The sequence below is a fragment of the Cygnus atratus genome, chromosome 6, assembly GCF_013377495.2.
Source record: "Cygnus atratus isolate AKBS03 ecotype Queensland, Australia chromosome 6, CAtr_DNAZoo_HiC_assembly, whole genome shotgun sequence".
NCBI lineage: Eukaryota > Metazoa > Chordata > Aves > Anseriformes > Anatidae > Cygnus > Cygnus atratus.
In genome coordinates, this window is record NC_066367.1 from 1 (window position 1) to 256014 (window position 256014).

Consider the following 256014-nt stretch of genomic DNA (forward strand, 5'->3'; position numbering starts at 1 on the left):
AGCAGGGGTAATCACAGACCTACCCTTTACAGATGAAAAATGATATGACCCTGCTCAGTCTCTTGGTAATACTGCACCTGTGGTCAAGCCTCTTGCAGTGTGTAATCAAGCTCTTTTTAGTCCTCTGGAGAGTTACACGACTGGTTGGATGCACCTAGAGATTAAAATATAACCCCAAAACAGAAGTGGACCCCACCATCCCAAAAAGGAGCGAGCCAACAACCTCTGCTAAATATCCCTCTATCAAGAGGATTCCAAGCACTTACAATCTAGAAATCCAGAGACTCCGACCCACCTAAAGAACCCTGCAACTGACAGAAGGAAAAACAAAGCACTTACCCCTAAGAGCAGCCCAGGCACAATGAGCTCCCTCATGCCTTGCCTGGGGCTCATATACCATTTGGCCCCGCCCACCACCCAAACCCAATCACCTGGGAAAGGGGAGGGGCAAAAAACAACAAAGTAGACAGGCAGCAGGACAAGCACCAGCTGTGTTTTTCTATTTTTTTTTCATCTGGTTTTCAGCTCAACACCATGCAGAGGGCAGACAAGAGAACTGGGGTGTTTCTAGAAGCAACAATCCCCAGGCTTTTGCTTCAGCTTTCAATATTGAAAGCTTCTCTCCTCTACAACCCCTTTCTCAGGAACCAGGCAGCATTCAAGTGACCTGCTTTGCTCCGATTCTAAAGACTATCACAGTCCACCTTGCCTGTGGCACCTGATAAACAGAAGAGAAAGCAACCACAGCAGCAAAAGCCACAGCACCCGTAGGTCAGTTACTCTCATCCCCTCCTTTACCTCAGCAGCTTACCTACCCCACAGAGCAGATGCTTCCATCTGGTCTCTTTAGCCACTTACAGCACCTCGAAAAGGCAAACTGGAATTTTACTCTATTTGATGTAGTAAAGTAACTGCAGTGACAACCGCACCCCAAAAGCAACTGCTGCATCTCTTCATCGCCCACCAGAGTCACTCCAGAGGCAGCTCGGGTCATGACAGCCTGTACTGCACACTGCATTTCCACCTGAACAAAGAAAAACACAGTCAGAAGATAAACATTCAGCTGCCAGCATTAGCACCCATCCCTCAACAACAGAAGTGACTCCATATTTCATTTTATCCTTTTAAAACAGCAGTCCACTTGCCTCTGTACCTGGAAATTAGATCCAAGCTTGAAAGGAGCAGCCAGCATCACCCATGCCACCTGGGAATACTAAAGGACAAAATGACCACTGTGCTTGCAAGCAACCACCTGCCACACTGCTCCTCTATCCCAAAGAGCCTCACCTCAGACCCTCAGAGGGAAACACCTGAGCATCTTCCCTTGTGGTGGTTTTACTGGGGTGGGCGACCGAGCTCCACCACAACCGCTCTCTCACTCACCTTCCTCAAAGAGGAACAGGGAGAAAATATGATGAAAAGGGCTCAACAGTTGAGATAAGGACGAGGAGATCACACAGTAATTATCGTGACGGGCAAAACAGACTCAGCATAGGGAGACAGTAAGATTTATTGCCTATTACTAACAAGCTAGAGAAATGAGAAACAAAGGAAAGAAACCAAAAGCACCTTCCCCCCCCCATCCACCCTCTTCCACCTTCTCCCCCCGAGCAGTGCAGGGGAATGATCAGTCTATAGCGCTTCTTCTCCGCCGCTCCTTCTCAGTCACTTTCATCCCCTGTGCTGTGGGGTTCCTCCCACAGGATGCAGTCCTTGGTGAACTGATCTGGCACGGGCTTCCCACAGGCAGCAGCTCTTCAAGAACTGCTCCAGATATAGGTCTGTACCACGAGGTCCATCCCTCAGGAGCAAACTGCTTCAACCTGGGTCCCCCACGGGCTCCTGCCAGGTCACCTGCTCCTGCATGGTCTCCTCTCCATGGGCTACAGGTCCACCCCAGAGTCTGCTCCAGCAGGGGTCTTCCACAGGCCGCAGCCTCCACCAGTGTAGGTCCACCTGCTCCACCGTGGTCTCCTCCATGGGCTGCAGCGTGGAACCCTGCTCCACCGTGGTACTCCATGGGCTGCAGGGGGGCAGCCTGCTTCACCATGGTCCTCACCACAGGCTGCACGGGACTTCTGCTCCAGTGCCTGGAGCACTTCTCCCCCTCCTCCTTCACTGACCTTGGCGCCTGCAAGGCTGTTCCTCACTCCTCTCACTCTACCAGCTGCTGTGTGGTGCAGCGTGGTTTTTTTTCCTGACTTAAATATGCTCTCACAGAGGCACAAACAACATCACTTATTGGCTACGCTCTGGTCAGCAGTGGGGCCCTTAACTAACATGGGGCAGCTTCTAGATTCTTCTCACCAAAAGGCTATGCTGATGGGTCAAAACACGCTACAGGACACTGGATCCTGGCCCTCTGCTGCACCTACTTAAAACCCATCCCCACACTCACCAAGGCACAACTCCAACCCAAACACAGACTCACCATTTCAGCCCTAACATGCCTTTGGTAACTGCTGGAAAGCAGGCTTCATCCTCAGCGAGGCGTGCTCAGGCTACGTGGGATGGGACTTCAGGCACCTCTTCACCTGCAGAAGAAGTCTGCCACCAGGAACTGCCACGCCAGACAACTTTTCTTCTCTACAATCCCTTTCTCAGGAACCAGGCAGCATTCAAGTGACCTGCTTTGCTCCTATTCTAAAGACTATCACAGTCCACCTTGCCTGTGGCACCTGATAAACAGAAGAGAAAGCAACCACAGCAGCAAAAGCCACAGCACCCGTAGGTCAGTTACTCTCATCTGCTCCTGTACATCAGCCGCTTACCTACCCCATGTGGCAGATGCTTCTATCTGTTCTCTGTTGGATAAGCAACTCAGCCAGGCACGCGCAGTCCAAACAGTTCCTGCAATGCATTGAAGACCACTTTCTGACACAGGTGGTGGAGGAGCTGATGAGGCGGGGGGTGCTTCTGGACCTTGTCCTTACCAACACGGATGGGCTTGTTAGGGATGTGAAGGTTGGGGGCAGCTTGGGATGCAGCAACCATGAGATGGTGGAGTTCAAGATGGAACTTGGTGGAAGAAGTAAGGCTAAAAGCAGGATTGCTACCTTGGACTTTCAGAGAGCCAACTTCAACCTCTTCCGGGACCTGCTTGGGAGTATCTCATGGGCTAGGTTGCTAGAAGGCAAGGGTGCTTGTGAGAGCTGGGCTACATTTAAACAGCACTTCTTCCAAGCTCAGGATTGGTGCATCCCTAAGAGTAGGAAATCAGGGAAGGGGGGCAGGAAACCTGCATGGATGAGCAAGGAGCTCATCGATAAGATCAAAAGGAAGAGGAAGGTCTATGAAATGTGGAAAAAAGGCCTGTCCTCTTGGGAGGAGTATAGAAGCGTTGTCAGGGCCTGCAGGGACGCGACAAGGAAGGCTAAAGCCCACCTAGAGATGAGGCTTGCAAAAGAGATAAAAGATAGTAAGAACCTATCCCAAACAGCCTCACCTCAGACCCTGAGAAAGAAACAGTGGAATGTCTTCCCTTCACTTTGGTTAAGGGATGACCAGGCTGACAACACTCTCACCTTCCCTCACCACTCTATGACATGGGGATTTGCCTGTCCAAGACTTCACTAGGCACCTGCAGAGACAACAAAAAAGCACACCCTGAGGCACCACATAGCCACAGCACACCTGATGCAACACCTCTCTCTCTTTCCAGCTCCTTTACCTCAGCTGCTCACCAGCTCTATCTGAAATGCTTTGCTTGGGCAGTGTACCGCAAAACCCTGCCTGGCAGGGCACCGCAGTAATCACAGACTTATCCTTTACAGGTGAAAAAAGTAACTCTGATATTACCCTGCTCAGTCTCTTGGTAATACTGCACCTATGTGGTCAAGTCTCTTGCAGTGTGTACTCAAGCTCTTTTCAGTCCCCTGGAGAGTTACACAAGTAGTTTGATACATCTAGAGATTAAAATATAACCCAAAAACAGAAGTGTACCTCACCATCCCAAAAACAAGTGAGCCAGCAACCACTGCTAAATATCCCTCTATTAAGTGAATTCCAAACACTTAAAATCTCAAAATCCAGAGACTCCAACCCACCTAAAGAACCCTGCAACTGACAGAAGGAAAAACAAAGCACTTACCCCCAAAGACCAGCCCAGGCAGAATGAGCTCCCTCATGCCTTGCCTGGGGCTCATATACCATTTGGCCCCGCCCAGCACCCAAACCCAATCACCTGGGAAAGGGGAGGAGCCATACATGAGAGGAAGTAAGAGCAGGAGGAACAGCAGCCCTGTTTTTGGTCTGGCTTAGGTCAACACCATGCAGAGCGCAGCACAGGCAACCAGGCTTTCTCTTGAAAGACTTGCCTCACCTTTGGTGAAGGAAACTGACCGGGCGACCAACTCTCTCACCTTTTTGCACCACTCCAGGACATGGGGGATTCACCTCTCCAAGACTGCACAAGGGAACAGCAGAAACAAGACGAAAAGCACGTCCTGAGGCACCTCATAACCACAGCCTACCTACTGCAATACCTGTCTCTTCCCAGCTGCTTTACCTCTGCTGCTCTCCATCTCTAAATCAGATTCTTTTAACTGCCACGCAGAGTGGTGGCCCTTTGGGCACCACAGAGCAGCGGTCCTCTGGGTGCCATAGAGTGGTGCCATAATTTTTTTTTTTTTTTATTTCAAAACATGGGTCTGCCTCCCTCTGGAGCTGGACAGTAGGTCAAGCCAGTCACTGAGTTGCCAATGCAGAGCTTCACAGTTCCAGAAGGCACTCTTTCCTTTGACCGATTCCTTGTAAGTGTTATCTACCACTGGCAAAAGCAATAAACAGACTGTAAACAGGCACTGCCACATTTGACAAACTTCATGTTTTTAATTTTATCATTTCAAGACAACAGTCCGCTTGCCTCTACATCTGAAAAGTAGATCAAACCAGTCACCGAGTTGCCGAACAAGAACTTGACAGTTCCAGAAAGTGCTGTTTCCTTTGACTGGTTCCTCCTAAGGTTTACCTACTGCTGGAAAAAAGAAAAAAAGACTCTGTGCCAGCTGCCCAGAGCTTGAGTATTCACCCAGAGACAGACCAGAAGAGATAGACCCAAAAGAGTCAGGTCTGTATTGTATTATGTATTATATGTATTATTGCACTGATGGACCACCACGTTAGCTACCATCGCTAATTGCCAGGCAGGACAGCTCCAGGCCAAACACACACATAAAGAGGCATGCTACAAACACCATGAACAAAACACAGGAAAAGAATTACTTATACTATAAGAATTGCTATAAGAATTACTCACCTGAAGAAGAGCCGCATGCACTACAGGCACCTACTACTAATATAGATTAATTTACTTTAAATGAGCCTACTAGACATTACCTTAAATAGATGTACTTATCTGTTTCAACTTGGAAACACATCAACCCATAGACTCTGACCCACCCAAAAAAAAAAACCCTGCAACTGACTGAAGGAAGAACAAAGCACTTACCCCCAAAGAGCAGCTCAGGCAGAATGAGCTCTCATATAGGACACCTGCTGCTCATATACCATTAGGCCCCACCCGGCACCCTGTCCGAATCACCTGGGAAAGAGGAGGGGCAAAGCACAGGAAGGGATAAAGAGAGCAGGAGGAGCAGCAGCTGCATTTTTTATTTGCCTTAGCTCAATGGTGTGTGGAGTGTTACTAAAAGCAACAATTCCTGTGCTTTTGCTTCAGTTCTGATTATTGAAATGACAATATGAGCAAGTAGGTAACTAAAACTGTTTTTGACTGTAATTAGCTGAAACCTTTCTTTACATAGGTAGAAATAATCTAGGAGTGTAACAGATTACAAACCACAAAAAAGCAATTCAATGTAGTAAAATAACTCACAGGAGAAGTAACATACCTTGGTAGACTATCTAAAAAACAAAAGACTATGCAGATGGGTCCAAAAAAGCCAACCCAATCGAGATCTGAGAAGGGTACAGACATTCTCAAAAGGAGCAGGGAAAAAAATAGTGGCACAGTACAGGCTGGAAAGGACACTAAGCAGATTTAAAAGACCTGTAGGACCTCAGGAGGGACCTGAGAAGAGAACATAGGTCCTTGGAAAGTGGGGGGGGGGGAGGGGGGTTATGCGGGGACTAGGAATACTAAATAGAGGAGAAAATGAGTGTTGTGAGCCTGAAGTGTGTACAAGCATCATAAAGAGGGTGCCTGAGAGGATGGGGAAACAAAGGGAAAGCTGCTTACCTCTGAGAAGTCGTCCTTGATCTTCGTGCCACGGACATTTGTCTTGCGGGCTTGGCACACAAGTTTAGGGGTCCCCATACATTGAAGGCTTCTTACCTCTGAGAAGTCCTACATGGCTCCGCCTGCGTTACTGATTTTTTTCGCCAGCAGGTGGTGGCAGAGGGCGCTACCGCCCTCATCCTGAGAACGGCAGACACAGCTTCCCAAACCGTTTTCTCAATAATGGAAACGGTGCGAACCGCGTGGAAAACCACAGATGAAAACGGCAGAAAAACGCACCCCACGTCATCTCGGGGAGGAAATAAGTGCCCTGAGCAACGTGCCCTTCCCAGCTAGGAAGCTGAACAGGAATGTGAAAAACTACATTTCCCGGCATGCCATGGAAACCAACATGGCCGACAGGAAGCTCAAAACCCGAAGACCACGACTCCCAGCATGCTGTGGGGCAAGACCCTCAGGTCACCTGACGCTGTGGATGCCCCGGAGCCAGCCCCCGGCTTCCTGACCTGCAGCCCGACGCCCCTCCCCAACCCCCGCCCGGGGCTTTCCCTGACCCAGCCGCTCCGCCTGCAGTGTCACGTTTCCAGCAGCAGGTGGCGGCATAGGGCGACACACCACTACAGCGCAGGCACGCCGGCCCCTCGCCGGAGGTACTGCTTTTTCGCCAGCTGACTCCACGCATGCGTGGAAGCAGGCACGGCTTCTCAAAACGTTTTCTCGTTAACAGAAGCAGTGGGATCCGCACGGAAAACCACACGGAAGCGGCAAAAAGAGGCACCCCGGTCCACTGGTGCGGAGGAAACAACTGCCCTTCCTACCTGTCTCCGTGTTGCTCCCGGCTTGGAAGCCGAGCAGCAACGTGGAACGACATTTCCCAGCATACCGCAGAAGCCAAAGTGGCCGACAGGAAGCTCGGAGCCCAAAGACCACAACTCCCGGCATGCTGCGGGGCACGAAGCTTGGCAACTGCTACAGCGCATGCGCATCTCCTCCGCCTGCAGTACCCCCTTTCGCCAGCAGGTGGGAGCAGAGAGCCACGCGTCGCTGCAGCGCCTCTTCGCCTACAGCACCGCTCGCTGTTCGGCCACCAGGTGGCACCAGGCGCCGCCGCGCCAGCCTGCTCCGTGCATGGGCAGAAGCAGAACGGCAGGCACAGCTTCCCAGGCCGTCTGCTCGTTAAGGGAAGCGGTGGGAGCCGCGTGGAACACCACACGAAAACGGCAAGAAAAGGCACCCCGCTCCACTGGCGCGGAGGAAGTAACTGCCCATCCTAAATGGCCCTGTGCCGAGCGGCAACGTGAAACTACAGTTCCCAGCGTGCTCTGGAAACCAACATGGCCGACCGGAAGCCCGGCGCCCAAAGACCACAACTCCCGGCATGCTCTGGGGCAAGATGCTCCCAGCCACTGCCCCAGAGCCAAATCTGTGCTTTCTGACCTGCCGCCTACCCCCCGCAGCTTTCCCTACCCCAGCCGCCGATCCCGCAGGACCCAGCCTCCCCAACACCCTTCCCTCCCCCTCACCAGGGACCCCAGTCCCTCCCTCACCTGCTCCTCCGCAGCAGCCGCAACCCAGGTCATGCTCACCAATCACTCCCTCCGAGCCGACCAGCCCCAGCACACCTGGCCCAGGGAGCAAAGACAGCACAGGCCTCCCCCCACCATTGCTGCCCTTACTCCCCCCCCCAGCCTGCAGCCTCCCCAGCAGGGTGGCCCCCACACCCAGATCGCTTGTCTGTATCCATCAGCTCCCCCACGGACAACGAACACGGGGCCAACCCCCCCCCAGCCCCTGCCCCCTCCACACCCAGGAACCTGCACCCGGCAACACGGCCACTTACAGTGGCCACAAACACAGAGCACAAGCCAGAAAGCGAACTTTATTAAACTCTTGCGCAGGACTCCTGGCAGGGAGACTGCGGTGGAACTCCCTGCCCGGACGTTCTCCCCTTCCCCTGGGGTGCTGCAGGGCTCAGGCATCGAGCAGGTCTGTCCATCCCTCTCAGCATCCATCCCATGGGGAACGGTTGCCTCCTGCGGAAATGGGCTGTGATGCACAGAAAGGAGGAAAAAAAACAAAGGAAAACGGCACAAGCGGGACACAAGCAGCAAGAGAGGAACTGGGTGGACGGACAGCCAGCGGGGCAGAGGGCCAGAAAAACCACCCAGGGGGCAAGCAGCAGGACAGGGGTGATCAACAGGGTTGGACAGAGAGCCCAACAGAGGCACGACTGCGACGACCAGGATGACCAAGAGTAATAGCAATTTTACTCTTACTGACATCAGAGAGTGTTGGTTTGGGATGAAATCAGAGTTTTGGATCAGGGATGACTCTGTTGAACAGTCTCTGCCTTTCCAGTATGCGAAAGGAAAAGCTACGAGGATAAGCACAGAAGTATGAAGCTATTATTACCAACAGAGATGCTGGAATTAGGCTTCTCAGTATCACTTTTGGTACTTGTGGAATAATTGCCTGAAGTAAGTAGGCAAATTAAACTAATATTCACATTTTAAAGAAAATGTACAGCATTGAAGAAGCTTTCAGGGTGGAGGGTAGCTGCGCTACCTAAGCGTTCCCTAGGCCTCCAACTTCACATGCTATCGCACTAGGGGAACTTGGTGTGCTGACTCTAAGGAACAGTACAGAGCGTAGAGTGGAGTGGAGACGCCACAGATAGGCTCTGTGACGAGATGCAGACCCGATGCTCTTGTGCACACCGAGACCAATAAGCTGCACGTTTGCTACCCTGAGCCAACGACCTGTCATGTTTTTGAAAAACTCTGTACTCTACTGAACTTTTGCTCATTATGTCATCATTATAATATCAAAACACACCTCCATCCCAAAAGCTCCGTGCCTCCAAGGTGCGACCACCCCTCACTGAGCACGCGCTCTGAATTTCTCCTTTAAACAAAAGCGAGATAACTTTTTACCAATCATAACCAAGATGTGCCTGACTAGAGTCACTCAAGCTCCACCTACAAGGACAGAAAATAATCATAGAATCATAGAATATCCCGAGTTGGAAGGGACCCACATGGATCATCAAGTCCAACTCCTGGCACCACACAGGTCACCCCAAAAATTCAGACCATGTGACTAAGTGCACAGTCCAAACGCTTCTTAAACTCCGACAGGCTTGGTGCAGTGACTACTTTCCTGGGGAGACTGTTCCAGTGCACGACAACCCTCTCAGTGAAAAACCTCTTCCTGAACCTCTCCTGCCGCAGCTTGACACCATTCCTGTGGGTCCTATCACTGGTCACTAAAGAGAATAGATCAGTGGACAATGTAAATTGGCTTAAGTGAAAGGGGATGTTAGGGAAGATACCATCACGAAGGATACCTTTCTGACTTCCGGGATCAGTCGACGGGCTGAGCCTCTCTTCCCCTTGCATTGGGGTGTCGTGGGGTAAGATTTGAACACTTGGCTGTAGCAGGTGTCTCCATGGAAACTTAGAAATCTCTAGAGCCTTTGTGCCTTTTAACACATTAATAGCCAGGACGAGTACCTGTGTATTTCATGCGTGCTCGCTTGCTTTTGCAGACAGTGAATTTATCTCCGGCAATCCAAAGTACCTGTGTCCCTGGTTGCTGTAATAAACTGCCCTTCATTGCATTGTTCCTAGCCGTGATAGTTCTCATTGAATGCGACTAGATCAAGGATGTGCTACGTTATTGGTGAATCCGTGACCGTGATAGTTCAGTAACCTGAATCCGACCAGACCCGTAACAGTTAGTCAGCTATGCCCCTTAACACGACAGTATTTCATAGGGAAAAACATAAAGCCTAAGATTTCTCATCCCTGAGGCCTTGGGAGGCAGGCAGAGAAGGAACCCAAGACTCTTAGTGTCTCCTGAGAATCGCAGCTTACAGTTACTCCATGTCTTCTGGTCTCACAGGATGAGGCAGAGGTATAATTAATTCCTTCTCCATCTCGCTGGAAAGAGCTTTTCTCCTCTCTGTGACAAAGGAAAAAAAATGTTATGATCGTGGGAGTCGTTATACAAAGCCACACTCGGTGAATTCACTATTACAGTTAAGATCGTTTTTAATCAAAAACACTTCGGCAGCAATGTTACCACTGCAAACATAGCGCTGCAAAAAAAATTCAACTCAAGATAAAGGAAAGGGCGAGCTAAAAGGACAAATAACGTGACCAAAGGCATCTGCAACAACCATCTGGTAGATGGTTGTCCACAGCCCTCAGATTTCATGGTCGTCTTTCCTGACAAACGAATCCTGGAAGAACAGAAAAGATACACAACGTGTCCACAAAAACTTTTGGGGAGACTACTGAAAAGAAAAACAAAAAAAAATAGAAACAGCAAGCGGCTAGTACGTCAGCTTTGTTAACAGAGTGACATTAACATACTAGAAATTTCCACATTATGTGTAGCCCCAAGGTGGTGCTGGGTACATCCACTGATATTAACGAGGTGGCACAATATAAGAGAGAGTTAATAGACCAGGTACACCTGAGGTGCACAGATTGCATATTCCAGGCGACAAAAAAGGCACAGCACCCAGTTTGGATCAGCCTGCACGAGTCTGCTGATAGATGAATATATGCAACAAGCAGATAAGTCTTTTACTCTACAGACTCAGTTTCATTATATTTATATATATATATATATACATACATACACATATGTATGTATAAATATCTATATATTTATATAGATAGAGATATACACAAACATTTTGAACTTTATAACCACTTCAGTAACCATCATTAGCTACACCTACGCTTAAAGCCAGGACTACACTTAAGTGATTAAGTAAACATGGAGCCTTATCTGTGAAACGCTGAAAATGCCCCATAACCGCTGGGCATCTTATGCACAGCGTACATAATTTTTGCACAAATGTGTATCTTAATACACAAAGAGGAGGGGCGAGGCAGACTAGGGTTTTAGAGATGTGTCAAGACCAGAACAACCACTGGGCAATTGCTCAGATGTGCAAAGCTCAGCTAAAACCCGCACAATTCCACTGAAGGAAGGAGGCTACCTACTTGTCTGCTTAAAATAACCTCTACAAAGAACATATTACAAAATCAAAAATGAAACCATCATCCAGCAAAACAAACATCTGGAATACAAAGGGCTAAAACTGACAGCTGAGGTTTGATTCTTTAGCAATGTCAAAGGTCTTCAGATCCTACCTGACTTCTTGTGGATGGTGGTGTTGCAGCACAGAAATGAGGAGATCGGGGAGATCGGAACAGGCCAAACATGGTGCTGAGCTCCTAAAGGAGCTCGTGGGATAGCACTGATGAGAGTGAGACAGGCTGTCAGCCTTCTGCACGAGCTGAAGAAAAGGAGCGCAAGTGTTGGAAGAAGCTGTTTCTTCTCATACTTCATTTAATATACATCATCTTTAAATCCGGGACATCTTCTTAGGGAACAGATAAAGAGGTAGAGTTAGCGGCTCCAAGGATACTTCAGGATCTTAGTTCTTTCTATAGTTAGCTGCTACCCATAAAACCAAACCAGTTAAAATAGAGAGTTATATTAAAAATTCTGGATAGTAACAAAAGTATGGGATAAAAAAAAAAAACACACGCTTGCATGGAAAAGAGATTAAATTATCTCATTCATTTCCCAATTCCCCTGCAAACTCTATGCTCAGCTCCTCTTCACTCACTCACCTATCCAAACACAGGGCAGACACATCAGTTCTCATCATTCTTGGTAAAAAGACAACATTTTCACGCTTGCTCTCAAATATCATCTCTTTCCAGCACACTTTCCTGCAAGCTATGCTAATTCCTCCAGGCTTTTTAATATATGCTAGAAACTTCACTGTTTTATCCTAATGACCATCTCGGTGGGAGTCACTGAGCTGCTATCTTTCATTCTGCTGTCTTCACAAACACAAATAAAACAGTACTTCAGCGGTGCTCTATGACAAACTAGGCAATATGTGCATCGACCTCTTACGTAAGGAAGGAAAGAATTCGTAGACAACATCCAGAAAGTATTACTTTGTTAGATATCAGAGTGGTGGGGCAGAAAGACAATGCTACACAAGACTGTACCTATGCTCCTGGGATTGTACACAGTTTGTTGGAATACAAAAAAAAAAGTAAGGTCACTGTGTGGAACAAGTTCACTCACTCCATTATTATTGTGAATGACAAGAATATTTTAGTAAGTGTTCTTTTAAACCCGTAGAACTTTTCGGATTTATCTCAACTTGGCTTCATGAAGACTGAAACTTGCAGTGCAAAGATCATTTATAAAAGCTTTTAGCAGCTGACCTTTTTAGGCATGGATTTGGTCACCTTTCTGGTGGGTAATATTCGTCTCTCTCCCCCTTCCCCCCCCCCCCCCCTCAAAAAAAAAAGACCACAAACTGGGACTTCTTGGAGGTGTGACTCCATTTTTCACCTTACCACACACTGTGTCTTCGCTATGCTAAGCTTTCACCATGACTGCATAACAGAGTCTCACTGATATTGTTTCTGTCTGCGAGTTTCACATGACTTCCCCAAATTGAATGAAACGAGCATTTTCCGTTGTGATGGACATCAAAACTAGCGATGTCTATCATCAGCTGTGGAGTCCTGCTGGCAGTATCACCATCCCACACAATCCCATCTAGCTTTTGGGGTCCGCCCCATCCATCCTCAGCAGTGGGAATTTCTTCCAGAAGCAAACAGACTGTTATTCTTTCCTCAGTGGAGCTGAGGCTCTGCAAGGCTTTGCTTTTTTTCTTCCCTCGCTCCCCCTTTATTTCCAAGCTTAAACTTAACACATGAGCTCGTGGGGCTGTGGCGGGAACCCCCAAATCAAATCCCAGCCCCAGCATCCCACAGTCCCCTACTCTCAGGCCCATCAAGCTTGTGTGTGCAAATGCACACACAAATGCACACAATGCTACAGACTGCAGTGGGCAGGTCCTTCAGGGCAGGGATGTCATCATCTTTTCAGGTGATGTTCAGCTCCCTGAAAGGGCTGAAATACCACATCCATACTCACTTCCCCTACTTGATTCACACAGGTGTAGTCAGAGGAGCAGGGCCACGCCAGCACTCCCTGCTCACAAAGCTGACTGCCTACCTCCAGGTTTGCGTCATTTCCCTGGATCACTGCTACTTCTGACACATTCCTGCTACGAAAGCATAGCTCAGTGGCATTAAGCAACCAAACGCGTGGATTGTGCTGTCTGCAGTATTTTGTCCCACACGCTCCTGCCCCAGGACAGTTATTTAATCAGCTGGTGAGCCCGTGCCTCGAGCAAGCATCTTGCTGGGTAACCAGCTCCTAGCCTTGAGGGGACACGTGAGAACTTCCAACTTTGTTTCCTGGTAATGTTTGAAGTAAAAGCAGTAGGGAAAATCCCTGGAAGAAAAGTCTTCCTTAAGCTGAAGACATGCAGTATCGCAAAACTGCTATGAAATATTATGAAGGCAGAATGATGGCTCAGTCAACCCACTCTGACCAAATGTCAGTGACCTCCCAAAAGTCTTTCTGTTTGCAGGAGCCCGTTTTTGAGATACTTTTGTGCTGCTACCCTAGTGCATGCTGTGTGTTTCTCAGGCCACCTAAAATTCCTGAAATGCAACAGTTCTGGTTTTCCCACCTATTTATTATTAGTACCATTCTTTCAAGATAGTCAAAAGAAGTAATTTATGTTTTTATTTGGTAGAGAGTGAAATCACTTTCGCTATTATGCTGTCACCAAAGTCAGCTGGAACTATTACAGAATGATAAATGAGAGATAAAATATTTTTTTTTATGATAGCGTTTTTATGATAGCGTAGAATTTTTTTTTGGATAGCGTTTGCTTCAAATACTCATGCCATGGCCAGTTTAAGGAATCCACGGATTCCAAGGGAGAGAGGCTTGCCAAAACAGATTCTGTCTTTCTGATAATTTCTCAATGGAGCATTTCTCCATTCGGTATTACTGGGGTAAGGACAACGACTTAGATTTCAGAGAAGCAAGGTTTGCATGGATAGGTAGTATCTTGATGTCCTGGTTTCAGTTAGGACAGAGTTAATTTTCCTCCTAGTAGCTGGTAGGGTGCTATGTTTTGGATTAGGATGAGAACAGCGCTGATAATATGCTGATGTTTTAATTGTTGCAGAGCAGTGCTTACACCAAGCCAAGGACTTTTCAGCTTCTCACTCTGTCCTGCCAGCGAGCAGGCTAGGGGTGCAGCAGGAGCTGGGAGGGGACAGACCCAGGACAGCTGACCCAAACTGGCCAAAGGGGTATTCCATACCACCTGATGTCATGCTAAACAATATATAGGGGTGGCTAGCTGGGGTGAGGGGGCCGGCTGCTCGGGGATAGGCTGGGCATCGGTCAACGGGTGGTGAACAATTGCATTGTGCATCACTTGTTTTGTACACATTATTATTATTATTAATACTATTATCATTATTATTATTATTTTCCTGTCTTAAAAAACTGTCTTTATTTCAGCTCACAGGCTTCACTTTCCCATTTCTCTCCCACATCCCAGAGAGGGAGGGGGGAGGGTGAGCAAACGGCTGTGTGGTGTTTAGCTGCCGGCCAGGTTAAACCACAACACTTGAGATGGATGAGAATTCAGGGATACAACCTCAATACCTACCAAAACCTAAATTCCACAACGCTGCTTCTACAATCTGAGGGACAAACTCTTTTGCCACAGACAGGCAGGGATATCAGACCAGCCCAGAGGATCGCTTCAGGAGTCAGCAGAAGTGGTAACGAGAGAGCTGCATCCCTCTGTGATAGATACCTGTGCCCGAACAAGCTTTCCTTCCGCTCACAGGGGAAAAGAGCTAGCGTCCTACAAGAAGTCTCACGTCTACCACTTTGGAGTGTTCTCAGTCAGCTTGTCTGTGCTTCAACTTCCCTTTGAAGGAAGTGGAAAAGTACATAAAAACCTCCTTCCGGTAGCTCGGCACTGACCTGCAAGCCAGCAGCAGGGCTCTGTCACACTTTGGCCCGGAGAAGAGAAGGCTCTGGGGAGACTTCATTACTACCTTTAAACACGTATAATGGACTCACAAAAAAGACAGGCAAGGACTTTTTACCAGGGCCTGTAGTGACAGGGCAACGCAACACCTATGAACTTAAAGAGGACAGATCTAGATCAAACAAAAGGAAGAAATTCTTCACGATGAGGGTAGTAAGACACTGGAACGGGCTGCCCAGAGAAGTTGTGGAGGCACCATTACTGGAGGTGCTCAGTGCTGGGCTGGATGGGGCTTTGAGCAACCTGACCTAGTGAAATATGCCACTGATCGAGGCAAGGGGGATGGACTAGATGATGTTTAAGTGTCCCTTCCAACCCAAACCACTCTACGATTCCGTGAAAGGAATTGACTCCCAAGTCTTTCTTGACCAACCACAACTAGCATTCTGGAAAGCCCTGCAAGCACTTATTCATTATTTCTAGGATAAGTCTTAAAGCTGAAGCGGGACAAAGTTTTGTCCACAAAGGCCTTTGGGGAGACTACTGAAAGGAAAACCAAGCCAAACCAAAAAGTAGGAACAGCAAGCAGCTAGTACGTCAGTTTTGTTAACAGAGTAACACTAATGTACTAGAAATTTCCACATTATTTGCTCTCTACCTTGAAAAAGTCACCCAATTCTGTCAGTGTTCACCATCAGCATTTTTTTTTTTTTTTTTCAGTTTTCACGTCGACATCCAAGAAAAACATTTCAAGTCCCCGTCACTGAGGGAGAAGAGGAGAGGAAAAAAAAAGAGGGGGGGGAGAAGCGCAGCCATTCCTTTCCTCGGTAACATGAGCAAAAAGCTCAGGCACTCGGCAACAATGTGCTTTGAAAGATAAAACACAGAAAAAGTGCACGTTATTTAATCTCAGCTGTAGAGTCACGTGTATGTGTATCTGCTCATTTATTTACCTGCCAGTATATTTTGCTACAGACACTACAGAACATAGAAACTGCAAGGTTACTACTACCTTTTGTAACCAATGGGATCTTCAGTAAGAACAGCTATCTGAAAGAGCCAACAAAATCCCCTTCACGCCTCGATTTCACCCGAAGATCGCTACGACTTACCTGGACAGTCGGGACAGACGAGCTACTCTTTCCCCTGGGAAACCTGCGACTGCAGCACGCCAGCTGCAGCTTTTCTCGGTTTACCCTGATTCAAAGATCGATAGTCCGATTTCTTTAAGTGGTATATTCTTAATTGCAGTGCGGGATGCACGGGGGATCTCTCCACCTATCGTGCATACCTGAAGTGAAAAGCCGTCCCAAATTTATACAGCAGTGATAAATATTTTATTAATGCCTATACATATTCATTATCTAACCCCGCCTACTCTCACTTCTCATGCTAATTAGTTTTTTGTGTCCTGCATCTGCGCAGATCCTCTCATCAATTCTGGGCAGTGGTCGTTGGGCTGTGGGTGGTGGTCTCAGAGAGGAAGGCCATAAGTCTTCCTCACAGTGTACTTTTCACCCTTGGTCAGGATTCTGCTGAGTTTGCTTTCTTCCTAACCGCAAGGTCTGGTTTTTGCTAATTATTTCCTTATCTTGGGTTCCAACGTCCAGTTGGAGATATATCATCCTCCAACGTCCTGTTTAAAATATATTGTCCGTACATCTGTTTCCTGTCCTATACATAATGTTCTGTTTACATTTTATTCCTCCTTTATCTCAACTTCTCTAATCAACCCGGTGCACCACCTTCGCTCGGCAACAAAACCCACAGGGGTCCTAGAGGTGGGGAGCTGCTTCTGCCCTGGTGAACTGCAGAAAAAGGAGAGAACCGGTTGTCAGAACACAGAAAGAGGAAAACCTCCGAGGCACAGTCCACCGATCAAGCGCAGCAAGAACCCGCGCCCGGCCGCCACAGCCCCCACCCCTCCCGGCCCGACGCTCCGGGGAGGCACCCCCGAAGGCCCTCGCTCGCCTCACCGCCGGCAACCGCGCTCGCAGCCAGCGGCAACCTGCGCCTCCCGGCGCGCACGGCCCGGCCCCGGCTCGGGGAAAGACCAGCCGCGCGCCCCGGAGCCCAAGTGGCCGCCCAGCACCACAGAACTACAGCTCCCAGCATACCTCGGGACGGAGCAGTCCATCCAACCCAGAGGGGAGTCGGCCAAGCACACACAACCGCCCCCCCCGGCGCCCTTTCTCCCCCCCCCCCCCCCCCCCACCGCCTCCCGCCGCTCCGCCCCCCTCTCCCCCAGTCCCCCGAAGCCCCGCGCAGTGCAGACCCCGCAGCACGCCCGGTCCGGTCCGGTGGGGCGCCGCCCCCACCCCGCAGAAGGGCCTTTTCCGCAGAAGCCGCCGACCGCGTGGCGCCTCAACCGCCCGCCCGCCCGCCGCGTCGTCCCGTCCCGTCCCGACCCGTCCACTCCCTTCCCGGGGAGGCACCGCACCTCGGCGTCCCGTCCCGGCTCGGCTCCCGCTCCGGAGAAGGCCGCCGCTATCTTGCCGCGGGCAGGGGTCCTGCGGCGCTGCCCGGCTCCCCCTCCTTAGGCGAGCCGGCCGGCTCCGCGCATGCGCGGAAGCAGAGCGGGAGTCAGGGCTTCCCGGAGCAGCGCTGATGTGCGAGCTAAAACAAAAAACAAAAACAAGCCGCCACTCACAGCTTTATGCGTTTACACAACTTAGGGCAGAGGTTGCCCCTGTGTTGCCTTTTTTTTTTTTTTTAACTTTTTTTTATTATTATTATTATTAAGAAGGTCCGGGTATGCTTGATCCTCTCTCATTGCATATTGCAAGAGGAACACAAACACCTCCTCCAGAGACTGGAATTGCTCAAAAATTTGTTCTGGAACTTGCCCAAATAAATTCGGTGGCCCTGAGGTAAAACTGTCCATCTCTATCGTTGCTTCCGCCCCATGTCAGGGTCTTTCCAAGGCGAGTGTATCTTTGCTCTCAGGGTCTGAGAGCACCCCATTAATAACACTCTTATTCTGCTGGAAGTCAATCTTGGTTATGCACAAGAACAACCAAGTTCCTGTCTCGTCACAGAGCTTAGCCACAGCACCTCTGCTCCGCTCTACACTCCGTACTGCTGTTCCTCTTAGAGTCAGCATGCCAGGTTCCCCCGGTGTGATCAACATCTAAGGTTGGAGGCCTTGGGATCTTTTATGTAGCACAGCTACACTCCACCCTGGAAGCTTCTTCAGTGCTGTACTTTAAAATGGGAATATCAGTTTCATTTTCAGGTCACCTGAGGCAATTATTCCCCACGGTGGGGACTAGGAATGCTAAGTAGAGGAGAAAATGAGTGTTGTGGGCCTCAAGAGTACACAAAGAACGTAAGGAGGGCTCCTGAGAGGATGGGGAAACAAAGGGAAAGCTGCTTACCTCTGAGAAGTCGTCCTCAATCTTCGTGCCATGGACATTTGTCTCGCATGCTCGGCGCATGAGTTAGGAGTCCCCATACATTTGAAGGCTTCTTACCTCTGAGAAGTCCCCCTGGGCTTTCTTCCACCAGACAATGGCTTTCCTGGGGCCTCGCCGCCCCACACGGAGAGATCCCTGCCCAAGCAGCTAATGGCCTGCAATGCCACGCATGTGCAACCATTCACAGGAAGATGCGTGCACGGCTTTACAGACTGAATGGCAAATGGCAAGCGTTTCCTCAGGGCAGGCTTTCCATCATCATCTCCCTCCGTAGGAAAGGGAAAAGTCGCTCTTGTCGGCTGCTCCCCCTCTCTTAACATTCCTAACATCCCCCCTCCTCCCCGATCCCACCTCCCCCTGCTGATTTTGGTCCTCTTGGGTCGCTGCCTGCCTCCACCTTCCAGAGCAGCTCCTTCTCATCGAGTGCTCCTTCTGCGTCCTGTCCCCAGCTGCTCCCATCCCACGGTGCTCTCGACAGCAACATAAGCTGTCGCTCGGATCTCCTTCCCGCTCGGTACCCACTCTTCAGCTATCCCTACCGTGGGAATGGCAGACAACCCTGCAGGTCGTCTGTATCCAACGGGCTGAAGGATCCATTTAGCCGGAAAGTTTTGACAGGAGATTACAGAGAAAGAGTCAAACCTCTGCGTAACACATCCCCCTTTCCAGAGAGATGCAAAGATGTCACAGGCAACCTCCCTGTAACTTTTTCAAATTCGGCAACGGTTTGCAGTGAGTATTATGAAAAATAACATTAGAAAGAGAAGACCGGTAGTCCTGACAAGTTCCCAAAGTCAGGAGAACTTGCCCAATCAACCCCAAACCGTTCGCTAGAGTAACTTGTTAGTCCATTTCCTTTTGAAAGCTAAACAAGGAGGCGCACGTTCTACTCTTTCCCATCTGTGTTCTCGTTCCAGCTTAACCTGGCAGGTGGCCAGAGCGAATGGCTGAGTGTTGCTTTTCTCCCCACCGTGGGAGACTCGGGAAGAAAAAAAAGTCAAAGCTCATGGGTTCGGATAACGACAGTTCAATAGGACAAAGAAGGCAGGGAAATCGTAACGATGATGAGGGAAGGTTGCAAAGCAAGCAATGCGCGATGCTATTGCTCACCACCTGCTGTCTGACGCCCAGCCCTCCCCGAGCAGCGGTCCCCCCTCCGCCCCGCGCCATCCCATTCCCCACCGTTCCACGGGACAGGGGACAGGTTAAGAAAGGGGCCGGGCAGCAGAACACACCGCAGCTCCCACTCTATGTGCCGCCGGGACGATTTCGCGGTTTCAGGCGCTTCTCGCTCGCTCTCTCCCCCGGCTTCCTCCTCAGTAAGGATCCGGAGGCTGAGCTGTCACCCCCCCCAGGAGAACACACAGGGGTGTGACACGTCTTAGGCGGGCCAAAGCGACAGCGACAACGGGGTGGCTGTTCAACGACCGAGGCGGCCGCCCGGCAGCGCAGGACTACAGTTCCCAGCATGCCTCGGGACGGAGCAGCCCACCTGACCCCGCGGGGACTCCGGAACGCCCCCACACCGTGCCGTTCCCCGCCTTTAGTCTCCGTGCCATCCCTCCTTCTCCCGTCCCTTTTCGCCCGGGCTTGCCACCGCCAGACCCCACGGCCCCGCGGAGCACGGGTCCGGCACGGCGCGGCGCAGCTCCCCCCCGCACAAGGGCCATTTCCCCAGGAACCGCCGACCGCGCGGCGCCCCTGATTCGCCGAAGAACTCTACAACTCAAAAGCAAATGAGTTATAAAGTAGGTATGTAGTTTATTTCGGCGCCGGGCGCATGCGGGGTAGCTCCCAAATGTATACGCAACAATTTGCTCACTCGCGTTCTCTTTTATCCCCTAAAATATTACATATGCATTAAGTTTTGCAGCACATCTATGCATATTCATTTCCTAGCTCCGCCTAGCCCCGCTTCGTATGCTAATTATCTTATCAGTCCTTCTGCGCTTGCGTAGTGCTCTCTGGTGGTCGTTGGGATGAAGTAAGATGTCTTCATCAGAGTTGAACTTTTCACGTCGTTTCCTTGTGCATGCTCTCTGAGCCCTTGGTCACAGTCCAAACCATAAGTTTGGTTTGATCCAGTTTCTCGGGGTCTGAAGTGCTCCTGTTACCTCGAGGCCTTGCAAGTTTGGCATTCTTTACCTTGTCCTTTTACAAACAGTCCTCTTTATCTCTGAGCCCTTGGTCACAGTCCAAACCATAAGTTTGGTTTGATCCAGTTTCTCGGGGTCCCAGGGTCTCCTGTTATCTCGAGGCCTAAGCGCAGCACAACCACAGTACATTGCAAACGTAGCACATATTATGCAATGAGTGTTGCCTACATATTCATTCTTAATCAATCGCCCTCTAATTTCTAACCCCATGTCTCAGTATCACTGAATTCTAGTATTTTTTCCTCAGTCACACAGGATAGGGAAGACCATCATCAGGACAGGTCACTGCAGCTAGCTTAGTTGTTTTAGAGGTTTATTAGACAACCTAATATACTTTAGCAAAGCTACTTACTAGCATGAAAAACAGGGCATGTAAATCACCTACATTTAGGTCCTCCCTCTTGTCGGAGACATTCAGAACGATGGTTTTCAAACGATTTTCCGTGATTTCATCCTGTCTTCTAGGCTTACTCTGCTTACACCATGCTTGAGGAGAAGGAAGGGATAGGGAAAAGAGAGAGGTAAGGTAAAACTAGGTAATTTTTGTAATCTTTTGTTCCTTAGTAGTATCAATTGGAATAAATTATCATCTCTTCAACGGGTATTTATTGCACTGAGAATTTTTTAAGAACTTTATGTAGTACATCAAGTTTATTCTGAGTAAATCACACTTTTCCCTATGCTCATCCATTCAGGCATTCACAAACTCCTATGGTATTGGACCAAGACAGTAAAAAAACTCAACAGCACTGAAGCATTAAGCACATATCCAGGATAATATTACTTAATGTAAGTTTTCTATTGTGACAGGTATTTCATTATTTCATGTAGTGTTAAATACTAGCAAAAAGAAAGGTGGCAGCAAAAAACCTTGTGTTCCATTTCTATGAGTATCAAAACTCCAAAAGTAACCAAGCTATCAATTTGTTTCACTGATCATGAAAACATTTTGTAAATGTATAAGAAAAAAAATCTCATGGAGCTTAAATACAATATTCCTTGAAAATTTCAAGTCTAAGTTCAGCTCTAGTTCATATGCTAGTAACACGTTTGGTATGAGTAAAAGTAAATAAACAGGTGCTCTGAGAAATAACAGGTTTATTGTGCTGAGAAGTGTGTCAGTTTGGAATAGAAAGTCCCAACAACCTGCATCTTAACGATAAAGATCATGTATCTCAGATTTTGAAAACACTAATTGTATGCAAAAACTTTTTCATAGCACCGTATCTCAGATTTCCAGTTGAACACAGTTTTGTTTCCAAGAATTTGCTTTCAGGTGCCAGGTAGTTGAAACCTCCTCAACAATATGATGATTACACTTTTTTTGGTGTTAACTGATGCTTTGTATTTTGCATTATTCTTTAGAGGAAAGTATCACAGTTTATGAGCAAAACTACAACGAACCTTTCAGTAAACTTATTCAGGGACTAGTTTCAAGTATTTATGGTTACTTTAAAAATGAATAGAAGTCACAGTGCCTCTTAATTGCTTTTGATTTTTTTTTTTTTATGCAGCAGTTCTAACAGTAAGAATTTTGAGCTTTTTAACTTATAATACTGCATCTCACTTTCTTCTTAAAAGTTACATTACTACATGAACTGGAACAGTATTTAGAAAAAAGTAATTCTAGTTTTTCCACAGAAAGAAAGATAGCAGCAAAGTAACTCAATTGGAATATTTGGTTGTTTAAATCAGTCTTAAGTTCATTATTAGTATTCAAGTTTATTTTTATAGAGGGATTGCAGGGTACCGTTCTTTCAAATGAGCTTGTAAACACTAGCACTTCAGCTGTATGAAATTTTCTGCATTTTTTTTTAAGTGTAATAATATTCATTCAGACGTCTGTAATTGAAATATATACAACTTCATTCATATTTTCACTTGTTTGACTTGGGGTTTATGTACACTGTTACTTAAAAATTACTTGTAGATTCTGTATTTTATTTTAAAAGTTAAAATTCTTAGTGGTTAGGAATTAAGAACCTTATGGGGTTCATGTAAGACTAATGTCTTCTCTAAAGAGTGCACAAGTTATTAATATTTTTATGACTAACTAGAATAACTTACCCATTTAAATAACTATTTTCTTAACTAGTAGCTGACATAAATATGAAATTTATTTCTTGCAGTAACAATAAGCTGTTAGTATAATTGAACTGTGGTGAAAATAGAAGTACAGAAACAAATGGAGGCAGATAAGGTAAGTTTATTGAAAGGTTCTTAATTTTAGTTTTACCTATTATGTTTTGAATTATGAGAGCTCTCTTCACAGCATAGTGAGTAGAATTGATTTTTTTTTTTATTAATACTTCAGTGTGGTCATTTAGAAATTCATGCATCTCAGGCTTGACTTCTGGTCATTTTGCCTTGAAGGCTTTGCAGGGAAGCTGCTGGCAAAGCAGAAGTATTCTCAAGGCTGGTTGCAGATAAGCCCAGCTGTGTAAGATTCAAGTACTTAACAGTGGAATGTTGTATAAGTTAAAAACTCAAAATGTATCCATTCTGTATCTATACACTTTCACTTCTGTCAGAACTAGTCAGTAATAGGTACTTTGGGACAGAACTTTTTCCTAAAATGTAGTGAGGATATATCTTTTTTTTTAAGACATCAATAAATGCAGATGCAAAAGCACAAATTTGTACTAAAACTGTAGACAAATGCAAGAGTATGAGTCATTTTCAAGTAGCTTCTTTGGGCAACATGCAATATTAAAATTGCAGGAAAGACTTGATGGACTGCTAAACTGGCAAGTATTGACAGCATGTCAAGTGAGAAAAATGTCTTCTGGGAGGTGTGAGAAATTTTTTTTTTTCGTATCATCAGCTAATTTCTGCAGTAGAGGATTCCTCCTTACTATCATATCATTTGGGTGATAATGAAAAGACAAGTAGATTGTTGAAGGAAGGCTGTAGACAAAAAACAAAGCCTTGCATTCAGAAAGGCAATTGATCTGCAGTAATGTGAGCTAAAAAAAATGCATTATAGACAACAAATAAGAGGGCTCCTGCTGCATTTTTAAAGAAATATTTGGAAGGAGGGAGATAAGAGGTCAGTCATTCTCTATATACAGTTTTCCTTGTGGTCAGAGAAAGTGAGGTGTACTGCACTTCGTGATGCCCAGATGGGATTAAGTTAATGAAATATGGCCACTTCAACTGCATTTTCAGGTATACCTCGTCTAATCGTATTTTAACCATACAAAGTAAAGCAGCAAGTAGAAATCACATTTTCCTTATTTGAAGCACAGGAGAGGTATGATTGTTTGGTGTCTGCTTAGAATTCCCAGTCTGTTTCATGTTGATTTGTAGTAATGCATCCAAGTTCAATCCCAGCTGTTGCTGAGGGCAGTGCCAAGAGCTCTGATCTACTATTTTGAATAGGAGGCGGTAACAGGGACAGTAGTGAGCTCTGTGTTTGTTCTTTTATCTAGAAAGAAGAAAAGAAACAAAAAAGGACTGCCCGTAAATCTGCATAACCTTGTATCTGACCATTAAAAACACATGAAATCATAGAGCCATGTTCTTGCATGTTACAATACTGAAAGCAACAGGAAAAGAGGTTTACCTTTCCTTACTCTAGAGAAAGTTGAATTAGTCTTCAGCAACTGATCACATTAGCTATGCAGTTCTTCTGCTTTAAATCAATAATATTAACCAATTTTCTTATTAGTTAGGCCAACTTATAATAAAATAAAAACTGTTTGAGGCAAATAGGCTGTTACCTGCTGCTTTTTGCTTTCAGCTGATCTAATTATTCCGTAATCCAACTCTAGAATTTTGTGACTTTAGATTATAGCTGTGTCATTTAATAAAAAAAAATTAGTAAACTCACCTGCTTGAAGAACGTATGCGAAAGCAAACTGCTTGCTGATGGCCTGGAACACAAAATGAATGATACAATTACATTTTGAAAAGTTAAATACTGCTTTTGGAAAAGGGGCTAGGTTGACAAATCAGTTTCAGCTGTGTGGTTATTTGTCCATAGAACAAATGTGAAGCATGAGAAAGGCAGCACAGAACTCTTAAACTCTGTGCCTCAGTTTATAGCAAGGACACTACTAAACAGATCAGTTTACTTTTAGTTTTCTTTTCATTTTTCTGCTTAACAAAGAATTTAACGTCTCATTCAGAAAAGACATCGTACTGAAAACATATACTTCAGTTTGTTGTTTTTTCTTGGACAGAGTGCAGGTTTAAAAATTAAACTTGTTGAACCACCATACAAAGTACACTCATTGTAAGAGATTCAGGCCTGGGGGATGTCAAGCCTGTAAAAGCACAGTTCCGTTACCAGGCATAATAGTTCTTAAACTACAAGACCAATGTTAAGTGTAGTGTTTTGTAGAGTAATTCTGGTCTGAAATTCCGATTTTAAGAGCATTCAACTAATTATTGTATCCTAAACTGTGAGCTATACTTAGTCTAAGACTGAAGTGACAGAAAATTAATTTTTATGAGAACATTACCTTTTCTCGGGGTCCTGTTGCAAACAAAGTTCTACCAAGTTGTGGAAAGCAGGGGAAAACGTTTTGGAAAAGGGAATTTTTAGTCTTTCACTGGTCATTGTGCGTGTCATACTCTCACCAATTCCAGAATCAACACCTGATCGGGAATTCTTCATCCTGGATTCCCCATGGGGGAAGGTATTTATATCCCAAGGACAATATGCAGGACCTTTCAGTTTTTGCAGCAGCATCTAGTAGAAAGGAACATCATTTAGAAGATTCCAGCACCTATCTAGACCTACACAGGCTATACTATGAAACTTCATAAATTCAAGGATTATTTGATCTAGCAAGAAGCATGCATGTTCGAAATAACTAAAAGCAGACATCATTTCATCAGTAATAGTACTGATTTCTCTCAATAAAATAATCTGAGTTTTCTGAAGTAGAGATTAGTTCAGCATCATACCTGAGTGCGAGGCATATCTTGAAATGGAACATGTCCATTGGCTAATTCACATGCTGTGATTCCCACACTGTAAATATCAGACTTCATGTTATACCCAGACAAATCCTGTAAGACAAATAAAACTACTGCATCACTAAAGCTATTGATCAGTACAAACAAAAATACATCTACATATTACAAGATTTTAATATCCTGTAGTCTACATAGGATTGAGGCAATCAACAAATTGTGAAACCTCAGGCTTTTTTCAAAAATCTGAAGAGAATTTTTAGGCTCTGCACTAGTTTTTAGGAAGAAAGTCGGGTGAAGAGATTCAGTTGTACAGCACCACCTTACTAATGGCTTTAAAACCTGTTCTCTTTAGGAAAGCTACAAATTCAGCACATCTGTTTTGTTCTGTTTTGAAGTTGCAGTTCAACAGCTTCTATTGCACTTCAACAAGCAGACTTAAGCTAGAAGTTGAGTACTTCCAGTAACTTTGAAATAGGAAGAATGAAGTGTAATTTATACTGACCTGTCTCAGTAGTTCAGGACTCAGCCAAGGAAGTACAGACGTACTAAACTGGGGGAAATCATATACCACCTTTGACTTTTGTCCATTGTTAACTAAACTGTATAAATTGTTTAAACCAGAGAGAGAAACCAGTCCATCCCCTGAAATCAGAATGTGGCTAGCTTTAATATTCCTGTAACACAAAGTTGTAAATTTTAGTTACACATTACTCAAAGCACCACTAAAGTAGAAAGGCTTTCCTATTTCATTAACTTACATTGAGATGTTTACATTCGGTTCTATTTATCAGATTAATTTCATGAAAGGTCTTCACTCAGTACGTCTTTTTTAATACACCCCAAAAGAGAGAAGAGGCTGGCAAGAAAAACCGATTGCCAGAAATTGGAGAAGGGCCTTCCTTTCTGGCAAAGGGTGTAAAGTAAGGAAGTTAATTCTACAACTCTCATTCTCTTCAGCTTCAAAAACATAAAGCCAGATAAATGTACACAATGATTGAAATAAGAGGACATGTTACAGAAATACAATCCCTGTACCAGCTGTCTTTAAACAATTTGTGGATATCTGTTCTTGTTAAGCTTCTGCAAACTTGGTTCTGCTATGTTATTAAAAAAAAAATGCTCCTGCACTATGTGTGACATAAGAAGGAATACAGAAAAAGGAAAGGAGACAACACGTGAGATGAAAATGGGTTTTGAAGTGAAACTAAATTCTTAATAAACTAGATGCTGTAATGTGATTCTTACCTATGGCACTGACATTCTCCTACCTGTGAATGTAGCCATTCTGGTGCATGTAATTTAATCCTCTGATTGCACCAAACAAAATGTTCCCTATCAAAGCTTCACTCATTCCTTCAGGAAAGTAAGTCTTCAGCAGGTGTCTAGCAGAACCTAGAACAGGGAGAAAAAACACTAACAACTATCTAAGTCTAACAAGCCTTGTTAAACTATTTGTCTATGCTTGCTTCCTTGTATGCATTCACAAGAGTGGTATTCTTGTTTTTATACTGCCTATGATACATCAAGAAAACTTACATGGATGCAGCTGATGCATCCATCAAAGATCACAGTCAAGTCACGCTGGGTAACTGAAAGTCTATGCCAAACCTGCACTGAAACCAAACAAGTTTTCTGTTGGCAAAATTAAAAATTCTGTAAAGTCAAATGCATCTCCCAGTTATCATTCCACATATTGTGGCTGTTAGGATTAACTGCAATTTAAATTCAAATGCCAATCTTTGCTGGGGAGGAAGATGATATACTGAAGGCTTCTCTAAACAAATGGTTTAGGAAGGTGTGCTCCACTCCCTTCTTCTGTACAAGACAGGAGATGCTTAAAAAACACTCATGAACTGTGTGGCATAAACTGTATCAGACCTTTTTTTGTTACTATTCCTAAACTGCAGTTAACAGTCCTTACCATAGGCCATGAATGGAGAAATGACCCAAAGCCAACTACCAGCTGTAAACACAGTCCAAAACGTCATTACGTTGGGATGCTGGAAAAAGTGGGATAAAACCACCTCATTCTATGGAATTAAATGAAAATGGATATGTTAACCACAAGACATCTGTCTTACTAAGAGCATTAATTATGTCAGTAAGCAGTAGAAAGAACTGTTCCCTGTGGGCATTTATACTGAGTTGCAGGTGATGTGCGTAGCCTGCAATAGAAATCCAAATAGCTTGTGTATGACTGTGTTTGTATGAAGTCAAGTCTAGTTTATTCATGGTCTGAAGTTTTGCTGTTAAATGTGGAGTACAAAACGCCTTTCAAAAGAAAAGTTGTACAATTATGAGTATTTCTAAAACATTTGCCAATGGTTTCTTCAGAAAGCAACTCTCAAATTTATACATGCCTCGCGTTGTGCCTTTGAAGTGAAAACTTGACCTAAATGACCCAGTAAAAACACGAAGGCTACCTCTGTTTAGTAAACTCCTATGTGTTCATCAGTATCTTCACCAAACTGGCACTGAAGTGCTGTTGCTTTACCTGTAAGGCTTTCAAATGCTCTTCAGAGCAACTTTCTAGGTCTGTGATCCTTACAGCAACTTGCATGCCTGTAGGTGTATGCCGTGCAAGGTAGACTGAAGTTAAGTTGTTGAATCTCCTTCCTGAAACCAGAAGTGGATACCTTAACAATGGAAAATGTAATAATCTACCACATAATTTTCTTCGTATTTAGAGATCACTTTGCAGTTACACTTTACATGACTTTTAGCATCCACATTAGAATATAGAATAAACACACATGCACAGTGGGATTCAGTGCAGACATCCTTAGGACAATCAACTCAAGTAGCCAAATGGTAATAGATGATGTTAATGCTGTATTTATTGTTCACATACCATATATTAAAAAAAACACTAATGTCCAAATGCACAAACATCAAAAGAAAATTTCAGATAACTGTTGATTTCTTATATTTTAAAACAAGTGATAACTGAAACATGAGAGCTGTTCTGTACTTCTCTCAACTAAGTAGATACAAGATTAGTTCTAGTAAGCTGATAATATCATTTTCCAAACTTAATAAATATTTATTGCAGTTAGCAATAACCTAGCGAGAGAATGCATCTGCAAGAACAAGAAATATTTTAAGGTATGGTTATATTACCTATTTCCACCTGGAGTTCATAGTGAGAGACATTGGAAGAACAAAATATCATTTCATTCTCTCCTGTAGATGGGGGAATCCAGGCTAGTTCAGAATCAGCCTAACAGTGAGGAAAAACACAGTTCTCAGAATTACTGTGTACATTTATTTGTTTAAAGTAAATGCAGAAATAGCATTAATCAGAATGTTAAGATCAAATACTCAAGTCAGAATATTCAGGACAGTGCTTTTACCACTATGCTGAGACTTCGATAAATAAGCTCCTGCGTTTTTTTTTTTTTTTTTAAACTACTACAAGATTAAGAGTAATACTTAGTCACCTATAGTTCTCTTCTGAAGTGGAAGACCCGAAGTACTGTGGTTATTTTTTTTAAGATGTGCCCCCTAATGAGATAATTTTTCACATGTACAGCTTCATATTTAACTTTGCCAGTTATTTTTTTTTCTTTCTTCTTACCAGGCATTCATGGATGCTGCTCTGAGATTGCTTTTCTGGTCTGAGTGACTCAACTGGTGTACGTAGAATACAGGAACAGTCCTCGAGAACAGAAACAAGTGAGTGTTAGTGGACTTGCTGCAATTTATTAAACATGGCAAGGGGAAAGCATCGGAAGTAATCCCTATAAGTTCAGAAAGTTTTCCACTACAAGCAGTTAAGAAACAACACAGAGCATATGACAGACCCAGAACTAAACAGTCTCCTTTCCCGAAAGTTGATACAACAGCACTGTGGAAATCCCCTCAGGTATGACATTTCACCAGAACTTTCTCACTTTCAGATATGACTGGGTAACAAGGTACAACGGTCAAAGATTCTTAAATACAAACTTACCAAACAAGACATGGAACTGCTTTAGATGAGGGGAAAAGTCATATACACCCATTTATCCTAGAAAAATTAAAGTAGCAACAACATAAGATTGTCCATGAACATGTGACGAACATCAGTCTCTCTGTAAATCAGAGCTGAGGCATTCCTCTGTTATCTCACACACACAAACTTCTGCAGGTTTGGGAAGGCCTGCTTGTATCAAACCTTTAAGCAGCGTGCAACGTACGTTTCAACTAAAGTTTTCCTTTTTAATTCATGGGTTAAGAAATCCTGTTACCATTTCTGAACAAGCAATGTAATTACAAGTTAACTGCATAAGTGCAGAGAATAAAAAAGAAATAGATTCATGAACCACTAGCAGTTCATAAGAAAGAAAAAAAATGTCTGTTTTAAAGGAGCACTAGCTGTACTAGTCATATTTCAGCTCAGCTGCGTGCAGATGAACTAGCTCACAAAAAGCAAGCCAAAAGCTATTACTCTTTCAATTGTGAAACATAGAGTGCAAATACTACTGTAGGGAACTTGAGTAAGAAAAGGAGGGAAAACAACTAATTTTTTCACATTACTTAGGTTACAGAATCAGCATTCAAACATCACAGATCAGAGTAGCCACTTTGCAAGTCCCCTAGCAGACTTGCTTTCTGCCTAATGTTTTGAAAGCTTACGCGGGGAGGAGAGAGAGATGACTGTCTAATAAGCATATCAGGTTTCTGAAGTGTAAAGTGAGACTAACTAATTTACTTTAGCTACCTGATAATCTACAGGTGAGTCTTCTACCATGAAGAATCCTACTTGGCAGATGACATAAAGTCCACCAAGGGAGGTAATTCCATCTTAACACGTGATTATTGCTTGAAAGTTAACTTTAAAATGGTGAACTATTACATCAGAGACTGATCATTCTGTGTATCAAGGAGATAGGCTTGATTATATCCATCATGTAAATTATGTACACTGTTTAATCAAGGCAACAGTCTGAAAAGCTAACAAGCACTGACCACCCATCCACTGCCAAATATCTAATCCTTAATATCTTTATCCTAAAAAAATTGCTTGAAGTAATTCCTTTTTAAAGATGAAAAATGGAGACAAAAAGAGATCCTTAATAGGTATTTGGCTTCTTCCAAGGATCAGGACTTGACTTACCCAGCTTCACTGAGGAAGTCTGTGGCAGGGTAGGAAAAAAATGCAAATGCCCCAAGACATTGGCCAGTACTGTAAAAGCTATAGTATCCTTCTCCTATTGGAAGAAAGAAATCTCATGCCATCATACAAGATAAATTACTCTGTTGCTTGGAACATGAATCTGCAAAAGTTAGGCTGAAGAATAAAGTCTTGATAACTAGAACATACTAAAGTGAAATTGAAGAATTTGTTCAAAGGTATGAAAGGGTATGACCAGCCATCAGATACGTCTGTGATTCACATTTTTCAAATAACATCAATAAGGTGTTTTTTCTTTTTTTCCTTCTGTAGTTTAATATTGCTTCCATTTTCATTACGATTTTGGGTCACGTCCCTACCAAAACCTTTTCTACATTTTTCTTTCCACAACACAGTCTTTCTTTGTACTGTAGATCGTGAGAGCAGCAGCCCACAGCTGAACTGACACATTCATCCTAGCTTGGCCAAAGCTTCAGATGCGGTGAACAGTGCGGGAGAAAGCAGTTTGATATATTCACAGGAAAACACAAACTGCAAACTGCGGAGACTCTGCAGCCCAAAGCCCAAGTACCTCAACCGCAGGTCGCGGTTCTGTTCCCGCGGGACCGCAGCTGGCATTCGAATGCGGGAGCGGCCGCAGCAGCTCCTTGTTACGTACCCCGAGGCAGGGTGACCCCGGGAGCCTCCCGCAGCGCCGCTCCCCACTTGCTCTGTTCATCGTGCGCCGCGCCTTCCCCGCGGCGCCCCCGCCTCCCTCCGGCCCCCCGCGGCGGCCAGGATCGGGCTGCCCCTGCCTATGCCCCTGCCAGCGCGGCAGCGGAGGCCCCCGCTCCCCCTTCCCCGGCCCGCCCGACTTCCTCCGCAGTGGGGCTGGGGGTGCGGCGCTACCGGCCCGGGGCCCCCTCACCCCCAGCACGGCCGTGAAGCCCTGCGGGAAGGAAGCACCCGTTCCTACCCGCCGCCAGCCTGAGGCCCCGCCTCGCTCCTAGCCCAAGCGGAGCGGCAGGGGGCGGTGGAGGCGGCACGGCGTACCGCGGGGCTGACCGCTTGCGGCGGCGGGTGACTCGGCCCTGCCGCGCAGCTTGCTGGGATTTGTAGTTCTGCGGCCGCAGGCGGGTGGAAGCCAGCGCCGCCCTGCCTCAGACGCTGGCTGATTACGTCGGGGCTGCCGCCTGGCGTCCCCGTCGACCTCGGATGCCGAGGGCGGGGGGGTGGAGCGTCGGAGCAGGCTCGGGGGCGGGTAAGAGGGCTTCGGCGCCGAGCTAGGGTGACACAGTCGCCCTGGTCTCTTCTCTCTGTCCCGCGTGTTAACCTCTTCAGGGCCGCCTTCTCTCCCTTGTCCCTTGGGGCCGTCCCCCGCTGAGCTGTGGTACCGCCGCGCCCTCTGGGTTCTCCCGGAGCAGCCGACATGCTGGGCATGGGGCGCTGCGGGGGGCGCGTCGCGGCTTGGCGTGCCGTGAGAGCACGGGGCTGGGCCCGCACTCGTCTGGCCTTGTGGCTCCGGGCGAGCCGTACCGTCACGTATGGTGTACGCTCCCGGGGAGGGAAGGCAAACAAAGAATTCCTCATCCTTTCCTGTGTTGCAATTGACAGAAATGTTTGTTTGTTTGTTTTCGGGTGGTAATGTAGATATGCGTTATGTTAAAGCTTTATCCGTTCAATATATATGCTTAGACTGCAGTCAGGTGCTAGATCCTTGCTAGTGATGGCTGTGACTACAGGCATGGCAGATGGTGTGACCTTCAGCATGCTCTCTAGTTTCCTGTGTTATGAAAATATGGATTCTAAATCATGTGGGCTCTGCTTGGAAGTTCATGTTTCTGCTCTTAGAAGACAAAGCTTGATGAAATTTTAATTGTGGTCCATCATACATATGGTTTTGAGGGCAAGGAGATTTTGGCTTCCATAAATTTTTTATTTATATTGTTGCATTCTGATCTTCTGAGTAAACTGTAATAATAGCTTTTTTCCTGTCAGCCACCCTAGTGACAAAGTGCTATATGGAGTTGCAACCTTTATTTATTTATTTATTTATTAAAGGAATCAATCTATAGGCTGTTGAAAACATACTTTTTTGTTCTTTCAAAGATACTGTTGACTGATTGTGAGAATGCAATGCAAATACCTACTCTACTAGGAAATAACTTTTGACGCAACGTGTTACAAGGTAGCATAGCAGGTTAGCTTTCATATACTTGTTATTTTTATATAAAGATGTATTTCCAAGTAAAAATTTGTTGACTTCTTAGGATTTTGGTCTTTGGTGCAATGATAACCACTCACTAAAGCCTGCAACTATCTGATTTTATTTAATTACTTATGCTTTGCTGCTAAGAATATTACGTAGGAAATACTGAAGTTCATCTGTTATCTTCTTCTTTTCATATATTTTCACCACTAGTCATAGTATAACTAGAATTTAATTTATTTTGTCAGCAGGAGGAAGGAAAAAAGTAGAACAGATATATGGAAAGCTGGATCTCATTAATTCCATTGTCTAAAGGAGAACCTGTTAGTCTTTTTTCCATTTTTCCAGTTCTCGTCCACAGCTAAGACTACCTGACTGGATGCGCAGACTGGGGGTGATGTGATACCTTAGATGTGAAGGTATTTGGCACTCTGTTCGTATTGGTACAGCCAGACATCATCTTGTCTGTTTGGAGGTACACTGGTTCGAAGGACTTGAAGAAACATAAAGGAAATGCACTGTAGACGACTAGTAAATAATGCTTTTCAACCAGATAAGTGTGCTTAATATTCATTTCTACTATTGTGTTTCTTGACTACATTGCCTTTGCTTTGAATCTCTATTTTCTTGCTGTTGGTATATATACATTTCAGGAAAGTTAAGTAGGTTGTTTACCTCATTCTTGTACTGAAAGTGTGCATACTTTTTTGTTTGCTTGCTTGCTTTTAATTGTGCTTTTAATATAGAAGGTAATATGAAAACAATGAATTACTAATACGTGAAATTTGACAGCTCTTTAGTGATGGTGTCCTCTGTTAGAACTGTATCAGTTTATCAGATTTCTATGATGAGTATTTGAAAATATAACTTAAGGAGTAGAGTGCTGGAAAATCACAGGCTTTTCTGTTGATAGTTTACATCTAATATAATAGAGGCCTTGCTGTGGTGAATATCGTGCAGTTGAAAGGCAATATTTTAGGAGGGATAAACGTGATTTGTTGATAGTTTTCCAAGAAGATACAAAAATAACATTTTCACAGAGATGTTTACAGAAGAGATGACAGATCCTTTTATCTAGTTGGATTGCTAGCAGTACTCTGGTGACTGGGTCTTATAGATCAGTCTGGTTTATTTTAATAAATACAGAATTATAACTGTTAAAATGCTGAGCACTAGCTGGGGTATATATTAAGAACTTTAAATCACTTGCTTGACTGAATTCAGCTGTGCAACAACCTGAAAACATTAGTGATTTTAGTGGAAAATGTTACGTTCATTTGAAGTATACTTGTATACTTTATAGACAACAAGATTCAATTTTTAAAGAACCCTCTAACAAACTTTTAATGAAATACTAGCACAGCACTTGCCTCATGAGTGTATATCACGTTTTTATACTCCCTAATCAACAAATACTGGATTCATGACAGTTCTTTTTTTCTTAAAAAAACAAAATAACTAAAAGAAGAAATAAAGTCTACCTGCAGAAATAAATGTATATGCGTAGTAATGTTTTGATTGTACATTTATGGAAAATAAGTAGTAATTAATAAAACTTGATATGGGTATTTCATGTAGGTAGCATTCATCGTTTCAGCTGAAGATAGAATTCTATTAGGGATATGTTATTTTTACATTGTGTGGTAATGGTGGTATAGACAACCTCCAAGCATGGAGGACTTGCCAAAAACCTTGCTATTAAACTGTGATATGCAGCAGCATACATGTACACATATGCATAAAGCTTATATACCTGTACTTAAGTTGTTAGTTTGTTTGTTTGTTTTTGTCCCCCCCCCCTTAATGGAAATTGCATATTATTGTAAATGACTGACAAGGAGAAAAAGTCACAGAATCACAGAATCATCTAGGTTGGAAGAGACCTCCAAGATCACCGAGTCCAACCTGTGACTTAACACTAACAAGCCCTCCACTAAACCATATCATTAAGCTCTAAATCTAAATGTCTTTTAAAGACCTCCAGGGATGGTGACTCAACCACTTCCCTGGGCAGCCCATTCCAATGCCTAACAACCCTTTCAGTAAAGAAGTACTTCCTACTACCCAACCTAAACCTCCCCTGGTGCAACTTTAGCCCATTCCCCCTCGTCCTGTCACCAGGCACGTGGGAGAATAGACCAACCCCCACCTCGCTACAGCCTCCTTTAAGGTACCTGTAGAGAGCGATAAGGTCACCCCTGAGCCTCCTCTTCTCCAGACTGAACAATGCCAGCTCCCTCAGCCGCTCCTCGTAAGACTTGTTCTCCAGACCCCTCACCAGCCTCGTCGCCCTTCTCTGGACTCTCTCGAGCACCTCCATGTCCTTCTTGTAGCGAGGGGCCCAAAACTGAACACAGTACTCGAGGTGCGGCCTCACCAGAGCTGAGTACAGGGGGACAATCACTTCCCTAGACCTGCTGGCCACACTGTTTCTGATGCAAGCCAGGATGCTGTTGGCCTTCTTGGCCACCTGAGCACACTGCTGGCTCATATTCAGCCGACTATCGACCAATACTCCCAGGTCCTTCTCTGCCAGGCTTCTTTCTAACCACTGACCTCCCAGCCTGTAGCACTGCTTGGGGTTGTTGTGCCCCAGGTGCAGGACCCAGCACTTGGTCTTGTTGGACTTCATACAGTTAAAGTGAGTCTGTCTTGGCTTAAGTCTGGATGAAAAGCCTGAGAGAACTGTTGTGGCCAGCTTCGTGACTCTCTTGATATTCGTCATTTTCCAAGATGTGTTCTCCAGCTTTCCCTCTGAACCCTTACCCCACCCCAAATTCAAAAAAATCCAGGACATGCACAGGGTTCTATTTTTATTCTGTTTTCTTAGAGTTCTTTTCATATATCAGTTTCTTGAGGTTATTACTGTGTATAGTTAAGGTTTGCTTGTGATTATTTAGTAGTATGTTATTAGGATTGTTTTTGCTTACTCTTTAAAAGGATTTTTTTTTCCTTACATGAGAGAAAAACAAACATTTAGGTTTCTATAGGGACAGTAATGGCTGAAAGCAACATTGATGTTAGGAATGCAGCAAGTCTTAATTGTGATAGAAAAAGTTCACACAGACTTGTTTTTCAGTATACATTACTTCATCTTCTATCTCCTGCTATGTACTGTTGGAGGATTTGGTCTCTGCCTCTGAGCAGCAGTCCCAGGAATGTTTTTGGCAGCAATTCAGTGTGGTCATGTTTGCTATAAGAATAGAACTGTTTCATTAACCTTGAAATGCAAAATATTTTTCTTGTTACTAGCTGACTTGACAACATTTCAATTGTAGTAATAAAAAGTTGTGTGTTTAATGACTTGATAAAATTGTTTTTGTATTATATATTAACCTAACAGTAAAATTCAGAATTCTAGAGTAATTGACTCATTCATTTGGCTTCCTTTTGGAAAATTAATTTAGAATCTTCTTCATTGTTGAAATTTTATTTGTGTTAGTTGTGGCCTGTTGTCTCGTATCCTATAATTGCACAGAGGAACAAATCTAGTTTAGTCTTTCCAAGTGATGGTGAGGATTCAATTGCTCTCAAATAGAAAACAGAGGAAATAACAGTATATTTATATTTCAGTTTGGATGATGTCAAAAAAGATGACATATTTTGAATATGTTTTGAAGTTTTTATGCATGAAGAAATGTACACATACATTTGTTTGTCTAGTATTTCCAATCGTAAAAGCAACTCATCTCAGCTTTCAGTTAATTCAAATTTGAGCTCTCTGTTGATAGAAAGTCTTCTGAATTATATTGCATAATAACAAACTTAAACAGTTATGAAAAAGTAACCATAGTACACATGGTATAGCATTTGTTTGTTTGTTTTCTTTATAGAGTGTCAAGGTTTTGGTTTAAAAAAATACAGAGGAAATATTTTGTAATGTGATTAACCAAATATAAACAAAACATTGACTTGGATTAATATCATCCACTGTCACGTGGTTATAAAATGGAAATAATTTTTAGAATACAGTTTGTGAAATGTATTGCTGTACTAGATCAAATTTCTTCTGTGACACTTAAGAAATCTTCGAAACTCGAGGCAGACTAGTTATAAATACACATATAAGTAAATGTGACAGTAAGACTATAGGAAATGTTGAAAATAGTAGCTGATAAAATGTCAGAGTAAGACTGCATACTTTCATATTATTTCTAGTTTGCTTATTTAGGAGAAGTTGTAAGTCCGCATGTGAAAATTTTCATCAGCTTGTACCTATGACTATACCTGTAGAATATGGGTGACTAATTCTGTTTTATTTTACAAAAACACTTGCACCGGTATTTGAACTGTGTCTTACACATATAGATAGTAACTTAACTATATATAGCGCAAATTGGATATGACTCAATTGTTTTTTGTTTTGCATTTACATTCCTTGCATAGATTAAAAAAAAATTAATGAAATCTTCATGCAAAAGCAGCCATTCCTTATGTTCTTACTATTACTGAAAATAATATTTTTATATTGTTTTAGAGAAATACTTGCATTTATTATAAGTATGCAAGAATAGTAACTTTCATCAAGTAGAACAGGAATTTTCAGCTTTATAAATTTTGCCATTGATTCATCATTTTGGAAAGTTAGTCTAAGCACAGACAGTAGATAAGTGATTTTTTTTGCTGTTCAGAATTTTGGCCTTATATACGTGCACTTGGAAACTTCCAAGTATTTCAGCCACTTGTGTCTCAGTAGTCTCCATCATTTCTGATGTCACTTAAATGCAGAGATAATGTCTTTGCTAATGACAGTCTTTAAATTCTCAGGTAAATCTGTTTCAAGTCATATGACTATTTAAGGTAAACAAAATCAATAAAGGCTTGAGTGTCAATTGATAAGAAATATTGTGCTCATGTTGACCATTCCTCTGATTTTTCCCTTGCCTTCCTAGAAAGCTGCAGAAGTGACAGATTAAAGAAGGATTCTGCCTTGCATTGGTTAATTGTTTTTAAAATTGGACAAGAGTATAAATTTTGTGAGGGAGAAAAAAGCAAGAAAAATCAGGTATTAGTTACAAATTTCGTCACTTTCATGTGTCTGGAATATTAATCAGGGTTGACTTGTATAGAATACTTACAGTTATTTATTAAATAAGTAATTTGATCTTTTAGTCCAGACAGGACTTTCTTAAGTTTGGAGATTACAGTCACTAATAATGAACAATAAAGTAAGCTCTGGACTCTAATAATTTTTATCAAAAGTGTGCTGCTTTGATGCTTAAGTGGCATAGTTACTACTGGTAGGTTGCACAGCCCAATGCATCTACCTTATCAGACACAGACAACTCTGGTGTTACAATGCTTCCATGAGATTTCTGTGCAAAACGAGTATAGGATTAAGTTATTTATTGTGGAATTGTAGCTTCTGTGCTGCATGAAGAGTTCTGCTTAGAAATAGAACTGATTTTGTGTGTCTTGTGGTGATTATTTTCTGGGATGCCTTCCATCTCTTTGTACTGCTTTTAATTAATACCTTTTATAACTGCACTTTATACATTAATAACACTACAAAGGTAATGTAGGTGGAAACCATACATATGGATGCTGACATATCTCATCTGTGGGGCAGGATTGCCATTGCAAACGTTTATTACCGGCCTCAGGCTCTGACTAGGCACAACTGCTATAATGCTGCATTGTCTTGTAACTGTGTGCTATCTTTCTTCCTTTAATGTGATTTGGATTTGTTTAATTGGCAGCTTTTGAATATGGTTTAGGGTAGAGGTCATAACCATAGTTCATACAGCAGCATAACAGTCTTGAGATTAAAGCTTGAATAACCAAAAGAAACAGTAATTTTGCATTTTTATTCAGTTTATTTAGTAAGGCTGCTTGCAAGCTTCTCCCTGTTAATATTATGTTACCTATCTAACTGCTTGTTAAACAGTTATGTCTCTTAAATTTTTGTTCTTCCTTCTGATCAACATTTAATACTGTATTGAAGTCCCTCAATACCATACTTGCAAAGTAAGGAATGTAATCTTGGCATGTCTGATGGAAAAAAAAAAAGAGACCCAAACCACCTTGCCTCGTGAGGTGGTTTTTCCTTATGTCAAACGTGGTTTACATCACAAACACAGTAAGAACTGCTGTGAGGCTTTTTCCTTTTAAGTACTTGTTTAACTGAGAAATAAATCTTGTTTAAGCGGAGCCACGTAGAGCTGCTTGCCCAGGACCATCTCCAGATGGCTTTTGAATATCTCCAAAGGTGGAGACTCCACAACCTATCTGGGCAACCTTTTCCAGTGCTCAGTCATCCTCATTTCTTTTCTTTCCTTTTTTTTTTTTTTTTAAAAAAAAAAAAAAGTGCTTCTTCAGTTCAGTCAGGCTGTCCTGCATTTCCTCTTGTTCAACAAAGATAAATGCAAAGTCCTGCGCCTGGGGATGAATAAACTTGTGTACCAGTACATGCTGGGGGCTAACAGTCTGGATAGCAGCTTTGCAGAAAAGGACCTGGGGATCATTGACAGAAATACACAATATAATGCAAGAGGAATGTCAATATAAAAATTGAATAAATGGTCTTACATCACTAAGAATCGAAGTCCCATAACAAATTAAGTTTCAAATAACAAGTGTATCTGAAATCTCAGTCCTACAGTTCTTAGTAAGTGTCTAATATAGATAATAATTAAAACAGGTAAATAAAATACAAAGGAAGAAGGTATTGTTCATAAGTATAAGCTGACTTTAATGGAAGAAAATTCTTTCTTGATCTCCTGCTAAACTGTACAAGCAGATGAACAGGCAGGCTCTTGGCTTTCTTTAAAAAGCTCCTGCACTGTCCATTTTGAGCTTGTCAAATGAAAGATTACTACAGATGACAAGACAAATTTGTGTTTGTGCTTGGGGAAACTCTTAAGAGCAAATTTGAAATTAATGTAAGCTTTAAAGAGAATCATGTGTTTACTGAATGTAGAAGGAGGGAAAATGAGACCTTGTTCTCTTGCATTTTTTGTTTTTCTGTCTAGGATTACTCTTACATTTTACATGGAAGATCATCAGTCTGTAATAAGATTGTAAATTTCTGATAGATCCAAATCTTAATTAGTGGACTTCTAAAGTGGAAGAGATTGAAGACAACAGTCCAGTAAAATTTCTTTATGCCAATCTAATGTTCAGAATGATGATTTTGAAATCCTGCCTTTAAAACCCATTGCTTTAAATGCACTTAGTAGCCTGAAGAAAATTTATCTTTAGTTGGAGCTGCTGTCCTTCAGTGTTGAAGGAAAGTGCCTCATTACAGTGAATGAGCCTGTAGTATACTAAATATTATATGGAAGAGGAGGAATGGTATAAACAAACAGTAATTGACGAAGTCAGTGGTGAAGGTGAGATGATGTTTGCAGATCATGTTTGCAGGGAAAAGGCATATTTTTAATGACACATTTAATATATAATGTAATGTTTAAACTAAGGATTATTATTTTTTTAATCTTTTAATTTATTTTTATTTTGGGGGTTAAATGGTAGTACAGGGTGGAAACAGTCTGAAAGAAATGAGGTCATGTTAATCGACTGGTCTCATTTGAAAGCGTGAAATCTGTTAAGCTCTGGTGTTCTTGTTTTATTTCTAGGTGATGGCTGAGCTGAGAAGCTTGTGAAGCTTATATGAAATATCCTATAGATATTTCTGCTGATGAGTAGTAAGTCAGATGAAAGAAATGAGCATGTCCTAAGAGAGCAATAGATCTGGAGTATGAATCCGTGTACAGAAGTGAGTTGATGCCAGATTTGTTAACATCTCAGTAGCTTGATGGCTGTCCCTTATTCTGTAAATCAAAGCCATCTTTCTGCCAAAGCAATAAGGGGACAGTGCACAATCTGACTACAGAATGTTATTTCTAAAGAAGTGAACTGTGAAGAAAAGACTCATGAATTTTGATCATAGGGTCTTGGAGAGCATTTCTGGTAAGTTGGAGAAATAATTCTGTTACAAGTCCTGAATGTATCTAATATTTTAAATAATACCAACCTGAAAACTGCCTTGCATTTGATATTCTTTGTATTGCTTACCTGATATTGCAAATCAACAAAAATGGTGAATCCTTTAATTAGCTTGTAAAATCAGTTTCCATTGTAAGATGTTTTTGATTCAGTGTTAATTATCAATATTGGCATTTCTTCCATTGAAAGATACTGAAGACAGTCTTCATCTTTGGTGGACATGTTCAAAAGATAATCATTGTATTGATGTGCGGTACTTTAGCAACTTAATGTTCCTTTTTTGCAATAATCTCAAGGAGACTAAGGGGAAAAAACAGGAAGAGCTAAATTTTACTGTTTAGAAGTTTGGGTACCATGTTCACATAAAGCATGATTCCATATGGATGATAATAGAATTTAGGATTTAAGTTGCCTGATTTTAAGGCAGTATTCCGTTGATATTTTCATTTACTTTATTCAAGCCTATGTTAACTACCAAACAAAACGATAAACAGAAGAAAAAGAAGTATGTGAATTTCCTTCAGGAAATCAACTGCTGCTAAAATGTAGGTCTGTGTTTTAGTTCAATAAGCAGGGAAAGATACAAATTGAAGCTCATTAAATGCACTGTATTTAAGAAGTCAGATGGAGCCATGGCTAGAACAGCTTTGCAGGAAGTTACGGAATCACTTGGGGATGAGGAATTTGCAAATACTACAATATCAATCAGTTTTCTGGTAATTTGTCCAGTACAGAATAATTTTTTCAAACCTACTGAAAGTTTATAAAAGTATTTTATAGTATGTAGAATCTATACTGCTGTAGCATATAATAAATATATGGCATATTCAATAGTAATGTACTGTTAGTGGCATTTACTCACTTTTAGATGTCTGCTCCACTGAGGACCTCCCTGAGGTAGAATTGGTGAGCATGCTAGAAGAACAGTTGCCAGATTACAAGTTACGAGTGGACTCTCTGTATCTGTATGAAAATCAAGACTGGATTCAGTCTAACTGCCATGGCCACCTTCCCAAAATCTCTTCTCCAGTTCGTGATGAGGAGACTTTCCGTTACATGAGTGAGTATACCTGGGCCTAAGAATTTCTTTTTTGGCATTGACATTTATTGAAGAGCAAAATGTAAATATAAACTGGTTAATGTTTAAGTGTAGTGTTCAAATCTGGACATTTTTGCAGAGGTGGAATGAAAAGCTGAGTACAGAGGAAGTGCTTGTAGTTCAGCTCTGCCATTCTAAGAGCTGAGCTAGCATGTCCCATGGCTGCCTAATCATTAGATTTCACTTAGAAATAAGAGTGGAAACATCTGATAGTGAAAAAGAGGAAGGAACCTAGAATTGTGCTAGATTAGTTGTGATACGAGAGGTATGGAGTATACAGCAGTTCTGTTTTCACAAACATTAATAATGCTATGGTTCTTTTGATGGTATTTGTTCTGATGTTGTGTGTCAATGTTGCTTTTGAAATGCTATTAATGGTTTCTTCTGGAGATACAAATTGTGTGAATGTCCTGTAGGTGGGTACTATGTGGATGTTGATCACTGCCTTCAGGTTCTGAAAATACTAAGTAACTTTTTGCTACCAGTAGTTGTGATTACAGCAATCCTTAAAGCTAGCAGATCATAAGAAGAAAATGAACGGCATCGTATCATGTGAAGAAACCTTCTATACCGTTTGATTTTAAACATATATAAAGGTTGCCAGAGGAACTAAACAGTAATTTGCCTGTAATTTCAAGTGTTTTCATGTGAAAAGAGGGGAACATTGTAAACAGTTTAGAGAAATGGCTACGTCTTGTTTTCTCCCTCTATTGAAAGGAACCACTTGGGAGAATTAACTTGGTATTTAGGTTCAACTTACTATTTCTCTGTAATCAATGCCTCTCTGACGTATGTGTCACCTCTGCACAGGGATTTTTTGTTGTTTGTATTTTCAGCCTCCACCCAGGGCGTATAGCAAATGATTAAGTAAAAGTAACATATTACCTTTTACACATGCAGCAATCCCTGATTTAAAGCAAGCTTGTTTTTGATTGAACTTTCATGCCTGAATTTGTTTTTAACTGTGGAAAGCATTTTGAAAACCACTTAATGATTATTGCTTGGTCTGTTTCTGATAATAATATTGTAAACAAATGATTTTATATTGAGTGACCACTTTTATAGTTCAATTGAAGTGATTATGTGTAGTCAGTGGGGTGTGTACTTATCTCTAAGCTTTAATTAGAAAGAGTTGGGTTCAAAGTCTGTCAGTGCTGATAGCAACTTTACATCAAATGTGTCTCTGGTCAGTGCCTGCAGTTCCAGTGTAATGAAGCACATTGCTCCAAGAGAAGACACTTCAGTCAGCGTGAGCTTGCATTTCCAAGCAGTGAGAGGTGGCAGGGGTTTTAAGTCATGATTATTTGGCTGTCAAAATACTACAGAAACTGGTGTCTTCCTCTTTCACCCAGCAACAAGTTCTTTGCAACTACAGGAATTTCTCCTGTGTAAATAGTGAACTGCTTGTGAGAGGTGTTTTTTTTTTTTTTTAAACAGTTTCCTTAGTTTTCTTGATATTCTTAAAAATGCACTGTAACTATCATTGTAAATTTCTGTCCAGAAGTGAATCTTTAGAATGAGTCTGTCTTAGAATTTTAGGATAACATAGATGCTTCTATATGTGAGATTAAAATTTGGCTACCCAACTTGGATGTGAAATACATCACGTTAATTTAAAAGATCACTGTTAGGTATAACTAACTCTGTCAACACTGTTTTAACTGTTGAGTCATATAAATTCAAGAGAAATATGTTTTTTTGTTTCCCCTAGAAATTGTCTAGACAAAGAGAAGGAATGTAACTGTTATCATCTGAGTCTAGTAACTTACAGGAGAATACTGGGAACGTCCTGGACAGATAGAAATACAAATTAGTATTTAGTTATAGTCACTGCTAAATAGCTTGTTAGCTGAAGTTTGTATCTTTATTAGTATTGACTGGAATTGGGAATAAATGTGACAATCATAGTTGTGAAGCATAACTTGGGGGTTTTATGCATCTCTCTCTCCCTCTATATACAAATGGAAATTTTTTTGCAACTTTTGCTGAAAAGAATGGTGAACTTATCGTTTGAGTCAATTTGTATTTGACATCTAGGGGGAAAATAGCAATGCAATACTTGCTGCACTTGCTCCTCCTCTTTTTATAGCTGCTGCTGCCTATTAGAAGGTGGATCTAATTAGCGATCCACTTAGTGTGAGTTCCTACTGGCACTCACCTAGTCTTCTGTGAGGTGGAAGAATATTTTCTCCTTCAACTTTGGTAGAATAAGAAACCTCAAATTACAAAACATCTGTCTTTAGAACTACTTTGTATATGTGAATAAAGGAACATGGCACAACATAACAAGAATATTAACCAAAATGAAGAGTTGCTTGCAGCCTTCTCATGGCAAGGTGAGTAAGCAGAAATTGCACATGTGTGTTCACAGTAGAGAGTTATAACAACTATGTATAAATTTTTTCTGTAGTGTAAGAAAGTAACAAAAGTTGTATGGAGCTAAGTTTCAAAGCTGTTAGTTCTGAGATTTCATTTACCAGAGCACATATACTTGTTTGTGTTTTTAGGAACCTACCTATCAGAGTAACCATGTATGTAACTAACATAGATCTTTATTAAACTGATTTAGCACTGGATAGAAACTTCTACTTGAAATCATCTGGTGGGAATACTTACCACAGGAGAGCTGGCTATAATATTCTGCCTGCTAAGGGCTGGAGGTTATTGGGCAGTGAATTTTCAAAATATTAGTAAGATGAGTGCCCTCTCAGCAAACAAGGTCAAAGTGGCACAGTATAACTGACCTCCAAAATGCAAAGACAAGTACTTTAAATTTTGTAAGGATGGTTTTCTATTTTTGCACCACTTGGAAACAGAGTTAGCAAATGGCAGTGCTTTAAGTTCAACACTCCTTAATAGCATGTGTTTGATTTTTATGCCTACTAATCTACTTGGTAAAAAGTGTTTGATTTGTTAGTTTCATTTTTCTTCCCTGTTAAATTGTTAGAGAAACAGTTCAGTAAACCTCATTCTTCTGTATTGTTCTTTCTTTTCTCCTGTCTTTCAAGACTGTATAAGTTTTCTTCTATACTAAAATGCAACTTATTTTTGTTCCTAACATATAGCTTTAGTGTTATGTTATGCAAGGTTATCTGTGGGCATTACCTACATAAAGGATATACATAGCTTACATAACATGCATATATAGTTAGTGTGCACTTCAGCTTAGCACTTCTCTATCTCATAACCACATCAGCAGCCCTCAATAAGAACGAAGACAAAAAAACAACAACAAACAGAACCAATACTACTATGTACTCAGAGCATGAATCAGGTTTCAACAAGGCAGAAAAATCTCAGAAATAGATTTAGACCAAATCCCATAATAATCTCATAATAATTTTACAATGCAGAGATGATAGAATTAGTTTCAAAACAGGTTAACTTATGTCTCCAGTTGAAGTAGATACTTTCATATTTATTCAACTTATCTTGCTGCCTTCTTTGCTTTCATGGTCCTGAGTCCCTAAAGCAAAAATAGCAAATTTAAGGCCACACAGAAATAAAGGGAGAAAACAATTATTTTCTACTTGCTGTCAGCAAGCAATGTTTTGCCATGTCTTGGGAAGCAAGGCCTCAGGGGTGTGTGTTAAGACAGTCTTGCTGTCAATGCTGTTCTAGCTACAAGTGCAGAGCACCACACTGTATGGGCTGCTGTGGGGAAAGTTAACTCCATCCCAGCCAGACCCAGTAGACTATTTCCTTGAATTTTAATTTTTTCTCCTTTTTATTCTTTCTTCCCCGTCTTTCCTTTTCTGTTACTGTAGCTCTTATTGAACTTCCTCCCTCGTCCTTTGCTGGATCTCACAAATTTGCACAAGGTAATTCAGATTTCTTCTTTACTAGCATATTCTGTTTCTCAGGACAGTGTTTTATATTTTAGCTCCAAGTTTTGTTCAGGGTTGTCACAAATTCTTTTTGTTCTTCATTTCTTCTTGACTTAGTCCTGTTTTTGAAATACTACTTGTTCTCAATAAAGTCTGCAGGTGTTTTCAGCTATATATGGATATACATTACTTCTCTCTCTCCCCAGCAGGCTGGATGATTTAATAGCTTATCTGTATTCAAAAAGTTGATCTAAAGAGATTCTTCTCCTTTTTCTAAATTTGAAGGATATGCAAGCACCTCAACTTCTAGCTAATATTGCTGAAAGCTGTAAATACTCAATACTTGGGATCAATCTCTTAAATGAGCATCGTTTCATACTTCTGAAATTAAGATGTATTTTGATAACCTCTGCTAGTTTCCACAACTAGTTGCTGTATTTGAGCATATATAAACAATGTCCTCTGTGTTTCAGTTCTCTCCCTTCCAAGCAGTCTTCTTGTACTTAAGCAACTTCAGTAAGTATGCTTTTTTCTTCTCAGTTTTAGGCACAGATAATGTGGAGCAGAAAACCTACAGTGACACTGACGTGGTCAAACATCTGCTAGCTGAGGTATGCTCATCTCTGTAATATAATTGTGTTAATACATTTGAGGACATGTATTTGAGGAAATTATTCAGCTCCTGGAATTTTTGCTTCAGTTATTTTCAGGAGCTGCTTATCAAACATATGGGTCACGAGAAGCTGTCCAGTCATTTGCACCACCTCAGAAACAAAATTTAGCAATACTATGGATACCTCATAGGAGCTAGCATGTAATGAGAAAGAAAGAGATTTCTTCTGCTTTCCCAGTGCCACTTGGCTTTTACCTTCTCATCACTATTCCAGTTAAGCAGTCTGTTTCTGGAGAATCTGTCACTTGAAAGACAACAGGCCTAAGTGTACACGACTTCTTGGAATGACACAATAGAGCCCATATAACTTCACCAGTACTGTACCCAGGTTAGGTACCCTCCCCCTGTTACCGACAATGACTGTGGAAGAGCAGCATAGTTATGGATGTGTTTTGGATCCAAAGGATGAAACATTATTGTTTTATCAGTGTTGCAGAAGCAATCCATTTGAGAGTGAGTAGGGATCTCAGAGTGCTGCGTTAAACAGTAGCTATGAAAATGTAAAATTACACTGTATTAAAACTTTATCTGATTAAAAGTAGACACTTGTACACTTTTTATGAGCAGAAGGACCGGGACCTGGAACTGGCAGCTCGAATTGGACAAGCCCTGCTTAAGCGAAACCAGCTGTTGACAGAACAGAATGAAGCACTAGAAGAACAGTTAGGACAAACTCTAGATCAAGTGAGTGAATATTTTTTTCATTTTTTTCCATCTCTTTATGATGATGAGAAGAGGATTAATAAAAACATATTATTTCATTGTGAAAACAGTTGATTGCTGCTTTCAAACTACGTAAGTATACTTAGAAAACATTCTCCTAATTACCATAGTTGAGTCAGCTTTCATGGTCCAAGAACTGACAAGCTGGTGATCTTCTTTTGTGCTAGGTTAACCAGCTGCAGCATGAACTATCGAAGAAGGATGACCTACTTCGTATTGTTTCAATTGCTTCTGAGGAAAGTGAAACAGATTCCAGCTGTTCTACACCACTTCGTTTCAATGAGTCTTTCAGTGTATCACAAGGTCTTTTGCAGCTGGATATCTTGCAAGATAAACTCAGGGAGCTGGAAGAGGAGAACCTTGCTCTCCGATCGAAGGTATAGCTGACTTACAGTGTGTACCTTATATGCTGGATATGAGATAAATTGGGATTGTTAAAAAAAAAAAAAATGCAGCATCTAGGCTTCTCTCAGAATATATAACTATTTTGTTTCACTGTATGCAAATCATATCCAAACACTTTTCCTCCACATCCTTCTGTTTCCTTTACTACTATTCATTATTTTCTGAGTCCTCTGGTACTCCTTTCTCAATACCTTTGTGGTATATGATGAAATAGGGGAACCTATGTGAGCACCCAGCAAAAGTAGTTGGACCCATCAGGTCCTCAAGTTTGTGCGACCAGTTCTGGTGTTAACCTGACTGCAATTAGTAGCAGTCTTTTGTGAATTCAAACTTTGAGTTGACAGTACATCTTTGTCAACGTATATTCAGTCTTAAGGATTAATAAGCTTCCATTCAAATCCTCTTAGAGACTCAGTAAGTTCTGACTATGTTATTAGTTTCCATATTTTAATCGGTCTCTTTCATGTATAAAACATTAATATAAGTAAGTGTTCCTTTACAAGCATAGGGACTAAATGGCTAGACAAAACAAATGGCTATAGAACTCATGAAACTAATGGTTACAAGATTTGAAATCTGCAGATGCACAATGTCTCTTGTTTGGAGGTGGAAAGTGGAATTTGTAAAACAGGAAATCAGTTAAGTGTGTGTTTGTTTGTTTTTTCCTTTTAAGAAAGTTTGGGTGTCCTTTGTAAGAAAGCTGGGTGATTTGTTTGAAGTTTTTTGAGCTTGTTACAACAATACAGTGAGAACTAGAATTCTTTAATGTGAAAAGATACACTCTTTTCTCCTTGATTTGTCTCCAAAATATTCAGAATGAGATGCACATACTCCCTAAAACTCTTAGGAGCAAATGGATAGTTCAGTAGTGCTGAATAGAAAAGAAAGAGGGAAAGGTCAGATTTATTTTATTATGCTCCTAACCCCATATATGATTACAGAACTTTATGGACCAGGGGTGAATTCAATCTATCTTAGTGGGGGAAAGAATAGAATTAAAAAGAGACTGCTATCATTCTGTGATATAACATAACCTTCACTGACTTGAAGTAGCCTCAATCATATTGAGCCTGTATTTGCACATTTTTATTTTTGTGTAACAGCTTTATATAAAGAAGTGTGTTTATCTACACTTGTGTAGCTGCACTTCTGCTTGTTTGGACAATCTTTAAACACCATTACTAAGTACTAGGGTGAGTCAAATGCAGTCCTGTGAACTTGCACACTTATGTGTGCAAAGTTTAATATCAGGAATCATCCTGACAGTCCAAATGGAGATGGGAATTTACTATGATCGATGTTGTTTAGACCTATTGTGGTACAGTCTCTGGCCCAGAAAATTTCCAGTCTAAGTAAAACAGTTGAGGAGTAAGGGGAAAAGCTGTTCTATTGAGAGCTTTTCAGTACTGTCATGGAGTTGGCTAAAAATTCAGTTTTCAAAGTTTCTTTGCCTTAAGAAGCTCAAAAGCAAATTCAGTTGCTTACTTCTGATTACTGTGTTGGTTTACATTTCCATACCAAATTACATATTTCTGCAAAATTTTTTATTTTAGTAGAGGCATGAGAGAGATCAGGTTTTGCTCATGTGTCTGTGGGTGGATGTCTGTTATTCAAAAGTCTTATACAATTCAGGGAAACAAACTATGGTGGAAAAAAATGGTTAGTAAGGACAGAGAGATGCATAGAAATTAGAGAGAGAGGGGAAATTCTTCCATTGTAACAATATCCAAAATAAAAACATGTAACATTAATATATGTATGGATAAACTGAAATTGGAAAACCAATAATTTTTTTTGAAGGCTTGCCATCTGAAGACAGAAACCATTACGTATGAAGAGAAGGAACAGCAGCTAGTCAGTGACTGTGTCAAAGAGCTCCGTGAGTATCCAACTTGTTTCTCACAAAAGCAAAACAGTATTTGAACATCTAGTGCCTAAACCTTCTCTTAGTTATCCCTGAAAAATGAGCTTCAGTAATTTCAGTCCTATAGTAAATCTGAGGTACAATAACCGCTATCAATGAAAGGGTATATTTAGCTAATTTACAGTATCTTAAAAAATAAATATTTAGCACTGTTAGAGAATCATTTTTCTAACTCGGTTAGCACTGATGGAAGATTTTCTGTTGTTTAGAAATAAATAAGATAGATACTTTGTTGCTTAAAGGTTATGCTTCTAAATATGTAGTCCCATCTTTATGCAAGATCGATCAGACTTTACTATGACTTTGCTATCCTTTCAAGTCAAGTGCACAAGAAACTACAACTGTAGTTCAAAAATATTTCAGCTTTCTGAGGTGCTTTGTCACCTTAGTTCATGAGATGTTCAAAGGGGAAAAAAAAAAAAAAACACTGAAAACTGTATGCAGTGGTACTTTGGGGAATAGATAGTCACCAAAATCAAAAGCTAAGTAGGTGTATGTTATGTTGAGAAGGTGTGACAAAATCTCTTTGGTTACAGAGAATGGTAGTTAATAACAAGATCAAATCAGAACCTGACTTCATCATATTCCAATAAGTCTGGCCCTGCTCATGAGGCTCTATGTCATTTAAAATAATTTATAGCAGCTTGCTCTGGATTATGTTATGGTCATTACACGTATCTGTGCTATGTATGTCAGGTTCTGCATACTCAACTCTTAATATATTACACCTGCATTTGAAGTTAACTCTCTCTCTCTTCCTACCTATCCCTTCTCTTTTTGATTTCCTTGTGCATATTCTAAGGCTCATATGTATTCTGAATTAACTTCCTAAGAATATCAGCTATTTTGCAGATTGTTGTTGACTATCTGGTTGATCTTTTCTGGTGTGTGTGTTTTTTTTTTTGTTTGTTTTTTTTTTTGGGGGGGTTGAGCCTTTGTTTGTTTTGGGGAGGATAATTTTTTGTTTCAGTTAGTTGGGGGGAGCGAGTTGTTTCCCTTTCTGTTTCCTTTTCCTTTCCTCTAAGTTGCTTTTACATCTTGTAGGGCAAACAAATGCTCAAATTTCCAGAATAACAGAGGAGTTGTCAGAGAAGAGTGAGGAGCTGGTTCGCTACCAGGAAGAGATCTCATCCCTTCTGTCTCAGATTGTTGATCTTCAGCATAAACTCAAAGAAGTAAGGGAGTGCTGATGGAGGGTGTGTGTGTGTGTATGTGTGTACCGTTCACATACATATGTGCATGTTTATAGTGGGTAAAAATTTACTTGCAGACCAGGGGTTATATCACAAGAAAGTGGCTGTTTCAGGAAAGTATGGCAGAGGATCAACTTCCTTAGGGGAATTGGCTAAGAAAATAATTAGCGCTTTTTTGTGCTTTCAGCATGTGATTGAAAAGGAAGAGCTGAAACTTCACTTACAAGCTTCCAAAGATGCTCAGAGACAACTGACAGCAGAGGTACTTAAGGCTTTTGTGGGTGGATGGGTAAATGGATGGATGGATGGTTGGGCGGGTAAAGAGAATACAAGAGGAAAAAAAACTAAATGACTATTGTGGTTTAACCTGTCAGGCAGCTAAGCACTGCATTTTGTTCAATCACTCCCATCACCACACTCCCCCAGTGGGATAGGGAAGAGAATTGGGAAAAAAAAAAGAAGGGTTAAAAAAACCTTGTAGATTGAAATAAAACTTGAGTAAGATAGAAAAGGAAGGAAAAATAATAATAATGATAAAAGAACATACAAAGCAAGTGATGGACAGTGCAATTGCTCACCACCAGTTGACCAATGTCTAGCCAGACCCCGAGCAGCAGCACACCCCTCCGCCAGCCAACACCCCCCCATATTTATTGTTCAGCACGATGCCATATGTTACGGAATACCCCATTGACTAGTCTGGGTCAACTGTCTTTGTTCTGTCCCCTCCCAGCTCCTCATGCACAGCCAGCCTCCTTGCTGGCTGGGCAGCACAAGAAGCTGAAAAGTCTTTGACTTAGTGTAAGCACTGCTCTGCAACAACTGTAACATCAGGGTGTTATCAGCGTTATTCTCATCCTAAATAGAAAACACAGCACCATGCGAGCTACTAGGAAGAAAATTAACTTTATTCCAGCTGAAACCAGCATAAAAGCAGCAAGAACTTCTAATTATTTAAAACTTCTAATTTTTCATTGTGGTTGGAGTCAAATGATAGGGGGAAAAGAATAACTATGTTTAGTTAAGTCTACACAAATATTTTTGTAGTTCACAGGAGTCTGAAAGGCATACAAGGTGTTCAGACTAGGTAAATCTTGTTGTTATTAGTAGTTATGAGAAACGGAGTGCTTTCATGTGAATATTGCTGCTTATATCAATACTGTAGCTCACTAGATCTTAAGGAAATTCTCTTCTGCTTCTTTTGCATCAATATTTACAGAGTTTTTCAAGGTATTTTACTTTGAATTTTATACTCTTGAGTATATATGTGTCACAACTAAAACTGGTATGGGTGATATGCTGAGCATTGTCTATTACTGCTTCCAATTCCAGATGGTGTGTGCTGTGCAATGGGAGAAATATTATAGCCCCATCTATATTGGTTTCTGTAGGAGTTACTCAGCTTCACTGTGTATTTTATTTGCTTCTGTTGAAGTTTAATGGTATCACATATACTTTTTTTTCTTTCAGCTACATGAGCTGCAAGATCGGAATGCAGAGTGTCTAGGGATATTGCATGAATCACAAGAAGAAGTGAAGTTGCTGCGCAGCAGAGCCCGCTCTGTTGCTTGTCTCTGCCATCCCCAGTCATGTGGAGCATTTCCTGTGGTAATAAATACTGCTAGCATGGTGTATACCTACTGGCACATATAGGGCCTGTAATAGCGTAGAACTGTAAGAGTAAAATAGCTGTTACAGGAGCTGCAGTGGAAATGATTTTGTAATAGGCAAAGGAGCTGAGCTAACAGTTTTTCATTTCTTTAATGTGTACACTTCTGAGAATTTAATGTTTAGTAGATTAATCATTCATTTACCATTTTGTGATATTAAAATGTTTTTTCCTTTTTATATGACTTTTCTGTTAAGTACAGGAATTGGTATGTTCAATAGCTAGTGCTCCATTAAGCCAGTATATGTGTATTAAATTTTATAACTTGACAGCATTTTTTTAAGAAACAAACCTTTTTTGAGAGAGAGTTCAAACTGTATTTTTCTTTCTTTATGTAGTTTATGATGTAATTTTATCTCCTCATCTCCTTATCTTGTGAGATTAAATTTTAAGCATAATCAGAAATATATAACCTTAGGCTAATTGCTGAAGATAACTAAACCAATGGAAAAAAAAGCATTTATTTTCCTCTTCTTCTAAGTGTCAGGTATATTCTGAGTAGTGTACTCACAAATTTCTGGGCTGTGCTGGGACTTTGTCAGGCTTTGGTTGATCATTCTGCATATGCAGAATCCTTCATGTATGTTTTTGACCTTGTAAGAAGTGCTCTTACAGTTGTAGCTTAACTTAAGAAATTAACTTTAAAAGTACCAAAAAAAAAACAGATTTTTAAAATGAAAACTGAACCCAAACCAGTTATATTTAGGTGTAATTATGGTGTAAAAATTCTCCTGCTTGCCACCCCCTTCAAAGACTTACAGGTTTGTGTATTACACACAGTGTGAAACATAATAATGAGGGGAAAAAAAAGACATTTTAGAGTATTTTAAAAAGATATTTTCTGCTAAAATTGTTGGGAAGAAGATTTCTATTAACATGTCAACTCTTCTGGTTCCCATTTTTCTCTAGGATTCCCTTGCAGCAGAAATTGAAGGGACAATGCGGAAGGAATTGAGTCAGGGTGATGAATCTCTTCTATCCAAGCAGAAGTATGTTTTTAGATCTCTGTATGTCATTTCAGTACTTTTTCATGTGCTTGTATTAAGTAAGGTGAAACTGATTTCTGGAAATCTATAAATGTGAATGTTCACTCTATGATAAATTTTCTACATTTTTGTTGTAGTATTTGTAACTTCTTTGCAGTATTTGTAACTTTTCAACTTCAAAACCTGCTATTATTTGATTCTATGAGGAAGTTGGGAATTTGCTAAAATGTTATTTCATTCTTCAGTTTCTGAGATTTTTGATGCAGATGCTCTGATACACAGCACTAGTTTTATCGCTTTTACTGCTTATATAAAAATCTCTGGCAAATGAAATTATAGCTGAAAGACTGCTAACAGTTTATAAAGCTGAAGACGTATTCCTGAAGACTTTACTTTTGAGCAGGAGTTAAATATAAGCTCCTGAAATTTATCAGGTGGTTATCAATAGACTGTTTTGTTCTTTCAGGTCAAAGTGAGTAGTAATTCAGACACTTATTAGAGCAGTACTCCCTAAAACATGGGTGTGTTAGGCAATCCTGTTCTTCTGGGCTTAAATCTTTTTAGTCCGGTCTCTGCCATCTTTTGCAAATCTGTTACTCAAAACTTTGTTATCCTTTAAAAAATGTTTCTGAAACTCACGTTTGTTTCCTTGATTTTTCCTGCAGGGGTCAACATAAACGAGTATTCGACACTGTCAAGGTTGCTAATGTCACTCGTGGACACTCGTCTTCCTTTTCTGTCCCATTACCAATTCCTGGTTCTAATAGGTCAAGTGTTGTTATGACAGCAAAGCCTTTTCAGTCTGGCTTACATTCGGAGTGCCACACACAGATGACCCAGAGGAGCAGCTCTGAGAAGAATTTGAAGTAGGAAACACAGTCTGTTGTCTTTCTAAACTAAGTGACTTAAAACTAAATCCACACTGGACCTCTGCCATGCAAAAGAGAGAAATATTTAATTTGGTAGTCTTAATATCTATTATTATTTCATGTTTCTCACAGGGGCACGCATAAGTGTGGCCAGCCAGGAACCCCTGGAGACAATGACTTGGTCACAGCTCTGCACAGGCTCTCCCTCCGTCATCAGAACTACCTGAGTGAGAAGCAGTTCTTTGAGGAGGAATGGGAGCGAAAAATGCATTTGCTGGCTGAGCAGAAAGAAGGGGCAAGTGGTAGTAATACACCAACAGAAAGCTGTTTTTCCTTGGGTACAAACTCAGAATTCACTGATTTCTCTGCCAGCTCTAGTAACCTCCGTGTCCTCCTACCAGAAAAATTGCAAATTGTCAAGCCCATTGAAGGTAAGAGGATGATCTTCCTTCTCCTATCAGCAGAAAAAGATTTCACATTAATTTGCCAACTAAATTATTGTTGGTGTGTGTACAGGTAGATGTGATAATAAGAGGAAGAAGTAGCATTTGCTGGCTATGTACCAGCTAGCTCACCAGAGTGTTGCTTTGTACTTGGCTTTCTTATAAAGGTGCTAAGTGTTAGGCTTTTTCTTGTGCTTGGCATTGCCATCCAAGCACACTATGTGTATCAATGTTGGCTCCAGTTGGCTGAAATTTTTATAACAAGCATTCTTGTAACTCAATGTAATTGTAAGTAATGGCTCTCAGGAACTCTTCTTTTGACACACCAGGATCTCAGACCCTGTTTCACTGGCAGCAGCTTGCTCGACCCAACCTAGGCACCATTCTGGACCCAAGACCAGGTGTTGTTACAAAAGGTTTTACCCCTCTGACTGATGATAGTGTGCACCACATCTCTGACTTGGAGGAGGATGATGAGGAAGAAGGTGAAGGAGGTATAACATTTCAAGTGCAACCATCCTTTCCGGAGAAAAAGAAGTGTGCAGCGTCAAAGCAAGAGTCAGGGATTTTCCTGTCACCTATTACTTCAGCAGCAGTACCACTCACTGGTAAGAAGCATAGTTAGTGGTTTTTCCTCCTTTTGCATGCCAATTTCTGCTTGTTTTTTTTGCAAGGACTTCATCACTGTTTATGTGCTGAGTTGTCTGATTACAGTGTGGGATTTCAGACTGAAATTTCTTTTCAGGACTTTTTTTTTTTCAGGACTTTGTTAACATTTATTTTGGTTTAGGAATTTGCCTCCAAGAACTTAGTTTTATGCAGTTCCATACTACAGTAATTCAAAGTGCTAGCTCAAATACAATTTCATACAGGTGGTACAGTTTCTTCCAGTTCTCTTCATCTTCAGAGCATTTTGCAAGGTTAGAAGCCTGTGTCTGTGCAGAATGATCCTTGCTTTTAGGTTCAGGTTGGATGTTAGTGTTTCTTGTAGTGCTAGTTGGCGTCTGTTGTTATTAATGTTACTAACGTTTGAAGAGTGTAGTTTCAGCTCATCTTAAATTGGGAAAAAAAGCATAAAGCAAGTAACTAAATGGATTTTAAAATAAACTGATTGTAGTATCTTTTTCTCAATGGAAAATATTTGGCCTTGGGGCAATGATGTCTTTGTTGTTGTGTTTGTTCTTTACTTCAAAACAAAACAACAACAACAACAAAAAGATTAGCAATGCTAATAGCATCATCTTAAACTTTGCTTTCATTAGTACTAATCAGTCTCACAGGATGTAAATTCTCTACATTGCAGCCTCAAATCCTGGAAAATGTCTATCTTCAACAAATTCCACATTTACCTTTACTACATGTAGAATCCTTCACCCATCTGATATCACCCAAGTTACTCCCAGGTATGATAACATCCTAAGAATTGCTGCGTGGGATTGAACAATTGTGTTCTGTCTTCTGATATATGAACAAGTTTTAAAAAATACCAAGACAGTTAGGCAGCACATAAAAAGTTACACATAAAAATGGTTGTATTTACAAAGGGGAAACTAGAAATTCTCCACAGCGAGAGTTAGAATAGGTTAAGGTAACTTAAAGGAAGCAAATTTATACTCTTAAAATAGCAAATTCCTTGTATCATATACCTATTGTATTAAAACAAAAATAACAACAACAAAACCCTGTCATAATATGTTTTATTCTGTCCTTTTTAAAAACTAAGTTATTGCTGGATGTCGATGTTCTATCTAATACACTTGCTGGATGTTGATGTTCTATCTAATACACTATAGTTGAGCACAGTTTATATTTCTGGTTGTGTAAAATTAAAAAAAAAAAGTGACTAGTATTAAGGTTTTCATGACAATTAGCTGAATACATTGTGGCTTGGCTGGTTGTGCGCTTTAAAGCAGAATACCAGTTTAAGTGGGTCAAGTGTCCAATTCAAATTGCAAGTCCTGATTTAACTTGTTTGCATTTTTTAAGTTATTAATCTCTTCTATTAAGGGTCCTCTAAGTATGTCCAACGTCCAGTATCCATCAAGAAATGTCCTTTCAGAAAACATAATTATACTCAGTGTTTCAGGAAGCATCATCTGAGTTAATATAGAGCAGAAGAGATTGCAGTGTTTGTACATGGGAAATAAAGATTAGTATCTGTGTGATATACTACAGCTAGTATCATTCAACAGGGTCTTTCATCCAAATGTGCCACTTGTTAGAGTTTTATCATAGGTAGCTTTGGGTATTCAGGTTTCATTGTCTGGAAATTTAGCAATTCAACTAATGTGTTCTTCAGCGAAGTTTCTCCGTGTTTTGTCATCTTAAATGCCTTTGTAATTGTTTTATGAAACATTCACCTAAAAGCTCTGAACTGACAGCTGGTCTTGAAAAGTTTTATGCTATCATATCTAACCTTAACTTCAAAAATTAAGTTCGGTTCTAAACAGAAGGTAAAACACAACAATGAACTTGATTATAGAACACTTGGCGTAATCTTGTCATAACAATTTATTTTTCTTTCATAGAACCGTAGAATGGCTATGGTTGGAAGGGACCTTAAAGATCACCTAGTTCCAATCTCTGCCATGGGAAGGGACACCTTCCACCAGACCAGTCTGCCCAAAGCCCTATCCAACGTGGCCTTGAACACCTCCAGGGATGGGGCATCCACAGCTTCTCTGGGCAACCTGTGCCAGTGCCTCACCACCCTCATAGTAAAGAATTTCTTCCTAATACCTAATCTAAATCTACCCTTTTTTAGTTTAAAAACATTACTCCCTGTCCTGTCAGGAGTTTTTCCTTTCCATGGCCAGACATTAAAAATTATATATGAAAAATAAATTCTTTGGTACTTACACCAAAACCCCTCTGTCAACCAATATCGTCGAGATATTTTGCAGAACACAAATACTGAAACTACTAAAGCTGAAGTTACCAGAATAAGTAACGATAGTTTTCTTTTTCTTGTTTCTTTCATATACTAAAAGGCACATACAGAGTCAAGCAGGTATAAAGATGTCTAATGTGTGTATTTTCTGTTTCATTTTTATTTTATTTCAGCTCCACGTGTGCCCCATTTTCACTTGGAAATAGTGGCAGCAGCACTGGAAATCCAGTAGTGAGCACTCCAGCCATGTCTTACAGGCTTAATATTGGAGAATTTCTCACCAACAGAGGAGATTCAACTACTACCCTCAGCAGCACCAGCAGTCTGGCACAGCTTTTGCAAGAACGAGGCATCTCTGCCAAGGTTTATGATAGCCCCCTATTAGAAAAACTGCCTTTGCTACAGCCCCCTCAAACAGTCCCTTTCCCTTCTACTCCACCCAATTCTCCCTCACATTCACCTTGTCCTTCCCCTTCACCATTTGAGCCTCGAGTGCATCACTCAGAAAATTTCCTGGCTTCCCGACCAGCAGAAACATTCTTGCAGGAAATGTATGGCCTAAAGCCCTCCCGCAACGCTCCAGACATAGGCCAGCTGAAGATGAACCTAGTGGACAGGCTGAAGAGGCTGGGTATTGCCAGGGTGGTTAAGCCCCCTGAGACAGAGGACCACAGGAAGAATCAGGGGCCAGAGGTTAGCTTGCGGAGGCAGGACTCAGCTGTGTTTTTAAATGCTGGTAGCAACTTAATGGCAGGACTGAGAAGAAACCAGAGTCTTCCAGCCATGATTGGAGCACTGGGAGCTCCAATCTGCACACAGTCGTCAAAAATGGATATCCTAAAGGAGGACTGACTGGTATGGACTTCTAGCATAGTAAATAATACTTGAGGGATAAACATCCAGTATGGGCATGGTTAGGTGTGTTATAGAAGAGTTGAAGAAGGCATGTGCATGTTAAAAGATGGGGGAGAGAGAAGTGTTGGGATCAAGGAAAAAAGAACAATGCTTAGGTTTGAGGAAGAAGGCTTTGGTGGAAGATAAGAAAAGAAAGAAGCCAAAGCTTAGTTTTGTGATCCCTTCAGCATCTGTCTTAGCTTAAATAAAAGACCATTGTAGACATTCTCAGTATTTCAACCTTTTAAACTGTATTTGTAAAACCATCTTACGGGTGCTGTTCTATTTTTTCTGCCATATGACCATAGGATTTTACTATTTGTTAGCAGTCAGACCATATCATTTATATACAATATTAAAATAATGATCAGTCTGACCAGCATCATTGGTCCAAGTTCTTCTCTATAGCAAACAAATGCAAAAACTTGGGACATTTTTGATTCTTGTATTTTTCTAGTTCAGAAACCATACTCTTTTGAACTCCCCACATTGAGAATCAGGTGAGAGAACCTTTAATTCTATGTAAGAAAATAGTACTTATATTTATGAACACCAAAATATGTGGTCAGCATTTGTCTTTTAAGAGTGCAATTGTGCTAGTGAGGTATTAACAGAAATTAATTTCTTTCCAGAGCTTCTGAAGCATACAGTGGAAGGTGCAATGAATAAGAATTACGAAGCAGAAAAGTATATATTAGGTGAAAATTTCAAGCTAAGAAATCTTTCCGAAGTGTCCCGTGCATCTTTTTAAATGAGGGTATTTTTGCACATACAAAAAAATCTCAGGCACATTTTTATTTCCTTTTGCAACACTGAAACTAGGTGCTCAATTCAATTATTTCAATTCTATTTGAAATACGCAGAGAGCATTTACTTAAATGCTTGAAAATTCAGTAATCTGACTCTTCTCTTGACAGGTAGACATTCTATACATTTTAGAGTTTTGCAGTAAACATCATGCCTTTCATTCAGGTATTTCTGATTTTAGGCAGGATTTTGTTTAAAAGATTTCCTTCAGAGCAAAATTTACCATTCTATATTCAGAAACAAGAGGTGAAAGCTAGTGTTCTTTGTAGCATTTTATGAACACAGATCAATTTTATCTGTTGGAATCCCGTGTTCCAATGATGGAGAGTGGTTCCGAATCTGCTTTTGAACAGAACTAAGGCAGGCTTTCTGTCCCGAAAGAAAAATCATTTGGAGAAATCTGATTTCTGAGTGGTATTCAGTAAAGTGTTATTGTCCATGCTGCTTTTTGGTTTCCTTTCTGTTCAAGCTTTTAGTTATAACTGAATAATCTACAATAGATTTGTAAGGTAACTTAAAGAAGAAAAAGTATTTGCCCCAAGTTCTTTGGAGGAATAGGCTAGTGACCAGAGTGGAAAGGGATTCTTAATCTGTATGTGATTTTTCACTGTACATATTTAAATGATTTTAAAGTTTGTTTTCATACAATTAGATAAAACAGTCAACATTTACCTTGGTTGTTGCAGTGTATGTGGAACATAATGGCTGGTATCTTTTTGGGTGCATGGTGTGAAGCATTGGTATAATTACACTGATTTGCATTTGGCATATGGCACATCAAAATAATCAGCACCGTTTTTGCTTCAGGGTTGAGTGGAATAGGGTAGGAAAACAAAGCTTCTTAAACTGATTTAAATGTGGCCCTTCTGCTTGTACATCCCTATAGATCTTATGATGACTCTTTGATATAGCAGTCTTTTTTTTTTTTTTTTTTTGTAAAATTAAAACGAGTAACCACCTCAAACTTGCACAGGGATTCTCAACAGAAACTTGTCTGTCAGCAGCGCACAGAAATATTCAGGAATTCCTGGAGTTGCCTTTTGCTATCTAAGCAAAAACTTAAATTTATAAAAGGTGAATTTTATTTAAAATACTATATATGGGTTAATATTTTTTTTAATGAAAAGTATTTACTTCTTTTCTGTAAGTATTTGTTTGTACTTCCTTAACTGTGCACAGGGTCTTACCTAGCTAAATAAGGCAAGAATGAAAGGGCTGGGAGGAGGTAATGTTGCTCTCCAGTGAACTAAGGAATGAGTTGACAAAAGGTTAGACAGTTTTGGTATAAACAGAGAAGTATATAATGTGTCAAAAGCATGTCCATTTTATGTACATTTATTATAGGAATACATGTAAGTAAGTGACAGACAATTTCTAAAGGTATATCACTGTGTTTCTAACTAGCTTCATTAGTTAACTCCAGCCATTTGATCACTGTGTGTTATCAACATAAACAGCAAATCAATTAAATCAGAATTCCTTTGGCAGACCAGGTTTCCATTAAAATTGATATAACAGCACATTAATTAAATGCATGTTTCTCTTTGGGACACTTCCATATTCCATAGTCTAGCAATATAAACTGGTTCAGTTCAAACTGTATTATGGATATGTCACAAGGTTGTTTGTTTGTCTGTTTTCTGTAGGATAATGTATTCTCAGATACTTTACACAAGGCAGGAAGATGATGAAAGAATTTGTATACTGTTGCGTTTATCTAGTTTTTGATGCTGTGACACAGTGCTATTGAAATTCTGTTGTGCATTTTGTATGCATGTGTCTGGCTTGCAGCAACAGGGAAAGATTTACCACTTCTTCCAAGTTTACTGCTTTTTGCCAAAACATAGAAGACAAACTTTTTTTGAATAGCATACATGTTTCTGACAATATATTAAAGTTGCCATCGTTCTAGGAACTGATTTGACTTGTTGCCTCTTACAAGAGATGAAATGAACTCGCGTGACTAAGGTGACTGAGCTCCTGCATAAGATCATTTTGTCCTGTGCAAATGTGATTTGGTTGAGTGAATTAATGGAGAATTGATGGAGAAATGCACTTGGCAAAGGTTCTGTTACCTTGCAGGTTTGAGACAAAAATAGGTGTTACAAAGAAAGGAATTACCCATGTTTGTGAAAGTTTCAAGACACTGGGAGAGAAATTCTTGTAGTTTTTACCTTTACTCAGATTGGCTTAAACCAAGTACAATTGTATAGCTTTCTAGTTTTATAGACATACAGCTCAAGTTTCACTGTGTTTGATAAACTTGGAGGTAACTGCACACTTGAAATACCTGTGGTTGATGAAGCCAAAAGTCTACTTTAAGTTAAAGAGCAGCAGAGAGGGAAGGAGAATGTTAGGTTTGAGCCTCCTTTGACTGTTACACGAGAGGATTACACACAATGTTTTCGAATGGTCTGGGAACTTTTGTTGTTGTTGTTTTGTTTTTGTTTTATTTTCATCAGCTTTTTGCACTTACTGTTGTTTCATAGTGGAATGTAAATTTCATAATAAACATGTATAACGTCATTTTTCAATATGTTGGTCATCTTGTGTGGTTTATTCCAGGTATCGTCTCCTATACTGCAACGTTCTTTAATAAAACTAAAATTAGACCTTTTTAAAAATCCGCTGGAATTTAGTGACTGGTGCACAAGCTTGGTGAGCTGGTATCTGCACAAGCACTGTCTGTAAAAGCTATCTGACAAATGGATTCAAAAATTTTATCAGGCTGTGCTAGGCTGTTTGCTGTTGTGTTTATACCTAAGCAATTAAAGGTAGTATAGATGTGCAATACAACCTGCAGTTAGACTTTGATTGCAATGTAAAAGTGTGATAGTTAAATCTAGGAAAAAAAAGAAAAAACACACTTAAAGAGTACCTTCTGCTGCGTTTTGAAAAGCATTTTACTTAATGAAAAACTTCACAGAAATTCATGAATAGCTCATCAATTTCTAGACAGAATGTGAGCCTCAATTTAAATGAATGTCCTCGTGTTTTCTGTTACTCTTGTAGTTGTTTTTCTCTCCTGTCATTTTACAGCACATAATATGTTCTAGCATTATGGTGTCAACTAGCAAAAAATAGAAAAGAGATTGGACTTCTTTGCTAGACTTAAGTATCCATTAGGTTGGGGAGGGGTTCTGCATCTATGGTCTCTTGTTTGGAAGTATATATTCTTCCCTTGTTTTCTTCAGGCCTTCAAGGGAGGATTGGGTCTTTTTACAGAGAAGTGTGTGATCAATGCTGTTGTTTTTCTGTCTTACTAGCTGATGTTATGTCAGCCCTTCTCTATATTTGTCATAAAATGGGAGGAGAGATTGAAACCAAGCTACTTACCCTTGAGGAGTACTGCCATTGTGCAGGTATCACTGAAGTTCCCTTTGCACATTGGTGCCAAATTTTTGTCTGTCATGTCAGCCTCCAGTTGTGCATACTTCCAGTGCACACTTCTGCAGTTGCTTTTCTGGCTGAAAGGCTCTTATCATTTTCCCGAAAATACTTGGTTCCTTCCATGGTACAGAATGGAAGCAGCATTGATTTGCAACTAACGGGTTCTTACTCTGGTTCACCTAACTTAATTACTGGCAGTGGTTCCTCTAGTAGTCTGTGCGTCGAACATTTCAAGGAACCGGGAACCACCACTATCCTACAGTATATATCCTGTATTTATTTAGCTTTCTTTCTTTTCTAACATGAGACTTGCACCCTTGTCAAACTGAAGCTGACTTTTCAGCTCAACATTTCATATGCTGAAGCCTGAGTTGGATGTCTAGAGGGTTGAACTGGTCATGACGCAGTCTCTGATAGCTGCACATCCTTATAATAGGCCACCATAACAAACCTGGGACACTTTCTGTGCTGTGCTCTGTTACACCATTTGCTAGACAGATAAAAGTTCCTATTATTGTCATACATGTCATACATACATAACATGGTGATGTTAACAAAGCATACATATATAAACACTGATTTGATGATGTTTATGTATTTTAGTCATTCTCTCCTTAAGGTTTGGGCTTCCTAGCTTCTCAGCTGCTGACATAATGTGTCTCTGTATCCTTCAGAAAGCCCAGTAAAACATTGCATGTACTCTTTAAAGTTCTTCTCCAGTTTTCAGGGGGATGAGGGATTCCACTGCCACTGGAGAGAAAGGTGAGTTTGGGGGAAGAAGGCCCTGAAAAGTAGCCACTCTTTTCTGTTGATTTCATCTGTTCTGAAACACCTGAGCCCAATGGCTCAGCCAGCTGAGCCCAGCCAGCTTTGTTCTAAGCGGGTACACTCTCAGGTTTAAGAGTCTGTGTTTTTTTTTTGTTTGTTTGTTTTTGTTTTTTTTACTTATTCTCTAGCACTTCAGATGTAAAAAGGGGAAAGGTCTGATGCTGTTGGGCTTCTGGGAAGTGAGTTAAATTGAAGCCATTAGAGTTCAGTTACAAAAGTTCTTTGATTCAGCAGGGCAGGATTTAGTGAGGACCCTGTAGGACTCTTGCTGGGAGTTACCCTCACTCTTTCTGGTATTACATTAATAGTTGGCAGGACAGACTTTTCTTCTGCTTACTCAGCACCTGTAGATCTTGCTTATCTCTTAATGCATGTTTAGTAGCTCTTGTGGGGTGAGAGCTGGGGAGAACTGAGTAGGCTTTACTGCTTTTATTAAGTTGAATCGCCATTTTAGTGTTGTTTTTTTTTTTAAAATCAGTTGAAGCTCATGTTCAAAGAAGGGTATTAAAATATGTGAGATCATTTTCACTTTTATTTGGTGTCTATATAAAGTCGATCTGTACTCTCAATCCGTTATCTGTATTGATATAAGTAGCTAATTCTTAGGACTGCTGAAAGTAGGCATCTGCCTGCAGAACCTGTAAAACACTCGATACGTTCATACCTACCATTACCTATGTGACCAAACTGGATATATTGCAAGTTGTTTACAGAAAAGACTAGTCTCTAGTACTTGTGCACAAGCCCAAAACATCATATTAGATCCATTCCTCTATGAACAAATTTTGAAGAAATATTACTGGACACACAGCAGTTGCTGCTCAAACAAGATTTACAGATGTGTATGCAATAACTGACTTTTGACCTTCAGTAATGTACCTGCTGTGACAACATGAGGCTTTCTAAGAAAATGGAGGAAGGTGCACTAAGTAAATAACAACAGATCTAATACTGAATCCTCCTCACTTCTCTTTCAGTATTTTTAACAGCATTCCTAGTAGGTAGTCATGACTCAGACTCCCTCTGTGTACAGTGTTTACCAGAATCCTTGCAACAAAAGTGGTAAGAGATGTAGTAAATCTCTGCTAGACTTGGGCAAGGTAAGCAAGAAACGTGAGTAGGAGTAACGAGGACTTTAAATTCTTAACATCTGCTGTTCTCAAAATGCTCTCTCTCTCAGCTCTGTTCAGTTTGGGATTTGAGTTTTTTTTCTATATGGTAGCATTATAATTCAACAAATAATGATATGCCTACGTGTTAAGATTCTTGTAGACATTTTAAATAGTTGCATATCATAGAGTATACATGCTGATGTGAAGTATTGTATATAAAAGATGTAAAAAAGTTAGGCTAATACCTTTTACCTCATGATTGGGGCATGCTAAGAGAGTACTAACAGATTATCTTAGCAGCTCCATGATGGACAGTAATTTATGCCTTTTTAACATCATTGCATAGGATCAACTATCTGAGTCCATATTAATGTGTACAGGTTATAATAGATGAAAGAACCTACATAATTTTAAACAAAAGCAATTAAAAGATTTGTCAGTGTAAAGCTGGGAAACAGTACATGGTGTTTTTGTTGTTGTTGTTTTTCCTGTGAATTGTGGTTTATCTATAGCATAAATAATTCTATTTCTTATTTTAAAATCAGGTCCCTTTTACTAAGGACCGTAGAAAGCCAAAATAACTTTCTGTTTTATGCAAAACCTTCCAGGATGTCCAAGTTAGTATCTGCTTAAAAGAGGAGAGATCTCAATATAAAAGATTAAATGCTTTCCCACATGGAAAAAAGGTGAAGTTTATACCCTGCCCCCAACCCCTAAAAATATAATTCCCTAAAAGCTTTGGCTGCCCATAGTAACTGGAACCTTGCTTTAACTAGAGGTTGTGGCCTTGTGGAAGTGCCGCAGCTCTTCAACCTAGGGCACTTGCCTCAATACCCAGTAAGAGTTGTAACCCCTTTGAAGCTGCAGAAAAAGAGCTAGAACTAAACAGAAAGCTCAGGTGTGTCTCAGTAATGTGCAGTAAGGGCAGCACAAGGCTGGCCAGCTCCGGCCTCCGAGGTGGCTCCCGCGAACTGGTTAAGACCCCTCTTAAAGCCCTTTCTTTCATATTGATGTCTTAGAAAATACCAAACAAAAATATGCCTTTGTCAAACTTTCTTTACACTATAGTTTAATATAACAAATTCATACAGCCCTTCTTGAACTGTATTATTTTAATATTGGTCTTATATCTGACTTAAAAAAACATAACAGTAATTTTATTTTTCTGTATGATATTTATGACCTCCTTGTATTAACATTTCAGCCGTCGATGTTTATCCAAGTTTTAGACAGCCAGCAAGAGTTAACTCTGTCACTGCTTCTGTCCATATTGTTGGGTATCCATATTATAGGGAAGGATTCTGAAAAGGAATCCAAATTCTTCTGACAAGATCCTTCCCCCCCCCTCCCCCCTGAGATATTAGCGTATTGTCTTTCTTTTTACTCATTCAGAATTATATCTGAAAGAACTAGTTCTGGCATTTGTATGTAATAAACAAATATGTAAAGAGAAAAAGAGAGCAAAATACAGGTTTCTGTTATAGACTCTTTGAAACGTAAGCAGCCAACCATGAGTCCCCTAAATGACCACAGTAGTGTGCTTGGCACACTGTAGCACTGAAGATTTGCATGCCCTTCTACGGCTGAACGATCAGCCCCCTCCCCTCCTAACCTCAAAAGTTTGTCCTTGTTTCCTAATGATCATAGTTGAGGCATTCAGCCAGTGACCAGAAAAACAGTGCTGACACTACTGATGTTGTACTAGAGCTGGTCTGATCAGCAAAATGCAATGCTTTCCTCATTCCACTCGAACTTCTTGACGTTCTAGTTATTTTGGAGTTTTGCCTTTTTACCTTGTCTTAATGTTGACAGTCTTTTGAAGCTGTAAGGTGTTAAATGATCTTTGCTTAGTTCCTGCTCACTGCTGGCCCAAAACTCCACATTTAATTACTAAAATAACAGAAAGTATACCCCTAGTACCTTGCAAAGCTCCTCCGTTATAGCTGATCACACCAACCCTGCAGCACAGGAGGGTTTTGTTTTAGCAATACAGTTGTGGTTCTGGTAACTGAAACATTTAAGGATGCTAAGTAACTTTTGACTGCAGCTCTGAACCCTTTTCATTTGCAGAGGTATGCTCCCATCTGGGAGGCTGTTGGAAGCAAAACAGGAAGCACCCTCATGTGAGTACAAGGGCATGAAGCAGTCTGCTCCAGAAGGAAAAAATACTCTTACCTGAAGAGATGTCAGATTTCCTGCTTCTGATCACTATCCAAACTTACTGCAGCTTTGAGGATCCCAATTTCCTATTCTTTGTATAATGTACTGAACGGGTTATTTCTGGAACTAAAACCTGTGGTTTTTTTTCTGAGGCCTGGTGTGGACCTAAAGCTGAAAGCTGTTTTTAATCAGGCAATCATACAGGAGGTGGGACCTACGTTAAATAATTGAACTGCAGCCTTTGATTTTACCTTCTTCTCTTGTGAACAGGATATGCTCTTACTGCCTAGTTAAAATGGATAGTGTCCTCTTGATGCAAACTGTTAACCTGTTTCAAGCTTCCACTTTAAAAAAAATTCAAGCATTACCCCTCCAGGACCTATTGAGACTTGATGATTGGCTTTATAGAGCATTACAGGACACAGGCATCCCTGTGTCTCTTCTATTACTTTCTGAGCTCCCAAAGTCCTGTCCCAGACAAAACCAGTCTTTGTTCAAATGTGCCTTATTTCTCTGGAAGTAGGCTCTTTTGTGGTTTGTGTTTGTTTGTTTGTTTTACTTTAGAGCCACCTGCCTTAAGTTTTAATGTCCTGAATGCTCACGTTCCTTTTTGTGCTTGTGTGAGTTGTGCATAGTGCATCAGGAATCCATACCAGGGGTGGAAAACAGTCAACATCTTTGCATCCTGGCTGCTAAGTTCACAGAATTCAGTATTATTATGAAAAATCCTCTGCAGTTCCAGATTGAGTCATTAAATTAATAATGTTATGTTGATTTCCTTCTGGCTTATCAAGCTGGATGTAAGTTATGTTAACGTGAGAGTGGTTGTTGATAAGGGTTATGCTGTTTTAGGGAATTTTCTCATTTAAAGAAAATGGGGTGCTCAGCATCAGCCCCACAGGCAGGGCTGTTGCTCTCTGTCTCCTGGTGCTAACAGTGTTACAATTTGCTTTAGTAACACAGGCTGAGAGATCTGTCAGTTCTCATTGATTATAGGCTATCATCAAGGCTCACTTGCAGTAATGAACTCTCTGCCTGGAGGATGTATGCATAAAAGTCTGCACATGTGGGTTATGGCTCCAGCTGCAGCTCCAATTGGCAATATATAGATTGATATATAGATTGCATCAGTACCCTATTTTGTTTCTCAGTTGAGTGACATCTTGTGGTAACTCTAAGCTCTTGATCTGTTCTGCATTATTTAGGAGTGTGCCATAGTCTTAGCTGGATCATGGAAGGTGATTGCTAGCCAACTTGTGCTGTTGGACTTGTGGCTTATTCATCACTTAGGGTCAGTGACAAATCGTTTTTGTTCAAGAACTGCCACTCTCAAAATTCGTCTCCTGGCTGTCAGTAAGGCCTGATGTTTGGACACCCAGTCACTCAGCAATTTGACACCTGCTTTTGCTTTTTGCTTCATGATTGACAACTTTTGTCAGTTTTACTTCTCTCGTGCTTCACAATTGTTCTATGTATTGATATAGTAGAAGAATACAGTTTAATTGGTGTCTGAGGGAGAAGTGTTTCTGATTCATCGCCCCAAACTGATATGCCACCATACAATCAATATATCCCATCTCACATCCTTCCGTAGAAAACATGAAGGAGAAGCAGGCAAATCTACCAAGCAACTATTTCCATGGCTTAGGAATTCATCATGTAATAGGCTGAATCTTGTACAAAATACTTCATTTTGCTGAGATACATGCTGGTCTTGTCTTGGGGCCTGCTATTATGGCATAGAAATCTTTTTAATGTCACATGGGTGCAACTGACTAATTCCTGAGAAGGATCGTAGGTTGGTTTATGTTAGTTTCTTTGGTTGGTTTTGAGAGCTTAGATGTGATTAAAGGTTTAAATTCACCTTAAGGGCTAAATGTTGTGTTTCCATATCCACATCCCCATTGTTAGAGTAAATATTATTATCCAGAATCAGGAACAAAAATTATGAATTATGAGTATTTCCTCTCTGGGTTCCCCAGGCTGCTGTAAAGGCTTTGGAAATTGCGTCTGGCTACCAGCTCCTACAGGATAAAGAGCATCTCCCTGTAATCTTCCTGAAGGGTGTCTCATTGTTCTGTGGTAGCTCTGTACTGCTAGCTGCTCTTGGAAACAAATTCACTGAAATTTGGGAACGAAATCATATTTCATACCTGCATTTCATGCAGACGTTTCCTCCAAGGTTTGAAAAGTTTGTGCTGGAGGTGTGACTGATCTGTACATCCTGCCCTAGTCTGACTGTTGTGGGGCACCACTTGCTAGTGCTTCCCCCTAGCTGGTGCTCCAGGAGGGAGGGGGTTGTGCACGCTCAGCAATTGTTTCCTTCCCCACTGTTCAAGAGAGGTATTAAAGCTGTGTTCTCTCACTAGAGACACTGCAAGGACGACAAATGCAGCAGTACTGATTCATCTTTTTTCCTCCCAGTCACAAATGCTATTCTAAGGACACTGCCAAGGCACTACAAATTAGTCTTCTGTTACCTTCACAACTGGTTCTCTTATTTATTACTGGCAAGAGTATTTTCTCTCCCTTTTCATTATGCCAGGGTCTCAATGACTCAGACTCTGATGTTTTGCCTTACAGTCCTAGGGAGTGCAGAAAGTGTCAAATACCATCTGTGTTTGCTGTTATACACAGCTAGAATACCTTAAATAACTTGTTTTTTATTTTATTTTTATATATATATGTGTGTGTGTGTGTTTTTTTGTTGTTGTTTTTTTTTTGCATCTCATAGCACACTTCAGGCAGGAATAATGAGCACAAGCTTTACACGCATTTTTTTTCTTTTTCCGCAGGTATTTCTGAAACACCATGAGCAAGACACTTGGAGAAAACAGAAGAGCTGCAGAAGTCCAGAAGGCAACTTTGGCTCTAGAAGCAGTAAGAAAACCTGTGTGGTCTGGATGTGTGAGTGGCACACCTTTACTAACTGGCTAGGGGGTCTTTGACATAAAGCTTGTAGGGAGCGTGCCTTCCAGCCTGAAGGGCAGGGAGGCTGGGCAAAGTGTCCCAGAGCTTTTGGCACACACATACCTTAGAAAGCAACCATAGGCCAAAAGTGATTTTTTGCTTAAATGGATTTCTTTGTGTCTACCTTAAGTATGAGTCATCAAACACTTCATGTTGCAGCTTGATCAGGTCCCTCACCACGTGCTGCTGTAATTAAGTAATTTGGTGTTACTTGGTTTAAAACATCTCTTCATAAAGGAAAAAAAATAAACACACAAATATTTTCCCCTAAAACATTAGAGCACCTGTAATTATAATCTTCAACTGCATTATTTTGGCTGCATAAAGGCTGACACCAGCTGGCCAGCCTGAGGAACATATAACATACTTAGGTCTTCTGAAGGATACAGTAGTTTAGTGGAACTCTTCAGCAGGCAGGATCCATTCCTGTAACTTGAAGCTGGACTTGTCTAGTCAGTTAGTAAAAGGGAGAGCAGTCTCATGGCACTGCCTCCAGGAAGGGCTGTCTCCTCGAGTCAGCCACTGCGATCCAAGACATTTAGCCTTTGCTGTGCTGAGTGAGAGGGTAATTATGCTGGAAGCTATGTATTATTTCTGCATTGCTGAGTTAGCCAAGGAGACGTGCTGTTAGGAATGGGAGTTAATCCATACTGTAAGGGGCTTGGGCACAAGGCTCTGGTACCTGCAGTGTAACTCAATGGGCCCCAAGGGTTCGTTGGGGAGAGCAGAAGAAGAGTGGGTAGGGCTATAAGACAGAGTGGTGAGGTATGTGCTTTCATCCTATGACACTGTGTGATTTGCTAGAGACAGATCTCAAGGAGAAAGAAGAGGAACTTGAAGCTGTGGGACCATGCTGCAGGATGGCCAGAATGGGCTTCAAAGAAAGGTAGGAGAAGCATGTGAGATAACACTGTAGCACTCACCAAAGGTGCAAATAAGACATCTGCAGAGGTTCTACTCCCTTGTCTGGCCTGTGAGGGAAGTTAATGCAATGCAGCCATTGTCATACTTTCAAATTTCATAAAATATTTTTCCTCTCAGTAGCAAGACGAATGCCAGCAACTGACACCTGTAAATCATAGTTCCATTTATCGCATATATCAGTTTTGATGCTTTTTGACTAAGCCAGTGCCTAGGTTCATGATCACTCTGGTAAGACCAGGCTAAAACAGGAATTTGCTAGTACTGGTAAGGTTAGCAAAGAGTCAAGGCAGGTCATAGTCTTGGTCTGTCGCACACTGTCTTGGCACGTGATACAGCATGGCCCATAGTCCAAGGAAGATGTTAACTCCTCAAGCTGAAAAAATAGAAGCAGGGAATGCTGCAGAGCTGAGGAGTGGGGTGGGAGAAGGCAGTAACAGGGATTTTTCAAACGAATACACTTGGAAAATACTAGCATTGCTATGGTAGGCTTTGGTGTTTTATTTTTTTTAGCTCTCTCTCTCCAGGAATTCCCTTTAAACTGAAGCACCTAAGCTGCAATACTTGTTTTTCTTTCATTGGCATCAGCACTTCTAGGATGTACTGGGGAGTGGGTCTCAAATGTCCTAAGCAGGAATCCATGGAGCTAGGAAACATACCTGAAGGGGTGGAGTCACATCTTTTAAGGGAGAGGGTGAGTGTGTTGATTGATGTCTGGTACATGGCTGCTGTGTATTTTAAGGCGCCCTACTCTTTCACCTCTAAGTTACTACTCTTTAAGAATGATAATCTGGGCACTCCCCTGCTGTGGAGGCTGCAGATACTACAGCATTCAGTGTAAGGACAGCCTAAAAATCTTGGGAGCTGTTGCAGTGTGGATGTTTGCTTCCTGTGGGTCTGACTCTTATTCTGTATGTGCAAGAAAGGCTCTGCATTTCACTGTCCCACTCTTTTTCTCTTTCAACTTACAGCAAATTTAGCTTATTGCTAATCGGCTCACTTCCCTGAGGAAATCTGCTTAAGAGAGTGTATGCTGGCAGCCTGCAATAGTGCCCTGTCCATTAGCTGTTAGGAAGCTGTATGTTGGTGTAAAAGATCATGGTGGTCTACCTAGGGCTGTACTGCCAGAGTGTTACCTACAAATGCATACAAGGGGGAATAAAGGGAAGTCCTCACTCTCTGAAATTAGGCTATTTTAGACTATTTCTGGGTGACAGTTCTAACAATCTGCTCCTTTAAAATAAAATAAATAATAATAATAGTAATTAAAAAAAAGTGAGTAGGGAAGCAAGGAGGGAGTCAAAGTAACTGTGTTTGTTATTTGTTAATACTTGTTTGTCACAAATCAAGTTAACAATTTGCTGCTGTTTGTATTTACCAATTGTGATGTTGCTCAAATTTATAAAGAAAAGAAACTAACTGCTTTTTTTCCTTCCTTTTCCACAAAGAAAGCAAAATATCTACTGCAGAAGAGAAGCATCAAGCAGAACATTACATCAGTTGAAGAACAACACCAGATAACTGCTCCTTGATGAAAATGTTATCCTGAGGTAAGTACAGAATTAGTGAGCAGAGACCTACGAGAGTTGGCATGAAGTTAGAATACTCTAAAATCTGTAAATGTTTTGCTGTGTGCGCTCTGGCCCATCAATGGCTGTACGCTTGTCACTGCCTGGTGTGCCATCACAGTGGCAGGAGTGCCTCTAAGACCATACAATGTGTGTGCCTCAGCAACATGCACAGGCCCTTTGAAGCCTGTCCAGTGGTTGTCATGTAGCTTTACGTATTTGCTACCATACCAGAAGCATTAGAAGTAGAGGTGATTTCCTTTTTCCTTCACGTGAATAAGTGTAGTGAATAATTAAGTCTGTGGAGCTGCAAGGATTTCTTGTGAATTAGCTAGATGGCAGTTGCTTTATAGCAGGAGACTAATTGTGGAAAAGATTGAAAACTTACAGATTTGACTTCTAATTGAAGAATTGCTAATCGGATTCATTACTCATTATATGAGGAGATTCATAAGTAAGACCTTGTTTATGGCACGCATTAATCTTGCTGGAAAATTCACCCCTATTTTTACACCATGAAATCCTGAGTAACTATCTCCCTCAGCATAGCCAACTGTTTGCATTTGCTGTATCTTTTCCTTTTGATTCCCAAGGAAAAAGTTTCCTTCGTGAGCATGCTGTCAGTCAGACTCCTGAATTCAGAATCTCTTGGCTCACTTAAATTTTGTCCATATGTATAGTCCATAGGACTAAAGAAGATCCAGCTTTACCTCTAAGGGAAAGGGAACAGTGTGAGTTCAGTAATTTGACTGTACCTGATCCCCAGCGGGCTGATCTACAGTGTGACAAGCAGGGTAGTTAGAGTAGCAGGGGGCATAGGGAGTCCAGGGTTCCAGCACAGAACTGGAAGTTGCTGAAGAACACAGGTGTGATGAAGAGCACAGGTAAAGTGCTGAAAAGTACATGTGGATGAAAATCCACATTAACCAGGTCACATTAATTATTTTGCTAACAGAATAATATGCTTGTTTGCTTATAGTTTCTATTCAAGAAAAATAATTTGTTGGCTTCTCTTGAATTACATCTTTTTAGACATTTCCAAATAGACAGCTTGTATGTAGACGCTCGTCTATTAGTCCTTGCTTCAGCACAACTTTCAAGGGTTTCATGATGACTCCCTAAACAAGTATCAACAAGTATCTGGGAAAATTACTCCCAGAATTTGGAAGTTACTCCCAAATTTTCCTGCTTCTGTAACTGCTTGCTGCATTTGCCATTTAAGGTTCTCATTTTTATCAGTCAAGTATCACTCTTCCCTTATCCTTACAGACACAAACTGTTAGCAAAGAACGAAGAAATATTCAGTACAGGAGATCAGGGAGGGACTTAGGCTCCTAAAATAGTTCCATTGAAGAGTTATCTGTTCAGCTAAATCATCACCTACGTTGATACAATTACTAACACTGAAATCTGTAACAAGGATGTAACAATGAACATCTCATGTGAAAAAAAAGACAAAAATCCGACAAAATAAAGGGAGTAAAAAAGCTTTAGCTTTTACTCAAAGCTTGTGAAAAATCCCTGTTCTGTGCACATACTAATCACAGAGGCAATATAGGCAATATAATGTTTCTAAAGAGCTGTTCACTTATCTAGTAAATTCTTCTTTTTCTATGCCTACAACTGTGACTCAAAGGTCAGCAAGGTAAGTGAACATCTTGAAGCATAAAGCTGCACCTGTGTAATAGATTTGAATGTAAAGATGTTAGGGGTAGAGAATACTCTGAAATGCAGGTCACAACTATGAACTGCTAAGTATGCTGCAGGACAAGTTCTTGACTTTTTCTTAAGGAATACCAAGACTCTAAACCTAAACGATTTAAAGGGGGGGAGAAAGTAACAAAACACACTGATGTGTGTATCCTGTAAAATCAGCAGCCCCCCCTTTTATTTTAGAGAAGTCAGTATAAAATACACAAGGCTTTATAACTGTTGTCTTCTTAAACTTGCATTTGCAATATATCTTAATAAAGAAACAGCAATTGTGGTACAGCTGAAAGGACCCTGAGTGTATTTTATGCTAGTAAACTACAAATTCAAGACCAGGTGAGATGCTCTCAGGTATAAAGTGTCATACAAATTAATACTAAGTTCTTAAGACTTTTGCTCCTTCTCTATTATCAATAAAAACATTTGCATTTGTGCTACCAGTAGACACTGAAAGTCTGTTATATTTAACCAAATTCTTAGCTGATACCAGCTGTTTAAAGCTGCTGCAGCTCCTCTTGCTCTGCTGTTCTTTCTTGTTTAGTTGACAGGAAAGATGAGCTTTTTCCTCAGTGTGAAACTGGGCTGTGGCATCTGCTTCGCTGCATTCTGTTTGTCAATCTTTCTGCTCACCTCTTGATTCACAGCTGTCAGGATGGTGAGAATATCTTCTCCTCTGCAAAAATAAATGTTGTATGATAGCAGCATTTAACATCAGAAAACATACTGCATTCTCATATATCATAACCTATGCAAGTGCTAACAGCTCAGGTTTTAAAGAGGCTTCAAAGCAGTTAGGTAAATTGCTTCAAACAATATAAATGGTGTTACTCTGTTCTAAATTGCTGTTGTCACTCTGAGCAAGCACTGCCACTGCATATCATCTACCACTGCACTCAAATCGAACTCCTGTAATTCAGAATTTAAAAAAATAGTGTTGCCACAAAGTAGTTTATGGAAATACAGTTACCGAGGACAGCTGTTCTCCAAGTGCTGGCATAGTGACTGTATGTACCAGCTCCCCTGGCTTGAGCTTCTATAGGAAACATAGTCTTGCAAGGTAGCCATGCCCAAGAGGAAGTCTGCCTCTGAGGGGATGCACTCAAGCTGAAATCTTGCATCTGTTTCTAGAGAAGAATCTTGCTCTCCAGAATCTGTTTCAATGGTTACACCTTTCTGGCGAGCATCACCTTGGCATGCCTGAACAAAGAAGACTTTTGGTTTTCCAGCAAGTGAGTGGCAATTCTGCCCAGTGAAAGAAGTAGTCAGTTCCTGGATAGGTACTTCCTGTCCATCAACACCATATATAATGCCTTTTTTTCCATGAGAGAGAACACAGCAAACAAAACAGTCTTTGTCATTGTGATCTTTGCACCGGTAGATGTTCACAATCTTACGGATTTCTTCTGCAGTGAGGTCTTTATATTCTTCTATCTTAAAATGAAGGGTGCTGAAGACTTTGCTCAGAGCAGCTGGAAAGTAAACAGAAGGGTGATTAAAGCAGTCTTATAAAAACTGGACTCTTTTTGCAAATTATGTTTCTAGAGGAAGCCACTTATTTTTAATCCTGCTATACTACTATCCAGGTAGTTATACTCCTGCTCTGAAAATAATCTAGAAGTCTAATGACTAATCATATTTGTACCAAATTCCCTTAGCCCTCATTACAAACCTTCCTTGTGATTTTGCTGTTTAGTATTGCCTTCGTATGGAAAAGTGCAGAACTAGCTGTTATCTCCCCAGCCAACTTTCAAAGCCAGTCTTTGCCTCTCGCAACAGGTGTCAAACATTGCTATTGCTTTCCCCGAGAGCGGAGGCATTACATTTTTGGGTAATACCTGTGTCACAAGAAGATTACTTGCACTCTGACTCTTGAATTAAGTTAAGAGTTAAATTCTATCAGCGAAGTCCTGCTGACGGATTTTATCTCTTGGTCTCGATAGCGCAAATATGCCCATTTCGAGGATCCTAGGACCTGCAATGAGCTACGCTACTCTTGCAGGACAGCCTGCTAAAATCAGGGCCACTGAATAGCGACATAATGGAGTCCCTAAACTCCATGCCACCCACAAAACTTTCTTGTTTCCCTTTAAGCTGGATGTTAACTGAAATCCAAATTCTGGTTCTGCAGCAAATCTGCTTCTGATTCTGCAGATTTTAGAAGTAGTATGCAACTCAAGTCACTACAAGAAAAGTAGACTAGAAATGGAAGCTTGAACTTCAAACACCTAGTGCACAATACAAAGTTTCCTATTTTTAAGTCAGTCTACTCTCCCTGAAGTGAAGATATGTAAAGTCACCTTTTAATGTTCACTGTACCTGCATCCACGTCTGTCCCATTCCGATCATTCATCTTTTTGAGTTCTGGGACTTCTTTCCTGGCTTTTGCAAAATTGTGATTATTCAGGATCAGGCATACTCCACGGGGTCGGCTGGTCATTTTGTAAGCTTCAAGCTGTTGGAAAGACAGACTGCTTGTGACTGCTTCTCAGCCCTTGCTTGTGGCACAGAGGGGTAAGGAGGCAACTGGCCTCGCTGGGCAGCTCTCCCTGCACAGCTTTGCTCCCAGGATGTGGCAAGTTGCTGCTCCACGGCCTCTGGGAGTCTTTGGTGCTGCACAACAGCACCCTGCCCCTCCAAGCCTTCATCATCATGCTCGGCCCACAAAGGGTGCTGCATTCACCTACTTTCCAGGCCCAGTCATCCACCTACTGCATATTTCCTGGTATAACAAACTTGGCTTACCTTGCTACTTTACAAATGTTTTTTTGTTGTTTTAACACTGCAGCAGGTTCTGCCCATGACTTAGTATCAAAATAAGGGACATTACAGAGTGCATTTTTATTTTTCTAGACTGCGCCTTTAACAGGCTGTGCATATAAGAACTGTTTGCCTCCCAAAGGAATGATCTCTTCTGAGACAAAATTATGACATTTTTAAGACACGTACTGACTTACCTGGGAAAACTGATCACAACTGCCAGGAGAATCGTGTGCCACACATGATGCCCGCAATCTGGGACAGGCTGAATACACATAAAGAAAGTATGCATAAGTAGAGAACTTAACATTAGAGAAAGAATTGAATCTCTGTTCCTATTCTCTATTCACAAGTACTTCCAAGAGTTGAACTGTTCTCTGAAAATACTGAACTGTGGTTGAATGACTGTTCTTGTTAGCTATAAACCACAGCAAGAAAAATCACCCAAAAGGGAGTTAAAAGTACTGTGATGAGTTAGTAAACAGCTGCATATCTGATCACTTTTCAGAGAGACACGTGTAAAAAAGTGAGATGCAAGTGCTGTAGAGGGTCCAAAAGCTGGAGAAAAGCAAAAGATTCGTTTTTGAAGGAGTTTCACTTACCTTCAGGGACTCCTGTGCTGCTCCTCTGTCCTTCTGTTACAAGCATCTCTTCTTCACCTGAAAAGCATTCATTATTAGTCCTGTAAGACACCTAAGTGTCACTTCAAGAATAAAACTTGTGGGAAAGAGGCCTTGTTTTGTTTTGGTTTAGTTTACCAAATAGGTTTAATTCATATTCTTCAATTTTCTTCAACAGGCTCTTGTCAATTTTTTCACAAAGAGTCTTCAGGACAGTGAGGTTGTCTTCTCCCAAAATCCCCTTCTTCTCCATCTCAGTGAAAACGTCGAGCATTGTCTGGGCAATCAGAAAGGTAGTCTGCTCTTAGGGCACATCCATGCTGCTACTGGGAAGGAAGCTGCAGCATGTGCATGTGCACCCAAGCCAGCCTGAATAAAAGTATCTTTTCAACATGCGTATTTCCCTCACACTGCTCAGAAATGCTGAGATCTAATGCAGGAGAGCTAATGGTGATCACACAGGAGGGGAGAAAAAAAAGGATAACTTTTATGACTCCCTTCATTCAGCTGACTTACAGTGGCAATTTTTTGCACTCAGCTGAAACACAAGCATCACGCTAGTGACCAACTTCAGGCAGTGGCAACAATGGGTATAACCATGCAAGTACGGTATAAAGAGTTCTCTGAAGCAAGAGGGAACCTAAGGGACAGGAGCTCTTGCCAAACAGTGAGTGGCAGAGCACAGTGGTCACCCCATGGATTTACTAGAATAGCTAACCACTCATTGGTCACAGTTTTTACTCTAAGAAAAGAGGTAAGATTTTAAAAGAGTTGTCATTAGGCAGTCAGAATTGCAGGCTGATACAGTGTAACAGCAGCTGGATCGCTGTAAGTTCTTGTAAGATCTCTTGGGTCTTAGCTCAGGTAAGGACCTGCTGCCTAGATCTGTATTCTGAGTTTGGAAATAAACAGAACCAAAACATGAAGTAATAGCCACAGTGGGTGATTCTCTGTGTTTGATACTGGCTTAGAAAGCAGCCAAAACAAAATCAGTCGGAAAAGATTAGTGAATGAGCTCAGCAGCCTTCTACAGATCAAAGCCACTGAGTCTCCCAGTCTCACGTGGAGCCTGGGCATGAAGGTGTCATGCCTGTCCCAGGGCTGGCCCATGTCCTCTGGGCTGTAGGACTACTGCTAGAGCTACACGTTAATACTAGCACAGAACAGAAAGGGTCACCCTTTTCCTTATGGTCTTTTCAGTTTTAGTGACACTCATTCCCCACAGAGCAACCCAAATGCTACAATGCATTATAGTAATAATTAAAAAAAAAAATGATTAAAGCAATTCTTACAGTTTCAGGGCTTAGCTTGCATTTTGGTAATTCTTTCCCCAAAAGAAATTTGAAACACTTCATCTCCTCTTTCGTGATGTTTTCTGACAGCTGATAGAGCAGGTACCTAGAAAGAGCAGTGGAGGACATTGTTTCACCATGTTCCCTAGCATGCTCCTTAGCGCAACTTGGCACGGTACTGTTCAACTGTTCCCTTAGTCTCCTCTGTGCTGCCTTCTCAAGCACATGGGCCCCTTTTTTCCTTTTTAGCGTGAGGGGATCTCAGTGAACAGCCAAAAATCAAACCATTTCCAGCTGTAATTAAAAAGATCTGTGTTTTCCTAAAATCAAAACTGCACTGAGACTTTCTAGTACTGAGTGCAGAGACAGAGTCACAGCCAGTCACTTACTACAGCCCACAGCACTTGGGGGGGGAGGGGGGAAAGACCATGATAAGCTGTGAACTATTTCAGAAAGGTGCAGCTTCGTTTTCTCCCTTCTAGTGGATAGAAATTTCTATTTTCTCTACTGCTTATACCTGCTTTCCCCTGGAAAGACGCAGGAGCTTGTGTATTTCCAAACCTTAGCCTGGTGTTTAACTCATTGGTAAAAAACCTACACTGACCCACCTGAGGTCAGTGGATCCCAGAGAGCAAGCTCCGGGGCCAGGCTTAGCCTACCACCACCCCAGGCCACCTGGTGAACCCATGCCACTAGCCACTCACCTGAACGGTGACACCCGTGCCCTGCCTGGGATCTGAAGCTCCCTCTCCATCACCTCTCGGCTGGAGCCCAGCTGGGCAGCCAAGAGGTCCATCCGATTGATCCGGTAGAGCAGCTCCCGCAGGAAGGCCAGGTCCCCTGCCTCGATCATGCCTTTCTCCAGCAGCACCTGGAAGAAGGCCTTGGGCTCCTCAATGGCTTCCTGCTTCCTCACAGGGACGTGCTCCAAGCTGAGAAACTTCATAGCCGCCAGCTCAGCCCTGTCCAGCGCCTCGCTGATTGCATAGAGCTGTCTGGAGAACTCCATGGCCCAGTCAGGCCCAGGCCACAACCACTTCCTCACCGCCGGCCTTCTCAACACTGCTGCTGTGCTTCCGTCTGCCACCGGGCACGGGAGGGAGGTGGCGCGTGGGCCACTGGGAGCTGTAGTTCTTTCTGGATTCCTAACTAGAAACTCCCCAGTTTAACTTAAAAGCTGTGTGCCTGCCAGAGAGGAGCTCTCTCAGACACACCTGAGGCCCACTCTGTTTGCAGTTATGGAGCACTATTTAAAAAGATAGAAACATTCTGAGGAAGCAGAAAATCCCTACCATACACTTGGCACAACTAGGCGGAGAGTACAGGGCCTGGTTACCATCCACCAGAGCTGACCTCCCATGAGCTCATCTCCCTGGGTGTCACTGCTGGGCAAGCTCCTCCCTTCAGCCTGGGAGCCACCATACCTCAGATTTCTTTTTCTTCCATTGTCACGAAATACTAATACACCCCTCTTTACTGTTAGAAAACAAACAAAAACAAAAAACCAATACCAAATAGGTCTTCTTTTTCCAACAGAAAAAGGATGTTTTCATACAACTTCAAACATGTACCACTGACAAGAAAAGTGACTTTTACATAGCATGACTGATTTCATTCTACATGCATAATACAATGTGCTGCACACTTTTATATTAAAGCTGCCCCCTGCTTGTTTGAATTCTTCTCTTTTTGCTTCATAAAATTCATACATCCTCTCAGTGAAATCAGTAGGTGGAAACTGGTGGGGGAAGCAAATGAGAGCTCTGCCTGCATTTTCAAGTACTTCATAAAAAATACATGTTGAGCCCACTTGAAAACTAATTGCTGGAGTGACACTTCAGTGGTTAAAAATACAAAGATGACTTTGCCAATAAAATATTTTCCCAAGCCACGCCATTATCTTCACACATCTCAAGATATTTCTGCCATGAAAGAATACATTCTTGAAAAAAAAAAAAAAGAACTTGTGCAGGTCAGAAGCTCCCTCTGCCTGGGCATTTGCTGCAATCACAGCTCTCTAATTTAAGGGCACTAACAATTCATCGCCATTTTAACGTGAACAGAAAGAAGTTCAGAATGCCACAAATGAACTTCCTCTTCATGAGCTGTTCCTAGGACACTGACAGGAAATACACACACTCAGTTCAGGTGGTCGACTCTATACCCTAACAGGCACTGGCCATTGAACCAGCTTCCCTCCAAGCCCTGAGGACTTTTAGCAACAGGCTTATAGGAGGACAGCACGATGGGGTGAGACCTTAAAATGCTACATAACCTCTGTTACACCTTCTGTTGCATAGATGGTATTTCACAACAACGGAAGGGAGGAGATTTTATTAGTTGGATTTTCATCCTTCTGAAATTGAACATTAACACCTTATCAGGAGAGCCACCCTCAAGCATCCACAGTCCCCAAAGAAATAAACAAGGTGTCAAACGAGGTATGCACTGATTTAAAAACAGACACACAGACACCACCCCACCCCACTCCCCCTAAAAAAAGGAAAAACATGTTTGGCAATATATTAAGCAGAAATATTTACGAAGTCATTTATCAATGTACAAAGCACTACGCAAGATACTTGATTACAATATGCGTACAAGCTGGGTCACAGGTGGAAGTAACCTGAATGCAGCAAGATATTTTTTAACAGCCTATGAGCTAACATGCCCTCAAGTCATGTTAAAACAAGCTCTTTCTAGTAAATAGACTGCAGGAGGTATGGATCCTTCTCTTTGCACTGATATGCCACAACAAAGCAGGCCTAAACACAAAGTGGCTAGAGGAATATAAAACTAATGTAAAAGACCTAAGCCAAGCTCAGAAGCAATGTCCAGAATAACTTTCCATCTAGCTAGAAACGTATGACAGTTTGGAACCACAAAGCCCAGTCACATCAGGGGGCTGGGGAATTCCTGTAGCTGTCAATAATAGAACAGACAGAGCAATAAGTAAAGGCACGACTACAGAAAGGAAATACAGAAATGAGTATCTGGGAATTCCCAAAGATCTTAACTATATTTTTTTAGCACATTGCACAAAAGCCACTGCAAACTAAACATGCTGTTATCTGTTCATAATTTGACACATCTCTAGCTGAAAAAAAAGGCAGATCTGAGTAATTCCAGAGAACATGTTCCCAAGTTAGTTAGTAGGTCAGAATTAAAAAAGGCAGCAAGCACAGGCTGAACACTGAACATTTCCTGAGAAAAATCTAGCTCTGGACTCTCTGCTGCACAGCTGTATCTCCTAAATATTGTGGATTTTATTTCCACGTCTCCTTGGACTTCAAGTCCCTGATCTTACAGACAACAGACACAGACAGCAGTTAAATCTAAAACAAAACAATCAAAACTCCCCAGTAGATTAACTAACTTTACACCACTTTGAAAACTTAAGAGCGAACCTTTATAGAGGTAGTGGGAAAACATGTACTTACAGCAGCCCATGCAGTGGTAGAAAGCAGGCCATGATCTGAACACAGGCAGGCTCCTCACACGTACCACTAACCCATCCCAATAGTGGCAGATTACCAGGTGACCCTAAAATCTTTACAGCAGAGAGAATGATAAACTTCCCATGGAAGGGGGGTGTACACAGCTCTCTGGGAAACTGGTGTTAAACTGAACGAATAGGTAAGGAGATGCAAATTAAGAGGGCAGAGATTTGTGCCTCTGAATAACATAGTTTCCGCATTCTGTCTTCTCCTACTCTTCTAAGCATTTCCCCTTTCAAACAGCGTCACTCTGATCTTGCCCGCTTGCAACTTAAGCCTACACGATTTTAACTCATCAGCCTTGCTTTCCTGCCAACCTTCTGAGCCCACTTCCTGGTGTTAACACTTCTACTGGCTGAAAGCAAAATACAGAGTTGTGTGCCAGTATTGTTTCAGTACAAAAGTCTGCCTCCCAGACAGGAGGTGAAGAAAAGGGAGGACGGACTGAATAATTATAGCTGAGTGCCTTCAGAAAGGAGAGGTAATTGCCCCTCACCATTCTCCAAGTTGTGCTACAGAGGAAAAACAGTCAGAAAGCTGCAGAGCCTTCAAATTTCCTTCTTACCTTTCAGTTCGGGGGGGGGGGGGGGGGGGGTGCAACAAATACATAAAAGAACATATCGTCCACCTGGCTGCAGGCCTGTATGAGCATATGTTGCTCAACCCAAGAAGGAAAGTGGTTTTGTTGATCACTGCATGAGTCACATAAAAATTCACAGCATAGCTGCTTCCTGAAATTACTTGTAACAATAATTGACAGACAGCCTCACCACAAACAAGGCAAAGGAATTAACTAGATTATATCTGAGCCACAATCCAAGGATGGTAGGAATCAAGGCTCCTAATTCTTCTTGCTGGGCCTGGATAGTGTGTCCAAGAACAGACAACGACCATTATTCTCTGCCACTACTCCTCATCTGTTTGTCCATGGTCACTTCTTTTCCCACTATCAATACATTAGTTTCCAACACGTTCCCCCCCCCCCCCCCTTTCATCCCCACCTCACTGCCCTTGCCCCTTCTCTGTTTAGAAAAAACATTGCAACACAGTCTGTAGCACAAGCCAATGTTAAAAACATAGAGATAGTTACACTGAAGTCTTCATTGCAAGTATGTTTTTTGTACAAGTTAGTATTTATATCGTAAAGAAAGCTGAACTTACCTCAACACTGTGGAGACTGGAGGATATCCTCAGTTTTAGAGAAGACAGCTGCACCAGTGAGTCATCAAGTTGCCTGAGACAATTAAAGAACAATGTCTTCCTGAGCTAGCCAGACCAGCATAGAGAGGGGATTGTACGTGGCTCAGCCCAACACAAAGTATAAAAACTGCACAAGTGATTAAACAAACTGAAGAGAACAATGGGGTTGAGTTGGCTTCAAGCCACGTGTTCCTTCCTATCAACTAGAGACAGCCAGTGTCATGGCAGTGAGCATGTGGAAACTGGTGATGAGAATCTCGCATTTGTATTGTATTCAGCTTCAACTGTATATTGCAACTGCTGTGTTATTTTCATGTTGTGATTTCAGTATATTGTTGTATCATTCAAAAAACCCATGTAACACCAAATATAACAAATAGGTAAATTTGATATTAGACACTAAACCCTCCTCATGTGGAGTATCTAAATGAATTTGTTCTAAGAGTACTAAACTCGGACACAGAAAAATATGAAGAAACGGAAATACCATGGATTCACAACTTAACTAATACCAGTGATATTTTCTCTTAATTGTACTGGAACAGCTGCCACCTTCCAGCAAGTTTCTCCCAGAGGAAGCAGCGATTTCATTTAAACAACATTTCCATATCGTAAAACAGCATTTGCAAATTAACTACTAACTTCATATTAAGGTCTCATTTATAAAAATGCTATAAAAATGTAAATAAATTGTTGCTGCATTTTTCCTAGATGGTTAACCAAATGTCATCCGTAGAGCTGTATCATAACATCTTCTATTAGCATTTGCCACAAACAGCACTCTCATTTACATTGTGCTAGTAACGCCTGTTTATTAAGCCTGTATGAACAGAGCTTTGACTCTAAGAACCGACATTCTCCCTTTTACTTGGAAGGTGAAAACCAGTAACTGAAGCAAAATGCTCCACATATTTTGTGGAATTAGAAATAAAAAAGTCTCACTTCTGGAAGACAAGCAGTAACGAATAAAGAACTATTGCACTACATTTAAACACAGATCTCCAAAAAACACAAACTAAAAAAAGCAGAAGTTACGTATTGTCTCATATCCATCCTTTACCTTGTTATAAAGCTTAGAAGGGATGTGTCTGTTAGACTCCTGGGCAGCTCCCACACACCATGTACACATTGCTGAAGATGCAAGGTAAGAACATGGCATCAGCTGCCATTATCATGAATGTCCTGAATTTAATTTACTCTTTTCTACCATCTCTAATGAAAGGATAATGAAAGGATATCAATATGCCACACTCTCAGGGTGGCTGCCATTGCATACTTCAATGAGAGCAAAAATAACTTCTTCAGCTGAAGAAGTTTGTTGTGTTTGTTGTGCTGACTGTCCCTCAGTCAGCTCCTCTAAGAGAGAAACACACCACAACCGAGGGTGATGTGACAACCATCAGTATTTATTCCAACAGAGATTAAGAGCCCACAGGAGGTACAGTTGCCAGGAGGGGACAGCATCTCAGAACTGTGCATCTAATGGAGTGGCACCTTCCTTCCAGTAGTCATCAGCCCTCCAAAACAGACTGCTCCTTAAGTGCTCTGTGAAGTAACACAGTTAGAATCCTTACTATTAAAAATCCTAACCAGCAGTGCTGTTCAGCCAAGTAAATTAGTAACATAAAGCAAAACAAAATACTTGGAGGAAAACAATCAGACTTGTATCATCATCTTTTTTTTTTGGTCCTTCTGGACAGGGACATTATTCTCTGTGAAGAACTATGCAGTTTCCAGAGTTAGGCAATTACTCACTTCTGGGTACTTCCTTGCATGATACAGTTACAACTTCACACAAGGTCTCTGAGAAGGGATCTGTGCTCTGAATATATCTGGATTTCAAGGTCTTACTCTCTTTTAACAACAGAGACAGAAACAATAGGTTAGAAATTTAGGTTAGAAATTAGGAGACGTTTCTTCTCAGAAAGGGTAGTCAGGCATTGGAACAGGTTGCCCCGGGAAGTGGTGGCATCACTTGTCCCTGGGGGTGTTCAAGGAAAGGGTTGGACCTGGTGCTTAGGGACATGGTTTAGTGGGTGACATTGGTAGTAGGGTGATGGTTGGACCAGATGATCTTGAAGGTCTTTTCCAACCTTAATGATTCTATGAACCTGTGATTCTATGGTAGTTCTATTGGCAATTCCCATAACACTTAAAAATCATACTGCTTGGAAATGTTTTCTCAGTTGAAAGCAGGGCTGAAGCGATCCAAACTCCACTGCCTGAGCAGACTGCTAGTGATCCAAGTTCCAGAAGATTCATTAAACATGGGATTTGAAAAAATTGGGTCACACGGCCCCTTGCAGGACTGGGACTAACTACACAGATCTAGACAATTTCTGTTGCAACTTCTCTTGAATTCCCTGTGGAAGCCCATTACAGAAGTTATTCTTAACCGAGTATATTCTTATTTTTCTGTTGACTGGCACTGTGGAATCTGGAAGATAAACTGCTTCCGCAGGGTTGATGTTATCTTTGGCATCTGCTTCCATCCATTTAATACTTTTCTTCCCACTTCCTTATTCACTTCTGTCAGGATGGTTACGATATCCTTGCGGCTTGAACAAAAACAAAGAAAAGTTACATTAAAATACACAGTACTTGCTGCTAGGCCAAGAAGTTGATCTATGTTTGCTTCAGTGAAGTGAAATCTCAGGGAAGACTAGTATCTTCCCTTCACCTTGCCTGTCACTGAAATTGCACATGCCACTGTGAAACCACAGAATTCAGTACATCTGGGAGAATAAAAGCAACCTCTATGTAGGATCACTATACAAACACACACACACAGTCCTCTACTTTGGCTGCAGTCAGAATAGCACACTGAAATGAAACAGAACCTAATTTATGCATTCACCAAGCCCTTTGAACATCATGAGAAAGTGATATCTGGAGAAAAATTCTATCTTCTAAATTAACTTTATGAGAGAGGCAACAATGAAAATTATGATTAAAAAATACTGATCTGTCTGTGTATTCAACCAACAAACTGGCCTCTTATCAGGTGTCACTAGAAGAAAAATCCTTTATTACTCAAAAAATGTTAAAAAACATGCACATACATGAACACATTTATTTATTTGTAATGTTCCAGCATCGCAATCTTGAATCTACACCTGGATTAAGAATAGTACTTACACCTGAATCTACACCTGAATTAAGAATAGTACTTACAGTGGGCAAAGTAACTTCATCTTGTCACAGAGGCATTGAATGTAAACACTGCCAGTCTTTATACAGCGGTAGCACTCAAAGTCTTCCACAGTAGCCATGCCAACCAGAACATCAGCCTGGTCAGGAATGGAAGGCAGAGGGATAGCATCCATCTCGAGATGGCCAGAACAGTCTTCTTTTACTGTGACAGCTGGATGACCTACAGAGCCTTGGCAAGCCTGGATGAAAAACAGCTTGGGTTTGCCAGCAAGTGAAGGACAATTAGATCCACTGAAGCAGGTGAGTAAATCTTTAATATTTACGAACTCATGATCAGTGCCTTTTATTTTGTCTTTTTCACCATGTGAAAGAATGAAGCAAACAAAACAGTCCATGTTGCTATGGTCTTTTTTGCTGTATTCTTTAACTGTCTCATATATTTCTTTTGCTTCTAGATCCATGTGCTCAACTGTCTCAAACTGAAGCCACTTGAAGACCCTCTTCAGAGCCTCTGGGAAAGAAAGTCAGAAGGCACTTGGTAAACATAAACAGTGACAAGGAAGATGCTGAAACATCAGGCTCTGTGTGGTAGAACAGGTATCACACAAAGTGTTCAGATCCCACCAATAAATTCACTTGACTGCCTCTTAGCCTGCCAAGTCTAATTAGAAAATCACAAATGCCTAACTTATTTATTTATCTTTTAAATACAAGTGGGTTCAACAACACACTATCTAAAACAAATGCAGGTTTCAGATTATCCAATTAATCAGTACAGTTTAGTGAAGCTTACTTTTATTTAAGTAGTCTTTAACTGAACGTTGCATAGAGATCTCAGATGGATAAGAAAAACCCTTAGAAAGTTAAGGAAGACATAACTCTTCAGAATGACGATTTCTGCCATACTTAAATGAAGTAGATCCCTCACTCTGTGAGACTGATTGACGCAGCAAGAATGAAGGCAGGGTAACTTGCTAACATGCTAGCAAGGACAGAGTACTACACAGACTTCCCAGCAAATATTGATTTAAGTGTTATGTAGGTGGAAAGTATCTGGGAAGCAAGAAACATGTAGACAGGCTGGATGGAGTTAAAAACAGTGATGTGTGCTTTCATGAAGCAGATCTTTAGTTTATTAAAATAAACAAGTGACACTTGCAGGAAGACAGGCCTTTTAGGAAATTTATAAAGCAGTAAAATAACTGCATTTATTTGAGCATTCTTGCAAACAAATGCCCATACTGACTAAACTGGAATGCTTTCTCAGCTGGCAACATGTCCAAGCTATACCCTCCAATCAGTAAGTTATGCAAACAAAACATTACAAGAATTTAAGGACTTTAAAGTGTTACTCTATGATAGGTAAAAATTAAAAGCAATCAAGAAGAAGTGAAAAGGTAGATCATCAATCCCTTCTTCACTTTTCAGTAAATCTGACCAATTAAGATGATGCTTTTTCACCTACAACAGCAAGATCTTCCTTCTTAAAGCCATCAGCTAAATTGTTGGAAGTGGTTTATTTTGAATTTCTACAGTTCTACAGTAGTTGTCACTCCAGTTACTCTGGAAGCAAAGGAAAGTGAAAGTGATCATTCTATAGGAAAGATTAGATAATTCTTTCAGAAGGTAATAAAAAAGAACAAACTAGGAATTGGATTTAAAATATACTTACTTCCATCTTCTATTGTTCCTTCTCTGCTTTCACACGGATTTTTAAAATTGTGGTTATTAAGAATCACACAGTAGCCATGGGGGTTATTTTCCATCTTGTATGATTCCACAAGCTGTAGAAACAAAGAAACCAGATTAAAAAAAAGCAGTGCCAAACACCCTAAATCATGAGGGCAAAGGTACAAGAAAATAAAAAAGCTCAAAAGTACAAGTCAGCCCAGGAGGAAGGAAGTTGCTGGCTCTTCCTGAAACCCTCCTCTCTCTTTGTGGTTAGGATATGATTTTAGAATGGGAGAAAGTGAGTGTCCAGAAACACAAATTTGCACATGTGGAGGATAAGTTCCTGAACCGTACCATTCACTCAGAGTCCTGACTTTCTAGTGAGGTACCAGATGCTGCAGGACCCTTCCCATCTATCCAGAATACTCCTGGACTGTCCTGGTTTTCATTATTTTTAAAACTGTTTTTCTTCCCATGACAGCTACTCTTTCCTTTCTTGTCTAAAAGGTTGCTGACAGCCAGGTCCTCACCAAAGGACAAGGCTTGATCTTGTTTTGAAAACAGGAATTCTTTCCAGGCCAACATATGAAGCCAGAATCCCTCCCTTTTAGCTCTTCCACCTGCTTAGTCTTAAAAAATTATGCTCCCTGCTCCCACCTGTTGGACAAATACTTTAAAGGCAATCTTGAAGTATTCCTCACCAGGTGTGGTGTCCCACCCTCTGCTCCTTGTCCTGCTGGATGCAGAGACACACAGATTGGGTAGCTGAGTTTTTCCTTAGAACCATTTTCTAAGAGGGAAATAAAAAGAACATTTTAGGAGTAAAAGGATAAATCTTCCACTTTGCATATTTCAACACCAAAAAAAGAAAAGCTCAAGGAGTGAGGTGGAGGGTTGTTTTCACTATCACTGGTGAGGCTGGGCCATGAATGGGTTCCAGTATTGCAAACTGCCCGTCAGTGAAGCTGTGCAGTGTCCCTTGGAACAAATGATACATTTGTGTTAAGACTGCGCAGCCCTAACCAGACATTCCCAAAATTACAGTTATTAAGTAAAAGTGGACCTCTGGGCCTGAGCGCACACAGAAACTTGAGACTGGAGATGGCATATGCTGCATTCTCACAGTGACTGTACCTTGTTCCATTTCTTCTCTGTTCGTTTACTGGTAGCAAGAGCCACATAACAGAAGTCTGAATGTGATGATCACCCCAAGCAAGCCATCCCTTAGCATCTCTACTATGGGATATGTAAGTCAAAGAGGAGACCCATTTTTGTAGTACAGCCAGCTCATTTACTTCTGAGGCCCCTTCTCCAGAGGACTTTGATTGGGTGCACGCACCAAGGAGACAGAACACCAGCATAATGAAGATCTCCTCAAAACACTAAAACACTGCTTTGAATACAACTGCCAGAAATAAGAGAAGAAAACATCAAACCCATGAGTCTGCACAGGGAAATAAATCACAATACCCCTTTTACAAGTTACATAGATGTGCTCTTTTTCTACTTATCAAGGGGGACAAAACATACCAATACTACTAAAAAGCCACTCCACTGACACAGGGCTTGTTTATGCCAGCCTTCCTTGACAATTTTCTTCTGCTTTTGTAGCAACACAAGCATAAGCCAGCAGCAAAAAGATATGCCACGGGGAAAATAGTCAGTAACTCCATGGTTATATAGATATGTCTAAGGAAACACACATCCTGAGTCAACTGAAAAGAGGTTCTGGGGAAACATTTAGTAGATTCCTGTTTTGATGGTTGACACACCTCGTGTCCCAAAGAGTAAGGCGTGTATATGGTGTCACAAGCCACCACCTCAGCTGCAACAGCCCAGATACGAAAGTTCTTGACATTTCACATCTGATATAGAATGCTAATAGTCACATTTTAGCCAAGTACCTGGTCTCCAGTGACTTCTCCTTCAAATAAGAGAAAAGAGCGTGCTAACAGAAAACAATGCTCAGAACCTCCCAAAACAAGTTTCCTCAAGCCAATTGTCTTTCTTTTTCAGCAGCTGAAAAGCTATAGTCCAAAACCAGCACTGCACTGCTTCTTTTGCACTTAAAGCAAAGATAAAGTAGATGCAGACCACTTACAAAGGGCAGGATGTATTTCACAGAGAGGTACAAGAAGATATGATGTGATAGTGAATTAGCAGAGAATATTGGAAACGACAGGTACCAAGACCTGTTCTGCCTATCCCAAGATATTGTAAGATGTCTCTTATCTCTGGACTCCTAAGATCCCAAGGATCGAGCCACAAAAAAAATCACAAAACAGTTCTACTCTTAAACAGCTGATTAAATAGTTTACCTTTTGTTTTTTCTTCATAGATATCAATTCTTTTTTTTAGGTCAGCTCTAAATCCCTTTAATATATCCTTCAGAATTCTCAGGTCATCTTCTTTAATTATTCCATTTCTTTCCATTTCCACTAAGACATTCAACATTGACTGGTAAAACAAAAACACAGAATCCAAACTCATACATGACCTTCAATAACTGCAGTACCTGGCACTTCTGCAAAGAACAGAAGATGACATCTTCATTCCCAGAGACCTAAAGACCTAAGCTAAAGACCAATTTATTTTTGCTCCAAACTTCATTAACTGAAGAAACACATCACTAGAGTAAAGACTGGATTGGTAGAAACTGCCTATGGCTAAGTTATTCTGCTGTGTTTCAAAGTGCAAAGCACTTATGCAGTTAATAATACGACATCCTGTTGTGCCTCTGCATTCAGATGAATTGCTGAAAGCCACTTAGCTGCACCACTCTACATGTTCTAATGCAGGAAATGTCTTAAAGGATGACTGTTTTTTAAAGCTGTTTAGTTCACCAAGTTGCAGGTAAATCTGCTAATTTTGCAGTAGGTGCCACAACACAAATAGAACTTTTAAGGAAGCTTCTTGGTAATACCAAGTGCCTTCATAGCACTGTTTGTTGTTTACAAAACGGATATTAAACTAGCTCACCAAACCTCTTAATCCTTCTGTGGGGAAGTTAACAAAATATGATTACATCAAATTACAATGAAGAAAAAAAAATGTACCCAGTGACACACAAAAAATTAGTGCTGGAACTCATGTTAGAACTCAATTTTCTATCTCCAAAACATCGTTTTTCTTCCAGCAAACATTACTTTTATTAGATACAGCGTGTGCACAAATGTCTTATAAATGCCAAGCAAAGAAGAAAGTAAGAGCATGATGAATTCTGCATGAAGAAAAGATAGGGAGACAGGTGGTGGAAGCTAAATGAGAAAAGGAGAGCAAAAAGGTCAGCGAAAAGATAAACTAAGAAAAAAGGGTCCTTTCTGTCACAGAGCACCTGTCAGCTAATATCACAAATCTTTAAACAACAGAATTTTAGTGACAGCACACTGCTCTCTCCTTCTTCCCATCTTACAAGTGCCAGACTCTGAGTTAGCCTTGCAAGAAACTTATCGAGGTCACTTTGCCTACAGCATTATCCTGGAGCTTGTTCTTTGGTATCTGTTTTTGCAGCAGGAATTTCACGCTGTTGACATCTTCTGGAGTTAAGTCCTCTGCAATTCCATATAGCAGCTGTCTGGCAATAAAGGATAGAAAAAGACTGATTAAGGAAGTTAGGAGAAGTAAACATGACAACTACACATTTGAACTGAGAAATGTGAAATGTGGTCTCAAAACTCACAAGGGCAGGAAGTCATGCTGTAATAAATTCAATTATTCTGGGATATTCGTAAGATAACACTACAGAGAACAAGACAGTACACAACAGAACTGTCGTACATTTTGCATGCAAAGGTTTACTAATACTGTGCATACCTGTACGTTGACACCTTTGCCCTGCCTGGGATCTGAAGCTCCCTCTCCATCTCCTCTCGGCTGGAGCCCAGCTGGCCAGCCAGGAGGTCTATCCGATTGATCCGGTAGAGCAGCTCCTTCAAGAAGGACAGGTCCCCCACTTTGATCATGTCTTTCTCCTGAAGAACTTCAAAGAAAGCCTTGGGCTCCTCAATAGCTTCTTGTTTCCTCACAGGGACATGCTCCAAGCTGAGAAACTTCAGAGCCCCCAGTTCATCTGTGGCCAAAGCCTCAGAAACGTCAAAAAGAAGTTTGCGGAAGTCTGTACTCATTTCACGTCAGGATTTGGATCTAAACACAGAGAAAATTTAATTTGGTTTGTCAGTAACAGTAGTGCAACACCACAAATATAAAAGGTGTCATGTCATGTAGAATAGTCCAAAATAAATACATGTAAACAAAAATACTTCAGTAGACAGATGCTGTCCCGCCACCATAACTTTGACACTTTTTTCTCTTGGTTCTCTGGACTTAATGGAGAGCATTGAAAACTGTGCATAAGTGAAATTGACAAAGAAAGTCACAGATCCTTCTTGCTTCCTATGGTGTGTCTCCACACCTGGATATACTGATGTATCAGATAAACAATCCTGGCAGGCTGCTGCCATTTCTTCTGGAGGTTTGACTCCATTTGGGAGCAACAGCCACTTACAGTCTGAAATACAGACTATGCAGTAAATAAGACTGCGAGGTTTTGCCCCATAACAAAGAGAAAGGTTTTACAGCCCACATGAGCAGAACTTCTCTAAGATAGCTGCCTTCTACTTTTCTTATATACCGCTTCTGATGTTGGTCAATGTAACCAAAGCACCTCTCCCTGCTTTCGTTTATCTTCATAAAGTAAAATCTAATCTCAATCGGTAATGTTCGAATCAAATACAGATCATCACATCAACGTTTTCAAAAAGACCAGGGGAATTCTCGTCAGCAGTTCTGTTTCACTGAACATCAAGTACCATCCTCCTTCTCCACCACTCACCACTCTATCAGCTTTAAAAATATTAAACTTGGCTTATGTATCCAACTTTTGAGCACAATAGAAAATCAAAAAATAAGTTTCAAACCTGCAAAATTTTTGCAATTAGTATAGATGTGCCATCTACACAGTGTTTAAGCCTGTCTGTAAATACAGGAGCACACTAAGACAATGTTTAGCTGTGGTGTCTTCTTCCACTTCACTAAAATAAAGACACAACTGATAAAACAAGCAAACTGTTTCTTTTACACCATAAATAATAATAATTTTACTACACTTACATTGGAGGACAGGCTGGAGGACTGCTGAAACAACTCTGAAAGAAGTGAAAGACAACCATAGTCTCTGAAGTTCCAGGAAAAGTACTTGCTTTTGAACTATGGCCTGTATTGTCACATGACTTACAATAAGTAAGTTATATCAAAGCAATAAGCTGTGATCATTATGCAGCAGTTTCTTTCTCCACTTACCACTGTTCCGGTTTCAGGAAATGATTACAGTGGTTGTAGGAAAAAACTGTAAACAAACCACAGAAGCAACCAGGTTTGCTTTTGTTTTAAGGGGACACACTAAGCAGCACAGCCAGGAACTCCTGGTATATGGCACAGCTCAGTACATTATGATTACTTATAAATCCCAATTAAAAGATGGTGGGGAGGCATGAATCAATTACATCTTCCCATTTAAAGATATCTCAGTCCCACTATCCTGCTGTGTCACTAGATCTTCCACATCCTAGCTCCATTCTCCAAAGTACAGCTCCAGCTTACCCAGCCTACTTTTAACAAGTCAAATATCAGTACCAAATTCAGTAGCAGTACTCGATGAATACAGGAAACCGAAAGGATAAACATCCCTTTGAAACATACTTTCCTGTTCACAAAATAATTTAAGTAATATTTAACTTTTGGCATTTTCACCCTCTTTATGCATAGAACTCTGCCTTCAATGGTAAAGTTCACAGTGTGATTTGCTGGTCACCAGTATTCTCCTTGCAGCAGCAAACATATGAATAGTCAGCTACCAAACCTCTCTGTCCACGTCTGAAGCTCGAACTCAAGCATTATGAAGAGAGAGAGTTAGGAGAGCAGAAATGTATTCAAATTTTGCAATTAAAACTACCTTCATTGATTTCAACCTATCTACCTTTATAAACTCAAAATTATAACATACCCTTCAACAGAATGAGGTATTCAAACTCCTTCCAAAAGGCACATGCTAATAACAGTTCAGAAAACGTGTCTGAGATTCACTGGCATGAGTCTTCCTTTTATCCAAAGGTTGGGAACAGCATCACAAGTGCTATCTGATCTTCAGGTCTCGAATGGTTCTGTCTCCAAGTCATCCCATGCCTCACTCTCTCTTCCTTTACTAGTTGTTCTGTGTCTTAACTGAACCAAGACTCCAGTTGCAGGTTTAAAGAGGAAACATGCTGTGATCACTACTGTGTGAAAAAGATCTGCAGACAAGACCAGGCCTGAGATGGCTCTTTCCAAACAGAGGCTTCTCCCGTCATGCAGCTGTTTCAGGGACCAGCCCTCCTGGCACTGTTCTTCCTGTTTGTCTCTACTGTTTCACTTCCTATTTCTTCCTCCATTGTCCTTCCCCAAACTATTCCTGTTCCTTTGTTAGTCTTTAGTCCCTTCAACTTCCCACAGCTCCCCTGCACCCATTTTGTTCCTCTGGCTTCCCATAGAACTGTCTCCATGACCCAGCCAATTCTTTGTACAGCAGCCTACCAAAAATCCAGCTCTCCCAGAAAGGTTGGCCTTGAGGAAGCAAAAATGCTGAGGCTACTGACTACTTAGCAACTGTAGTGACTGGCTGCTACTGGCAAAAGCCAGGATAAACAGCTACAAAAAAAAAAAAAAAAAAAAGAATCAGTATGGATAGGACTTGTGAATGTTACAAACTCTCCTTTAAGATCATGATTTTCCAAAGACGCATCTTCCCCACAGGAAGACTCATTTTACACTACTTCCACTTCAATCTGTCTAAACAAGAATTGCACAAGTGACAGCCCTTCTTTAATTCTGTAGGTGACAAGCATGCATATGTACACATGCTTCTGTATGCATCATCAAGTCCTTAAAGAAACCAACCACTTTTTGTTGGATTAGGCTGATTTCTTTGTAGCACAAGCTCTATATTCCTAGAGAGACACTGAAAGAGTACAACATGGACAGCAAGCAGTGATTAACATCTAAGCTGCTGGAAGAGTGGGTGTTTTTTACCCAAGACTTTCAGACTGCTGTCTTACACCACAGGAGATCACGTGAAAACTTTAAAAACCTTGCTGAATGGCAGCTGTGGTTACAGTGCTAAGCCTTTCCTGCCTGCAGGCTTGTCCTGACAAAGTGTCACTGGGTGCACCCAAGTATTACAGCGTGCAGCCATATAAACACAAACCTCAACACAAACAAGCACAATTTTCACACTGGATACTATAAATCACGACACAGTAACCTGTGTGTGAACAAGCCTTATTAGGAGCGAGGGAGACTTCACCAGTCTTTTATACTTCACAGTGTGGATCCCTCTCCCCAGGGAACTCATGGCAGAAGTCAGCTTAAACTCTTCCTGGCTGTGTTTATCCACCCACAGTTTAACTGGAAACTATCCATGCGGAGGTTCCTACAGAGAGAGCAAGAGAACATGATGATGTTCTCTGTCTAGCAAACTTAAGAATGAAACCAAGATCCCCCAAAACAAGGTCAAGATTGTTGTGTTTACTCTGTATTGATAAAATTCAATTGTTACCTAAACATACAAAAGAAGAGTGCACCAAGTCTGAATAGCAATTTTGAGCCAGACACTTCAATCTGTTAAGTTTGTTATATGTTCTACTAACAGACAAAACATTTTCTATCTGTGGCACAAGTGTGACTTCAAGTGTAGCAGTGACAATAATTCATAAGATATAGGATGCTATGGGTCACACACCTGTCAATTCATCATGATAAAAAGTAACCGACATGTTTTGGCAAATTGGCTGTATTTTAATGCTTTGGATGATGCAAAAACTCCCTTCCTAAAAATCTTTTATATTGCAAACTAAAAATTGCTTCCAATAGCACTCAACTGTGCTATCTCAAATCTTAACCCTAAGTTTCAAGCTATTTTATGCCTAGTAAATGTAGAAAAAAATCAGTGTTTTGCTGAAACAAAGTTTCACTTCAGCTTAAAACCTGAAGCAGTTAAAATCCCATTGATTCATGCAGCCATGCAGCCCAACAAAGCTAGAACACAAGGGAATGGCACAAAGCTGCGCCGGGAAGGTTCAGACTGGGTATTAGAAAAAGTTTCTTTATCATGGTCAAACACTAGAGCAGAATTCCTAGACAGGCGGTTGATGCCCCATGCCTGTCAGTGTTCAATAGGCATTTGGACAATGCCCTCAGCTATATGCTTTAACTTTTGCTTAGCCCTGAAGTGGTCAGCCAGGTAAACAAGATGATCTTCGAAGGTCTCTTCCAACCAAACTATTCTATTCTATTGTATTCTTAAGTGCAGCAGGCAGGCAGAAACAAGGATAAACGTTAGCCCATTGCAAATGTTATGTCTACCCAAGCTCTTAAAAAATATATATACATTTAATTCAGTAACAAAGAGGAGGACGCAGATACACATAGTATCATAACAGAATAACATTATATTATTTCAGTTAATGCTAAAACATGCTGTTAGAAGCTTAATCAAGAAGAAGGCTTGTGTCCTTATACAGCTTTATTTTAGACCTTAAAATGAGAAATCAGAAAATGTAATGCTTTAAGTTAATCAATCTGATGAACATATGCAGATACACAGCTGAGTGCCATTATTTCACAGTGCATAACTGGAATACCCTAACTTTTATTCCAAGAAGTGATGGAGAAATGACAGTTCACAAGTTTTCACAGAGGGAGTTCTATAGCATTTTGGCTATACTCAATTTTGGAAACATACCACTGTACGTGAGGTTCATGTTAGCTATTACATGGCATCAGTGAGCACTGCTGAACAAATTGCTGATTTCAAGAGTTACCTGCTTCTCCATGTTAAAAGTAATTTAAATTAGAGACGAACGAAATCCTTCTCTGTCTACTACTTAAGCTTTCTCCTCTTATTCCCTCCTTTGTCCTTCTCTGTGAACAAAACTAGTGGTTTTAGAGGTAGGTTTAAAAATTGTTAGCATGCAAAATAAAACATGACGAGCCTAAACCTAACATCCTGGTTTAGATATATAAAGAATATATAGAAAGCTACATGTAACCCTTATGCTGACAGACGTACGCTTTTGTGTCTGCAGGCACAAAAATGTTTAACACGATAGAAACATGCTTCTCCCAACCTTGAAAACTGTGTATATATATGTTATTTAAATAGCTGGCACATGGATTGTATTAACTGTGTATACTCACAGTTTCTTTGTGGGGGAAAAAAAAAAAAAAAAAAAAGGCCTTGCCTTGACACTAACAGCTCCTGAGAAGTCTGAGTAACTGCCTTAAACAGGCAGTGCAGTGAATTGCATTTAAATGAGATGTGATGACAAAAGTATGTATTTAAAAAGCCTCAATATTGCTGTGAAGGAGGAGGGTCTCTAGGTATAGGAAATATAAATTTTCTTCTTAAGGTATAAGCTGGCTGAGGCATCTGCTTCTTTGTCCCCCAGCGGTCAACACGCCTGCCCACATCTTCATTAACTTCTGTAAGAATGGACAAAATATCTTCACCCCTGCAGCCAAAAGGAAAGGAAAAAATAAGAAGAAAAAGATTTAATTATGAGCAGATGGTATTGTTGCTCCATGTAACACCTCTCTGATCATCTAGAAACTATAGTACAAACTTTTATAATATAAAAAGAAAAAACATCCTTTTCTCCAAATTTCCCTTCTTTTGATCTCATTTGAGTTCAAGCCTTGCTTGATTCAACTAGTAATGTAAAAGGATGTAACAATATTTTTATCTAAATCCACTCAAGAAACAGATGGCTAACAGAATATAGATTGGAGATTCAGAAGTTTTGAGGTGGCTTTTTTTTTTTTTTTTTTTACAGTAAGCTCCACATCACCCCAATAGTCTCTATGGTACTAGAGGTGTTAATGTAAATTTATCAAAGATGAGTGAAAAAAACATCAGTGTAACTGATTTTGTCCATGGGCTGTTCCTATTTGAATATGACTTCAGAGAGAAAAAAAAAGGAGGGGGGAAGTTCCTCCCATATTTTCAAAGAAGAGCTAAGTAATTAAGTATTTACCTTGGTACCAACAACTGCAGCTTGCTGCACAGGGCCTGAATATACCAAGTACCCTGTTGAACATGCCGGAAAGAGGCATATCCATCAATTGTGGCCATGCCTAGGAGGAAGTCAGCCTCTTCAGGAATACTCTCAGAAGGAGAAAGGCTCTGTTGCGTAGAAGAGAAGTCAGGAATTCGTGCATCAGCTTCAACATAGACAGGACGCTGTATCTCTTTACCCTGGCAAGCTTGGATAAAGAATAATTTGGGTTTTTCAGCTAGCTGTGGACACTGTTTGGCAGTGAAGTAGGACATGATCATGCGGATTGATACAAGCTCTCCATCTTTCCCATAGATTGCTCCTGACTCTCCATGAGATAGAATACAACAAATGAAACAGTCCCTATCCTTGTGATCTTTCAATTGCTGCCACGTTTCCATGAGTTCTTTAATCTGCTCAGATGTCTGATCTATGTAAGTCTTCACATCCAGACCAAGCCATGTGAATACTCTCTTTAGCTCCTCTGTAATTAATCAAAGAAAAAAGAAAAAATGAGGCAGTAGAAAACTATTTTATGGTCACCATGCAAGCTAATCTTAACTGTGAAAGACCTCACACCCTGATACTTCTGCAGATTCATCCTTATACTAGTATCAAATAAAGGTTAACAGAGTAAGATGGCATCAGTTCAAACACTGTCACTGAATCTTTCCAGACAAGGCTCAGAACATACAATGACATTATAAAATGACACACTAAGTGAGCTCACAAATGAAACCTGAAAATATTACGAATCCCCCCAGAGTTTCAGATTAGAAACTCTTTCAAAACCTTCCTCAGATCATTATTTTCAACTGCAGTTTTGACTATTATAGAGTTTAATAAACAAAAGATAAATAGAATGAATAGAATAAAAGAGTATGCATAGAGTTGATTAAAGAATTTTGCATTATATTATACAAAAATGTTGGTTTAGTTTTAATTCTTTTTTACAGTTATAGGTAAAGACTAAATAAAAAGGGATTCTAAAAATGATTTAAGAATGATCCAACTGTATGAGAAATTCAGTGGTTACTCAGCCTTTAGTTCTTCCCCCCAAGATACACGTGACATAATTTAACAAAATCAAAAATTTTACTGTTTAAAAATACTTACTAAAACATACACAATAACATTTAGAGCAGTACCAGACAATCAACTTACATGGGGAAACAGAGAAACTAACCCTCCAAAAATCTCACTTCGGGAACTTACCAGCATCTTTAGAAGAACCCTTCCTCTCTTGAAGAACCCCATCAAATGTAACATTATTAATAACAATACAAAATCCTCTCTTTGGGCCATCCATTTTGTAACTTGATATCTTCTGTAGAAAGGAGAAGAAAAAAGCTTACAGCCTCACCAAACTTCTTCAACGCTTCAGTGATGGATGTGTAAACTCTAGTAACTATTTCCTTAGCATGTCTCAAAATTGGCATCCAAAAAGTGATAGACACCTAGGACTCTGGGTTATTTTTGGAAAGCTGGAACTCAATGGTGCCTCTATGTGCATGATGTTAGACACGTGAGTTGAGTTTTTGAGTGGTAATGAATACCTAGAGCAGGTGGTTCATACTGATCCACTGGAAAGGGATGCAAACAGAACAGAGATCATGGATGTGCACAAACCTGCCACACTAGCAGTTTTGCTAAGACTTAAAAGTTACCTCCCCCTTTTAAAAAAGCATGTTTTAAAAACTGAGAAGTCACCGAAATTACAAGTACCACCCCTTCAATTCCAACCTCAGGTTAAAATCATAAAGTTCCACCACTTCAGTTCCTCTCTGTTCACTAGAAAGGACAACTGAGAATACGTGGGTATGTGCAGTTTAGTAGAAAAAAATGAAGGCAGTACTCTATCACCTACTTCAACAGCAGCAAGCAGTACTTTGGCTACAGCAGCCTGAACATCAGTTGATGAAAAGATACATTATGGCACAGAACTGCAAGAAATTAAATCACAGAATCATCTAGGTTGGAAGAGACCTCCAAGATCACTGAGTCCAACCTCTCACCTAACACTAACAAGTCCTCCACTAAACCATATCACTAAGTGCTACATCTAAACATCTTTTAAACACCTCCAGGGATGGTGACTCAACCACTTCCCTGGGCAGCCCATTCCAATGCCTAACAACCCTTTCAGTAAAGAAGTTCTTCCCAATATCCAACCTAAACCTCCCCTGGTGCAACTTTAGCCCATTCCCCCTCGTCCTGTCACCAGGCATGTGGGAGAATAGACCAACCCCCACCTCGCTACAGCCTCCTTTAAGGTACCTGTAGAGAGCGATAAGGTCACCCCTGAGCCTCCTCTTCTCCAGACTGAACAATCCCAGCTCCCTCTGCCACCCCTCGTAAGACTTGTTCTCCAGACCCCTCATCAGCTTCGTTGCCCTTCTCTGGGCTCATGTATATAAATGCATATAAACAAATGCAACAACTTGCTCCCTCAATATCTGTGCTTATCAGAAGGAAAAAGACAGAGGGAGAATTCATTACACTGCTGTACAAGAGTACACACAAGTCTTCTAAGAAGGTATCTCACAAAAGGGATCTTTCCTTCTAAACCATGACCCCTGGTTTATCGAGGAAGATTGCTACATGCCTGTAATAGCTTACTGAACACACTTGCCTTCTTTTAACCTTCTTACAGAGTCTTTGCAACAAACTTCATAAGACACATAGAAATCTCACATGTTCTTGCATGATAAATGCCATTACAGGGATGAAGACCTCATGCACCTATGTATTCACAAAGAAGGATTTAAGAGATTATCTCAAACCTTGGATTCATTTTCTACATTGCTGAATTCTCTAGGCAGATTCAGGTTCATTTTAGACAAGCTTTGTGTAAGAGTAGCCGCTTTGTTATCTAGGGAAAAAACAGTATAAATATTAATGAGAAGAAATCTACTATTAGTGTACGTAGCAAAAAGGAGTATAACTACAGTACAACAATTTTATTATTTCAAATACTGTTACATTGAAAGGAATAACTCTTCTGTATGAGATAACATTGTCATGTACAAAGGATCTATTCTGGACATGTCTCCAGTTATTTTTATTACATATATTTTTGTGACAAAGGCAAGGTTTCCATTTGTACTTGTTTTATGGAACAAAGATATCTAGGCTACAAGGACAGATTCTACCTGAGACAGTCAAATGAATTTTTCATTTGTAAATAACTAGAAATAAACTGCATTGTAAGTTGGATCTATGTTACTACTGAAGCTCCCATTACTAGATTTTTTTTCTGTTCCTGAGTCACTCATAATACCTCTCAAATAGACTTTCAAGGGTACCTCAACAGACACTGAAAGTTGAAAAGAGCAAATGTTGTGCTGCGATACTTTACAACATTCGTTGTGGAGTCACAAAGATGGATGTAAACTATCTCCCGTTCTTTGTAAGGAATCTTTTCAGAGATCTAATCCAAAATATAACTTTACTTATGGCAACTTTATTTACTTTTCCTTCCGAATGCCCTAAAACTCTCCCCTCCTCTTGTACAAATCATATGCTACTTAGTGCACTCAAAACATCCCTCTCCACTGTGCAACACCTAACAACTCCTTGAATTGGTAATCTTAGTAACTTCACTTACTCCAGCAAGCTACTGGAAGATGTGCAAACCATACATGTTATGCTCTCTCTAGTGAATAAAGGTGCCAGGAACAAAAGCTATTTTTTTGTTTGCCTGTTTCTGTCCTCAGACCTTTTATTTTCTGCTTAGTTAAACAGTCATTCTGCAAATGCCTGGAAGAGTGGGCATAGATCTTCCTGATATCTTCCTTTAGTGAGGGAACTGGAATGGAGAGACAAGAAGTCCAAGGCGCTTTCTCATTTCCCCTATAAGGATCCAAGAGGTATGGCAGAAAGGACTACAATAAATGGCGTCGTCCTTTTAAACAACATACTAGATTCTGGACAGTGTGGAATAAAAATAGTTTAATACTAAAACTTTAAGAGAAGACAAACCTTGCCTGCTGGGTATGGAGTGCACATTTCCAACATGCTCCCAAAGGCTCCAAGGTTCTTCAGCATAATGATCTGTATAAAAAGCAAAAGAAATCCAAGGTAAAGTCCTGCACACAAAAAATTAACATTTCAATTTTATAGTCATAGTGTCCCCTTCTCTTGTCCTTTCAGACATATTTAAATAGAACACTTGTTTTTAATTCTTGGGAAACAATCTTTTTTCTACTAATCAGACCAGCCCTTATTTCACTTAGGAAAAAATATGTTTGATAGTTTCTAGTAAATGACTAACAAGGTACACAGGATTTGCCAATTTTCATTTCTCCCATTTATATAAGAACAGAAAACCTTCAAATCTACTAGTGCAGAAAGCAAAAGACCCTTCGAAAGGAGATAGCAAGATAAGCGTGTTGCATTAAACCAAATGCTAAAAATTTACTAGAGTAAATAAAAGCATGTAACTTTAAACATAAAGGTATCAAGAAACAGACGTTTTCAGCAAGTCTTACCGTTGACATTAGAACTGACAGATCTGATTGAAGTCTCCTGTTTTTTGAGTGGGGGAAACAACATGTTAAAAATCATCATATATATACATTTTCATAGTGATTTTAGCAAAATAGGATTAATAAACACCAAAGTTTTCTAAGTAGTGGGTAGGAAAAATACTGAATTCCTACAAGTGGCAAAGCATTTAATAATGAAATTACAAAAGACTTCTCCACTTAGTGCAAATCTCATGGAGCTACAAACAACAGTACTTTCTCTTAAGGATAAAGGGAAACAGCAAATAATTTTCTTTTACTTCCAAATGATTTCTAAATATAGGGGTAGGCATTCACTGTAAACAAAATAACGGTCCAACATGGTCCCATATTAATTATCTTGGATAGTAAATTGTTCAAATTTTTTTGAATCTATGTTTTCTTAATAAAGCTACATTAATTTTCTTACCATGCTAAGTGCCATGCACGAAAGCTTTCCCAAATCCTCTTCACAAGTAGAGCAACTGTAACTCAAAGCTGCAATAATGCAAGCCCTTCATGATACTAAATAGGCCATTTTCCTTATCTCTTGTCTACCAGAATATCTACTTCTGGGAAGTATCGCCAAAACGTTCACTGGCTTTCCTCATTTAGAATGTTCTACTAGAAGGCGCCTTTACACTCTCCCTCACTCATCTTTCTTCCCAATACTGCTTTTTCCCCAGTTGTACATGAACAACAGTAGTATTTCAAATTCCACTATTTGATGTTATATGCAGCTATATTTCTTACATGCTAAACAAATATGCTTTTTCCCTTCCTAAATCAAGTGGGAAGATTTAGTGAAAGATCTCACAGGCAGTATGGTTTCAAAATAAAGACAAAAAAAATGAAACACCACCACCACTAAAACTCTGGTAGACAGCGTATGCTCCAGTGTACCTGTGGGAAATTCAATGCTCTGATGCCTACAGTGTGAGACACTGAAGATTCCTTGACTGGCAGAGTATTCTCCTGCTGAGGCAGAGACACTAAAAAGAGCAAAAAAAGACAGTAAATGAGAGAAAACAAGTGCCTTTTAGTTAAACGACTACGAATCTGCACATTAAGGCAAATGCAGATATATACTTAGTGAAAGGTGCATTAAAATATAAAGCAACTTTGAAACACACTCAGGAAATAGGGGGGACTGGAATTCATGAAGTGCTGAGTGCCCTTGCACCTACTGGGGAGACATACTTCCCAGATTTTTTTTCCCAGTGCTAAAATAAAATGAAATAGAACCTTTTCCACAATATGCTTATAGTCACTCCACAGGACATTAAATGAAGGAATATCAGAAACCACAGTGTAACCCCCGAGAACGTGAATTACACATTTAATAATAAAGTTTACCAGGAATCAGACAAACATGCACACGACTTGCCTTTCCATCTTACTAGCAGACAACTGCCTTATTGTAGTATACATTTATATATCACAAAGTGCCTTTTACAGGACCGTCATAATCATCTCAATGCTATTCACGTGGAAACTGAGGAGCATGGTGTAACTATAAATGGATTTTTAGTTTCCCGGCCTGTTCTGTATGTGCTGGACTGCTCTGTGTGGCCTCAGATATTCAAGCACATCCCTACTCGAGGATATTGCAGAAATGCAAGTTAGGGACCATTATGCCAAACTTGTGTGTGAAGATACTTGGATAATCCCACTCTAGTTCCTGCTCCAGCAAAGCACACATAGAACCTTGAGGTTCAGTTGTTAAGACCCTTGTAGAGCTTTCTGCATTTTAGCAAACCTATTCCCTGACTCTGAGTATCTCACCTTTTGCCCTTCTGTAGCTGTTAACTGTTTCCAGGAGATCAGGTGAAACATTCATACAGACTTCCTCCAGCATCTGTACATTGTTTTCAGTTAATAGGCCCTGTTTTTCCAATAAAATCAGCAATTCTAGAGCAGACTGACAAAGAGAATGAAATATATTTATCCTTCTTTAGAACTTAAAACCTTTTGCCTCAGCCCTGTCTGACTGAAAAAAATCATATCATCTGCTTTGCCTCCTACCAACATGGTCTTAGCAGTCAATTTTACATCACAGGAAGAAGGAGCTTCCTCCTTGCTAACCCTATAAATAATTGACCTAATTGCAGATCGTGCCCTGTTCTGTCAAAGACTTTTCTCTTTATGTTTTTCCTCCCATTCCACCTCCACCCCAACATTCATTCCCTCCCTGCCATATACACATTTAGCTTTCTTCTCACATACAGTAGTTCTACGTCGCTTTGGGAGACGGTTTCTCAGGAGGAATACAATTTCCTGCAACATCTCATTGGTAATGTTCTCTGACAATTCATACAGCATCTGCCTGTAACAGAGACGCAGTGAGACAAAAGCAGAAAAGATGGTATAGAAACTAAAAGCAAACAGAGAATTTAAAGGAAAGAGAAACAGCACGGTACAGATGGCAGTAAGAGAACAAAATCCCACTGCAAAGTTACCTGTATGGAGACACTCTTCCCTTCTCATGCAGACATTCTTGCACTTTCTCCTTGGTATAGCCAAGTTTATGGAGCAAGAAATGACATTTAATCCTGTATAAGAGTTCAGCTAGCAGGAAAGTATCTTCCTCATTAAGGTAATCTTCAGCCATAAGAAGCTGAAAGATATCCACTGCAGACTGTACATTTTCCAGTTTTTTGAAGGGGATCAAGTCAGTACAGAGAAACTTTAAAGCTGCTACATCTTCAGCCCCCAGATTTCCATCAATGAGCAGAAGCTGCTGACGGAACTGCAAGTTGACACCATCCCCCATGTTGCTGGAGCTGACAGTCTCTCTGCTTGAAAGTCGAAATCAAATGTTGGTAACACTTGGATCTTCAACAATCCTTGTAGCGAGATTTCATCCAACAGCTGTTTTAAACACCTGAATTCTCTGCAAAAGATAGTTTCCTTTTAAATCAACTTGAAACTTACTTCCTTCTACAAACACAAAACTACAGAGAGCAGATTTGGGAGATGCTCTGAACAATCCAGTCTAACTTTGGCATTAGCCCTGTGCTGAGCAGAAACCTGGGCTAGATGATCTCAAGACATCCCTTCCAACCTAAGTTTTTAAAATTTCTTTCAGTCATCTTTAACATTTAGAGCTTTGCTTCTCTCCATTATTGGTGGGTGAGAAGAGTCCCTGCAGTAACATATTACAATTCTCAGTGGAGAGAGTGCAGTGGTAAAATCACTGATATTCCTTGATCTGCAGTCTGAAGGCTCACGCTTCTGTGGCTGTGGCAGGAAGGTGTTCCTCTGTTCCAAATATGGCACTGAGCTGAAGCCGTGGAATATCCATCCACTCCCAATCATATCCTGCCATCAAACTCTGTTTTGCATTTGGCATAGAAAGACCTAAAGCCTCCCTTATGTAAATGTCAAATAAAATGTAGTAGCACTCAATCTAAATAGGCTCTGTAGAAGCAACTCAATCCTACTGAGGTTTAATAGACACTCATCACCCTTCCACCACACCAACTTCTGTGTAACTTAGGTGATTCTTTTCTGTCTGTACAGGTTACATAGGGAAACTTGTTTAAGAAAGTGCTCCAGTGCCTTCTGCCCTAGCAGGCAAGTCCTTAGTCTTTGTTCAGAGCAGCTGGAATTAGCAAAGCTAATGAAGGAGCACAAGAGAAAAACAACAATCAGGGAAATGGAGTGGGGAAAGAACATCCAAATTCAAAGCCTTGGAAGCATCTGGGAGGACAGCTCAGCAAACCACAAACACTATCGTACCATGTTGGGGGCACAGAAAAGAGGTTGCTGCAGTTTTGTGTTCAGGGACAGGTAGAAAATATAATCCCCAAATCTTGGCACCCAGCTAGGATACAAGCACCATATCACATTTCAGACAAGTAGTTCGACAGAAGGCTGGAATTCCGCATGCTGTCCTGTCCCTTGTCAGGAGTCACAGCCCATGTAAAAAGAAAAAGCTCAGACTGCTTTTTCCTTTATTCAACCTTACTCTCCCACGGTTCAGTAACCGTTCTTCACATTCCTTCTTTCCTCCTATTAAGCCCTATAGGTTGTGAAACCCTCTTCACTTAAGAAACAAGCTGCCACCAGAAGTTTTGGATCTTAGTTATCTATACACGGAAACTGTAACAGTTCACAATAAATCAGACTTCAATCAATTTAGCTAAGCTACTTCTAAACCCTGTCTAGATGCGTTAATCAACTAAATTCAGCAGCATAACTTAGGCTAAATTGATTTTTGCCTAAACCAACAAGTGTATATATATACCAGGTTCAAACTATTCAGAATTTGGAACCAATGATTTCAACTAAACTAAAAAATCATAGTTTTAGTAGAACAGAGTCGAGTGGTGTATAGGACATGTGCACAATCACTTAATCAGCAAACAGAACTGAAGCAAGATCCAGAACAAATTTGTTCATCTACCTTTAAAATAGTATTTAAGTATGTGTTGCTGTCACTCTTGAAGTGACTCTACACTCCAAACCTTTCCTGCTTGAAGTTCTGAATACCCTCAAGACCACTTAATGTGAGCTGCATTTAGCAGCTGTCTATAACCTATTTTTTCCCCCCACTCTGTATTGAAGGCAGATTGGGCTGGCCCTCCCTCCCTTCTAGCACCACTATGAGATGAGATATTATCAGCTTACTGCCTGAACCTTTGTTCAGTTTACAGCTATTGTGTTTTTAGAACTCTCTACCACTTTATATATTTCATGAGTCATTTATAAAACGTTGTGACTTGTAAAGCAAAGAAGGAAAACAAGAAAGCAATTCCTATTCCACTAAAAACAAAACACAAAATCCCCCCGATGTTAAAGGCATGCCGGGGCCAGAATCTCCCCACCCCTAAGGTTTGTCACGGCTCACCCTAACGTTTTCAGCTAGAGCTAGAAGTGCAGAAGAAACGACACAGAAAATCTGCATCTCTAATTTATGCTTTGAGATATATCCAGAAGGAAGGAAAATCACATAAAATAAACTACGAGGATTATCAAGTTACTATTTTTTCCTCTAATGTTTTACTGATTGGGGCACTGCCGGACTTAAGAAGAATACAAAAACACGAACCGCAGGCTCGGCCCACAGCCCCATAAACAATGGGAGTATTCAGCTCCCAGTGGTAGCTGCACAATACCGGGAAGGAGGAGCATTCTTTTTTTCCATTTCGGTCACTCCTGTCTTACCTTTTAAACCCCCGCACCCGTCCCCTCTGCCGGCTGCTACCCTCCCTGTGCGCGGTGCCCAGCGCTGCCTGCCCGATTTCCCGGCCGGCCACGGCCCCGGCCCCGTCCCCCGCCCAAGTGCTGAGTCACCGCGCCGGGCCTTGGCGGGGCAAGGCGCGGAGCCTCACGCCTTGCGGCCGCCAGGAGCCGGCAGCAGTGCTGGAAAGCGGGACAAAATCGAGCTAGGGAACGCACCCCTTAGGAGCGCGTCCCCCCCGCGCAACACCGCTGCCTGCTCGCACGCGCCCCGCAGGCATCGCAGGCATCGGCCGAGCGGCCGGCGGGCCTTCCTTTTTTGCTTCGCTCTCCCCTCCCCTCCCCTCGGGGCGGGGAGGCCGCACGCCAAGCCACGCAGCCCAGGGCTCTGCCAGCAGCCGACCTCGGGACTCGCCAACTTCCTACCCCTGCCCCCCCAGCCGAGGAACTTTGTTAAATAGAGCGGGGGGGGAAGAAGTGAGCTGTAACTCTTACTTTAAAACGGCTGGGCTACCAAAGGTGAAAATAGTAAGTTCATAAGAAAATAATGGGGGGATGGGATGGGAAAGATGGGACAGGACCGGTTTTTTCACTGAGCAGCAGCTTGAGACCTTTGCTTGGGGAAATGGTGCCTCAATGCAGGCTGTGTGCTGGGCCGACCCTGCTGCTGCCTTGCTGCGTTAAGGGGAGGAGGGGAAGGGGCCCTGCCCAGTGCAGCCTTCTCAGCTCTGTCCGCAACTCCTGTGACACCAGCATCACCCTACACCCCTAGGTCAACGCATCCGGGTGGGATGAGGCCCATGTGTGAGCTGCTCATGCACATAGCTGCTGTGAGCACACAGACAAGCACTACATTATTTCTTGAAGCTCTCTGTCCTTGATGCAGCCAGCTCCTTTTTACAGAACTGTAGCAATGGGACAGCCAAATTTAGTGAGCCGCAAAAGGTCTACATGTGAGTCAGCCAGGAATTTCAAGAGTTACTCTGGTGTGGAGAGACAGAGATACTCAATCAGATGCAGGAATTTTCTTCTGAAAAATCATATCTAAACCCAACATTTTTAATTTAGTAGTAACAGCCAATTTTGCTAAATTGTGACACTATTTTAGTAATGGCACTGCTTCAGACCAGCTTTCTTAAGTTTTCTACACATTAAGAACTGAAAATACACTCTCAGAGTAATACAAATTAAAAAATACATCATGTATAAAACCAGACACAATCCATGAAGAATTCCTAGAAGACTTTCACTGTCTTACTAACATAGAAGCTTAAAAAAATAATACCATATTAACCAGAGACAAAAACTGTCAAATAATTCAGTATGGGAGATACAGTTTAAATGGAACATGAGACAGACAGCAGACAGACTACACATCATCATCCACACAGCAGTTTCTCAGCAACACCATACTGCATGTCAGAAATTTAAAGCCATGGATACTAGAAAAAATCCTCAGTGTCATAAAAAGCTTCTCTGACTTGGATACCTGTAATGGGGGGTCACCGTTACTTTGTATACAGAGTTGAAAGGGAATATAAAACATACAGAATGCTGCATCCTCAGCTGCGAACAGTGTTAACTTCCTCTTAAATGTAGCTTTTTTTCTGAATCCTGAGTTGGCATACACTGTAATTCATGTAACAGTACAAAGTAAACTGCATTTATGGCTCAGTCATATCAGTGTAGGTGGCTGAGAAAAGTCATGCTACTACTTAAGTCCAGAGTAAAACATCAAAAAATCTCCTGCTTCATCGTTGTATCTTCTGAAACAATGGAAATGCATCATCTATATTCACCAATTCTCTTTTCCATGTTCCATATATACAGCACACACACGAGTACAAGGAATTTCCTTCTCAGCTATCAAGAAACTGGAACTGAAACTATGCAACGGAGCAGCGAGGCTGACAGCCTTGTTCCACACAGTAACAATGCAGGAGCAGAGGCGGCGTGGTTTGCTTTCCCTCGTTCAACAGCAGGTTCAGAACACTAGATGTTTTGGTAGCCCATGACCATGAAATTCCACTAGCATGTCGCTTTTTATGGTCCTGTGCTAACAGCTTAAAACCAGAATTAATTTATCCCCTTTTTCTTCAGCTAATGAATTGACATTTCATTCAACCTACCCATCTGCAATGCATGTACAGCTTGATGCCACCCACGCCCTGCATCCACTCACTTTCCAGACCTGAATATTAGATGAACCTTGCAGAAAGAACAAACAGTTCCTACCACATAATGGGGGAGTACAAAAATCTACAGGAGAACTGACAGGCAACAAACAACATCACAAAATTCCTGCATGTCAGTAAGTAATTACTTCGATGTTACTTTTCACTCCCACTCTTCACTCTTGAATGAGATGTCAAGGCAATAAATACTACTTAGATAAATGATTACAGAATGAGTACTGCTATGGATTAAGAAACTACTGAAGGTCAAGACACCAGAATAAAAATTCAGTATCTGAGACCCATGAATGCTGTATGAAACACAAATCCCCACAACTTTTTGGTCATTAAAGAGTTGTGATTGCTTCTGATCTGAATGGCCAAATGCAAAGTGACTCCTTTCCTTTTTTACTGCAAGGATTATTTACAAGGGTCTCTACAGTTTTCAAAACAGTACTTCTTTATTTCCTAAGAAAGCAGATATGGACTTTACTTTGTTATACATGAAAATGAAGAGCATGTACATGTCTATCCCCAACAGAAACCTACACTGTCACAAAACTCTCAGAAACAGAACATATCCTATTGCTACTATTTTAGTAAGCAGTAAATTCAGTAGTATTTAGTAGTTAGGCTTAGATCACTCAAACACTCAAAAAAATAAAAAAGTTGCTAAATCCTGTAAGGATATCCACTATTATTCTTACTTCCTTTCTCCCTTTTCTCCTGTTATCTTCTTTCTCCTTCCAATATTCATGCTGTATTTCTCCTCCAAATCTTCTTTTCCCTATTTTTTCTTCTCTTGGTTCTCCCTACCATTCCCCTTCTTGTTTCTGCTTGAACTTTCAGTATTTCTTTCCCTTATCTCTCTGCCTCCTCTTGGTTCCGTTCTCCCTGCATTTGGTGTCTATAAGGCAGCAGAAGTGCTCATCACATGTAAAGGCTAGTAAGGAAAATGGGAAAATAATTAATTTCTGAGAGGAATCACATTTATTAACATCACATACACATATATGACAACTAAGAATCACACCTTATTTCTACAGCCACAGAAGAGTCTGTATTTGTTTCATACCATTTGCTTCATTTAGCAGCCACTATAGGAATTCTTAAGATTGCAGATCTGTCATTTGATAATCCTTCACTTACCCTCTCAAACATCAGCAAGGTAGAACTTCAAAATTACACGTGTGCTATACAGTATCGTATGCTAGTCAGTTATGAAGTATTCAGTTAAAAATGAATTCTATTCTTATTATTTATCACATACAAGCTGTAAGTTCTCTACTTGTGTCTGTGTGTATAATACAGAAGAACATAGTTTTAAGACAAACTATCATTAAAGAGAGAAGCAATATGGAATTAGTGTATAGAAAGAACCAGTTTAACAGACCCTTTCTTACAAATTAGAAACTGAAAGGAAGAATTGACCTTTCCCATCACCACTATGATGTGTTTATTTCCAGATCTATAACACCATGAAATTTGATTTAATACTTTTTACATTAATGCTTATAGAGAACAAGCTTCTAGAGAATGTCTGGATTTTGAAAAAGTTGATTTACTATCATTTTTCCTCTTATGCTTATGCCTTATAATTACATAAAATTATAGTAACAAGTAATACACGTACCCATAATTTCAGACACAATTTTGGGTTACATTTCCCAATTCAAAGCTATTAAAATGTTTCCATATACTTTAATTAACAAAGACACTATAGCTTATGAAGGGGGAAGAGAAAAGTATGGTGTGCATAGGCTTGGAATACAGCCAAAGTATTTTTCTGATTTGTGCAAAAAATTATCACAACTGTGAATTCACTTTCTATAGTTAACATGTAAATAAAACAAAATACAAAATTAAAAAAGACACCACCTTAAGATTTAATTGCAATGATATAAAACGTACTTTATATACATTATACAAAATTATATATTAATATAAATAAATACATATAGTAATCTTAATGTTTTGTATGGATGGCTAAAGAAAGATTGTAAGGTAAAGCCTATTCAGTGTGTTTCTCTTCCTGGTACATTCTAAAAATCTTCATCAACCAGCAGTTTAGGAAACCAAGTCTCAGAAAGAAACTGAACCTACATCACATAACAAGGAAAAAGGTTCCTGTGTGCTTACAAGACTTAGTTATCTCTTCTGCCAAATAAAAGTGATTTTTATTTTCAATTATAGAAGCTACCTGAAAACTATTTTGATTTTTTTTTTCCTGAATATAAGAAGACTGTTTAAAAAAAAATAACATATTAAAAACAATGTCAAGCCAACATCCAGAAGTACAGCATAATATTGAGGGATAAAAAAGTCACTGCTATCAGAGTAAGTTTAGTGGCCATGGCTACCGTAGTTAGTAACAACACACTACTGCTAGCTACCTTTTAGACCTGGTCTATGCTGAAAAACATTGCTGGTAAAGTGATATATAAAAAGCACACCTGCTTTTTGCTCAAATAAAATGCAGGTGCACTAGCAAATAAACCTTTTTGCCATATTTTTGCTCAAGGAACTAGCATACATATGGTGTAATTACACTAGAAATCAAGGAAGGCACACCAAAGCCTTGAATTTTATTTTTTCTGCATAGGAGACTATAATATAGTATTAAAAGTTTGCAATTAGCCTATTTAAGTAGGGAAGAGAATGCCATAGATTTATCCTCAACGAATTTCAATACAACACATCCAGGTTTTACTGTTATATAGCAAGCAGGTCAACTGAACTCTTCATGTAAAGCATCTACTCCACTAGAGAAAAAAAAAATTACAATTTGCACTCCTACCTTTTCCAGAAGGATGAGGGCAACTTGAAAAAAGAAATCAGTTGAAGACAACATACCCTTTTCCATAAGCAAAAGCGACGTGTGTGAGGAGTGGTAAACCTAATTTAATTTGGTCTTAACAGGCAATGGTTGCTACGTTTTGGTTCAAATGTGAACAGTGTACTTTTACAACTATGCCTGGTGCCACACGTGAAATATGCTTCAGCTTCTACAGAGCATCTGCCACAATCCCCCCCCCGTTTTTTTTTTTTTTTTTTTTAAAACTGCACAGACAACCATAAAACCCTGCCGCATGTAGACTCATTTTTGCATCAGTGGAAAACAGCACAAATCATGTCAGACTGTCTGATTTATTAACATACAACTCTTGTACGCTGTGGACAGTAGTGATGACACAGGGTTATGGGTGAATCACAGCTTCTAATACACCAGACAGATAGAATCCAAATGATTTAAAAGACCATCCCTCTCTTCCTTACGTTTTGCTAAAGTCTGTGGAGGCACACAAGTCAGAACTTGTTACCAAAGAACTGGTGTTGCTGGGTAGGCATCCTCTCCTGTCGTATTTTTCATTATTAAGTGCTGTGAATAAGTACCTGGTCAATTTTTGAAATTCAGCGTGCAAACTGTTAATGTTTTGCACTGGCTTGGTTGTTTTAAGCAACAAAATATGAGCCTAGATCATTCACTGATACCAGGTGTGCTAAAATACAAACAAAAACACAAACCCCTAGAAAACCCAACTGTACAGTTTAGAGCTCTTTATACACTGTTTACCTGTTGCACTTGGTTGTATGGTCTGTTGCTGGTCTATGCAATAGCTGTCATTATTATCCAATCTTTCAGAGCCCTTTGTATTAAAATATAAAATCTAGTGCCTTAACAACCCAAAATGCTTCTAAATCACTGGGTTTAGAAGCAACAGGCACTTCAGATACATATGCAATTAAAGTGTGGGTGAAAGTGGATGATGGTAAGCATTTCTCAGCTACTTCAAACATATTCTTTCCAATAGCGGTTAAGTGGGAGAAAGAAAAAGTTTTTTCCTCAGTGTGTGCTGGAGCAGAAGTGAATATTGTTGGCTTGGGTCTGTGGTCTTATTCCATTCATAGACTTTTCTGTTCAGTTCCGTATGGATATCTAATATAGACAGTTTCCTGCAGCAACAAAAGTAAAAGCTTTTTATTAGACAAGGAAGCAAGACACCTTTTAAGAATCCACAAGGTAGAAGATAACTATAGACTCGACAAGGAGAAAGTTTCTTTATTGCAGATGTTACACCTTTAAAACACGAAGCTGAATATGCGTTTTGGAAATGTTATATCCCAAATCACCATTGTCACAATGGTTATGCTGACATCATAATCATCTGTGATTTCTCTACAAGGATTTGTGAAAAGACCTAAATCTTAACCTGCAACTACATTGAAAAGCAGTTGCTAGCTCCCTGTTAAGTCAGTTAAACAAAGAAAATCACTGTTGCTAAAGTTATGTATCTAAGCATATCTGATTTTTGCTCAGACCTCTTTTGATAATCTCTTTAGATAGACTAACATCTTCTGATAGTTTTAATTCAAGATTATAAATTGGCAATCTTGTGGCTTCCTAAAGCATGGGTGAATTGCATCTAAACAGAAGGACAAAATCCTCCCCTCTCAACTGCCTTTTTCCTGAACAAACACTGACTTCTTAATTTGCAAGCAAATCCATTCTTAATGATTTAAGAGGCAATTCTCAATTTGACAGAAGCCTGGTGTGCACCTCATATTTTGGAAAAAGGAAGATTTCAAATCCTGCCTAAAGCACTAAACACTAGAGTAACAATATACATTACCCAGCACAGGTTCTTTCTTTCTCTCTACAAGCCTCCATGCCACAACACACTTATTTTACTCTCCAGAATCAGAAGCTTCACTCTCACTCTAGACTACATTCCTGTGACATTGTTCCAGGACCAGGTACGCTTGTCCTTTAACATATGACACATCACAAAGGCACTTCGCAAGACCAGAAACGTTAAATTCCATCTTATCTCTTTCTCTAGGACAGCAGGCTGCCCTAGGAAAAGGTTTTTCCTATGTTTTATTTACCTTTTATGAGGATTACGGAGTAGCTCAGCCAGACAACGCAGATAATATGAGGATGAAGTTGGAGATTTTTCTATTGTAGACACATCCACCTTGCACTGACTCCAAAAGACGTCTGCTACTTGGGGAATAGTGAGTTTCAAAGGAATTTTTGCATTAGCCATCATTTTATCATCATTTCCATCTATTTCCAACAGACTAGTACATTCTTGCTCATTTTCGGGAACAATATAGCTCTGAATAAAGAAGAGCTTTGGTTTTCCTCGGAGTTCAGGACATGAGTCTGCCAAAAAGTATTTCTTTATTTGTTCCAAAGGGAATCCAGTAAAAGTCTCATCTGTACAGAAGATGCTCTGAGGATTTCCACGGCTGACCAATATGCAAATGAAGCTGTCACAATTCCTGTGCTTCTGTAACCCTGCAACTTCAAGCAATGTTTTATTCATGGCATCCATATCTAAATGTCTGTGGCAACGAACATCATAGCCTAAGCCTCTAAAGGTCTCTTCCAGCACATCTGAAAAAAGCAAGATGTGATTAAATCACAGCATATCAAGGCTCAGTCGCAACTATCCAGAAGAACTACAGTATTTACAGTATTTCAGTATTGGAAATAGGATGTTTATTTCATCACAATAATTCAAAAATCAGGAGTACTTGATGTTGATTGCAAAGTACATTACATACACAGTGCTATATGCATGTTGTCTTTAACATGAGTTATGCACATCCTGACAGCAAAGACACTATTATGTAGTGTGTAATTTGTTCCTAATTCCAGAGTTTTTTGTGTTTTTATTTAGAGCCAATATCCCAGGTTCCTAGGATTTAAAATATCAAGCAAGAGAAGACATTAGAAAATGCTTCACATAGAACATTCTTGAAATCGTAAGGAGTGCACCGTATAGCATGGGAAGTTTGTTTCAACTTTTTAACTTTCAAAAATTACTCTGAATGGTTATTACAGATGCACAGAACTGGATTAAAAAAAACAGAGGCTCCCTTTCATCAGTCAAAAAGGAACCTTCTGCAGTCACTTATGCTTACTATTATATAAAATCAAATTAAAAGTCATGAGTTCCAGGTGAAAAACTGTAACAAGTATGTTACAGTAACAGAATGGCATTTTCAGGAATAAAATGCTCAACTATGAACTTTTTCAAATATATTAGAAATTAAAACTGTAGGCAGCCAAAAAAGAACAAGATTAAATCTATTGTAACTGTGTTAAACTTGTGCTGCAGGAAAGTATAATATGCTTTGAATAACTACTTTGGATGTTTATTAATATGGGAGTGAAACCAGATGCAAGTTGGTTAAAACCACATGTATCTAACTACACATTCAGAGAACCACAAGTTATTACTATGACTTATAACTGGAGCATCATATCTTTAATATAAACCACACATACATCACCTATACACAGTTTCTGATAATAATGACAGGAAATAACAAGTACCACTTTTATGCAAAATGCCTTACAGGCACGAGAAACTAGACTGTTCCTTGACTTCAAATGTTTAATGATCCCTAATTAGCAAAGGCTATTTCAGAGGTAACTGGCAGCAAAGCAGAAGTTGCACTACCACACTGTTGTCCTCAAGAAACACACAGTGAAAACATAGAACACATCTCTTAACTTACCTCAGTAAAATACATGGTAGATACAAACTCTGCATTATAGCAAGCTAATGAACAGAAACTACTGGGTTTTGTTCCAGTTCTGTTAGTTTGATAAAATATTTGTAAAATACTTCCAAATAAAAATAAACATCTGGGATATTTTTGAAGTTGAAAGGAAAATACACTTTATTTTAGACAAAAAAAATATGCTCTGAAAATTCAGGTGGAAGACAGGATCAATTGCAAAGGTATTTACCCTGGAGTAACTCAGTACCGTTTAGGAGTTATATACTTGATGAAGCACTTCATCCATTAGAGGGCAGTAGTACATAAGCAAAACAAGAGTGCTCTTCCTCCGATTTAGTTACCTCACTAGTGCTCGGGTAAACTGAGAAAGATACAATCCTTGGTATGTAACTTTAGGCCACACATACACCGTGTCACAATTAAAAATAATACACCCAATAAACTGTTAGAGCTGATATCTTTGTTTAACAATGAATCAGAAGTTATACATGGTAAAGGTTTGAGATACAGCAGTTTTACACCTTGAGATGAGACAAAACAAGGGATTACATGTAGCAGCATCCCTAGATCAACAATCATTCCCCAACATACCACCAGCGACTTCTGAGGATTTTCCCCAATTTATGTAAAAAAAATAACCTTCTCTCCTTTTGTTTACAACATAAGGATAAAAACTAATTTCTAAACGGAAATGAAAAGAGCAGCCAATGACGATTTAAAAAACAGCAAGGAGTATTCTGGTTTCCACTTTTATCAACATCTGATGAATTCACATTGTTTGTACTGGGCATTTTCAATTTTGCGATCCTTGTTCCTACATCATTAGTTCAGCTTCCTCATATTAAATCCTGCGATAGCTACAGACTCCGATGCATACCACAGATACAATTCCAAACTTCCTCCTTGCCCTCTTCTCTCTCTCAGATATTTTCAGGCTTCAGAAGTGACTCCACAAGTCTCAAGTAGTTAATGCATTTCTAGAAATTCCTTTAAACAATGTCATACGCCTTGCACCTCATCTGAATCTCACTAGAACAGTAATGTATTTCAGTGAAGTCTTGCTTTCTACCACATTAAAATGCTGATGATGGACTGGCAACATTTAAAATCTGAGACACGAACATGGCTTAATTCCTTCTGCATGCAATGCAGACGTGTATGGAGACTGAGGCACATCAAGACTTGGTTTGGGTAGTTTTGAGACAACAGCAGCAAAGCCATGGTTTAAAGGTAAACTTGGCATGCCAGATGCTGAACATGTGGCCTATTTTTATCATTTCCAGTCAGCAGGATCTTCCTCCTTCACATTTATACTTCCTTTACTTGAGAAAGTACTGAAGTGCCTATACAAGCACAAGAACAGCACATTTTATTTCTCATTTGTGAGCATTTTTCTATTTCATAGCAATTACTGCAAAGGAGTCTACACAGTACATTGCATGTGAAAAAAAATCTGTGCCTTCAGAGGAAGGGGAGACCTAAATTCATTTATGTCTGACTGTGAACTGACATAGTTCTTTCTTTACCTCCTGTTTTCTGAAGTGTATGTGCCCTGTCTACTTCTATGTTGCTTTATTTAAAAACTCAGGACTGGCATAATGAAATACTCCTATTTAATAACTCAGCTCAGCACATGCTCACATCCCATCAGAGAAATTTAAAGAGGCGATTTTGCAAACAAGGCAATTTTTAAATTTCCTATGTCTTCTCAAGCTCCTTACAGTGACATTTCTCAAGCAGTACTTTTTTTTGTATTTACTTTTAAGAAAAAGAACTAAGTAATTATTTTGGTACTGGACCAGACTATACCATGCTGCCTTCCAGATTAAGGCTGCGTAAGTTTTTTGAATCAAAAACCTGTGAACCTGTTTAGCTCCTGATACCCTACGGGCAAACCATTATTTTAAATAGTTTACCTAAAATACTATTATCAAGCAGACAGTAAAATTTTACTTTGTGTTCTGCACCCACTTCTCTTCAATAACTGCAACAGTAATAGCAATTGGTCTGTCTGCTTGGAACATTAGTTATAAGTGAAAAGATATGCCCACAAACCCCCCTCCCCTACATCTCCTACCCTAATCTATTAAAAATAATCTGCAAACATTCTCTCAGTTTTTATTTTTGGCTTCATTGTGTTCCAATGACCTAGAGAGGGAGTTTTTTTGGGGAGGGTGAGGATGTGGGAAGGGTACAGTTGTTTTTTGCTTATGCGAGGATCTTATTTTTGGATTCTTCAAAGGAGATCACAAAAATTCATTTTAACCACAGCACTGACTACCTTGAATTCTAGATGCATTTTTTCCCCCCCCCAAACTAATTTGGGAGGGAAGAAAAGAATGCACAAATTTCCCTCCCCTCTAAAATTATGGTAACAATTTCAGTTAAACTGTACAAGATGCAACAGAGGAGTAGGTGCATTATTAATAAAGGAGCACGTGCCTTCAGCTATTCGAAATCTGTGGTGTCCAATATGATTACTCTTCAAGTCAGTAACAGTTTTGTTTTTGCTGAATGGTGGGAAACATCATCTTTATCATCTTTGCCACTAACCTGCTCTTTGACTGTAGCTTAAGTATTCTATTGGTCTCTCTGGACTTCATTTTTCCCCCCCTTTCTATTCCCTTATAAGTTCTTTCATTTAGATATTCTCACGTTGGGCCTTCCAACTCTGCTTTAGAAGACTTACTGTAATTGATAGATTAACTATCTTAGACAACATCACTCTTGCTTGGCTGGAAAACACATATCATATTCTTTGTACTAAATTGTTACAATTATCTGAGAATAATAGGATAAGGAACTTCAATTTCCAGAGACTTACCCGTGTCATTACCAATACAATCTATGATCAGGCATATTCCTAAAGGTTGACTTTGCATTCTGTACTGATCATTTAACACCTGAGGAAAGTGAAAGACAAGTACCAAGTTACTATGTCACTCCCTCAAGCTACAGACTTGATTCTTTTGTCAAATTTAACTACTTCTGACCTATTCAATCACATTTTGTTAATTTTCCCACAGAGTAGCTAGCAGAAGCCTACCTACTAGAATTTAATGTTTTACCTATGCAACAAAAATTCAGGAGACAGATTCATGGTTTTTCCCTATTTCATGCACAGGCTTAACTTCTGTATTCTTCTAGTATTCAATCTTATTACATTAATGGTCCACAAACAAAGATTAAGACTGGACCACGAATGAGAGAAGGAAGTTTGAGAGTAAACTTGAATTCTGAATAGACCTTCAAATGGTGAAGGAAAAAAAAAAGCTGGATGGGGCGGAGGGGCTTTTTAAAGACCTGGTCTATGAAAGCAACGATCCTTCTATAGTCCTTCCAAATTAATTTCTTTAAGTGTAACCACTACTAAGATGCTGGGAGCTATAAGCTTCGTATTGCCAACATGACAAAGTGACAAACGTAGAGAACTTCTGTGTTCTTTAGGTGTACAACAGCCATTGCTCATCAGAACAACAATTTCCTTATTTTATTAGTGTAACAGCATGAAGCCTCCTCATTCCTCAAAAACCTGCAATGACTCTACACAATCCATCTCTCCTTAAACACATAACAATTTGCTATAGGTAACTCCCTGCTCCTGACATATAGCAAAACTAGCAAAAACCACTACTATTAATCGTTACTATCCTTATTACTAATACACAAAGCACATCTTTCTCCTATCTGGAGAGCAAGGGCGTAAAAAAGAATTAAAGAACAAAACTGACCACACAGAAAGAAGCCCTGTCATTTCTAATGCAAGAGGTCTGATTTCAAACAGATTTTGACTTAGTCTCTGCTCATGAATATGCAGTTCCTTGTGCACAGGCTTTTTGCACAGTTGTTTGCAGTATTATCTTGTATCAGCAAGTATTTTATATTAAAACTATATTCTGCAAAAGCAATTCAAAGAACCTCTTTATCACCAAGGAACATATGGATGTACACACTGTTCCTGTTACATGCAGTTATAGGAAATCTCAAATGAAACTTAAAGAGAACTGAGCTAAATACCTACAGAGGTTTTTATTACATTTGCACATATACATATGCATAAGCACTTACCTTATGAGATGCTGGTCCTGATTCTTGAATGGACATGTGGACTGGTTCTTCTGTGGTTAAAACATACAGAAGTAATCTCAATGTATAGGTAATGGTAATACTTCTTTGACAGCAGATCAGTTAAAAAGAAACCTATCTAGTTTGGTCAAGTTCTCTCTTCAGTTTTTCAGTTCTCTTCCTCAGTTTCTGTGTATGGTACTAAAGTTAATAAAAGTAACAAAAATGTTCACTTCTGACACGTTACTTGAATTGCACTCTACATTACTGGTGACTAGGAGGAAGAAAAAAAAACAAGCAAACAAACACAATCTCTCTCCTATGCTGAGAAGTCAGTCAGCTATTCTTTTAAAAGTCAACACACACACAGGCTATTTGCTGGACAATTTCCTGACTTCATCAAAACTTAATTAGCATAGATGCACTACACTGGCTTCCAGAGTTGGCCAGACAACCTCTTCCATAATTTTATTAATAAACTATTTATTCAGTTAAAAAGTTGTGGAGGTGGACGGCATCAACAATTCCGAGGAAGTTTTAAAATCTGGCAGCACAAGCAAAACAAATACAAGAACAAATAATAAGACAAGGCCCAGTTTGTAGAGGTACCAAATACCTTCTGCTTCTGGTGACATCAATTGGTTTAGTGACAGCTATCAAAAAACTGCCATTCTTTCAATAAATGAAATTAACTGTCTCTTAGATTAGCAAAGATTAGGTAAGATGCTCTTACCTTGAAAAAAACTTTGTCCATTTTGTGATTTTTCTTTGTTCATGTTCTTGATCTAAAATGAAGAAAGTGGTATATTTTCATTGTCTTTCAAGAACAAATAATTGTATCTTCCAAAAGTACAACCCAGTAATATTTATCTTCCTCAATAAAAGAATTACATATTTTGTGTTCACATCCATCTGCTATTTAGAATTACAAAACAACAATTAAAAAAATAGGAAAGAAAACAAATCAAAACCCTTTGTCTTTAAAAAGTTACCAGTTTTCTAGGAACAGCAAAGAAAGTTTATTCCCTACAGTAGTATAATAAATAATAAAGAAAAGTCTGAAGATATGAATTTTGTTTCCTATATAGCAGCAAGGAGGAACTTTCACCAAAATCAAGAGGAAATTAAAATAGTATTATCACAATATAGATAGTCAATGTACTCTTTCCCATTAGTAGTTTGGAGAACAATGCTGTTCTTTGTTAGTAAAAAGAAATCACATCAATATTGTTTTGTATTTAAGCTTTATACATATATATTTATTAGATGTATTTCAGAAAACATTTCTATGCAAGGCGAAAGACTTCAAGAAAGGTCATGTTATTACAACATCAGATCTAACCCAAACATAAAAAGTACTGCACACAATAGGATTTGATTCAAAGTAATTGGGTGGATGACTTTTGGTATGTTGACAGACTTCGGTTAAAATTAGATTAAAACAAACACAACATCTGAAAAGCTCTCATTAAAAAGTAAGCTGTAACCTTCTGCTAACAAAGTTTAAAAGCCATTTTCCCTGGATTTTGCAAAGTCCGCAAGTACGAAGAAGAATACTGTGTTCTGCAAAGAACAGTCAAAACCCCAAAGTAGTAGAAAGAGCTTTTAAGATATAGATTTCGTATTCCCAACGAATAGGAAAAAAAAAAAAAAAAAAAAACCACAGAAGCTCCCTAAAGGAGATCTTTCCCAGTGTCAGAAAATCTAAATCAGGCCTTAGACCCACCAGACAACAGGAACCAGAGAAATAAACCAAATAATGTTCTTGTCACTAGCAATCTCTCATTCCTTAGGCTCTGCAGAGATGAATCCCCTTTCAATGTCTTGCAATACTTAGAAATAAAAGATCTGTCTGATTTATTTTATACTTACCTCTGAATTGTAAGGAGGATCAATCAGACTGAGATTAGGGAGAGATGCCTGAAGTGCATTTACATACACTGGCTGAGAATGAACGGAGGACATAAAAGCTGAAAATTTAACAGAAACACACAGAGAAATACGCTGTGATATATTAACTGTTTGAAAAGCCTAAACCCCTGAAGCATGCAAATACTCTGCCTTGTAATTTCATCTTTAGTAAGAGCACATCTGATAATTATTACCAAGACTAACCAGCGCAAAAGTATCATTTTACCTTCTTGTTTGTACTTCTTAATCTTCTTAATCAGGTCTATCCTGTGAATACTTTGGAAACACTCTTCTATCAGATCCAGTTGATTAGGAGCCACCAAATTTAGTTTCTCTAAGTCAATCACTAGAGCTAAAAAACTCTGTAAGAGCAACAGAAAAACAAACTGTTGTCACAGAATATCCTGAATAGGAAGGAACCCACAAAGAGTATCAAGTCCAACTCCTGACTCCACAGAGGACCACCCAGAAATCAAACTATTTCTGAGAACATTGTCCAAACACCTCTTGAATGCCGGCAGGCTTAGTACTGTGATCACTTCCCTGGGGAGCCTGTTCCAGCACCTGACCAAGTGGTAAAGAACCTTTTGCTAACATCTAACCTGAACCTGCTCTGATGCAGCTTCATGCCATTCTCCCAAGTCCTAATATATCTCAGTAATTTGTTCTCTACCATTAAAAAGAAATCCAGAAAACAATGTGGGCAGGTGTTAAAGGTTGTAATATTCAGGAGCTAGACACATTACTGCTTAAACACTAAGAAGGGATTATCTGGAAAAAATATCAAGAATTCTTAGTATTATCACAGGAGTGATAAAAATTAAAAAGTGACATTATTAAAAGCAATTCTAAGTTTTTGAGTAAACAGTTTGGCATTTCCTTGTTACTATGTAGCCAGACACATGAATGTCACCTCATACGCCACAAAGTAACAGGTAAGAAAAGCTTTGAGGAATTTGCAGGTATTCTCCCCTTCTTTGGTAAAAACTAACCAACTAACGAACCAAACAATGTAAACCACCCTCAGAAAAAGATGACAGAAGTCTTCCGTGTTCTGTGCACAGTGGTCAAGCTTTCTGAATCTTCTCTACTGAATCTGTGCTTTCTCAGGGCACTCAGAACAAATATTGTAAGTACAAGCATATAGAGAATGACATTATTATTAAAATTATTCTTTTGTAAATGAAACAGAACAGGAGAGCACAAACATAGTAAGTGCTGTAATAAATCAAGATACATTTAATACTATTATTGGTTTGAAATTCTACATGTTTGAACTTTCAGATCTGTAACACTGAAGAAAGGTTTTATTTTTGCCTTCTGCCTGTGAAGTTCACACTAACACCATTCACTACAGAAACTCTTCACTGTTCTCTCCATTTCTTTAGCTTATTTTCTTGCATTAAAAAAACAAGGAATGAAATAAAAGCAACTACTCCTTCCACACTTGACCTCTATCTACTCCTGCCTCACTACCCCTTGTAGTACCGTCTCTTCTCCTAGCTACCTTGCTTTTTACTTCAATCTCTTACTGCTTAAGAAGAGAAGAGCAGAAGAAAGATGTTACCTTATCTTTTGCCAATTTCATACGAGGTACATAATCTCTGAGTAGAAAAACAAGAGAACCCACTTCTTCTTTTTCCAGATTCTCATTAATCTCTACCATTAGTACCCTGAAATAAAGTTGAGACATTACTAAAGGTTTAGCTTTCAGCAAAATCCTACCCTTGTTTAACTACCCAACTTTTCTTACATTCCAGTGGGAATGTACTATTCCCAACTAAACAACAGGAAAAGAGCCTATCCTGCTCCAAGATCCAATTATAAGATACTTACTCTTGCTTGTCAGCACTTGTGTTAACTCAGACTGACTGCTGGGGAAACAGAAGTCTCCTTAATATTTCAACAGAGATGAAGTGAGAGAATATAAGACAACATAACACATCTTTGACTTTTTTTAACCTAGCAGTTATGCTGCTTTTTTTTTTTTTTTATTTCCATTAAATGTCAACACAGAAAAATCTTCCTTATGATTACATATATTTATTTCTGAAGTCTCTCAAGGGAGATCACTGGACCTCCTTCATGTAAGCCTCTTAAAACTAAAGAGAAGAGAGCAGTAAGAGACAAGTCACCTGAAAAAAGACGTATCATGAGGCTATGTGCACAAAGCAAACTAGAAAAGAAAATACCACTAATTAATGATGTTCCTATAAAGCATCATTTCTATCTACTAATCTAGAACTATACAAACATTATGATTTTCATTGATTAACATATACAAATTGCGTGAAGATAGATGCTTCTAATGCCATTACTTTTAACAAGTTACTAAGGCTTACTTTAGGGATTAAACTAGACATTCTTTTCATTTTAACTCTTGTATGATGTGCATTTCTGCCTTTTTTTTTTTTTTTTTACCTTCAAGACATAGTAAAACAAGCAAACCAAGAAGTGCACAAACACATGAATTTTTAAAATAACAGAGTAGCTTTATAATCTGAAATAGATACCTGTAATCGGGGACAAGTCTAGGACTCCTGGCAAGGTTAAACTCCACAGTTATTTTCTCAGTCTTCAAGATCCTTCTCAGCAAATCAAACCTCTTAACCCTGTACAGTAGCTCAGACAATCCAAGAAGAGATAGTTTCTCCCTCTCATTCAGAGCCATCAAAAGCTCTCTCAGGTCAGCAGTAGCCAAGTCAGGAACAAGGTCTCGGCAAAGGAAAACCATTATCTCACCTTCTTCTTTATCCAATTCTTCTTCAATTTGGTGAATAAGAACAGCTGGCACTTGGCACTTGGTCATCACTTTGTCACTGTCCCTTTAGAAGTGCCAGCCTTCTGTCTTTTAAACAGAAAGCCAACATGACATGAAGTCCATGTCTACCACAGCACTTATCTGGTGTTCAGTCACAACTGGATGCATTTTTACATAAGTAGTTCTGTGGAAGAGAATTAAAACTCTCTAAAATCAGCAATCTACAAAAGATCACTGATAACTCTCCTATCTGACATACTTCAATTACAACTAAAAAGCCAACTTAGTCTATACAGACCTCTCGTTCTCAAGGGGTTCTCCCAGCTGTTCATTACAGAACAAAAAGTAGTTGGTAGGTCATGCTGGTAAGAAAAAATTGAAGTTCTTTTTACAGTAAAATTACCTTAATTCAAGCCTGTAAATTCCATAGGAAGTGAAACAAAAGTCATCAGCTTGCTGATGAGCGTAAATATTTCAACTGCTTCTGGAAATAAGAGTGAAGTTCCACTGCAATATAAGTCTAAAGCTCTGACCCCTTTCCAACAACCCACCACCCTCCTGCCCACCATTACCTTTTCTGCACTGGAAGTCTTAAGACATTTTTCAGGAAGTGTTTTGAGAGCTAAGAGGTAGTGTAACCACACATTGTAGACAAAACGATAAAAACACCATCAAGCAAACCACACATAAAAACAATGTTATCAAGTAGGCACTTTGCCTTAAATGAAGCCAAAATAAAATAAATATTCACAAAGTAATATATTTACACATTAGTTATCTTTAAATCCAGGAATGGATGGATTGTCTTAGTATCATTTAAAGCGATTCCACTCTGAATAAGTTCATGGAGTTCTAAGGGTTCCCCCAGCACTCTCCATGCTCAAAAATGTCAAAGAACCAACTGCACAGAAAAAAAAAATCCAACCTTCTGTATGCAAAGTGGTTAACTCTGAAGGTATAGTTAAGCCACAGGCCACCTTTTTCTTCATGTGACATTTATGTTTTATCATACTAAAAACTGAAATGAAAATTCAAAACAAGAAAGAAAAACCACCCTTGTGATTAACAAAATAACTAGGGTGCTATGCTCAGTTTCCACTGCCACCAACTACGGAAATTCTATCCTTCTCTGATCCCCATTACCCACACAGAGAAAGGTGAAATGAGCAATCTGAAGATAAATCTTAATCCTTAAAAGGAGTCCAGTAACTACACTGTGCAGTTTTGTGTAAACCATTCTGTAAAACAAAAGCCAGTATGGCTTCAAAGACTAATACACTGTAAGACGCTAAGACCTGGTTAACATTTTTAAAGCAGTTTCCGCCCTTTGTTACACATTTTGGAAGTTAAAAATCAACAATGTCACATATTGTGTCCATGCATTAAGTAGATGAGTTCACTTACAAGCGTTTTTTTCCAATGCTATTGAAATGAAAAGAAGAACTCTATACTCTTACTTGACTTTCCCCAGAAAATGTGTAAGAGCTGAGTTCAACTAAACCTATAGAATGGGTTCCACTACCCATTGAAAGAGCAAACCAAATTCAAGTTCCTAGGGCAAAGTCTCTCTTTATCTACACCTATCTTAGTGAGTTGTATTTTCTATGGAGTTCAGTGGACTGCAGTGGATTTTTCATACACTTACATACCACAGCGCAAATGAGACAGAATGTATTTGCAATAGTCCTCAAAATGTAACTGAGGCCACCTGGACTCATTTTCAGATACACAGAGCATTCAAAAGCTGCTGACAGTAACAAGGCTGCAGATACCCTCCTCCCATATGAAAGCATTTCCCAGGTACATACAGCCAGGACTTTCAAAAGAGCTTGAGTAAGTCATATGTGTGACTCACTCTAATGGGAGATGGAAATGCCACTTCTTTTGGCCATTCCAGAAATCTCAGATAAACATTTTTAAACAACTCTAATTGATTATCTTTATCTAATCTTTTAAAAATATTAAAAAAAGAAAAGATGTGTGCATGTGTGTGTGGAGGGGCGGTATTTCCTAGAGTTAAGATTTTAGACATGAAAAATTAATATTTGTATTATCTAAAAATAATCTGCCTTTAAAAAATACAATTTATTTTTGTGAGCTTCCGTTATATAAATCACATCCTCATTATGAAAAAAAACATTGATCAATACTTCCAGTGCTGAATCTCTCTTACCTGTTCACAATCCTATCCATAAGGACACTGAAAAACTGTCATTTGATTGTTGTTGTATCACTGATCCATATCCAGCACACAATAGTTTGCAACCAGTATTTTCCAGTGATGGTCCATAAACAGTTGATTGTATCAGCTCATTTGCTGTTGGTCAGATATCAACATCACAAATTACTGCTACTTAGTTTTGTAAAGTGAAGGTAAAAAAACAAGTGAAAATGAGCTAGGATCCCTCTTTCTTCTGTATGAATCCATTGATCCAGTGAACCAGGAATGATGCACCAAATACAAGGAGTAACACCTGTGCATACATAATCATTGGTTAATAGCACTCACTCCCCCCATGGGGTTCTAAATGGGCAATGACTTAAAGCAAAACGATGTGTTTCAGTATCTGAAATAGAATTTGTAACTTTGCATCGAAAAACAACGCGTTTTGATAGCAGTAATATCACACTACTCAGATAAGCCTGATACATTCCATCTGCATACAGCTGAGGCAGATGAACTTCACCATAAGGGATGAAGGGCCTCATGCACCACCCTTCCATCTGATATGAATACCTTTGCAAACATCACTGTTACAGTTATGACAGCTGCAACAGAAACAAATAAAGAAAAAGAGGTATGCAATGACAATGTAATACCCAGAAGTCTGGCTTGCAATTTAGATCTCATGGGCAGTGTGCAAGAGTTGCTGAATGCCAAAGAATATAAATTCCTTACAAGAAGGAGAGGGGAAAAAAACAGCTTAGCTTCTCAAAAGGAAAAACAAAAGTTTATATTCATCAGAAATAAAGCCACCCCAGTAGATTTTGTGTTCTTGTACACGTGATTTGCCAATATCGCTGCAAGAAAATACTTAACATTTTTGTCTTTGGTGTTTCAATGCAAAGCTTATGAAGTGGGAAGATGGTTAAAAAAAATTACCTGGAGTACTACACATTCTCATTTTAAAAGAGATCCAGAATCATTCCAAACAGCTGAAGTCAAACACCACCACCAATACTAACAGTAACATTAGCGGTTGAATAAAGGTCTACACATGGAACAACAACAAATCTCTTTCTTTTCTGTACTTGAAGGAAACCCCCAGGCACAGTGAGGGAAAATAACTGATGAAGGGACAGTTTTCTCTAAGTCCAGCTATTTTAGCTCACTCTCGCCCCAATTTTTCAAGGAAGAGCTCTTCTGGGAAATACTTGCGAAGTCTCTATAGAGAAAACCACTGATTCTAGGGTGACTCATCAGTCCTCCCATCCCCCAACAAGGACTGAGAGAAAAACTCAAGGAGGTTAGTATCAAAGTGCACTTACATACCAGATTTTGTTTTTCATTAACTTTGAGGCTTTATTGAACAGAACTGACAATTTTAAAGTTGAATTGACACCTATGGATGAATTTCTCATGTACTGCACAGGAAAACACCTCTGTGACTGGTCTATTTGTCAAAGTTTGCACTGACTTTTGACTCTTGGTAAACAAGATTTAAAATTTTTTTTTTTAAAGATAAACCTGAGACTATAAGCAAACATATTTACTTCTTAGAGCACAAGGCATTTCCATTCTACACTAGACAAACAAGATAGAAAAGCACCAGTATGTTAATCTGCTTCTACAAAGCTAATGAATTTAATTACACTCCTATTTTTGAACTTTTTCACATTGCCCACAATTCATACAGAACTGAACCAAAATCAGGTCCAGATTTCTTTTATTTCCCCCAAGATGCAGCAAATAACAACATACTAAAACTTCATACGCAAAGACATGCAAGGATATACTAACTCCCTGCTGGCATTAACAACTGGAGATGTATACATTGCTCAAGCAATTTTACTCTTTGATGTTTAAAACCATGCTTAAACCTTTGCTCCCATGACTGCAACACAAATATTGCACAGCATACAAATACCAGTGTGATTAGCAAGGCAAAGCATAGCGTCCTGTATTAATTATAAGGTCATCTATCATGCCTCAGATTAAGAGGGAAGGTTTTTCAAAAGAATTTGGGAACCATTTCATACTTTACACTCTGTCTACAGTGAGCCTATCACTTCAGACAGCATTTGTTTCTTTAACATTTCACAACAATCTCTACAGCAACAAAAACAGGATATATAACATCAGTGGGCGGGGTTATTTGGGAAATGCTCTTAGTTTCTTCCACAAGATGAACTCATGTGGAAGCCCCTACACAAGAGATGGAGAGTAGGTTACTTTACTACAGCAGGTACTATAGCTACATTTAGTGCTTTCTCCATTCTGCTTAGTTTGATGAGGTAGAGGTGGTGAAACCACAGTATTAGCTGCCTTTTGAATCCGTATAATCTAGCATTTTTCCATGTTAAATGATTCAGAGCATGCTCCATAACTTTAAAGTTTCCCTGTAAAAGAACGAGTACGTCATGGTAGGAGATATCCAGGGAAAACAGGGAAATCCCACAGTAACTTTTACATTTCTTATTACTGTATTAGGCTTAAGTAGTCATCGGTGTAAACTAGTAGTGACCACACAAATTTCCATTTAATAATGGAGCAGTTTAGCACCCCAGTCATCCTAATAGGAAAAAAAAAAAACACGACACACACACACAAAACGTGCACACACAAAAATCAAACTACCAACAAAAATAAAATTGGCTTTACCCTAGCGAGTTTATGCAGATTCTCTAACTACGTCAATTTAAATCACACTTGAAAAATAAAGAGAAAGGAGTCTCCGCTCTGCAAGGCAAAAAGGCAGTGTTGGGATTTCCTTTCTCCTCACGAGCAAGGACGGGCTCAAGCCCCACTTGCTGCGAGCTCTCCACATCCGGCTCAGCCCGGCCGCCCGCCCGAAGGCCAGCCCTGCCCGCTCCCCAGAGAGCCCGGGCTTGGGCACGGGGGGAGGACCCGATGCCGGAGGATAGTGGGTTGGGGCGCCTACCTTTAAGGCGCAGGCAGGAAAAAGTACGCAGGAAAAGCAAGAGATGAAGGTATAACGCACCCAAGCGCACCCGGGATACCTCATTTACAGCAGCGGGAGCAGGTTCAGCATTGGGAGGAAGAGGAGAAGGGGGGGAAGGGCGGTGCCCACTTAGCAACGCGCTCCGCTATACCGGGCGTAGTTTCGAGTAGCGCGGCGGAGGAAATCCTGACTGCGTAGTATCGCCTTTCTTTCTCTTTCGCATTCGAGTTTCAGAGCACGACTTTTTCAAGTGCTTTTCACTCATGCTTCTTAAGGTTATTAGCGACTACAGCCACCCCTCCGCGTAGACAGCAGCAGTCGCTGCTCAAGGCTGAGATCTCCCCTCACTGAGGAACGAAGACGCTAGTTTCAGTCACCATACCCTCATTATTCATCTGCCGAATCGTGTTCGTCAACCCTTACGATTTATCGTGATTCCAGCCATTTTGGGGCGAGTGAATGAAAGGTTACGCTTTTGTTTTGCAGTAATTCTCAGGACAGCAAACACAGCTGCACAAAAATCTGCCCACCCCAAAATGGCGGCCGAGCTGAAGCGAAAGGACACGTCACCTGCGCGCAGCCCCCGCCCTTACGCACAAAATGGCTTCCAGCTCCCTGGGGTGCGGAAGAAATTGTGCGTGCGTACTATCGTCTTTCTCATTCGAGTTTCAGAGCGTGACTTTTTAAAGTGCTTTTCGCTCACGCGTCTTAAGGTTATTAGCGACTACAGCCATCCCTCCGCGTAGATGGCAGCAGTCACTGCTCAAGGCTGAGATCTCCCCTCGCTGGGGGACGAGGGCACTGGTTTCAGTCGTCATACCCTCATTATTCATCTGCCGAGCCGTGATCGTCAACTCTTACGATTTATCGTTGCTGCAGCCATTTTGGGGCGAGGCGAACGAAAGATTACGCTTTTGGTTTTGTTTTGCAGTATTTCTCAGGGGAGCGAACAGAGTTGCGCAAAAACACCTCCCCCCATACACCCCCCAAAAATGGCGGCCGAGCTGAAGAGGAAGGAGACGTCACCTGCGCGCAGTCCCCGCCCTTACGCACAAAATGGCTTCCAGCTCGCTGAGATGGGGGGGGGGGATGTGGCGGAAACACTGTGAGGAAAAGAGGCTGAGGGGTGATCTTGTAGTTTGTACGCGCATCAACCGCAGACGACTTAAGTAGATTTTCAGATGAGTAAGGTTTACCTCTATATTTTCCCGTCTGTGAGGCTGGCAGGAAATAGTTTATTGCCAGGAAAGGTTAGTATTATACATGTGAAATAATGATCTTCATAGGAGTAGAATGTGTATAATTATTAAGAGATTTGTATATTCTACAACATTGGCAAAATATGTTCATCCTAAATTAAGGCAACAGCCTAGGTCAGTGACTAAAATGCTGTCTGCCTATTAAATCACTGAATGATACTGTCTTAATTCATAAATACATGAAAATTACATAGACTAATTCAGTGTAACAGTGAACATGCTCAATATATCTATGTAAAATGTTGGTAATGTGGGAATGTTCTTTTTGCACAGAGTTACATTGTTTAAAGGTAAGGAATGTGGTATGGAGATATGCTTGCAGTGATAAGAAAACTTAGCAGACGACCTTGAAAAAAGACAACCAGACTCCTTAGAGCAATTAGGTGAAAATCACGGTGTCAAGTCAGATAAGTGAAGAAACATTACCATTTCAAACAGTAAAAAAGTAGAAAGAAATTTGAAAATTAACAGGCCAGCAACTGAAGGCCGTGTATTGTCTCTGAAGCATCAGATAGGTTGTGAACCTGGATTACCCAGTCTATGGGGAAACAGGGGAGGGTCCCGGTCATCGAGAAATAAAGTATATAAACTGTACTGTGTGACTAGTAGGTGCGCTCCTGCTTGTGGGACGCCCACCATGGCAATCGCGAATAGAATTGCTACTTCACTGAGATCCTTGCCTGAGCCTATGTTATTGACTACAGAGTGTTTCTCACAGTAATATACAATAAACTCTGAATAAACAAAATGATGTTTAAAAAAAGTTGTGGAGGAATGCATTAGTTTGTCAGCCAAACTAGATTTGTATCAGTGTATTTTACATCTTTTGGTCCAAATAAAGTAAGCAACACACCAATGAAAGAGCCTTGAACAATGTCATGCAGAGATGCAAAAACACTGTACAGCTGCCACAAAACCAGATGTTTATTGGTTCTAAAAATAAAACTGGTACAATTTCACTCAGAAAAGTTGTGTAAAAATACTTTTTAAAAAATTATATTTAAGCCTTTTTTTTTTTTTTTTTAAATAAACCTGCAATTTGTGACATTACTTCAAAAAACTTTCCAGTTTCTCCACAGTGAAAGTAACTATATAAGTATCTAGTGGTACTAAAAATTCATCACTTTTGCTTTTCTGTTTAGTGACACAGACATCGTTGTCTGGATTGAAAACAGATAGTATACTCTCTTTTCCTTATGTTACTAAGGGCATAAGAAATATTTAAAATAGGATATCTACCCAGTGTTAATTTTGAACACTGCAGAGGACATTCTGCCAAAAAGCTGTTTTCTACTATATTTTTCACTCCAGGCATTCTAAAAACACTAGAAGCTGTTGTACAACGCAAGGAAAAAAATGACGTTTAAAACAAAAAATATAAAAGCATAGGTATAAAAGAATCTGTACTAATGCAAACTTACAACTGAAATTGGATACCAGAAAAATGAGTTCTCTTTTTTTCACATATTTAAATTATGCTAAAGTATATCAGAAGTCGTACTAGGATAAGGTACAGTTAGTGCTGAGTGAAACGTACCCATTTGCTTAGTAAATATGGCAGAGCAGTAAGTTTTAATTTCTGGATATTACACAGAACAGGTTATTTTGGTGAGTAGTATCTGCAAATTAGTTAATCTTCAATATGTTTAAGTGTAAGGTTTGGTATTTTCATATACTTTTAGGCAGTGTTCGGTACTTTTTAAAGCTTTACGGTAATATTTTTTATTTAGAGAGAAAAGTGGATAATAAGTTATACTTTTAAGAAATGATAAGTCATGCAAGACCACCAGCAAATAATAGCTATTAAATCTTTAAGTAATACAATACAGTCTCTCTCTTAAAAGCAACACACATTCTTGATTCAATAGAATGCTGGCAGGGCTTTGAAGGACTGGGCTGACAGTTTCCCCTGTTCTTTAAAAGATGGTACAGCAAGCCCAAGAGCATGTGTGTATCTTGTTTTCTTTCTGCAGACAGAAGTTGAGGAAATTGCTCTGGCTACATTTTTTGATCCTTTCATAAAAGCATAATAAAACCAAAGAAACATGCTTTTTACCTGTGACATACTTTAATACGCATATTATAAGTACAGAATGGGCAATGGTCTTCTGTACATTTTAGTAATGAAAAAGCAGCAGGTTGTCATATTTGACCTTTAGTGATGGCCTCCATTCTTCTTTGGGGGAAACAGTGTATACTCAATGCCAAGAGCAACCACGAAAGCTGCAAATCCCCACTTGAGTCCTCTAGTAAAGATTTCCATTAAGGTGACAGGTTTTGCATAGCCACCCATATACCTCCAGACTTCATTACTAAAAGAGAAATAAAACCAAAAGAATAGAACAGGATCAGTGGAGCCACTGTGATAAATATAACAGAATATCTTTGTCTGGAAAAAAAATCTTGATTCAACTTAGATATGCATTGAGACTGTAACATTTCTATCATTTAAGTATTGAGGTAACTGAAGTTAATGACATCAACTCTAAGCTGCTACACATATTAATCTACATGAGGTACAAATAACATCAACAAACAACACAATTCTAGTATGAGACTCATCTCCCCAAACTTGTTGCATATTTTCACTCTGAATCAAAATCAACCCACTGAGTTGTAAGGGATAGAGTAACTACAAAGACTAGTCACTGTGCTATACAACCTCTAGGATAATTAAATCTTGAAGGGTAAGTTTTTCCAGACATAGAAAACATCCCAGTGTGGAGACACTTCATTATACAACACGATGCTTAACTATGTTAGGCAAAGTCAGAAAAGTCTACTAAAACTGATTTTATACAGATGAAAATAAGTTCTGCTAAAAAGTTAGAATATTTACAAAGCTGACCCTCTTGTCTCACTGTTCTTAATGCATTGTTATTGTAATGTTAGTCACTGCTGTGACTGACTACAGCCAACCACTAGATTATGCTGTGTAGTTCAACCAGCATAATCTACAGAAATCTATAGAAAAGAAACAGTCTCTAAGGACACCAAGTCTTTAAGAAAAAGGAAAAAAACCCACATTTACATAGACACAAACAAAATCAGAACCATAATTTTGGTGGGAGATAGAGATTTTAACAAGGGGGTCAAGTATTTATGTTCACAGATCGTATTCTCTTGGGCAAATGGTTTCTGTGACTCAGGATGAAAGAATATTGGCATGGTGGAGTGTTTTCTAGTTGCTGTTACAGGATACTTATTGAAAAAGATGTAGGTTTCCAAATATGACATCTTTCACACAGCTTATTCCATATGTACATTAATGTACATTTGCTACAGAGATGGAAAAAAGTGCCATCAACCCCAAGCTCCTCCAAAGGTTATAGCATGCAAAAAGTTTTAAAGAGATTACTATTATCACTACAAGAAAGTGCTAACAGCTAAAGCCTCTTCTATGAATGCTCCCGGAGAAGTTGCTCATGTAGTTTTTCTTCTTACAGAAGAACTGAATTACACAGCACAAAACATCTACTGTTTTATTCACCAAGATTGAAGAGCACTCAACCAAAATTTTACATAGTTTATGATGGGGGAACGCATATTAAGCATTGTTTTATAGCTGCTTAAATGATCCAGAATTGCTCTGGCAGAAAAAGAGGTGGCATTCATTGTAGAACGGGACAACTGAGAGGTAAAAATCTCATCTTCCATGATGTAAGTTTACCTTACCTTCCATGTTACGTTCGTTTCTTAGCAAAATGAAATGCATTGTTGAATCAAATTCCACATTGTGTGTTAATATATTTCTTCTTTTCAAATAAAGGCCTCTTGTTGTTTATGAGCAATCCTATTTCTAGAATGTAAGTTCCACTGACAACATCTGAGCACACAAACTCTGCACTGAAAAAAGATAGTCTTACTCACATGTGCAAAACCTAACATAACTTAAGTGCTTTGGTGGATGAGGCCCTGGTCACTATGCTTGATCTGTATCATCAGGAAACATCACAAAGTACAAGGGTGCCTGTCAAAAATGCAGAGGCTGGTCAAGGTAATGCAGCGTGTGACCTCTGCAAAAGAGGGAAAGACATAACTAAAATTCTAATTTACTTATTGTAGATGAATTTTCACAATTTTTACTAAAGAAGTGTTGTCTGCAATGACAAAATCCAGTTGATGCTACAAGACAACATATCAAGATAATTTTTGAGGCTCTTGCACTTACCGAGCCCATGGATCCCTAAGACCACGTTTAGCCAGCCTTCTCTGGACATCCTCTAGTGGAGTACCCTCCACCTTCCACTGCCTGTAGTCGGGGAGTTCTGTTTGGCCATGGCCACGTTCACTTCCATGCGCCATACCTAAAAGAAAAGATAAGGAGTTTTTAGTTCTCAGGGAGTCCAGCTTATTTTCCACACACAAGGACCAATATCCTGTACAGGAAGAATGGGGAGGTTACAAGAAATCCTACAAAACAGTTTCTGCTTTGTGAACAGTGCACCTTTGTTCAAAGAGCTAAGAGACTGTGTAGCATTTCAGAAGCTGGTGATAAAGAACAGTAAAGCAAACTGTGCTGGACTGTATTATTTCCCATATAGTAACAGTTGACTATTTTGTCTGAAAACCTGCATGGTTGGTTTATTTATTATCAGCAATAGCCACATGACTAAAGGCAAGAGTCTTCATATAAAACCATTTCCAGAGAATTAACAGCAACATTATGTTATTTATGGATTTATTTTCTCCTAATAAAAAGACCATCAATATGGACCTTAAAATACATAGCATAGCATAACACAAACATTGCCCAGGAACATGAAGAAAATCAAACAACGTAGGAGGCTAAGATAATAGTTCATCCAAGTTTGATATCAGAGTGCCTATATACATGTCACATACAAATATTTCAGAATCATAGTTTAAATACTCCACATTGGACTTTTTTTTTTTTTTAATATGTCATTTAAGAAACTGCATTACAAGTTGAGACTTGTAATGACTAGCTTAGTTGAGACTATTTTACTGGCTTGAGAGATATTTTACTAGCTGAGACTTGTAATGATTGTAATGAATGGCTTAGTTGAGACTAGCCAGTAAAATATCCTTATTTGTATATTTAGAATTTGAAAGTGTGATGTGGATTGAGAGGTATCAAACTAACTCCATAATTAGAAAACCCTAGATAGAATATAAAACCAAGTAATTTTAAGTTAGTGACCTATGTGCACATTTATAGAATACTGTTATATTATGGCTTATCCCAGCTCCTTTAAATAACTGGAATCCAAAGACGTCACAGAACTTGAATTACTCAAACAATGTAATTGAATGTACGTACACTAACTTGTCACAGTTCAATTTCAAATTTTAAAAAATGCAGTAGAAGAAGATTCAGATGTAAATATAAAAGAATAGGGCATTACGGTAGACATTAAAATCACAGAATCATAGAATCCTTATCCAATGGTAGCTTGCTACAAGCATTTATGCATATATATCAAATATTAAAACCATGCAGAACTACTAGCTTTAAATCCAGCCATAACAGCATATTAAACACTTAGAAAATGTTCACATTACAACAGAAATCAGATTTTAAATCCCCGCACTCCACCATCTCTTTAGTAATAAGTTTGGTCAAACCTACTTGAAAAGAAAATATAAAAGTAGACTTTTCCAATTAAAGGCAATATTTGTTTTAATAAAGTGGTGCAGATATTATGCACACTAGTTAAAAATGTTAAAAATATTAACATTTAACTGGTTAAAAACTAGTTAAAAATGGCAAGTTTTCCATTTTATAGACTGTAGTATTGTTTAAACTTATTTCGATCTTAGCATAAAAGCAGTAGGGAAGACCAATGTGAGGTATGTAGTTAGGAACTGTTAACTTTCCATTCACATCCTTATTATCCACTGCAGAAAGAAACAAGAAAACAATGACTTAAGTCTTAGACAGCTGAGCTGGCTAACCAAACAAAGAATTAAGAACACTATGTAAGGCTGGGCAGTATTGTTACTGCAGCAGTATGTATTTTGTAGCCCAGAGCGATCCTTCAATCTTCAGTACTGACAGTGAAACTAGCATTTCTCAGGTGCTAATACTAAACTAAGAATTAACTGGTGGCATCAGCTGAAACTTTAGAATAAGAATTTAATGTTGTTGACTCAAAATTTGAACACACACACACCTAACAGAAAAAAAGATGGATAATCAATTAAAGCACCCTGTGATGAAACTATTTTGTTTTCTAGTATAAAGCATATGGACTGGAAGCTGTTAAAAGTCACATTTCTTAAAGCATTGTCAACATTTATACTGTATGAATACTGATCTTGTTTAAACATGGCACCTTTTTTTAAATTCATATTTTGATGTTCCATCTTCTTTAAAAGTAGGCAAGAATTGACTGATTTTGACATTTGCTTAAACAGCTTTTATTTCTTGCAGTCACTAAGAATATTTGAGAATCTTAAGTTCTAAAATGTCAGGATACAAAAGGCATAGTCTTTAAAACTGTGCTACAGATGCAGATACAACTACATTTAGAATTTTGTGTGTTCAAAGATTATGAGGTTTTTAGGGTTGGTAATAGATATTAGCTTGGACAAGCTTACATTCTGTCTCTGTACAATACTATGGCCACTACTTATTCTTCAGAATCTAAAAAGAGCACAATTTTATTCATCTTTATGGAATATATGCTTCATCCTATTTTTTTTTTTACAGTTATCATATGGGAAGAAGACATCTAATTGAGAAGTTTTAGGTGCACAGCTCCAAGCGCATGATAGACTTCACATTTTTTCCTGTGAGTTTTAAAGAAACAAACGTGCAGATTTGTTAAACTAGGAAAAACAACAGCTTGTTTGTATCAAATTACATTAATGTTGTTATACTGAAAGTGCTCTGAAGCCCTGATTTAAGTGACAGATTAAGAGATTTCCAAGGTATAAGTAATTCATTTGATTATCTAAGCAAGTATATTGTAGGCTAGAGTGTTGCTGCCTTGTAAGTTGTCACCACCATTATGCTCATCAAGCAGCTATGTAAGTTTTCTTATATGAAGTAGTATCAGGAAAAAACAAGAAAATACCAGTCCTCATTAGAAAACTGATAAAGGCAGATGGGAACGTGAACATTTTCAGTAAGACCACGAAAGGCTAAAAGAAGATAACATGAATTTCCCATCTTGACACATATCTAGTAGCGAAGAGCTCCTCATTTTCAGGAAAGTTAAAAACACAGCTTCAAAGCCTGTGACTCCTAAAGAACCCTGGCTGTAGGGGCAAGAACGATGGAGCAGAAAATCTTAACGAGAGCTGTACCACAGTCTATTGCTAGCTACCCCCTACCCCCAAAGCAAAACAAAACAAACAAAAACCCTCTCCTACAAATATTTGCCCTTTTCCCAGAAAGCGCTTTCTGGGCACACGCCTAGCCCCCAGCCCCACCGGCACGCCCGAGGGCGGGCAGCGGCGCGGGCCAGTGCCGGTGCCCCCGCGATCCCCGCTGCCGGCCCCCCGGTACCTGCCCGCTCCGTGCCCGGCCGCCAGGACACAGCCACCCGGAAACGGAAGGCAGCGGCTGGTACCGGTGCTGCAGAAGCCGGGGCCGGCCGCAAGAGTTCCGCGCGCTTCCCGTTCCGTTCAGTTCAGTTCCTGCCGGGCGAGAGGAGGGGGAAGCACGCGGCCAATCAGCGCGGGGCTTGTTGGGAGCGGAAGCGGCCCAATGGGCGGGCGCGTTGTTGAGTTGCGGGGTCGGTAGCGGCTGGAGGAGAGGTGAGGGAGCGGTGGGGCTGTTCTGCTCTGCTTGGGACCGGAGCTGTTGGGTGGCGGTGGGTGGGGCCTCGGCCGGGCCGGTACCGAGCGCCCCCTTCCCTTTCTCTCCTACGTTGCCCGTCAGCTGGTGCCGGCGCCCCGGCAGGGACGGAAGCGCGCAGGAGCTGCGAGTGCGCGAACCGTCCCTGCCGCCGCCGCTTTCTGAGGGGAGTGGGGCCGCCCCTGCCTCCTCCCGCAGGGCACCGCGCTTATGTAAGCCCCGGGCCAGCGCGCCCCCCACCCGGCCGCTGCCCGCTCTCGGGGCTCTGCTCGTCGCGGGCAGGAGCTGGGGGATTGCTGGGGGTGCTCGTGAGTGCTCGTGAGCCCGCCCGGTGCCTGCCGCTGGATGCGTCCTAAAAGGGCATCGCTGTTTGTTTCCGTAGGAGAAGCGTGGAGGCTGCCTGAAATTCTGGAACTGCGCTGAAAGGTAACTGGAAGTTAAGGGTTTTCTTGAGACCTGCGTTTCCATTGAGGTTACTGTTTCGTTACATCCAGTGACTGTTCCTGGAGAGCTCGGAGTTTGGCGTGCTGTGGCTATATAATTATGAAGTGTTGATTGCGTGACTATCTGAATAATTTTTTTTTTTTTATGTATGCTTCGAGGTTGAGTACATTGTGCCCTTTATCTGGAAAGAAACTGATAAAGACAACCACTCAGTCACTGACTTACAAAGGCTTACACCATCTCTGTATTCTAGATACTACTATAATGTTACTTATTTATAGCATAACAGAAATGCCAGGATACTGATTTTTGACACGCTTATAAGAATCAGAATAAACCGTGTTTTATAACATGGTATTGACAGAATTTTAGGACAGACTGCAGGTTTGATTTTTGTTTTTAGTATCTGATGAAAAGATGTTTCTGGGTTTCATTTTTTTTATGGGAATATTGGGAGAGCACGAGAAGGGTTCCAGGAAGAATGCCATTATCGTGTTATTAACAGTGAAACTGTTCTAAATACTGTGCCATCTGTTTAATCCAGACTGCCTCTGTCTGGTTTCAGCACTGAATGTTTTTCCCTGGGAGGTAAAGTCTGCAAGATACAATGTCAGAGTGAGAGGAGATGTGTTTGTTTTTTTATAACGTGTTGGAGGATGGAACTGGGGAAGGATTCTTTATCTGTTGGGTATCAGGGAGTTAAATCTCCATCACATGGACAATGATCTGTCTGATACCTGTGAAGTATTTCTCCTTTCTTGTAGTGGCAGAAAGCTACCGGCTATGTGCTTAGCATCTAGTGTTGCTGTGGAATGTTGATATTTTCCTCTGAAATATTTTTCAGTGATCTGTAAACACGTTAGATACCAAACAAAATAGTTTTCTTTTTGATGGAAAAAGGTAAGGTCGTGGCCTTGTGTTTTGTTTTGTTTGCTTGTTTTGTTTTTCATAGTGTATTTAAGTATGGCTTGATGATTTATCCATGAAGCCATACTTTACTGATATTGCCGAGCCTATCAGCTTCTACATTCAGTACTGATCACAGCGGATTGACTTTGTGTGACTCATTGTAGTCAAACAGAATTATAGGGGCGGAGTACACTCTGCAAGATTCACCTTCAAATACACTGCAAATTTCAGGGTTGAACAAGGTTTTGGTATCTGTTTCCCCCCACCCAAGTACATAAAACCTCTTGATAGGACTAACTTTGTGCAGTTTATTGATTTGCTCTAGAGTGAGATTGCTTAATGTCTTGCTTCCTAAATTTCCTTTTCTTGCAGTATGTGCTGTACTCTTTCTTTCCAAAATAAAAGACTGCAGATATGGGGGATGTGATGTTTTGGGGATATAGGAAGCTTTCTGAAGCTGTATCTTCACCAAATAAGTGAGTTTAGATAATTTTAAGGGACCTCAGTGTCTTGTTATAGCCTGTTTTTGGGAAGTAAACTTCAATTGTTAGGGCTGGAACTATAGTGTAGACAAGGAGTTAACATAAAGAAGAGAAATTTTTGTCTTATGTAGAACATACTGGATATCCTTTAGGAAGAGAAGGTCATTGGGATTCTGTGTACAAATAATCAGTACTTGTTATGGTTAATTCAGTTGCTTTTTTTTTTTTTGCTACTGTTCATGGTGGTGATAATTTCTGAAAATAAAGTGTTCTAGGATACAGTTACATTAGTGTCTATCCAGCCACCCTAGTTGTGATTAGCTGGAGTTCCTGCTTATGTTAGTAGGTTAGGGGAAGGTGGCAAGGCTTTCTTGATGGCTTTCAGAAGCCTGTGTTTCCAGAACTTTTTGTTGATGTATGTTCTAGATTAACAGATTCATTGTTGGTACTATTCTTCTCTGCCTGTGCACACTAACATTCTCCTTATCAGTGATTTGTACTGAGTGGTATGCTCTTCCAGATTAGTTTCTGGAGTAGAGAGCTGCATGACAGACAGTGACTTGAATTTTTTTCAACTTTGACATGACAAGAGGTGTGTTTTGTTTTTTTTCCACTTAATGTATTAATACATACTTGAATTGCTTAAAACTAAGTACTACGTATTTTTCTCCTGAAATTGCATGTTACTTTCTTAGGCTCTATGTTGGTTATTTATACTTCACCGGAAGCCTGTTGTTATTCAAATAAAATTGTCATTCCTGCTTTAATTGCTGTAATGATGAAAAAGGTTTTTCCTTAGTCCACCTTGGTTTCTTTAGATGTTTTTTTTTTTTTTTTTTAAAAAAAAAAAAGGCTATGAAAGGCGGGAAAGTAAGTTACCTTCTCAGGCTGCAGTAGAGCTAAATATTTCATGGATTGTATTATAATGTCAAACCACTGTTTCACTCGTCTTTAGGAGGAGTGATGTGCTCTTGCAACACTGTTAGTTTCTCTCTGTATTTTGGCAATCCAGAGATCATTCTTCACAGGAACAACTGTACTGGATTAATCTGCTATCCTATCTTGAAGTCTAAAGCTCTTGGATCCTGGTATGTGACAAGACCATTGTTTCAATCCTGCTTGTTCCCCAGGGCTAAGCAGTAGTTGACAGCAGATGCTCTATTCTTATTCTTTTTTTTATAGGCAAGTGTATCAGGTTACTTCTTAGGTCAGCTCTCTCAGTGGGGATAATGTTTTGTGTAGCTTTTTCTTCCATGAATGTACCTAATTTTTTAAAACTCTTGAGCCTGTGTATGGTTTTTGAATCAACAAGCATCACCATATATCTTGTATTGTGTGAATAACTCATTCCTCTGTTCTGTTTTGAACCTGTTATCTGAGAACTTCATATGATACCCCTGTTTTCTGTAGTAGGAGGGACGGAATTGTTTGGCTATTTCCCAAACAGTTTGATATGAGTTTAGAATCTTTAAAATCAAGCTAATATGTTCAGTCAATACTTGCCTGGGCAGGAAAAGAATTTTAGCTTTCATTTTTTCATTTTCTTTCTTTGTTCCTTTGTGTAAAGATATAAACTAATATCTGGCAGTGAAGCTGAAGGCTTCCTCAGCTGACTCCCAGCGAAGGCCATCTTTGCCATAGGAATTACCATTTCGGAAGAAGTCCTGTGACTCCTGGGGAGAAAGCGATCTAACCAGACAGAGACAGTCATCAATCGTAGGTTTTGACTTGCTACTTCAGTCAGGTATTTTCATTTACAAATGGTATAGTTACAAGAAGTAATTTTTATTTAATGCTGTCTTTAGCTGTGCTTCCTTTGCAGTTGTTACCTTGTAGTAGATAAAATTTCATGCAGAATTTTGTTCAAGCAAACATTAACTTCTGAGTTGCATAATTTGCTCAGACGCTTCATGTAGGCTCTAAAGGTAACTGTAAAATAGTGATGATGACTTTAGGAAATATTTGTAGGTGTTATGCATTATCTGACTAATCTTATTTTTCCTGAACCTTTCTTTTGCTGTCTTTTTTTTTTTTTTTTTTTGGCAGAAACCAAGATTCTTAAATAATGGAATCACTGGAGGGTTGAGGTTGGAAGGGACCTCTGGAGATCATGCAGTTCAACTCCTTTGTTCAAAGCAGGGCCTACTAGGGCAGGTTCCTCAGGACGTTGTCCCCTCAGTTTTTGAATATCTCCAAAGGCAGAGACTCCACAGGCTCTTTGGGTAACCTCTTCTAGTGTTTAAACCACCTCACTTTGAATAAGTTTTTCTTACGTTTAAATGGATTTTCTTATATTTCAGTATATGTGCAGATAGATGCAAATATTTTGAGTGTGAAAGTGTTCTTAGTTTGTGCTTGTATCACTAAATGAAGGTAACCTAGTTAGTTGGTTGAACTTTTCTCTCTACCTTTTCTTGGGTAATTCATGCTTTTATTAACAAGACAAATAATTTGAAATGTGTTTTTTTTTTTTTTTTTTTTTAACTTCAATCACGGAACATACATATGTGAGTGATTCTTTTTCCCCCCCTATAGGATTCTGACCTTAGTCCTTAAATTTGAAGCATGAGGTCAAGAGGTAGAGGGGCACTTCTGATGAAATAGAATGTTGTTATATAGTAAAACCAAATTCTCTATTGCCAGCACCACAGAGAAGAAAATGTATAAACATAGATCAGGATCGGGTGCTGGGCAAAATAATACACAGTCTGCAAACTGTTCCAACACATGCTGCAAGTTATCAATAATTAATAAAAGTTTTGTATTATAAGGAGAATTACAGTGTGGCCATTAGCCATTCTTCTGTTAGCATTAAATTTTTTGTCAAATATAAAACACTACACCCAAATTCATTATGTATTCAGTTTTCCTTGGAGCCAAAAAACTTAGAAAAGGTATGTTACAGATGTTTATTGTATGGCATTTATGTTCATATATAGTGTCTTAGGAGTAATAAATTATGTGGTTATGTAACATATTTGTTTAATAAATCATGTATCTACTTTTAAACTAATTTGCATCTTTTTATTTTGTGCCATTGTAGTGTAATCTAGGTATAATGCACTTTTCTGGTATAGTAGGCTGAACTCTGTTACAGTGTTACTCTGCTGCCATGAGATATCCTTTTCCTCTAAAGTCCTGTATTTCTCATCTAGATTCTATTTGAAAATGCTTTGGGGAATAAAACTGACTTAGTTACCTACTTCAATAGAAATTTAACTAGGAGTCACAATTTGGGTGATTTGTAAAAGAACGGTCATTGTCAAGTCACCTTTTTGTTTTTTCTTTGATTTCTGCTCTGCAGGCAGTCTGGCTTGCTCCTGTTGGCCACTGCTTATGTCAGTTCTGTTGCTTTGACCTCTTAGTATTATTCTGTAAAGCAATATGTATACTATGGTTCGAAAGTATTAGTTTACTTTTGATTGGAATATAGAGAACCAGAGATATTTGGAAGATTGCACTGGGTAGTGAACTAAAATGTCTATTGCAAAGTGTTGAACTTTATTTTTCTCCCAGTATGGAATATTGGGAATTGCCAAATTCCCTGGCTACATAATGCTGTTCAGCACAAGACCTGATGGAGGTTGATGGAGCAGTTGAAACCTGTTACAGCTCTCTTCCAAGAATTTGTTCTTTCTGCATGGTTTGGGGGTTCTTTCTGCAGGACAGAGTACTTACACAATATAGAGTTAGATAATAACTGATTAGAGTTAGAAAATAACTGATTTTTGCAGTCCAGAAATGCTAAGTCTATGTTCTTGTGTGTAATCTGAGTAATTTAGCTAACTTTATTATATTTTTTATTTTACTGTGTGTTGTTGTTTAACCCAGCTGGCAGCCAAACACCACACAGCTGTTTGCTCACCCTCCCCCCTCCCTCTCTGGGATGGGGGAGAGAAATGGGAAAGTGAAGCCTGTGGGTTGAGATAAAGACAGTTTATTAAGACAGGAAAATAATAACAATAATAATAATAGTACTACTACTAATAATGTGTACGAAACAAGTGATGCACAATGCAATTGCTCACCACCCGTTGACCGATGCCCAGCCTATCCCCGAGCAGCCAGCCCCCCCACCCTGGCTAGCCACCCCTATATATTGTTCAGCATGACGTCAGATGGTATGGAATACCCCTTTGGCCAGTTTGGGTCAGCTGTCCTGGGTCTGTCCCCTCCCAGCTCCTGCTGCACCCCTAGCCTGCCCGCTGGCAGGACAGAGTGAGAAGCTGAAAAGTCCTTGGCTTGGTGTAAGCACTGCTCTGCAACATTTAAAACATCAGCATATTATCAGCGCTGTTCTCATCCTAATCCAAAACATAGCACCCTACCAGCTACTAGGAGGAAAATTAACTCTGTCCTAACTGAAACCAGGACACTGTGATTCTTCAGTAAACTGAAAAGGTTAGGTCTTCTTTATTGGTGTCTACATTCTGTGTGGTTTGTGAGTTCTTTAAATAGTTATATGTTACTGTTCCACTGAAGTATCTTTAAGTGAGATGTATGATATGGACATTTGTACAGGCTGTATGACTAGTTTGCTGATTCATACAGGGCAGTGCTGGTACTTTGGGGATTATTTTTTTTTCTCTTCCCATTCTCTCTATTTAGTAGATGTATTTGGGGTTGTCTTCCCTTCTGCCCTGCCTTGGCATATATTAGAGGTGAGGGGAACTAGCCTATATCTGGAAAGAGTGAAAGAAATTTATTTCCTTTTTGTTCAGATGGGTTGGCATGTGCGTACTGTTTCTGAGAGTTCTGGTATCTGTTTCTTCTTTCTGTCTCCTTCAGTTTTGAGAATACCCTGAGCTTTAGAAGAGGCTGGAGACCAGCCCCTCTGCATGTTTGCCTCTGTTCTGATTTGGAATAGGGCCACAAGGTAGAAAATTTGATTTAGAAAGTATATAGTATAACAGTAATAGTATAAGGGTAAGGGGAGGGTATGTTAGTATATTTTCAAACTCAATATTCTAATAACAGCAATGAGATAGACAGATGGTTGGTAAAAATCCATTTACTTCAATGAAATTACACGAGAAGCAATTGAGGAATCTGTTAAGTAGTAATAATGTGCCTTTTTACATAGAAATGTAAAGCATGCTGATGAAGGATTTATTCTAAGAAAAGCTTCTATTCCTCTGTATGGGTAACCAGTGGAGAACTTTCCATTGCTTTTTTTAAAGACATTCAGTTGAGCCAGAACAGCATGAGCTAAACATGGACACAGGAGACCAAGGGGAGTTTAGATCTGGAATGGAAAAATGACTAGTTCCTTATGTGCGTGGAGTTTTTTTTTTTTTTTTTTTTAAGCTGTTTGCGTCTTGTTCTTGGCATAGAGCAGGTCTTAGTCAAAATTACCAGGCTTCAAAAGTTTCTTTTAGATTGCTAATTATGTGCCCATTCTATTTCATAATTGTAAGAGAGAAACCATGATATGTGGTGGTAACTTGATCTTGTCAATGTTGCATCTGTGCATTAGTTTCAGGTAGTAAGATCCTTAAGTTTCTGGAATTTATTAAACTACATTTCTGGTAATTTTTTTGGAAGATAACAGAATGAGGTGCTGTTTTTGTCAGGCTTCATGCAAGCCATTCTTGTAGCTTAATGAACTGCAATAGACTGCAGCACTAATCTTTGCCTTGTCAGAGTAGCAAGAACTTCGTGCAAGTCTCTTAAGCAATAAAGTCTCTTAAACAATTAAGTATTACCTATGGAAAAACAAGTAGAGCTGAGCATGTTGGGGTGGAAGCTAAATTGAATGAAAGAAGAAATACCTAAAATATCAAAGTAATTTAAGCTAAGCGTTTATTAAACTGTGTTTCTGAGCTGTTTAATTTCATAGATGTTCTGTGACAGCAACTCTTCCTTTAAAACAAGATTTTCTTTATCTTCTCACCATAAACAGTGTTAGAACTTGAGAGAGCAAATAATTTGTCCTGACTGTTAGCCCAGCCTGTTCAGCTGATTGCTGCAATGTGAATGGTTTAGGCGCAGTTTCATGTCCAAGGGACAGGTTTGAGAAATGACTAAGAAAGGAAAGTCTGTTTTTCTGCATCAGTGGTGAAAATACGCACGCGGTCATTCTTTGTACATACAGAAATGAAACTTTGTTGGTTTGTTAGTTGTTTCAGCCATAGAAGAGAGCAGATGCTTTTGGGACTTGCAGGTGTCACTGCACTGAACTCCTTACTTTGAGAGAGTGCTTTTTTTTTTTTTTTTTTAAGTTCTGTGTATGTTAAATCCTTGCTAGCAACAGGCCTACTATGTTTTTTTTAGCAGTTAATTTTCAGAGTTTATATGGAAAAATCTAAAACTACTGTACCTATTTCCTTTTTAATTGAAGTTAAAATGTTGGCATTTTATGCCTGATTTTTAACTTGCCAAGTTAGCTCAAATAAAATCTCTGGAACTTAAAAACAAAAACCAACCAACCAAACCCAAAACTGTTGGAAATACTCCTGTAAATTCCATAATAATTTCTAAAAATTAACTGTATTTGTATTTTACTTTTTTTTTCCTAGCTACTTCAATGTTTATCTTGAGTAAAACTCATGATGCTAGAGCAGAGAAAAAAATGTGCAACTATGGAATTTCACAATTGTGCACAAATTCCTAATCAGGTTAAGGTTTGTGGATGTATTCCAGGCTGAGTTAGGGGTCAGTGGGCAGTACTATTTGACACTGATGCTGCTGAAATTGTTTAATCAAGTATTGTGCTGATTGTCACAGGGTGTTGTCGTCCCTCCACCTCCTCGCCTTCGTCCCCATCTTTATTTAGCAATGTATATTAACCAAATGTGCAAAGGTTGTGTTTGGTTTGTTTCCTTTGTGCCCTTTTCCTCAGACTTGAGGATATTGATCAATGCTAAAGACAAAACATTACTTAGTGTGAGAAAAGTAGAAGAAAGTTCAAAGAAACTTGTGTAAAGATGCCTCTAGATATTTATTTCATGTAATAAATTAAGACTTAAAGTGTGCTGCAGAAAGCTTTAAAATGATCTATTGGTCATTGAGAATACAGCTTTCCTTTTTTTGCCAGCTGCTGGAAAAGAACTTCTTTAGCACTGCTGCTTGTCCTTTTACCAAAACGTTTTGTAGGAATGTTACCACATTTGGCTGGTGGAGATATGCATGGGTATGACAGTCAACTGCTTATCTCTTCTACTAATGCTTCCATGATGAAAACATACCAGACATTGTATTTGATACCTTATTTTAATACAAATTTTTTGATTTTTGTGAGATGTGGGAGAGAGGAGGGACAGATAAATCAACATTATTGTGCTGGTTAGGAAACCTTAATCACACTTTAAAGAGTTTTCAGCTTTAGCAAGTTTTGAGGTATTTCAAAATTATGTTCCAACAGGTAGGTTTTGATAGACAAAAATATTTTTTTCCTGCATCTTTTGTCTTTATACAGAATTCCAGTAATAGTTATTTTATTGCTATTTCTGTAAACTATTGGGAAATTCTGCTTTAGTAACGTGTTGGCTTTGAATTGATTTGTAAGATTGTGATGACTATATTTTTGTCTATGTGAATGCAGACTGTACAGCTTTCTGAAATATGGAATATTGCTATTAGTAAATTGTCTTTGTGTGCAATTGCCTTGTGTCTATGAAAAAGAAAACGTTTTAGCATTTACTTCTTTATTGCTTGACAGTGTTTGAAGTTAGGATCTTTATTTCTTGGTTTTAGTTACTCAAGTGACACAGGACTGATTAGGAAACAAAATCATTAAAATATAGCTACAAAAGTCGTCTTATTATGCCAGTTGAATAGCTGGAAGATAAGGCAAAAAGCATAAGGATTTTTTCTGCCCCAAGTATGAAACTCCTACTGCTCACTGATAAGAAATGATTATTGCATAATCATATTAAGTACAAGTGTGTACATAATTATAAGTACCAGGGTTCCTGGTATGGATTTGTATTTTGTTCAGAACATTTTTCTCACACACTGAAGTACTCACACTTGGACTGTGTGAGTTGAACTTTTTGTTGGTGTTGTTGGTGTGTGCACCTTATCAACCTTGCTTTTCAAGAGGTTGCTCAATGCTGTGCAGGTACATTGTCTGCATGCCAATAACCTCAGTGTTCCTAAACCTTCTGTCTGAGTTGCCTTTGAAAGACTGTCCATGCCTGTTTTTGAATCATGATGTATGAAGGGTATTAGAGGAGTATATTCCTTGCAGCAAAAACGTATAACCAAAAAATCTCAGGTGCATGGTGCTTGCACTTCAGTATGCGCTCACTGTTCCTATCAGCACAATTCCATACGGAAATGGAACAGTGATGTATTTAAAAGGCTGTTTAATTAAAAACAGGCTTTGATTAATTTTTTTTTCTGATGTATTTGAAGAGGATGAACTAAATTTGCTGTATTGCCAATATAATTAAAAAAAAAAGTGTAAGGTCAGAAATTTTACCTATATGGGCAGCATGACTTACCAGTAGAAGAATAAGGAAACTGTGTACGTTGAGTATATTTCATGTGGATAAGTTTATATTTCAAGTGGATGTGCTATATAGAATTTGTTAAAGAAGACCCTTTTGCTTAATGTTTCAAAAAGTAGTAGTATAACTCTTTGACATGTCTGCATTTAAGGCCATCTCTGGTCTTTTTCCAAAGGTGGATTTACTCAGGAAGACTTGAGGGAAGAAAAAACATAATTCTACCATTGCTTTTGAAGACAGTTTTTAGCAGAACTATTTAGTATTACAAACAAAACCCCAGAGCTTCTCTGTGTATGGGTGAGGTTATGTAAAAATGGCTGAATTTTAGAACTTTGAGTCCTCAGTGAGCATTCCTGCTGTTGTGTTTTATGGATGCAAGAAAATATGTTTGAAAACCTAGAACGTTGTAAAATTGACAACTTGTAAAGAAATTCCATTCCTCCTTCCACACCAACCATAAACAGAAGGAACGTTACTCAGAAGCTAGCTGCATGAATTTTCAGTGCTGTTAAATCTAATTTTTGGTAATATTGAAAGACTCCTGCCTTCTGAAAGTACACTAGGACACTATTTGACAAAGCCTTTTAATTTTGTTCAGGCTACGTGTAGAAAATGTTCACGAAAATAGCAGGATGCACTTAATCCCTCTCCCCTACTCCTCTTTTTTCTCTTTTTCCCCATCTGCTCCTTTCTGTTCCCTTACGGAATTCACCAGTGGCTGATCTGGGGAATAGGGTTGTTTCAGTAGAAATCACACTCTTAATTGCTTAAGCTGCTTAGTGTTTCATCAGAAAAAGTTGTGGAAATCCTCCCCCCCCCCCAGTATTGATCTACAGCTAAGATAAAAGAAAAGCATTGAAGAAAGTGTTGCCTAACAGAGATCTGGTTGATGTAAATTATTTGTGCTAGGTTTAGATTACATTCCTAAAGAGACTGTATATAAAAAATTGCCCCAGAAAAAAAGACTTAAATTTCTGTTTAAATAAACAAATAAATAAAAAGTCCCAGTATGCTAGTAACTTAGTGCTCTTCACTATTTAAAAATAAATAAATAAATAAGCCACTTCACACTAAAAATATTAACCAGTTCTTTCCTAGGACCAGTCCATCTCTATCCTTTTCTAACATTAGTTTAAGAGTAAAAGAATAACGACTGTGTAAACACTGTGCATTGTGTTTAACTATTGAACAGTGAAGATTAATTATTAAACACATACCAAAGCAAAAGAGGAAACTTGTGTAGCTCTTGTACTGGTTTACATTTACTAGTGTTTTAATTCTCATACAGTTGCTTCACAGAGTTTATAGTTCCATTGGATAGGCCACAGAATGCCAGACCGTAGTAAGCTGGATTTCAGAGTTTCATGAGAATTTTTATCAGATAATTACAACAGTCTGTGCTTTTTTTAGAGGCACTATTTCTTTGCCTGGTTTCCGTGAAAGAGAGAGTCCATCAAAGACCATATAACCTCCAGCTCTGGAGGAATCCTGTTGAAGTTAATAGGTTTGGTCACTGGCATCAATTTATACAGGACAGTTACCTTAATCAATTGGGTCAATTGAGTGGATAGCTCATGTTAAGGTAGTTCTTGATGGATCTGTGTTGTCCAGAACTAAGATGATCAGGAACGTATCTTACTTACCACTTGTGGATTCTGTTTCATAAAATGAGATTGGTCTGATTCCAATACAAAAGAACAGTATTTTTCTTCTCATCTTGGGGGATTGTTCTTTGCAGTTCTTAGACCCCCCCTCTAACTTTCAGAAAACGAATATAAGGCAGCTATACTCTGAGCAGTTTTGAGTCTGTAAGCTGAAGCATATCTTGTGTTTTTGGATTGTTGATGCTATGCTGATCCACCTGAGAAGAGCAAGCAGCCTGTGCATGTGTCTTAAGTCCTCTTCATAGTTTACGTGCAGGTTTTGATTGCCTCATGTAATCCATTGGGTCAAGTGGAAGATGTCTGTGCTGTAATGAAGTTGTTACCTTGATGAGCAGTGTTGAGATCAGTAATATTTCATGTACCTGTATATTGGTTGTTCAGTTTGCTTTTTTGAAGTCTAGGAATTTCTATTGGAAAAGCAAGGCCAGAACATCAATCAGAATGAATTTTATCCTTCAAAACCTTACATCTTAAGTGCGAATGATGTATCTGAGTCACACATAAGAAACTTACGTGAACATGCAATAAAGGAATATATCCTAATGCTTAGGAACATTTAACTGGCATTTTGAAACTGTATGTTGGAATTTTGTATTCTTAATGTCATAATACTATTCTTTAAATGATACATTATCTTAGCTATAATTGAAATAAATTTGTATTCACTTGTTTAACAGTTTATGGATATGTGTAGGTAAGTGTAATGATGGCGGGAGAATCTGACACCGCAGCTTCATTTACTTACGTTCTACTTCATAGAGCTGAAAACTTTACCATCTGAAGTTGGAAATAATAGAATCTTTCAGCACAGGTAATGACAGAGGATCCTTTGTGTCAGCTCTCTTTGGGAATTTTTAGGGTAGAGGAAAGAAGGATAGGTAAATTAATTCATGAATGTGTAAGCTAAATTCTTGTTCGGGTGAATTGCAGTTGGAGGCAGACATTGCAGCAAGAAATATATGCTGGTATCTTAATGATCTGAAATTGATAGAGCACTTCATTTTTGATGGCTATTTTCATAATATAACATTAGTTTCTGTCAAGGGAGAATGTCATGGCTCAAAAATGGGAAGCTGCTTAGAAACAAGTTCATATTTCTTTCCTTTGTGGGCAAGATTGCTGTCTGTTTCAGCGTAATGTTTGCAGTCTTGTTCTAAAGTGTGTGTTGAGGTTTTTTGTCTTTGTTTTGTTTTTGTTCCCAAAGAAATTCTATCTCAAAATCTAACTCATAATTGCTCATTTTTAGTACTTAGTACTGAGTGTCCTGTAACTGTGGTTTTGCAAGTGTAAGCCTGCTGTTATACATATAGCTTTTTCAGACTACATTTTTACTGTGTGTTTCCTATCTTTTAGCAAAGTCTTTCTTGATTTAATTTACTTTATGAACCAAAACTCTGTACCAAGAAGTTGCTTAGGAGAGGTAGGGTTACACAAAAAGTAGTTTGCATGGAAATGTTTTCGTAAGTGAAGAAACTAATGAGTTGCAGACAAACTAGCATAGGAAGAGTTACTACATATGAACTAATGCAAAGGGAGGAAAGCCTGTATTGTTTAGTGTAGGATGGGTTATCGTACAGGATCCTGACAAGAGAATGCTTTAGGTTTAGTGTAGGATGACTGTATGAAGTTGCTTCGAAGGAAACTGGTGCTGAGAGAATGTATAAGGTAACGTTTCTATGACTAACCTACATGTGGGTGTTATATATGTGTGTGTGTGTCCAGTCTTCATAATAGAATAATTAATGCATGCGCTGCTGTGTTTAAGGCTGCAGGATAACTCCTTTTAATACATTGTTGTCACCAAAATCCCATAGGTAAAGCAGAGGGAGTACTTATACATGTCTCTTTCCACGTCCTAAGTTGTCTTAACTCTTCTCTTTCTCCGCTACATTCATTGCATGAACTCCTAAGAGAGAGTTAGCTACAAATGTACATGGTATGGCTGTGGCTTTTTTCAGGTCCTTAGACTCTGTGAGACAAATAGGACTTAATTTTTTCCTCTGGAAAAAATTCACCTGACTTCAGCTTTGCACAAAACTGCTCTGTGCAATGCAGTGAAAATGTTAGCTTTATAATCCTTTATTTTTTTTAAACTGTGCTATAAAGTGTCTTTTCATATTTTCATTCACACTGCCCTAATTGTTTGGCTTTCAGCATGCTACCAAAATTTTGCATCTGCAAAGCACAATTTCAGTGTAATAATTATTGATAGAGGGCTTGGCAGCACAGATTTCTGGTGCTTGAAAAGGCACAGTAGATGGTCTAGGTCTTAGAATGACTTGGAGGCTTTTGGGGACAGATGGGATGTGTCTTTTCTTTATACCTGTTTTGACAGCAGCTGAAATTTATTTGACCCTTGTCACAAGAAACATCTCACCCTGTGGATGTATGGTATCATAAAAGTTTGCAAGAGTGTTGTCAATCTTTGGCCTTACTGTGGTAGGGCTGCCTTGCATCATTTCCATATAACTGTCTTTGTTGCTGGTATCCGAAAAGCAATTCTCTTTAGCCTGGTTACCATTACTGAGTCAAAGGAAGTAATGTCTTATCTGAGTGTTTTGCATGACTAAGGCTTGCAATCTAAATCCCACATGTGGAATAAATATGTCAGTAGTTATATTTTAATGTTGGGATGTATGTCTGTCTGCTTAAGCTGACAATTAAATTACCTAGAAAGAGTCCGTCTTCCAACTCCTTTTTTTATTAAAAAGAAGACTTGAACTGATGGTTTAAATTAATAACTGTCCAGAGAATGTTTTCTTTCTTTCTGTCCTCGTCAGTTTTATACCTTGCAGAAGTTTCCGTTTCCCTCTGCTATGGAGTTGTTATGGCCAAGACAGTTCTGACAGATTGAGTGTACCTCTTTCTAATGCCAGGTGGCGGTTGTGGTTCTGATTTGTTGATGACAACAGTTTTTGAATTTATTTTTGATGCCTTTATCAAAATGGCGGCATATATAAGTGTATATTAAAGATGATTGCTATAGAATATATTTATGTAGATGGATAGAATGGGATTGTAATGCTATCTGTGATGATGTGTTTATTATAATAATGCATATACTTTTAAATCAATACCAGAAGTAATCTATGAACTTTTCTCATAGAAGCCTGTGGTTACCAAAATTGAACATTCTCGCATTTGCATTTCATGTCCTCATTATAAAAACTAGTCTTGTTTTCTATGGGGATCAAACCAGCCTTAGAGTCAATCCCTTTTCAAGTGTGGAAATCAGAGCATAACATAGCTGTTTAATATAGTCTAGCATGCAATCTGACTGCAGCTGGATAAAGATATTTATGCTTATATTCTGAGCAAATTAGGAACAAGATGCTCCTAGGAGAATATTTTGTGAAGCATATCAGTTAAGTACTAGCTTACGCCATTAAGTTTTCTGCTTTATTCTTTTTGTTCAAAAAAAAAAAAAAGTAATAATGTAGAACAGGTATTATAAATATGTATATAAATCTCTTCGTATTGTCCTCATGATATGTTATGGTGAGTCCCACTCTTACTATAAGGAACAGTATACCGGAGTCTAACATTTCTACCTTGTTACATTTTAATGTTTTATTTTGTATTATTCTGTTACAGAATTCTACCTTTCCTACCAGTTGGAATTAAGTTCTTTTAAGGCATGCAGTTCTTTTTTTCCCTTTGAATTGTAAAAATTACTCCTGTATCTTTAATCTAAGGTTAGAAGTTATTTTTCACTATCATTATCCTCATTACTTGCCTCTTAAACGCTTTTCTGCCTGATACATATTTTCTTTCAGGATGCTTGAATCAAATGCGGGCCAGTATTTCAAATAAGAGCATGCTATCAATTTTGTATGCTCTGCTTACATATTTTCAGAACTACTTTGCACTGCTTTCGTGCTGTTAAAAACCTCGATTTTGTTTCTGGCAGCTTATAAATTCCTTAGCAGATGTTTTCATTAAGTGGTTGAATGTATTATCCAGTCTTTTTCCATTCAATCTTTTAAAACTCTGCATTCAGGAATAATGCAATGTGAGAAGTTCAAATTGCTTTGTTTTCTGCAGTTGTCAGTGTGTTGCCCAGTTCCCTTTCTCTAGAGGTCACGTACAGTCTAGTAATGGGGTGACAGGAGAGGGGAGGATGTTTCCCGTGTAGTTCAACCACTTTGTCATTTCTTTTTCTTTCTTTTGCTTCCCAGAGTGTTAATTATATTAAACCAAGTGTTCTTATTATGAACCCAAGAACATTCTGGATCAAAGGAATAGAATGTTGATTTAGTTGAAAGTAAAGATCCTTTCTTGCTGATTTCCATGCTACTTTCTTACAGATGTGGCAGGGAAAAGTCTTTCTTTAAATATACTTCTTTCCATGTTCAATAATGAATTGTAGGTATGAGAAGAGTGTATACATAACTTGGAAGAACAAGCTGTATTGATACTTGTGTTTTCTGTTCTTTTAGACCTACTGTCAGACAGTAAGGTTCTCTTGCAGGAGTGACAATGGAGAGACATCATGCCACTTAAACCTTTGTTCTTATTGTTGAGATTTCTCCCTTGTCCAGATTTTAATTGCATAATACTCTTGCCATAGACTTTGAGGTCAGAATTTACAACTTTGTTATTCATCGTGCAGCTGTGACTTAGTTACATTATGTGAATTGTGATGTCTAGTAAGTATATAATGGCAAGAAAGTGGACTTGTTCTTGAAATGTGTGTCCTGTTTATGTAACTGCACCCCACTACACCCTTTGTTTTGAAGCCTAAAATCCTAGATTCTTTAAAATAAATAAACAAACAACAACAAAGCCCCCAGACACTGCATACTTGAATAGTCATATCTTCTTAGGTGTCAACAATTACTAATATCTAACTGGTAGCACTCTTTTTTTTTAAATCCCCACTGTAATAGCTTGTTATTTCTCTTTTGCCAGTGTTGGCTCTGATTATTTGGCTAATTGTTTTTCTGTTGCAAATTGGTCTTGGTTAGTAGTTTAAATGTAGCCTGGTAAGTAATAATAAAAGGGTACTGGCCGTAAATACATTTTAAATGTAAGTGAAGCACGTGCTCTCAGATGAGAGAAGTTGAATAAACCCTTTCTCATATATATATTGCTGTAGAATTCAAAAATTCTTGGATAGTTACCTGAGTTTTACATTTTATTGTTTCAGTAGTGTATTACTGTAATACGTTTTATTACAGATGTTGATATTTTCAAAGAAAAGAATAGAGGATGATGAATGAGTGGACTCTTCAAAATGGGAAACCCATGATTTCATATTTTTAAATTATTTGTGCGTAGCATGAGCTAGTTTGGAGAATCCTTTTGCTTGGTACAATTCTGTTTAGATCTCAACTGTAATTTGCAGAAGTACAATGCAAGGCTGTGACTTCCTTTGAGAGCAGCATTTTGTAGCTTCAATGTTAAATGTAAAGATTCCAGGTCTAATGATTCATCAGCTATATGTCTCATATTCTGCCATTTTTTACCAAATGAACCAGTTCAGGATCAGATGATGAAGGTGATTTTAAGTACTTTTATGGCAATCTTTTCAGTAATTATTTTTTTGTACTTGGTTTTAACATTGAGAGACTGTGCTCCTAACTAGAACTCTACTGTTCAGTGCTTTAATATGATTTTAAACTTACTTGCTTGTGTGGTATTTAAGGAATCTGAACAATCAGTCCTTATGTCAAAATATTTGAGTATATTTAGTTATCGCTGCTATTAATAACTAAATTTCTGTTTAGTTATTATGGTTCCTGCATAAGAACTTTTGAGGGATAGTAGGGAAAAAAAAAGTATTTAAAAGAAACATGAGAAATATGTTATATTCACTGTATTTTGTTTGCTTTGGGAGAGACATGAACACTCTGGAAATGAAATTTGGTACTCTTATTTGAGGCTGCTTCAGCTTTGAATAAATATGCACAGGATTTAATGCTGTTGAACCAGTTTGTTTTAGAGACACACCCCTGTGGTACCTGATGTATTTATTTCTTTTTCTCCAAAGGTTAGTTGGGGCACAGCAAACCAGGGAGTGAATGTAAGCATGAGGTGTGCTTTACAGATGCTCACGTGAAAATCCCAGAGCAAGTCTGCATGTCAGGCAGAGATAGTCACACAGTTGTTCTGCTTGTGTTCCTCTCTAGACAGTGTCCATGTACGTCAGGTGTAGCCTAGCTGGTGGGGTGCAGCCTGGTGAAGTGTCTGCTGCTCCACCAGGGCGGTTTGGCTCCAGGGTGGGCACAGCCACCGGGCACTGAGCTTTTGCTAAGTGCTCACATAGGGAGTCAGTGTTGTAATCCATATCCTGACTAACTTGAGTGTTTGTGCAAGTCCTTAAAAATGTTTGTAACATCCAGGTGGATAATTTGAAGGGAAGAGTTGACTTGTCCTAAAGCTGAACTAGGAAAGCAATCTTGGCTGAAATAGGTGTGGACTACTTCTGAAATGATACAGCAGAGCTGCTTGCCTACATCCTTTTTAAGTCACATGAGCAAAGCAGGCCTTAACTTCTGAAAAAGTCTTTCAGGAGGGCTGCAAATGTACCCTTGGAGAAACAAATAGTTTGTGTTTACATTTTTCTGTAAATGTGGTGCAAGGGTGGCACTTAGGGTGCTTTTCATCCTGGGATATAGTTTATGCTATTGGTCTTTAATGTACACGCTGACAAAAATATTCTGAAATCATTAGAACAGCTAGCTGTATTTATATAGGCAGCCACTCAAGGCAGCATAGGAAATCTTCACCGAGTGAAAGTGGATGGATCATACAGTAGAGTTGGCACAAAAAGATCTGTTGTGTAAAGCTGTTTTGCCGCATTCTCCTAAGGTAAGAAAATAGACAAAAAGCACTATACAATATTCTTTTCTTCAGGGATGAGTAAAATCTTACTCCGTCATATACAATAAGACATTGCACTGGGTTTTGTTTCTGTCAGTATTCTTCCAGGGCGTAGCACAAGCTCTGTCTTTCAGCAGTTGTTTTCTAGACATCGGCTTTCCTAGGCAGCAGTTACAGCCTTGATTCTGAAGCTGGCTTACACTAGAAGAGGTCTCCAAACGGAGTTTGCTTGAAGGTCAGATGCATGGCCCAAACATTGGGACAGAAATATGTGGGATACTGGTGGGGAAGGTGGACTTTTCCTTTTCATGGTAGATAGCTGCTAGGTGACCTTAACTATAATATGAAGTTGCACCTAAAGTTTGACACCAACGCAAATTCAGTTTTTAACACGTCAACTGTGAGTTGACTTGTTTGACCACCAGCTATATGTGGATTTTCTGTAAGTTCATTTCTTAGGTAGGTTAGGTGTTATGCCATTAGAATACTGGTTTTTACTTACTGCGATAGTAACATCGGGACCTTTATAATATTTACAGTAAGGCTTTTGTGAATTGTTTTTGCACCTCTTGGAATTTTCATAGTTTCTTCAGATATGCCAGACTAAATTCTAACTCAGGAGAATTGCAGACCATGGTGGTTTTACCCTGCTGGGAAGCTAAACTCCAGCACAGCTGCTGTCTCACCCCTGCAACCCCCCCCCCTCAAAAAAAAAGAAGGACGGGGGTAGAAAGTATGCTGGAAAGAAGGGGGGAAAAAAAGGCTCACGGGTTGAGATAAGGATAATTTAATTAAAGGGAAAAGAAGGTGTGTGGTTGTGGGGGAAAACAAGCAAAGGCTGCATGGAAACACAGAGGGAAGAAAAACAACTAATATTTGGCCATGTCCTGGGAAGCAGGACCTCAATACAAGGAGTAGTTGTTTGGGAGGACAGGTGTCTTCATAACAAGAACCTCATTCCTCTTTCCCTCCTTTTATTGCTGGGTGTGACACCATGTGGTAGAGATGCATCCCTCTGGGCGGTTTGGGTCAGCTACCCTGGTGATGTCCCCTCCCCACCTCTTGCCCACCCCCAGCCTGCTGGCTTTGGAGGGAGTCTTGATGCTGTGTCAGCACTGCTCAGCAATAGACACCACACTGGTGTGATACCAATGCTGTTCTAGCTACAAGTGACTTGCAGAAAACGGACTCCACAATCAATATAGATTGTAAAGTAGGTATGTTTATTCAGCGCTGGGCAGCACGGGGAGTAGTCCCACCAAAGTCGTGCGCGCCTGACGCGGCAATTTGCCATGGTTATATGCAGCAAAGAGTTACGTATGCATGAAGTTTCACAATGCGCCTATACATATTCATAACCTGTCCCCTCTTCATATTAAAATTAGTTCCAAGGAGTCATTTCCATAAACTCCTCCCATCTGCGCTTGCACAGTGTATTCTGGTAGTGGTCGTTGGGGGTCGTGGGGATGAAGGTTGGTGACTCTTCCTCGTCACTGCTAGTTGACCTCTTGTCTTTGTGCAGCCTCAGTTGCTCCTTGGCTCTTGTCCATCCGCAGGACCAATTTCTACCAGCTTCTTAAGATAGGCTCACACTCTTATTAGGAGACTGACCTTAGTAAGGGGCCCAAGGCTTCTTGCTTTAGTTAATTTGCACAATGCACCATAGTTAGCAAAGACACTAAATAGCATCCTAGTTTAATGCCGTCAGCGTTTTCTCTACTTGATAAGATTCTCTTAACTCCCTCTCTCAACATCACTGTATGGGCTGCTGCAGGGAAAGTGAACTCCATCCCAGCCAGACCCAGTACACTGATACTTCAAATTCATTCATTTCACTTTATTTGTAGTGTTCTTCTCTTATTCCAAACATCTAGATCTTTACTGGCCTGATGGTTTTTTTTCCTTGATAGCCTTGAGCACTTTGCTTCTGCAACAGTGAGCCTGCTCAGTATTCTCCTTGTGGGCTTGCTCTGAATGGTAGTGTTACAGGGTAAAGAATACTTAAAATATACAATGCTACTCGGTCCTTAGTGTAGCTTTGTGTGCATTTTGCTCTCATATTGGAGCTGGATTGCAGTTTCATACCTGTTGGTGTTCACTGGAGTGTAAAGAAGCGTGTGTGGTTTTGCCTTGGTTTATTTGTTTGTTCGTTTTTAAAGCATAATCTTAATTCCCTCTTGCAAGGGTTCTCTAAGGAAATAGTTAACTTCATAGAGAGTTGATGTAATTTTTTGAGATTTATGCAGCACTGGAGGAGAGCAGCAACATGCCTCCAGATTTTAACAGGGTCTTCCAAATGGAAGTAATTGTTTGGAGGGTGAGGGTGGCCATGAGTTACAGATGATAATAGTATCTGATTTAAGAATAGTTACTTACTGTGTTGTATATGTAAAGCAGTTTGAATCCCCACATTCCATTGTGAGGCTATGCAATTTAAAAATATATATATCTTTTACTTAAATTTAATTCCCCAAACCCTGCAAACTGGTGAATAAAATATTTCATTTCAAGTAAAAGAATTTTTTAGTCTGATGTTCCAGTCAGGTCTGTGTGTATCTGTTTGTGCTGAGTCCTTTTGTTTACAGTAGAACACTGTACAGAAATAGAAGTTCCTTTGTCTGATTTGTTGCTATATACCTGTGGGGTCTTGCTCTGGGGCCAAGAAGACTTAGGTTCATATGCAGAAAAAGTGATTTCTAACTTTTTACTGCAGCTTTGAAAAGGTTCCACCTGGTTACTTCACAGGTTATATACCTTTGGTTTTGACACTGGGGATAGCAGGTTAGGTATGATTGAATGTTATTCATTTACTTCACTTTCCTGATAGAGGTCTCCATATACTGAAATACTCTAATTTACTTAGATCAGGCTCACCTGTGTGCCATTTACCTTATACTCAGCATGAAGGGATCTTGCTCCTAAATGTGGACATTAGTGTAATGTATGATTTTTTGCAAAGCTATTGGAATTTTTGGTTCTGTAACAAATATGTATTAAGAACAGTAACAGTAAGGAAGAACCTTTAATATATTCCAACTATGATTTGTACCTTTTTTTTAACAGACATCTTCTCCGAAGTCAGCATATTGATTCGGCTAATTTTTTAGAAAATTTTTGTTTATCTTGCATCTTTCTTGCACTGTTTTTCATAAGAAATAATGCTTCAGTTTTCCTTTGTAGTATGCATGGAGTACTATGTGCCAGTAATATGTAAGGGCTTTCCATGTAGGAAAGACTTCCTTCTGGACTTAATATAGGCAATCCCTCCCTTTTTTTCCCTCTGTTAAAATACTGAGGGTTTGTTGTTGTTTTTGTATTTTTAATAGTAAATTGCTTTTTATCTTTCAGAAAACAGGGCAGTATTTGAAGACTTGACAAATGCATCCCAGGCTGAAAAACTGCACTTCTCCTCCACTTCCTCCTTTAGAAAACTGACTTCTTTAAAGAGAGGTAAAGTTGCATGTTGCACTTCCTGTAGATTATATTTTTTTTTCTGGGTCAAGTGAACTGAATATGAACTTCTTCAGTAGCTAGTTTGGTAATGTTTTAAATTAACTTATATATACATCTCTCATTCTGATAACTGGTATCTTTTCCCCCTCTATTGAAAGCCGTGTCTTCAGAAACCTTTGTTTGCAGAGATCTGTTTAATTGTTTTTTGTTATATTAAAGTATTATTTACCAATATTTCAGCTAAAGTAAGTCATCCATGTGCTACTTGAATTTAAATTAATCTAATGTTGTTACTTCTGAATCTGATATCTCTTAGGATATTTAAACATGCTCTAGAAATCTGAGGCAGATTCTTACACCCAGTCTCAATGACTTGCTAGCTGCCAAGGGCCCTACTAAATAGTACATGTAGTCTCATTTATACAAAGTTGCATGACATGAACTATAGGTTCCCAACACAATTTTAATATTGCATTTCAATTCGTTTTCCATTTATCAGGTGTTGACCTGGTCTTAAGTAAAAATTTTCCTTCAGAAATCAAAAGAAAAATGTTCTTAGACCAGAATGTGCGATTTCAATCATGTAGGCTAGCTATTTGAAATTCATCACAGGACTTCCATGGTGTAACTTGTATACTAAGCCCATAACTTTTGTTTGAGCCTAAATAATGTTCAAAGCACACCTGAGAGAAAATTGTAAAAAGTAGATTTCACTTCATGTTTACTTGCCTTTTTCCTGTAAAATTTGCAACAAATTTTGCAAATAGTAGCACTTCAGATACTCTTAACATTACTTGTATGTAGTTAATGAGTGAGTTTATGGAATTAAAGATAATAGTAATACCTTTTATCTTGTTATCATCTGGTTTTGGAAGTGTTTCTCTTTTTTCCCCATCCCAGGCTAAAAGGAAAAGGTGACTGTATTAAAGGGGGGAAAAGTTTTAATTATTATTTTATTTTTAAAGGGGTGCTTTGAAGTTGTTAAACATTTGCACTTTTTAGGAAAAAGTGATAAAGATACCTGACAATGTGTGACAGTTTTGTTACATGTAACTGTTATGTACCTGTATCAACTTTAAAAAAAAAAAAAAAAAAAAAAAAAAAAGGCAAACAAAAATCTGATCAAAGTATCCCTTGAAATAGGGTGTCCCTTTTTGTCTTGTTTCTGTTTAGGTAGTTGTTTAATTGCAGGTCCTGTCAAAACCAAACTTTTGATGAAACTGTAAGAGAATCACCACCTTCTTGTGTCTAATATATCTTTAAAAAGCCCTTGTATTTTGCTGTCTCCTCAATTTACCCCTTTTCAGGTCACTATTCTTAATTACTTTTCTTTTTTGGGAAGGTTACCTAAGAATTACGTGTTGAGATCTGTGGCCAGATGAGTTTAAAAGGCCTCAGAAAGTTCTGAGTAACAATTTCTCTGGCTCTCCTTTACCCTTTGGCTAGTAGATCAAAGATCCTGTCTGAGAGTTAAGACAACAAATAGTTTTGAGCAAGGAAAATGATTTCAGTAATGCTAGTTTTTTTCATAGTTTTTAGCAGTAAGAAGTCCAGTAGATTGAAGATCTAAGCTAAGTCCATCTGAGTACCTAACAACTTCAATCCCGTTAAGATTTTTTTCAGTCATCTTATACTCAGGGTAAGAGCTTTAGTTCAGTCTTTTCATTGTGACCCATAAGCAACTGTTGAAAGGAGGCTCTTTAGTGCACACAGTGCTCAAAACCCTGTTAAGTTACTTGTATGATTGGCTGTATATAACTCTGTAGTGAAGTTAACTATATGATTAGGAATGTAATGCAGTGTTTAAAAAACAAAACAAACAAACAAAAAAACCCTGCTAGCTCATATATACACACAAGATAATGTTCTTCCAAAATACAGAGGTTGTACATTGTATCTTTTTTGTTGGTAACCTTTATCTTTTTGCTCTTTTCTTTTGTATCTTGAAGAAGGCTCTTCTGGTTTCTTCACGTAAATGTCTCGTCTTTTGCAAGCTATCAGAATTTTAAGGTGTATGTATACCATGTCAGAAACACAGTACTGAAAGTAATCTAAAGGAGTTGGGAGAACTTTTATTATTTAACTGGGATAGTCAAATAAATCACCCGGCAAAGAATGTTGGAAGGGAATTTTGTGCACTGAGAGTATAATGTTGTCATTGTTACATGTCATTTTTCTTCATCTTTCCTGTTTGCTGCTTGTTAGGTCTGAAGGTCTTCGTGATGCTGGTGTCAGCTGATATAAGTATTACCACAGCTCTTCCTAGTATTCCTGCCAACACACATATGCACACTCTCCTGTACAAGACAATATGAAGTCTGTAGAAGAGGCAAAGGCATGCTTTTGTTTTTCCATGTCTTCTGCCTCTCCTGTAGTTAGAACAGATTTTGCTAGATTTTTTACTTTTTCCTGAGTGAAATTGTATAATACTGTTGCTGCAAACTGAAGAAATTGATTTTTAACTTTCAAGCAAATTATACTTAAAAGAAATGTGGTTTGGACCCATTGTTTAATTTTTCAGATCTTATATATCATCAGGACACGCTTGCCATTTATGACAGGTCTCTCAACAGGTGGTTGTATTACTTCAAATGCAGGTTTTGGTATCTTATATTTGAATGTTTTCTTTTAACGAGAGAAGCTATGCAAAGGAAGTGAAGCCTGAGAAGATAAGGATGTGACTGAAATGATTTGAAAGCTTGCAGGCAATTTGTGAAAATTCAAAAGATGTTACAGTATTTCCATTATATTATAAAATGGAAAATAATACTAACAATTGTCCTTCGAAGTTTTCTTTTTGTTTTGTTTGCGTATTTCTGAGCATTCCAGCATATTTTTAGAAGGGCTAAATCTTGAAGCGTTTCTTTTAAGCTGCACAGTTCTCTTAAGAAAAAGCTTTAAGGAGTAAAGTTCTGCTATTAGGATTTCTAATAACTGGTATTATGAAACCGTTTTACTTTGAGGTGTATCTAGAACTGTCATTACAATGTTCTGCGTGGTTTGTTCCATGATGTTATTTATTTTGCTCCACTTGTCTTTTCTTTGTACTGTATTTGGTAAGGGAGCAAGAATAGATGATGCATTTGCCTTAAATAATGTACAGTTTGGCCTGAAGCACCACATCCTTCTCTTTCCACCTCCCTCATTCATGTGCAGTAGTTTTTTCTTGTTGTTGGGTATTATATAAATGTACTGTGAAATTGTTGATAGCTTCTCATTGAGGTAGGATTTTACAAAACTAAGTTTTTCTGCCAGAAATCTTCTTTACTTTCTTTTCTCTTCTCTTCTCTTCTCTTCTCTCTTCTAAAGGTAAGAGAGAAGCTATAGAAGTAAGAAAATGTTGGGATCAGAACGAGGTGTGGTAGAAGAATGGCTGTCAGAATTCAAGGTGAGCTCAGAAGATGAATGATAGCTGTACCATTAGTAACATTTTAAATACTATGTTTCAAGTTTTTATAATGAATGAAGCATGCAAAGGTCTATGTAAATAAGTCAACTGGTACCTAATATACGATGCATAGTTCTAATAGCAGTTGATTTATATTAGTTGTTCTTGTAGCGCCAAACATTTGTCTTCCATAACAATGTGATTTTTAAAGCATATCTTACAGTGTAGATCAAGCTGACAGAATTTAACTGACAGCTGAATAATATTGCCTAAATTTCTGATTGAGCAACTTCTTTATTTTGCCTTTAAAAGCTTAGTAGAAATGTTTGGGGTTTTAAAAATATCAAATAAAATATTGAACTGTTTTTACATATAGTTTGCTTAAAATGAGTTGTTTTATCATGAAGAATCGGAAGTATTTTCAGCTATTTTGCTTGTTTATAATTAGGCTGAAATACAGGATAATGCATAAACAGGAAGACTGGATTTCATGCCTGTTATAAAATTAATGTTATTTAAATTAAGATTTAGTAATTCCTTACATCATATGTATGTAAAAATTCATTACATGGTGTTGTTCGAAACTTGTTGAGGAGCCAAGGATGTAAAATCTACAGGTGCAATTCCTTGGTGGTGCTGTCTGTGCTCATTTTGCATTATCCATGCCTCTTGGTTAATCAACGCGAATTTTATTTAAGCCTTTGAAAAGTGCCCGTTAAATAAGGAATATCAAGAAAAGAGAGAATCCTCATTTCAAGCTGGATCAAATGATTTTTATAAAAGTTATTTGAAACTGCTTTTGAAGTTAGCCCTGAATGTTGCTGTGTTGCCCCCCAATGCAGTTTGTCTGAAGAATTGGTACTGAATGAACTAGATTACAAGTCTGGAAAACTTACTCAGCTTCAGGAATTGTTCTTGATTTTGGGGTGAGACTGAATGCTTTTGTGGAGATCTTTAATACTTGGAAGCATCAATTTAACAGATTAACCCCCTCCTTTTCTTTCTCTCCCTTTAGGCATTACCTGAAACACAAATTTCCAGCTATGCAGCTACATTGCACCGAAAAAAAACATTGGTACCAGCTCTTTATAAAGTTATTCAAGACCCAAATAATGAGGTAGGACACTTAAATAAATAAAGGTTAACACTCATACAGCTTCTACTTCTACAACTAAAAGTAGCGTAATTAAGAAGTGGAGATGGAAAGGAAGAATTATCTTTCTGATGTGGTCTAACATTGGGTACTATCCCTCTTTTTACTTCTTCTATTTTGACATTCACTTTAATGCTTTTCTGTTGAGACGCAACCTCCTCTGCTCCCAAAAATACAGTTGATGCTGTCTTCTAAACTTTACTTGCTACATCAGAGATAAAGCAGACCTTACAGTGAAACTCAGTAAGATCTATGTGCATCTTACTTGGTGGCTTATTACAATGGAAGATGGAATCAGTTTATTAAATCCTATATGCAATTAAAATAACCAGATTTTCTTTTGCTTATTACTAGTATTATGTTTGAGAAATTTGGTTTATACCACTGTAAACAAGAGCGGAACCAGGGCCCCAAAATGTAAATATGTATGTACAATAAAAAATTCTTACCCCCATCCATAATTCCTTTTGCACGATGTAAAACTATGCTTTCCATTCCATTGCCTTCTACTACGTGTGATTCTGGGAAAGTGTGTGAAATTTAACTTCTAAATAAATTGTGTAAGCATACCACTCTCTGCTGTGTAAACTGCTTTAGATAAAATGCTTCAAAATATTTGATTTATCATCCGAGATTTCTTGTATATTTGTTAATATAATGGCAAGTGTGCACAGCAAGGAAGCTTTTTATTTTCCTAAATATAATAAAAGCTCAGCTGCTTTTGGAAGCTGAATGCGTGATTGAGCTTAAAAGATTACATAATTCTCATGTAATAAATAATGCTTCATAGGTGTCAACGTCACTGCAGTGTTACAAATAATTTGCATAGTGACCTTTTTCTTTGTACTGAAACCGCTGTTATTCTTTCCAACTTGAAGCCACCTTTGCTGCTGTTGTCCTTTATCATATGTATGTCTGCACATCTACTTCTGACTATGTAGATGTTGTCCTTTGCTCTGAGAATAAGCATTTGTTTATTTTTTCTATGATGCAAAGAACCAGATTTGCAAAATAAGCATCTTAAGGGTCTGAAGGTGAGTTTTAAATTACAGCACACAGATGCTTCTCGAAACTGCTGTTGCTGTTTGGGACTGATTCTGAACTCAAGTATAAGATACTCAATCCCAAACTCAAAGAAGTCTAACTTAAAGTTCTGCTTGTTAAGGCGTTTTGTATTTCCTTGTCACATTTCTTTGAAACTTGCATGTGTGAGGAGTATAACCTCACACAAAAACCACTCACAAAGGTATATAATAAATTTGTTACTCTGTGTAATTCTGTGGTAATACTTGGCTTTAAGTGAGATTTTTTTCAAGTAGTTTATATAGGGCTTTATTTTTTTTAGAAAGATAACTGATTGCTTATGAAGATAAAGCTTATGTGGCAAACCATTACCATAGCCTACTTGCTGGATTCTTTAACATGATGGACAAGTAATTTTTTTAGTACAACTTAATCATAAAGTTTAAAGTTGTTTAAAACTTCCTGAAAGGGGCTGCTGTTTAGGCAGACTTGAATTTTGCTAGAATCACAGTACTGTCTTGATAAGAATGGCATTATTCATTTAATGTGGATCTACCATGTTTAAGAACCAAAACAAGCAACTGTTTCTTTTTTGACACTGTCTACCAATTCCAGAGCTAAGAAATGAAGGCAAGCAAACTGTCAAGTTAAATACCATTGTTACTTTCTAGTTTTTATGGAATTCTCTGTTTTTCTTAATACAATAAAGATAGTGACTGGAATACAAGTTATATAAAGAGGAGAGAGTGATTTTGCTCATAAGTAGCTTGTTTAACTGAGTTTTTTTTTTTTTTTTTTTTGCAAAACGTTTGCTTTCTAAAGTAAAGTGCTTTGGAAGTACTGTGTTTCAGATAGTTTCATAATTTTTTGAGTTGGTTTATGGTTATAGACATAAATGGTCTATAAGTTTTAAGCTAATGCAGTAGTGAAATTAAAGTATTGACTATTCATGTGTGGCTATTTTAGATTTAACCTGGAAAGCTCGGCTTGAAACAAAAATGAGATCACCTTTGCAATGCCAAGCAATTTCCAGACTTAGTACTCCTGAAATAACACCTAATTTCATCCTTCATGTTATACTTAAGCCTAAAATGAGCACGTTATTTTCTACTGTGATTGAATTCATCAAAAAGACAAGCATTTCCAATCTTTGTTATACATTTTATAACAAGTTAAATATAACTTTAATATATGAGATGGTATGATTCTTAAGATTTGGCAACCTTGTAAAATAAGCCAAACTTTGAACCTATTAATTAGTCAACTTCCTTAAAACATGACTAGTGTGTATCTCTGTGAGGTGTAAAAAATGAAGTCTGCAAATTATGTCATTGCCACTTACTGTATCTAAGTCAGTAAAAATATTATTTTTAATTGTTATGCTAATTGCTCTTTAAGCTAACAGGAGAGCTCTTTTAATGCCTGGTTTTAGTTTGTCAGAAAAGAGAGATGATTGTAATGGTCTTTTTGGCTTCTATTTTTTTGGTTGACTGCTGCGCTACTCAGTCTACTTTAACATTGGACTGAAAGATCTTTGGGATTAAAAAAAGTGTGTGCCTGTTCATGTATGTATCCACTACTGGTGACAAATGCTCTGTTTATCCAGTGTCTTCTGAACATCTGTAGTTAGAGAATTCATTGGAAAAGGCTTTTTTTTTTTTTTTTTGAAAAGCCAAGTAATTAGGTTGGAATAAAAGCATTTTATTCGTTATTTTAGTATCAGTTTTTGTGTTTTCAGGTGGAGTAAGATCATACTGTGTTTTGATAGGAAAAATTTGTGGCTTTGAAAATATTTTTGTTGCAGCATTTCTGCTGTTTTAGCACAACTAATATGAAAACTACTAGAAATGAGCAGTATTTACATGCTTGCAGTACCAGTGACTGGATATTGCTGTATGTTTCTAGGCAGCGTGGTCTCACTTAAAAGACTAATTTTATGAAACTTTCATTTGAAAGAAAGTAGAATGAACTCAGTAACTAAGTAGAACTAACTCTGGTAGAATCTAATCTGACTTCAGCTAAAATAAATTATTCTTTTCCACTGTTTAATGGGATTTGTATTAGACTGACTAATCTCAAAAAGGAAACAGCTTTGGGCGACTGTCATTTCTAATCTAACAGAAGCGCTATTTATAGCAATGCCACTGTATATATCTACTTTCTGATAATATTTGTTTAGCTCATCTTGCACCTGTTTATCTCCTTGCAGATGTGCTTGTATTTATTTCCATATTTCTTCTTTTTTTAACACTATCTTTATGTTTATGCTTTCTTTTAAAGAAAGCATACACATATATTCAGTGATCTCTGAATTATTTATTAACCACTTTTTGTTTGACCATCTGAAATGTGCTAGGCTTTTCATAAAATGAGAATACATTTCTCTCTCTGAGGATTTGAATGTCTACTGTAACAGATGCTTTTAATAGTGTTACTTTTAGATAGGAATTTGCACTAAGTAAATATTAAGACAGTATACTTTTGCACCTTTAGAACATAAGGTGCTATACATGTGTGACATACCAGAATAAATATGCTAAATAAGAAAAGTTTGTTGCACTTAATAAGGCAATGCTGTCAAAATGTTCGCAGTAGAAGATTTACTGGCTTTTAATTTCACTTAGATCCCAAATAAAAAATGACATATTAAGGTATATTACATACATGGCTTGTAAGAATCTTTGTGCTCCAAATTACTGGACTTCACTCATTCTGTCAGCATTCTTAGTATCAGCTTTCTTCCCTCCATCTCATGTGGAGTCTGCCTTTGCTCCTGTTGTAAAAACAGGCTTTTAGCTTAGAATAATTAGGCTGTCAATCAGAAGCCTTGTTACGCAAGGTGCTTACACCAAGCCTTGCATAAGAAGAGATTTGTCTGCTAGCAAAGTTTTATTTTACATAGATGTGATGTTATGGCTTATGTAATCAGTGGTTTAAAATAGCATGCTTCTTTGATCAGGATACTGTGCATTAGAAATGGAACCGTGTTCACATTTTCTTGGGCACTGTAAAGTTGATGCTCTCTTAAGGTAGCTATCTTGATAGAAATACTGTCAAATTTATGCTGGGTGTCTCTGAAGTACTAGAGTAAAATACCTAAGTCTAAATAAGTATACATGAAGTTTTACAGTCATACAGATTTATGGCCTTGCATGTTTCTTGAATTTCCAAGCTAAGCACTTGTAGAAATGGCTCTTCCTCTCTGCTGGTAGCAAGGGACTTGATCAGAGTTTTTAAGAGGATGGTTCGCAACAAACCACAGAAGTCCTTCCTCATACAGCAGAGCAAAGCAGTGACAATGAATTCTACAGGAAATTCTGGGTACTAAGATTTTGATGATTAGACAAATTAACTGAAGAGTGCATCAAAATCTAGGAAGCATGTCGCCTGTTCTCTGAAAGGCTTAACCTGCATAACCCTGGGGAGTGAGACTGTGCTGAAAGAGGATTCATACAGTCTCTGATCTTTTGCTCTGCACTGGGTATTTCATATTTATGCCTTTTTGTCTCACCAGTATGACTTCTATCATATTGGTCAAATGCAGGAGTTTTATTATTCTAAAAAGTGATGTGTGTAATTTGATATGTAATGTTTTCATGTGTGTATATGAGAGAGGCATAAAGCATGTCTGTTTAGAAAGAGAATTATGTGATATTCTGGCCTCTTTTCTTCTGACTGTGTAACTATTCTGTATGAATAGAGGCTCTTTAGGTTACATGGATACCTCAGTTTGTTGGACATTAAACCCCGTGAACATTTTCCTTAGGTCAGATCATCCCATCTCCTAAGAACTTGGAAAAAATATTGTTTGTAGATACTGTTCTCAGACTGTATCAAAATTCCTCTCTGAATACATGTTGTGTTTTAGTAGTTCTTGACTCTGGTCTCAAAAACTTGATTAGTTATGGGAAGGGGAGAGACAGTTTGACGTGTTTGTGGTGGTGTTGTTGTTATTATTTTGTATGTTCACTAGCAGTTTTGTGGATGCATTCTAACTATCGACTTAGCATTGTAGACTCTTAAAATGGCTGTTTTTTCTTGTGCTTACTGACTTGATAAGGGCCTTTTTTTGAAACCCAAAGGGCAGCTCAAGGCAGGAAAACGGTTTTGCATTGTATTGAATAAATGCACAATGATTGGGTTTGAGATTAAAAAGTAGTTGCTAAGAACTTAATTTATATGTCTGTCAATAGACTGATCATTAGCAGTTGCTACTAATCTTCAACCTTTATACCTTTCTAAACCTTACAAATGTGCTATTAAAGTTTTATGGTGTGCATAGTTCAAGCCACAAGTCTGTCACACGCCTTTAATTAGTACCTGTGTACAAAATAATTCTCATACTGACAGCCCTAGAGAATAGCGTTCTCATTTCCCAGTACTGCTTACTTGTTCTCCTTGGGAAAAAGTACTTACTACTTATAGATCTCCTTAAAAGGAATACAAATTTGTTTTGGTTCGTTCATTTACTTGACATCAAGGAACATCTGCACTGGCTGCGATGGCTGCATTGCATATCCCTTATGTTTGCTATTGCATTCTCCCTTGTTAGAGAAGCCTAATGTTAATTTATTACCGTTTTTGCCTTTTCACAGCTCCTGGAGCCTGTTTGCCACCAGCTCTTTGAACTATATCGCAGTTCTGAAGTTCGGCTAAAGAGGTTCACATTGCAGTTTTTGCCAGAGTTGATCTGGGTGTATCTGCGTCTTACTGCCAGCAGGGATAGGCAAAGTAATGGTTGCATTGAAGCATTGCTGCTTGGCATTTACAACTTGGTAAGTGAGGATGGATGAGGAAAGGTTTGATCTGAAGTTTTCCATCACTGACCAGTAGGAATAAAGTAAAATATTAGAAGAACATAATTAAAATTATAATATGGTTGCATGAAAACACACTTAATCTATATAAAAAACCATAGTTTACTTAAGTTTTAGTAAAAAAACGTGTTTGCAAAGACATTCTTTATTGTTTGTAAATCCCTTTGGGACAGACATTTTAACTAAAAAGGATTATCTCATGGGCTTTCTTAGTGTTACATACCTGTAAGAACATGTAAGAAAATGAAGTATTCCTCTTTAATGGTGAAACACAGCTTTCTACAGACCTGATTGTCAAGCATATGTTTGGTCAATCTTCCTGTGTCGCCTCCCCCCCCACACCACCCCAGCTTACTCTGAATAGGTCTTTAAGTGCAGTTTGAAGCTGAACCTACTGTGCATGTTCGCACTTGAATACATGCATGTCTACAGTTCAGGCAGATAGCTGTCTTGAGTGGAAATATGATTTTAAGAATTAGTAAAAGTAACTGTAGAAGTTTAGGTTTGGCTGTTGGTTATAACAGTTGTTTTTTTATATCCTTACCTTATCCTGGAAATGTTTACTCATATTATGAGACTAACAAATTTGGAAATACTGCTAAGATAGGCATTCTCTGATGGGAATTTCCATTTTATCTAACTTGAAAGCATATTACACTGAAACATTGCCCTTCTCTCCACTATTATAGTGAACCACTCCTTTTAACTGTACCCATGATGAGACTGAAATTCTTTAAAAAATTAAAAGTTCTTGCTATGTGTCTAGATCAGCTCAAACAACTGGAATGGAAAATCCAATTATTTTAGATTTATTCTGATAGGGAAAAAAAAAAAAAAGGAAATGGCTTGCTAATTGTTGGTACTGTTTGTTGGGTTGAATATTTGTCTTTGGCATCGGTTTTCTCATAGAGGTCCTTTTGTAGTTCCTTTGAAACTCATGTTGGTGATTAATATTATTTAAGGACAGTAATTTCTTCATTCTCTCCAAACTCAGAAAGAGGCCTCAAAATGAACAGTAGCTACCTCTAAGTTTTTTTTGTTGGTTCAGTTGCTATTGCTTTGCACATCTACTGATACTGAAGGAGTGAAGTTACTTTGTCAATCTATGGAAAGTGAAAGACAATGATAAATCTTTTTCATTCTGCGAAATTCCATCAGTTCTCTTCCTACTGTGACTCTTAAAGCCTACTCTGAGTGCTGTACTACTTTGGACTAGGTTCTCGTGTAATCTTGAATGACTAGCTCATTGTTTGTAGTTTACAGTTCAAAGTGAAAAGGCAGGGTTTTAGACTCCTTTTTGGTACAACCTTATGTAATTGCTCTTAGAGTACTGGCTTTATAAATTGCTGGGTTTGCTTATATAGCAGCCTAGCAACTATAAAATCTGATCACTTTGGAAGCCTTTTGAGAAAACACTCTGTATATTTCTTACTGATAGAATGCCTGAAGAGACTTTGCCAGTCCCCTTGATTTCACCTTTTCTCTGCGGTGCATTTATTATGAAGTGCTGGCCATTGTCAGAAAGTGACTCATCAGCTCTTATGTGTCTGTATCTTTCAAGCTTAAAGTTTAGCTTTGCTCCACTACGCAATTCTATTATAAATAAATGTTATAATGTAAAGGTGGGCTAGAGAAGCTTTTAGTTCTTGCTTTTTGATGAAGTCACGATGATCTAGGAGCCAATGATGTTTTTAACTGACGTCTGTGATAGAGGTCTTTCCCATTTTTAAAATGTGTATAGATTTGCTGATACTCTGCAAACACAGACTTTAAAGTGTTAACAGTCTTATTAGATCAGAGTAACTAACTTCCTACTTTTTAAATACCTTTCAAGAGTTCTATAAGTTTCCATGTCCTGACTTAATTTTTTTTTGTTGCTTATTTTTGTTTGTTTTTAAATGCAGGAAATTGCTGACAAAGATGGAAACAACAAAGTTTTATCTTTCACCATCCCTTCATTATCTAAACCCTCCATATATCATGAGGTAAGAGAACTGCTATGGTAAATGAGACCTGGATCTATTAGAGCAATGAAAACTGCATCCATTTGATGCAACAGACCATTTTAAGTGCACCCTGTTGCACTGTGTTTTCGATGTCACTGTCTTGCAGCAATTAATGTAATCCAATTCAATAGTAGCAATAGTGAAGTAATGTAAATGTTGAAAAAATGTTTGCTGACAGTGCCCGTTCTGAGCAGAGGTTAATTGTGTTGTAGTTGCAGATGGGTTGCTTCTTAAGTGTTATGGTAAGAGAAGTCTATTTCCTCATTAATACTGTTTGAATTTGGAATCATGTTTTTCTTTCTCTACTGTTACTGTACAAGAGGTCTGTGCAATTAGATGGCTATGCAACAATCAAAATTGAAAACTAGTCTCACCACCTCTACTGCAGTTTATGATAACGAAATCAGATAATGTTTTTAGATTTACTGTATTCTGAAACAATTTTCTTTTTTATAGATCACAAGACAAGTGTGTATTTTGGCTTGGGTGGTTAGGAGTTTTAATGCTTTTGGAGACCTTTTACTTATGGTTTACTTACTCTCCCTCTCCCATCACCTACTTCTAGCCTTCTACAATTGGATCCATGGCTTTAACTGAAGGAGCTCTCTGTCAGCATGATCTCATCAGGGTAGTTTACAGTGATCTTCATCCTCAAAGAGAAACCTTCACAGCACAGAACCGGTAGGTATCAGATGTAGTGTAACATTCAAGGTGCTTCACTAAGCAGTCAACAAGTCCTTAAACATTAAGACCAAATAGGTTGTATTTGGTCCTTTCTCAACATTTAGCGCTTGGAAATAAAGCTAGAGAGCAAGTTAGTAGTCTTGAGGTATATTTTTGTTTTTGCTTTGAACTTCATGTGTTCTTACTATTAATTTAGATGTGAGTAACTTCTTTGTCATTGCTGTGTCTGTCAGGAGTTATCTTTGGGTTTATTCCTGTCAACTCAAATGTTCCTGGAAGTGTTTAAAAAAAAAAAATAAAAATCAACTCTCGCTTGAGACTGGGACTGCTTTTTCCACAGGAAAAGGGGAATGAAGCTGAGTGCACAGATAGAACTAGGGATAAGTGATACCAGAAGCTGGATTTCCTGTTTCTGCTGCCTGAGGACATGGAAGATTAGGAGTCTACTCATCATTAGTCACTGTAGCCAGCATTTTTAGCCAGGTCCCTTGCATGTTGAAGAGCAGACTGAGCTGTATGACTAGCTGTTTCAATGCCCTGCTGTTCTAGTGACTCTCAGCTTTACCTGTGTTTAAAGCTAGCTCTGGAAAAAATGATTAAAAAAAAAAAATTTAAGTGTTACAGATTTGTCCAGCTCTGTAGCTCTTTGTCCAAATTTTATGCCATATGCTCTTCCCTCCATAATTCTTACATAGGCTAATGGTTTTCAGTAATAACAGTTTAAAGTGAACCTTTAATGTCCCATTTCAAGTTAGTGAATTATAATGGGAGAGGTTTTCAGGATTTGCGTGTTTACTTCAGACACACTTTCCTGTGAGGCAGTTTTGAGACTGAGTTTTGTTTCTTTTCAGGTTCGAGGTGCTGAGCTTTCTCATGCTGTGCTACAATTCTGCTATTGTCTATATGCCTGCTTCTTCTTACCAATCACTTTGTAGGATGGGTTCCAGGTGAGACATTTGCCTTTGATGTAGTTTTGCAGGGTAAATCTAGATTTCTAAATATTATTCCTGCAAAAAAGAATGAATTTACTTGTATTTAATAACCTAAAACATGTAATTTTTAGTCAGTCCTGCTGCAACTTAATTGCAGATTTGATGCCATGCTTGGATATAAATAAAACACGTAGATTATCTTACTGCTGCATTGGGTTTCATTCCAGTTACGTAACTTTTCTGTTGCTGTTCTTTGAGGAAGAAAATAAGGTGTTTTTTTTTTTTAAAAAAAACTTTGCTCACACTGATTTGTCTTTGTCTGAATGATAGGTAAATCTAATATTTTTCAGTATGATCAGCTTTAAAATCTTGTGAGGAATGCATCTAGCTTCCTCTGCTTCCAAATATAAACGTGTCTTGTTTCCGATAATGGTTTATATAAAGTGCTTAAACAATATCCTGGGCTTTAGTTTCGTTTATTTTTTTTTTCCTTTCTTTCCACAGTGGGAATGACATTCCATTTTCTGGAGAATTCAGTACTGTGAATTCTCAAACTCTTATACATGTCCTTTACATAATCTCCTGCTTGGATAGTCTTAGAAGCATCTGGTTGGCAAAGATCACTGCTTTATGCTCTGAAAATCTCAAGTATTTCTGATACTCCCATCTGCCTGTTTCTATAAGCAATTTTGTCTAAAATGAGATAAATTCTCTTCCCTGCTATCCCCAAACAGAGCGATCTCTTGAAGTATGTTTGATTTTAGCTTGTTTGCTTCAGCACAATACTGTCATAAAAGAAAAACATTACATGCAATTCATTTGCATGGCAAAAAAGGATCAGGCAAGTTTCTGATAATGTGTTTTCTCTAGTAATGCACACATAAAGTTAATTAAGATGATAGTCTGTTTTCCTTCCTCTAATTTCTGATGGCAGTGGTTTAATTCTTGGTGTGCTTCCATCGTCTTCATTTGAGTTATGACTGTGCTGAATTTGGCAAGTGTGTTCAATTTCCCTGCATTTGAAAATCAGATCTATTCTTTGAGTAGAGAGTAGAGGGAACATTTTATAGGCTAGGGATTTTTTTTATTGTTTGGAACAGTGCAGCAGCAACAATAGTTTGGATGCAACAAACCATTTACAACAATGAGATTATTTTATGATGAATTGAGTAAAAGTTGCACGTTTTTGTCTTCTGTGTTATGTGGTCACAGTTCTGTAACATGCACATTAAAGCAATCCATTTTCAACTTGAGTTATTGAGTTGTAGTCATTTTCCTTAATTTTCTAAATACAACTTCCAGAACTGTATTCATTTAGCTAAAGCTATGTACATTGTTGCTCTTCTAAGCATGCGTTATTGAAACTTTACTGTAAACTTCATTTTTAACTTGTATTCTGGTTATTACACTCACAGGTTCTATAATAATTTATAATGTAGTTATTGGATGCCTAAAGCAGGAGTCACTTTGTTCCACAAAGAGCGGAGTAACCTGGAAACTGAAACTTCTGGGATCCTCCTTGTGTAACTGTGAAGCTTCTAAAAGCTTTTGTGCAGGTCTGCAGTGCAGCCTGCAGAACCATTGGGATACTTTGATCTATGCAGCTTGCCTTGGTGGAAAGAGTACACCAACCATATCAAGCTGGTAGTTGCTTTTCATTGTGGCACTGTCTGCTTGTCACCTAGAAAGGAACTTGGGCCACGGTTTTTGTTACTGAGGCTGCAAAACATGTTTCAAAATAATAAATTGCATGGGTTTTAGATTAAAGATGATAACTGGGAGATCCTTTAGGTATTAGCTTTTATTCTTTACCAGATGCATTTGCTCATCTTTGTTTGAAGAATCAAAAAACAAGTATAAGGTGTCATTTTCTGGAAAGAGCATTAACACACAAATACTTTTTTTGTGAGAGGTGGGTTGCTCCCCCCCCCCTCCCTTGAAACCCCTTGGATTTTTTGGTGGCTAATTGGCATTTTCATTCACTGTTTTGATCAGTGTCAGTTTGTGTTCACAAAGTTCATGCAATCCCTTTTGGTAGTTTTAAAGGGGTAAACTAACCTAGGCATTACTGGATCATTGCGCTGTGTAGAAGTTACATGTTCAGATGTCTGATGGAAAACAGGTAATCAAATAATGTGTTTTAGCATGTCTGTTGCTTTTAAGGTGTCTTGCTTGTTATTTTCTTTTATGAGCAAAATCCTAAATAGGTTAGAGAAACAGTAAATGTACATTAAATGTATTAGTAGCCATGTATTGTTTCCATATTCCACATATGAGTTTCAGGTATTAAAATTCTGAATAAATTCATCTTATTTTTAAACTGTAGAGTCAGTGCTATGTAGTATAAAAAGCAGACACTTTGTCAAGGGCCAGAAGGCGGTTGGTTGGTTGGTTTTTTGTTTTTTTTTTTTTTTAGAAGGCAGCTGAAAATAGCTCTCAAGAATACAATATGTGTGTTAACCAAAGGTAAAAGGTAATTGCATGCTGTCAGTATACATTAGATGGGGGATGACCTGTCTCTCTATACCGCTGAACTGTTTCCTTTTAAGAAAATTAGTTTAGGTTACTGAATTTCTGGGAGAGCCTCGTATTTGGTGGCTGGCAGTAGAGAATGTCTTGCCTCATTTTGGTTATGATTTGAAGAAAACAGCTGATGGCTATATGGGAATAATACTCTGGATTATCAGCAAGTCATTTCTTAAGACACTTTAAAAACTGTTTTAATGGTTGGAAGAGCAACATAAGTGTTCTACGTTGTGTACTTAAATGTTGAAAAACAGTTTTTAAAAATTAAAGGAAATCGCTTTGATGTAAAGATGTTTGTAATATTTCTGGGGTTAACATTTTGTTACAATGGTATGTTTCTTCAGGCTGTGTGTGAGTGGATTTCCACGGCAGCATCAGAAACGCTGGAAAGAACACTGTGGTAGAGTGGTGTTGGACCCTGACTTCATGGTGCAGCTGCTCACAGGTGTCTATTATGCCATGTAAGTAGATTTTTTTTTTTTGTAAAAGAAGAAATGGCTAGTTTTACATGAATTAAAATAGCAGCGTTTGTTGTTTTATAATTGAAAGAAATGAATTGAACTCTTAGGACACAGGAATCTAACTCAAATTAGTGTATTTCCCATTACTTGCTCAGTCAGCCAACTGATAATTTGTGAGTATCTCTGTAAGCATTGGAGTAGGTGGTGAAACACCAGCAGTGGGTGCTGAAGCGAGTGAGGCTCCTGGCATCATCTTTTCCTAAGCTTCCACTACCTTCAGATAACCTTCTGTTCAAAAGCATAATGAGCTTGGCTGCCACGGTAACTTGAAGTGCAGTGCTCTCGAATGTCGGTAGCTTCTGAGGTAGCAAAGATCTATTTCTGATTAAAATTGAGTCCTGCGAAGTATTGTAAACCTTTATATCTTGACCCATTTTTTTATTCTTTGTTTGTCCTGATTATGGTATCAACATTTTTTCACTTGGAGGTGTCAGGGAGCATCCTTTTTCATTACAGCAACAAGAGTAATACAAAACTCTGTCCATACTTCTGAAAGAAATAGAGGGGCTGGGTGTGTATACAGTTTGATGTATACAGATGTTGTATACAGATGAACTTTCCACATAAGAAGTGAAAAGCTGTATTTGGGCAGCAAAAAAAGACCAGTGAGTTCCAAAGATACGAAAGATAAATTTCTTTTTTTACTTTTTAGATATAATGGTCAATGGGATCTTGGTCAGGAGGTATTGGAGGACATAATTTACAGAGCACAGCTTGAACTTTACTCACAGCCTCTGTTGGTAAGAAAAAAAATCTATTGAAATTTATGGATTTGATTAAGAAGAATATGGATGCATTTCTGAAGTGGACTCGTAATGAAAGCATTTGTCACTGTTTACTGCATTCCCAAACACAAGTGGTTGTTAACAGCTGGTGTTTTTAACATAGCTATTTATACCATGCTTTATCTGCTAGGGTGTTGGGGTCTTCTAGAGCTCATTAATGCAGAAAGCTAGGATTTTCTAATGTTGTACAGTTGGATCAAAATGTTTGTTGTTTTAGCACCAGCTACTAATGAGTGATTCCAAGAAGCTTAACTGAATGGTCGTATGTCATAGGACGTTGGTTGCAAACAGGTATATTCTTTGCTTCTAGACCTTCAGACGGGTTTAGAATGTTTTGTGGTTTAACTGATAACACAGCAGAAAAAACAGCAACAGGATAGAGCTGAAAGTGCAGAAGAGTTTTATCTCCAGAGTCAGTGTTGGATTTTGATTGATTAAAGTCACACATTTTAATCTTTACCTCCTTTAGAGGAGCATCAATAGAATGGTTTTCTTATGATCAATTGTCTTTTTTACCCCCAGTTTTCACTAGAATTGTTGTCCTAGTCATAAAAAAAAGAGAAATGAAGCAGGGAAAGAGGTGAAACTAAGCTGAATGTAGGTCCATGTGGTTGGAGAGGATGAGGAGGTTGACAAAGGAAGTAGGAATGGAAGGTTTTTATTTTTTGTCAGTTGTAGGAATGAGACTTAAAATTAGAAAGAATAGTAAAGAGAAGAAAATAAGTTGAACAGAATATTATCTCAGTTTCTCAGAATTGTGGCCAGAAGCCTTTGGTCCTCCTATAAACTACCAACAGTAGAATTTCAAGGCTTTTTTTATATAGCTGAGAAAGGAGTGGATTGGGAAAAGTCCTTTTTTTGTGGCAGTCTGACATGCCTCTCTCCTCCAATAAGTTAAGTAAAATTATTCTCTTGATGAATTAATATTGGCTGTAAAAACTATCTACAGGCTTTCTGAGAGTTCTGCATTTTAAATGGCTGGTATCCATTGAATTATTATAATAGCTGATTCCTTTTGGAAATGACTCATTGCTCCATCAGATGGAGAGTTTTAAATTAAATATTGAAACTGCTGAATGAGGCCACCCTATCAAAATACAACATTTAAAAGGTGTGTAGGAGGATCTGGAACCTAATTCAATTGATGATAGGACAATTTTCAATCCTGATTGTTTAGGACTTTTTAAAATCAGTTTGTCTTTTGAGGTGACTTTTAATTGTAAGAATCTTCTGGAATGTCTGTTCTTAAAAAGATACTTTTGCCACTCCAAGCTGTTGTTTTTTGGCGATGTCATGGTATCACTAATTTTTTCCACTTGCACACTTGTCAGGTTTTCATGCATACATGTGCAGGCATATCTGTGTGTTTTCTTCTTGCCCTGATCTTTGCCTTGTTTCCCATCTTGTTTCACTGCAGTTTTTGAAAAGCAGCATTAATAAATTATCATTTCATATTAAAAAATGACCTGCATGTCTATGGCCTCATGCTGTATAACCAAACCATTTGGCCTTTTCAAATATTGAGTCCTTTTACCTAGTAGTAGTCTCCAGGAGATGTATATGATTTAGCTACATAAAATTTTGTATTTTAAACTCTTGCAGTTACTGGCACCAAATAAAATATCATCTGTGCATCATCCCAGATATATTTAAAGTTTGGTCTCTGCCTAGGATTGCCTAACAGCAGCAAATTCTTTGAAGTCCATTTAATATTTAGGCAATCCTACCATGGTAGGATTATTTTTAGATATCTGTACTGAGGCTATTCATGTAATTATGAGAATACTATCAGTCATTACAATGAGAAACATCACACTTCCTGTGTTTGGGTATGTCTGTTGGAGAAATATTTTTGACAATATAGTAAATCCATGTTCTTATTTAAATAGGTTTATATTGCCTGTGGAATAAAAATAAATCCTGAAATAGCAGCATAAGGAATCTGAAGTGTCTGTGATATAGAAGCAGTCTCCCAAGCCATTTTTTCACCATTACCCAGAGACTGCACTGGAAAGGGCAGGAATTAATGCAAGGGAAAAGCTTTTTCTGGTAGAAGAAGGGAATCTGTTAACAAATACTGGATATTGGTTTTATAGTCACGAATACTGAAAGTTTCTACAGTTGGAAACTAATCAAAGTGATTCAATATTATTGCTAAGGTAGGCTGCACTTTAGGAGTGAGTAGCTCAGTTCCAGTCAAATAACGTCTTCCTCTGAACACAAAGCTTCTGCACTTGTTTCAGAAGGAAATCCTTTACTTCAGCGCAGAGATGCACAGGCGTTCTTAGCCTGGTCCATAGAGGCATGGATCAGTAAGTCCCTGTTGTAATAACACCTTTATCCAGTGTTCTTTTTTATTATGTACTTACTGCTTTTATTGCATGTTCTTTTTGTCAGAGCTTATTTCTGGTGGGCAAGAGTGGCTATCTGGCATGAAACCAGTCCTCTTTTGTCATTGCCAGTTGCAGATGTGGCTTGCTAAATCTGAATTCTGCTGTTGGTTTGCTTTCCCACCTTTTAGTACAGGATTAGTGCCTGTTGTTGTTAGGGAGCCTAAAATGTAATGAAAGCAATGTTTTTTTTCCATCCTGAAGTATTGCAGATTTTATTTTTCATTTTTTCCTGATGGAGAATGACTGTGTTTCATTCAAACTGTCTGTTCGGATTGCTTTACAGTTGCATGAACTTTATTTCAATGTGATTCTTCTCAGTCCCCAGAAGTATGATTTGTGCTGTTAAAAAGGGCCAGCTCTTAAACAGCTCCTCAAGTAAAAGTGCTGTGTCACTTCTCTGGTTCTAATGCAGAAATCTACTAATTTTCAGATTTTTAATGCTGTATACTAAGAAAGGTACTTGTCAAAAGAGGGTGAAACGTTAGTAAAGGAGAGGATTGGAAGATAAACCACTGTATATAGTTGAACTTAATCTGCTTTGGGTCAGTACAGCAGAAATTAGTTTCTGAAGTCTTTTATGAGATCAAGGATGGGGTGAAAGCACTGGGGTTTGTACCACTGCAGGAGGACAGCATGGAAAAAGGCCTGTGGGTGAATAGGAGAGCAATTGTGGTGAGGCTGAGAGAATTGACTAGCAAAGGACAAATCAGAGGTGGGCATGTGGAAGGCAGAATGACAGAGAGCATTTCTACACTGGTGCCAAGAATGTTTAGGCTGGTTAGAAGTCGGGCAAGAAGTCAATGGAGAAAGTGTTTAATGAGGATTTACAGAATCACAGCAGCAGCTGGAGAAGATCAGGATCAACTATAGGACAGCCATTCCAGCTTCCCAGGAAGTGAAAAGTCTTTGATTAGTTAACGTCCTGTCATCTCCGCTTTAATGCTTGAATGAGTTTCATTTCTTCACATGGTTGCTGGATGGTTTGCCTATTAGAACTTACGGGAAAGTCGCTTTTACTTTACTGTGGTACCGATAAACACTTGTAAATCAGAGCTTTTAAGGCATATAGTATGCATCAATTTATTTTTTAATCAAGCATTATTTGATGTCTTCATAAGACAAATCATACAATGAAAGTTCTGCGAATAGAATCTGTTCCATTGGTTTAGTAGATCTCTCCTAGCTTGTGTTTTTGCAAATGTTAAGTAAAGATGACTTCATTAGGGAAGCAGATTTAGTGTATGTGGGCTTTAGGAATTGAAGGAATTTGTGGGATGTCCCTCACATTTCTGAGGCCTCTGGGAATCTCAGAATATCAAGACAACATTGATGAAGTTTAAACATCTTAATTTTTTCACTAGGTTGAGAGGAGCATTGGAAAATGTTGCTTACAGCATAAAACTAGAAAATGCTTGATTGTAGTCATGTGCTAAACAGTTGTATCAACTCCAGCAGCTAGATACACGTTTTTATACAACTAAAAAAAAAAAAGCTTGATCATATTTGTGTTACAGAACAGAAAAACAATATGTCCTGAAAGGAAGGAAAGTTCATGCATTGTCAGAAAAATGGAATATCTTGCAAAGATGTATATTCTAAAGCTGATCTGTATTTCATTTGGGTGGACAGAACTGCCACCTTATAGTCTTATCTGTATCTTTAAAAAGGGTTTACATGCCCCTGCCTTGGGTTAACATGCAGACCGTGTGTATTTGAGACATGCAGACCGTATATATTCGAGATATGTTTCTCTTGTCATATAGTGAATTCTGATCTCCGAAATTCCATTGATTTTTTTTTTAAACTTCGTTTTCTGATGCAAGAGAAGAGGAGATGATGTAAAGTTGCTTTTCATAATGCTTCTTGTAAACTCTAATTGGGAGAATAGACTACCCAAATTATTGTGACAGCTATTGGCAGGTAGGATTTTATAGAGATTAACCAGATACATTTTCCATGCTTGTTTTATTTTAAGTCTGGTTGTCTCTGACCTTATTTTACCCCCCTTAGAGGGGGACTAAGGAGCATGTAGCAAGTCAAATATTTGTGAAATATAAGAGATCTATGAATGAAGTTGACATGTCAAATTTAAAATATTCTAAAGTTTTTAATGGTGGTTGGTTGTATGAAGTCAATAAGATTGGAAAATCAAGGTGAGTTCACTTCGACTTTTTTTCCGAAGTTTTAGAACATATTTTGTGTATAGCAGCTTTATTTTTGCTGAATACTGCACATGCCACGGAGACGTAAATTGCTTATCATGAGCTGCTACATGAGTTTACTTCTAGAACAATCTACTTGTAAACTAGGAAACATGAATTGAAAGATGCTTTAATAATAGTAAATCTCTAATCCAACAGAGCATTTTACAGTAAATTTAAAGGTACAGTTAAAACATCAAAGCCAAAAGTTTTGTATCTCAAAGATGCAAAACAAAGCATCTGGTTTTATAATAAAAATTAGATCTGTATTACAATATTATATGTACAATACTTAGATCTATATTTTAATATTATATATATTACTCTAATATATTACTCTATTACAATTACAATAAAAATTAGGTCTGTAAAGATCACTGTATTTTAATGATTTGACGCCCATTGCTTAAGTTGCAATTCTTTTAAAATCTTGCAGGAGTCTAATCCTTTTTTGGTGTGGTAGTGAATGAGGGGGAAAACGGGACATGAAAGGAAACCGGTCCTGTGTCTCCCATGTATGAGGCCACGTGCCATTTGTATTGGCTCGGCTTGTGACCATTCTCGTCATACGACACAAGTGGTATTTTTCTTGTCATTTTGCAATCTTCTTTGGATGGAGAATTTCTGGTGTAGGTTGTTACCTCTCTCTGTACACGGGCAAACCTGGAACAAAGTGGATTACGTCAAAAAGTAAAAGTAGAGAAAATTCAACTGTATTTTTGGGAATAGGCTTGTGATGAGTTTCCCAACTTAGTTACCAACTGTGAATCTTGGGGATGGGGCTATCCGTCTGGATGGAATCTGGCATAATTGACAGTTCTTGGTTGTTTTCCTGTACTGGATCCAGCAAAGAGATCTAAAGCTGCCATTTGTGCAGTCAAGGATGGTAGTAGTACAGCATTTTATTTTCATCTTAGGTTGCAAATGCCATGAAGAACTCACTGCCCTTTGATGCTCCTGATGCATCACAAGAAGGCCAGAAGGTACTGAAAGTAGAAGTTACTCCAACAGTGCCAAGGATTTCTCGGACTGCCATTACAACAGCTTCTATCCGTCGTCACCGCTGGAGGAGAGAAGGTGAGCTTTCTCTGCTGACAGCAAATATTGTAGCATACTGTATTCATCGTCACTGTTACATGGCTTCTGAGTTTGAATGTTTGCGGAACAGTTGGTTGTGGTTGTTTTTGTTTTTTTCTTTTGAAAAGTGATACTCCATAACAATGTATAGTATTTTACATTTTCAGAGCACTGCATGAACATGAAGGTTTGGGATGTTTTGTTTTGTTTTGATTTGGTGATAACCCCTGAGGTAGGTACTAAATAAATAAATGGAGAGGCTGGAAATAGTTCATTAAGACTTTTTTTCTCTGTGTAGCACAGCATAAAATTGTAGTGGCAGAGTTTGGTTTATAATTTGACTTCTTTCTTTGATCCACTCTGAAACTTAGCTGCACGCCATCATAAATAGCTGAGGGAATGAATGGTATTATTCAGACCTTGACAGGGTTCCAGTTACCTACAACCACTAAAGGCAATGGGAGATGGAAAAGCTGAACATTGTATTCCTAGCATCATATGGCCCACCTTACAGAGGGGATATATCATAAAATAGCTTTGGATAGTTCAGAATTATACCTTATTTTTCTTCAGTGAATATTTAGATCAAATAGAAGTGTGCTTGACTGTATGAAGACCAGTAAATATGTAGTAATGTTTACTTTCATATGGTGAAATCTTCATTGTAGCTATAGCAAAAAGCTTGCTTTGAATTCATTTTGTCAAGCCTCCAGAACTTTGTCTCTGCATATATTCAACAGATTTTAAAAAGCTGCATAAATGGCAGACGGTAAAAAGTAGTATAACCTAAAAATAAACTGGGGGTACAAGAGTCTAAAAAACAAGTGTTACATCTTTCCTGTGATACTTTTTTTTTCCTATATCGTGTGCCAAAGGATTTAATGACTTCTGGTCTTCAACTGAATCAGGATGTTCAGGACAAGAAGCAGCTGTCTTCTGTTTTCAGGACTCTGGGTCACGTTTGTCTTTACTGTAGTTGCCATTACATTCATTTTCAAGTCTCTGGTCTACAGCATAGCCCGCTTGTCCCTTTCTGTGGATGTTCTCACAAACTTAACTAAGCATGGGTAGTGTTTCGTTGTTTGTTCCATGTCCGCATAAATCTTCTATTTTCCCTGCCTGGGTTGGAATGCCAAGAAAGGAATAGAAAAGCACTAAAATGTTATATGTTGAATCCCAGATGGCTTTGACTTCTCAAACGAGGCTGACTCAAGCATACCTGGCTCACCGATCCAACACGGCTCCACAGACCTAGGGATCAAACGTGAGCAAGAGGGGGAGGTGCTGATGCGCAGGACCCCTGAGCATGGCTTCCTGGAGCCCACCTTGGCAGCAGCCACAACAGAGGGTAGGACAGAGATGAGGAGGCAGAAGTCAGTGAGGCAGTTGCTGGAGGAGGATCCTGGCTCCCTATCCCCAAGCAGAACTTCTTTCCATTCTAGTGTGTGTTTCCGCTATCCCAGGGTGTATTAGCTTCTCTTTGCAATACACGCATCCCCTATATACCTAACATCAGGTCAGGTACTACCTTTTGTTATCACGTGGGCTGGCCTGGGGCTTGCATCTGTGTGGTGAAAGACTGCTTGGCATGGCAAAAAAAAATAAAAAAAAAATGACAGGGGCAATAGCCAAGAGCTTTGGGATTGCTTGGAAACTTTCTATTACTGAGCATGTTTAATATTCAGAAGGAAAAAATGCACCAGATAAACATGAATCTAGTCCTGAAAAGTAGACAGTATAGAGTATAGCCGTATTTGGTTGGCTACAACTTAGTTCCAATAGTGTCTTGTTAGTCCATGTTTTTTTAAATTTCCAAGAACAAAGACAAGCCTATCTAAGACGTTCACAGCTGGTGATATTTTTATTTGCCAGTCATTCTTTGACTGAAGATTCATACACTTACTAGTTTACATGAATGACCTGGCTGCTCTAAAATCAATTATCAAAAGAGGAAAGAAAAATCATGTGTTTTCAAGAATAAATCAGGTTGTCATGTTTCTGAACACTTGAGAAACAGTATTTGCTTTTTTGCTCAGTTTTTGCTGTAGAGCTTCGTATGTCTGCTCTGCAACCAGCAATAGCAGATAAAGTAGCTGGCAGATACTTACTTTGCTTAAGTTCATCTATTAATGTTCTCATCTTTATTCCACAAAAACATGCATTTGAGTGCTGAATTTAGATCATGAATTCTCTTCAATGATGAGAATTAATTTCTTATAAATTTAACTTAACGTAATTTCAAGTGTTTTCTTATTTTAAGTCTCCTTTTCCATCTGAACAGTCTATCAAACGGTTTTGGTATTTCCAACAATTATAGTCCTATCAGTTGATCATAAACAAGATTTATTTGTGGATTTGGATAGGAGCTACATAGGCTTCAAATTTGTTCTTCTGGAGAACTTGGAGATTTAATGTAATGTTATCAGAGAATCCTTTCCCTTAATCAGAGGCGCTATCAAACAATAATTAAGACATCATGCTTTAGTAGAAGATAATTGCATAGAAATTTATAATCTGTTCCTTGGTGTATAGTGAATTTGAGCATGCTCAGTAAATAAGTAGTCTTCTAACTTCACTGGTTCAGTTGGTCTTACTTCATTTTACTAAACTTTGCATGTGCATGACCTGAAGGATATGGAGAAGTCCTCAGCTGCAGAGAACCTTCTGGGAGAGACAGAAAGTAGGAAAGAAGTTGATGTGGCCTTCTAGTCTTAATTTGTTTCAACACCTATATCGAGATGTTACTGGAGAAGTCATAACTCCACATGCTTTATTTCTGTTGAAATTGGTTGAATATACTTCACTTCTTTAAATGTTGGCAGTATATAACCATGTGCTTGGGCAAATTGAATTCTGCCAGTTGACAGCATGTGGGAGAAGGCCCAGGAATGGAGTTTGGATTGATAATCAGTATAGAATCGTGTGTAGACAGAGTGGTCTGTTGTTTTATTGATGTTGACTTCACCAAGTTTTGGTTAGAAAATTTCCTCTTGTAAATATAATTTTGATATCAAATGATATAATGAGAATGCTGATCATTTTCATTGACTCTTCAAACTTCAGATATGGAAAGGATAAATAGAATAAAGGTTACTTTAAAAACTGTAATAAAATCCTTTTCACATCAGTGTTTTGACCCAATAAATAAAAAAAGGCAGAAGATTTCCAGAAGGACTCAGTAATACCTTACCAAGGTATTCTGATTTTGGGTGGTGGCAGCTACCACTGTGCACTATATTGAGACAGTGAAGAATGTTGTATCTCTGTCTACAGGGTTAATTATGTACTGGCATTAATTACGTATTCTTTGGAGAGAGATTTATTCTGATAAAGAAGAGTGAGAATCCAAAAGATGCGCTGTAGTGCAATCAATGGGATTCCTGTTAGGTTGCACTGTCTCTTTCTCTTCTGGACTTATAGTAGAGAGTACTTGGGAGGAGTAGGCTTTTAGGTTCTTTTTGTTAAATCATCTTATTGGTCTACTGGAAACAAACGTATAAACCTCTATGACTTCACCCTGTTTTTCCCCCAGAGTATGCAAAGATTGAAATATTTTTTGTTTCTGATGATAGCTTTTAGAGGAAAAATAACATGTATTGCGAAAAGAGTGTGTTTGCTGAATTATTTCAGTCATACTGAGAACTTCTGTAGCTACATGGATTTGACTAGACAGAAATTCTCTTGCATGTTGTATTCTCTATCTTCTTCACTTTTGAGCACTGCTGAGCTGCTTGGGCCTTTATATAGTTGCAGCATCCAAAAGCTTGCAACAACCCCTCTCAGTCTTATTTTTTAAAATCTGTGGATGAAATGCCACTTTTTCTGTGTGACTCCTTTGCTTCAGTGTCCCTGACTAGGAACATAAGTTTTAGCATTTTGTTACTCAGAAATGTTTTGACATGAACTGTGAGGAAGCATTGAAGAAGCAGTGTTCTTGTAATAATGAAAAGCTTAGCAGTATTGTCTGGAGAGATTATTTTGCAAGTTACACATCTTTTGCTGGAATAAAAGGGATTGAGAGGGGACTTCAGCTGCTGCTACTGCTGCTTGTAACCAAACATGCTTTCATCCAGCTTTGCATGATTATGAAGAAACATAAATGTTGGTTTATTGAAAAAGTGCTCTTGCTTTTAGTATGTTCCAGTTACATTGTACTTTTATTAGCGTCTTTGATTATGCATGGAAAGGTTGGGGGGAATGGAGATGTGTTGGGTTTTGACTAAAATATCTTGCTGTCTAATGTAAGTAAATACATGTATGTCTCAACGAGAAGATGATGATCTAGCTTGACCAAACAGAGTGGAGTAAAAGTATATGCATTTTAAATATGGATACAGGAAGTTAAAGCAAGTAAAGTGTTCTTCACTTTAATAATGGCTGTTAAAGCCTAAAAAGCTTCTTTTTTTTTCTAAGCTTAATGGCTTTGCTGAGGAAGGAAGACAGTAGTAACATGAACCTTTATGCTTCTTGAAGGCTGAGTCAAGTAGAACTGTATAAAACTGCAGAATAATCTCACATTGCATTGGTGTGAGAGAGGCCTGAGCATGATCTGATTTGGAGCAGGCTAAACATTGTAAACTGATACACAAGATACACAATAATGGTAATTCCAAGGCAAAGCTTCCTAAAAAGAAACATAGCTTTAAAACCAAAAGAATACTAAAACCTTTCTGGTTTATTTTTGGTTTTGTTTTTTTTTTTCCTTACACTTGAGAAACATGAGGTTGGATCAGCCCATGTTCCTTCTGCACAGAGGAAGAAACACTGAAGACTTTGTGTCTGTTCTGCTTGCCATAATGTAAAATGCTCTGTAGTGCTCTGCTAGCAATCAGTATGAATGGACCAGGTTCTACTCAAATGTTAGAATCTGTGAGATCCTTGCCACTACTTTTACCCCATAAAACAAGAAACAAAGTATCAAACCCAAGATCCATTTTCAGTTTTGAAACTTAAATGCTGCTCAGTTTTCTACTGAAACAATACCTCCTGTTTTGAGTATTTGGAGCTTAGAAAAAGGACTGGAATTAAGATTTAAAAACAAAAACAAACAAAAACCACAACAAAGTCTTTGTTTACAGCCCTAATCAAATTATCAGACTGAAAACAAGGATTTAAGATGGAAGCTTGTCAGTCTTTTTTTCTTTAAAATACCATTCCAAAACACAAAGCCTCTTTTACAACTTGAAGTGTTTCAAAGGTTAAATTTCTTTTATTACAAGATTTTTTTTCCTCTTAAAAATCTTGATCTGAGATTAAAGCTAATGTGATGGAAGGACCTGGATAGGATTGCTGGAAATGCAGAGAGGATTGAGCTCTGGGAGAGAGAGAACTAGAAATTAGGTTACTCTCCAATAGAAAGTATAGTCACATTGTTTCAAGTGCCAACGACACACAACAGAAGCCTTCTATCTCTGTTGGAGCATTGTTGCAGGCCTAGGAATTAACCTAATTCTGAAGCCTACCCAGCACAAACCAGAAGATTTCCTGGACGTGCTCAGATCTTGCCTCAAACTAAGATAAAAATAGTCTGAAAGGCTTATATATATATATATATACATATATATATATATATATATACATACATACACACACACACACACACACATTTCACTTTTCTTTTTTAAAACAAAAAACATGTTGGCACCAGTACGTGCAGACAGAACTAAAATTAGCTAAATGGGGCCTTATTCTTCTTCTGTGTTTATAGATATACTTTTGGAGATATTCTTGACTGATGAAAATGATGTAGAGGACAGGCAAATGAAGCTCAAGAAGTACTTATTTTATCATCAGATTCGCTTATTCTGCTATATGACAGAAAGATTATTTACCGAGAATCAGGAATTTTTAAGCAAGTTGAAACCAGGTAGATCAGCAAATGACATTTGTTTTGACATTGTGTGTATCTCTGCATTCATGTAACCTGAATGCTTACTATGTGTTCTGATTGGTTTGAGGTTTTTTGGTTGTTCCCTTTTTATTAATAGATGCTGAAGGTGTAAATGGAAGAGAGGAATCTGTGAACCTGAATGATGCTGATGAAGGATTTTCATCAGGAGCTTCCCTCAGCAGCCAGTCAGTTGGGACCAAACCTCAATCATCTGTATCCCAGAAGGGCAGCGTAAGGAAAACAGCAAGTGGATGTTCTGCTAAGGATAAAGAAACCTCTTCTGCAGGAAAATCCAATGAGAGCCCTCGAGATTCAGTAGCTCGGAAGCAGTACATACACCAATCCACTGACCTTGGTACAGATATAATTGAGATGACACCTACTAAGAAACACCTCAGCCTGCCTGCTGGGCAGGTGGTGCCAAAAGCCAACAGTTTGAGCCTGATCAGGACCGCCAGTGCTTCCTCCAGTAAATCATTTGACTACGTCAATGGCAGTCAAACAGGCTCCAGTGTTGGCATTGGTACAGAAGGTGTTACCAATCTAGCCACTGGCAACAGCAATCGGTTTTCAACTATCAGCCTACAGGAGGACCGACTGGGCCAAGCTGGGGAAGGTAAAGATCTTTTCCCCCCAGGACCTCCCTTAACAAAGCAGTCTCGATCTCCAAGTTTCAATATGCAGCTGATATCCCAGGTGTAACTATCTCCCTTCATTAGGACTCCCTCTTTCCCCTAAATCCCCAGGCAAGTTCATCCTTAGGCAAAACAAGAACCATCATCCTGCAGTGTGAAAATACTGACTGTTGTGATCGTTTGATTTGGTCTAGCTATCATACCATATTACTGAAACAGCAATAATTCTTCCCTCACCTTCATTTCCCCCCCTTGTAAAGATGGTTGTGAAGCAGTATATAATGTACTGTATGCCTATTTCCATGCCTTCCTTTCTCCTTGGGTGACGTGCAATCCATCGTAGGCTGATCAGTCCCATTTCAACACTGTGAGACTGGAGACACCAACGGAAATGGTGAATGTGATCCCTATGAGATGATGCTTTGGCTCTGTTAAGAAATAGAAACGGGTTCGTTTTCTCGGTCTACAGTACTGCAAAGACTACTGGATCATGACTTTTCTTTCTCAGAACCAGGAGTGCCTCAGAGATTCTGATGTGACTTTGGACCTCTCTGAGTTTGTGCAATCAATTCTGGGGAGGGGATCGTCATTGCTGCTCCTGGCTGCTTACAGCACTTTTTCATTAAAATGAGGGTAGATTTTTCTTGCCTGCCCCCGGTCTCTCATCCCAGAAGCTTTTGATGTTCAGCAACTGAGACATGCATATTAACAAGTTGTTTTCCCTCAGAGAGAGGATTGTAAGTAGATAATGTAGGTTACAATGCACTTCTAATGGCGTTGTAGCCATATGTAATGTTACATGTCTTCCCTTCCAGGACACAGGGTCATTCTGCATGTAGACTAAAATCTAGACAAGATCATGCTGTTAAAGCAATTTGGTTTGTAAATGGGAGGGAGACACTACTTTCCCAGGAACTAATGGCTAGCTTTGCTCCATTTTTGTTATTGGTGTTCTTGTTGTTGTTTTTCTTGTGAGGTGGTGATCACTGAGGTGAAAGGTGTATTCGGGTAAAGAGTATTTCTCAGGCTGCTTTCTATGGTGTCATGGATGTTAGACATCCCCAACTCTCTCAGCTGCTTTCTCAGTGTCCCTAAATTCAATCATGGAGTCACTTTAAGAATCTTGCAGTCCAGACAGACCATCTTCTTAAGGGGCTGTCTCAGGGATAGAGACAATAGTTTGCTAGAAACACTGAAGCTTTAATGTGAAATGCTTATCTAGAAACACCGTTTGCACAAAGGGGTACTGATAGTCCTTTTTTCCAGAAGGATCACACTTCATTGCCTTGGTATATCTAATATGTTAGGTTTTTTAATTGTTATTTTAGTGGATAGGCCACTTCTCTAGAAAATGCAAAACTCATGTCATTGAGCCAAGCCTTGAATGTATATGACTGGTGTGCAGTGGTCACTGGCTGGTACTTATGCTACAGAACACTGCGTGGAAGCACATTTCTAATTACATAGGAAAATGTTTGTCATCCTCTCTTTCTCTCTGGATTACTAGAGAGCAAAGGGGAAAGTTCATCTTGTATTCTTAAGTAATGTATGGTATCCTGGAAGTTTACAAATTGTAAATGCACAGAAAAGTTACAATCTTCACATGGACACTTAGGTTTCACTGTCACTGTGAAGAGTAAACATAAGCTGTTAAAAATAGCGGGTTATCTTTGAATGACAGATAGTCAGAAATTCAGGACAATAACATGGTGTAACATTGCTGGTATTTTTTTTCTTTTTTGCTTTTGAGCCTCTTTCAGATGGAACTTTTTTTTCAAATTTACATTAAAATTCATTTAAATATTTGACATGTTTTTGTGCTTTGACAAGTCACTTTGGCAGGTCTAGTCTTCAGATCTCACATTCATAAAGAAGTGAATTAAATGGCAGCTGGACTGATGCATAAATTTAGTTAGAGTAAATAGAATCATCAGAGAGAAAGCCTTACTGTTTCAAAATTGAAGCTAATCTTTAAAGGCCACCAGAGATAGAACTAAGATAAAGGTGAGATTAAATTGAGGGATTTTCTGTAAGAATGTCAAAAGCTATATATGATTTGACTCTGCTTAATTTATTTTGTCAAGTTTTGCTGGTGGAGACAATTGGCAGGTCACGGTTGTGTAGAAATTCACTTGCTAGTTTGTTTCCTAAAAGTGCAAATTTGTTTTGTAGAGACCATCATAAAGGGAATTTTATTTAAGACCCATCATGGTAAATTGATAAGGACCAAATGGTTAGCTTAAATCTTTGGGAAAGAAAAGGTTGGGATTATCAGCTGTATTTTGAAGAATTACTATACTTTATTATGCCTCTGCCTTTAAAAAATGGGATTGCTCATTAGCAAGGTTCTCTAGTTTCTGATTTTACCATTATAAACATTCCTATAGATGTTTTTGGACACTTAAATTAGGTCAAATTTCACAAAACAATTTTTATACCCTTATGGGTGGGGTTCCACACAATTAAACTATTTCAGGAAAGTGAGACACCCCACTGACTCCAGATGGGGAAGTCAAATGTACATGTATAAATTTGTAGTTAAATCTTTAGTCAAATTATAATTTAAAATATTTTTGCAGTTCTTGTGTTGATGATGTGCCTTTTATTATAGTTAAATGCATTGTATTTTGTTTTCTTCTTGTGTATATATATTCCTACCTGCACGAAGCTTTAAAAAGAGTTAAAATTTATCTCTATTAAAAACTATATGTAGTTTTTGCTATGTGCTACATCCATAGCTTATCAAAATTACCATTTCAGTGCAGTGTTTCATTTGTGGGAGCTTTTGTTGTTCTTCAGAGATGTGCTGATCAACGTCTTACAAAACGAGTCATCACATCTACAAAACAGCTGAAATAACAGGCTTTGCCAGTGCTGTTTATCACGTTTATCTTTAATGTTTCTACATGTCTCAAACTATGCCAAGGTGTGTCAAGATGTAATGAAACTTTATACAGTGATGCCCAGTACACTTGAAAGTATTCTGGCAGTAATAAAATTAGAAATGTCTGGGATGTGGGCTGAGAGAATGTGTTCTTTATGATAATGTGTTAAATACTAAACAAAGTACAAAACGTGCTCAAATGTTCTCATACCTGTGACAAATATCTAGACTTAAACATCTTTATCCTGAATTCACTCAGCTGTGTCTTGTTTTTAGAACATTTGGTACTCAACCTGAGACACTAGATTTAGATTTCTGCACCATTTCAGCGCAGCTGCAGCATTATACAAGAAGGTCAAAAAGCAGAACACTACTTCTTTTTTCCCCTGTGCATGTGCATGTGTGCACATACTTTTAATTCTTAGGTGAGGAGGTCTGAGGGTTATATATAGATGTATATACACATGTAAGTAGGGATAAATTAATTATCCCTTGATAAAGTTTTTACCATATTATGCTGCCATTTTGCCACTCATTTTTCTTGGGCTTAATAAGAAAATATAAAATGTTGGGGTTGCTGACTCAACCCCATTGCTTAGCCTTTTCAGGGGTTTATTTTGAGCTGCTTTTGGTTGAATGTTGAGCCTCTTTTTGTTTTCATCCTGTGGGCAGCAAAACAGTGAGGTAAAAATGCCTATAACAATGAATGTTGCAAGATGAAGTTTTAAATGGCTTTATTATTCTTTTGATTTGGAGACTTTTTATATCACTGTCTGTTTTAAGTGCAAATTTCTTTGAACACCCTTTCTGATGTGAATTTGAGAAAAATTTTAGCAGCCTGCTTCATTCTGTAATGCTGAACGTTGTAGCCAGTAAGCATTAGATGTAGTACTTGTAGTGTGCAAGCGTGTTGGTCTCAATTACTTAAATCTAAAATTTCCAACATACTCCTGCTAGCTTTAACATAATTAAATTCATTTGTTTTGACAGCAAAAGAGTGAGGAAAAAAAAGTTTTCTGACAACGTATTTATTTGCACTACTTATGAATACTGGAGTTTACAGGGACAGGGTTTTTTCTCACCATGTGAGGTTTACTTGTGTGTGGGTAGGTACATACATTTGTCACGTGTTGACAATCAATTGCCTCAACTGTGTCTATACTGTATGTAAATATGAACATATTTTTCAAGATTAAGGGGGAAATCTGCACCTTAATGGTGGTAAAGCTGCTCAGTAGTAAGGTGGCCCCAACTCTTGCCCCTTTCTGTCTCTAGATAGTATGTGGTTTGTTTTACTTCTTTAATGAACATTATTAGTGTTCCTGGAAAATTATAGCTCCAGGGAGCTTTTCCTCAACATGTTCAGAGAATTGTATTTTGAAAAATTAGTTTTGGAGTAGATTATTTTATGCCATGGTTGTATTTTAACCTAAGAGTTTAAACTTTTCCTATTTTATCATGAACCAATAACCGTCTCTTTTAAGTGTTCAGGTGTTTTGATTTTGCTCACAAAGCAGAAATTTTTGTTTGGCTAGGCTTACAAATTTAAATTAACTTGAAGAGCAAGTAGGAACCAAGTATAACTTTTTGAATAAAATTGTAAAAATCAAGCACTACAAACTTGATACTATACTCATAATTCTGGAGGAGGTGTGGAAAACCATAATTGAACATGCTTGAATGGAATGGATGTGCTGCATAGTGAACCAAAAGATGTTTCTGATGTTTGTAAATCTGATAGTCTCATCCTTAAATTCTGCAATTCTGTCATTGCCAAAGATATTGCTACCGTGGCATGCTTAATGTAGCACTTAAAACCATTAGCTACATCTCATTGTAACATCCATTTACATCATTGGAATAGTTTGTGTTGGAATGGTAAACGTGGCTTTTTTTTTTTAATGGCTTGTTTAGGATGATAAAGTTACAAAACTTTATTCCTTTCCAAGCATCATAAGCAGAGGGCTGATCTGAATGTACTTGTATTTCATTCTTGTTTGATATCAAAATGTTCAACATTTTATATTTTTTCCAGTATTTTAAATGCTGTTTATTTCTAGTATGTGGGCCTTAATTTCTCTTTCTTATTAAATTAAGAGAAATTTTTCTTAACTTTTTGAACTAATATTAATTTGTTGTCCCACTGTCACTTGAGTAAACTTAACTATGGAAAGCTTTTTTGTAGATGATTTAGAGGAACAGATACCAGCATGAGTGTTGTGTTAGTGAATGCATACATCAGTCTGTCAAATTTGCATGTCATGACCAGCTGAAGAGCTAAAAATACTCACCTGCCTCTTATACAGTGATGGAAAACAGTGGAGAGCTGTGAGCAACTTGGTTCATTAATAGTTTATGAAAGAAAGCAGTAAATGGGTTTTGCAAGACTGGTATGTATGATGATTTCCACTTAGTTATTATAAAATTTTATTTTAAAATAAGTCTTGGAACAAGCGTTCAAAACATAGCAGGTAGCCATTTCAGGTAAACTTTTCTCATAAGTTTGGCAAGTGTCAAGGCCTGCTGTCATTAATACATTAGAAGTTCAGAAGCAAACTATAGAAGTCTAAGGTACCTCACAGCTGCCAGGAATGGATTTAGTAAGAATCTGTCCCATGTTATATGACTTTATTAGACATTTAATGTAAAAAAATTACAATAATTTCTGCTTTTGTTACTTCATTTATTTTCTTTAGGGTAGAAAAACGTGTTTTTTTACTGTGGTCATCAGATTTTACAAAACATAACATTTGGGGGACCAAATGGATTCAAAAACGGGTCCATAAATTATCTGTTCTATCATAAAGGATTACTAAGCTATTCCTGTGAGGAGCTGCTAGTGACAACACATGTACAGTAAAAACTTTTGTGTCTGTACAGTGAAACCTTGGCCTACATTTTAGCTTGTGCATGACAGGCAAAGTGATTAAATCAAGTTGTATTAAACAATTACTTGTTTGTGAGCTCCCAGTGTTTTATAGTCAGTAACACGTAAGCGATTTAGAGCAGAGTGTCTTTGCATTTTGATAGTCTTTAAACTACTTCAAATTTTGACTCTTGAAAAGATGATTAATTACCCATTAAAATGTGGTATAGATTTCACAGAGGTTTTTGATTTTGGAAAAGTGATTAGGGAAGATTTCTGATTTGTTTGTGATTACTTTCTAGTAAAGTGACCATGTGCTGCTTTGTTACGGAATGAATCTTTCTTTTAGGTTGGTAGTGGATCCTGTCCTGTGTGTTTGAGTCCTCATCCTTCCCAGAACTGATCACAAAACAGACAAATTAGTATGACTGAAGCAACCTTTTCAAAGAAAAATTGTTCTAAAAATAAGTAGGACTTAAGAATGACAAATACTGGCTGTTGACACTGTTCTTTCTGTTTAAGTGGTTCCTATTGTGTTAGAACTTCCATGCTGTTAGTTTATGAAAAATTCAAGTATTAGAAACTTTATGAAGTATACAGTAGATGTGAGTTAGCAATCACTCAAGATAAACCACTTCTCAAAGTATTAATAGATTGCTAGTACTGGGGTGCGTCTGTGTGTTTTTTGTGTGCCAATGTTCAATGATTACTTTGAAACAAGACTTTTTACTGTTTACTTGCAGAAGGTGCATACTTTTAGGATGGATGTTACTAGCTGGTTATTTATGAAGAAATACCATATGATTGAATAGAATTGAGTCATCTAATTTTTTTTTTCCATATTAATGATTCCAGGAAAAAGCTAATAAAGATTTTTAATAATTAAATCAGATACTCTTAATACATTTTAGATTTACTAGAGTGGCTTTTATTTGCTATAAAACTAAATCGAGGTACCCCATGCTGCATTTTTAAAATTTGTAATTCTTCTATTTTACAGTGAATCTTTTTTGCTCTGTATTGTCCTTGTAAGAATACAGGATATGCTGTCAATTTTACTAGCAAAAAGAAACATTCTGCAAGGGTTAAAAGATTATTTTCTTACTTTTTCCTGTCATACCAGGTTCGTTTCTCTGAACTAAGGATTCTGAGGATTTTTACTACTTTATGTAATCTTATCTCTGTCATAGAAGGAGCATAAGCAGCAAGTAGCCCACTTCTTGTGGACAAATAGGCTGGACAAAAGGGCATGGATTAGTAGCGCGAGTCCCTCTTCACCAGGGTAGGTAGCCCTGCGTGTTGGTGTAAACCCCAGGCATTCAGGATGCGGTACTGGTGAGGGACTAAACCAAACAGGTTTTTAGTAACCACGACCTCTGCTGTGTGGTATGATGTCCTTTAACCTGGGACCAGGGAAAATCTTCATTCTTAGACCTGAAGATGACACGTATCAAAGATCATGTTATTGGTGCATGTAAGCCATTATCTTACCTGTCTTATTGGTTAATGCTGTTGACTGTTGTTGAAATGTGAAATGCAGTTACTATTGACTCTGTAAATACCCGCCAGAGATGAAATAGAATTATTTTAAATCATTGTAAATAGAGATGTATAAAACTTGACACAATCTGCAATGCAGAAAAAAATTATATATATATATATATATATATATAAATATATAAAGATGTTAAATAAATATCGTGCTGTTTCTGAACAGAGCTGTGAAGGGTGCCAGTTGACTTTTATTTATGTATGTATTTGTAACTTAGATGTGCGTTGGGCACGTCAGCTGAGGCGGGGGGCGTTGGCTTCGCGTCGCCACGGCAACTCCGGGCGCCCCAGCGCGTGGCTGGCAGCGGAAGTCCCGCCCGCTCCCCTCTCCCGCCGTTGGCAGGCGGGCCTGGGGAGAAGAGGGGCGCGGGTTGGCAGAGACGTACGTTAGTCAGCACTGCGCGGCGCGTAAGCGCGCTTCCGCCTCCCCTCAGCCGCCTCAGGGGCAGTGGGCAGCCCGCGGGTAGCCGCCAGGGCCGCGGGGGGCAGGGGCCCGGCCCTCGTGGGGGCAGCTGTGAGGCTCGGGTGACCGCGGCTGGGGGTGCCCGCGGGGCGCCTGCCATGAGCCAGGCGGAGCGCAAGGGCGGCGCCGCCCTGCAAGTCAAGTTCGTGCCCGACGAGGCGGTCCTGAGACACATCGCTGACGACGCAGGTACGGGGGGGGGGGGGCGAACAGCCTGGGGCGGCTGCTGGCAGTCCAGGGCCCGCCACCGCCTCCGCTTTCTCCTCCCTCTGCCTCTTCCGCCGTTTGTGCCTGCCCCGGCACGTGGAGGGGGCGGGTGCTGTTAGCTGCGGCTGGAGGCGAGCACTGGTGCTTCCACAGAGACGTGTGTGTAACGGCCTGCGAGAGCGGCGCGCGTAGCCTGGCTCGCTTCCCGCCCCGCCGAGCTTCAGCAGGCCCCGAGAACCACCTCAGAACGGGGCGTGAGGCGGCCGCCACGGGGAGTTGTGGCTGCAGTTCTGACCGCTTGTAAAGGCTGGGGTCTTAGTCTGCAAAATGCTCGAAATTTACTTGCACAAGGCGCGGAGCACTCTGAGCCAATGGTGCCGTTGCTCGTGTTTTGAGCAAGGAGGTCAGATGGACAGTGTCCAGAGGTGTCTCAGCCTAAATTCCTCTGTGAGCATACTGGCAGTCTACAGGCTCTGTCTTTTAGACTTGCTCCGTTTTCCTAGGGAAGAGAGGGGACGCTAAATGTCACCTTCTTCACGTGGCATTTGGAACTACTGTGTGTGTTGCTGCCATTTCTCCCAGTCTGTGGAAGCAGGTGTGTGTCGAAATGGGGATCACGTCCTCACAATTGACTTCAATGTCTAGCCACAAAAGGTAAAGCCTTTACCACAAAAGGTAAAGGTGCCCCTAATTGCTTTACGGTCAGCTGACCTCCATGGCACAGACCATCTCTTCTTTTAACAGGAAATCTTTTCTTTGTATTTATATGTGCTTTGCACAACAGTGTCTTGGTCTGTTAAGGGGGTAGCTGCATGCTACTGCAATCGAAATCATAGAAAGTAAAAGCTTTTATAAAAATTCTAGGTATTAAAGTACGAAAAGACAAAGCTCCACTGACAGTCAATGTGAAGAGATTTGTGAAGAAGCTCGATACTCTCTCAGATGATGAAGCTCAAGAGTTCCTGGAAGAGAAGGACTATGTTGCTGCCCTAGGCATACGTGCTCAAGGTATTGGCTGGGAAAACCTAACACAGCTGTTACTTCAGAAGATTCTTTTAGTGTTAAAAATCTGTACAATGCTTATGAAATTGTTCTTGAAGGCTCTTAGTTCTAGATATGCTGGTGGTAACAAGTAGAGGAGGAGATAATGATTTCTAGGATTCTTTTTAATGGTGCTTATAACACCTGCAGTGTAAAGAGGTCTTTGAGCCCCATGGTATTGTATTCCATCTTTCTTGGGTTGGAAATGTACCAGCGCTTTTAAAGTGGTTTCAGGTAATATTTCTGTTTCTAGATTCAATGGAAAATGGCTCAAGCATAGGTGGTGGTGAAGTTTACTCATTCCAAACTCCCAAATGCTCCAACAAAATGGCAGAGCTGGGTACGTTTTCCTCTTTCCTTGTTGTCCTGGCTGGTGGTCTTTTTGAGTACCCCTGTGAACATGATCTGACTCTTCTGTTCACTCAAAAGATATGTTTGCACTATTACTGTGGCTTTTATCTGACTCTGAATCAGTCTTCCTCAGAAACAAAAGCTTAGCACTAGGGCAAAGCAGAGGCATGGTGGGGATAAGAGATACATATAATGAATAAATACATAAGAGAAAGTAGAAGTTTCTTAATGCTGGGAGAAGTATTTGTATGTATGTGCCGAAGGATGGCAGGCATTTTATGTGTGTATCTTAGAAGGATGTATGAGAGTAACTTGATGCATAGCAAAGAGTTTTATTTAAAAAAAAAAAAAAATAGTATTAGCTTTGTGTGGGAGGGGATTTCTCCTACATAAACTGTCTCTGTTTGCTAGGCTAACTGTTGGCTAAGTAGAAGTTTTGTACCTGACATGTGAAACTTCTTTCCCCTCCATACCCTACAGCCTCTGAATTAGCCCAGACACCAGGACAGAGTGTTGCATCTGATCACTCTGAGTGCCCTGAGAAGGCAACCAAAACCCCTCAAAGCAGCAGTAAGTTCTGTGATGCTTTGGGAAACTGAAGCTGAGTTAATAGGTGTTATGTTCAATGTTCATCTTTGTGTGGTAAAGCAGATGCTTGAGCCCCAGATTCTGTCATGCCTGAGAATTCTGGGCAGTTCAAATTTGTAGGCTGAATTTGCATGGCATCTTGTTCACCTGGCTGTTGCAGCTTATGTTCTGTCTGCTGGTATAGATAAAACAGTAACTTCTCTCTCGTCTGTTGCTGTCACACTTAACCATTTCCTCCGTGTTCAACAGAGATGCTTGCTTGCACTTGAGTTTTGAGCTGAGCTGGTATGTTGAATGCCAAATGGGTTGTGGGTGGGATTGCATGTGTGTTAACATGTAACTTTGCAATTTATGATTTAGTTTTCAAGCACCTAATGCTGTAGGGAGAAATAAAGGTGCAAGGAGTCAGTGTGGATCAAGATTGGCAAGAGCACGTTACTTTGTACTCAGAAATGGAGTCTGATGTGCTTGGGTGGGAACATTTAACTCCTTTTTATCAACCTGTTCTGCTGAGGGCCTCCCAGAGCTGTGACCAGAATTAAAAGCTGCCTTCTGTGAAAATAATATTGACTAACTTTGATATCTCATTATTTACCTGTGGGGAACTAAGAGCTTCCCTCATACCACTCAGGGAGCTGATACTCTGGTGCAGCGTACCTTTGAATAGTGGATGCCTATTTTTCTAATGGGGCATCTTGTGCTGCTGTTGAAAATATGCAGTATTCTGTTATGCTGTTTCTTGTCTTGCAGAACATTCAAGTTCAAACAAAGTTCAGCAGAAGGTGAGTGTGACTTTTTTTTTAATTCACTCTAGTGCTTGAACTAGCCAGTTACTACAGTTCTGGAAAGTATGGATCTTGAAAAACCTCACCCACATTATTATAGGTGTGTCTCTGTCTCTGCTAATGCAAGTGGGCAGGGGTAGCTCAAGTGAGAACCAGAACTACCATTAATCAAGACGATGGAATTTAGAGTCAGTGTGTAGATCACTGGGTTTAACAACTTAATTAGTATGGATGGAGATTATTTCTGTGCATTACACAAATGAGGATGTTAAACAATCTCTTAATATGCAGTTAAACTCACAGCTTTCCATTTCTCATTAAAGGATGGAACAACCCTAATCATAAGGATAGCAGTACTGTTAGAACCAGAATTCAAGAACTGTGATGCTGTTCAGTTTCTTAAATTATCATTGGTTTATTTTAAAAAGAAACAAACACACAAACTGTGATATCGGGGGAGATATCTTGACAGTTGATGTCTCCTTTTGTGATGCTACAGACACATACAGTCTACACCTGTCAGCTGTGGTTATAGAGAGAGTGCTGTGAAACAGCTGGCTTTCTAAAACATCATAGCATCGTTCTAGAAATGTGTGCAGAGCTTTTCCTTTGTAAGGTTCCCAGATGGGAGATGCCCATAAGAGATGTTGGTTTGGGATGCCATATTCACTCCTTGATGATACCACATCACTTTGACTGGATTGTTGCAAACTTGATCTGGTGTCTTTGTCAGGCGTGTGCTTTGTACATGTTTAAGGAAGACATGCCACTGCAACTTGGTGACCTTGGGCAGCTCAGATTCCATTTTCTGTACTCCTTTTGGGTTTAATATTCTGAGTGGGAGTTTTTATGGTGGGCTTCAAAATGACCCTGTGTAGACATTGTGATGTGGAAGATGACTGCTCAGGGGAGCAGAAGCATTTCCAGTTCATCCTTTCTTCAGTCTGACTCTTCTGAAGGGGCCAAAGTTAGCATCTTGGTTGGAGATTTCAGTTTTCTACAGTCCACCTCAGGACGTTAGCTGAAAGAATTAAGCCCTTTTTGCATCCTGATCCTACCTCTCTCTAATTGTGAATGGCAAGATAAGAACTCTACAGACTTATTGCCTCTGCTCTCCCAGTTTCTTGTGAGCTGTAATAGCTTGGAAATGAAGCCTGATTCTATGCTTTGCTTAGCAGAGGGCTCTTTTGGGGAGGTATATGTGACTTCTTCTAATGCCCTTTTTTGTTCTTGTTACAGAGTAAAAAGAATGATTTTGTGTCTACCACACCTTACAGACTCCGCAAAAGGCTAGCAGGTAAAGATTACACCTCTGTAGTCAGCTCCTATAGTCAGCAAAGCACTGTGTTCGGAGGAGAGTGCTTCACCTGCTTATGGTCTTCTGCCTGTAGCAGTGGACTGACTGAAACAGCCTGATTCATCCTGTATAGTGTATAGAAACGTCCCCAGGGAAGCCTGTGCAGACCTTTTCCGTACAGAAGTTTGCTACGTAGGAATGGGGTGGAGGATTTAGAAGCACCTAGTTGCTGAGCTTCAGAGACATGATCAGAAGAGGAAAAATTTTGAGTTATCTTACCTGTGCTGACACTTCAGTTTGGTGTAATTGCTTGAACTAAGTCATGAAACTTTCTGTTGATGGCTGGGACATTTGTGGCAAATTATTTTTAATAACTGGCTGGCTATATGTGCTCAGAATGAGTGCAGAGGAGAGCTCAGTGTGTGACATTTCACGTTCGTTTTCTTCTTGTGTTGAAAGACCACAACTGAGACAGATTCTGTCTGTGTTCTTCAATCAACATTGTTGAGAGAGGTGTTTTACAAAACCTTTCTTACAGGGTGTGAACCAGAAGATACTCAGCTTGCATGATTGGCATTTGGGAAAACTGATATAGAGGTGCTAAGAAAAATAGGGAAATACATTATCTACTTTTAGTCAGTTTTTAGGGTAGGATTATATCTCTTTACAGAGCTTTACTAAACAATTTCTGTGTTGAAAACGGAATGAAATGGCTGTGTGTGTTTGTAGTCCTTGTAAGCATTGATGTTACTTTTCTATGAAATACATTTAGGAATCATATGCTTGAAAAACACCTAGAGAATGTACGTGAGAGATAGATGGTGCAAAATGTGTTATATGTAAGAATTCATTGGTAGCTTTTAACCTTAAATTTATCCTTCAGCTCCAGATGCTTACTTAGAAAGTGAAAGTGAATATTCTGCTTCCTGCTCAGAGGAGGAGGACGATGAAGAAACTCAGAAAGAAGTCAGCACTGTTTTATCAAGTCAAAAGACACCAGCAAAAGCTAAGGTTGCATCTATACCTCCTTCCAGAAAAAAAGTAACCAAAAAAAAGGACAAGATGGTGAGTGTGCAGAAAATGTACTCCTGAGCCAGCAAGAGTGAAGGGATGTTTATTAACAATAAGCTGTCAGTGACTGCACCTAGAGAAGAACTGCTAGATTCATTTCAAATTAAACCAGCTGGGTCGGCTTTTGCTGTATTTCTGAGCAATCCCTGTTAGATGGGCATCATGTGAGCCTATGGGCTAATCCAGTCTGTATTCTCAGCAGCTACAGAATGAGATGTTCTAAGGTGTCTGTGAAACAGGAGACCTAAGAAATGATGAAGAAATTGACTCCTGTAGCACCAAAAGAATCACACTTTACTTTCTGGCTTGGTGTTCGGCTTTGTCATCTTATTTCCCTCCAGCACCAGGGATCCCCCCCTGTATTATTGCTGTGTTCTGCTCCCTCTGAATATCTTCTCTCTTTTTATCTCTGGTAAAGAACCATCTGAATATTTAGCTTTGGCAGAATGCTGCTGTAGAAACCATGTTTACAAACATCTTCTGGATTTCTGTTCGTTCTTGCTCTGTGTCTCATACTGACTGTCTTCAGACATGTTTGTGGGTACAAAGGGAGAGGGGTAACTTGTTAGCAGAGGTGTGGCTGATTCTTGCTGTCCATTTTTAGAGCAACCTGGTGGTGGAATACTTTGAAGCTCACAGTAGTTCCAAAGTGCTCACTTCGGATCGAACACTGCAGAAGTTACGGAAGAGAAGATTGAATCAGGTACGCTTCAGAGTGAATCGCACAACTCAGAGAGCTTTTGATTTATTTGGTAAAGATCTCTCCCATCAAAATTGCCTGATGTTGCTATTTTCACTTTATCTCTGCTGCTGATGTTCTTGGTGGTAATGCTGATTTATGCAGGGGTTAGGTAGCGTTTCAAGCGTTGTGTCTCCCTTATGCCTTCCTGCTCTAAGCAGGGACAGTGACAGTGGGCTATTGCCCAGTTCTTGGGACCTGAGACAGTAGGGAAAATGCAGGGAGAAAGTTGAAAGCTGCAGTTATGAGAACAGGTTAAAATTTGATTTCTGGGGAGGAGGGAAAAGCGGAGTTGTAGGGACGTACACTAAAAATTATCATCAAACCAATGTTTTGTCAATGAAATGCTATGGGGAATTATAAGTGGTCTTGATAATGTGTAGAAGAGATGGAGAGAGCCCTTTTCATCTGTGCATTACTGGGTTGATTCCTGTACAGGATTGGGGCAGCTTTAAATGTTGTCACCTAGTTTGTGAAATGCACTTTGTTCCCTTCCAGTTCCTAGAAGACAGAATCTGTCTAATTGTGGTGACTGAATTACTACATTTTTTTCCATATGCCACTTCTACACACAGTTTGAAGTAAGCAATTGTATCTTAGAGAGACAGGTATGCACAGACAGGAACCAGGGAAGCATGTAAAACATGCAAATTGCTCTTGTGTCTGTGCACCCATCTGGGTTTTAAAAGATGGCATATATGCAAATTGCCTGATGCCTAGTATTGTCTAGAATTGCTACCCAGAGAAACATCTGGATTTTTAACAAGTTCTTTCATAACAGCTCCAGACCAAAATCAAGGCTTTCAGTATTCAATCTACTGCTGGCGCCAAAGAAAGTGAAGGTTTAGCAGTTGTCTCTCAATGCTTTACGTTTGGTATACTGCGGCTGCCTTTTGTGCTCTTTCCAGAGTAAGCTGTCTTCTACTGCGGGGGAGTGAAAAGCAAAGCCGCTAAAATTGAATAGAAAGGGAGGCCAATGTAGATCTGATGTCACTTGTCATGCTACTGTGCTGTTTAAACACCAACATCCCAGCACATCTTTAAAGCTGAATTAATCCTTTGATTCTTGATATTTTGAAATAACACTTTCTCTACAGTTGTGATTTTCTTTCTCTGCTGTATTTGTTTTGTATTTTGCTTTTCTATGATTATGGTTATGAGCATTCTGTTACAAGCACAAACATGAACCATTGCTAACATGTTGATTGGGGTCCTTGCTCCTGTGAACTTAGTTATGGTGTTGGTATCTCCCTAGTACCGTGCTTGATGCTGTTTTAAGTTCTAAGCATGTCCATTATTTCCTTAGTGGTATTCCCATACTCAGCAGGAGGAGATAAACATGGTGCAGTAGTGGCACAGATGTCAGTTCTAGTCCTTGTCTGGCTGCATTTCCCATACTAAGGTCATTTACTCTCTGCTTTGTTTCTTCAGTAGCAAAACTGTTTTTAGAGTCCTCAAAGGGGGTGTACATGGAGAAACATGAGTTGAGTGCACTGCTGGTGAAAACCATTCTAACTTCTAGCTAGAAAACATACTAGAGGGGCATTTGTAAGGACTCCAAGCATATGTTCTATTTTTCTCAGCTTTGAATTACTGTTATCTTACATCTTTCTCAACACAGCAAACACTGCATGACCTTCTGGAAAAGTCTCCCCTTGCGTATGCTGCTGAAATTGAAGAGCTAAACCAGCAATATGAGTCCCTGTTTTCCAAGTGGATGTTGCAATTACAGTAAGTATACAGTGAGAGCCGCTGAAGAGACCTAGCAAACAGGCATTGCCATAAACTTACCCTCATATCAACAACATCCTGGGGATGAGATAAGGAATTTTTTTTTATTTTGATTGCTCTAATTTAAAATTAAGTGACATTATTTTGCATAAAATTTTCTGTAGACCAAATCATATCTGACTAACTTCTTGAACTGAAGTGAATCACAGAATGATTTGAGTTGGAAGGGACCTTAAAGATCATCTAGTTCTAACCCCCCTGCCATGAGCAGGGACACCTCCTGCTAGACCCGCTTGCTCAAAGCCCCATCCAACCTGGCCTTGCACACTTTCAGGGATGGGACATCCACAGCTTCTCTGTTTCAGTGCCTCCCTACCCTCATAGTAAAGTATTTCTTCCTAATGTCTAATTTAAATGTACCCTCTTTTAGTTTAAAACCGTTACCCCTTGTACTATTGCTGTACTCCCTGATGAAGAGTCTCTTCTCCATCTTTCTTGTAGGTCCCCTTTGAGTACTGGAAGGCCACTATAAGGTGTCCCCAGTGCCTTCTTTTCTCTATGCTCTCTCTGTCTTCATAGATAGGAGAGGTGCTCCAGCTCTTTAATCATCTTCATGGCCCTCCTCTGGACTCACTGCAACAGGTCCATGTCTTTCTTTTCTGGAGGCCCCAGAGCCGAACACAGCACTTCAGGTTCAGTCTCATGAGAGCAGAGTAGAGGAGGAGAATCACCTCCCTCAACCTGCTGGTCATGCTTCTTCTGATGCAGATTTCATTATTTTGATGAAATGAGGTTACGTTCTGCCTCACTAGTTTGTTCCTCTGTAAACCAAGATAAAGGGCATTTACAAATAGGGAACATGAATGATGAGAAATGTGACATTTCTGAACAGCTGGTTATGCTTTCAACAGTATAGTTGGTAGTGAGTAGCCCACTGTCAGTTTCTTCAGCATGTGGCTATCCTCAGTGGTGTAGCAGTAAACTCTGAGTTTCTATAGTACCTAATGGTCTAGGTAAGAAGAAACCTTAATGCTGTTGAAAATGTTAGCATTAATTTTATCTGGGTTTGCATGTATCTTGGAGGAAAGGAGAAAAGAGTAAGCAAGAAATTAAATAGGGAAGTACAGAGAACTGTGAGACTCTGTCTTAGAGAAGACAAGCCACGAACTCTGAAATTAAGTACTGAGACAGGAGCAGATGCTCGTGAGGAGAAAGCCCTTTGCAAGGGAGTGGATTATAAGAGAATTTGTGTTCCATAGGGAGTGACAGAGCATATGAAAAGCCTTGAAAGTTGGAGACTTGCTGGAGGAGGAGTTCTCTGTGACTCAGTGACCTGGAAAAATGCTTAGAGTTGTATGTGGCAGGGTAAAAGGAACAAATCCATACACAATATTGAAGTCAGTGACAGTTGTTCAACACCTTACCTTTATCCAGTGCTGTTTAAGCAACCTGACACTTATTTCTGGTGAATATGATGTTTTTCCTGCTCCTCAAAACAAAGTAAAGATGTGTGAATTCCTACCATGTTCTTTTTATGCTTTTTCTATGTAATAATCAGGATAAGGAAGGGATATGAGAATAAACAGATTTTGCGGTAAAATTGTGCCAGTGGATAATAGTAGAAAATCACCTTGCAGGCTTTTTTTTTTTCCTTTTAGTGACTGTGACCCCTAGTAAACATTTAATATAATCACATGGTGAGGGAGTAAATGTGAATGTTTGTTAGTCTTTGTTAGTTTGAAGATGTAGTTCTAGTCTCATACTCTTGGACAGTACCATTTTCTTCCATAGATGTTTTGCTAAATTTGTAGTCCTCTAGTCTGCTAAAACACTCCTTTAACTAGGATGCATGTGCCGCATTTTGGATATCTTGCAGATAACCTTATGTGTCAGCTGTGAGCTGAAGGTAAGCCTGGAGTTGACGAATTCCTTAAAAATGTGACAATTTTAGAGGCAAGATTGCAATCAATCATTTTGCTTAATGAAAATGTGAATGTATAAACCTAAAAATGGACTTTTACTTTTTTTTTTTTGATTCAGTGTATTTGCTCACTTCCCTGCAGCTTGGGTTTCAACATCGTGCTTTATGGACTGGGCTCAAAGCATGATTTGTTAGAGAAGTTTCGCATCTCTATGCTCCAGGATTCCGTTCACCTTGTAGTTAATGGATACTTCCCTAGCATCACTGTGAGATCTGTAAGTGTAAGAAAAAGCTCGTATGTTTACCTAATCATCCTGCGTTACAGATACCTTTAAAATCTTTCAATGTAAAACGTTAAGGAGAGCTGCTTGCATTTTATAGCAGTAGACTCTTGAATGAAGAGCAGTTCCTCTTTTTTTTTTTTTTTTTTTAAGATTTTAAAGAAATGAGCCCATGCGTTTTTGAAGGAATTGCTATGATTCTCGTCAGTAATATATTCATCTGTCTGAAATGTTATTTTATGTCACTGTTTTGAAAAAGAGTAGCAGTTTTTGGCTTACATTGACTGGGGAATTTTATGGTAAAAATCAGAGTATCTCTATCATGACAGTAAAGGGCTAACTTTCAGATATTCTGCACTAGGTTCTTCAGTGCCAGAGCCCTTCAGAAGGGGCAGTGGGTGACTCTGCTATTTTCTGTTTCAGATTCTCAACTCCATCACAGAAGAGGTACTGGACCATATAGGGACCTTTCGCAGCCCCCTTGACCAACTTGAATTCATCATTAAAAGGTTTAAAGAAGGTAAAATGACTAATTTTTGTACATAAAAACAGCAGAGTTTGTTTACTGTTAGGAGGGCCTGGACATTTTCTCTGCTCACAGTTTTCATATATGCTATTACAGTTTTAGTCTACTGTAGCTAGTGTTTTCTAGTCTTGAAGTTTATGCTGCTTCTGAAAATGTGCACCAGGATCATGTGCACATGATCCCAATCTGTTATCTTTGTCAGTGTTTAACACACTAAGTTCTGTAGAAAGAGGAGGAGGAGGACATGAGCATTCTGGCAAGTCAGAGGCTACTCATCCCTTTAGCAAGCTGAAATGCTCATGTTTCTTGCATTTAGCATGATGCCTTTGTGCTTTACTCATATGGTGTCTCTGTAGCCATGTGTTCCCTGGTGGAAGACAGGATAGGTAAATTCCAGTTATATGAGGGAACATGGTTCTGAGTGGCTGCTTGAGGACCTGATACAAACATTGCTGAGATGAACAGAACAAAGAGTTGGAATGACAGCTGCTGATGGATACCAAGTCCCTTGAGCCCCTTGGGAAAATCATCCCCTGGGGCGGGTGTCTTTCCATAAATTTCATTATAGGCAGGATTAATGCTTAAATGTACATGATTTAGTGCATTCGTCATGTAAGCTTAATGTATGCACGTATGGATGTTAAGATGAAATAAAGGACAGCAACGTCAAACAAGCAGGTTAAAAATGGTTTCAAAAAGCCAAGTTAAATGGGCACTGCCACACTGAGTGCTTGGTGAATTCTCTTTGTTTGTTTGTAGGTTGTATTGCTTATTTCTATACGGAAAATTGCCATGTAATCTTAATTGTACAAGGCTTTGGTGGTGTTTAAAGGTGTTTAAATGTTTTCTCCATCCCTATCTTAGTGGTTTTGGTGGGACTGAGCGAAAAAGACTGATTAATGGCAGTACCCTTTTGAAGCTACATAAATCGGTTTCATGTACTACACTATAGCTGATCTGACAGGGAGTCTGAGGAACTTCTGGTTTCCAGTGATAGCCAAGTATGTATTCATTTGCACAAAAACTAGCTACTCTTCCTTAATTATTTCTGGACTCAGGAAACAGTTGTTCCCTAGGGATGACTACAGCAGCAACAAGCTAAGTTGGGAACCTTAACATCTACTGTTTGTATTATCCAAGCTCAGTCTTTGTAACTTTCTTTGAGGGCTCAGTGGGAGAGAATTCTAATGAATTCAGTAGGCTTTGGATCCAGTCCTGAATAGAATAGAAGATGTGTTTTCATTGTTTGAGGAAGGGCTTAAGAATCCTAGTCATGCAACTTAAAAGCAGCTAAACAAACTGTGCTTAGACTTCCCTCCTAATGCATGTTTGAATGACCCTGAATCACAGGAATCACTGAAAACCATAGGTGATTCCTGGAAGGGCACTGAGCAAGCAGAAAGTTTTTTAAGATTAAAAACTTTACATGCAGAAAGAATAGTAGCTGTGATGAGAACTGCAATACAGTGAATTGAGAGAGAGCCTCTCAGCTGCTCAGAAACACCAAGTGTGGGACAGGGATCAATGTAAGTTGTACAAGGGAAGTTATTTGATAATGGAGTGGTGAATGTGAAGCGTGGTGGAACACATTTGTCCGAGGCTGCACTGGGAATGGGAAACCACTTTGTGTGCAGTTTCTTTGATTGGTTCTCTGCTGTTTTTTGTGACCTTACAGATTCATCTTTGGAGCTCTATGTCCTTATTCATAACCTGGACAGCCAGATGTTGAGAGGAGAAAGAAGTCAGCAGATCCTTGCACAGTTGTCCTCTCTGCCTAGCGTTTACCTCATTGCCTCTATTGATCACATCAATGCTCCCCTCAGTGAGTCCCCTTGGGCCTGATGTAGCAAAAAGAGAAGAATCTGCATTCTACTTCGGGGCTGCTGAGTGTGTTTCATAAGCTCACGTATTACTCTTGATGTGCAAAATACACCTGGTGATGTATGCATGGTTGTAGCAGCTAGAAGCCCTGATTGGGACTGTGGCCTTGTTGAAGCAAAACTGTATAAAGATACTGAAAACTACCAGTCTCTCTGATTATTTTATGTATGTATATATATATATATGTGTATATATATGTATATACACATATATATATGAAAAAGAAAAAAGACTCTAGGCTTCTGGCACCCTTTGACTTAAGGACTTACTGAAATGGAGATTAAATGTTATGCCTGTCACTGCATCTAAACAATTTTATCAGCCAGAAATTCTTTGCACACTGCTGATTCTGGAATGATTTACAGCATATCCATGAAGCTGGTATGAAAAGGGAATGTATGCAAATGTTCTGTTGCAGAGAATTGTCTTGCCTGAACTGTGACTATCTGGGTGCATGTACTGCAAATTTCATAAGCATGCATTGTTTTCTCAAATACTGTAGTAGATCTCAGTACATTTTAATATTGCTTACTTAATGCCTGAGAAAACTAAACCTACTAATTGTCTGCTTTTTCTTTCCTCTCTGTCTAGTGTGGGATCAAGCAAAGCAAAGCCTCTACAATTGGCTTTGGTATGAGACAACCACCTTTAGTCCTTATGTGGAAGAAACGTCTTATGAAAATTCACTGTTAGTACAGCAATCTGGATCTTTGGCTTTGAGTTCCTTAATGCATGTCCTGCGCAGTCTCACACTGAATGCCAGGTAGGGCACTGTTACACTTCACAACAGCACCTACTGAGGATCCAGTCCATAGTAGGTTACTCTGGTCTTCTGTGTTAACTGTTACGTATACACCTAGCAGGAGGCAATCCCTGTTTTCTGACAGCGTTTTTCAAGATTAAAAGGATGGGACCTGGTTTCCATGTGATCGTTTACTTTAAATGAACAGTTTGGATAGCAAGCTTTACCCAATGACTAGATGCATGCACCAAGTCCTGGTCGTGAGGGAAATATAATATTTGCCTTTTTTTTTTTTTCCTGTTGTCCTCCCCATCTCCTTTCACTTAGGGGGATATTCAGACTGCTTGCCCAGTACCAGCTGGAGAACAAGGACAACCCATCTTACCCAGGTACATACGGACCATTTCTTCATCTGTTTGGAGTGGAGTGGTGGTGTTGCAAGCTCAGTCACAGTGGCACTGGCTTTGGATATGCAGGTTACATCATCAGCAACAGAAGAGCTGTAACTGTTGGTTCAGTGAGTCTTAATGGTATAGACTATCTTTCTAGTGGTGCTGAATCTCACCCTAAGAGGAAATCAATAGAGTGGCTGGATCCTAAGGATCTCCTCTTACTGTCGTCTACTTTCAAGTTTAGGCATTATTGAGACCATTCAGGGGAGACTGGAGTTATAAAATAAAATCAGGGAATAAAATGAATTTGCACAATACTAGCACCTAATAAACTAGGGGAAAAGAGGATATTCAGTTCCTATGCTGCTCCTAGATGACCTCTGATGTGTACCTGCTTCCTAGGATATATGTGAATACGCTGTCATTGTCTCTAACAGATGCTGCAGAGGATATGAGCAGTATGTTAATATTCAGAAAGACAGAAGTAAGATAGAAGAGTTGGAAACTGAAAGGTGCACTATGCTGAGAAGTGCATTTAAGGTCCTATTAAAATTCTTTTAGGCAGACAGGGTGACTGAAATGTTAAATCATATTTTTCTGTTGATTACTGAAATACTAGCTTTGTTGTGTACTTAAAGTGAGGATGGTGCTGTAGCCATTGTGGTGTAAGCCAAAGCAATATTTGTAGGTGGAGATAACACGTATTGTTAGACCTGGAAACATGGGACAAACTTACCACTTCAGTTTCTCATTCTTGCCCTTTTCTGTCTCCAGGCCTCTCTTTCCAAGACTTCTACCAGCAGTGTCGGGAGGCTTTCCTTGTAAACAGTGACCTGACACTCAGGGCACAGTTGACAGAATTCAGGGACCACAAGCTCATCCGGACCAAACGGGTGAGTCAGGGGAAGAAGATAATTCTGGGAATTCAGCTATCTTAAACAAAACACTGCTTGCTTCTTTGGAAGTATTCCTAAGACACAAGTCTGCAGCTCACAGTGAGGCTGTATTGTTCGAAGCACCTGGGGACTAGCAAAGGCTGAAATTGTGTAATTGCAGCTCTTTTCATGACTCCAATCTGTGAACACCCTTCACGTGGATAGGGGGCTGTAAAAATGTGTTGTGGTTTGGTTACTCTGCAACCTACAGGCCTTTGTGGAACTCAACTTCCTGAAGACCTTGAGAAGTAATGGATTCTGGACGCTGCCAGTCTGCTTCACATAGTTACCTATATTTGCATGTTATAAGAGTACAGGCTAGCCCTAATAATGAGGCAGTATAGCAGTGCTAGATGTGGGAGCAAAGGTTGAGGAGCTACGTAGTGACAGAATAGCACAGCCCACCAGAAGCTTCGAGTTTTCTCAATGTTTGTACATTTCCAGTGTTGCTCTAGGGAAATATTCCTGGTTTTAGAAATGTTGTTGTGAATGCTGGACAGCTCTCACCCCAGCTGCAAGTACATGTCAGCATAGCAGTGCTATCTAGTGGCTTGCATTGCACTGGTGTTAACAGAATGTGTGTTGCATGTCTGTTCTCAGGGAGCTGATGGTGTGGAGTACTTATTAATTCCTGTAGATGACAATACCTTGACCGACTTCTTAGAGAAAGAGGATGAAGATGTATAACGTCTGTCTGTTCCCAAAACATCTACGGCAATTGCTCTCAAGGGCTGCTGGAGAGGGGCATATACTCAGATCTCTCTTTCCAACCCCAAAACTGCTGGACTACTTACCGAAATGTATAATTGTAATGAACAGTGCTTCTTGTTCAGCTACTTCAGGTAGTTTGGAATGATGACTTCTGTAAGCAAGGTATTTCTTGCTCTGAAGTTAGATTTGTCCGCTTTGTCTCTTAGCTCAGATGATACCTTTGTATCTATGTAGGCAACCATACAGTCAGGAAAACTAACTCTGTGCCTTCTGCTCATTACCTCACTAGACATGAGGGTTTGGTTGGAGCAGTTCACATGGGAAGTGCAAACCACCAGATGGTCAGAGCTTTAGTTTGTATTCGTGATGCAATTTTTCTCAACTGAGTGCTTTCTGGTACTCCTTTACCAATTAGACAAGACTGGCTTCCAGTGTGTAAAGAAGTAAAGATTTATAATGCTAAGAGACCTGCCTTGACTGCACAAGGAAGAGAATATGAGCGGGACAGGGATACTGTGGGTAACTTATTAAATTCTGGCGACAGAACTGAAGGATTTCCCCAAGCTAGAATTCTTTTATAAGCGGATTTAGGTGATCAAAATTGCAATGGACTCAAGTCATTGCCTCTTGGTGAGGCTGAGAAAATCCAGCCTCTTTCATCTGCTTTCCAACTTGCAATCCAGGAATGTGAAGAGGCCGTGAAGCTTATTTATTTTTAAAAAGCTTGATTGTATATATGTATTTTTTACATCAGGAGTGTCCATTGATCATGGAGGAGGCCTTAAATGCCACTTACAAGCTCTCCCTTTTTGTAGCCCTTAGAGGTTGGGAGACTGCTGAAATTTTGCAGCTTTTCTTCATTGTGTTTCTCAGGTATGTGGGAGTAAGTCCTATAGTTTCATCAACTGTAGTCTGCCAGCCAGACTTCAGGGACTCATTATGTCTAATACTTGGTAGCTGTGTTACAGCTCAATGTTGTAATAGTACATATCAACCAAATAAAGTACTTTATTAATTTTCATTAGCTTGTCTCGTATTCCACAAATGTTTTTATGTTATAGGAAGATAGAGACCTTTCTGGCAGTTATGCGAAAGCCTCGTTTTCATTATCATGTCAAATATCTGTGCAGATCCTCATGCAGCATGCAGAAGACCTCAAACTAATTAGCAAAAGTATTTTATGGTCTTTTAAGATATCAAAATTACAAACAGTTTGCCTGCTTTTTAATGCCGGTATATAGCGTTAGAAAAGAACCAAAGCATCACATGGAATAATACTGTTACCTGTGTTCCAGGTGTTACCTGGTATACCCCTCACTGACAGAAGCCACAGGACAGAGGTTTACATCCTGACTTTGGTTTGTATTGGAAAACACAGGATATCTACTTATCCTACTGTCAATTAGATTCTTCAGTGTAAGAACTATTTAACTTTGCTGAAGAGTCTGATGGGGGAAAACTGGTACATGCTAGCAGTACTCTCCACCTTCCTTCTACAGAACGTTTTCCAACTAACATCCTCTTTTGTTATTATGTGCATCTGTGTTTTACAGGCTGCAATTCCAAACTTAGCAAAACACATCAGATCCTGCCTGCTGCTACTTAGGCTACCATCAGAACCACTAAAACTGTGATCAAGGCATTGTGTCTTACCCAAGCTCTGTAAGTTAGCTTTAGAGTTCATGAACAAGTGCTCTGATTTATTAGTTAATGGTTTTGGTAGAGTATCATGCAAGTGATGCCCATACAAGTCAAAAACAAGTGCAGGAAATACCACCACTTGTCTTATAAAAGGTTACCTTTGAATCAATTGTTGGCTGATACTGTGATGCAAGCATGAAAGCTAAAGAAAATAACTGTGAATTAATTCCTGTGGTTTTCTTGTTAAAGTATTTCAGCTTGATTTCAGATTGTCTGGATGACTATTCCACCTATGCATTGATTTTCTCCCTCTTGCATTCAGTGCATATACTAAGGATACTGGCTCTTTGGTATAGACCTGGTGGCATTTTTGTCTTCTGTAGCAATTCTGGACTATTGTATTTGGAGGGATCAGTTGTACAGTTCCCTCCTTTATTTGGGGAAGAAGGAATTTCTTCCTGCTTCAATTCTCAGCTTAGTCAAAGGTCTTCATGGTATTGATAAGAATGATTGCTTTTTTTTTATATACCTTAGAAGACTGAACAAGTAATATATTCTTTACATGAAGTAGGCTGGCTATTTCCATGTTTTGAAGTCGTTTCATTGAACAAGAACGCAAAACAAGATATAACAGAGGGGGCTTAAAATGCTTTAATGGTGATGTTACATTGTATTAAAATACACAATGTGGCAGAAAGCCTCTGATCACAACATCACATCAGTGTTCTGGAGCCAGTGTCTAGGACCACTGGGAAAGTCTGAATAACAGAGCAGCTTCTTGACATTTCTCTTGGGCACTTCTAGTAGTGCTCTACTAAGGAAGAGCATAGTCCTCAGTTACCTTCTTAGCTGAAAGAGGGAGATGTCTAAGTTATGGGGAAATATTTCCCAGATTTTTTCCATGATTTTAGTCTTCATGTGGTCTTCAAAGCCCTAGGGTTGTACAGGACTCCAATGCATTGAGTTGCTGTGTGCAGCACAGTAAAGACATTGCCAAATAAGCCCATTTTATTTATTCAACTTAAAAAGATGTAGTTTGTAAAGAAATCTTTACAAACTTGGGATGGAAGTATTTTCAGTTTGTTTAAATATTCTGCTGGTATGCACATAATCCAGAGTTGGTAAGATATTCAAATGGTAGATTTTTCTTTCAAAAAAGAAAATACACAAAAAAAAGGCAAAAAAAACCACAATCCAAACTCCCAAGAGGTTACTGATGGTGGAAATGCTACTTGTTCACTTTTAGTAATCCTGTAATTAAGAGCCATATGTATAGAAGCTGTTTTTATTAAAAAAAAAAAAAAAAAAGTACATTAAATTAATTACAACATTAATAAGGGAGTTATAGCTTATTAAAAAACTTCCAAAGGTTTTTTAATTGAGGGTTCCTCTGTTAAAGAGCCTTAAAGCTGCATTAACGGTAGATTTTGCAATTGAATACTAGTATCAAATGCCTGAATTCTGCTCTGTATTTGCATATGAGCTGTGTCTTAATAAAACTGTTAATGCAAACTAGTGATCCATACCCTTTCATTAACTATTATCAAGAGCTTTACTAGCTAAAATGCCAGTGACTTGTACTGACATAACCACAGTAGGATGAAACTGAAAAGTCAGGTTTTCATATTCTACCCAAACCAACCCTTGAGTGGTGTGGTTATCAAATATATTTAATAAGAGTATGTAGTAACAGTAACTTTATTCAAGTGCAACCCAGTAATTGAGTAAATCATATTTGAGTAGCTAGAAACAAGCATTTATTAGGTATCTGACATAACATATATCCCAGACTTTGGGGGAACTTATAATACAATCCTATACTGAACCAATTCAGAGCATCTTCATTAAGCTTGCGTTTGGACAGGTCTGTGCAAAATAGTATGAAACTCTTGATTGTGTTCTCACCCCTTTTTTTCTTCTTTTCCTTTTCTTTTTATGCCACCTGGAGGGGATCTCTGTCCTTCTCAGACAAAATTATGTTGATTTTGTTCTGTAGGTGGATAGTTAGCATGTCACCCAGCTCTGACAAAAAGCCTCTCTCGGTGTTACTGTGTTCACACAGAATAACACTTATTCCGTTGGCAACTGCATCCAGAATATCATGGTGGGACATCTCTCCTGCCATTTTGAGAAAGAAATACCATGGTAGATTGCATACTGTTTTGGAAGCCGTTTCTTTGCAATGTATGCAGAATCTTAATTAGAAACTGGGCAGATGCAACAGGGGAAGTAGCCCATAAGGAGGGATGCAATGCCATTTGCTCAGTGTAAGAACATGGCACACTCCTACTCTAGTGTCCCTTGAAGGACTTTAAGCTGATGTCCCCAGTGCACAATTGAGCAAAACCACAGAAATTCCATGCCCTCTTTGAATAATAGTAGATTTTGCCACTTAGGGCAGGAAATAAGTGTGCAGAGTGGTTTGGAAGTGGACTGTCTAGATGTCATGCATCTACTCAACAGGGTTGCTGTTGATGGAGGGCAGCAACTGAGGAAGGCTTGTCAAGAAGCTGTGTGAGGGTCAGCTCTGTAGTGCTATGTATAAAGGAGGAGATGGGACATGCCTTGCTAAAGAACTTGCTTGAATTAAGTACTACAGAGTGCAAGGCAGCTTTTGCATTGTGGAGCAAGCTGTAGGAACTACCTGTCACACTATCAGAAAAAAGACAATGACTAAGTATCCCTTTGGTCAGATACACTATTATGGTCATTAAGTGGAAGATTCTGTAGACTGTTACATTCCATCTTCCTTCAGGGAATTCTGTAGGGAACTGAGGAAATACCTTGTATCTTGCCAAAGGAGAAACACACTGAAGGTTGCAATAGACTTTTCCATCAAACACTGATTTTGAAATCATGCATGGTTAATAATGTTTACTTGAAATAACCATCAGTGTGCCATACAGCCATCCGATCTATGTTACCTCTACTTTAGTGTTACTCTGCCATTCCAGTAACTGATTATTTCTCAGTTCTAACAGGCAATCTTTTTCTGGCCACACCTTTCAACAGTCAACTCTTTCTTCTTTTTTCGTAGTGCCTATTTTTATAAAGATAATGAAACAACATAATCTCTTACCTGTGAGGTAGAGGTCAGCTTCCGTTCCCTTCAGGACGCTGCTCCCAGAACCAGCACACAGAGCAGCTTTCTTCACTGGTGAATCTGCAGGATACAAGGTGCCACGATTAAACTTCTTTCTCTCTGTTCAGCCTTTGCATCAATATTGCTATTAAGTGTTTCACAATAACTACTACCTTGATTTTAGGGCCAATGTAAATTTGTTGGAGGAAGAGATGTGTTTGTCAGTTTGAAAGAGTCATAGGCCCATAGCATCTCTGATAGTAAGCAAAATCCTCTATGTACCAAGAAGATGCATAGAAATTTTTCTACAAGGGATTGTGAGAGTTAGCGGAAAACTCCAGCACGGAGACTTGTTGCTGGCTACTGCAGCTTATCTCTCTCTAGTGAGGTGTTGTTGGTTGGGTTTCTGAACTCTTTAATTCGCTGCTACTTTTTCCAGGACTCTAAAGTTCGACTGTGTTTGTTTTCCAAACTAATGATGCCACTAAGGCAGCATCTTCCCTCTGATTTATAACTGGTTCCTAATTCTTAGCTTTCAGAAGGCCAGTCTCATTGCAAACTGAGAGCTCCTCCACATCATAAAAAATTTGCCTGTTTGCTATGATTGCTGATTCCAACCTATTACATATGTGGTAGTAACAAGGAATTTAATTGTGCATATCTAGTATGTTCAGTACAAGAGGTGGGGTGGGCAAAGAATTTTCAAATTCTATTAAGGTTTTACAGTATGTTGCCATGCAATTACTGTTGATTTGACTGGAATCAAACACTACAATCCCACACCACAATGACGGGTTTCAAAATAGGTTTGTTTTGTTTTTAGTGCAATTGATAGTATAGGAAGCTTGTAACAAGACTTTTGTCTCATACAATGCAAAGAGTTTTCAACAAATTTGCTCTCACAAATTCTATTAGTTATGCATCTTGGATAGGTAACTGGGATAAGAGGATACATGTTCCAGGATTTAGTAGTGACCACCCTTTGAGCCACGATAGTTTGCCTTCTCTGTCACCATTTCTTTTTCATCGAAGCATGGATGGCTATATGTTCAGAAGGATACCACAAAGCACTTATTATTTTAAGGTGCTTTTAAATTTAACATTCAGTCACAAAAGGGATCATACAGTGAGGTAGTACACACTTGCATCTGGTATCTTGGGGAGGGAAATCTTAGTCATTATAGGAATTATGAAAAAGTATGTCTCATACTCAGCTTGTGGTATCCCTCCTTCGCACTGACAACCAGCATAATACAGAATCGCCAGTCAGAAATACAGATGATGTTCCTGTTCCATGACTGTATCACAGAAAATCTGAAACACTGACTCTTGCCTTTAACAGTGCTTCATACTACTTGAAAATAAACCTATCCAAGGCAGCGATATTTTACACACCCACACATACACTCACACTACTTGTATTCCTGGAATACTAGTTCAAAGGGGCAGTCTTACTGGCAGGTTTGTTTACCTAGTGTCTTGCCTGTTCCCAGGGCTAGGCGGATGTGGGGTAATTTTAGGTGACTTTTGATACGCTTGATAATGTCTGACAAGGAGGCTGGTTTACTCAGTGTGCATAGACGTCCCATTCCAGTATGTGGAAGAAGAGGCTGAGGAGAAAAGAAATTCAAATTACTGTGAGAAAGCTGACTCCAGAAGTTTACATTGCTTTCCCTAATGTACAAAAATGAGTATATTGGGCATTAAGGATGAATACCTCTGTACTTTGTGAAGAAACATGTATGTGATGTTCTTAAATGTAACATAATAACTAGACTAGCTCTTGGAACTGATTTTAGAATTAGTTCAGACCATGCAGCTATTTTCATTGTTTGGGAAAATGTCCATGGCTTCAAATCCCCAGAGGCTAGTATTTCAGAGCACGGGCAGGTAACATAGGAAACCTGTAATGCCAGTGAATGCTGGACTTAAGTTTTTAGGACAGTCAGCTCACACAAATAGTACATTCACTGGAAGTAATACATGATTTTGTTACCTTTTGTAATATGAGAATCTCAGTCTTGTGATGAAGAAGGCTGTTCTGGGACAATAATGCCACCACCTCCAGCAGTGCTTTCTGAGAGCAGTTCAGACTGACTCGTGTTTGCTCCTTACCTTCAACCCTGAGGAAAGATGTGCTTGGTGTTTACTAAGAGACTGGATAAAATTTCAGCATTGTATTAGTAGAAAATAAAGCTGTTCTACCACAGAGAGGGTATTCTACCAGAGAGAAAGGGAAAAAAAAAATAGACACCAGACATGGTAATAGTCTAGTGTAGTCTACTTTCTTGGAGTAAACAGATACAGTAATTTAACTCAGCTGTCCTCATTAAACTTCTTGTAAACACTCTTCTTTACCACTTCCAATTCGTGTGATGCTACATGGAATTAGTTACCATGTAGTATAACATGGATTGATCAGAAGGGGATGATTATCCTGTAAGTTTCTGGATCTGTTGCTGAAAAAATAGCAGCAATGCACAGAGGAATGAAGTGGTTACAACAGTAAAATACAGTTCAAGCAACAGAACAAACACAACATTAGAAAGTGAAACAGATACCTGACAGGGAAAGTAGTGAGACAGAAGATCTCCTGGACGTCTTTGATTTTGGAGAGCACTGTCTCTAGATGTTCAGCGGTGTCCGCACAGAATTCTACTCGGTGAGTGCCTTCAGTTGGATAGCTTGGAGAGGTTGATGGGTGCAGTGGGATGGAATTACAGGCACCTGAGAAAACAGCACCGGACTGCAGCTTTAGAGAGTTGGATGATGTAGCAGATACTGATTTAGCATATATCCAAAAGACATGCACCTTTGAGAAAATTTTGCACTCGAATCTATTTTCCCTGACCAGAAATGAGGACTCTTTTCCTGTTGTCTCCATTAAGCACAGTCTATTTTAAGTGCAAAGAAGTTGATGGATATATATTATTTTTCATTCTTAATGCTGTTCAAGTTTTATCCTAAGGATTTTACCAAAAAAAAATAGTTTCTGGTTTGTAAAGCAGGCTGGATAAGACACAGTTATTTTCATTTATTAGCCACAACATAAAATAAAAATTAAAAATTTCAGATACTTTAAGGCCTGTAGAAACAATGATATCTTGTACTTTAATTTATAAAGACAATGACTTAAAGTCAGCCGTCTACACTCTTCAACCAAGATAGACAATAAATATGCTGCACCAGTTCTGGCTATATCTAATAACACAACCATGCATCTGGAAATTTCATCTAGTGTTTGTATCTTGTATTTCTCACCAAGATGAATTTCCTCAAATATGGTATGGGTACTTAGAAGTACTATAATAACAGTTTTTAAAAATACTCAAATCATAGTTGCAAGAACTAGAGGAAAGGAAAATGAGAAGATCCCCCCATAGAATAATTTGATGAACATGGTGAATACTGATGAGTAATTTGAACCAATATTTTGTTTTTAACAGAATCTCACCAAGTCCCTTTGTTAGCCAGTTATTGACGCCATGAGGTATGGCATCATATGCCGTGTGTGGGGAGTAAATCCCGATTCTGTGCTCCAGAGCTCGGACCACCAGCCGTTCCTTCCAGGTCTTCCATGTTACTCGCTTGAGCGGCATGAATATAGGGGGGTGGTAAGAAAGAATAAGGTCTGCTTTCTTCTGCACTGCCTCCTCCATTACCTCCTCAGTGAGGTCGTTAGTGAGGAACAGGGTCTTGACAGTGTGCGGTGGGCTTGGTTCCACCAGCAACCCCACATTGTCCCAGCTTTCAGCCAGGGAGAGGGAAGCAAAGTCATTCAGGGCAGAAACGAGTTCCCCGAGATTCATAAGGGAGCGCGAAGGCAAGCGGCCTGCAACACGGATGCAAGACAGAGGTCGGCTCACCAGCTGCAGCATGCGGGTAACCTGCAGAGGGGAGAAGATGCCGGGGGGTGAGCGCGGGTACTTGCCGGGCCGCGAAGGCAGAGCCTTCGGGCTCGGAGCGCCGCCCCGCTGCCTCACGGAGGTGCGGGCAGCCTCGAACCGCGCGGTTCCGCCGCTCACCTCACGCCGCAGCCGCTTGGGGCCGAGGGGGCAGAGCCTGCGCCGGGCCCTGCCCCTTCCGTCGCGTGGCTGGGGCAGGGGTCCGCCTCTGCGCCGCGCCGGCGTGAGGTGCGGGGCGGGAGGGGCTGCGGGCCTTGCGTTCAGGCGGTAGCGGGGCGAGGCGGGAGCGACCCGGGAGGTTGAGGCGAGGGGCGTGGCCGCGGCTCTGCGGCGGTGGGGGTTCTGTGGAAGCACCCTAAGTCCACGGGATCGGAGCGTGGCCGTGCGGGTCAGGCGGGAGCCCAGGGCAGGGCCCTGGGGTGCTTCACCGGGCCCTGTGGGGGTCCCGGTCCCGCTGCTCCGCAGCTGGTGGCCGTCCCCAGCGGCCGTGGCGGCTGGCCCGGGCTCGCCGCGGGCACCATGGTTACCTGAGACGGCCTGCCAAGGCAGAGAGCTGGCCTCTTTTTTTGCGTGTGGGGAGAGGTATGAAGGTAGAAGAAGTTGGCGTGTGAAAGTCTGATTTTCACACAGCTGCGTCTTTATTATCGTAATTCCGAATGGTTTATGGGAAAGTCGTTATTAAGTTAAAAAAACAAAAACCTTGGATCCTGTGCTTGGATGCAGGTGCCTGTCTGCTGGAGGCTCTGACGCCTGTCAGGTGGTGGCTTTGAGATCATGCTTCTATATAGATACTGGCATGTATTTTTTCTCAATGAATCTGCGATATTTATAAAACTATAATCTTTAGAAAAGGTGTAAGTATTTAGTATAAACTCATCTGAAGAAAGGCTTTTTTTTTTTGTGGCCTCCCCCACACACACTTTCTCTAAGCTGTTTTGTTGTTTCTGGTTCTTTATGTGCTGGGTGGTTGCTTAATGCAAGTAAGACGTTTATCCACAGAGTCACTTGAGTATTACTGTAAAACTATGGTGAAAAAGCTCATAACCACACAAATGTTTCAGAATCGGAAAGAACTGGAAAATGCTGGGGGAAAAAATGAACAAAACAAATTTCATGTTTTCTTTGCAGGTAATTGCTATATACAAAATTACCTCAGCGTTTTGATGAGCAGGCATGGTGAGAACAATAGCACTTTTTATATATTTTCATATTTTCTGAAATGTTCGCTTCTTGGAAAGTGAATAGCAGTTCTGCATCTCAAAGGATTACGTATTTTACTCTGATGCTGTGAAGAATCTCTAATGAAAAGTGCAGGTTTCCATCTAAGACTTCTACAAGATACGGTGAAAAGGGAAATGGGTTAATTTACAATTTCATCAGTCTAAAATATAATTAGACTTCAGCTCTAAGTTAGTAAATATTAATCCTAGCTTGGCTAATGCTTCATAGTCCAGTTTGTTTCTTTTACCACAGAGGCATTGTTCAAGTTGCAAGCTCATAGTCCTGCTTGAGTGCATGTAACATAGATACTTGTAAGTATACTTGCAAGTATAGATACTTGCAGGCTTTTGAAAGCTTAGCAGATCAGGAACTAGAGGTAGGACTATTTGTCTTAAACTATATATATACCTTTGTAACGTCTCCAAAGATATTGCAGACAACTATTTTCTCTGCTTTGCTTTTATACTTCTGGAACAGTAGGCCAGTATCATCATGATGCTGATTTTTATTAGTTTTTCTGTACAGTTATTCCTAGCATACCACTACAGTAATTGTTTTCGCATAGCTCAGCACTTTTTGTGGAAGCACTATGATATATATTGGGCATATAGAGAGATATATTTGCCTTGGTAGCTAGGTAACTGTCGTTTTAAATTTTATGAAGACTACATGTAAATTCTTAAGAAAAGTGTGTGATTTTGTACAGTTATTTGTTTGTAAGGGCAGACTATATGTAATGCCATTCAGAACTATCCTATCGCTCAAAAGGCTGTAATCAGGTAGTGCCCATCACTTGTTCCTCTGCTCGTAAACTAGTGAGGTATGTGCACCACAGTGTGGCCTCCCGAAGTAGATATTACCTCGATTCTTCAAATTTGCAGTGAAGTGACTGTGTAGGTCCAGTTCACAGATGAATAATGTGTTTCTGGATTGCAATAGTATGAATCAGAGGTTCTGCATTTCAATGGCAAACTTGATTTGTCCTGAAATTAAATGAAACTGGCGTTTTCTGGTGATGGCAAAAGGTTTGCGACAGTAGCCTTGCCTATGGCCAAAGATTGAAACAATGGTTATATGCAGTGGGATTTTGCTTATGCTCTCGATAGGACTGGAAAATAAAACTGAGTCTATTAACTGTTAGCATTTAATTTCTGATTTAATTATTTTTGTTACTCTTGCTCAGGCTGTCACGCTGCACACTGATGTAGGAGATATTAAAATTGAATTGTTTTGTGAGCGTACACCGAAGACTTGTGAAGTAAGTCAAATAACAGGAATGAGACTGTCTAGTGTTGAAGCAACGCATTAGAAAGGGTGAAGACCACAGAGAAGGTGAAATGACTGTCCCAGTTTATCTTTTAATATAATGGAATATTAGCATTTTAAGCTGGTGTGGAACTTGTGCAGCATATACTTGGGTGCTGTGTAATAGTGCCTAAAGGTTTGCTGCCTGTTTCTCGCCAGATAAGGTTTGGCTAAGGGTTGCTTATCTCCAAGTTTTGGTGTATCCCAAACTGCCCTTTGCCCTTTAGGTGAAACATGGGTTATGGCCTGGGATTCCCATATTTGCCTTGGTTTGCCTGCACTGAGTCAGATTTGACTTTCCTTAAAAGTAAGAATCACTAGCTTAAATTGAAATCAGTTACTTTTATTGAAAAAAAATAGAGGCTTGAAACTATTGATTACAAAATTACAACACATTTACAAAATAAAAATGTTGAATGGAAATGATATTTATGATCATGTTTCAGTCCTCATGCTTGTTCCTCAAGTCAGATGGCCTTGTGCTGTAAAGCTTTATTTAAAATCCTTTGTGTCTGTGACAGTGTCAAAGGAGCAACTCCAGCATAATTTGAGTATGACTGTTCTGTGGCAATACTCTGGGGGATTCACCTAATGATTCTTTAACCCGTCATAACCTTCTTCTATAGGAAACAAAAGAAATAGGAGCGCTAAACACAAACTGCAGTCTATTGAAATAGATGTTGTAAAATACTTTTATTGTGTTTTTACAGCTGTTTCTCTTTTGGCGATAGGTGCCACACAGGACTTTTTAATCCATAGATAGTTTTAGCAGTCAGTATGGCAGAGTAACTTGTAAATTTATTTTTTCCTTCATGTTGTAATTCTGTAGTTCTAATGTTTCTTTAAGCCAGATTAAGTACTATTTTAGTTTGAGGCTTTGAAATTTGATATCTCAGAGTTTTCCTGATCTCGGGTGCAAAACCTGCTTCTTTGATTCTGAACAGTCCATCTTTGAACTGAAGTGAAATTGTCTTTCTCTAAAGGCATTTTCCATGCAAACTAATCGCCAGTACTTATCAGTAAGGATAAAGGTATCCAAATTATGTTTCATAAGCTATGTGAGGTGTAGAGATCCTTTCAAAGAAATGCATGTTCCTGCACAAAATGAAAGAAAATATTTATGAATCCCTCATCAGATCTGTCTCCTGGATCATGCTATCTGTGAACAGTTTCACCGTTGCCTTTTTCACTTCCATATAGCCTGTAGTTAATTTTTATTGCATTTGGTACTGTTTATAACAATGACAAGCTCTGAAGAGGGAAGGAAGAGGCCTGAGTGTTATTTATATTTTTTAATAGTCAACAATAGTCTGGGGCAGTGGACAAATGCCATTACATGGTCACAGTGCAAAGCAGAGGCAAAAGTGTTCTTAGTCTTGCCAATGCATTTTAGTAATATTTTAGTAACAGAGAACAAAATTTCTGAATATTTTAATACAATTTGTTTCATTTCCTTAGAATTTCCTGGCTCTGTGTGCTAGTAACTACTACAACGGCTGCATATTTCACCGGAATATAAAGGGCTTCATGGTTCAGACAGGGGATCCATTAGGTAAATTCTTCTGTTAATGTCTCTCTATAGTAAAGTTATATAAAAGTAAAACAAAGTATCAAGAAATATAAATAAATTATAAATATCAATAATTATAGAAACAAAATGTTAAAAAAAAAGAAGATTATTGTATTGTTAATAGAGGTTTTAATGATATGAGCTTACTGCAAAGTTTCCTGTGGTGAGGTTACAGAAGAGCATCCAGTTCTAAATAATGTAATGCAGTAATAAAGCATTCTGTAAATTTTGAGTTTTTTCAGCTCTTTCCACTAAATATGACTAGTAGCAGTTAACTATCGTGGTTTCTCTGTTTTCTGGCTGGAAGGCTACACTGCCTCTAAAGCATTTGGGAAGATGTCCCAGATGCTGTTAACTGTTTAGGAGAATGTCTGATTCAACTGTGTGTCTGTCTGCAGTCATACTGAATTTAATTTGAGGATATATCAGTATTTTTATATAGAGTTCTGGCTCTGCTCAGTATCAAGCCATGAGAACAGGATCGCTGGCTCAAACAAAATAGAGTCTATCTGGGACCTTTGTTTTAAAATTTTGTAATGGTACATCATTCCTGCATATCCCAGTCTGAAAATCATTAATATATTGCGGTTCTTCTTTGTCAGGTACTGGGAAAGGAGGTAACAGCATCTGGGCAAGAAGTTTGAAGATGAATTCAGTGAATACCTAAAGGTATTTCTGTGCTCTCAATATGCAGTTACGTTTTCAGATGAATTTTCTTTACAGGCTGGAGAGTGATCAGTGTTGTGCTGGATTAAGTTACCTGTTTTGTAATTGTGAAATAAAGTATAATCCCAGAGGGAAGGGATAGAAAGCTCGTTATTAAAATAGAAACAGGCACTGTAATACTTAGCAAGTTAGATTTGAGGGTTATCATTACTGAGAACAGAAGCAGCAATTTTTAACAAAATATTTTTCATGCACTAAAGGCAAAGAAATAGTTTTTTGATGTAAAAGCAAATTGGAGGAGCTAGTTGTTATAATGTGGGTTGTGATAGAATGTGGTATTAACAAGAATGGGTTTTAATAATGACATTGAGGCAGAGCAATAAGTCACTGAGCACTTGGTACAGGTTGATGTCCTGCCTTCACAGGTGGTTGGTTATTCGTGTTGATTTTTTTTCTCTTTCAGCACAGTGTCCGTGGGGTGGTTTCAATGGCAAACAATGGCCCAAATACCAATGGATCACAGTTCTTCATCACTTATGGCAAGCAACCACACTTAGATATGAAGTACACTGTCTTTGGGAAGTGAGTGATCCAACCATTTGCCTCCTAGCCATAGAGTGTGACGGATGTGAATATTTCAGGGCAGATGCAGTACAAATTTAGAAACTTTGGGTTCTAAAGCTCTTTAAAAATATTCAGTGTGTATATGTAAATGTATGCTCTTGCACTGTCACCAGAATTAGTTACCCTAAAATGCTGCTCCATTTTTCTTAGTAGTTGGGAATGCAATTGAAATAGGCATATTAAAAATTACCTCAAGAATGGAGCTGGGTTAAGTTTTTTTGTTATAATTTTTTTTTAAGCTAGTTGTTCCTGCTTGCCATTTTGTACTGTGCCCAAATGGGTGCATCCTAATTTTTAGCAAACTCAAAAATAACTGGATACACAGTTGTAGGGTTTATTGACAAGCAAGAGTCTGATCTGGAACTAGGTATGTGGATGGGTGCAGTACTGACATGGTCATACTTCTGTTTAGATGGAACTTCCTGTTGAGTGGATAAAACTTGCGGAACTGGCAGTTCGTAAAATTAGATTAGGTTATTTAAGATGTATCATTATTTTAAAACATTATGTTAATAGAAGCTGCTGATAATATACCATCCCTAAAGCAAATGTTTAATTTTTGAGTCTTTCAAATGCTGCTTTTTCTTTCTCAAAATCATGGTAATATCTTTTCTTTGTTTGTTGTTAAGAAGTCTGTAGCATGCAAGTGAATCTTGTTGAGAAAAAGCTGTTTTTTTCAAAGACTTAAATATTCAAAGGAAACTGGTGAAAATTGAAAAATATTATTTCCTTCCACCTGCTTTGTATATAGGCAGGTGGAAGGTATAGCCAGGTATAAGCATAGGTGTTCCTTTCATTTCTGAGTTTGTTTAGAAGTGATTGAAAGGGTTTTTTGGACATCTTCCTTAGAAAAGAGTAGAGGCGCTGACAGATTAACTTTGCCAGATTTTCTGTGGCAGTTTAAGATACTCCTGACCCAGTTGCAGAATCAGAACAGAATATGTAGTCAGACACAGACACAGACACAGATTTCTAGGTTGGAAGAGACCTCAAGATCATCGAGTCCAACCTCCGACCTAACACTAACTACTCCACTAAACCATATCGCTAAGCTCTACATCTAAACGTCTTTTAAAGACCTCCAGGGATGGTGACTCCACCACCTCCCTGGGCAGCCCGTTCCAATGCTTAATAACCCTTTCGGTAAAGAAGTACTTCCTAACATCCAACCTAAAACTCCCCTGTCGCAACTTTCGCCCATTCCCCCTCGTCCTGTCACCAGGCACGTGGAGAACAGACCAACCCCCACCTCTCTACAGCCTCCTTTAAGGTAACTGTAGAGAGCGATAAGGTCGCCCCTGAGCCTCCTCTTCTCCAGGCTGAACAAGCCCAGCTCCCTCAGCCGCTCCTCGTAAGACTTGTTCTCCAGACCCCTCACCAGCTTGGTCGCCCTTCTCTGGACTCGCTCGAGCACGTCCATGTCCTTCCTGTAGCGAGGGGCCCAAAACTGAACACAGTACTCGAGGTGCGGCCTCACCAGAGCCGAGTACAGGGGGACAATCACAAAGTACAGTGGGACAATCACAGTACAGGGGGACAATCACATGTCCATGATGGACATGAGTCCATGCTCCATCCCACAATTCAGCATCCAAGATTCAAAGAGCTGATGAATGTGACAGTGAATTGAACTGTGAATGGTATGTGTTTTCTGCAAAGTCCATTACTGGGAAATAAATTGCCAAGACTTACGCAAAAGGTGAGAGAATTAGAATAATCCCTCTTACCACTTCTTCAGCCCGACTGGGCATCTGAAAGCCTAAACACAGTTGTGCCATTAGACTTACACAGTTATTGGTTCTTTCCAATCTTGTCTTTGTGCTGGAAGCTTAGTAATTATAATTGCACATTTGGAAGTTGATTTTCCAGCCATGGGATTTCAGTAATTCACAGTGAGGTTTGGTTTGGCTAGTATCTTGTCAGTCAGTTGACTGGTCAGTCCTGCCTGCAAGGAAGTGCAGCCAGGGTCTTCACAGAGATGTGGTTGGTAGAAAATACGATGTTGTCAGGTCAGTGGAAATTACTCGTTCTTTTATCAGAACCTGTTATGGATGATTAACATTTCCTTTCAAAATAGGTTATATGCCATATATAAAGTTTTGGCTGCCTTATTTGTATAATTTGCTTGCAGAGTCCTTGTACTGTGATACTTAGCTAACTGTGAAGTGTTTTGAGATACATCCATTGTGAAAGTTCAGTCATTATTAGAAGGAGATTCCTAGCAGTTCTGCTTTTCTTCCAGAGTTATTGATGGCTTGGAGACCCTGGATGAGCTGGAAAAGCTGCCTGTGAATGAGAAAACCTACCGACCTCTTAATGATGTTCGCATTAAAGATATTACAATTCATGCCAACCCTTTTGCTGTGTAACCACAAACAGTCTTGATGCATTCTTTAGAGATTGGTCAGGTCGACTGCTGGGTGATTATGGTGTTTAGAGTGTCATTAAAAAGGGTTACTCAACCTTGATCATACCTTTGGTCATTGAATGCAGGGTTCTCAGATGTTGTGACATTGTTTGGGAGTTGTCATAAGGGAGTCTCATGCTTCAGAAGACAGTTTTTCCAGAGTATATTCCTTGATTTTGACTTTTAAACTTTGCTTCTTGTACTTGTAAAACAAGAAAAGACTTTCAAAAATACATATATTTTTGCAAACCTTTGTTTTCTGCCTTGTCTTTCACTGTGATAACTGTGTTGAAACAATGGGCTTTGCTACAATTTCATAGTGTCAGTTTTCTGAAACTTTCCCATGTAAATTCTAATGTTCCTTACTTTACAGTTTTTTAGAAAATTCACTAAGATATGTAATTTTTTCCCCTAGGTGAAAGCAGTGTTACAGGTAGAGGAAACTTTTCTCTGCTAGTGGATTAAAGACAACATTTAGAGGAGTTCTTGCTCTTGCACTGTCGTGTTGGAATGGTAACCTCTTCAGCCTCCCTGGAAGGTAGATCATAAACAATTGCTTTAGCCTCTGGCACAATACTCTTGGAATGAAAGAGTGAGTGTTTGTGTCTTTATATAGCTGTTGTTTGAAACTAGGTAACCATGGATTTGCTATAACTTGTTTTTCATCACATCATTGCACAAACAGTAGAGGGTAAACACAACAAAGAGTATTGACCGAAAGGTTATGGTCAGACTTCTAACCAAGAATATACTGATATACCCAAAATAATAAACGATACTATGGCCAAGGTGATGTTGAAGAACAAATGAGAGAGAGATGTTCTTTGGTCCTGTTTGAGACCAGATGTTGGACTCAAAGTCTGCAAGAATGTACAGAAATGTCTGGATATTGAGTGCACAGAAGGAAAAATAAAATACATACATATGTACGAATATGTATATTACTGATCCAATGCTCAGTTCACTTAGTATAGTAAGCATAAAATAAACTGACTTAAGCAGGGAAAAGTGCAATTTGAATGCATCAGAAAAGCAGTTCTCCACCTTGGGTATGGTAGGCAAAGCAGTGTTCTGTTCTTCCCTGAAAACTTCCTTGTTGTAGATTTTAAAAATGCATTTTGGCATCAGTTTGTTTTATTGAAGCAGGAAAAATCAATTTGTTTCCACAGAGGTCCATTTTCTGGCTATAATACAGAGAGGTGAGAGTATACATTTCCAATTCCAACCGTATATGAGACACCCACAATTTCTGCATCCATCTCTCTGCCTTTTAAAATAAAGAGGTGAAATTATTTGCAAGAGAAAGGCAAAGGTGTGCATGTACAGGCTTCTGAGGAGTTAACGAGCAAAGGCTTAGTGTCCACCAGAGTAGATCAGTACCCTCTCTTTGGGACAAAATTTCTGTATGGATGAATGAATGAGGAATACATCCATTCTGTTGCATCTCTTAGTATTGTTCTGGAGTTCAGGTGTGTGTTTAAGGAAAGAAAAAAAAAAGACATTTGAAAGAGCCAAAATGTTGTCAGCAGAAGTCTTAAGAGATTTTGTGCCTCTTTGGTATGTGGTATTGCGTAAAGCTCCTAGCCCTTGCTCCAGACTTCCTACATTTTACCCTCCCATGTCAGTCAGTCAGGTAAAGGATTTCATTATTTTAGTTCTGTGCTCTTCCTGTCTTTTTCATGTTACCAGCACATAACAACAGCAAGTAGACAGAAGCAGGCAACGGCATGTTGGGCTGACACACTGCCACTACTGTTATGCAGAAAGAAATACATACTGAGAATTTGCCTACAGTGCAGAGGAACTATTAGTTAAATTAGAGGAATTAGTTCCTCTAATTTAAAATGCTGACATCTAGCACTGAACTCAGCAGAATTTCAGGTCTGCTTTTTACCTCCACAAAAAGACTGATTTATAGAATGTGTGAAATACAGGAACAGCAAGCAATTTGCTCTCTGCATGATACATAAATTTAGATACTTTCTTTTTTATCTAAACTTGCATATTGAAAGGGGAGTGATCTCATGGGACAGATTTGCATCCTGTTTTGAGTCATATTATGCTTGTTTTCCTGTTCATGGTTCTGAACCTCTTCCATGGGAACTTGGAATACAACAGGAAAAATAATGGTGGGGTTGGTCCCGTCCACTTCTGAAAGAAAGAGAGACACGTGAGTGGAAGTGTAATTTTTTGGGCTGGTTGATGGGTACAGCATATGTGCAGTTTAGTTCTTGCATACAGCTATAGGGTCAGTTGGGGAAAATTTAAAAAAAAAAAAAAAAAGAAAAAGAAAAAGACCTAAAAGCGAGGAGGGTCGTTTATAAAGGCTTTGAAGTGTTTCAGAATGTTTAGTGCTTCCCAGAATAAAGGAATATCTGGGTTTAGAGAACTGATATGCATAGACTGTTGCAGCGTTTCAGGACTCCTTTATCCTTAGGTGTGCTTTTCCCACATAAATGAGATGGCAGACAAGATGTTGGACAGCTGGGCTTTTGGAGAACTGAATTTCAGGTGTGGTACTGGATAGCTTTGCTGAGGTGGTGGCTGATGGGTGGCGGAGCTCGTGCCATGAGAACAAGGTGAGCAGAACCCAGGGGGAGGTGGGCTGTCTGGTACAACTGCTCCCCAGTGCCTGCAGTGAGCAGGAAAGCAAGGCTTCGTTTTGTGGGAGGGTTTTTTTTTGTCTTGTGGGCATAGAAGGCTGATCTGTATGTTTATTTAAAGAGTTGTATTTATTTTGTTTTATAGTGTGTATTTATGTTCCACCGAGCTTTGAAAACATGACTAAAAGCTAGTAAAAGATTCCATGACACATCAAAAAAAAGTGGTGGCCAACTATTTTGATTAAAAACATTTAAAAATGATTGGCATTAAAAATAGAGACAGTTGTAATTTGTTAGTCACCAGCGGTACTTTAAACTTGTGCTGCTTTAAAGCTGACTGGATATGTGCATTAAGAATTTGTCTGGGCATGTAGAGAGGCAAAAAAAAAAAATCAGGCTTTTCTTGCCAAGGAGCAAAAATGATGACATGTCAATGAAGAGTCACAAAAAGCAACCTTCTGGTGGTCACTCTTAAAAGTGGGTTAGCTTTATTGTTTTCATCGTCGCGCTACGCGATGCTGAAAAGCCCTCGGCAGGAGCCCAGGGGAAGGTTTTACACCGGGGCTACTTGCAGAGCCAAAATTTTCCACCCGGTGTCCCGGGAGCTGCCGTGAAGCCGCTGCCGGCGGGGCCTGGGCAGCAAGGAGGTCGCGGGGCTGCTGAGGGGCCGCTGTTGCCGGGCCCGCCTTGCCTGGGCCCGGCCCGGCCCGCCCCGCCGTGTGACGCGGCCGCGCTCCAGAAGGTTCCTTGGCAACGCCATTTTGTGGCGAGCTGCGGCGCGGCGGCGGTGCTGTGGTGGCGGTTCGCGGCAGCTCGGAGGAGGACGGCGGGTACCCCCAGCACAGCGAGTACCCCGAGCAGCACAGCGGGTACCCCGAGCACGGCTGCACCCCGAGTTGCTGAGGTCGGGCGGGCAGGGCGCAGCGCTGCGGGGCGGCGGGGGGGAGCTGAAGGACGCGGGCGAGCTGCGGGATGGGACGGGGCGCGGCCGCACCGCAGCTGCCTAGGGCCTGGGGGCGGCCCGGGGGACGCCGACGCAGTGCGGGGACGGGGACGCCTCCTGCCGGGGTGAGGGGCAGCCCGTGGCCGCGCGGTTCGGCTCGGCCCCGCCGACTCGGGTGGGCGCTGGGCCCCCGCCTCCCCTCGGCCGCCATGTTGTCTGCCCGCGCCTAGGGCCGCGCCCCGACAAAATGGCTGTGGCCGTCGCTCTTAGGGAGCGCCTCGCGGGGCCGAGCGGAGCCCACAGCTTCGTCCTGGGGCAGGGACCCCGGGGGCGATGGCAGTCACCGAGTGCCCTGAGACAGGCGCCTCAGTCACCTGGGGGCGCCGAGCTGGCCGGGGGCGTCGTCAGGCGTCAGCGACCTGCTGCGGTACCCTGCCGCGTTTGCCCGAGCCGCATCTGGCGAGCCGTGACCCATTTACGATCGGACATTGAAGGAAAAGATGTTTGATAAGAGACTTACCTTTTTTAGAAAGCCAGTAATTAAATACCTGGTAGATGCATGAGTTTTACTGCCACTTCGAGTTAGCACTGGAAGTACTCCAGGAATCTGCAGAAAAGCGTGGTAGAAGTTCATGACAGACTCTTTGAAATCTTTATAAAGCACAGTGGGCAATATTTCACACAGAATCACACAGAATGGCCCAGGTTGGAAGGGACCTCTGAAGATCATCTAGTCCAACCCCCCTGCCAAGCAGGATCACCCAGAGCACATTGTGCACGGTGGCATCTAGGCAGGTTCTGAATATCTCCAGAGGAGACTCCACAACCTCTCTGGGCAGCCTATTCCAGTGCTTTGTATGTGTTTTTAAGTACACATAAGCTTTCCATTTTCCCAGTGCACACACCGTTTATTATAAACAAGGGTGCTTGAGCAGCTTTGCAGAAGTAACATTCTCAGTGTGTGTTTGGTACCTGGTCCACAGTGCTTTCATTTTTAAGAGGTAGCTTACTGGGTTTTATTCACATACCAAAATAGTCATTTTGAAATGAATTGAATTTTAAAACAATGTGGAGAAAGGAGGGAAAAAATGAAAGTTGGGTAGTTGAGGAAAAATCGTCATTATACTTTCAGTTTGATAGTAATGGCTTGTCTATGGAAGCTATTTCAAAGAGCAAAATACTTTTTCAGTTACAGATGCGGCATTCCAGGCAAACTAATTATCCTGACTGGGATGAAAAAGAAAGTTGGGATCACAGAAGATGTGACAGTGGTCATAAGAGGAAGAGGAGATCGTTTAGTGGTACACAGGAGAATAAGCACTTCAAACATGATCTTTCTAAACTTCCTGATAGGTAAATAACATTATGATTTCTGATACAAGTAGGGACGTGATTCAAGATTTTACTATTCTGATCTGGTCATCAGATAACATACTCATTTTTTGAGTTGGAGATATTTCAAGATAGGTATCTTATACCCTAAAACAAAAAGCTGTCTTGATAGAGATACTGGAAGTTATGTAATTAGGTTTACTTAATCTTTTGTTTGTAGTAACTGTTCAGAATCCAAATCCATAAATGAGAGAGACCATCATGAACGACGCTATGTTGAAGAATACAGAAACGAGTACAACCAAGGATATGATAATGGACGTCATCACAGAGACCATGAAAGTGGTTATCACAACCATAGTAGCAAATCATCGGGATATAGTGGGAGGAGTAGTTACAAAAGGAAATACAAGACACATCACAGTGCCTGTCATCATCATTCACAAGTGGTATGACCAATTTTAACTTAGGATTTTGTATTTTAGAAAAATAATCTCTCATCTGGGCAGTAGTAATTGAGGGGGTTTGGGGAAGTCTGTCGATAATATTTATAGATTAGTTCTTTCGTTTATATTAATAGATTTTTTTTTGCTATTTTTTTTTCCTCTTTAGTGAGAACATATGGTTTGTAGGTATGCTTGTGATACCACAGAACATAGTCTTGCTATTTGTTCATTGGATATATTTGAGCCGATCAATGAATAAAAACCATCAATTGGAGTACTTGAAATACAGGCATCACTTTCATGCCTTAAAAACTTACAATTACGTCGACTATTTATTTGAGCCCTACCTAAAAATCCAAATACAAGCTTTCAAACTTGCTTTTGAATAAGTATCACTGAAATAGCAAGGATGTCAGATTTTTGCACTTTTTTTGGTATTGATTAAGATGTTTTAGGTCTTGGTGAAAGTCTGTAGAATCGGATAACTACGAAAACTGTCCAGTAGCAAGGGTAGTTTTTCTGAACTTTGTCATATATTTAACTGTTAAAAAAGCTGAAGGTAGGATTTATAGTTAATATCTTTAGCTGAGGCAGACAAAAGTAAATAGATATGCTATTTTTGTGATTAAAAAGAATAAACAAACACAAAACCGTGATTAAATATTTAGACCAGAGGTTTAAACTTATTTAAGGTGGGTATTCTAGTTTGCCCACAAGGGTAATTTATATAAGATAATTATTAAATCTTTTTGCTATAACAAGTGAGGACACTGAAATCCTAAAGCAAAATTCAGTGAACCAATCTTTTAAAAGAAAAACAATTGTGTTGTAATTTTTTGTTGCCTTGCCACTTTGAGTATCTTATCTGAAAATCTGTTCCTTGCCATGTTTTTCTCCTGTAACATAAACTATGTGCCCTGTGAATTTCTGGGGACTGAATTTGAAATTGCTCCTGCCAACCGTTTGTGGCCTGGCGTGTATCTGAATGCCTGAATATCTCCCTGCTGAATGAATTTCGTATTCTGACCTGAATTGACTCGGGTTTATTGATTGGCTGGACGATCTTGGTGCCGTTCCAGAAGAGTCATCGAAGGAAAAGATCCAGGAGTGTAGAGGATGATGAGGAGGGTCACCTGATCTGTCAGAGTGGAGACGTACTAAGTGCAAGATGTATAGACTATTTTTCAAAACTTATTAACTTTTCAGATAGAGTAATTTCTTTTAGCATAAGATGTGAGGGGGCTTTGGAAGTCTTTTCTTTCTGTCTTTTTTTGTTTTGTTCTGTGGGGGGATTGTTATTCTTTTTCTGTAGAACTTAAATGCATTTCTTGTTTCTTTTTCCCCTTTTTCCCCCAAAAATAGTAAATGAAGTTAATGAACGTTCTAGAATGACATCCCTGTAAATGTGCCTTGATGAGAGATGTCCAGTAACATCTCTCAAACTAGATGTTTACATTTTTAAAGATGCACAGTCTAGAATAATCTTCAGTGATAGTATTTATTTTTGTTTTTATTTTTGTTTGCTTGTTTTTTTAATGGCTGAGTAACTTCACAACTTGTGCGATTGACAGTCCTTTTCTTTTTAGATGAGATTGTTGCTACTTTGGGTGAAGGTGCTTTTGGAAAAGTAGTGGAATGCATCGATCACAAAGCGTAAGTCTTTTTTAATAAATACCTGTAATTTTTCTTGCTGATACTGTCACAGTATGAATATCATGAGGTGCTTTCAAATTGATTCTGTGAGTTTACCTTTACTTTCTCATGTACTGCTCTGTGTATTTCGTTACATTTTGACATAACAAAACAATAGGGTTTTTTTGATTTATAAGTGGCATCAGCATGGGAATTATGAATGCTTTGTGGTTGGAATTGGAGATCAAACTGTTCGAGTTGTTAACTCAGCTTTCCCCTTGGGGAAGGTTTCTTGCATGTTCCTTGGAGCGTACATGGTATGGTGTTAGAAAAATTTTATTGTATACCTTGAGGCAATGTAAGCACACGTTTGTGCTTAAATATAAAAAGATAAAAGTGAACAGTGCATTGGACAGAGGACTGTTGCGGTAAGCAGTTCCACAAGGGGTCTGTGAAGATGCGTCATGATTCTTCACATATACTTGCACCAGCCCCAGTCCTGTGAGCTTTGGCATGGGGAGTCTTAGCCTGGCATTTGGGTCATCTGGGTCATTTCTCAGTGCCAGTTCTGCTCACCAAGTGGAGCCTTGAGTATTCGCATTTTGTAGTTGCTACAATGCAATGCTGCGACTGTTTCTTATCAGCAAGGGAAACCTCATTCCCTTACATGAAGTCACTCTGTCCCTGGCATTTCTGTTTCCAGCCAGTTTAACTCATTCTGCAGTTAGGCCTTCTTGCCCGATCATTTACTGCAGAAAAGTTGCAATTACAGTTTCCCTTTTAGTGGCCAGGTAGCGTTCCTGTTGCTGTTCCCAAATGTATGTTAGCACATCGTGGCAGAAAGAGCACCTTGACTTAACGGTTAGGCAGGACTGGTGGAGGTGCCATTGGGTGCATTGGGTGCATTGGGTGCCAGAGAACTTGTCCCTGGCAGAGGGTAAGGGGCTGACTGGTGGGTGGCCTAGACCTACTTGGCTGAAGGTGAGTCCCAGGCCCTGCACCTCCATGCTTCTGTTGAGTAGGGAGGAGGCCTGTGATACTTTGTGGCATACGTTCAAGTATCATCTGCAGTGAAGCAGTGCCCTTTGGGTTCTAAGAGTATATTATAAATCAGTAATACATTTTTGTTTGATGGCAGTTTTTCTCTGTAAAATAGTATGAAACTAGGTTGGTTGTCTTCTGGTTAGTGTAGAAGGCGTTTGATATCTCAGTTCAATTTTTGTTACTTAACTGAAGAAAACCTGTCATTTTTGACAGTCGTGTTGGGCTGCAAGAGGCAGAAGTTCCTGCAATAGCAGTCCAGCATACGTAAACACATGATATGGGGTAAATCAGTATTTTAATCTTTAAGAATACCACCAACGTACAAAGTATCAAGCAAGTTTAAAAAATGAATAGTTGATGAGAGACCAAGTTTTAGTTGTGCTTTTGTATATATAATTTTTTTTCAATTGAGAGTCAGTATGTACTTAAAAATGCTTTCTCGTCTTGATAAGGTTCACCGATTAATTTTGTTATTAAACAATGTATATGATAGTAATTACTGAATACTCTTAGTTGAAACTACTCATTGTTCTAGTGACTGTTAAAACCTGTGTATTTCAGGGGAGGTAGACACGTAGCTGTGAAAATAGTAAAAAACGTTGATCGGTACTCCGAAGCAGCACGTTCAGAAATACAAGTACTGGAACATTTAAATGCATCAGATCCCAGCAATACATAGTAAGTATACAAAAACGACTGTACGTTACTTTGGCTTAAAGATACTCTAATTTTCTATAGTGTGTGTGTTTTAGAAAAAAAATCAAAACACAGCAAGAACCCTACTTTCAGTACCGCAAACTCAAATTCACTAAATAGTAGCTTTGAGTATATTTTTTCCTAAATCATACCAGGTTTCTTCCTTTCTGTTTCAGAGATCTTGAGGGCCCTTGCTGTTTCTTTTAAAGGCTGGTCTAATTCTTGCATGTGTGTGTACAGCTGTACACCAGCCACTCTGGTAGTGCAAGCTTTCGTGCAGCACAGGGCTGCCCAGCCTTGTCAGGCGCTAGCTGTTAGTTCTGGATTGGATCAAATTTTCACATGATCTTCCTCAGACCTGTGAGACTGATTTAGGAGTCTGCTGTAGTGAGAGCAGTTGTACTAATGTGTGAGCAGATTTATCACAAGTGGAAGTACTATGTCCCTTATAATGTTCTTGTTGTGTGGTTTAGAAGAGCTTAATCAGTTCTCCCAGGGCTGCTTTTTAAGTGTCATCGCAAGGGGTCTCAGTGCTTCCAGCAAGTTTTTTGTTGTTATTGGCATTGTCCTCCTGTTTCTAATTTCTCAGTTCAGGAAAAGTTTTGTATTCTGAACTTGGAGCATCTCACCTGGAACCAACATTTGTTAGGGTTTTTGATTGTTTTGAAGCTCTGCTACTTGAAGTAGGTTAGTGTACACGCAGGGGAATGTTAAGCCTCTAAAAGGCCATAGTCGACTATGTCATATGATGTATACGTGTCAGCATTATGTAACGTAAGTGTTGAAATTCGTATGTTTTCCTGCTTTCTGCAGTCGCTGTGTCCAGATGTTAGAATGGTTTGAGCACTGTGGACATGTCTGCATTGTTTTTGAGCTACTGGGACTCAGTACCTATGACTTCATTAAGGAAAATGGGTTTTTGCCATTTAGACTGGACCACATTAGACAGATGGCATATCAGATATGCAAATCTGTGAACTGTAAGTATATTTCTTTTTTTATTCGTTAAATTTTCTTCACGGACTTTGCTAACAACGATATTTATCTTGCAGTTTTGCATTTGAACAAACTGACACATACAGATCTCAAACCAGAAAATATTTTGTTTGTGAAGTCTGATTATGTAGAAGAGTATAACCCCAAACTGGTAAGTTGCTGTCATCTTCCCTATCCCCAACTCAGCCTTCTGGGTTTATTTTGTCACTTGAATCTCATTGTCTGTTTAATTTCAGAAACGTGATGAGCGTACACTGAAAAATCCGGACATCAAAGTTGTGGACTTCGGGAGTGCAACATACGATGATGAGCATCACAGTACTTTGGTGTCTACAAGACATTACAGAGCTCCTGAAGTTATTCTAGGTCAGTAGAAGTCTTTTCAGTGCAAGAGGAACTGTGTGCTTTTTAATTCAATGCTGATAATTTTAAGCACTAACCACATATGGGAAAACTGACTAAAAAAAAAAATAGGTCTTGTTTATAAATGTGCCTGGCTAGGCAGGTAAGCCTGGCTAGGTGGAGTACTACCTATTTTCATAGTGGAAATGAGCTTTGTGTAGTCTGTCATGTTGATAAGATTTCATCTGTAAGATTTTTAGTATGCTATTGAAAAGCGCTACCTTTTAACTAGAATTGTGCTCCAGAAATACAGCTTGCTCAAGCTGTTGAGCTGTTTGTAGTACAGTGTAAAAATAAGCTTCTGAATTTTTTTTCACAGCACTGGGATGGGCACAGCCATGTGATGTTTGGAGCATTGGTTGTATCCTCATAGAATACTACCTGGGATTCACTGTATTTCCGGTAGGTACCTGAACCTCAAAGAGATGCAGCACAACTTAGTAAATCCCTTTAGACACGGATTGAGTGGAATGGGGGGGTGTGCAAGATACTGTGCTGTACTGGTCTGTGGTGCCAAGTTGAGGAGAAGAGGAGCTTTCTTGGAAGAGGCTACAGGTTATATACAGTAAGCAGTGTAGCCAGCTTGATGAAAGGGTATCCCACTCTACTGAGACTAACAACGTTTCTTCTCAGAGCCATCTGGTATTACTCAAGCATGCAAACTGCTTGTTCTGACAGTAGTGCTGGAAGGTGAAATTTATGAACCAAAAAAAAGGGCAAAGCAGGGTAAAAGAGGAAAACAAACAAACAAAAAAAGTACATTGTAACTCAGTTCAGGTAGCAGATAACTACAGGCTCTCTTTATTCCTTAATCTGAAATTGATTATTGGTTGCAAGGTATATAGTCCAAAGCTGGAGGAGTGTTGGTTTGTGGCTCATGGTAACTTTCTCTGACAACGAAGGTAAATGTGTTGTTGTTCTTTTTCCTCCAGACCCATGACAGCAAAGAGCACCTGGCAATGATGGAGCGAATACTGGGGCCTTTGCCTAGTCACATGATACAGAAAACCAGGTAAGTACATTTTACCTTTATGACTTCATTTTTAAATTAAAATACTTACAAGTTTGGTAAGGGACAGGACAAAAGGTAAAAGATACAAAAAAGGAAAAGGGGAAAAAAGGGAAAAGACAGACAAAGGAAAAAGACTATGCAAAAGAGAAAGGGTAAAAGGAAATAAAAGGGAAAAGACAGACAAGGGAGAGGGACAAGGGGAAAAGACAGAATGGAAAATACAAGAAAAAAATTTAAAAGAAAAAGATGGGAAAAGATGGACAAGACAGAAAAGGGAAAGAAAAGAAAGGGGAAAATAAAAGAGAGAAAAGAAAAAAAGGGAAAAGAAAGACAAGGTAAAAAATATGAAAAAGGAAAAGAAAAGGAAAAGGGAAAGGCAAGGGACAAAGACGGGACACAAGAGACAGGACAAGGGAGACAGACAGGATGAAAGAGACGGACGGGACAAGACAGGAAAGGAGATGCAGACAGACAGGACAAGAGAGACGGACAGACGGGCGGGGCAAGAGGGACAGCCAGCCAGGATAAGAGAGACAGAGAGGGGACCAGACAGGACAATGGAAAAATAAAAGTCATCCAAGGGAAAAGGAAAAAGATGAGGGAAAAGAGATGAAAAAGGAAACAAGAAAAGAAAGCGAAAAGAAAGAAATTATAAGACCACGGAAAAGAAAAGGGTAAAAAGACAAGGGACAAGGCAGGGAAAAAAAAGGTAAAAGATACAAAAAAGGAAAAGTAAAGGGAAAAGGAAAAACGGACAAGCGAAAGGCAAGGGACAAAAGAAAACAGAAAAATTAAAAGGGAAAAGAGAAGGAGAAGGACTGACAAAAGACAAAGACAAGGGAAGAGACGAGAAAAGGTAAAAGATAAGGGAAAAAAGAGAAGGGAAAAGACAAGACAAAAAAGGAAAAAGGCAAGAAAAGGAGGAAAAGAAAAAGGGAAAAAGGAGACAAGGGAAAAGAAAGGAAAATAAATGAAAAAGCCAAGACAGACAAGGGACAAGACAAGAAAACGTAAAAGAAAAGGAAAAAGGAAAGACAAGGGACGAGACGAGACAGAAAAGCAGAAAGACTGACAAAAGACAAAGAGAAGGCAGACAAGAAAAGGGAAAAGAAAAAGACAAGACAGACAAGGGAAAACAAGAAAAAAAATAAAGGAAAAGATAAGGGAAAGAAAATAAGAGAAAAGAATGGGAAAAGACAAAAGACGAGGTGGCAAGACAGAAAAGGTAAAAGATCAGACAAGGGACAAGATGAGATAGAAAATGTAGAAGATAGAAAAAGGGAAAAGACAGATGACAGGACAGACAAGGGACAAGACAAAAAAGGTAAGAGAGAAGAAGAGGGAAAAGAAAAAGGGAAAGACAAGGGAAAAGAAAAGGGGAAAGAGGAAGACAAGACAAGACAGAAAAGGTAAAAGGGAAAAAAGAAAAGGGGAAAGACTGACCAAAGACAAGACAGACAAGGGAAGAGACGAGATAGAAAGAAAAGGAGAAAGGCAAGTCAGATGGGACAAGACGGACAAGGGACAAGACAAGAAAGAAAAAGATAAGAAAAGGGAAAAGACAAGGGACAAGACAAGACAGAAAAGGGGGAAAGACTGTCAGAAGAAAGACAAGATGAGCAAGACAAGGGAAAAGAAAAAGATGAGGGAAAGGACAAGACAGACGGGAAGAGACAGATGAGGGAAGAGACGAGACAGAAAAAGTAAAACATAAGGGAAAAGAAAAAGGGAAAAGGTGGGTCAAGAAAAAAAAGTAAAAGATAAGAAAAGGGAGAAGAGGGAAAAGATGAAAATACAAGGGACAAGAAAGAAAAGGTAAAAGATACAAAAGAGGAAGAGGAAAAAGGAAAAGACAAGGGAAAGGTAAGGTGAAAGAGACGAGGGACAAGACAAGGGGAAAAGACAAAGTCATCATACATGGGAAAAGAACAGGATGAGCGAAAAGACGACAGAAAAGTTAGAAGATGGGAAAAAGGTAAGAGAAAAGACACAACAAGGGACAAGGCAACAAAGAAAAGGGAAAAGACAAGAAGGGAAAAGACGGACAAGAGAAATGCAAGGGAAAAGATATGAAAAGGGAAAAGAAAAAAGGGAAAAGCTAAGGGACACAAGACAAAAAGGGTAATAAATAAGAAACGGGAAGAGAGAAAAGAGGGAAAAGTGAAGAAAGGAGAAGACAGACAAGGGAAGAGACAAAGGTGAAAAATACAAAAGAGGAAAAGGAAAAGGGAAAAGACAAGGGAAAAGAACTAGGGAAGAGAAGACAAAAGGTAAAAGATAGGAAGAGGGAAAGAAGGGAAAAGAAGGGGAAAAGGGGAAGACAGACAAGGGAAAGATGAGTGAAAAAGACAAGACAGAAGTAACAAGGCAAGAAAGAAAAGGTAAAAAAAGGAAAAGGAAAAAAGGAGAGAAAAGATGGACAAGAGAAAGGCAAGGGAAAAGAAAAAGGGAAAGACAAGGGAGAAGACAAGACAAGAAAAATGAGAGAAGAAAAGATGGGAAAAGGGGAAAGACAAGGAAAAAAAGACAAGTCAGATGAGGGAAAAGAAAAAGATGAGGGAAAAGACATGACAAGACAAAGAACAAGACATAAAAGGATAAGAAAAAGGAATAGGAAAGAATGAGGAAAATGGATGAGAGAAAAGAAAAAGGGGAAAAGACAAGGGAAAAAAGGAAAGGGAAAAGAAAAGAGAAGGGCAAACCGATGAACTTATGTTTAAAATGTAGAACATTCCCACGTAGGTATTTTCCATTGTGAGTAACATGCTGATAAACATATTTGGGAGGGGGCAAAACAGAATTTTTGAGTAACAAATCATGATTCATTTGTTCGAGGAAACGCAAATATTTCCATCGTGACCAGCTGGATTGGGACGAACACAGTTCTGCTGGTAGATACGTCTCTAGACGCTGTAAGCCACTGAAGGTAAAATGACAGAAGGGAAAATGCTTTGGGAGAGGGGAGCTGTAATTATGAGATTAAAAAAAAATTTTTGTCTTTTATTCATGAAGGAATTCATGACATGCCAGGATTCTGACCATGAGAACCTCTTTGACCTCATACAAAAAATGTTGGAGTATGACCCAGCCAAACGCATTACTCTTGAAGAAGCACTAAAGCATCCGTTTTTCTTCCCCTTGAAACAAGAAAAAAATGAGCTGTCTCCGATAGCTGAGCATGCTGATACAGATGGTATCAGTCCACCAAAGAAACATAAAAGATCTTAAATATTTATTGTGTACAGTTACTTTGTAAATGCCCTATTTTGTATTAATGCCTCTCTTTGGATACTTAAGTTTAACTTAGCTGCTGACATAAAAGTTATTTAAGAAAAAGATGCTGATGAACCTGATCGTGTTTCCTTAATAAAATCTCAATACATTTTTTTATATTAATACATGGAAAGAGCACCATCCATCTTATGAAATAGACCTCTCCTAAAAAGGAAAAACAATATTACGTTTTTTATTGAATTGTTCCTAGAATCATAGAATTGTGTAGCTGATGTTTTGGGGGGTGGGAGGGCTAAGAACAGAGACAACCCTCTCCATTAAGTTTAAGGATGGCTTTTATTTGTTTTTTAAAAAAACTGAAGTTACAAGTTAAGGAAGATCACTTTAGTACTGAACAGATTGCACTGTCATCACCATTTCTTTTTTTACTTTAATAGGTGTACTCTGCTTATAAGTATTTCAGTTAATGCTGATTTTTTTTTAGTTTACAACAGTGTATACTTAGCCTTTACCAGATCTTTTCTGAATTATGAGCTGTCCTGAGAATTGCCCTTAAGAAGTCAGACCAAGTTTTGGTAAGCAAATAATCTTAACGTGTCAACTGCCAGCATAAAATAACCTCATTCTGGGGGCAGGGGTGCAGGGATAGGATTTTGTTCATCTTACCTTGCAGCAGTTGTACGTGTAACAAGGCACGCCCTTGCCCCAGCACTGTTAGCAGCTTCAGCCAGCACTCCAGAAAAATCTTTGGCAGCTGCATTCAGGACAGCACTGTTCGCTTGTACTTGCAGAGAAGTTGCAAAGAGACTGACAAGTGCAAGCCCCCTAGAATTGATGCCCAGGTATAAGACAGCCTGACAAGCTGTGCTGCCCCTCAGGAACTTAGGCCACCAGCTATGCCAGCAGGCTCAGAGATGCCACTCTTCATACCCCACCATAATTACAAGAGTTCACCACTAGCAGTTTCTATGCTGTAGAATACTGAGTGCCCAGAAGCAGGGCAGCTGCCTTTCCCAGTAGCTGGAGTAGAACATTACTTTATGCTGGAAGTATAGTAAAAGAGCTGACAAAGTCCTTGAGGAGATGGACAATCGAGGGTTATTTGAAGCATGTAGTATGGATTAAAGTATCACACCAAGTTACCACACAAGCCACAGCCTCTTCACATCAGAGGCTTCTTACATTTTAATTTGCAAACAGAACTGCCATAAATCTCGTTTACCAAATCATGTCTACTCAAATGCAGATAGATAGAAAATCCAAGGGGTAAAATGGATTTCATTGTGGAAGGCCTTAAATTACATTATTACAGTAGAAAATACAGGAGGTAGAATGTAACTGAAAGGACAAATGCAGGTTAGAGTCAAATCTGTAACTCCTGTAAGCTACTTAAAACATGGTTTTAAAAACTAAACCCAGTATTTCAATGACTATAGAAAACAGTTAAAATAAATTTGCCATGAGCCCTTATATCATGCTTGATACAGGGAGGTAGGATGTAAGAATCAGAAGGACATGAGACACGACGGTTATCTACAGCTCCTGTTTGCTTTACTGAGGACAGTGTCACAGGTCAGTCACCCTCTTCAGCTTCAGACTCCGACTCTGCAACAGAGAGAGGACTTCAACAGGCTGCCCCCAGGTCAGCTCCTCCCCAGTCACCTGCTGAGGCCCCTGCATCCTGCACAACAGCTGCCAAACCACAGTGACTGCACCAGGGAGCTTTTCTAGCCAAGAGTGGGGACACTCCTCCCAGAGGATCAGTTAGCACCCCCACCCCACAAAACAAAGCACTCTTACACCTAGCATCCCAAAATGAAGAGTTTGTGAGGTTTGCTTACCTTCTTCAGCATTCTTGAGCCATTCAACAAACTTTTTCATTTGCTCTAGAAACACGCTCTTTCCTTTTGCAAGATGCGCATCTTTATACCACTTCAGGATGGGTTCTTCACTCAGAACTTCAGCTGTAAGATGTACAAGAGTACTGATCGCCAAATAACAGTTATCGAGAACCCCTAACTGGCAATCTTTGATGCCTCCCCTAGAAATTCCACCAACACGTGTTCCTTGGGCACAGCTGGACATACTTGTGCTAGGAGAACCTCCTGTTTTAAAATTCTGAGAACCATGCATTTCAGCTAGGTTGCTGTTGGTCTTCTCAGCGTTGCATCTAGCTATTTGAGATTCCATATGCAGGAAAACTTCACTCAACAGCTAAGAACGTGTATTTTTTTAAAGTCCAAAGGACACCACAGGAACTGTTTTTAATTGTTTTACATTTTACAGATATAATATAATCAGTTTAACAAGTTTCCTCCTGTTCTGTGGTGTTCTACAAGTACACAAGCATGTTTCTGAGTAATACCTTCTTAACAGCCATTTAACAGAAGCCCTATAGCACCCCAGAACACCTTGGTGGTCTTAGTCTCTGGCCATTTATGGTCTGTTCAGACCGAGAACTAGGAATAAAACACAACTACAATCCTTCCATAAGTTCTAAATGCCAAGGAGTCTTAAAAGCCAAGTTCAGCTTTGGTTTAGTACACATCCTTCTTATCTAGAGGAGTACTTCCCCATGTGCCAAAGACTGAAGCACCTACCTTTGCATTTTAGAGCTCCATGTTTGCAAACTGACAGTAGAAAATTCTTCAGCTAATGAAAAGCAGTGTCATAGCACTGATCTTCCCTAAAAGCCTTACCAGGATGGAACCATTCTGCAATCCAGGCTTAAAAAAAAAAAAAGCAAGAATCTCACAGGGAGTTACCTTTATAGAACAGCACCACTATTTTCTGGAAGGCCTTCATGAAATGAATGTTGTCATAACAATACTCCTGAATCTTCAACAGAAGAGTCAGCTCTGACTGACCTTGGGTAGTAAAGGCAGCAAGTAGAGGACTGTATTGCTGTAACAGGAATAACAAATTGGCACACACCCATAACATTCCTTAGCATTTATCGCCTGGCTAGACTGGTTTCACTCAGTTTTTATCAGCCACTGCTTAAAAATTGACAACCCACATACCGGGGAAGCAATTCCCACCCACTTCCCAGGAGCATTCCTGCAGAAGTCATACTGTTTATACCTCAACAACTAGGACTACAACTCTACAGCTGCAAGGGAAAAAATTCCCCATCTAATGCTGTCTCTGAATTACGGTATTTGTAGGATTCAACTCACTTTAAGTGAAGCTTAAAAGGAAGCCCATGCCCTACCCAACAGATGCAAAAGCCCATGCTTGGTTACAATACCTTCAAGTGCTTAATGGCTTGCTCTGCTACCAGCTCCTCCTTTTTGTTCCACTCCACAGTGCTCATTACACTTGACCAGATTATGGCTATCACAGTCTGTTCTGAGATGTTGTTTTTCTTCATCTCCTCCTTTATGTACAAGATTATCTGCCAGACAAAATAGTCACCATGTAGGTCACATATGACACTAAGCTAAATTAAAACTTGGGTTCAGAAGCCTTCAGTGCAGCCAGATTCAGGACGTTAAGGAAAACTACAGAACTAAACCACCCTGGTACTAATTGTAATGGCTAGTGGGAACTAGGTATCTAAGCTCAGTATTTAATTAGGCATATATCCTCTTCAGATTGGTATTAAATGCCATTGCATTTCACATAATTTGAGCTAAATTCCTACAGAAGGAAATCACATGTGCACCTTGCCTACAAATACTTACATCCTTGAATGGATCTCCCCGTGACATCTGTTCCTGAAGTTCTTTCTGCAGTTCCTTCCGAGCTCCTATGGTTTGCTGGTTCCGAACATACTCGGAAAGTTCTTTCAGTCCTGCTTCAGTGAAGTACTTGGAGAAGTGTTCAACACTTTGTTTGTTGGCTGGGAAGAGCTCCTGAAAACAAAGTTTACAACTCTTTCAAAAGAGAAACTTGTCAAGTACTTTACTGGTAAATGCTATTTACCAAACTGGCCTCAGAGCACATCAGTAGTTTTAGGGATACTCACCATCAGTCTGTTATCCATGTTTACTTTACGAAGACTGACAGCCACTGCATTAATATCTTTCTCATTTATCCATGACTTGAACAGCTTGACTGCAAAAGCTGCAGAAACACCTGTGCGACACAAACAGTAGTAGTAGTATTGAAATTTAAAACTAAAAGGGACCGAGTACAGGGCATCTACATTGTCACACCCCAGCTCAAAGCAGCAGCAGTTGTGCTCAGAGGTAGCCCTTGCCCAGTCTGCAATACCTCTGTCCAAGGACACCACAGCTGCCAGCCTGCTGGACTTCTCTCACAATTGAGCATTGTAAAGGCTTCCCTGTACTAAGCTCAACTCTCCTTGCTGCAGTTTAGGAAGGAGCCTATTTTTCTATATTTTTTTTTCTATATTTTTCTATATTTTTTTTTTCTATTTTTCTATAGTCTCAGCAAGACCTTCCAGACTGTGAGCTAGCATGTTTACCTTTGCTAATTCTGAAGTAAATCTATCACCAGATGAAGTTAGTGAGCTGCAGGAGTGTTACTGTCATCATAATTTCCACCTACTTATACTTTACGTTCTGTCTCCCATGATCCTTCCCCTAACAGAAGAGCTGGGCAACACTTACCTTCTTTTACCAAATTCTCATTATAAAGACTGTTGAGAATCGATGCGTTAAGTGTCCCATTGGCTAGCAGAATACCCGTCAACATGGCCAGTTTGTTCCGCTCAGACTCTGAGAACCCTTTCAGGAACAGCAGCAACTGCAAGAGGAAGAAGAACTGCTACCTCCAGGCTAGACGCTTACTTTTGTTTCAGTCAAGCTACTCAACCAGCATCAGTGCTAGTACACTGGCAGCCTTCTCCACTAGTCATACAAGCTTGTTGTTATTCTGTCAACAACAAGATTCTGTCCTATTTTAATAATCTGTTGTATATTATAATTCTGCATAGAATAATTAACTAGCAGAATTTAAAGGCTTTTCTTTCTGCCAATAAGGAACTACTCCATACCTTTTTGACTTCATCTTCAAAGCCTTTCTCCAGGTACTTGTAACGCCTGATTAGCTTGTTAAAAACCTGAAAAGAGATCGTGTGTCTGAATTGCTCTGAATTATCATTTAGTTAGAATTAAAAATCAAGCTCAGTACAGTTGGTTTGAACTCTTTTAGAGCACTTTAGCTTAGAAGAGTGCCATTCTACCAGGCACAAAGGCACAAGGCTTCTAAAAGCTTTTATTTTACCTGAACTTTCAACTACACAAACAGTTCATTTTTTGACCACTGAACAGTTTAACTTAAAATGTACTGATTTCAGAACTAACCTGAGCAAATGCTTGCATGGTTTCTAGGTCTTCTTGTGCTGCAAATACACAGACATCTGTGCGTGTCATGTCATCTGCCAGGGTACCACCTGGGGCTAAAGAAGGGTTTCAGTATTAGTGGTACAACTCCCTGGTAAGAATTCAAATACCTGTAATATGCAAAATGCGTTGTCCTTTCATGATGAATGGAACCAGATCACTGGAGAAACAACCCCCACATTTCCATCTGCTCTACTGCTATAAGTGCACTGAACTCCAAATCAGTAGCTTAGATATGAATATATAAATATTCCAACCTCCTACTGCTAAATGGATTGCCAACACATCTTGTTTAAGGCCAGACAAGTTAATATGACCATACAGGCTCTTCTTCTCTTAAAGGAAAACACTAAAGCTGCTTATTCCTGGCAAATTTTTAGCATCTTCTGCGATAATGCTGGTTTCTATGTCAGTGTCCACACAATAACCAAGTAAGTCACAACAGTTTCTCATGCAGCCAGCTCTTCTAACATAAGCAAAAGAGTCTCTTGCCAAAACGAACATCACACAGTAACTTCAGTCTACATAACACAGTTCCAATACATGACATTCAGATAAGCAGGTGTACTTCATGAAGTTAAACCATTTTGAAAGCCTTGCTTTTCAGCATTTGTTTGAGCTAGCCACCTAACAGTTCTACAGTATCAGTGGGAAGACCACCTGCACATGCAGCAAAGATGTTCTCCCAAAAACTCCACTGCAGAACTGCCATGCAGTCTGGCTGTAGCCCAAAATCAGTTATTTCCTTTTTGTCCCCTCTGCATTTAGGTCATTTGAATTCTATTTCTGTTATATTACAGAAAGTCTTCTGCAACTGCCAAATTTCTCATTTAAGTCCTTTCCCCCTCCCTGAACTATGGCGTAACAAATGCTACAATCTGAAACGTACTTTTTCAGGCTAGGCAGACAACATAACTCTTCACACCCTGTATTCTACATGGTTCTCTGCCATTTGAATCCCTTCTCACTGAAGAGCAGGAAAGTAAGAAACAAATAGTCTAATAGTCTAAATCTAGAAGTACTGCATCTTTCTTAGCGCTTTTCAACTCATTAAGCTTCATTTACTTCTTACCTGGTGGGTCAGCATCCCTTCTACTCTTTACACCAAGATACAGATATGAGTTTACAACACCGTTAGTCATCACATTTCACTTCCTCAGTTCGTGTTTTCTGCCGACTTAGCTACCACCTCATTTCGCACTCTTACTAGAGCTTAAGCCCTCCCCTCACAATTGCCAACAACACAATTTAGAACAGCACTTCCAAAACTAAGCACATCTGATAATTCCGTAAACAATACTTTCCAGAGTAACAGGGCACGGTGCACAAAACACAGGATCATGTCAGAATCTTCCAGGGCAACACCACTGGCTTTGCAACCACAGAAGAGGCATTTGAACCAAGCATTCACCCATTTTTCATTAGCAGAAATGAACTCTTACACAAAGTTCCACTCTCAGCCAATATACTTTCCTTTAAACCAAGTTTTTATAGTCTATGCTTTCAAGGATGCAAACTAATTCAAGCAAAAGCATGGTACAGTATACAGAGTGCTTCTACAATAATCAGACTGCTTAGTTAGGCCCTAACATAGTCACATGGTTTCCCACAGATAACTCAAACCCTGATCTACATATTCAACAAGCTCTTTAGATGAGTTTTTTTTATGGTGAAAGAAAACAGCAAGCATTTATAAAAAGTAAAGTAAATAAAGGCTGACAGCAGCCCCATCAAAGGGAACTTACCCAGCATTCCACCAGCCACCAGGATGTCAAAAAGTGTTTCTGCATAGCGACGATAATCAAGTTTTGCACCAGAAGCATCAAGAAACTTTGCTACTGCCTCCAAGTCAGTGCCAGTTTCAGTTAAACCTTGAATAATACAGTCCTGGAACTGGGTAGGGTCAAACCTCTCTTTTTCATCTGCAAAGACGAAGACCAAGTGTTTCCTGAACTAAAGTCAGCACACGCATTTATTTGGTATTCAAACATGAGGAGTTTGTTCTTTTATAAAAACAAAAAACAATGCAGACACTGGCAAGCCTTAAGTTAAACAGAACTGAGATCATTCCAGTCTTCTGGAACAGTATTCCAGAAGACAACAGGCATACTTAACACTAATAGTGACTTAAGAATCTAGCCTAAAATGCATTTAAATGGCCAACACGACAGTAATAAATGTTGGTGCTTTCACTTCCCTACTCATTCAAGGGGTGGCACGAGGATATCAAAAGCTAAAACATTCCTTATTTACCTTTAACTGAATTTCTCAGTACTTTCACTAAGAAAAACAATATGAAATTATGCATTATAATTGCATGCCTACTCAGCATCTTTTTTATTATTTTAAAGCAGAATACATTTTCACATTTGAGATAAATCACTTGATCAGTAGCCTTTTCACTACAGGAACAGCTAAAATGCAACAAACGTACTCACATAACTAATAGCCTTAAAATGAGAGAGGTCTTCAGTTCTGCTAATCTCACATGGTCTAAAATTTTGGGTAGACCTCTGCGGTGCCAGGAGTTGGACTTGATGATCCTTAGGGGTCCCTTCCAACTTGGGATATTCTATGATTCTATGAATAAATTTGTCCTTAGACTATGCAAACCATGGGAAGAAAAGCTTCCAAAGAAAGAGCTCAGCTGCAAATCTTTACTAGCACACTGTCAGTAACATCTTAGCTAGTTTTGTTAGCATCTGTATGAACTATTTTGTAAGAAGCACATTAGTGTCCTTACATTCAATGCAAGTTTCAACATGTCTTTAACAGTTGGGTGAAAGTCTGAAAATACTGGATTAGTTATTTTCCAGGATAGATTTATGAAATTCGTTACTCAGAGTTGCCTGTGGTTCAATGCTTTCAAGAGACAAAAATCCAGGATGCTAGCATGTGGTCTGTCAGACCAACCAAATCCCATTCTCTCAATTCAACAGTTTTTCAGATACTTTTACTTCAACATTAAAGTAGGTTCTCCAAGCTAACGTGTACTTCTGTACCTCTTCATTACTATTTCAGTGCTCGAAGCATTCTTACCACTGTCAGTGTGAACTGTAACACTGCCTGCATACTAATAAAACATGATCAAACAGAAATTGTAAGAACTGTCCTCACTTCCTCTTTAAAGTAAAACAAGTAACTAAAAAACGCCACATTACTCATTACGCCTCTTCAGTCAGTAACTCTGCTTGCTCGGGTAACCGTGCAAGATACAGACACATGCACTTGCATATTTCGGTTCATTTTTGTTTCTCTGTTTTTAAATCAAGTACTCTTATAGAATTATAAGGGCAATACAACTCTTTTCCAGCAGCTAACACTGAAATTCCTCCTAGGTTACACGTTCCCTGGATGAATGCAATACCTACAACAAGCCTGTGCTGGAGTTCCCCTATGATTTTGGAGTACTGGGCGCTTACGCTTTCACGTGAAATACACTCACTATAGGTCAAGAATAACTGCTTCCTAAGCCACTGTTATGACAATGCAGCTACATTCTGAAGGGAAGGGAAGGGAAGGAAAAAGTTGTGCATAGAACATTCCAGCAGCTGGAGTTGTGCACAGAACATTCCAGCAGCCGGAGTCAGTATCAAGACTCTGTTCGGTGTGGTCTCCTTTATAAGCAGCGCATAAAGGCATTGCTTGGCGAGTGACAGAACCGCCTTTTCACCGGGAGCTCTGTACCGAAGGCGGCACGCACGGCGCAGAGCCGGGGCCCGGCGGTGCGCGCCCGGCTTACCTCTTTTTCTAGTTTTGAAACGCTGGCCCGATAGCGTCGGCTTCTGCTGCTTTTGATTCATAAAAGACGCCCTGTGCGGAAGCAGAGAAAGGCCCGCCTCAGCAGCTCGCCAGCGCCCCGCGCTGCCCCGGCTCCGTCGCCCCCTCCCGGCCCGCCCCGCGCCGCCGCGCTGCCGCCCGGCCCCGCACGCGGCACCGCCGCTCCTCCCGCCCGGCCTCCATTTTCTCCCCGCCGCAGGGCCACGGCCGGGCCTGCCCCGCCTCGCCCGGCGCGCCCCGGGCCTCCCCCCCGGTGGGCCCCGCGACCAGCTCCTCGCCGCGGAGACGGCGGCCTCGCTACCGCCGCGCTGGGGGCACCGAGCGGCCCGTGCCCACCCTCTAGCCCCCCGCGATCGGCGCCACCGTTACAGCCTCGCCCGGCCGGGCCCGATGCGGCGGCGCCGCCCGCCCGCGGCCGGCTCCTCACCGACTTTAAGGCAGAGAGAAAACGCCCGAGCGGCCCGGACCGGAGCTGCGGCGAGGAGCAGCGGCGGCGGCTGGAATCCTGCGGGCGGAACCGACGCAAAAGGCGGGGGAGGGGCGCGCCCCGCCCGGGCCGGACCATGGCGCAGCGCCGCAGAGGGCGGCGGCACGGGGTCGGCCCGGGCGGGCGGCAGGGACAAGGGCCGGGGCCGCCTGCCCCCAGCGGCCGGCCCCGCGCTGCGGAGCCGCCGTCGCCTAACGCCGCCCGGCGCGCAGCACCCCCTTCCCGCTGAGCGGGGCTGCCCGCGCCCCCCCTACCCCGGCCGGCAGTAAGCGCGCCCGCTCCCCCCGCCCTCGTGATTCGCGTCACACGCGGGCAGGCGCCTGCTGCGGCCCTCTTCGCGACAGCGCGGAGTGTGGAACAGCCCAGCAGGTGGGGACCAGGCGAGCAGCGCGGGGCAGCGCCCCCTGGCGGGCGGGCAAGGCCCGGCACAGCCGCAGGACCCGGCCACTAGGGCTGGGCAGGGCGCCCCCGTACAGCGGGCAGCCCCACAGCAGCCGCGGCGCTGGAAAAGGCTACCCTGCAAAGCCGCCCTAAAAAAAAACGGCAGCAGGCCGGCGGCTTTCCGGGGCAGCCGCTGTCCTAGCGCTCGACTGTTCCCGTAAAAGTTGATGGCCAGGCAAAGAACTGTTTATTTGCCCCCAGAACGTGCAGGGAGAGCTGTTTACCAGCGGTGCGACGGGTGCATTTCATAAATCTAGCAGCACTAACACGCAGTCTCTTTTCCAAGCTGCTAGAAAAGTTATGTAATTTGTTTTGGTCTTCGCTGAGGCAGGCTTTACGTATTCAGCAGCAAATTGATCAAACGTGTAAAAACAGGAAGCCTGCACAATCAGGCAAACAGCAGTAATTAGAATAACTAATGAGATACCAGCACAGTAGTTAAGACATCGAGGCTGAAAATAGGGCACTATTAATAGCACAGGGTGGGTTGTGGCAGATTCCAATATTTGTAAGATTTCACT

The 256014-nt window shown here is 39.6% G+C and overlaps 12 protein-coding genes and 3 long non-coding RNA genes across 80 annotated transcripts; 5 read left to right on the plus strand and 10 right to left on the minus strand.

The window, feature by feature from the left end:
• Nucleotides 1-4749: 4749 nt before the first annotated feature.
• On the minus strand, nucleotides 4750-6372 carry LOC118261330 (uncharacterized). The gene is made up of 3 exons (XR_004782382.2): nucleotides 6197-6372; nucleotides 5450-5542; nucleotides 4750-4975 (listed from the first exon to the last, which is right to left on the minus strand). It is a non-coding gene; the product is annotated as an uncharacterized LOC118261330 (long non-coding RNA).
• A 1681-nt stretch (nucleotides 6373-8053) lies between these two features.
• Nucleotides 8054-17732, minus strand: LOC118243181 (uncharacterized). 5 transcript variants are annotated; one of them, XR_004777217.2, is made up of 5 exons: nucleotides 17557-17688; nucleotides 16229-16924; nucleotides 11365-11597; nucleotides 9543-10159; nucleotides 8054-9461 (listed from the first exon to the last, which is right to left on the minus strand). It is a non-coding gene; the product is annotated as an uncharacterized LOC118243181 (long non-coding RNA). The 5 variants fall into 5 exon arrangements; XR_004777215.2 differs by having other exon boundaries at nucleotides 8054-10159; nucleotides 17557-17732; XR_004777218.2 differs by having other exon boundaries at nucleotides 8054-10159; nucleotides 11365-11594.
• Nucleotides 17733-20067: 2335 nt separating this feature from the next.
• On the plus strand, nucleotides 20068-61803 carry TRAK2 (trafficking kinesin protein 2). Of its 16 annotated transcripts, XM_050711390.1 has the most exons (22): nucleotides 20068-20284; nucleotides 21154-21209; nucleotides 21384-21477; nucleotides 22818-22888; nucleotides 29195-29289; nucleotides 30331-30389; nucleotides 40496-40829; nucleotides 41734-41925; nucleotides 45732-45785; nucleotides 46332-46402; nucleotides 47032-47148; nucleotides 47355-47564; nucleotides 49393-49471; nucleotides 50561-50691; nucleotides 50897-50971; nucleotides 52180-52317; nucleotides 53288-53367; nucleotides 54030-54230; nucleotides 54366-54664; nucleotides 55006-55284; nucleotides 55980-56079; nucleotides 57740-61803. In XM_050711390.1, exons 7-22 carry the CDS (start codon nucleotides 40793-40795, stop codon nucleotides 58416-58418), a joined length of 2742 nt encoding a protein of 913 aa, XP_050567347.1. In that variant the 5' UTR covers nucleotides 20068-20284; nucleotides 21154-21209; nucleotides 21384-21477; nucleotides 22818-22888; nucleotides 29195-29289; nucleotides 30331-30389; nucleotides 40496-40792; the 3' UTR covers nucleotides 58419-61803. The 16 variants fall into 16 exon arrangements, with proteins under 16 accessions (XP_050567347.1, XP_050567353.1, XP_035392956.1 ...); XM_050711399.1 differs by lacking the exons at nucleotides 20068-20284; nucleotides 21154-21209; nucleotides 21384-21477; ... (1 more) ...; nucleotides 29195-29289; nucleotides 30331-30389 and adding exons at nucleotides 33266-33337; nucleotides 37811-37923 and having other exon boundaries at nucleotides 57740-57929; nucleotides 58918-58960; nucleotides 59093-61803; XM_035537055.2 differs by lacking the exons at nucleotides 20068-20284; nucleotides 21154-21209; nucleotides 21384-21477; ... (1 more) ...; nucleotides 29195-29289; nucleotides 30331-30389 and adding exons at nucleotides 31939-31970; nucleotides 33267-33337; nucleotides 37811-37923.
• STRADB (STE20 related adaptor beta) lies at nucleotides 22886-31796 on the minus strand. Of its 8 annotated transcripts, none has more exons than XM_035537068.2 (12): nucleotides 31686-31796; nucleotides 29567-29623; nucleotides 29192-29272; nucleotides 28735-28834; nucleotides 28109-28230; nucleotides 27536-27644; nucleotides 26883-27006; nucleotides 26117-26288; nucleotides 25603-25707; nucleotides 25155-25384; nucleotides 24521-24563; nucleotides 22886-24115 (listed from the first exon to the last, which is right to left on the minus strand). In XM_035537068.2, exons 2-12 carry the CDS (start codon nucleotides 29576-29578, stop codon nucleotides 23963-23965), a joined length of 1251 nt encoding a protein of 416 aa, XP_035392961.1. In that variant the 5' UTR covers nucleotides 29579-29623; nucleotides 31686-31796; the 3' UTR covers nucleotides 22886-23962. The 8 variants fall into 8 exon arrangements, with proteins under 8 accessions (XP_035392961.1, XP_035392967.1, XP_035392962.1 ...); XM_035537074.2 differs by having other exon boundaries at nucleotides 22897-24115; nucleotides 27536-27614; XM_035537069.2 differs by lacking the exon at nucleotides 31686-31796 and adding an exon at nucleotides 31389-31638 and having other exon boundaries at nucleotides 22898-24115.
• Nucleotides 61804-73687: 11884 nt separating the features above from the next.
• CASP8 (caspase 8) lies at nucleotides 73688-82140 on the minus strand. Of its 3 annotated transcripts, none has more exons than XM_050711411.1 (9): nucleotides 82036-82140; nucleotides 79300-80071; nucleotides 78596-78701; nucleotides 77442-77580; nucleotides 77286-77342; nucleotides 76881-76948; nucleotides 76243-76378; nucleotides 74894-75395; nucleotides 73688-74599 (listed from the first exon to the last, which is right to left on the minus strand). In XM_050711411.1, the coding sequence occupies exons 2-9, from the start codon at nucleotides 79602-79604 to the stop codon at nucleotides 74464-74466; spliced, it is 1449 nt and encodes a 482-aa protein (XP_050567368.1). In that variant the 5' UTR covers nucleotides 79605-80071; nucleotides 82036-82140; the 3' UTR covers nucleotides 73688-74463. The 3 variants fall into 3 exon arrangements, with proteins under 3 accessions (XP_050567368.1, XP_050567369.1, XP_035392969.1); XM_050711412.1 differs by having other exon boundaries at nucleotides 79300-80333; XM_035537076.2 differs by having other exon boundaries at nucleotides 79300-81517.
• A 2238-nt stretch (nucleotides 82141-84378) lies between these two features.
• LOC118243190 (caspase-8-like) lies at nucleotides 84379-95866 on the minus strand. Of its 2 annotated transcripts, none has more exons than XM_035537117.2 (8): nucleotides 93226-95526; nucleotides 91930-92259; nucleotides 91585-91690; nucleotides 90435-90573; nucleotides 88818-88906; nucleotides 88118-88229; nucleotides 86467-86956; nucleotides 84379-85850 (listed from the first exon to the last, which is right to left on the minus strand). In XM_035537117.2, exons 2-8 carry the CDS (start codon nucleotides 92238-92240, stop codon nucleotides 85700-85702), a joined length of 1398 nt encoding a protein of 465 aa, XP_035393010.1. In that variant the 5' UTR covers nucleotides 92241-92259; nucleotides 93226-95526; the 3' UTR covers nucleotides 84379-85699. The 2 variants fall into 2 exon arrangements, with proteins under 2 accessions (XP_035393010.1, XP_035393008.1); XM_035537115.2 differs by having other exon boundaries at nucleotides 84613-85850; nucleotides 94118-95866.
• LOC118243186 (caspase-10-like) lies at nucleotides 95654-108242 on the minus strand. Of its 3 annotated transcripts, none has more exons than XM_035537089.2 (11): nucleotides 108110-108242; nucleotides 105166-105599; nucleotides 104933-105032; nucleotides 104492-104591; nucleotides 103610-103698; nucleotides 102692-102728; nucleotides 102183-102254; nucleotides 100985-101073; nucleotides 99417-99528; nucleotides 98181-98685; nucleotides 95654-97658 (listed from the first exon to the last, which is right to left on the minus strand). In XM_035537089.2, exons 2-11 carry the CDS (start codon nucleotides 105477-105479, stop codon nucleotides 97496-97498), a joined length of 1581 nt encoding a protein of 526 aa, XP_035392982.1. In that variant the 5' UTR covers nucleotides 105480-105599; nucleotides 108110-108242; the 3' UTR covers nucleotides 95654-97495. The 3 variants fall into 3 exon arrangements, with proteins under 3 accessions (XP_035392982.1, XP_035392981.1, XP_035392980.1); XM_035537088.2 differs by having other exon boundaries at nucleotides 104492-104627; nucleotides 108110-108232; XM_035537087.2 differs by having other exon boundaries at nucleotides 104492-104627; nucleotides 107876-108215.
• Nucleotides 108243-108280: 38 nt separating this feature from the next.
• On the plus strand, nucleotides 108281-113124 carry LOC118243196 (uncharacterized). Its single transcript, XR_004777224.2, has 2 exons — nucleotides 108281-108418; nucleotides 109721-113124. It is a non-coding gene; the product is annotated as an uncharacterized LOC118243196 (long non-coding RNA).
• Nucleotides 110511-133622, minus strand: CFLAR (CASP8 and FADD like apoptosis regulator). Of its 14 annotated transcripts, none has more exons than XR_007708446.1 (12): nucleotides 130520-130949; nucleotides 127512-127655; nucleotides 125091-125522; nucleotides 124145-124250; nucleotides 122804-122939; nucleotides 122539-122636; nucleotides 121400-121451; nucleotides 120670-120719; nucleotides 119426-119504; nucleotides 114952-115465; nucleotides 113639-114018; nucleotides 110511-111007 (listed from the first exon to the last, which is right to left on the minus strand). XR_007708446.1 is itself a non-coding variant. In XM_035537106.2 (11 exons), the coding sequence occupies exons 3-11, from the start codon at nucleotides 125384-125386 to the stop codon at nucleotides 113880-113882; spliced, it is 1470 nt and encodes a 489-aa protein (XP_035392999.1). In that variant the 5' UTR covers nucleotides 125387-125522; nucleotides 127512-127655; nucleotides 131282-133622; the 3' UTR covers nucleotides 113427-113879. The 14 variants fall into 14 exon arrangements, 12 of the variants coding, with proteins under 12 accessions (XP_035392999.1, XP_035392996.1, XP_035392998.1 ...); XR_007708445.1 differs by having other exon boundaries at nucleotides 130501-130949; XM_035537106.2 differs by lacking the exons at nucleotides 110511-111007; nucleotides 130520-130949 and adding an exon at nucleotides 131282-133622 and having other exon boundaries at nucleotides 113427-114018.
• A 147-nt stretch (nucleotides 133623-133769) lies between these two features.
• On the minus strand, nucleotides 133770-139339 carry NDUFB3 (NADH:ubiquinone oxidoreductase subunit B3). 2 transcript variants are annotated; one of them, XM_035537124.2, is made up of 3 exons: nucleotides 139198-139339; nucleotides 135892-136027; nucleotides 133770-134032 (listed from the first exon to the last, which is right to left on the minus strand). In XM_035537124.2, the coding sequence occupies exons 2-3, from the start codon at nucleotides 136023-136025 to the stop codon at nucleotides 133876-133878; spliced, it is 291 nt and encodes a 96-aa protein (XP_035393017.1). In that variant the 5' UTR covers nucleotides 136026-136027; nucleotides 139198-139339; the 3' UTR covers nucleotides 133770-133875. The 2 variants fall into 2 exon arrangements, with proteins under 2 accessions (XP_035393017.1, XP_050567374.1); XM_050711417.1 differs by having other exon boundaries at nucleotides 139202-139323.
• Nucleotides 139340-139380: 41 nt separating this feature from the next.
• Nucleotides 139381-215734, plus strand: LOC118243185 (protein FAM126B). 12 transcript variants are annotated; one of them, XM_050711403.1, is made up of 32 exons: nucleotides 139381-139448; nucleotides 139871-139914; nucleotides 142336-142411; nucleotides 142891-143067; nucleotides 143370-143545; nucleotides 161614-161715; nucleotides 165028-165106; nucleotides 166122-166223; nucleotides 171878-172057; nucleotides 174004-174084; nucleotides 174671-174786; nucleotides 175641-175736; nucleotides 178592-178708; nucleotides 179421-179508; nucleotides 185065-185224; nucleotides 186405-186572; nucleotides 191212-191730; nucleotides 200585-200728; nucleotides 201015-201101; nucleotides 201593-201682; nucleotides 202451-202482; nucleotides 203725-203782; nucleotides 204666-204847; nucleotides 205458-205556; nucleotides 207214-207323; nucleotides 209387-209519; nucleotides 209949-210045; nucleotides 211727-211873; nucleotides 212524-212695; nucleotides 213002-213063; nucleotides 213841-213959; nucleotides 214602-215734. In XM_050711403.1, exons 7-32 carry the CDS (start codon nucleotides 165056-165058, stop codon nucleotides 214686-214688), a joined length of 3297 nt encoding a protein of 1098 aa, XP_050567360.1. In that variant the 5' UTR covers nucleotides 139381-139448; nucleotides 139871-139914; nucleotides 142336-142411; nucleotides 142891-143067; nucleotides 143370-143545; nucleotides 161614-161715; nucleotides 165028-165055; the 3' UTR covers nucleotides 214689-215734. The 12 variants fall into 12 exon arrangements, with proteins under 12 accessions (XP_050567360.1, XP_035392971.1, XP_035392974.1 ...); XM_050711404.1 differs by lacking the exon at nucleotides 139381-139448 and adding an exon at nucleotides 139619-139700 and having other exon boundaries at nucleotides 142279-142411; XM_050711405.1 differs by lacking the exon at nucleotides 142336-142411 and having other exon boundaries at nucleotides 139391-139448.
• A 1249-nt stretch (nucleotides 215735-216983) lies between these two features.
• On the minus strand, nucleotides 216984-223518 carry NIF3L1 (NGG1 interacting factor 3 like 1). 4 transcript variants are annotated; one of them, XM_035537122.2, is made up of 8 exons: nucleotides 223461-223518; nucleotides 222890-223322; nucleotides 221997-222162; nucleotides 221432-221558; nucleotides 220907-221045; nucleotides 219433-219516; nucleotides 218259-218471; nucleotides 216984-217604 (listed from the first exon to the last, which is right to left on the minus strand). In XM_035537122.2, the coding sequence occupies exons 2-7, from the start codon at nucleotides 223311-223313 to the stop codon at nucleotides 218287-218289; spliced, it is 1125 nt and encodes a 374-aa protein (XP_035393015.1). In that variant the 5' UTR covers nucleotides 223314-223322; nucleotides 223461-223518; the 3' UTR covers nucleotides 216984-217604; nucleotides 218259-218286. The 4 variants fall into 4 exon arrangements, with proteins under 4 accessions (XP_035393015.1, XP_050567372.1, XP_050567371.1 ...); XM_050711415.1 differs by having other exon boundaries at nucleotides 216984-217632; XM_050711414.1 differs by having other exon boundaries at nucleotides 216984-218471.
• Nucleotides 223519-224114: 596 nt separating this feature from the next.
• PPIL3 (peptidylprolyl isomerase like 3) lies at nucleotides 224115-231387 on the plus strand. The gene is given in 8 exon segments (XM_035537123.2): nucleotides 224115-224134; nucleotides 224469-224516; nucleotides 225745-225819; nucleotides 227325-227418; nucleotides 228039-228065; nucleotides 228068-228105; nucleotides 228566-228684; nucleotides 230969-231387. Coding segments are annotated over 7 exon segments (483 nt in total). The 5' UTR covers nucleotides 224115-224134; nucleotides 224469-224513; the 3' UTR covers nucleotides 231096-231387.
• Nucleotides 231388-231532: 145 nt separating this feature from the next.
• CLK1 (CDC like kinase 1) lies at nucleotides 231533-245935 on the plus strand. 5 transcript variants are annotated; one of them, XM_035537090.2, is made up of 14 exons: nucleotides 231533-231671; nucleotides 233571-233712; nucleotides 235869-236032; nucleotides 236232-236460; nucleotides 237537-237627; nucleotides 238044-238110; nucleotides 239695-239811; nucleotides 240643-240809; nucleotides 240882-240976; nucleotides 241062-241191; nucleotides 241547-241629; nucleotides 242160-242239; nucleotides 245075-245165; nucleotides 245252-245935. In XM_035537090.2, the coding sequence occupies exons 3-14, from the start codon at nucleotides 235875-235877 to the stop codon at nucleotides 245465-245467; spliced, it is 1524 nt and encodes a 507-aa protein (XP_035392983.1). In that variant the 5' UTR covers nucleotides 231533-231671; nucleotides 233571-233712; nucleotides 235869-235874; the 3' UTR covers nucleotides 245468-245935. The 5 variants fall into 5 exon arrangements, with proteins under 5 accessions (XP_035392983.1, XP_035392984.1, XP_035392985.1 ...); XM_035537091.2 differs by having other exon boundaries at nucleotides 235875-236032; XM_035537092.2 differs by lacking the exons at nucleotides 231533-231671; nucleotides 233571-233712 and adding an exon at nucleotides 234267-234640.
• Nucleotides 245936-246612: 677 nt separating this feature from the next.
• On the minus strand, nucleotides 246613-255185 carry BZW1 (basic leucine zipper and W2 domains 1). 3 transcript variants are annotated; one of them, XM_035537119.2, is made up of 12 exons: nucleotides 254993-255185; nucleotides 254528-254598; nucleotides 252531-252707; nucleotides 250747-250841; nucleotides 250437-250502; nucleotides 250051-250186; nucleotides 249444-249553; nucleotides 249160-249330; nucleotides 248724-248870; nucleotides 248239-248377; nucleotides 247315-247437; nucleotides 246613-247078 (listed from the first exon to the last, which is right to left on the minus strand). In XM_035537119.2, the coding sequence occupies exons 2-12, from the start codon at nucleotides 254586-254588 to the stop codon at nucleotides 247047-247049; spliced, it is 1257 nt and encodes a 418-aa protein (XP_035393012.1). In that variant the 5' UTR covers nucleotides 254589-254598; nucleotides 254993-255185; the 3' UTR covers nucleotides 246613-247046. The 3 variants fall into 3 exon arrangements, with proteins under 3 accessions (XP_035393012.1, XP_050567370.1, XP_035393013.1); XM_050711413.1 differs by lacking the exons at nucleotides 254528-254598; nucleotides 254993-255185 and adding an exon at nucleotides 253224-253335 and having other exon boundaries at nucleotides 252531-252738; XM_035537120.2 differs by lacking the exons at nucleotides 254528-254598; nucleotides 254993-255185 and having other exon boundaries at nucleotides 250836-250841; nucleotides 252531-252608.
• Nucleotides 255186-256014: the final 829 nt, after the last annotated feature.

Excerpts from the sequence above, each read along its gene's own strand:
- STRADB (XM_035537068.2), bottom strand. Across the intron at positions 25,708-26,116 it reads GTCCTGAACTACTGAGACAG|GATTTGTCTGGGTATAACAT; the intron begins GTCAGTATAAAT and ends TTTGTCTTACAG. Across the intron at positions 24,116-24,520 it reads CGCATACGTTCTTCAAGCAG|ATAAAAGAACAAACACAGAG; the intron begins GTGAGTTTACTA and ends TCTTCTTTCTAG.
- TRAK2 (XM_050711390.1), top strand. The coding sequence starts at position 40,793 with ATGAATTTTGATCATAGGGTCTTGGAGAGCATTTCTG. Across the intron at positions 53,368-54,029 it reads TCTCTTCTATCCAAGCAGAA|GGGTCAACATAAACGAGTAT; the intron begins GTATGTTTTTAG and ends TTTTTCCTGCAG. Across the intron at positions 55,285-55,979 it reads AGCAGCAGTACCACTCACTG|CCTCAAATCCTGGAAAATGT; the intron begins GTAAGAAGCATA and ends TCTACATTGCAG.
- CASP8 (XM_050711411.1), bottom strand. The coding sequence starts at position 79,604 with ATGGAGTTCTCCAGACAGCTCTATGCAATCAGCGAGGCGCTGGACAGG. Across the intron at positions 78,702-79,299 it reads GCACGGGTGTCACCGTTCAG|GTACCTGCTCTATCAGCTGT; the intron begins GTGAGTGGCTAG and ends TGCTCTTTCTAG. Across the intron at positions 76,379-76,880 it reads GTTGTGATCAGTTTTCCCAG|CTTGAAGCTTACAAAATGAC; the intron begins GTAAGTCAGTAC and ends TCTTTCCAACAG.
- LOC118243190 (XM_035537117.2), bottom strand. The coding sequence starts at position 92,240 with ATGAGTACAGACTTCCGCAAACTTCTTTTTGACGTTTCTGAGGCTTTG. Across the intron at positions 91,691-91,929 it reads GCAAAGGTGTCAACGTACAG|ACAGCTGCTATATGGAATTG; the intron begins GTATGCACAGTA and ends CTTTATTGCCAG. Across the intron at positions 90,574-91,584 it reads ACAAGCTCCAGGATAATGCT|TCAATGTTGAATGTCTTAGT; the intron begins GTAGGCAAAGTG and ends TTGTTTTACCAG.
- LOC118243186 (XM_035537088.2), bottom strand. The coding sequence starts at position 105,479 with ATGGGGGATGGTGTCAACTTGCAGTTCCGTCAGCAGCTTCTGCTCATT. Across the intron at positions 103,699-104,491 it reads CAGCTACAGAAGGGCAAAAG|TGTCTCTGCCTCAGCAGGAG; the intron begins GTGAGATACTCA and ends TGCTCTTTTTAG. Across the intron at positions 98,686-99,416 it reads GGGTTCTTCTAAAGATGCTG|AGGAGCTAAAGAGAGTATTC; the intron begins GTAAGTTCCCGA and ends GATTAATTACAG.
- CFLAR (XM_035537106.2), bottom strand. The coding sequence starts at position 125,386 with ATGACCAAGTGCCAAGTGCCAGCTGTTCTTATTCACCAAATTGAAGAA. Across the intron at positions 124,251-125,090 it reads AGACTTGTCCCCGATTACAG|GGTACTAATGGTAGAGATTA; the intron begins GTATCTATTTCA and ends ACTTTATTTCAG. Across the intron at positions 122,637-122,803 it reads TAAGAAGTACAAACAAGAAG|CTTTTATGTCCTCCGTTCAT; the intron begins GTAAAATGATAC and ends TTAAATTTTCAG.
- NDUFB3 (XM_035537124.2), bottom strand. The coding sequence starts at position 136,025 with ATGGCGCATGGAAGTGAACGTGGCCATGGCCAAACAGAACTCCCCGAC. Across the intron at positions 134,033-135,891 it reads CTTAGGGATCCATGGGCTCG|TAATGAAGTCTGGAGGTATA; the intron begins GTAAGTGCAAGA and ends TTTCTCTTTTAG.
- LOC118243185 (XM_050711403.1), top strand. The coding sequence starts at position 165,056 with ATGTTGGGATCAGAACGAGGTGTGGTAGAAGAATGGCTGTCAGAATTC. Across the intron at positions 179,509-185,064 it reads TTTACTCACAGCCTCTGTTG|GTTGCAAATGCCATGAAGAA; the intron begins GTAAGAAAAAAA and ends TTTTCATCTTAG. Across the intron at positions 213,960-214,601 it reads AGCTCATCCGGACCAAACGG|GGAGCTGATGGTGTGGAGTA; the intron begins GTGAGTCAGGGG and ends GTCTGTTCTCAG.
- NIF3L1 (XM_035537122.2), bottom strand. The coding sequence starts at position 223,313 with ATGCTGCAGCTGGTGAGCCGACCTCTGTCTTGCATCCGTGTTGCAGGC. Across the intron at positions 221,559-221,996 it reads CTCACTACTTTCCCTGTCAG|GGTTGAAGGTAAGGAGCAAA; the intron begins GTATCTGTTTCA and ends ATCTTTCCTCAG. Across the intron at positions 219,517-220,906 it reads GGGAACAGGCAAGACACTAG|ATTCACCAGTGAAGAAAGCT; the intron begins GTAAACAAACCT and ends TGTATCCTGCAG.
- CLK1 (XM_035537090.2), top strand. The coding sequence starts at position 235,875 with ATGCGGCATTCCAGGCAAACTAATTATCCTGACTGGGATGAAAAAGAA. Across the intron at positions 240,977-241,061 it reads AAGAGTATAACCCCAAACTG|AAACGTGATGAGCGTACACT; the intron begins GTAAGTTGCTGT and ends GTTTAATTTCAG. Across the intron at positions 242,240-245,074 it reads CACATGATACAGAAAACCAG|GAAACGCAAATATTTCCATC; the intron begins GTAAGTACATTT and ends CATTTGTTCGAG.
- BZW1 (XM_035537119.2), bottom strand. The coding sequence starts at position 254,588 with ATGAATCAAAAGCAGCAGAAGCCGACGCTATCGGGCCAGCGTTTCAAA. Across the intron at positions 252,708-254,527 it reads TTTCAAAACTAGAAAAAGAG|ATGAAAAAGAGAGGTTTGAC; the intron begins GTAAGCCGGGCG and ends TCGTCTTTGCAG. Across the intron at positions 249,554-250,050 it reads TGAGAATTTGGTAAAAGAAG|GTGTTTCTGCAGCTTTTGCA; the intron begins GTAAGTGTTGCC and ends TGTGTCGCACAG.